At 46.3% G+C, this 246,481-nt stretch overlaps 3 protein-coding genes across 9 annotated transcripts; 2 read left to right on the forward strand and 1 right to left on the reverse strand.

Moving 5' to 3' along the window:
• Positions 1 to 45,083: 45,083 nt before the first annotated feature.
• On the reverse strand, positions 45,084 to 162,732 carry LOC107225992 (protein tiptop). 4 transcript variants are annotated; one of them, XM_046730397.1, is made up of 5 exons: positions 155,247 to 156,691; positions 154,649 to 155,137; positions 80,604 to 80,758; positions 53,127 to 53,385; positions 45,084 to 51,086 (listed from the first exon to the last, which is right to left on the reverse strand). In XM_046730397.1, exons 3-5 carry the CDS (start codon positions 80,671 to 80,673, stop codon positions 47,483 to 47,485), a joined length of 3,933 nt encoding a protein of 1,310 aa, XP_046586353.1. In that variant the 5' UTR covers positions 80,674 to 80,758; positions 154,649 to 155,137; positions 155,247 to 156,691; the 3' UTR covers positions 45,084 to 47,482. The 4 variants fall into 4 exon arrangements, with proteins under 4 accessions (XP_046586353.1, XP_046586354.1, XP_046586355.1 ...); XM_046730398.1 differs by lacking the exons at positions 154,649 to 155,137; positions 155,247 to 156,691 and adding an exon at positions 162,540 to 162,732; XM_046730399.1 differs by lacking the exons at positions 154,649 to 155,137; positions 155,247 to 156,691 and adding an exon at positions 103,644 to 103,662.
• LOC107225959 (zinc finger protein 91) lies at positions 157,512 to 206,170 on the forward strand. 2 transcript variants are annotated; one of them, XM_046730401.1, is made up of 9 exons: positions 157,512 to 157,831; positions 175,867 to 176,963; positions 177,036 to 177,335; positions 177,412 to 177,735; positions 178,211 to 178,785; positions 178,982 to 179,638; positions 190,640 to 190,837; positions 202,855 to 203,068; positions 205,828 to 206,170. In XM_046730401.1, the coding sequence occupies exons 2-9, from the start codon at positions 175,938 to 175,940 to the stop codon at positions 206,050 to 206,052; spliced, it is 3,519 nt and encodes a 1,172-aa protein (XP_046586357.1). In that variant the 5' UTR covers positions 157,512 to 157,831; positions 175,867 to 175,937; the 3' UTR covers positions 206,053 to 206,170. The 2 variants fall into 2 exon arrangements, with proteins under 2 accessions (XP_046586357.1, XP_046586358.1); XM_046730402.1 differs by having other exon boundaries at positions 177,039 to 177,335.
• A 26,647-nt stretch (positions 206,171 to 232,817) lies between these two features.
• On the forward strand, positions 232,818 to 243,931 carry LOC107219539 (armadillo segment polarity protein). Of its 3 annotated transcripts, none has more exons than XM_015657787.2 (10): positions 232,818 to 232,951; positions 233,825 to 233,888; positions 233,980 to 234,210; positions 234,416 to 235,210; positions 235,325 to 235,593; positions 235,679 to 236,020; positions 236,162 to 236,335; positions 236,467 to 236,769; positions 238,690 to 238,786; positions 241,008 to 243,931. In XM_015657787.2, the coding sequence occupies exons 2-10, from the start codon at positions 233,852 to 233,854 to the stop codon at positions 241,190 to 241,192; spliced, it is 2,433 nt and encodes an 810-aa protein (XP_015513273.1). In that variant the 5' UTR covers positions 232,818 to 232,951; positions 233,825 to 233,851; the 3' UTR covers positions 241,193 to 243,931. The 3 variants fall into 3 exon arrangements, with proteins under 3 accessions (XP_015513273.1, XP_015513274.1, XP_015513275.1); XM_015657788.2 differs by having other exon boundaries at positions 236,165 to 236,335; XM_015657789.2 differs by lacking the exon at positions 238,690 to 238,786 and having other exon boundaries at positions 241,008 to 241,151.
• The last annotated feature ends 2,550 nt before the right edge of the window (positions 243,932 to 246,481 follow it).

Here is a 246,481-nt window from a genome sequence, read left to right on the forward strand (position 1 = left end):
TCCAGAGGCTGGGGGCCCGGCGAACGGACGCACAAGGGCAGCAATTAATGGAGAGATTAAAAACCCGGAGAAAGAGCCGAGCGCAGCTCTACACATGTGACGACGACGAGAACGCGGTGCGCGGACCGTTCCTTCTTCACACACCATATCCTTGTAGATGTGCGCGAGTACGTACGAAGAGCTACGAAGAGCTGCGGCGAGGCGAGAGGCGGGGGTCGAAGCCGGAGGGAGGCAGGGTGGCGAGGCTCGGAAAGGAAGGGCGAAGAAAGATGCTGCGGTAATTAATGGGAGAGCGAGCTCGTCACAAATCACGCGCACCGTCCTATAACTCACTCGGTGGACATGTATTTAAATAGAGCCGATAGCGCGCTGGCCCGGGTCCCAGGGACGCAGGCGCTCCAAGAGCCCGCGGACTTTGGCCCGTCTTATCCCGGAGCCGACGTTACGAGGGAGCCTCGAGGAAGAGATCCGGTCTCCTAACGGAGATCCGAAGCGGACGATTTCCGCCGTCTAGGCCGTTCTCGGCTTCCGAGAAATTAAGCCGCAGCTTCTCGATCTCGATCCCAGGCTGCGTTCTTCCGTCGAATCCTGATCGATAAGGAGTTTTCCGAAAACGTTTGGGGAGACGGGGTGACGGTGACCGTGGTGAGCTGTTTCAACGGAAACATATCGCGAAACTGGCGGTGAGGGCTTAAACTGGAGCGGTGTAAAGCGCGTCGAATCGCGGCGGGGGTTGAAATCGATTTATCGACTCACGAATGTCACACAAAAGGAGAGAGGTGATTATACAAGCCGTTTATTTGATAAAGGTACCCCGAACCGCGATGCAGCCCGAGGGTGCCGCGCGGCCCGACGATCTATGGCCCTGTAATATTCTATGAGCAATATTTACGGGCGTTAAGATAAGTGTGAATGTTTGTGTTGGTGCAGCGCCGCGGGAGGGTCGCGTCCTGTGATACCAGTCTCTCTATCGCCCCCCCTCCCCCTCCCTCCCCCCCCCCTCTCTCTCTCTCGCTCCCCGTTGTCTGGCCGACCATCCATGCGGACAGCCATTTTCAAACCTTCTCGTTTTTGGTAGGTACAACTTCGATTCGACGTGACTTATTCGTATGTCTTCGTCGGACGTGACGCTCCCCAAATGTTGGCTGTATCAACTCCCAACGGCTCGGATCCTCTCCGAGAAATCGCTCTGGACCGAAGGAAAGAAAGTTTGAACGACTTCTTGAATCAGTACGGCAATAGTTTTGAGAAACTGAGAAAAAAAAAAAAAAAAGGAAAACAATACTTCCTCACCGATCCTTGCCGGTTGTAAAGTAGTAGTTCCCGAACTCGGCACGGTAACGAATCACTCACAGTCATCGAAACAGTCCCTCTTACCTCTTTCGAACGAATTTGTGAACATTACCGAACATCGTTGGAAGCCGTTTATGCTGAGCTCAAAAGCCACGTTTTATGCTGAGCAATGTTCAACGGTGACCAATCGGACGATTTTTTGTTCGCTTTTCACCTGGGTAGGATGGGGGAATGTTCGTGCCACTCATGGCTCTCGGGTTCGAATAAGCAACAGCAATTGCAGCTTGTATCTTCAGTATCGAGCCGTAGTGTCTCCGCCAGTTTATCCCAATCCATCTGACAAGTCGCGTGGGTGCGGAGCATATTTATTGACAATTTCTCGCTCGATTCAATCCGTATAATCTCGCCAGAGCACACTTTCACAAATCAATGTTATTCCCCGCCTCGATGTGTGCAGATACACACGGCATCTATCTCGCCGTATTTTATCATTTTCCGAAACATTGAGACAGTCGTTCGAGTTCTGCGCGAAGCGATCGCGAGTTACATCACCGAGCGGTTTGAATTGATCAATTCGATTTACCAGCCCCCCAGAAACTCCAGAGTAAATGACGTAGGGATAAGGATTTCGGATTTCGTGCAGCGCAGAAATTTCTTCAGACCTTTTTTTTCCCTCCACACTTGTAAAAATCACCGTCCAACTTCGCTCCTGTGATCCTTGGCACGCAAGGGACGGCGAATCCTTCGCTCGCCAGGACTTGACCGTGCCTCCGTATCCCGTGCTCTGGAGATATATTGAAAAGCCAGTATTTATAGCTCCATTAAAACTGCGGGTAAATCATCGTTGTAGCCACAACTCGGTTCTATTCGACTCTCACGCCGTTAATACAAGGTGCCTTTCCTTTTCCCCGTGACTTCCACATACTCGCGCCAGAAATTCGCAGGTTAATATTTCCTTTCTCGACAGTCGGTTTCCAATCTCCGCTGTCCACCGACCCAATGTTTCAACCTTAAAATTCGAGAAGCTGAACCCAGTGATTTGAGTGTTTCTGATATCGAGAAGCGATACCAAGGGTGACAGATTAAGGGACAGATAAGTAAAACGGTGGCTGTACTTCAATTACCCTCGACGTTTCCGCCGCACTTTGAATCGGTGCCGGATATTAATTATGCCTTGTCGGTTAGTTAATTAAATCCAACGATGATCGTCCCTTTTATCGTATCGTACAGTAAATGTGACCAAGAATCCTGAACTGCAGTCACCTTATGGTTTTATGTTTATCATGATCGTAAATTGATTACCGGTATTTTTACCGGATTGAATTTACCACCGGCATCAAAAATTAACTCGACAGTATACTCGGTGATGAATTCCGAGCAAAATGACGTAATTTCAGTTTCACCGTCATACCTGCAAATTCATCAGATCCAGCAATGTATCACGAGATGTGTATCCGGGAAATTTGAGCTGAGGAAAATTTGTTTTGTTACGGTACGAGTCATCGGTTGTAAAATGTGGGCTCCGTGTAACTGTTTCAAATTTTCACAGCATCGAAGAACCGTCATTCGCGTTTAATGGATTTCGATTAATTGCCGTCAGCCACATTTATATTGCATGATTGAAAAAGCTGGTTCTTAAATTTCTCGTTAAAGATTCCAACAAGAAAAACGCAATCGTAACCGATTCCCAACATTTCCCAAATCTCCAGACCTGCCCGATCACCCCGGTTCGTAGTACCCAAGAATTGATCCTCGAAAAATATACCCGTACAGGCACGACGTGTAAATTCTCGATTAATAAATCAGCGATCAGAACCCTGGAAAGGTGGAGTGGAATGAGTTCCGTCGACGAAGGTGAGTCGGCACTCCGTATGCAGGCGTCCTTATACACCCCATTATAGAAATAGCCGATGTGACGTGTGGCGGTGGCAGGATATCGCGGTCCATCGGATTGTTTAGTGTTGGCGACGGCGTCGCGCAGGGCGGCCGTGTCAACGGAATACATTACGACCCACATTCAGGGAACCGGGCCCCGCGGAGGACGAAGATCGGTGGGTGGCGTCGGTGAGGAGAACTTGTCGAAGCCGCAGGTATTGGTGCCCGGTCGACAGACGAATGGACCGAGGAATTCTCGGAGCGAACGAATTTACCCGCTTTATCCCGTCTCCGTGTAAAACGCGTGCATGCACTCGCACCGATCGCACTCGCACTCAGGAGTTCACCCTGGTCGAGGGGCCGAGTGGACGTCAGCATTCATTAGCCTCGGCCTTATCTCGTCCTATCCCGGAGAGAGGTAGAGAGCGAGCGAGAGAGAGAGAGATAGAGAGAGAGAGAAAGAGAGAGAGTCAGGGGCCCGAAGGGACCCTCCCGCGTGATTTATAATTGTGTTTTCGTATTCCCCATTGATTTCTAGTAAATGTAAATACCGACGAGTCGCCCCGATCGAACGGATCATTACCATTAGGTGCCACGGCTGTCCGGTGTCCACCCGTCTGCTCCGAACACGTACGATCGGCTTCAATCCACCAAGGTCCTAACGTAAAATGCTTATTTTATTTAAATGTCCTTAACCGGCCCCCCGACTCACCCGATCCTCCGGGTATTTATCACCGAGCATTCCTGTACCGCCATAAGTAGAGCCGCCAGTTCGACGAGAGCAAACCCGTGTATCGGGGCTCTCACTTTCCATCGAAACGTAGGTACTCGATCCTCCGCTCCTTAAACCGTCAGTCGGACCCACGTCGAAGCTAATAACGCGCATACCTTTAAACCGCGATTCTTAATCCTCCGTCGAGTCCGGCACGCTGAGCGTTTCGCTAAACTCGGTGCACCGGCTTCGGATTAGAGTCGGATGGCCGGTAAACGAAGATCGTCCGTCCGCAGATGTCAGATCAACTTCTGATCATTTATCCCGCACGATTATCGAAAGCTTGAACGTTGATCAATCGAACCTTTTTCGATAAAAAAAATTATTTGACGATTGTCAATTTCGAGAATTCGATTTAGGCTTCTGGTCGCTTCCACACTTTAAAAACCACCTTCAGACTGAGAAAAATGAGTGCAAATGCAGACTTCACAGGTATTGCTACGAAGAGCGAGGATTCGGAGTGCTCAAAGCAGCGTTCGCCTACGACAAGCGCTGCGGCGCAAATTGGTCGTCCCGTATCTCGTTCCGGCGCTAGTAGACGAAGGCGGCAAGTCGTTCCAGTATTTTTAAGTACCAGCGTCAAAGTGGACGGTCTTTTCCATTCTTTCTTTTATTTGTTTATTTTTTTTTTTCTTATCTTTTGTTGAAAATAAGGGTAACAGCAGGAGCGTCGAGATGCAGCGAAGATATAGAGTATAAATTGGTGCTACCGAGACAATTTATACAAATTAATTAAAAGGCAGTAAAATGGGACCGGAGTCTGTCTAATTACCACTCGACGTTACAGGCGCCCCCATCAGCGGCTGCAAAGGAACGAACGGGACTCGCTGGTGGGGATGAGTTTTTTACGGGGGGAGGAGGAGGAGGGCAGGGTCTCGAAGTGGTGTAAGAACGGACGAAGAGAAGGCTGCGGGAGAAACGGGTGAAACTATAACGCTGTACGTGGGAGAAGATATAGAGGGCACGGAACGGAACGGAACGAACGGAACGAGGAGCGGGACGGCGAGAGGAGAGATACAGCATCCGCAGAGGGTGGCGGGGGGAAGTAAAGGGGCGGGAGCCACACCGAGACAAGCGAGGCTAAACAGCCATCTAAATGCATCCGTGGTGGCGGTGCCTGCTATTACGGCTGATGGACGCTTATTGACGCGAGCCCTCCTCCCCGGGCGTCTTCCATCCCTTGAACTGCCGGGGTCGCACCCCTGGGTACCACCTTGGTCGTCACCGATGCTGACGCGAGCCCGCTAACGCGATACCTCCTCGGGAAAAGCCTCTACGTTTTTCAAACGAGCCGGGAGAGTCAGCCCCGCTCCCTTCCACCCCCCCTGTACCAACCTATAGGTCCGAGGGTGGGTGGAAGGGGCGAGTCTCGCGAAATGCGACGTAGTCGTCTCGGTATAAGCGGACCAGTTTCGTTCACTTATTCAGCCTCGCTTTCGGCCATCGTCAAACCTGACGCAGCAGCGTCGTAGGTGAGGGTGATCATCCATCGGACAAAATACAGGTGGAAACCTTCGATCGAATGGGTTCGATCGGACGACGTGCAATATTGTGAGAAGCAGGTAGGTATGTAAAAAAATAAAAAAACTTTGATATCGTTTATCTGCTGAGGAGGGGTTGAATTTTTGGGATTTTTTTGTTTTTGTTCTTCACATCTAGGGCGGCAGGGTTCAACTACAATATTCTACATTCTTTCCGACATGCGGAGCAAACTACGGAATACAAACTTTACTATCGAAACGTGTTCGCACTTTGAACCCCCCACGCGCGGCCAAAATAGTGGAAACGGCAACGCTTCGTGATACCGACCGTTCCGGAAACGAGACGGCTGCTAATAACGAGCCAGACGCCGAAGCTGCCAGGATATGGTCAGATTCGGTGTGTACAGCCAAATGGTCACACTTGTTTTATTTCTCTTCCGTATTACGCCTTGAAACCATTGTCACGATTTAAGATTGGAAATAATTATTTCCTTCGATCGTAATCACTGTAGCGATACATTCGGGATCCAAAGAAAAAGAAGAAGAAAGAAATATATTGGAACAGAAATTGTCTCAGGTACGACAATTATCATTCCAAGGATAAAAACGTCAACGATTTTAATTCCTCGTACTTCACTACTACGATAATTTTTGTCAATTTGTACTGAGTAAGAACAGAAGGGCGATCTCTGTTTTCGGTATAGTGGAAATGGGGTGGATTTTGAGATCCAAGCACCTATTACGGGGGTGTAAGTCGGTTGTATGGATTAAGGGGTAGATATCTATACTGGCAGGGTTTCGGGGAAGAGGATGTGGAGCCCGGGGCGGGGCAGGGGATAAGTTTTGGGGTAGGTAGGTGCGGGGGTTTCGACGCGGAAGCGAGTAGAACTCCGTATCCCTGCCTCCTCTTCCCACTGTCGCCCGGGTTGCGGGATTATCGCGTTATTTATGCCGCAATAATAACGAGTTAGTGTATGCGCGGGCTGTGCTTTATATCCGCGCGAGCCATTAGGGTTAATATAGTGGAGGGGCTCGCCCTGAGACAAAGTTGACGTTGCCAGTTAACTCTGACTGCGGCGTGAGCCCCCCGCCTCAACTAAACCACCTTCCGGGTTCCCAGAGCCCATGAAACTGTCGAAAAGCGAAAAGAGGAAAGGAGCTTTAAGGAGGGAATTGCCAGGGAACGAGGACACTCTCATTCTCTCTCATTCTCTTCACCGTGGTCGTACCTGCAGCCAACGGCGTCCTCAGTCACGACGGCACCCTGGGTGGATGAAAAAACGAGGGTTTCTTTGAACAAACCATGCACCACAGTGTTCGTTATAACCATCATCACTTGAAAGAAGCAGCATATTCCTTAGATCCTAAAAATTTCCGGGATACATCCAAGTCGGTTTCTATCCTTCCTTGTAAGTACACCTTCAATCTGCCCAAAAATGAACGGATTCAATAGTTGACCAGTACATGAAATCGAGTCGGTAGTGGGGTATATAAAATCTTCCAGATTTATCTGAAATAAAATTTCAATACCGAATCACTGTTCTGTGATCGATAACGAATATTTTATCTTCTCAGGCTGAATATTACTCTATGGAACATGTCAAGGTGTACAGAGAACTCTAGGTCACCAATGAAGCCAGTAGATATCTTTGATCCAGTTTGATCGTCGGTCGTTGTACAGTTATCTGGAATAAATTTGAACACGGTTACAGGTTGAGAAATATGATCCACTCGATCCAAAGTTAAGATCGTATAAGGACCAAGTCCAAGTGGAAGAGGTCCGAGTGGTGGTCTGGTACAGAAGACCGTTTCCTCGGTGAACAAGGCTCGAGGTTTTGAGTTCACCGAAGGATCCGTGAAGCTGGAGGTGAAATGGTGGTCAGGAACGGCCATCGACGAGTGCGGCGGCGGTTGATTGGCCGACATCGATCCGTGAACTCGGACGGCAATAGATCAGCGGAGACGGTGACGCCATGCTGGAAGCCGCGCTCCTACGGAGGCGGAGGACGACGAGCGTCGAGGTGAGCTGCCACGGAACGAAGAGAGCGTTTGGACCCTGCGAGGCGACGTGGCAGCGCCGGAGAGCGAAAGACAGACGGAAGAAGAACTAGACGGCGGCAGGGGAAGGATGGGGAAGAGGAGGAGGAGGAGGAGGAGGAGGAGGAGGAGGAGGAGGAAGAGGAGGAAGAGGAGGAGGAGGAGGTCGGGGGCGGAGGGGGGGGGTGGCGTCCTCGCGCAGCGCTGCCGCGGCCTCCGGCCTGTTGTTCGATTCGGCCCGACCGGCGGACGAGAATACGAACGGCCGAATTATGAAAATGACTCCGTGTGACGCGTGGAGGACGCAGAGGACGCGGCGACCCACCCTCGGCATCGCCCTCTCGCCAGAAGAGATAGCTCCCAGCAATAAACATACCCCCGCCCCCGCCCCCCGAATCCGACCCCAACCCCGCCGCCAGCTCGGCCTGGGGAAGTTCTGCAGCGTCGCGACGCTCCCTGCATCTCCGTCGCGCAATCTGTCAGCCCGTCCTTTGGCTCGCCGCGACGCCGCGTCGGCCTTCTTGTCCCCGCTATCCTTAAACGATGTTTTTATCGCGTGTGGTCAGGACGCACGAGACACGTTTCTTCTCTCTTTGATTCTTTTTTTTTTCCAGTCCTTTTTTCATCCGTGCCCCCGTCCGACAGAAATTGATTCATTTGTCTTCGGCTTAAAAAACGCTGAGAGATCGTTTTCCAGGAAACAAAAATAACTAGCACGAATTGGCGCGAAATGAGCTTGGAAGATTCTTGTTCATCGGTTATACAGATTCCTTCGTTAACGAGAGTCTTCTTTCGTCGCATAATTTCCTCGTTAAACTTCACCGATTATCAATTTTTCATCATTCTCCGCAACTTTCATAGAACGGTCTGCGACTCGCTTCGTGCAGATGACGTCACGTCGATCACGACGCCTATCGCGGAAAATCCCAGCAATTACTGTTCAACGTTACCGCTGTACTCGATTTTAGGTTTCTCAATTGAAATTCTCTCGCATTCCGCGTTTCGCGTAATATTTTGCCATTTTATGACGATTTCTCAAAATCGATTGAGGTCACTCTCACGCTTTCCGCCTGGTTTGACGTCACGACATTCGATGGTTCAGCGAGAGCGTAATTACAGTGCTATCCATTCTTCATAATTATCACGAAGAAGTCGTTACTCTGACATTGGGGAATGAAAATAAAAATCATTTTAAAAAAAACCACATTCTATCAAAATTGTCTAACTACCCCATTACACGAAGAGAGGCGGGACTGCAGCGTAAGTGTGAAAGTCGATATGATTTATGTCGGACATGAATATTCACGCACGAAGGAATCTACGATACGTTTCGAACCGTTCTCTCGAACAACTTCAAAACTGTTAATATATCAAACACACACCGCTGCCAGGTTATGAAAATGGAAGATAAAATCAGGCAGAAAAAATGTAATAAAATGTTTTTTAAATCGAAAATAAAAAAAAAAAAAATCAAAGATTCATCGCCTAAACCTCAAACGTGAACGATTACATTAGGCACCGAAAGACTTTCGGATCTTCATAAACCGGTAGCCGGCTCTCCGTAATTATACGTTTCGCCACGGAATTACACCAATCGACCGAAGAACGACAACGCACCGTGCGTTCGAAACACGCGATTGAACGGTATGTTTAATTCCACTCCACCTATAAATTCCTACGTTTAAATAATACCAGGATTTAGAATCGACCAGAAACCGCGTACCTACACCTATTATACGCGCGTCAAATAACTTCGTCCGTTTCGACACGGACGCGATGCGTAACGCTCGTCAAAAAATGCAAATTGTGTACTGTGAATACCCGCGCCCGCATACGGTGGAATTATTATTTTCAAAATAGCACGCATATCGGAACGAGATAAAACCACCTGTCTATTTCATTTCCGATTACAACGCTCCTGGTTTTACGGACGTCGCTATAGCCGTAACACAGACGCGACGCGAAACGGTCGAGAGCAATTCGTCACCGCTTCAGTTTACTCCATGAATATATAGCACGCTTTTCCGTCAATCATCCAGAGTTGTCCGTCACTCCGCGTTGTCCAACGCTGCTGGCTTCCGTTGCAGGAACTGCGTCGCTAGAAGCGTTCATAATGCGCCAAAAATTTCTATCACGTACCTATAATTCGCAATATTTCGTGAAAGATGAGAAAAATCTCCTCGCTAAGATCAATTGGATTTTTTGTCCCGGTTTTCTGAATTTTATCTCATAGAATTCGATGAAATTACCCATGAAAAAGAAAACAATTTCTCGTGACTGAAGGTAAACATCTAGATATCAATCTACCGTGACGAATGTGGATCCAAATTAAGACTAATTAAAAAAAAATTGAACTTCTCATCAGTTCGAACCAAAAACTCAAAGACCGAAGAGCGTCGACGTCCCCGTGACCGAAAAGTAACAGCCGAGAATTTGTTTTCGCGTTCAGGCTGACGCGGCTATACGTAAAATCGGAGTTTTGGCGAACAGAGTGGGTGAAGGATATCATAAGCTAATTGCTGATTTTTTTCAGGCGTGGGGTTCGACGAGGCCGGGTGGGCACCGGTTCAACAGGTGTCGCCGGGTCATGGCAAACTTTTATTTGCGCAAGAGAGAGCTCGGGGGTGGTTGGAGGGAGAAGGGAGAACGAGGGTAGAGGAGCGAGCCGCTAACACCGAGTCCACGAGGGTGTAGGTGGTACGCGGCACGCGGAGTCTATTAGTTGGCCCGGAAAAAAGCGGGCCCTCCGCCAGCGGCGGCACAACGCTGAACACGGTGTCAAACCACACCACGCTCCTGTACATACATACGTACGTACATACATACAGATTCGCGGGGCGGGCGAGTATCAGCGGTTTTTATCCGATCCGTCGTGATCCGGAAGCGCAATAACGGCTCGATTGCTGCACCTCCAACCCCAATGACCGCATGTTTCGTTCGCGGTTTCCGGTCCTTGGTTTGTTTTCCAGCTTCCACGAATTATTTGACCGGAGATTTTTTTTATCTCAGCTTTCCTCCGCCACGTGCGGGCCGCGTATTTGGGCCTGTGGGCCCGCTTTGTAGTCGGTGGTCCGGGCGCATCGAGGATCACCGATGCGTGATTCGAGGGAGCGGGGTGATAGGGGAGATCGGAGAATAAGCGGCGACATCAATAAGCTCCGTCTGCACGGGGATAGACCGAAACAGATGATCGTTGCAAGTCATCCCTAAGCGGTATAAATAAAATAATAAGATCCGTTCCGAGAGATACGGCCTCCGATCATCGACGGACGTCGAGACGCGATGTGCTCATTGACTGACGGTAATCAATATATTTCATTTCAAAGAACAATCAACGGGGCCACAAAGCCGCCGCTCGATCCAGCCGCGCCGAACGAGCAAAGCTCGGACCCACAGGGCTGCGCGTCCTCGGGCCCCGAAGGCCCGTTCTGCGCCGATCGCGCGGAAATCCAACTACCTCAGGATTTTGCGCACCGCGATCGTTGAACGCCGCGAAGCCATAATTCACTCTTGCGATACTCCGACGAGTTTACGAGGCGGCGCGCTAGCCGGTCCCCGGCCGTACGCCCCCTTTGGGCCTTACTGCCCGCGCAGGCGGCCCTGGATTCTGTCGCGGCGCGTGAGAGCTGCGACATTCGAAAGACAGTTGAGACAGAAGACGAACCACGACGAGTCACGCACGAGTGATCGAGAGAGGATATCGAGGGGGGAGCATCGGGTCCACGACCCCGTGACGAGCGTATTCCAATGTATTGTTGTTGCGGGGCCCGATAATATTTCGTACAATATCAAATAATGCCAGCTCGAGCCGCGGATCTCAGCGCAGGTACCGAGACGCCTGAACACTGGCGGAGATACTAGCAAAGAGATAAGAGTCTCGCGGCTCGTTACATTCATTACTTTCGGCGGGAAGACCGACCGACCGTCCAGCGTGCAATTAGACAACTGACAGCATCGCGCCAGGAACGAAACGGTCCCGTCTTGTTAACCAATGTCCTTATCAATCGCGGACGTCTCGCTCCTTCCGCGAGTGTAGGTATAAATACGGTCGTGATTTCGATTTTGCCAATTATTTCGCATATCTTGCGGAGACGCCGCTCTGTCGCTTTTTTTCCGTTGCTCTCTTTTCCTTCTTCGTAGTATTTTATCACCGGCCTGGGGCGAAACGTCGACGATCACGAATTCGTGAAATCGCTGGCGATATTGCGATTATGCGATTCACCGCGAATTAGAAGGCCGTGGCTAATTTTTCGGAAAAAAAAAAAAAATACCCTGCGATAAAGTCCAATTTTTTACACTGTCATTCGATGCCGTTTGCCGCGGGGGGTTCAAAGGTTGTAATGAGTTGCGTGTGCATTCATTAACTCGGCCCGGCACGCTTGGGAAAATAGGGGGCTGCTTTATCGGTCTGTTTCTGCAGGCTCTCACTCGCTCTCGAAAATGTTTTAAACACCGTGCGATAGAGAGAGAGATCGTTGGGGGGTAGGGGGCAGAAATACGGGGATTTGTTTATTGATCGATGAACTTTTAATTCGGCGAAAAATTCCACCGATTTACGAGGGGAGCCGAATACAAGTGTATACAGTCGACGCACGCGTCGGTTTACCATAAACGCAAAACTCGGTAGCCGTGCAACGTCATATCAATATTAGCCGTGCACAATCCACGTGCCACACATTTCGCGTTTCAATTATTTATTGCACGGAAATTCCGCTGATTAGTATCACAGAGGTACACATTTACCACCCTCCGCTCCCTTCGCGCCACGCTCTAATGAACATTTCGTTTTATTTATTCAAAACTTTCACGATCGCAGACAACTGCAGCAGTGTAGTATAACGATCCCCTGCACCATTTTAATTTACACGATATGTGCATGCCTGCGTAGCGTACCAATACTTTTGCATACTTCTCAAAACGTGTGGCGAAGCACAATAAATTTTTAACAGGAATCTACATAATAATATAACATCTATATACCTACTCGCGATTGCGTAAGAGCTCTTCGATCATCGTAGTATTTTTTCACCCGGAGGAAATCCAGACGCTCGGTTGTCTCCGCGTAACTCGTCGACGTGGTTTTCGGCCCCCCCCCCGGAAGACGGTGCAGGGGATCAACGTGTCCGGGTGCCCCGCAGGTTCCCGCAGGATGGAAATGGACAAAGTTTTCCTCGTCAAGCCTGTCCGCCTTGGAACCTGCTCGCATAAACTCGAACGATACATTCCCCGCCTGGGTTTCTCCCGTCCGACCCGCGGCTTCGGGCTGGATAAGGATAACGCCGTTGGACCAGGTCGCTCGTCCAGACTCTGGAACGGTAAAGTGCTCGTCCCGGTGTCGAGCTGCCGGGGATGCGCAGCCGAGCCGAGAGATTGGATTCCGGAAATGAGACAAACTGATGGAAGTTCGACTTGAGACCCGGATGAAGACCCGAACCGCGCTCCCGCCGATCCAGACCGTCTCTTTATATATACTCTGCACCAAACACGAGGAGAGCCCGACGATATGTGTCACCGTCCTTCGCGTACTCTGCAGAATACTCTGAAACTCGGCTGTTTCTTCATCACTTCTGACTCGAGGTGCGTCTGAGATGAAGAAACGGTGCGATGAGATTTTTATTATACGCCGATAAGGAAAGGATAGTGTGAATAGCTTGAATTAATAATCTTTGAAAGTTCTAGATCGTCAAACACGAGCAGGTAGATGATCTCACACCGTAATAATCAGTTTTTAGGGATGAAGGACGAGAAAAAAAAATGACATTCAATTGTTTTTACAAACCCTTTTACACTGTCGAAATTGAATATTACGAAAAAAAAAACAAAAAATTAATCCATTCGTCAGAACTTACATATCAGAGTAAAATTGTATCTGCAGAAAACTTGTCCAAGTTGGTAAAAGACATTTGATCAAAAGAGTACGAAACAGAGACGTGATTCAAGAACGGGGTTATAAAATCTCCTCAACCCCGAGGGACAGAGGTCCGTACGTACCTGAAGCGTCGTACGAGAAGCGAGAATAGTGGGAGAGAGTCTGGCGTTACATCGGGTGGTCGGGTCGTCGGAAGAAGAAAAAGAGGAAGAGAGACATGATGGATCCGAGCGCGTTGTCTTTCCGTCCCGTAGCGACCATCCGTCAGCCTTTTGAGTCCTGTCAAGGAATCCCGCGACGCCTCCCTCTCGGCGAGATCCGGTAGCCCGGGGGCCGGGCCCCCGTCGAGGCGCGTGCGGGTGTCAGAGTCGGCGGGTCATTGTGGGCGCCGCTTTATCCGAGGCGCGGCGCGTGACATCGACACAACGCGGCAGTCGACTGATAAATGGTGCGATCGGGCGCTGATGGATGCAGCCTGGCACCCGGCACCCGGCACCCGGCGCCGCACCATCCCATTGTTCTCCTCGACTTTATTTTTCAGGTGGCGGACGATCGCGCCCCACCTGGCGGACGAAGTTCCCCGGGGCAGAGGGTGTGGGGTGCGGGGGTGGGGGTGGGGGTGGGGGGGGGGGGGGGCGTCGGCGTCTCTCTATCTATCCGTCACGGAGCGGCCGGGGGCGAACCGCGCGCCCCTCCCGGGAGGGATAAATACTTATTTACCGCGCTTATGCATGCAGCCGCGGTAGCGATACGACCCGTAAATCTGTCCGTGGAAGCACAATGCTGCTAATTATATACATTCCCGTGACGCGCGGGCAAGCGGCGAACGGACGAGACGAGGCGAGGCGCCCCCCGCCCTGCCCCTCGCCGGAGGCGGCCGACGGGACCGGGAGGCTCGGAACCTCGGGACCCGGGAACCGGGACCCCCGCCCGACTCAAAAGACTCGCAGATTTATTGCCAAAGAGGACGGAAAATGTCGACCTAAGCTCATGTGTACGAGGCCGGCAGTTTGGTGCCCGCGCACTCTCCGTGCGTCGCCTCGTCGTCGTAGTCGACGTCGACGTCGGCGAGGTTTGCAGGAAGGGTGCTGGAACGGGGGTCGAGGAAGAGAGCGTGGCTATAAATTGCATCCCTCTTCGTCTCCGCGGCACGCTGTGCTATATCGCTGATTTATAAATATGACTGTAGCGAAGTATAATAATACGTACACCTACCTATCCCACCTACCTACCTACCTACCTTCGCCTCCTACCCGCGCCACCTTCGGATGTACGTACGTGCGCACGCAAACACATTCGCAGCAGCGGGCACGTCGTACACAACACTCACACACGCCTTCACCCACACGGCACGGAAACACACCAGCGAACGAGTCGAGCTGCTCCCCTCGGCCCCGCCGCGCCCTGACCCTTCTCCCCGCCCTCGCCCCAGCCCCGACGACCTACTACATACTAAAGCTGTAATTGAAAATTGATTTACGCCGTCCAGGCTGTCAGTCGGTCGGGTAAAGATGAGAGAAGCGCGCTCGAGAGCCGGTAGACCCCGGTCCTGGCGATGGTGGAGGAGGCGTAGTAACCGGCGGCGGGGGTGAGGGCAACAAAAACCAGACTTCAACCCGCCATCGCACCCCTACGGTATAACGTCACTTGCAGAGTATAATCAGGATTTGTAGCGCAGCGAGCGAGCGGGTGGAGTAGGAATTGGAGATGGGAGAATGGGGCGGGGGAGGTGGAAAGGAACAGCGGTGAGGGGGGGGGGGGGGGGTGGCAAGGGGGGAAGAGACCGCGAGCGTTATTAAGGCACGACAAGAACTTCGGCGTGATGAGCGGCCCGCCGCACCCGAAGATACTGCAGTGATTTATGCGATGCCAACCATCGCCAACACTCGCTTCTGCAGCCTCGGCACCAAAGCGTTTCGCGAATTTTACGCAAAAATATTCGATGATTTTCACGCGATCCCGACTTTGTTCCGTGAAAAGAAATCTCGCTTGATAGTTGCCTGATCAGCGGACTCCGATTCGTTAGTATACAATGATAACAAGAACCGAACGCACCAAAATACAAACTGCGATTATTGATCATTCAAAGCATTTCCCATAAGCTGAAACGATGCTCGGAAGAAAAGAAAAAATAGTAAAAAGATGGAGACGAAAATAATAAAAGTTCCAAGCTTTGATTAAAAATTATAGCCCCCATGACCGATTGAATTTTCTCCGGCACTTCTGACGCTTCAGAACGCTGTGACCATTTTATGGTAGTTTAATGAGGGCTTGGAAAAATGCGGCAATCGAATCGTCTTTTTTGGTTTCTCATTAGGGCGTTCTGCCTTTCTCGCGAGATGTTCCGTCGGGCCGATCTACAAGATTCTTTCACATTCAGGTAGACACGTCAGCTTCATAGTGAATCTTAAGAGTTTACACACACACGCGTTTACAACATTGCTCAAGGACAGTGCAATGCCGAACATCTGCTTTGTTAGTTGGTCCGATTTCAAGGAAATTACAAAAGAAGTCAACCGATCAAGGCGGCAAAAGTGACTCTGAACGTCCCGGCTCTTCGGGTTTCCAGGTTTTGCGAATCATTCGAAATCGACTCGAAGCCATCCGCACACGATGAAAATGTCCTAGAGGTCCTTGGCAGGACTCACTCACCGTCATGGTCCTGGTCTCGTCGCGTCGTGCCAATTAGGTTCGGACTGGGTGAAAGCTTTCCCACGATACCTCACTTATTTTAACATGTTCACCCGCAGATAGCGAGCCGGTGAGTTATTACTGCAGGTAGCCGCGCTGGGACGTCTATGCCGTACGAACCCATACTTCGAGCGATACCTCAGCTCACCTCGACCGACCGGGATCGGTTAGGCCACCGCGCATTATACTCGCCTAGCCGTCGTTACCGCTCTGTCTAGCTGGTTCATTAATTAACCGCGATCGTAATCGACCACCTTTTCAATCATTTCCGAAGCAGAGTAACTGCTCCACTTACCCGCAATTAGTTGATCCCAGAACGAAGGAAGGGATACCAACGAGTCTCGTCGGTCCGTTCGTTCATTCTGTTATGGAAAATTTTACCACTTTACGAACCGATTCATCCTATGTTATATTGCAGGAAGGTACTTAGGCCACTGTTTCGGAACTTTGGAACCGCTGGCACACCGTCATCAGTGTCACTCACCTGAGGCCGCTCGTTTGGATTTGAATTATTGGGTCTCATTGTCGGCCGATCGAACAATGAATCGTACAACCAGACAATGTCTCGAGTACCTGTAACCGTGCGAGAAAGTACCTCGGTTAGTGAACGCGATAAATATCACCTGTCGCAATTTCGATCCACGATCAACAACGATGAAAGAATTGATCCAAGATTAAAGCACGAACCGAAAAGTTGCGTACTATTGTTACACCACGGTTCTTTGTTGGGGGTAAGGAACGGTATCTTTCCGGAAAGAGACAAGTTCAATCGTTACTCACGCATAACTTGACCGACCAGCCCTTATCGTTCTCTGTGTACGAGCGAGTACGAGACGGACGATTACAAGGGTCAGATCGTTAGCTATTCGAGTTGATGCGCCGAACGATTCGTGGTTCGTTCCTTTTTTCATCCCCTTGGCGGTTGGTGCGCGGAGGGGCGAAGGGGTAGAACGAAGTGGAACGGGCATAGAAATGCGAACGGGAATGGGAATAGGAAAGGGAAGCTGTCGGTCCCCCGTCCATCCGTCCATTCGTCCGTCCGTCCGGCGGATATTTACGACTGACCGACTCATTGCCGCGCGGCAAGTGAACGAGCCGAGCGGTCGCCACAAATCACGCTTCCGAGAAAGCTGCCCTTTCTCCGGTCGGTGGGAAACGCCTGGCATTTTTCTCCGCCGGGGATAACTTTGACTTATTGGTGACAGCGGGAGAGAAGAGAAACTGGCGTGGTGGGGGTCGTCGAGGGGGGTTACGGGGGGCCGTCTGAATGTCAGCTGCTGCCAATAAATAACGTCATCCCGAGACGTATGGGTGTTACACACCGACGACGACTCGCTGCCACGACTGGTCGCTCGGCACGAGCAGAGATTATATTCAACACAGGTACAGGTAGATGTGACCTGCCGAGCTTTTTCCCCCCGTCGCCCTTATCTCGGCTTCCTTACCGGGGCGCCGACGAAGGTGCGAATTAGAGAGGCGCTAGGCGACATCTTCGACTCCGTAATCTCACGTCCGTATTCGTCACTTTCATCCGGAAGTTTATCTTTCGGGTATCGCATACGCGTGTGCGATCGGCGATGCGATCAGGATTCTCGATGATGATGGAGATCCGCCCACGAGGTTGATCGTAAAGTTGACAAAATATTATGATAGCTGTGTTTCGCCTGTCCCTGACCGGACGGCATCGTAAAACACGATATTTATAGTCGACGGCTTAATCGATTCGTTCGCAAGTCAATAACTATATTTCCTTTTCAAGTTATACGACGTGTGGAAGTTGTGCGGCAACATTTCCTCAACAAGTAGGTGTACCCGGTCGGTATAATAACGCCGCGTGGCTTCTTACGGTTAAATAATCAAGTTGATTTCTACCGAACAACTTCGTGAATACATGAATATTTCTATCATCTTTATAAAATCACGTCTGTCCTACAATTATGACTGATACACCGTACATACCGAGATCTAGACAAAATTTGATGCGAGTATTACAGAGTTTCCCGTTCGGTGTAAAAAATTCGTTAAACTTGCGCGACGTAAAAAAGAGACAGCCGACAACACGTGCGGCGAAACTTGCGAAAAATCTCGTTGCATCAAACCCCCCGGGGAACGAGTATCAAAATATTCACCACCCCCATGGGCAAAAGGACCAGGTTCACCTCCCCGCCGTTGATCGTGAAGAGTGGGAGGGCAGGCGAGCAGAGGGGGGGTTTCGGGGGATGGGGGGTGGGGATCCGGCGTGGACCTTCACGAGCACGAGCACCACACGCCAGCACGGCTCAACTCCACCCCTCCTTAAATCACTCATTCTTTAATAATAGACAGATCCCATTATAATACCCGAGATTTATATCCGTGGGCCTCTTTTCTTTTTCCCAATAAATTTTATTTTTTATGGATTAGCAGACTGCCGGGCTAACGGCTCCTATAATAATACCTATACGTCGAGAGCTGCGGAACTTCTCGACCCCGTCGACTTGCTCTTGCAGGCGGAACCGGCAGGGCTTTGATATTATACGTTCACACTTGACACGGTGCCGATTACCACGCCGCGGGATTTGTCAACCGAATTTTACACCGATTGATCCGGGACAATGAATCGCGAACCGTGCAGGGGAAACCCGTCGCGATGCTTGCGCCTGATCCATGGATCATCGGGTCCGTTTGTTCTCGGAAAATCGTGATCCAAGCTGCTCATCCTCTCTCAACTTTTTCTACGTTCAATTTTCAATGCGATCCGGTCAATAATATTGGATAATTTGTATGAAATTAAAAATATGCATAGTAATTCAGTTTCTGTTCATTGTACATCCGTGACCTTTGAAGCGGATTGACGAGAGCAAAAGCGGTGATCTATTCGGTTATGGATATGCACGTTGGGCTGACGCGGTTTTGTGTGAAATAAAAACGTTGAAAGACAGGAAGAAAAAGCCAAGTAACAACCAGGGGCCAACCGACCTACTACAACGAGTCCGGAATACAACCGGACCCATAAATATCGTTGAAGCACGTCAAATAAATCCGTGCGTTTCCCAGGTGTGTATATGTACGTGTGTGTACGCATGCGCGTGTGTATGCACGTACGTATATGACGTGACAAAAAGAAACCGTGAGTGATGGCCCGCTTGCGTCGGGTGCAAGGGCAGCCTCTATTTATTGCCGAATTAAACCGCGTCACCATTACCTTTGCATGTGTACACTTCTTCCTGTATGCAGCAATTGTCGTTGGCTTGAGCCTAATCGCAAAAATAAAAATACACAAGCGTGGACGTAGAAGCGTATATACGCGTGAAAAAGGAATTGATCGTTCTGGTCTCTCCGTTCTCAACGGTTTTGCCCGGCTGCTACCTCGGAGCAGGGGAAAAAAATAAATAAATCTTGTCTCTAATTTATACAAGCCATTCGCGAATGCTGGACAAGCATTTGTGAAACTGCAGTGGTTGGCGGGAATTTTGGGAAAAGAAGATAACGCGTTGATTCTTCTTGCTTGCGTATTCCCCGTTTCTCCGATCGAAACCAATGAGTGAATCTACTGCGAAATTGCCAGGCTTTCCGATTGCCTGCATACAGGCCAGTGCCTTGAACAAACACGACCTGGAAGAAATATTCTTCATCTCCATAAGAATTGAATCAATTTCCAAGATCACTGGCGAAATTCCCTTACATTTATATTATTTTCGACAATTCCGAGGCTAATTTTTACAATGAATTATCAACTCGACGTCTTCCGCCGATATTTACACGGTTTCAAGGTTTTCAATTTCGGTTCAAAAGACCGATGATTTCACCAGTATCTTCGGATCATACAGTTTTTAAGATTTCGATTTCAGTTTACTCCGGTTATTCCAGTTCATAAAATGATGTATTCGATTTCCTTCCACGGTGGGTAAGTTCGAAGGGATGAAGATTCCACGGACAAGAATCACACAAGAAGCGACGAGATTACCGAAGTATACGTACGTACATACAAGATACATCCACGATAGGTATGAGAGACTTTTGGGGCGTGAGAACGCAATTGCAAAAGGCAGAGATGAGGCATCGACGACGACTAATATCGGTACTAATAAATCATCCGACATGCGCCTTATCGCCGACGGTGTTGTTCCTCCAAATTCAGCGCTAGCACATCGAGCACGATCTACAGCGGACTGCGCCATAAATTAGCAATTATTTAATTTCGTAGGGCCCGGTCCTTAGACAGCTCTAAATCAGTCTCGAGCAAAAAGCATAGATAACTATGACGCATGGCTCTCCGGGAAGAGACAGGGGCGGCGCAATGGGTCGGTGGGGTGCCCTGGGTGCCGGTGGTGCCGGGGGTCGTCCGGGGGATGAGGGTCCGCGAGATAGGCCGCCGCCGCCACTCGCTGTCGTTGCTGCTGCTGTTGCTGGTGCCGTTGCTGTGTATGTATGTAAATGTGCGGGCCGAGGTACGGCTCGCGATGTCGAGAGAGAAAGAGAGAGAGTGAGAGAAAGAGCGTTTAACGGGGCGAAGGGGGGCCGGCAAGAAAGCGCGGAGAGCGACGGCGAGAGGGCAAAATAGAGAGAGAGGGAATGACAGAGAAGGAGAGGGGGGGGGGGAGAGAGAGAGTGCGCTGCCGGGCACAATGGCAACTAGTTTTAATTACAAAGTAAGGTGAAGCGATCAATCATAATGATGTACGTGAGGCAGCCGCGCGGCCTCTGGAGGGCCGCGACGGAGAGACCGGCTGAGCGCGATGAAGGGGGGCAGAGGGTTGTCGGGGGGCGGAAAAAGGGTGGTGGAATAAAAGGGGTGAAGGGGTGCCTCCGCGTACACTTTGCGTATAATTTACTGGCAGTGGATATACCTGAAGTTATATGTATGCCGGTGCGGTGCCTTTACTCGAGCTGCGATATAGCAGCGCCTGCAACACCGATTCGGGTCGAGAGGTTCCGACCGCTTCACTCAATGCCTCTGCCTTTCTGCCCGCTTGTGAGAGAGCTCGGACCAGCCCCCATAACTCTCGATGCATGTCGTCCGTCTCGACTGTACCTTCAAATATCCGATTCACCTCTTGAGATCAGACCTTCAGGCGGTTCCGATAAAACGCATAGAAGTTTTATCGTCGTCCCTTTTTTTGAAAATTGCACGTTTAGGGGAGGAAATGGATGGGGTTGTCACCACCGATAACACGTTCCGGATTTTGGATGAAAACTTTTTTTTCTAACATCAACAAGCAGGGACTCGACCATTTTTCGACCGGATGATCGTTGGTCTGCAGTCTTCAACGGTCACGGTCTCCAATTCCTCGTGGAAGATGAAAATAAAAGAAGTAAATTAAGTCGCTCGGGAAATAATTACACCGTAACCGACTGACGCGATCTGAATCTTCCGCGTCTATCAAAGTTCACTCATGTTGATTGACAGTGATGGACAACCTCTGGGTCGTTCATTATTACAACGGTGCACTTCACCGGTGAAATATCCCGATCCCTCGGATGTTCATCACTCTGTCAAGGCTCTGCGGAAGATGAAATAAAAAAACACGAGAGACAATTTTCTGTTCGTCGGTAAACTTCCATTAACAGCGGGGAACCAATATGACAGATCAAAAATAAAAGAACCGGCTGATCCGAATCACGGATACGCTCCGAAAGACCGTGGTCACAGGGTACAACAGTTTCTATTCGTCGTCTTCTTGGCTTATCCGTAATTGCGGTTGAATTACGTTGCAACAACGCAACGCCGACGCATCGAGGTAGTGTTTTGTGGAAGGAGGGAACGTGGCGATGTGTACGAGAAACTCACGCGGGTTACAGAGATCATCGGAATAATTTCTAGTGTGTGCGGTTGGGTACCTGGTGGAGCGCACTTCGGGTGAATGAGTCCGGAGTCGGCGTGACGGGCCTTGATGGAGTCTCTCTTCCTCTCCCCGGACCCCTCGGCAGCAAGAACTGGCGTTCCTTTTTCGCGACCTCTCTTCCTCTTCTGCCAGGCTCGCGAGTTCCTTCTGGAACCGTGCGACCGGTCGCGTGACGAGCGAGTGAGTGTCTATTAACTGCATGGCGCCGCGCCGCCAAAACAAAACGTAATTATTTTACATGATTAGCCGACCTTTCGCGGCGCATACTTATATGAGAATAAGAAGCTGATGACGAAGAAGAAAAAGATAAATAAAAAGAACAAGAAGCAGCTGAAGCTGAAGCTGCACGGAGTGCATCGTGTCTCTGCAACGTACTCATGATCATCATTTTCATACGCTGCTCGGCTTGGTGCGTTGATTAAAAATGAACAGGTTTCCTTCACCGAATGATCTACGGGCGGACGGTTGAGTCGGTGAATCAAATGATTTTCTCTGTTGAGTGAGCGATCATTTTCTGGATGCACCTTTTCCTCGATTGTGGCAGTTCAAGGGAGGAAAATACTGCAAAACATGGCAACTCCTAGTTCAGAAGAGTTATTGAACGTGAGCGAATCACGGTCTACGGAACATTAACCGATCGGGACTCGGAATCGTTAAACTGTAAGAAGAACTTCCTTACGCGTCTAACAGATTTTGCCGTGGAAGGGTTGATCGTTTCAACCGCGCGCACGTGACACGCGATGCTTCCAGTCACTGCAACACTACTGGCTGCTGTATCTTATTAATTTTCACATGTTTTACCGTTTAAGAGTCATCGACTAATCGAATACGTCGTACGACAAGGTGAGCATTAAGCGACAAGCCGGAGCGAAATTAACTATCCAACGGTAGCTGAGATGCGAGAAGACTCTCCGCGGCTTCAAACTTTTTCCCGATCCCTTCATCCGTGGTTCAAATGGGCTATGAAGTGCCGGTTCTTTTATTTCAATCTTTTTTCAGTCCTTTATTTCTGTACGCGTTTCTATTTGCTCTCGTCCTTGCCGATTTTTCATTCTTTATTTTACCTCCGACAAATATTCAAGAGCGCACCTTCGACAATCGTAAACTTGTTTCTTTACACGGACGGAATGCTGCTGCTCCTGCTGCTGCAGGAGCGTGGCAAAAAATTAGAGAAAAATTAACTCCTACCTACAGACTCTAATTACAATCCTCTTCGTTCGGATCTGCTGCAGGACGGACGTGGTCATTCGTAAGTGTGCGTGTATCTATATTTACGAATGTGAGTGAGAGAGTGAGCTGGCGTACGATTTCAATGGCGGACCTGCCGAGCGCGTTCGTCGAGATGAACGAACGTCCCCGTCGAGCGTTACAAACTTAGTCAGTCGAGCTTCAGCCTCAATTTTAATAGTGTGTTCACGATCACGATAAAATCCGAATGAATAATTTTGCGAATTAATTAAGCTCGTCGCAAACGAAAGCCATCGCACTTTGTGCTGCCTTATATATGTATACTTTCGAAGGGCGTGTAATATATAACAAGGAAGAAATAGGAAAAGGGTGAGGATATTAAAGGAAAGCAAAGAGAAGAACGGTGGAGGGAGAGGTGACGAAAGAAAAAGATAATTTTCGAATACAAATCTGAGCGAGTTATCGAACCACTCGAGGGAATGATTAATTGAACTCTGAGCTAATCAAATATGTCACTCAGGCCGTCCAACTTTTAATTAAACTTCGTATTTTATCTATTTGCTTAATCATCGGAGAGTTGACTAGCGAATGAATCAGAAGGAATGAAAGGGACGGGTTGAAACGAAGGATTACCAGAGCGAGAAGGAATGCGGCACCGTGGTCACAAGCGTAGCACAATCACCTGGAACCGAGGATCACGAGCCAGCAACTCCAGATTTTCACCATCATCGCCTCGTCACGGTCTTCCGTAAAAAGCGACAAAGTGTTCACTGTCGCATTAAAGTCGTCATATCGAAGTCAAGAATATAAAAAAAAAACAAAAAAACAAAAAGTAGGTAAACTCAGCAGGCAAAAGAAAAAAAAAGAAAAAGAAATGAGTTTTAATTCATTTCCGGTACTCACAATAAGCCAAAGATGCGATTTCATCCTATCGCAATGCACGCAGGCCCGCAACAGGCGACTGACAAGTGATAAGCGAAGGCGTGATCTTCGGGGCGCATAAAATATTATTTCCTCGATGCGGCAGGCCGAGTATGGAAGCTCGAAGGAAGCAGGATCAGGATGCCATTCCCTCGGGCGGGCACGTAGGTGTATTACATACGATGCGATGCGTCGCGGTGGATCTGGCCACCCGAGCGATCCCGCAGGACGATCCCGAGCGATTCCAGCCGCCCCTCGAGAAAGATCCACCTTCCTCCTTAGTGCCAATACTAATAATCCATACCTCTCCAACATTTTCACCCTCGTATATATTTTTCCCCAGATTTCGAGCGTGATGCGGTAACGGTCACGTATCACCATCACCTTATGGAACTCGTAAATTGGTCCCCAACCTCCCCGCCTCTCCACCGCCGTCCCGGTTTCTATACGAACCTGCGCTTTCCGCCGCGCCTTCTCGGGCGTTTCCGATACCTTATGACTTTCCAAATCTTTTGAAACAAATCTTGAAAGGTGGCTGCAAAAAGGAGGGAAAAAAAAAGAGAAGAGAACCTAAAGTAGTAAAGAGAAAAAATACACCGTTTCTACCCACCCATCCACTACTACCCCCTTTCCACTCTCTCTCTCTCTCTCTCTCTCATCTCATCTTTCTTTCGTTATGTCCTTCGTATTTCGATTACGTTTTTACGTTCGACAACTTACGTCTTCTTACCCCCTTCTAGTTCTGTTCCTCTTTCTCTTTTTACCACTGAATACAGCCCAAGTTTGAAGTTTGCAGCCAAATGTTGATAAAACTGCAATATTTTTTATGCATATTTTTTTCTCACCCGACCAAATACTCTAATATATTTGTATTTGTAATCTCAGAGATACATGGATTTAAAAAATTTCATGCAATGAAAAAATTCCAATCATTGATCGGTAAAAGTATCGAAAAATACCAATTTCGCGTTATTGAAGATCGATGCTATGCAAAGAGTAGGGACTGATTTTTTTAATATCAAACGTATAAAGTGCCACTAAATAAATCATTCAAATCACCCGAGCGTTACTTGCGACAAAACTGGTTTAGATCGTAATAAGAAATTGGGAGAATTTTCTCCTTTGGGAAAATCTAAATTGTCAGATTCCGGAGTGGGTGGAAAATGAGATGCAAACATGATATTGAATCATTGAGTTCCGGACATTCAGTAGATACGTTCCGGAAAGTTTTCCGGAGTTTCCGTGTCATTGGAATAGATTTTACGACTATGTTTGTTTCATTCCAGTCCATACATATCCGGAATATTCAAACTTTAGGTCGCCCACCATATTGAAGCCGAAAACTACTTCCACGCTACTTTACGCAATTTTTCCATTTCTCGTATAGGCGTGTTGAAGGGTTTATAACTATTGATTATTATTCGTTTTAAAGTTGATCTAACATCGTCGATAAAACAAACACTACACATATTCCTCACCTCCGATTTTCGATCCGATAATAAACTAAGCTTCGGAAATATCATCGACCCGTCGTAGTTCAAAGTATAATCTGTTCTTTCCGACTTATTTCAATTCGTCCAACGGAGCAGCTGAGGGAAAATTTCAGATTCTCTATGCAATGCAGGATACGGAACGAGCAGGACGAGGTATCAAAGAGGTTTGGAAAATACCGAAGCGTGCAACAAAGTCGCGAATTGAACTCTGGCAAAATTCTGCGCTACACACACGCACGCATACAACGGTTGTAAGGAATCTCCAATAGGTTCCGACTGCAGCGCGAGATTACGCTCCTCCGGACTTTTCATTTTTTGATTAGAGTTGTTTCAGTTGGTATAAGGCGGTTTACGTCTTATAAGTTTCCAACTACGTCGGCACCTCCTCTATTCCTCGCAATGATTCCGTCGCAATCACCCGTCCCCGTCGCCGCACTCCCGAAACCCCATCGCCGCCACCCTCGGCGGTAATATCGGAGAATGGCGCGACGGAACAGCTCCGACGGAGGCATTCGACCGACACTTTTGTCAATACAGAGCCGCTCAGCCGGCGGCGCGCTATAAAGACCACTCGTGTCATTTCGCAATGACGAAACTTTGCCCTGAATTTCCCCACCCCCATTCTTTCCCTGTTCCCTCTCTTTCCTTCCTCGAGATAGGAAGTTTGTCAGTTCCGCGGAGCAGCTTGGCGGCCACCCGCGGTCCTCGAGATTCTCGCCGATCCATACATTCAGCCCTCTCGAGATCAGCGCGGCTAGAGCCTCGCCTTCCCTCTTCCTTCCACAATAACAAACTGGCCGCTCCGCTCCGCTACCGAGGCAAAAGTATCGAGGCGAAAAAGATATACAATACGATATCGAAGGATCGAGCCGACTGAGCCGAATCCGCGACGATGGGGGCGATATTACGTCGTGTCCAACGCCCCTCGTCCCCGGTGTCCTGCACACCGCGATATCCGCGTCCTGGACGATACGGAGCTGCGGATGAGCACCGATTCGTCCTTTCAGCCGTTCCGCCAGCGACCCCGTTGCCGGTGATCCATAGGTCGAATGTCAAGCTGGAAGGGAACCACAGCGATGACGTCTGTCGAGAATGTGATAAGGCGAACGAAGCCCGTGCCCTGGACCTGAGGAAGTTCTCGAGGTTATTGGTAAACGGTATCCTTCCATCGTAATACACCTATCAACGTCAGACCTCGGCTTGCCGAAGGGTTCCGGCTGGTCGCTTCGTTCTATCGACCTTTCTCACCCCCGCGACCGATTCAGGTAACTCCGACCTCATTTGCCAGTTGTCTAACAGCGGCGTCAATCCTCTAGACGTTTTCTCCTCCTTCGCGCACCTGGGAGTCCGTCGGACGTCGAGGGCACGTGTCCCGTCCGTCGAGACTGTTGCTTGCAAGTTCCGAGGCCTGCATACTGATCCCTCGACGCGTGATGCGTCGCTGGTACGAACGCTTGTCAGCCCACCCAGCTGGGACCACCGTCATATCTGCGCTTTCTTTTACCTCGTACAAAGGCAGCCAAGGCGGTCGTGCGTACCCGCAGGTTGAACAACGTTGCGCGCTGACTGTCGGATTGATCGTCATGCAATTGTCGCAAGCCTCGTCCACGCCCAGAAGAGTGACACGCGGAATACCTGGAACTACAGACCCACAGCGTTGGGCAGGTAATCGCAGAACCTTAGTCGAACGAATGCACTCAGTAGCTGACTCGATTCTCCAAGCGGTCATCAGGAATTCAAATCACTCCACGTTGCCGGAGCAACAACGATGTCGAGCGGCTAATTCGGATCGCTTTAAAGATCTCCAGGGTCATAGGATGGGTACTCGAAGCCTGTGACCCAGGATACAGGATACGTTCTCCGACGATCTACGAGGCGAATACCATCAGCGTGGACCAAGAATAAGACGAGGAGACTGGGAGCAAGGGATGTGGTTTGCACCCGTCATCCTGTTGCATCCTGAAAACGCGCGCTACTGCCGGAGCATATGGTAGTGGATAGGTATACAGGTAGATGCAACGTCGGAGCGCGAAGGAGGGCCGCGCATTTGATATGGACCGTAGATAGCGAGTAACGTACGCGGAGCCAGCGCTGTCACGGAGGCAGGCAGGTACGTTCACGTGCCTCTGCCCCCGCCTTCCCCGAGTCCCGTGGCACACGCGCGCACGCGGCACGCATTCCGGGGCGTCTCGGCCGTGCGTGCATACCCGCAGAGGCGATCGTTGAAGGAGTGTGGGTGCCGTGCGAGCACCTTGTACCTACTACTCGCCGGTAACGCAATGGACGGCCGCACGGAGAGTCAGGCAAGGTAAAAGACTACGTGTACGTCTAAGGCGGACGGGACTCGGTTCCATCGCACACGTGTGCAGCCGGTGTCTAATCCCGCGGCATCCGAAGCGATATTATTTATATGGGTGGAGCGGTGGCTCGGTTCGGCCGGTTCGGCCACTCGGGTGCTGTACGCTCCCGGTCACGATCCGCGCAGCTCCCGTATTTGAATACAATGCATTATATTGTCCGCGTCATATCATATATCTCCCCGTTAAATAAACGTCGTCTCAATATTTAGACTTCGGACTTCTGGGGACCCCGGACTTCTCGGGCCCCGCCAGCATCGCTGAACGCTCGTTCTCCAGGGCGGGAACCGGCGATAAACCACGGGGGCCTTACAGTCCGGCACTCCTCCAGAAGGAGTTTCCCGATTCCTTCGCAGCGGCCGACCTCTCCCTACCGGCAACTACCGAGGACGCGATTTCTGCCCCCACCCTGCATCGCTAACCGCGAAATTCCACCGGACGATGGGCATGTGGTCGAACAAACAGTGGACGCGAAGTATCGGGTCCTTTGGCGAATAGTCGCTCGGTATTTCGCACTCCGATAAATTTCACATTCTGCTCGTTTCGCTTGGACGGAAGAAACCGTTTCGAAGTGCTGTTCATATGTGTAGAGTTCACGTCAAATCCTTCGACAATGGGCGTACTAAAAAGTAAATACCTTGTTGTATGCTACACCGATTTCCTTGTAATTGGGTATGAGTCCACACCAAAGTCATTTCGGAAATCTGGTAAATTTGTTTGTTATAAAAAAAAAATCTTTTCTCACAGACTCTGAAAGGTTTAACGAAACTTGGCAACGCGTCAGCTTGAAGAAGGATCATTGCGTTTCTATTCTCGACCCGTACCTATAACAACAGACCGTATCAAGTTCCGGAAATTATGGAGAATCTAGATCCTTATAGCTGTTGATGTAAGTTCTCCATTAAGGCGTTTTCCGCGTTAGGTACGTCTCGCCGGCTGGTACGTATCGGTTCGCGAAGCGTACATCTCGGTTATCGAATTCCCCCGAGGATCAGGGCGTTAACCAGATGTCTGATCGCTGGTTCGCGCTGCACGTCGCGGAGTAACCCGGATGAAGATGGGAGTGAGCAGGTGGTTTAACCCACGACTGGTGATCTTATCGTTGTAAGCGAGGCAGTGACGGGAGCGATGATCGGGACGACGATCGGGTGGACGACCCGAGGAGACCCGGGCGTCCCGAGCGTACGAGGGCGTCGCGACGACCCCGTCACCGGGTCCGAGACGTCGACTGCTTCTCGGAAATGCCTCGGTCCCTCATTTTCTACCACGTTGACCATAATTGGGCCAATCATCTCTCATTGAACGCTCCTCGAACATGGCGGAATAGTTGACCGCGAGAAACGCCGCACGCGTCCGTTACGATCGTAATTTCTTGTCCGTGCAGGTGCGGGAATAATCCAGGCCGAATGGCCGCTCCGGAATCTCCGGCTCTCGTTCACCGTCGCGACGTATCGTGCCGGGCTTATGATCTCATACGGCGATTGATTTATGTTCGCAATTATGGCCGGACTCCCGAGTGACGCACGACGCCGTGTCTCGAATGAGTTACGAGTGTTAATCTCGCGAAGACCGACCCCGTCCGAGTCCGTGTGTCCCTCCGGTGTCCATCGGCAGTCACCGCACGAGTCATTGCGTCGTCAATAACGCCCAGCATCTCCGGGTGCTCGGGCTTGAATTCCGCCAAAACGGATCATCGCGCTTCGCGAGCACGTCGCTCCTTCTGGAAAAATCGACGTAACACTGAGCTTGCGACGCCGGACGCGGGAAGACAATAAGCGGACGTAACTCACGCGTCCTGAAGCAACTGTCAACCGTAGATCATCCGCTCCTCAGCCAACCGTTGCAGGAACAAGGACTGCGCCGTGGTTAGCGGTATCTCGATTCAACCTTACCCTGATTAAACCGCACGAGTTGAGCTTTCAGCTTTAAAATGCATTTTTTACTTTTTAAATTGGGTAAGATGCGTTGATTCGATTTCTTATACCCTGACTGCTCCTATTTCTATTGGAGACTTCTAGTCGGAGGCTTGCATGCGTTGACGTTCGATGGGAGTGGAGGGTGTGTCGTTTGGCCAGAAGGGCTGTTTAGCATAATTGGTGGATGCTGCGCCGCGACGCGTCCCGTCACAACAAGCTTCCTTTACGCTTTGTGGACAACAGTTTTTCAAATCGTCATCGCACATGCCCGACCGTGTTACAAGTCGTTTGAAGATCGCCGCTATTGGTCACCACCGCGTCAACCCCGAATACGTTTTACCGCCGTTTTATCACCCGGATACTCCCAGGAGAACGTTTGATTTTTATAGAACCGAAATTGTTGCACGGTCATTCAATTTTGAAATCAATGTAAGACCCGCAACACGTTGTAACGATGCAGCCAATAAAATTACTTGTATTATTTTAGTCGGGAAAAAATAATCATTGTAGTTCAAATCTATGTAACGGAAAGTTTGGTACCTACCGCAATTCGAGAGGTCAGTTGTTATTGTTAAATCAGATCTACATACAGTGAAATCATTTTCTCCGATATTGGAATAAGATTTTTCATCGGTTGTAATTCAACAAGTACGTACTGATCCTGCTTTTCTCTTTTTATTCAAGTTAAGAATGTAGCGTACTTGATAAACCATTTTTAAGCATAATAAAAATTCCCAACGTTTTATGAATTTTCGAGCTTTTCAAACGATTTCGTACAGAATTCGAGGGTAACACTCAAGTATCCGGCTTGGCGGTAAACTTGACGTAGCAGAGGTAGGTAATCGTCGGGTGTTTGAAAAGCGCGTTTTGTCCCCCTGTTAAAGACCACGAGTTGGCCAGGCGTTGACAAGTAGAATCGCAAGGTGAGCGGGTACGCAACCGAGGTTGTCGTTGCTCGTTTAGCACTGTAAGTAGGTAGGTACCTGTATAAAGGCGTAGGTTATACGCGAGTTGGAAGCACGGCGCGTCGCTCGGCAACAAACTTTGAATTTATATCACTAAGACGATATAAACGTGATAAATCATTATTATAATAACGGACGTACACGGAGGTCGCGCGGGCCTGACTGCCTCTACCGTACCCACCCACCTTTACCTTTCCCCCATCGCTCGAAACCGGGGTAGCAAAGCGAGGAACGGAGGTAGAGGAGGAGAGAAGATAGAGAGCGAGAGAGAATGGGCGCGAGTCAAAACAGAAACGTTAAATCACGTAGCGCGTCGGTGGCAGCGTCGCTTGCCCGCTCACCCTGCCCCCGGTATTTACATTGCTAATGTATCGCCGGCCTAACTTCTAATTAAACAAATTCGCACAACTCAGCGCGCGGCGCGGTTACCGTAGGATTGCTCGCGAGAGTCCTGGCGCCTTGAGGAACGCGGGCGTCGCGAAGGAGAGGGAGGAGAGAGGGAGAGGGAGGGAGGAGGGACCCGCTCTTGGCTGAGGGGTCGCTCGTTAGCGCTCTTAACGCGACTTACCGCCCGAAGCACCCCCACGTACGGCCCTGCAGCCGTCGTTCGAAGTCGTTCGAAGCCGTGACTCACCGCCAGAGTAAGAAGAAGAAGAAGAAGAAGAAGAAGAAGAAGAAGAAGATGAAGAAGAGGAAGACTGGGGAGAAGGGCTGAATATTTATGAGAAAGTGTTAAATTCTATATTCACTCGGATTCTCTATAACTTATCCGTATGTACCGCGGTTGATCCTTGGATCGAAAATCGTGTTTCTCTGCGGTCACTGAGTTCGCCCCGACTTTCTTGCGGGATCATTGTCGCGAAGAGCGGCGGAAGCAGGAAGTGGATTTGAGTCACGTGCGAAGGGGGAGAGCGAATCAGGATTCAAGTTTAGAGACGGGCGATGCACGATTGACTTGCGAAAGTTGCGTGGTGCAGCGGCGTTGCGAAAATCCAAACTACGTATCGTCGGCTTTTCCACGAATCAAGGACGGACTTCGTGCCGTGGAAGAGGAGAAACGAGATGAGAAAGACGCCGAGGAGGTGGCGGAGGTCGAACGGGAAGGCAAGGGGGAAGAGCGAGGGAGCGAGCGCCTAAGCAGCGATTTGAATTTAGGGCCCGTTACTCCACAACGCGGGCGCCAACGCCGTCAGGAGAATGGTAATGTCCAATTATCGACCGATAGGTGCAGGCGCCAAGTATACGCATACCTGCGCACTCCGAGTGTGTGTGCGCGTCTATCGCAGGGCATATACACGACCGGCAAACGTACGCGAAAGCTGACAATGAACCTGGATTTGAAAAAAATTAATTAGAAATTGTTCTGCTCACCTGGCACCAAATTGGTAAATTTGTCCAGCCGAGAGTGACCTGAAAAGCGCGCATCTGCTCACTTGGATCATTTGTAAATTCAGTTTTCTAATTGCCAGGTTGAATCTGGACAGCAAAAAATTATTTTTACTTGATATTGATCAGTTGCAAATCCATTTTTGAATTTGTGAGTTATATTTTATTTTATGCGAGCATTCGTATCATAAATTCCATTCTATAAAACACATGTAAGTGGGGCGGGGTTGAAATTTCTAATTTTTGGGGGCGAAACTTAAAGTAAAGAAATCTAACTTTGACGAAATATTAAAATTTCGAATGGTCCGAAACCCGACGCTCAAAGTTCCGAAAGTGCAAAATTCCGAAAAGACGAAATGCCGAAATGGCATAACTCCGACAAGTCAGAGTTCCGAAAGTGCGAAAATGAGAGAATTTAAGAATCTGAAACATCGAAATTCTGAACAATTAAAGATTTTTTGTTTTGTGAATTTCTGATTTTTAGGTGAAATTTCAACACTTTGATCTTCCTTTGTTTTGGATTATTGATATTTTTACATTCGGGATCCTGGTCATTCTGATTTTCGGTTTTTCTGATCTTTTACACCCACTTGTTGAGTAAACTATGTTGTGTGGGTATATTTTAATATTTGTAATTTTACTCTATCGTAACTTGAATTTTCGGAACTTTGAGTCGTTCGTTAGGTTTCCGACCATTCGAAACTTTGGTGTTTCGTAAAAGTTTGATTTCTTTACTTCAAGTTTCACCGCCAAATACTTCAGAATTGAGCGCTTTCGGAACTTTTCAAATTCGGAACTTTAACCCCGTCCCATATAAGTGTGTATGAATTTGAAATCGGAAACTAAACTCTTGACACCCGGTAAGTCAATTCTCTACTTGTAAAAAAAGTCGCCCCCGCAAACTGAAATCACAGTAGATTTTTTTTTTCCCTTGCACATTCGTTAGTATATTTACGTCTGATGTAGAAATAAATGAAGATAGAACGAAAATTGCTAATTGCTGTTTTTACCTCTATCCGGAAAATTACCCTACAGCGTGTAAACAATACGCAATTTGAATGAAAAAAAACTGAACCTTCGCACTGGAAGATCGCTCAGGTTCTTCAATGTTTGTCTGACTAATGGATGCAAGTGATATACGAAGAGAGGCTTTGATTCGCGTTTCACCCTAAAGAAACTGGACCCCTGGGGCAGAGCAAAGCATACAAAGTATCCGCTTAGTCGTCGTAATCACCGCGATCTGAATTACACAAGTGATGGAATACTGCAGGTACAAGGTCTAGGTGTGTAATCGATACAGGAAACGTCGCAGACGATGCGTTGAGCAAAAAGTGAAACCGAAGAAGTTGTCTACTTTTAGTGATTCAAGTAGCCCGAAGCAAAGCGTGTAAAACGTCCAATCGTCACCTGTGTAGCGGATATTTTGCACAGCTGCATCGGCAGCCCCGAAGCGTATAATCTAAGAGCTCGAGTTTTGGGAGACGGTATTTGCTCGGCACTTCCGGTTCCGCTCACGCCGTCTAGATCCACATCCACCTGCGAATCATATTTGGAAGGTGAGAACACCGCGTCAACAACGGAGGGGGAAGATCGGACGCGGAATAAAGGCGGCCCTGTGCACCATGAGGGCCTGTTATCAGAATTAACTCGGGGCCTTACCTCGGGCCCCGTCAGGCCGCAGGTGCCACGACAGTATTTAGCGCAGCGCAATGCCGCAGAGAAGCCGGAAGTGGTCTTAGATAGCGCCGACAGGAAACGTTCGTCAGACCACACACGATGTCACATGCGCCAAAACAGATACAGGCACTCTCCTGTCACTGTGTATACGCTTCGCTCGCTCTCTCCCACTCCCTTCCGCCCCTTTTCTCGCTTTTTCTCTCTCCCACTCTCTCTCTCTCTCTTTCTCTCTCTTTCTCTCTCTTTCTCTTTCTCATTGTAACGTGTACCTACAAAACACGCTCTTCAGCCTGCTAACTTACGATATTTTTTTTTAACGATGTTACCTGATATACGTAATTCTTTTACGCCGCCCTTTCTTACGAAATCTAATTCCTCGATCATTGGAGGAGTTGAATCAAAAATATTGCTCAGTAGCCACTCTGGAATGATAAAGGTATGAAATTTTCTTCTGCGGTATCAGCAAGGTCTCTAATTTTCGAAAATGTTCTTGTGTACTAGTTTAAAATTTTTTTTACACTGATTCTCTTTTTACTTGATCCTTCCTTCAAATAACATAAGCTACTGTAAGAGGTACATGGAAATGAATCGTATTTAAAGAACGGATCGTAATCAATAAAATCAAAGAAAAGATAATTACCTTACATTTTTCTCGATTCAGTGCAAATTGTACGAAATTCCTACCGCAAAACGTGTTTCTCGATGGATCGAAAATAGAAGGGAAAAATAAGTAGGTAACAGGAGCGCTGACGTCCCTCTGTCGGTTAATAAAAATCCACTCCGATGTAGGCGGTTCATATCCATCTTTCCGTGTGGAAAGATTACTTATTGCCTAAATTTTCTCAGATGAGATTTACCCCAAAGTACACGTTACGTGCGTAAAACCTTACACAAGTAGGTACATTGAAGTGGAAACTACGAACAAAAATTTATTTTGCAACTTAGAAACCACCAAAATGACAACTTGCACAAATAAGTATCAGCAACAATCCCATTGCATGATTATTAGTGATTGATACATGAAAATACATCTCAAAACGCACGCTGTTCTGTGTTATACGCATTTTCTTACGTCAAACTGAAAATACTCGTCGGACAGTCAGACTTGTTGGTGAAATGAATTTTCGAAACTTACGGGATCGGCAAATTTTCTCTCACGTAAGATGAATCTGATAAATTTTTCACACGCACGTTCGATTATCACGCTTGTTCTAGCAATTAAGTTTTCATGACTTTGAAATTGCAGTCATTGTGACATGTATAAGAAAGCGAATTTACTCGTTACAAATTCTGCGTCGTAATGTTCATGTATTTTACAGTGTGAACGGTATTCAATGATTGCAGATCATCATTTCTTACATTCAGTGGCTCTAATGTAAGTTTCGTATGGGTTGACAAACTTTCTATGTTATTTTCATAGTTATACAAATTTCTTATACCATCGACCAATCTCTGATAACATTTCTATGTTACCTTTATGCTCATATAACTTTTAATAAAAAGTGGTCTGAAGACGACGTAGACGAAAATTCTTGAGAGAGCTGACGAGCTCAGAAATATAGTAAATTGTACATCTGAGCTCTCCGCTCACGGATTGCATAGCGATATAGTTTAAACGAAGGCTCTTCGAACCCACATTTTTAATTGAAATTTTCGAATTTCGCAGTTAATCGTGAAAGCGGAGAAACAATTAAGTGATAATATCGCCGTATAGGTCGTAGACCTCTCTTAGTAGCAAAGAGACTGTGTCGGCTCACGCGTAATTTCTTTTTCTCATGTTCTTGCAAGGGGACTCTGAGAAGTCTCTCGATGACGTACAAGAAAAAAAAAATATTCATCAATTCAGCAATAAAGCGTCAACGATTTGCGCTCATCTCTCTTTCTTTATTAGCAAAAGCGCAATAAAATTGGGTCGTTAATGTCTATATCGTGATTCTAATCATATAAAATATATGTATTAAATACATCCTACGTGAACTGGTAATCCGGGAGTATATATAGTAGATCTTAATACCGCGGTATGTAAATCAAACCGCTATTTGTCCAATATTCACCTGTTTATCTCCACGGATAAGATCTCGGGGAATTATAAACGAGCAACTCGAGGAGTCAAATTACATCCCAGTTTTATATTATAGGTGATAAAAAAAAGAAACCTCGGTAGCAGTTTCACGGCGCGGAGTGTAAATGGCATTGAATTGTCGGCCAGGCGTTAATGCGCCTGCAGACTACAAAGGTGCGTGCCGCAACGTGCCTACGTACATACATGTGTAACACACTCGGTGCATGCGTGCCTAACTTTGTGTGTTTGTTGTTTGCCCTCGACATACGCGAGGAGAGGCCTCGCATCTCTCGGATAATCAACGTATCGTCTAATAATAAACATCACGGTTTGCGGGGAAAAAACCAAGCGATTTAACTATCGGTATAACAATTTAAAATCAACATCCAGTTTACTCTCGCTATCGAATGACTATAAATTCGCAAAGACGTTGCAAGATCCTGCCGACGCGACGTCCGGTTTCTTACTCCTCGAGTTCCAGTCTCGTAGCATTTATTACCGTCTCCGGGCGTTTTAAAAACCGACGAGCATTGGAGCGGTATTTTTGCGCAGACGACTCGAAAAGGTACATGGAAAGAAAAATATTTAATATCTTACATCTCCTGGTTGTTAAGATATGGATACCACTTTTTTCGAGTTAAATCTACAGCAATACAATTCGGATAATAAGAGTGACAAAATCAACAATATGTTAAGAGTTACAATATGCTTGGGTAGATCTACAAGTAATATAGATTTGATTCCAATAAAGTGTTGTCCATATATTCATCACAATAAATGTAAAATCGAAATTACACTTTTTTTTTTTATATTCCTACAAGGCATGGATACAGATTGACTGACAATGGCAAAAATCTACGCAGCTGCTGCGGCAAAGTTGCCTGAGTGACGTCTCTAATTTGTGGCCCAGGTCCTGATTGTCCTTGTCATCTTGATAATTATCCCAGTGCGCAAGAGCATTGCGAGGTTTTTATTAACGCGGTTCGTTTGGGCGGTGTGGAGGGGCGAGAACGGGGCCCGTGACGTGTCTATAACCGAGTGAAGGGAACGGGGCCCAGGACAAGGAGAGGAGGGGGGGGAGGGGGGGCGCGGCGCGAAGAAGGCGCGCGGTACTTTGTGGTGTCGTAAAGTAACCGGCCGCCCTGTAAATCCCTGCAGGAGTGTGGCAGCCCTGACAGATCCTCGCCCCCCTTCCGCCCCCCTCGATACGACAGTCGAATCCCGCCACCTTCGCGTGAGAGAAAGAGAGAGAAGGAGAAAAACGGTGTAACGAGGCTGCCAGCTTGCATAGATCGCGAGGCGCGATCCGCGTAATTAAAAATCCTTTTAATACAGCTGTAATATTCTTCGGAAACAGGGGTGATCGGGTCGTAAAATGTCCCTGGATCCGGGGGGAGAAATTCTCTGTAACTTTGTTGGCACAAAGTCCCGCGCTTCGTGTTTATTACTGCCTAAACGAGAACAGCTATAGTCAAAAAGCGCTTCGGCGGGTTCGATTTGTAGGCAGGGCATGACGATTTCACGGATCCTTGTCGTGCATCGTGTCGAAGAAAATCCCTCGTAACGAATTATTCAAACGCGGCTTTTTAATCTCCTTGACAATATTCAATTCTCGAATCAATTTTAATAAACCTGAATCCCGTAGGTATATCGTGTACACGTGTACTCTCACGTAGAATCTGACGTAATTAGAGGATGTAACGAGATGAATTTTGAAATTTGTGATTACCTGAAAAAAAATAAAAACTTAACCGAATTAAAAATATTTGACCTAAATATAATTTGCTCCTGAGTTTTATATTGAAAATATTTTTGACCTCTGGTATACCGATTAAACTTTAAAAAGAAATCCGAATCTCCCAAGAATAAAATCTGAAATTGCGTCGTTAATGTATCCGTAACAGAACGATGCGCAAGACTTGACTTTGGACGTGCCTGAGTTGAATTTTTCTAACTTGTTAAACAATCGAAACAGCTGCTGTATAATTGACGCAAGTGTCAATGACGAGCGTGGATATAAAGAAGAGTCGTGTGAAGTTGAACCCATCGCGCATCGCGCGGAGACTGGTTCCTATCCTATTTCACGTCCGGGATAGTATTAGGCGCGCAAGGTGGTCCGCCGTATTCTACGGAGTAGAAAAGAGAGAAATTACGACGTGGCGGAGGATAAACCGGGTCGGTCGGCCCGCGTTTCCTACCGAGACGACTGCCCAAATAGAGAAGATGCCGGGGGATCGGAGCCCGACGGCCTCAGGTTTGTGTGCGCATGTCTCGTAACTCCGTCACGACGCGACGCTCGACGTCGAGAACCACCTCGTGTGTGCGTCGTCGTCCCCACGTCCGTGTGGCGGAAAGTTGTACCAAACGGATGTAGATCACGGGGTGAGTGAGCCGTCAGTGCAGCGCCGCGTGGCGCCGGAGCTATACGTCACGGTGAGATCCGAGAGAGTCTCTCCCGCGGCGATATATCAGGACTTCTTCGTCTGCCGGAAACGTTCTCAACATTTTTACTCCGTTCCTTAGTTTTTACATACCCAGGTACCCTCCGACTCGCCGGACAAAATAAAATTCACACAATTTTCACGCCGTTTTTACCTTTCCTTACCTCGTTTTCGTTCTGTACGGACTAGACTTAATCGAGGCGTCGTAATATTGAGCGTAAAACTGCGCTGCGAGATTTAAGAAATGAGAATTGGGCGGGAATGACGACTCGAAAGACAGAAAAGTCAAAATGTAACAGTTAAAATTTCATAATTTTTCTATAACTATACATTTATCTCGACGATTCTGTTTTCTGTCCCTTTTTTTCATTTCGACGTACTTCAGTTTCATTTTTCGTTTTATTCCTTTTCGAAACGGATAACCGATTTCTCGTAAATCGAGTATCGCAACTGAACTCGCCGCTGTCTTTTCCGTATGAAATAGTTTGCGGTAAAAACGGAAGGAATAGAATAATTCCGAGCTATACGACATAAATTGGGAACGAAATCAATGGCCGCCGGATCGTCGAGGTCTGGAAAAGAGATGATGTAGAAAAGCGCCGGTCACGTGGTTCGGGGGTTGAAAGCATGGCAGCGTTATGAGATATCGGAGCGCTTCTGCAGGCGGTGTTTTTTTCGTTCATCTTTATACACACAGATCCTTGAGAGATTTAGGCATATTTGTACAATAAATTAATGCGATAATGCCAAGGCAAATATTTAATAGGGAAATAATTAACGATGGTTGGCCGTTGCCGCGTTGGCGCAGGTATTTTTTCCCCTCATTTATTTACAAATCTTGGCCAGTTTCGATTGATACAGTAATAACGGCCGAGCGGGGAAGGCGCGGGGAAGGCGCGGGGCATTCGATCTACACGCGCATTGCTTATATCCGGCAACTTTACGATGTTATCCTAACCCGAATATCGGACGAGGAACGCTGCCGATAGAAAAAGTACTTTGTTAGTCACTCTCCACCCGGGCAAGACCCCCAACGTTTATCTACGTGCATGTACACCTACACCTCGTTTACCCAACATTCGTACGTCATATTTGTATCGTAACCCCTCGTGCCCCCGCATCCAGGACTCAGCGAGCATCAGTAGCGAATGACAGCTGCAGTGATCCGATTTTTTCAAACCGCAAGAAGAGCCGCGCAACTGTTTTCAAGTGAAATCACACATCAGACTTTCTGACATTTCGTTTAATTAAAGTTGAAATTAACCGCTAAACCGAACGTCGTTGCTGGAAAGAAACATCAATTGACCAAGTTTCTAACTTGTCACAATTTCTGGGGTAATCGTCTCGCAACGCGTCACGCGGTAGGTACTCAAAAGCGATACAAAAATCTACGGTAACGAATAACCTGATGTAAGAAATGAGTTCCCGGTGATCTGCAAGCCCAAAGGTTTCCCTTTGCCACGCTTCTCCGCACAATGCCTCGACGTATTTCCATCCTCCCAGGAGCCGCTTCCCGCAGAACATCCCACACTCGGGTCCAGTCAGAGCGGTGCTAGCATCTTGATTCGCGAATCTTACGTGTAGGTAAGCTGCAGGAAGCCTGACGGTGACGGCGGCGGTTGAACACGAAGGTGCAAACAGGGAACACCCACGAACATTTCGCGGCACACCGGGGCACCATCTGCCTCTCCCACGCATTCAGCAACGACGTCTTAATCATATAACCAACATCTGGTAGCCCCCGCACACTTGCTCCGTGGATACCGACCACCGTCCGATATCGGTTCGAAAATTCGGCAGGATCGAGTCGATCTTAAAGAGATCCCCCGTCTCATCGAGGGTAGAAATCCCTTCTCGCGTAAAATAGGCCAGGTTTCAGGTCCCGGTTTTCCAGGGGACTCGACAGTCGCGAAGAAGCGGAAGAAGCAGGAGAAGAAGAAGAAGAAGAAAGAGGAAGGTGACCTGGACGAGGACCACAAATCTCGGCTATCTCGAGATCTCCGCGGGTTTTTGGCCGCTCTAATGCCTCTGCAGCCGGGATCTGGACCGGGGCTCCCGGTGGTGGTGGTGGACGCTCGTCCCGGCAGCTCCTACGTACCGAAAACGAAGGGGTCCGAGGACGGCGAAGCGAGGGACGAGCTGCCGGTGCAGATAGTACCAGAGGAGACCCCATACCTCTTCCTGGGCACATAAAGAACAGGAACGCCCGGACGTGTCCGAGACGGACGGCGCTTACGGGGGTGAAGGGGGGACGGGGCGTGGGGCACAACTCGCAACTCGCGCGAGTCGAGCGACGCGTCCAGAGATTTGTGTTCCTCGAGTTCTCGTCCCGCGCCCGTATTGCCGGAGAATTTACAACGTTCTCCAAAGACTTTCACGTCCGCCAAACTCAGGCCCCGCCCCCTCACCTCGCCCTATTTTTCACCGCGTCCTTTTATTTTTACCCCCTACAACCCTCTCGACGACGCACCGACATCGCCCTGCGATTTTTAACTTTGGTCTCAAATCATGTAACTGACGCACGCGTGAAAAAATTTTATCTAACTATTCGGTATAATTTTGTAGTAAATGTGATCCGACCCACGATTTTATCGTGAGAATCTCTATGAATATTTCTTGTGGCTTCTTCTTCATTTGATTTTTGTAAATCCTGTTTTACACTTCGACTTCAAGATCTGACCATTAATCTCGGCGAGTATTTTTTCTTTGAATTGATTTTTGGAACACTTTTCTTTACCGAGACTTGATCGCGTTTTCTAAATTCTTATCCTCTCTCGGTAAGCTGATTGCAAGATAATCATCAATCGCAAACGAAACAATGCATCATGAATGTAAAAAATTTCAAAAGTGAAAGCATGCGGATAACATTTATAATCTAGTAAAACCGAACGAGCCCTAAAACTTCGACTCGGTTTCGAGTTTGATTCCAAGTTCGTTTAAGAAATTCATTAAAGTCAACCCTGCTGTGAAAAGTTGGGTATGAATATGCAGAGTAATAAAGCCAATCTATAGCTGTGATGGGAGCGGGAAACAACGTCAGTCGAACCGCGGAGGAAATGTTCGTTTCAATTTTAAATTTCTTCTTCTTTTTTTTATTACTCAAGCTAGAGTGTCACGCGCGTCAGTTTCGACTCTGAAACAGAAGGAAGCCGGCGGTAGTCCTTCTTTCGGTATTTTATTTTATCCCATCCGCCCCATAAGATCGCATTCCTTACGACCCATTAGACGAATTCATTACTCGCCTCGGTTGGAAGTTTCGGCTTCCCCCGGGCAGCCAGCGGCGCGTCGATGACCGTTTCTGTGATTATTCAAATAGTCAATTATACGTGTTCCTCCGAAATGTATCGTCGCCATTTACGAGGGTATTATACCGGCTAGTGAGCGTCAATTTAGATAAAATAGAAAAAGTTAACGGCACTGCTATACGCTTTGAAGAGCCGCGTTTATGCCAGACGCTTACTAGACGCGACGCCGGTCACGTGAATGTGCGCATGAACTCGGGAAAACCCGATTATAAATTAAGAGGATCATCGAAAAGGTTGTGTCGTTTTTGTTTCAAAATACGAATTCAAACGACAAAGAAAACACGATTTTTCTCCGTTTTTGTTCTTTAAATTTTCGGTTGCACCTACACCACATTTTTTAAGTCCCCTCTTCTAATATGCAACGACGTAAATACTACGTATGATGTAGCTGATTTATACACGGAGAAAAACTTCATTTATTCCAGTAACTTATTGTAAGCCGCTAGTTTAAATTTTGCCGGAATTATAAGAAAATGTGGTTTCAGTGACTATTTAGTGTGGTTACATTTGTTAGGGCTACATTTTATGCAAATACTACGACATTAAATATGATCGTTCAGTTAACTAAATTTTTCGTTTGTGTAAGGCCTTGAAAAAAATTTATTCCTGTATAAGACTAACGTCAAATTATCGTAGTACTTACAAGAAAATATAGTACGAGTAACCGTAAACAATAAGAATCGTATTTCGTGAAATCGTGAAAGAAAAAGGTCTCCTTCAGATTGAAAAATTCATATAAACGCTAATTAGCCACATTACAGAAAATCGGAGAATCATTGAAAGGATCGAACCTGCCTTTCAAACTGTTTTAATTTCTCGCTGGAAGATAACTCGCGTCTAGACAATTTGCACCAATACGAAACTGTTCGTATAGATTAACGATCTTCAGAAGGTGATAAATGAGACTTATCGAATAGAAATTGATTACCTTGAGGGCCATGGTGATCAGGATTTCCTATTTCCATCGTCGATCCTCCCAGAGACGGAGTTCAGAGTCACTAAAGCAAGCACTACGCAAGAACAACACATGATTTACACAAAAGAACTAACAGGCACGCTCAGCGTCACAAGAATACCATTAACTCGTCCGAGTGAACGACGCTTTGTTGCATACAGTGTGGTAAGCTTTTCGGAAAAAAATGATTATTCACATAATCACATCACCGCACTTTAAGGTTGCGTCTGGACGCATTAATCACTTCTCACAACATGTACGAGAATTTTGCGACGCCCGTTCATCACGCGATCAATTTCGATACTGAACTTCGAGCAACGAGGCGGAGCGTACACAAAAGTTGGATGTGGGTGGGTATGTTTGTGTACTTCGAGAATCGATTTACTGTTGTGAATTCACCAGCAGAGATGGATACGCCTGCTTGTTGACACGAATACTTAGGATTAGTGTACATGAGACGTTACTGCGTCTTTGAGAAATTGTTTGCGCGTTTGAAAAGAGTTTAGTGTTTCAACTTTCAACTTTCAACTTTCATTTCCATTCCGGTGTTTGACAAAATATTCGCCCAGTCATGGATGGACATGAAACGTGTCGATTTGAAAGAGATGTTTGATGTTGGAAAAGATTAATTGATAATTTGTGTTAATCGGAGACACGTGCTGATATTTCAAGTCAAGGACCTTAGTCCTTGCGTTCGAAAAATGTCCAACGCTATAACTGCCATCATTCTAAACTTTGATGAAGTCTTGTCGCGCATCATAGATCGTTATAGAACGTGTCTATTTTAAAAAGTCACCAAATATTCGAGAGTAACGAACTACTGATTTATGTAAATTGCAGACACGCGCGGGGATTTTAAATCATCAGGCTATTGAAAATTACAGTTGTTGCTCAAATTTCGCAAAAATTCTATTGGTTTTAATTGATTTGCATAGATTTTTATTGATAAGAATTAGAAATGTAGTCAAAGATGTCTATAATTATTATTCTATCAAAGTGAGTAACATTATATCTTTCCTAACGAAATTGAATAAAAACGATAAAATAAACTGTAAATCAACGCAGTTTAGCAATGATAGAAGTCCATTTAATCATATTGCTTTGTGCCTTTTTGAATATCGCTGTCCTCGAGTATATCGACATAATGGATACGCAGAGGTAGCTAGAAAAATCTAGGCCAATATCCATCGTGCGATACGTCCCAGCGCTCACCCTCGATCCTTGGCATTCGACTGTCGTTGAATTAATCAGGATAGTTTCGATAATGGTAAGAAACTTCTTGACCAAAGGACGCACCGTTCGCAGGACACAGAAATGCAATATCGGTCTAACTGGAAGCCGTGTATATGTGCAGATCTCGGGTCCAATTCATTAGCGCATTACGGATCCAGGAGCAAAGATGCCTGCGGCATGCGAGAAGTACTTTTTACTCGTTTCCTTTCTTCTCTTTGTCGATCAGAGGAGCGAAAAGATGGTGGACCGGTTTCCTCCACCGAAGGAAGTCGAGCCGTAGATCGTCCTTCACCGTGATTTGCTGGTACCGGTCGCCCGACGGCTTCGAGGGCAGAACCTTTTACCTTTGAACGTTGGTACCGGTCCTCTTCCTCGTTCCTCCTCTCCGCCGATCGATTTTCACGGTGAGCCGATAATTCTTTCGACTGAAGACTTAAACGTAAACGTCTACGCGATTAGATGCAGCGCCGTAAGGCGTCGGAGGAAGCAGCAGACGACCGACCATATTGCGTAAGGAGGTGCGGGATCCACGTACGGGATAGTGAAATAACTTCGAGGATCGTGTAGGCTGCGAAGCGTGTATGCGTATAATATGCAGGAATAACGTAAAAAGGCGAGACTTGCATCTGTGATACCTAATTTACTTTGCATATAAATAGTCGTCGTCGCGGGTTGAACTTTGGAATGTGATACGACTTTGCGCGAATAGCACTGCCTGATCCTCACCTATTCAATGCACGTGAATGTGTCGCGTCGTTGCCGCCGCATGAGACTCTCGCCGTCTATTTCTATTTATTTTTCTTACTTTCGAAACTCCATCAGTGCGGCATAAATATATGAAGCTAACCGCATCCTGTACACAGCGAATCGTAATTTACGGGATTTTGCGGCTGTTATGGAAATACTCGATCGAAAAGATATGAGGGAGCTGGAGACATCGGGAGTGTATGGGTCGATTGAAATTTCGCTACTTTTAGTTTATAACATATATATTTATTTGAGCTTTAATTGCATTTTAAAATACAACCGAAATAATTAAATAATGACAAATCTGGTAAAATGGTTTCAAGAGTCGCGTATACATGATGCATTATTTTACTTTTATTTTTATTCATTTTTTTCTTCATGTGTTTTGTCTGTTTGTTTGTTTGTTTGCTTCTTTTACTTTTTAATCATTAATCGTTTATTCTGTTCTTACATTGTTTTGCTTGGATAGTTCGTATTGTTTATTAATTTTCACATCGTGTGTTTCTTTCTCGTCTTAATTGTGTATACATGTGTGCGTGTGTATATGTGTGTTGATTCGTGTTCGCTCATCACACTCTTCAGCAGTCGTATATAATTACAATAATAATATTATTATTATGTTTGATAAATACTTTTTAAAGTCCGCGATGGAAGAATTAGAGTTTACAAGATATATACGTATACAAGTGTTTCTCGGGGTTAGCGCGTTACTCATTCTCACTCTCATTCTCTCCCACCATCCTTCTCTCTTGTCTTCTTCCCTTTCTCTCTCTCTCTCTCTCTCTCTCTCTCTCTCGCTCTTTCACCGGTTCACTCTTGGGGTGTGTTTCTCCCCTGCCACGTTGCTCTAGTAACTAGTTCATTCATTCCTTCGTTCATTCATCCATTCGCTTCGGCGTCCCGTTTTCGATATCACTGCATTATTATTATTATTATTATTTTCTTAATTTTTTTTCGTTTTCAATTTCAATTTTTTTCATATTATATAATAATTCATAATGTACACAATATTATATAATATAACTCGAATGATAATAATGACAATATTTTACATTTAATGACGCATGGCTTAAATTTTTTTTTTCGTCTTTCTCCTCACACCTTCCTTCTTTTTGCGCAATAAATATTTTAAACAAATAAAAATTTACAATGTTGTCTACAGAATTTTTTTCGTTTTTGTTTTTTTCTTCAATTTTTCTTCCTTTCCATCTCGCTTAATTATTTTAATACTATATTTATATATATATATATATATATTTGCATATATATATATAATAATTGCAATAATAAATTTCAATATTGCACTCTCGCGTGCATTCCCGTTTTATTATATCTTTTACTTTTACTCAATGTGTGCTGTAGTTTGTTTTGATTTTTCTTCAGTGGCTTTTTGTTCAAGTATCTTTCTCTCCCCTTTTCACTCTACCTCTCGTGCAGTTTCGTCGTAACCGATTTTTATCATAATATAGAACGCTTTACGTTATTACACAACATCTTAAACGCGTACGCGCAACGCGCAAGGTTACGTATGTATGCCTATTTGTGTCCAGTATGTGATGCACGTATATGTATATGTATGTATATTATATATGTATGTATACACAGTACACACGGGCGTCCTGCAGTAAATGGTTATTTACTCGATGATAGCGCTGTTATATTTTAGTATATTTAATATATATAAGTATCAACAAAGAGATTCCTTTACAAGAGACTCTACCCTAGCCTATCCTATAGAAACTACGCCTTAACTTGATAATCGTAATCTTATATCAATAATAATATTGGGCAAGGGGGGGGGGGGGGGGGGAAGGGGTATACATGCGACGACCGATCGCCGCCCGAGAGACCGACGATCGGCAAGCGACTACTTGTCGATTTATTCATTTCATTATTTATTCAATTAATTAATTACTTTATCATTAACCTTCTTAAGAATTATTATAAAATCACAAACTTGGCGTGCCGAGTCCCCGGACTCGGCAGTGCCGCGAGATATGGTGGCATCACAATAATTAATTAACCTTATCTTCCTTAACATCATCCGCAACTATTTGTCTCTCCTCTCGTACTCACTTCCAGCTATAACTGTTTCTCTCTTTCTCTCTTTCTCCATACATATTATATACGATATACGTATGCATATATCAAATACGTCGAGGTACCTATACTTACACTCTTTTTATATATATATACTAAAGTACGAGACTCGGATTCACGTGCGCGCGTTATAAATTTTTCGGCCCAAAACCGCGGCCGCAACTTTTTAACGGCCGCGGCGGTCTTTTAGGAATGACAGTATGAGGCGCCGCGATTTCCGCGCCGTCCTCCGTCTCTTTACACAAGACTTTAGTGACGATGGAAAAACGAAATAATTTGACGTATAAAAATGAAAATGGCAAGTTACAGTCTCTCGGCCGATCGGGAAAAAATTCGGGAAAGCTAGGAGCGAACACGGAGGAGGACGTGCGGAGCACACGAAGCACCGATGGTAAAATTATACAAATTTACAGTTTTGCACAGCGTTATACATATAAATATATATATATATATATGTATAGTGATTGGCGTGCCTGTGTGTGTGTGTGTGTGTGTTGTGTATGCAGCGTGTGTTTAATTGGCTGCATGGCTGTGCGATTGCCGACGAGAAAAAACGAAAATCGTAATCGTAATAATGACGGTATAGGTATAACGACATAAGGGTCTTGCGAGGCGTTGAAGAGGAAAAAAACTCTCACTTTCATCGCCTGTTCAGCATAGGCAGCAGCTTATTATAACACAATTACAGCACGGTACCAGAGTACCTGTCGCGTAGTGTATTAACCGTGAAATGAGGAAACAAAGAAGGAAAAAAAAACACAAATATCGGACGACGATTTACAATGATATCGCAATATCTATAATAACATATAAATACACTACTATGTACAGGGGAAATTGTTTCGTTCTGTTTTTTTTTCTTCTAGCCCTGATCTGAGGGAGGACGACCCGGACTATACATACTTGCTCGAAAGCTGCTTCGCGAGCTCCGTATACTTGAGGAACTTGGAGTGTGGGCTTTCCTCGAGGGGCGAGGGGGCCGGCTGCGAGGGGCTTCCGTTGGGCTGGGCGATCGGGGGCGACTTGTTCCTTTGCGAAGGCGGCGAGGGGGCGGAATGCCCCGGGCCCCCGGAGGAGGACTGGGCCTGAGACGGTGACCGGCCTACGGTCATAGGGTCGGGGATGACGCCGTCCTTGACGAAGTGCATCTTGGAAAGGTGATGCCTGTAGGCGCCCTTCGATATGAACGGCGTGTCGCAGAAGGCGCACTTCATTATCGAATCGGCGGTTACGACGGCGTCGTTGCAGGCCCAGCTGAAGGCGAGAATCGCGCCAGGCGTCGAGCCCGGCGCCTGTCCCAGGCCACTTCCACCCCCCGAATTACCGCCCCCTCCGCCCCCCGAACTTCCCCCGCCGCCGCCGCCGCCCCCGCCGCTTCCGGTCTGACCGTGACTCGACGAGGTACCGGCGCCGCTCCTCGAGCCCCCGGAACTCGCGCCGCGAGTCTCAGTCTTGTCGCAGAGTTTCTGGAGCGCTGCTAGCGGGTGACTGCTCGTCTTTCTACCCTGAGCGTCCGACCCCCCGCCACCAGGACCGCCGCCTCCGCCGCCGGAGAGGCTGTCGAACATCGACGAGAGCGCGCCAAGACTACTGGAGGTCTTGGTGTCCGGTGTTCCGCGCGGAGTGACGGAGCGATCGCTGCTGGTCGGACTGCTGGTGCTGTTTCTGCAGGGACTCCTGGCGACCTGTTCGACTCCGGAACTAGGTCTCGGGGTTGGCGGGTTCACCGGGGGTGACATGGCCGCGCGATCGTCCTCGGCGGAGGTTGCGGTCGTCGTCGCGTCGTGGTGGCTGCCCCGCTGCTGGTGGTTGTAGGCCGGTTGGTGATCCTCCTCCTCGCGATCCTCGAGAACCTCCTTCTTCACGACGACGTCGCGATCCCGACGCTGTTCGAGGTTCTCCTCGGGCGTCGCGTCGCCGTCTTCCTCCCGAGGCTCTTTCTTTATCACCGGTTGCTGCTCCTCGTCACCGGACTCTTCGGGGTGCGGAAGCCGCGCCGGAAGCGCCGGCTGCTTGTCCGGTGTTACTCGGTGGTGGTGCTGGGGGTGGGAGAGTCGCTCGTGGCCTCCGGAAAGATCCATCGATCTACGCTCCGGCGTCATCACGTCCGTTCGCCCGCTGCCCCGCTCCGATATCGAGCTCGATTCGCTTCCGCTTCGCTCTCGTCTCGCGGCGACCGCTGCGTTGTAGTGCTGCTGCTGGTAGGACCGCAACAGGTTCATGGACTGGGGGTCGACCAGGGGTTTCATGTAGTCGACGGACTCGTCGATGCCGAGGCGCTTCAGGATGCTCGATCCCATCGGGGCACCGGCCTGGGAATGGTGGAGACCGGAAGCGCCGTGCCGCGCCCGGGAGTCGAAACTCTTCTCGATCAGCTTCTCGATCGCGTTGAGAACGGAAGGTGAGGAGTTCGGGGTTTCCGTCGGTGTCGGGGTCGGGGTCTCCTTGCCGGGGGTAGTCGCGTCGCTCGCCGAAGACGGTGACCGGTGATGCCTCGAAGAGACGGAGGACGCGTCCTCGCTGGCGCTCTTCCTGCCGCTTTCGGGGGGCCCGCTGGGGGGCGGAGCGTGGTTCGACATCAGGGCGTTCTTCAGGAAGTTCCTCTGGCTCATGCCGACGACCCCGGCCCCGATACACTGGCGTATATGGTCAACGAATATCGTCGTCTCTATCTTGTCTCCGCACTTTTCGCACGTTATTCGCCCCGCGTGTTTTCCAAGCGTGTGACCGAGCCCCCCCGACGCGTCCCCGTTCTTGAATTCGTTCTGCGCCCGCTCGAGCTCAAGTAGCTTCCTGACCGGAAGTGACTTTTTTCGCTTCTCCCTCGTCTGCCGACGCCGGCCTCCGCTCTCCGTAATCGAGCGCATAATGTGCTCCTTGTAGTGGGAGTTCTTCACCATGTGATTGCTCAGCTCTTTCAGAGAACTGAACGCCTGATCGCAAACCTTGCAGGTAAGCACGGCGCTCACGTGGCTGCTCGTCGCCCCGGAACCCGGCCCCCCGCCGCCGGGGTGACCGCTGCTTCCGCCCGTCGGTGGGCCACCCCCGGCTCCACCCCCGCCTCCGCCACCGGTACCGCTACCCTTGTTCTCGTCCGATGATTTCCACGAGATTATCTGCTCCTGAGATATGATGTTGGTGTAGTGCTGGGTCTGCTGCATGTGCGAGGTCATTTCGGCAAGGGAACGGAAGCTCTGACCGCACCACATGCACTTCAATATCTGCCGCGTTTGCTCGGCTCCCTTCCCGAGCCACACGTCCTGGCCTCTGACCAGCTTCCTCGGCAACGGCATCGTCTCCTTTATCAAGAGGTTCAATTCCGAGGGGCTCTGTTTGCTGCTCGGCGTCCCGCCGCTGCTCGCGCTGGTCGATGTTTGAGGCTGGTGTTGGGGGGCCTGAATGCTCGGCATTTGGGGAGGCTGCTGCTGCTGGTGGAGAGCCGAGGGCGGCGGAGGTACCGGCATGTTGACGCCGCAGTGCTTGGCCTCCTTCATGTGCGTCGACATCGCCGCGAGGGTGGGAAAGCTCTGCTTGCACCAAACGCACTTGAGGACGTCCTTGGCCTGCTCGGCGCCCTTGTTCAGCCAGTGGGACTGCCACGCGCTGTGCCGGCTGCTTGAGCCGGTCACAGCGTTTCCGGACCCGGAATTCCCGCTTCCGGGCCGGTAGAGGTCGTCGCCGCCGATCTTGCTCAGCTCGCTCATTTTCTCGAGCGCTTTGGTCGCGTCGCTCGGTTGGTACGGCTTCTCGAGTGCCGCGGGCGGCTTCATCTTGCCGTTCCAGAGCTGGTGATCCACGCCCCCCGAGGCCTTCGGCGATAGCTGTTGCTGACTAGTTGCCGCTGCCACGGCGGCAGCAAAGTACGGAAAGTGGGACGCCACCACCGGCGACGTCCACGGAGAGACCACGGGGCGTCCGTACGACTCTTGGTGACTCGTCGTTGACGCCAACCTTGAGGACTTCCGCGGCGGTGGTGGCGGCGAGTCTTCCGGACCCGGTCGCTTCCGACTCGGAACCGAGAGATCCAGGGGTCCGTTATTCGTCTCCGAGGAGGAAGACGGGGTTGGCGGTTTGCTGAGGTTCAGGGCGGTGTCGTCCTCCTCTTCCTCCGTCGAGGACGCTTTTCTTGTGCTGAAATCCAGCACTGCTGGCAGCGTTGTCGCACCTGGAGACAAGTCGCCTCCGCTGTTCGGCGACACTAGGAGACCCGGGGTTGCCGCTGGTGGGGAACAGGACGACGAGACCAAAGGCGAGACTGAACCTCGGGACAGCGGCGAGTGTCCCAGGAGGAGCCGCTGATGGGTCTGCTGGATGTAGGCCGCCATCACCGCTGCCGAATGCGGAGGCAACAGGGGATGCGCGCCCAGTGGTAGCGGAACTATGCCGGTAGGACTGACCGGGCTTGCGCTGCTTCGCGGCGGGAGGGGAGGACTTCCGGCTGTTGGACCGGACGATTCCCGCGATTCTCTCGACGGGCAGCGGGGACTCATTGGATCCCTGAAACAGAAAATTGACTATATTGACGCGCGTTCGATCGAGTTCGCAAGTCTTTTCATTCCTCAAACTCAACGGGAACCAAGAGAAGTGTCCAAAATCGAGTTATCGTGATCTTTCACGAATTCAAGGATTCGGTGCTTCCTGATTCCAAGATTCGGTTTTTATAAATCACTTGTACTTGGAGAGAAAATTGAATGTAAGAAGAAGAATCGTGAAGATCAGTTGCCTAGTCCACTATGGACAGGTTGAGCGAGCAGGACTGCGATGACAAAACTATGCACAAGGTGTTCGATCCGATCGAGAAACACCCCAAATATTAAAGCTTTCGTTACTAAACGTAATTTGAAACGACGATTAATGTCCGATAAAAGTTAATACATCATCTGATATCGTATCGCGGAATACGAATGGCATAAGAGCCAGCGATGTGATTTCACGAGAGTAGAATTGCATTTCTGAGCTACCTAAAGCGGCGTAAATTTTTTCGCTTCAAATTGCGACTTGCTCTCTTCTGTAATTATTTTACAACGGAAATCATTTCCGAAATGTTTTCGAGTACATATCCTGGTACACCCTGTTGTAACCATCTAGTAAGGTAAACTTTTTTCAATTAATCAGTTGAATGGATGTCTAAAAAAGATTATTGTTGGCGAACTTTTCAACATTGAAGAAATTAAGGTTCGAGCTCCTACGAAATTTGTTCAAAGAACCGACAATCAGCGTATGCTGTACACGTATACATGCAAACGTGTACAATGTTACAATACAATTTTATTGAAAAGAAGAGCACGTGTCGGAGTGTCCGTATAGATACCTTGATACGCCTCAGCTACGCATAACAGACTCTGACCGGCTCTGATTGTGAGCGAGGAGAAAAATCTTCGTACGTTAGGATATAGTAGAAGTAGCACAGCCAATACGCACAAGGTGGTTGGTCGAAAGAGACGAGGGTCAAGGGCCAGGCCACGATACGTGAGCTGCAGGGCGTAGGATGGGCGACGACGCACGCCTGTCGACAGCCGAGTCGGAACTGCGTCCTGACTAAATTGCCGAATGCGTGCGGCCTGATGAAAGGGGCTCCCGGCGTACGCAAGCAGGGGAAGCTTTCGAGTGGGGAAGAGGCGAGGGCGAGAGCGAGAACGAGGGCGAGGGCGAGGGCGACGGGGACGGGGGTGGGGATGGTGAACTGCAACACGCGTCGGTATCTCTATTGAAGCACCGACGCCGTGCGCCGCGGTGGTACCGTCGCGACGCCACCGCCGAGCGCCGAGCGAGAAACGAGGAACGACGAACAACCGCAGCCCCCGGCCCGCCGGTCCCCCGCCCCCACCGCCCCACGCGCGCGTGACTTTGCGTCGTATCAACAACGCGGCGGCCACGCGGCGTCACTCTCTCTCTCTCTCTCTCTCTCTCTCTCTCAAGGCACCACCAACGTTAACGGACGGCGGTGTGTGCTCGCGTCTTAGGGCCTAATTTGTTGTCGGGAGTACAATAAAGTAACGCGACGCAAGCCGACCGACTTCAAAGACCCACCCGCGTCCTTTGATATCGCGGTCGTTATCGACCGACGAGAATTTGCTCCTCTGCGATTAACCGCGCCTAAATGCGCAAACTTCAATCTAGCTCCTTGTGTAAACCCCTGCAGTACAGGCTACTTTACAGCTGGGCAATTTTCGAGTCACTGAGATTAGGTATACAGGATTATAAGTTGCAGGAAAAATGAAGTTTTTTCCTCTCTTGCCCGATCAAATGTCATCCAGGATCGCTCATGGGATTCGACTGTGAACTAGCATCGATATGCAAGTTCGAATTTCAGATGCCGAGATTCAGACCCAGAAAGATCGAGAAAGATGGAGAAAACTATCCCCAACAATTATAGTCGTTGAAGATTCGCGGAGGAACTAGATTTTCGGAAACAGGAGCTATACTAGCAAGAGTTTTTTTCGTTCTTTAGGCACTCTTTTGGAGTTTGACCCCTACATCAACCTCCATTTAACAATACCAAATGAAATTTGAGTATAAGAATAACGGTTTGCTGACCTGTCGGGGGGTCCGGTGTCTCTCAGTCCTGCGGGATTAAGCCGCGTGGACGTTAAGGGGGACGCAGCTGGAGGTGGAGTGGAAGTCGGTGGTTCGTCTTCGTCGTCTTCCTCCGAAGGCGATCCTTCTTCGTCTTCTTTGTTGGCAGGAACACCGCAGCCCCGGTCGCTGGGACTCACGGGGCCGTCTTCATCGGCGCAGTCGCCCTCCTCGCCCTGGAGGTCCGTTCCTGGACCAGATCCCTCCACGCCGTCCTCCCCTGAAACAAGAGATACAGTTCCGGTGAAACACACGTCGTTTCACGAGCACTGTCGGCACTCATTGTCAGACTGACTGTCGAGGTCGAGGGTACGTCGAATCATCAACGCAGCACGACACCGACTCTGGCATTATTATACATTTATGCTGGATCATACCCTTCAATTGCGTTCAGCCATCCGTGCCGGCTGGCTGACTGGCTACAGACCTCGCGAAAGATTACAAGCAATCGGAACGGAGTCTGAAGTAGAACTCGGCGCAAGTTGTTATATTACAACGTTAGCACGCGTTTAATTATCCACCAACAAGATACGTAGGTGGTTACCGGTATACGAGCCGTGTCTAATTAGCTGTAACGATGTTAATTACACCAGCTCGAAATTCCGCGGTGAAATCGATCCAAAGCATGTTCTTCACATTGGTATGGGTATCACTACATTATATGTATACGTCAACGACGAATCAAACAGGTTGCGTAAGCGGACGTCAACGGTACCGGACGTAAATCAATCAAGATTTAATTCGGGAACTCTCATTCTTGTTAGCGACGGAGAGAGGGAAGTGTTTTCAAATTGCACACGATTTGTTGATTCGTAAAACTTTATCTAAGGTTATCTGATTTGTTGGCGCAATAAGACGCGGATTAAGATCTGCCACCGCAGCGTTGCCTTATCTGGTGAAAGGTTAACCGTGCAACAGCAGCAGCAGCTATGATATGGTTAATAAACCAACTACACCTAAAGACTAGATTGGCTGAAGATTAGTCAGACAAATAGTGCGGTGTAGACCAAAGCTTTCGGGGTTGGCAGGTCGGTGGAATGATGCAACAAACGCGGCGAAGACACAGATTATAGCACGTCACTCGTCGACCCTGCGGTTCTACGCGGTTCGGTACACGTCCTTGAGCTCGTAAGCGAAGGGTGGGAAAACTCTATCGCGGTTAAAGAGAGGGCGCAAGCTTCTTGCGGCCTGACAAGCCAGGTGACTGATGAGGAGATTGAATACCCGGCTGTCTCTTGGGCTTTCTTTGACGTGGCCTCGGCACTCGCCCCCGTTTGGCCCCGGCTCAGGAGGCTGCTTTCGGCACTATTAGCATAATTCGCAGTTTTAGATATTCAGGGCTTCGCTTCCAGCTAAAGGGCTGAAGAAGCGCAACGGTGGGTAGGTAATTAGAACCCTCCGGGTATCGCGCTAATTACTCGCGACAAGCGACGCTCGCAGAGACGACTTCCAAGGTGAGTCGACGCTGTTCAGGCTCGCTCACTACACATCAAGAAATAGGACTCTGCATCATGGTCTCATGGTGGGATGGGTTTATCAGCCAGCCGAGTCTGGGGTCTGGAGACTGGAGAGTGCGGATGGTTGGTGAAACGGCGGCTCCTTTCCACCGTCTACCTTCTTCTCGAACCAAGTAACAAGATGACGAGGCGTAGAACGACGCAAGTAGTATACAGCCGGGAAGGAATGAGAATGATATAAAGGTGCAGGTGGTACAATGTCTGCTATCGGTTCATTTATCAGCTTTCGCGGAGAGGCAGCGAACGACGTCTGGCTCCCCGCGACTGTCGACGCTCGACGTTGTAAAGTGGTGTGGCGGTCGGGGAGCAAGTTAGACCAAGGATTGAGCGTGGAGTCGAGGGGAAGGATCGAAGACAAAACCATTGTGGCCGCCAGGACTCTTCCGTCATCGACATTATGAATTTTAATCAAATCATTGCCGTTTCAGGCGGGATGTTATCGCTGTATAATTGAACATTCACATTCAATATTCTGTCTTTGCGAGTAACGCTATTATCTCTTTGTGGACTAAAGGTATACATGTAGACTTGGGATGCTTCTCAGGAGGATCCTGCAAAACTGACATTCCATGATGCATCTGACGGAGAAAGGTGCGAATCGTACTGCGTCAACAAACCCAGCACCGATAACCTTACTGTTTCGATTCCTCACTTCTGCTGTACGTATAGTGAAACTGTCCATATTGATACTGATCACGTTGCTGTGAAAAGAATTGGAGTGTTCGAAGATTATCCAGACGGAAAACTAGTACAATATCAGCCTAATCAAGTCATGAGTAGTTATTGACAACAAGATCATTGACTCTTATACACCCTTCGTGAAAATCTATCAAGTGCAGGTAAACATCATTATCGCTGCTTCTTTTCAGATTAGCATATTTTCACATGTGGGAGCTCGGCTAAGATCAGGATCAACGCGAATGGTGCGACTCAACCAGGTTATGGAATATGGAGATACGGTCTCCGAGCAAGAAAGAGACCAAGAAAGAAAGAGGTCGCAGACAGGTGCGGGATGTAAATAATCAGCGAATAGTACCGGCGACCTGCTCCCGGACACGGAGGACACAGCCATCGTTCGATCCGCCATCTTGGTCCAGCGATTCCCTCCGAGGACAGGGAGTGTCGTCTTCGGCATTGACCGAGCGAGTGGGGGCTGCACCGTCCTCTGGCCGACGATCCGACCAACCAAGAATCGTTTGTTCCCTGGTAAGATGAAGGGAGGGAGACTAGGAGATCGCACATTGATCCGTTCCAGCATCGGCAACTAATTACGCAGATTTATGTCCCCATTGTCCATTGTCTCCTACCGAGCATTCGCCCGGCTGGTCGGGGTGCGAGGGAACGATAGCAAGAAGTGCAAGCGATCCAGGGCGGACCACCGGGAGGCAGCCCCGCCCGCTGCCATCCTCAGGTTAGGTTGGCCAGTTGGCGCGTACGCGTAGGAACACGGCTGCGACGAACAGGAGAACCGGCCGTATCGACGTCCGCGGGTTTCATCGGAGGATGGTGACTGCAGGCCACGTACCTCTCGGTTCTCGGTAGTGCCTGGAAGCCAAGCTCCTGAAATTGACAAGAGATTCTCGGTTGAAGGGTGCGCTGGGCCAGCCAGCCAGTCAGCCGGCGACACTGGCCCCTCCGACAAATACACCGGAGTGCCAATTATTCATCGGGGGACGCTGATCATCCGGGTAATTGGAAAAGCTCTCCGTCAAGACATCCTGGTCCACCGTTCCGGGGTCAGTTTCCTGTTTAATTACGCCGAGGAGAAGCTTGCTCCGGACCGCGTCATCCTCTCGACCCTTTATCTCGCGGTTAAACCCACCTCCACCACCGGTGCAGATGCAAAAGCGGCTACTGCTCCTCTCCATCTCTACTTCTCTCTCTCTCTCTCACTCGCACACTTTGGCCGCGTACCACCGAAGACCTCTATTGGTGGCCACTAACAAGGCCCTTCTTCTTCTTCGAGGATATATTTAAGCAGGAATAAGATCCCGTGGTGTACCGGGGCGCACAAGGCGTCCTGACACTCCGGGAGATGCGCTACCGCGATACGCGTACCTTCTGTCCTCGGTCTCACTCGGCTTCTCTCTCACCGCTCTTCGTCTCTCTTCTTCTTCCTTTCCCTCTTCGCCAGTACATGGTATATTAGCACGGACCCCTCTCTACATGCGGGGTGTACACCCGTCTCGTACCAGCTTTGCTCGCACAACAATAATTAGTCTTATCGCTACCCTTTTCTGTCTTTCCAGTCTCTTCTACTGCGCCACACATGCACGATGTTTCTTTGTGCTGTGGGTACCTTGTAGTGACTAGCAGTCTGATTCTTTCCCTGTCAAGACGCTGCATGCACGAATGCTGTCCGATATCTCTAACTACGCCGCCTCCTCATCGCCTCCCTCGTGTCTCTCACAGTCCCAGTCACGCTTTGTGTCCCCATCGCCTCCCTGTGTTCCAGCCTCTGTCGACCATGCTAAAATCACGCGTCGCCTATCCGTTATCGTATATCCACCTGCCGCGTCTCCACAATGTGTAAATTTGTGCCAATACAGCATGGAGTTTCTTTTTTCCATTGGACCTGACGCTGATACGCTGGGCGATTTGTCGTCTGGTCCATCCACCAGCGGCCATAAGACGAGGAAAAAAAATACTGTATAATAACTGCGAGGGACGGATGGGTGGCGAGGAACAAAAGAGAGGCGTTGAGGGCGGCGGCGAGAGACGGAGAGTGATCGGTGAACAAGTGTGAGTGAGAGAGTGATAAAAGACGAGAGGGAAGGCGTGATGAATTTCTGATGGGAGATTGTTGGAAGGGAAGCGTGACAGGAGGCAGACGAAGAGACTGACGGTACCTAGCGGTAGACGGACGGATGGATGGATAGACGGATGGACGGACGGATGGACGGGCGGACGGAGGCGAAACGGGGGGAATAGGGATGGGGGCAGGAGAAGTCTGCATTGTGATTCTCTTGCGGTCTGCGAGTGAGTGACTGACGGCTGAATCCATTCTCCTTCGCTCATCTCTCAGGACGGCCAGTACCGCGGCCCTCGAACCCGCGAGCGGTTCAACGCATCACTGTAAGGTAATTGTAACTCCAACCATCCGGGCCGAAAGAGGTTGTCTCCTGACTCTTCGCCCTTGTCGCGATGACCCGATTTTTGTTCTGGCGTATCCAGGAACAGCCTGAAGATATACCTGATGATGTTGTCCCCGCAAAGTACCTAGACACTGCCGTTCGAGCTGAGCAAACACTGGCTAATGGAAACGAGCATCGGTAGAGGTTCCGAGACGTTGGCGCTCGAACGGCAAGACGGAAAAGTCACAGAGGACGAGTTTCTCGGAACGAATGCACATCTCTCGAGGGACGTGCGTCTAATGCAATCCGAGAATAAGGGAGACGGAGATGACGGTTCAAAACAAACCTACTCCCCGGTCTAGGTGCCGTTGACCTCTTTGCTAAGAGTAAAGAGTACAGGAGCGACGACGCCGCGGTCCATGAACACTCACCTTCTGGACAGATGGTGCTGCTCACCGCCGAAGAAGTGGCTGCTGATGGATCGAGCACCGGGTTCACGTCGTGGATTCAAGCAACAGGTAAAACGCGTGCGTGTGAAATTCGCCGCCGTAAAACTACGACGTTACCCTCTCGACGAACGTTCGTCGGGACAAAACGGGGACCTCGAATGGATTTGAGCCGAGTCGCGTCGCGTCGAACGCTGGACTTAAACTGCCGCCGCACGCACCCGCCTCCTTAAGTCTACCTGACCGATTGACTGATGAGGCAGCGGCTATCCTAAGTCAACACTCGCTCCATCAACTGCCTGCATACTCCCCCCTCCGTCCTCACCTTGACTTCCATTCCCTTGTCCTCTCTCTTCTCCTCTTATGCTCCACCTGGCTCCATCACCAATCTTCCGTTGTCCGACGCACAGATTTAAGTGTCCCTGTCCAGTCTTATCGACGTCAAGAACGAAAGGCCTCGTCTCTGGCGACGCTGCGCACTGGCCAGATTGACGAGAGAAATTTCAGGCACCGCGGTACCACTCTCTCACCGAGGGAGAGAGCTCCTGCGGATGGATCGAGCTTTCCGAGTTGAGGTAAATGGATAGATATACTCAATTAAACACGACGCCGCGTGCACGCTGCACCGGCCCCGGATGGTGGAGTGTTGGTACTTTCTACGAACGGATACAGGCCAGATAAGGTAATCCCTCTCGCCGCTATCTCTCTTCGCTCTCTTGCTGCGAGATTTGAAAACCGTGTGAGAGAGTCGCGGTTGGCGGGAAAAAAAAGACTCGGTGAATTGTAATTTGCTGGGGGCTTTTGAACCGCGGAAAAGTCACTCGCTCGATTCTCTTTGAATACTACTAACATGTACCCAACGCCCGTCCGTTTCAAAGCTACGACCTGATCGCAGACTTCCGAGTGAATATAGCGATTGCTTCTTCTTCGCGCCGCGGGCGCCTCGCACAAATTCCTCTCCACTCACCTGCTCGCAGGTTACACCAGCCAAGCAGATATGCCTCGAAAGCTCTTGATTCTCTGACAATCTTTGATATGTCTTTTTTATCCCGTGACGCGCATATCGAGGCGAAAATAAACTGGATGACGGGGATCGGATCGAATGCGAAAGCATAACTGCGCGTGAAAAAAACGAGCAACGGACAGAATGCGAGTCGAGTCACCTTCTCGAACTGCCCGCTAATCAGCCGATCGTGGACGCCTTTTTCTCAGCTCGCTACGGCAGCTCAGGTAGGCATATACTTGGACATGCACGGCTGACCGAGTCCTGGCGGGTATGGCGACTGCATGATGGATGAATGTCGGCTCCCGTCAGTCCATCTGTCGCGCAACAGGCGACGCTCGTGATCGATGCGCTCTGCTCGAGTATCTAAAAAGTCCGATAGCTCCGATCCCGTTCCTGTGCTTACCCATGCACCTCGAAACCTTTTGGGCACCGATCGCCGCGCCAGACTCACACACGGAACACAGTTCCAACGGAAAAACCACCCGAATTACACTCAATTAGGTAGGGTGGAGTTATCGTTTCCAGAAAAATGTATCAGGTACGAGAGATGAAATTCACAGCTCGAAGAGAATTATATAATTATAGATATGTAGAACAGATTGAGTACAGCTGAATTTCCGTCAACGATATAAGAGAAACCACCGAAAATACCGTGATGCATTCAGATCCCAGTCTCTGTTAACCATATCAGTTTGGTCAAGATAATCGCGGACTGATTTATTTTCGCATTAGCATTCAGTTGAGAACTTTCAGTCAGAACAATCCATCAATAACCTGATAAAACCAGATCAAGAATGATGAACGTGGCGAGATGACGACACGTTGTTCTTGATTAAATTAGGCGACGGTAATGAAGTCAATTGCTATTTAGACTCATAACGATCCATTCAGAAATTTCATTCGTTGCAAGCAGCACCTGTTTCAACAATTCTATACTCAATAACGCAGGCGGCCGACGCGTCTGATCAAATTCGAAGGTCTCGCTGAAGCAATTATTAATGTGTGTGTGTGTGTGTGTGTGTGTGTGTTTGTGTGTGTGTGTGTGTGTGTGTGTGTGTGTGTGTGTGTGTGTGTGTGTGTGTGTGTGTGTGTGTGTGTGTGCAGGTATAACGAGAGCTCACGGCTTGCTTCTTTATTTCATGGTGAGAGAGCGGCAAGGGGGGGGGGGGGGGAGGGGAGACGGTTAATTGGGAACTGTTTGAGAAACCGGAGAGGCAGAAGAGCGAAGATATCAATGGCCGTCTTGGCAGACGTGACAGCGGCGTCGGCAGAAGGTAGCCAAACACGATCGAAACACTTAGGGCACGAGGGCGTCGTGACGCGACGGGGTGATCACCGCGCGACGTCCGTCACTCGACGCCACGCCAGTCCTCCTTCTCTCGACTCTCTCTCTCTCTCTTTCCCTCTCTCACACACACGCTTTCCCATCAAGCAACTACCTATCTGTCGGCGTGTCAGTTCAGGCCGAATGTCAGCACCTCCGTGACAACAATAATTGTCAGCGAAGTAGCGACATGAGACACGGCCATATCCCTATTTATACTTTACCATAAATACAGATACACCGCGCTAAGGCTAGCCAAGTGTACCACCGGTTGTCATTACATCTCAAGTGCTCCCAGGTACTCTCTCTCTCTCTCTCTCTCTCTCTCTCTCTCTCTCTCTCTCTCTCTCTCTCTCTCTCTCTCTCTCTCTCTCTCTCTCTCTCTCTCTCTCTCTCTCTCTCTCTCTCTCTCTCTCTCTCTCTCTCTCTCTCTCTCTCTCTCTCTCTCTCTCTCTCTCTCTCTCTCTCTCTCTCTCTCTCTCTCTCTCTCTCTCTCTCTCTCTCTCTCTCTCTCTCGCAATTTACCTCTTCGTCGAGCTTTTCTTTATAAAATTAATTCCCCCTCCACTCCGTGCAAACTTCTTTTGTTTTTATGTATTATGTCTCTGCCGTTATTTGTTTTTCTGTCTGCACTATATTTAGTGTCCAATGCCGCAGGGGATCTTGACAGCGTTTATACAACGACGTGCTCAAGTACTTTGCGTGACTTTTTTCATCCAGAATTCTACAATTTTTTTTTACCAATTTTTTTTTTTTTCATCTCTATCGAACAAGCTGATTTCTAAAAATATCTGAAATATTAGCAGGCTGCTGAAATCTAGTAGAAATTGTTTTTCCCCCGTTTGTCTTTTACGCACATATAAATCGTAAATCGACAGCTGAACACTGGCTTTAGAATACGAGGATTCCCAGAAGTTGGTTTTATCAAACTGAAGAAGAACAAGGCAAACCACTGTTTATCAATTAATCGATTCGTTGACCGTGTAGGTCTCTTCAATGTTTTTGTGCGTGGCAAAACAAACGATAACTCTGTGACGAATGCGACTTGGATCATATTCGTGAAGCAAGGGGAGGCGATTTTTGATAGTGAAATTCGAGTGGGTATAATTACGAGTGGTTACAATTACGATTCGCGCTTGGTGAGATGTGAGGATAAAAAGGTGACAGCGTCATGTCCGGAATAAAATTTTCACCACTGGTTTGACTGGCTGTCTAGGAGCGCGCGATCTTGGGCAACAGCGCCAAGTAACATAACTGCCAAAGTTATAGGCATACCGTCTACGCAATATTCAGCTAAGCTGCTACTACTCGTAAATATTGATTCTCGATAACAAAACGGTGGAGTGGAATACACACTGCACAGGACGTGAAGTTACCTGTACATGTAAACGTACGTACGTACAGGGGCAGGTCTGCCTGCACGAACACGCGGATGAATTAGCCGAGCACACTCGTCACGCGGAGAACGTGACAGTTTAACGACTCGGTGTAAGTATGCTATAGCTGTGACGGTCTTTAAATTGTACGGTAACCAGTGAAGAAGAAGCCAAATGATTGAATTAACGAATGAATGAATGAATGACTGACTAAGTAGAAACCGGGAATAAAAATTGTCGTTTGACGGCGAACGGCTTTCCGACAAATGTCAATCAGCTCGTAGCTGAAATCTAATAATTAAAACGATTCAGAAATTCCGACATGGTCGATAAATCGTTCCTGTCGTTGGGTTTATTACCAAAAGTTTGGAAAGTGAGAAGCATCCGACCCCGAAACGGCTTCCCGGTGTCCGTGGATGGAGATGCGATTGCGGTGAACGAACGACGCTCGTCGTCGCGACGACGCGTGAGCCCGAAAATAGGCGCGGGCTTCTCGAGACGCTCGATCCGTTCTAATAAATATTCTGTGTCAACATAAATAAGTGTGATGCGTCGTGGCCCCGGCTAAAGCGACAGTCGAAGAGTCCGCCAGCTTTGTGACGGACTGGTGATGGACCGGAGGACAGGTGCGCCCCGACGGAGGAAGGGCGGGCGTCCCGACGTCCCCCGCAACCCCTGCGGCAGAAGCGGTCCCACAACGCGGAGAAAATCCGCCGTTAGCTTGCGGGCCAGGAATAGAATTACTAATATGTTACACGAATACGGTTTACGGTTTATGTCGTGCGGCTACTACATCCATCGATCACTGTTCAGCCGCTGGGTAAATTCCTGTCGAATCGCAAAGGCGACCTCCCTTTGCCATTAAACCCATCGTTTCTTTCTTATCCCGGACATAATATTCGCGCAAAGTTTTCATTCGTGTCCATTTTCGTCTGCATTGGCAAACAAGCCCGATCTTCGGGCGACTCTTGCGGAACGCCAACGGGATCAGAGGATGCAGAGAATGATTCCCGGAGATCGGACGAAGCGTCTTGAAACTCGACGGTCAACAAGCCGTAAATAACGGCGCTAAGGACCTATAAAATACGAGCGTATATGATACTAGCGAGATTCGAATATTACAAAAACAAGCAGCTATTCATAGCTGGGCGGCCGCGGATCCCCCACCACGTGTATAAATCCGATAGACTCGATTTATAATCCGAACTGAGATCTGGTAATTGGACGGAGCAGGAAGCCGTGTCATGAGCGGTCTAATCGGCCGAGCGAAAGAAGCAATCGAGGCAAAGAGAGGATGAGATATCAGCGACCGGGTCCATGATGTGGAGGCTGGGTGAGCCTAGACCGAACAGATTTATGCGACGCACATGCGGCAAGCCGTGTAACTCACTCGCGCTAACGTTCCGTCCTCTCTGCCTCTCTCGAGGCCAAATCTACCGCGGCGTTAGACCCGGACCGGGAGATGAGAGACTGTCTCCCCTCGTCATAGTCGAGGTAATGCGAAATCCGAAGCGCACTCGGTCCGAGGATTGTTAATCACCCGAGGCGAATGAACTCGGTCGGTCAATGGAACTTTCAATCCCATTCCGGCATGCGCAAAGCTGCGTTGAGTTAATCGACGTTCAACGGCTGCTTTTATATCTGTCGGAACTGTGTGCGACAGATTATCGAAACGATGAATATGTTCCGGAGTATTTTTATACACGGTTTTCTTCGGTTTCTACACATATCGTAACTTTCGTCTTGTTCGATCAAAAAGATAACGAGGCTTAACAACAACGCTGATTCACAGCAACCTCGTAGCTGTGCATTGACATGTTTGACACACGATTTTTAATACGCGTTGAAGAAAATTAGTCTTAAACCATAAGTCGAAGTTGATTGATGATGCGTGAACGAAATTTAAGAACGTGAAGATAACAGAGAGCAGCAATATCGAGCAACGGAGATTTTTCACTGAAAAACGACGAGCGCTTGATCGACAGTGAAAAAGAATTTAACGGTATACTTTTCTCACGTTCCTCAAACATCATAATTGTTCTTCTCGTTCCCTTCTTCGATGTGGATATGCGAGTTTTTGCACATCGGGTCAAGTCCGAAAGCAGTGAGAAAATGCACAATTCTTATATCCGGTCAACATATCACGTCCTCAAGTATCGATCCCCATTCATCTCCACTTCCCAAAGTTACATAACCATGTACGACACGAACGCTTGTAAATAACAGACACATTATGCTGTACGGTGAATTCCGTGGCGGACGTCCCAATTCCCAATTCCCAGTTCCCAGTTCCCAGTTCCCAGTTGGAGCGGTTTAAAGTTCCCGTTCCCAGGCTCGCGTTGACCGGCGTATATACACCGCACGCTCGTGGTTCTTATCGGTTCCATAAATCGGTCGATAAAACAAAGCCCCTTTGGTAATATCAACAAATTTCAGCTACAAAAAATGAAACGCCTAGCGTGTACCGTGTACATGAGAAACGTGCCACACGACTCCGAGAATCGCCCGTGCATAGGACCTGATTGGTGTCTGTGATGCACGTATGAAGTTCGCTGGCATACACGCACCCTTTCGCTATCTCCCACATTTTGTTGTATTCCAGGAATACCTGCATCCATATTTCATCTCCGGATACATTTGGAACACGAAAGCCAACGACGACACTCTGGTTTCGACTCTGATCTCATATGACTTACTTATTTACCGAACCATTAATTGATTCAGTTATACTACACGAATTCTGTTCTGGTGAACTCGGTTCAGAGTTTATAGATTCAACAATGTCTGCGGGTAAGATAGATCCGATGTTTCTTCGACCATCGAGAGTCCCCCTATCTGGACTTCGTTGATAGCTGCAAAATAACGTTGAATCTAAGCACGCACAACAGTGTAAAATCAACACCACAGAACCCAGGCAGCGCTTTCGAAAAACAGTCTCGCAGAAAAATTGACAATTTGGATTTACGAATAGTGCATAGAGTATGTGACGGGGCGATAATGATCCCTGGTTATCGATCGATCCGTTAAATTCGGGGCGGGGATGCATCCCTTTCCAAAGGTCATGTCGATTTAGGCGTAGGCCAGATTATAAACTGCAGAAAGACCGCGAGGTTGAATCGCCCCTAGCGTTCCGATCGAGGGAATAAGGCGTGTGCGTATACTGTGAGAAAGATATAAAAATCGAGAAGCGTGAGTATGAATGCGTCTAGTCTTTCTCTCTCTCTCTCTCTCTCTCTCTTTCTCTCTGTAAACGTACTTACCAACAGAGCAGACCACCTTTTGTTGCCCTCCCCCGTATTCCTCATCTCTCTCTCCTCTCCCTTTCCCCACCCGCTGCGGCAGCAATGGCGGTGGTAGTATTATATTGTGAGCACAGAAGTAATTTATAGTTGCAATAATTTATTGGCTACCATGGGGTTTATACTTGCCTGACGCGAGGCCATCCGTCACCGTCAGTGACGTCACCTCCTCCAACCCCCCCATGTAATGACTACCTACGTATCCCTCGATTCTCCCACTCTCTTTCTCTCTCGCTCTCTCCTCTCTATTCCCTTTCCTCCACCTCGTATTATACCCGACGTCCCCGCCGCCACCGCTGCCGCACCTCAACGTCGCGACGAGGACCCGCGGCTGGCGTCGCATCGTGTATAAATGTTGTGTATTATATTATTCATTTCGCGGGATTGGCCGCGACCGTTACAACCGAGTTATCAACCGTCATTGGACAAGCTGATATACGTTACATGTCAGACACGGGCTATAGTGTGCCTCGACAAGTTACAGTGCAGCACTCCGCGCGCGTTTAATGCGTATCGTACAGGTGTGTTGGATCTAGGCGGAGGCGGGGGGGGGGGGGGGGGGGGGGCGGAGGCGGGGGGGCGGTGACTCAGTTTTGACGGATTTTTAAAAGGAGGCGGGGGCGGAGGCGGAGGTATGCTGATCGAGCAGTGCTGACTAACGTACCGCGCGTGAAAACAAAACACAGTGGCAAACGGAAGTAATAAATCTCCCCCCCCCCCCCCCCCGGGTTTGTATAAAGTACGGATAACTGAGTAACGACGATGCTTGACTGGCCGATACTATACGCCGAGAGCTAATCGACGATGAGAAAACGCGAATGCCATTCTCGTTCCTTTCGCACGCGATATATGGAGGTGGAGACTCGCAGCCTGCTGCTTGCTTTGTATGTATGCATAATGTTGCGTTATGTTATACGCGAAACTAGCCGCGAAACGCGGAAAGCCGAGAAATGATAAACAACAACAAGGATACGATGACGGCGTGTAAACGTTGGGATTTGGAATTCGAGCCTTCCACCATTTTTTCAACTTTTTTAACACGTATGATACGGTCATCTGTACAATATTTTTTCCGACAATAGCACATGAAAATTTATATGAATTGTGAAAACTGCGGTAGAGAAATTAAAATATTCAGCTTTCAATTTTCACCTGATTTTGAAAAGACAAATTTTTGCACCACCGACTGCAAATCAGTTGCAGCAGAGATTTTCCGGCGTTTAAATTAGTGGAACGTTCGTCACCGCGTTAAGAGAGTAGACAGCATGTGAACAAGCGGATTTAACCGTAGAATAATGAAACGAAACGCGGGACGCATTGCAGGATTGCGCCTACGATTAGTGCGGATATTATAACGTCAGTACGCAAGTGTCTGTTTCAATTGTTATCGCCCATCCGGATCTCGGGTAGAGTTAAACCGCCTCTTCGTCGGTGGAACCGTTACGCATCTACACACGCGACAAAATAATTAATTAGAGGGACGGTGCTGCCCCTTTACGCGTAACCAGATCTCGCGCCAGATATGCAGGCTGCATTTATACGCGCACGTAGAGTATCTTCGAGTGGCGATAATTCACGCGAAAGAATCGCAAACGTCAACGTCGACGGTATTGAGAGGAGCAAAAAGTAGATGGCAAAGAGGAGAGGAGAGGAGAGGAGAGGAGGGGTGGCAGCGTCGGCCAAGCCGAGCAGTGACGAATGGCGGCTCGTGACGGACGCCGTTGACTAAGACGGGATGATACGACGCCGCGATACGTCACTCCGCTGCCTCCTGCACCATCAGCGACCGTACTGGCAGTCGCTTTTGACGGGAGACAGAGATGACGAGTCGGTCCAGGGCCTAGATATGTTCGTCACGTCTCCGTCGAGACGCGGCGCGGTGCCGACGGCCTCTGGGTACGGCACCGAGCTGACGTTGACGAGCGTTTGTCACTGTCCTCGGCAAATAATATCCTCCTCCACCTCCGCCTGACGTATATCCGACATCCTGGTGCATGCACACCTTCCGGACCGCCACTGACGTCCCGGAACGACGAACGGAACCAGCTACTGGAACCCGCTGCACGCCGCTTTGTATCGCACGTCCGGAAAACTATTACTTTTCCGCGAGGTGCGCGCTTCGTTGAGCGAAAATGAACATCACGAGGTTTGAAAAATGTTTCTAAAAATTGATTGGGAAAGAATAATATGTACGAGACAAATGAGACGAGAACGAAAAATGAAATAAAAAATGAAATTGGGAGACCAATACGGGGTCGTAAAAGCGGCTTCCTGACACACGCCGCTTGAAGAGTCTAGTTAGCATCGGTTCAACGAAACTGGCCGAAGGGTCGTAAAGCAAATTCCCATCCCGGTATTATCCCGCACACTCCATCTCTTTATTCTTCGTCTCTCTTTCGAAGCGAGGGATCGATTGATGGTAGATAAATTTTAGGTTCAACATCTGATCGCTACAACATGACTCTCGGTAAATGATTATTGGTGTTGTTTCCATCCAGTTTTCCAGTGTCTCGCATAATCTTTCATCCATCACGGATATCCCCAACAATGTAAAAACAATTATTAATCGTTAAAATTCTAAACTCGTTGCGTACCCGTGTCTTTAATTAACGCGATGCGATGTCGTTCGTCCCGTAGATTGGAAGCGATCGGCGTGAGCAGCAGGGGGAAAGAAATCAACGAGGGAGAAGGGGTCGCACAATAATAGCAACGATCAGGGCGTAGGTGTACAAGCGTATACATATATAAGACGACGCGACGCACCCTGACGGACAGCCCGCGACGGGCGACGAGCGACGAAGGAGCGAGGCTGACGGAGGTGGGGGCGACGACGACGGCGACGTCGGCGAGGGGCAGAGGGAGCGGGGCCGGGGGTGTTGCAGGCGAGGGGAGCGGACAGGAGGTCTGGGCGACAGCCGTCAATCGATTGTCAACCAGGTCAGCCATCCGACGACCGAACCGCCCCCACCACCGTAGCTAGTTCCGACCCCCGTCACCCCCCGGCTTCGCCGTCGCTCGCCCCTTTCTGCTTCTTCCCCTGAGCACCCAAGTCCTGTTCCGAAGTCGCTTATTCCGTATAATAGAATGTCTCGTCAACCGTCGATTACAGGGACACCCGTCAAGAAGGATGCGTGTGAGTGAGAAAGAGAGAGAGAGGGTAGAACTGCAGATTTAAAAGCTGAGACATCGATCCGAAGGATTCGAAAACCCTTTACGCCAGATCAGAGACCGCGAGGTCGTACTATATAATGCGAGAAGCCAATTAGGAACAATTTTTTCGACTCTTTTAAACCGTTCGAAAACGTTCATTTCACGCGATTCGTTCAAACGAGTAATTGGGGTTCCGGGTTTTTGCCTGCGCAAAGGGAAAATTTTCGTACGGCGAGGATGCAGACGATGGGGGAAACGGTCAACAGCATCTCGGCAATGGCGGGGGGGGGGGGGTAAGGCCGAGACTCGAGAGTAGGGGTAGTCGTTCGGGCGCCAAGGGGCAGATTGAAGGAAGGGGCTGCAGGGAGGGCGACGATAGCCGCACGAAGGGGTTCTCCGTCTGCCCAGACCCGGCGTGAACGCAGAGGGGGTGGTAGTCCGGGAGAACTGCTGCAAGACTTGTAATGAGTCGAGGAGGAGTCGCGCGGCGTGACGAGCCGTCTCCAGCCGGAGTGACGAGGCCGCTGGACCGGGCGCGCCGTGTTCTCCGCACGTCAGCGGCACCCACCCCCCACCCCCACCCCCCTTCACCGTCCCCCACCTCCGACTACCCCTTCCGTCGCGATATCAAGACTCCCGCGTCCGACAGATCAATGCCGTCAGGGGCGACGCCTGAGCGGCCGCCGACTTCCCCCGTAGGGGAAGGAATTGACGAGAATCGACAGCCTTCGCATCTGATCATATCCGTCAAGAAAATTTGTTCCTTAAACAACTACCCGTGAACATCGGTCTTTCGCTTTTGTAACGATGCGTAGCAGATAATTCCAAGCTATTATCGCTGCAGCAGTTTCCCAGGGTCGAATCGGTTTTTATATATTTTTGTTTTATTCTGGTACGCGGTGATTCGTTGCAGATATTTTTACCACTTTACAACCACTGTTTTTAATCAAGAATTGAAAAATTAATGAAAATTTGAATCGTCGGCTATCAAAACCAAAATTTAATTCATTTCATTTCGAAAAAAGTTTCTTTCGTTAACAGGGCATTAGAAAGAGGTTTGCGGATTCCTTGCGGATGGTGAAAAAGTCTGTCATATGCATACGACGTGATTTATCGTACTATGAAATTTACGAACGATAAGATATCGTATAAATTTTGGATGTCTGTAAGGGACAAAGCGGTACAGCGATAATTCCTTGAATGGAAATAAAGCGTTCTACCCTTCGTTGCGTGTGAAATGATTTCCACGTAGGAGTGCGTTGGAAGCAACCGGACGTAGTAGGTATAAAAGGATTGTGGGTGAACGGCGAAGAGACGGGGACGGAACAAATTAGATGAGACAAGCGGTGAGATTGACGCGTCGCAATATATGTTCCATTCAGGGAAGGGAGATGAAGTCGGGGTAACGCGAGCCGTTCCCGTTCCGTTCCGCGGACGACTCGCGGTTCTCAGTCGCTCGGACGCGCGTCGGTTCGGGTTCATTGAATATTCAGCGACCGGCGAGGAGAGGATTTCGTCTTAAACTCCTGCAGGGAGTTTCGTCCCGAGGGAAGCGAGAAGCGGCGAGCCACGAGCCGCGGGCCTTCCGCGCTTCCTCCTCATCCCGGCATCCAGCCAGCCAGCCAGCCACTCACTCCGAACCGGGTCCCGTGACTTCTGACTCCTGGATATCACCCGGAGGTTTATTGGTTTCCGGTTGCCCCACGACGCACGCAAATCCGACCCCCGCACGAGTCCACGTAGTACGTTTAGTTAGCGGAAAACCCCGGGAAGGGTGGGTGGGTGGGTGACGCCGAGTTATTCAAGCCGAGACGTCGCGCTGCTCCTGCTGGCTGACCCGACGGCCGAGACGCCTCTCCTAGGCATTCCTATCTCGTCGTCCTCGACTTTCTCCCGCCACCACTGACGTCCTCGACCGATCCTCTCGGCCTCTCGGACGGTAATATATGCTATCCCGAACGCGAGTTCGTCAACGAGAAGAGAGAAAAATGCGAAAGGTATATTTAAACACACAACGAACTGCGAAGAGCGAAAAAGCTCGCAGTTCGCAAGCTGGCTTCAAAGATTTTCCAGTTGCAGAAGGATGAAAAGTCCAAGGTGAGCTGCAGTGGTGGTCAGAGGCAATCCGGGTAAATGAGAAACGTCACTTTCAAATTCGGACGCGGAGCAAAGGAGTAACAATCGGTGAGCAACTTGAGGGGTGGTGGGGGCGGGTAGAAAAAGCTTGGATTTGAGCGGAGCCGAGAGAGCGGGATTGGTCGGTGGTCAGTCGAACGGAGTCGCGTCGGGAGTTTGACAGTACCCTCACGGCAGGGCGTTGGGTAGAAACGTCGTGTGCAGTTAAATGGCGAGAGTCCCTGCAGGAGGTGGAGAAACGTAGAGAGTTGAGTGTACCGAGCGGGTGGGACATGTACGTAGTAGGTGGAGGATCGGGGCGAGGGTTGAAGGGCAGCGCGACCCGCACTGACGACCGGAGATCGGGGGGGGGGGGGGGGGGGGTGCAAGGGAAGGCGCTGTTTCATCTGTCACCTGCAGACGCCGCCTTTCCTTTCCGTCAACGTCCTCCACCCCCGGCTTCCACCCCTTAATAATAACAACAATAGCGGTCGCCGGCGTCGCGACGATGCAGGGGTAGCGCCGGGGGTGGAAGGGGTGGCTCGCAAGACGGACGCGTCACGTTCTCCCCGTCTCCCACGTGTCAACGTTCACCCCTGTCCTCCTGTCCTCCTGTCCGCCTGTCCGTTGGCCGCTCGTTCGTTCTTCCGTCCAGCTACGTCCCTTATTACGCCGTCCTGGACGTCGGGTCAACTTCATCACGAGGTGACGTCGCACGCACCCAGCCAAGGAACCGAAGGAACAACCGACCAACCGTCGCGATGAGAAGCACCGCGGAATATGACGGCCCATGCTCCGCGGGGAGATGCGCTTGGGAATATTAATTCATCCGAAGGGTGTCGAGCCCTTTGCACCCGCTGCCGATAGGCCGGCATTTATACTGTCTGACGCAGTTTTTGTCGGGGTTATTCGTGGCTCGATTTAACGTACAGATGCTTTCTAGATTTTGACAAATTGACGGCAACCTTCGTCGGCTGCGCCAACCCGATGAACAATACTGTCTATACAAATTAACAGCCTTTCTACTCACTGCCTTCAATCTCCAAGCCAATACGGTAGTATCGAACCACTTACCTGAAACAAAAGAAATTTGCGTATTAAGTACAAGGATTCCGTGAACATGGTTCGTTTGTCTGAGTTTATCGTTAGAGTAGGTGAACCAGCTTTAAAATTTGTTGCACACAGTGCGAGTAGAGATTCGATGACCCCTGTCACTGGACTTCCTAATTAAAACTATCTGTCAAGATTTTTGTAAGGCAAGTAACGATAGTCCTGCGATTCGACGCTCTGACAAGTGATTGAACAGGGCATTGATAAATCCTTGAACACGTTTCGGCTCCCATAGATATTCGACGAGAATTGATATGGATAAGGGTCACAGGGACGTCGTTAGTAGGCAAAAGCGGTGAGACGGTGTAAGTGAAAGCTCGCAAGGTCGATTAGCAGTGTAACGTTCTTCGCGAGCGAGTGAGTGAGGAAGCGAGCAGACAGGAGGGGACGAGTGATAATTATTGGCATAGCTGTGTGGGCGGCCGAAACGCCACCGAGCGAATTCAAAATATCAAGCCATCATTTCCAGATCAAAAGCGCGATACAAAATTGAAATTATTCAATTACCACGTCGCTAATAATGTATGTAGTTGTGTTTTTCGTTGTTATTTTTTTATTTTTTTTTTACTCCTTTGTCATTATTTTCAAATTTTCAAATTTTTATTTCATTTTCCCTCTTCTTGTTTCAACGAAAATAATCCAATCACATTCAATGATTGTATTGTTAATTGAATGACGCGCGTCGCTGGACTTGCACTCGTAATTCCACGCCCAAGGTTCGCGCCGCGCGTTAACCCCGCGCCCTCCATGTCTTTGTCCCCCTCTTCGTCGAAACCACCGATGACATCAAACGTTGTCCTGAACCTAAAAAGGTGCCCCGTTCGTAAGCTAATCAGCACCTCTGCCTTTGTCCATTCTCATCACTTGTCACGCAGCTTCTCTACGACTTTTTCCGCCACTGTTTTTTTTTTTTTCTTCTCAGCGGGAAAAGCAACTCTTTAGAACTGTGTATAGGATGTGAAGAACAAAAACGGAAGTAATTTTGATGCATCAGTGTACGACATTCCTATTACCGATGACGATGAGAAAATGTTCATCGACTGTCTTTTAATCCACCTCGTCGAACGATTGTACATCAGCAGGTAGTATCGGAGGTCGAAGGGTCCTGCTCATCGACAGAGCCGATTGAAAAGACGACCTCATCGTAGCTTTCCGGAGCGGTCGATCATCGCGGAAGTCGACGAGAACGGTCGTCCGCAAGAATCGCTCGCGTCCGCATCCTTCTTACATACAGGTTCGTTGCCAGGCAATTAGTACCTCGGCGTTCCACCAGGTGAGCGATGATTGATACCGGGCGAGCCGAGTGCCGGCGGCCTCCTTCCTCCTCCCTGCCTCTTTTTCGCTCGGCACATCGCCAGCTCCCTCTCTTCGACCGGAGAAGCACGAGCAGGCGAGAATGAGCGGAAGAATCTCACCCATCTCGCGAAGGAGCCTTTGTCCGTGGCCTTGGTCGATCACCTTCGTATGAAATTTCATCGACGCTGACACCCAAAGTATCAAACCGTTCAACCGGGTGGTTCAACATCCGGCCTCGGCTCGGACGGTTCCAACGTCTGTGCCCGCGGGAGTTGGTACTCGACTACACGCGTATACACGTATGAGGGAGTGCGTCGTGAGAGCGTCTGCGGCACACGCGTCGTCGTCTGCACTCGCGGACTCGACGTCGTGTGGGTCGTCGGTGTGACGGTACCAACACAGGCTGCCAGTCGCGGATCTCGAGCGGAGACTACGACGTCCGGAATAACTCGAAAAGTGTCAGAGCGATAATCTGACGGCGGCAATGTGACGGACAGGACAGACAGACAGTCCACTTTCCTTCCCTTCTGGTCCTGCGCAGCTTCCCTCATCCTCCGACTCTCACCCTACGGCGAATTCACGTCGAGAGCGCTTCACTGTCCCGTTGCAATCAAGAACCGCGCGCGGACGGCAAGAGCTGTACTTACGGTGGGTGGGGGGGGCTGAGAGGACCGAGCATCGAGTGAGAGAAATCGTTGTTTTCATTTTTTCTTTTTTTTTTCTTTCTTTTCGACACTTTATTCGTTTTTCCCTCGGTTCACAGCCGCGACGAAGACTTGGTCCTTGATATTTCGCGGCTTGAAATTCTCCCTAACTTCGTTTCCCGAGGCCCGGAACGGTCCAGGCGAATTTTGGCGGCTGCCAATTGAAAAAAAAAAAAATAATAAAAATAAAGTAAAACGAAACACTCTCGTCGTCTCAGGGGGTGTGGACGATCTTAATAAAGGTTCATTTATTCGGCATAAAAACCTTTTAAAACGTCAATTGGTCGGGGATGCGGGCTCTCGCGCGCTTTCGCGGGGCGAGACAGGTTGAGTGAAGGAAACCGTCGCAAAGCTATTAATGCAACGCGTGGCGCGAGCGGCGACGTCCGTCTACCGGTTGCCGCTGCTCACCATCGAATTGCGAATCCATTAGCGAACGGTTCGATCAGCCTTCTAACGTGCTTAGCCGTTAGCTCTGTCGGGCTAATCAAATTCTCTCCCGAGCCCCGGTAGCTCCCTCTCTTCGCCTCCCGCAGCGCCCTGACAGCCCCGCGGATCTCCCTCGTAGGCGACAAATAACCCTCTCCGTTATTTATTCAAAATAAAACCCCGGGGCCGAGTATCTTCGGGGAAGAAAGGACGGGGGAAAGATAGGGGCGGCAGCGAACGGACGGGGTAAGTTCGGTACGTAAGGCGGACCGAGCCGATCTTATCTAATCGAATTAGTTGCTCCGACGGGAATTAAAAATGAGTATCCCGCCACACTGACCATCCACGAGGAGGACAAAAACGAGACGGATACCCCGCTGGGCTGCATTATATTCGGTGTGTCCTTATCACCCGGGCGGATATAAATCTTCCGCGACACGCAAACCGCCGTAGCCACGTGATCAAGCGGTCACTGTTCGACCTGCATCCCCCGCCCCTCAACCCTTCCCGGATCCTTTTGTACGTTGATATAAATACCCCGCAGGTGTATACCGCCTATACACACAACCGTCCGCTTAGACAAGAGGAATGACGGATACTTCTTTTGGCTCGTTACTCAAGAGGGTGTCTCCAAGAATGGGCCAGCATCACTCATCGGCCGGCAACGTCGCTCCCGTGAGAGAGCGAGAATACCGGTGGGAGAGGGGATGAAAAAATATAGGTGGAGGAGAGAGAAACGGACAATCTGCCGCTGCCTTCTATTCGACGGCGATCATCCCCGGAGTCGCGACTCTTGGAGCTTGACGGTGTAGCTGCCGTAGCGACTCCTCCGAATTAACTTCAACCCCTTGGTTACGATTTCACTTCTCTTTTTTTTTTTTCTTTTCTTTTTCGGCACTTCGAGTGATCTCGTTTCCGATACCGCTTCCCGACAATGCTACGAGGAAGGAAACGCGGGGGCTTCGCCGCGCAGTTTAAACTCTTTAACTTCCAGTCCCTCGCCGCTGGAGGCGTCGGTCAATCGGCGAGGACTGACAGCTCGGCCTCGCCTTGGGAGCCAACGGAATCCGCGCTGGCGGCCCGGACCCATACGTCTGGGTTAGCCTTACGGTGCGAGAGACTTAAAAGGTGGACAGGGAGACGGACGGACGAGAGAGGACCAGTCGTCCATCTGACAGGAGACACGTCGCAAAACGAGCTGTGCAGACAGCGCGCCAAGCGCCCGTCGCTAATTCCTACTCCGTATACATACAGGCGTACGTGCGTACATGCATACATACATACGTAAGTTTCTCCAGGTTGTTATTTCCTCTTCTTTTTCAGCGCGTATGAAATCAGCCCGTACCTACCTCGAGCTACAAGCGGCAGCTTGATTTTATTTCATCTCAAATTATACATGTAATGCGTATGATCGCAATGTCTTGGTGATTTTATTAATGCGTTACAAAATTAGTACTTTGTACGATAAGATAATTACCCACGTACGCATAGTTCGTATAATAACGTGCAATTTCAATGTGTAATGAATTTACTTCTCCGTTACTTAATGCACACCTTGTACGTGCTTCGTACGCGAGTTTTGATCCCTCCCTCTGAAACCAGCACGAAATTAGCTAGAAAACCGCTGCTCGTTCGTCAGGACATGACGTTCGTAATTAATTTGACCCAAGGCGATGTCATGCGATGCGATTCGATGCGGTCAAGCCGTTTAGAAATTGTCGCGTTAAGATAAGTGCAATCCGGAAATTCCACGACGAATTACCGAATCGGATGTTTTTATAGAAGCCTAGCGAAAACGTTATAAAAAGATATCGCTAACGTCGCGTTTCCCTCGGCGCGCCGCGAGCTGATGCGTTTCCGTCTTTTCACGCACGCGGGTAATTCGCGGTGTAGCGGAAATATCACGTGCACCCGAGAGCGAAACCGCGCTCACCACCGAGAGCAAAGTGTGCGCTGCTGATGCTCTTGCCCCGGGGCGGCGGCCTCTTCCGCCCCCAACCCCCGTTTCTATTCCGATTCACCCACCGCGGGGCGCTCGGCTCGAGCTCTCAACTCTTCGCAGCAGCATTTTAATCCACCCGACGACGTCACTTCGCCGCCACCGCCGCCCCGAATAATCAGCCCCCGAAATTTGTTGCGAGTCGAGGCTGCAAATTGCCGCGAAACACAACAAAAGAAGGAAATATTAGTTGGTCCAGGTCGGGACTCGGGACGCAGAGAGGATCAGGGGAGGGGAGGGTGACATCATCAACTCCGCTTCCGTCTTCCGCCTCCGCGACGCAGCAATTTCACCACGATATCCCAAACTTCCTCGATCCCGCAATGCGGGGTGATTACGCGTTGAAGGGTGCAAACATCTCCCGGTGTTTGCTGAAATTTTGACACGGAAACTTCGCAACTTCTTGTCTTCGTGTTATTAATACCGAAGTACGGTTTTTTATACTTCCAATTTAAGCTGTACGCGATTATTTACCTCGCTTTTTTACAGCTGGTAAAAAATAAAACCGCATATCACGATCAGTAAGAATTAATTATGAATTTGGACTTTGCAGCGTTAATGCGTAACGATGAATTTTTGTGAAACATTTTTTTGATATTCTGCAACTTTGAGTTTCTTAAATCCGGTAACAAGGATACTCGTGTTCTGTAAACCTGGTAATTTCAGTCACCCAATATTTGGAACCTAGCGATTTTCGCCCAATGTTTTGTTAAGTTAAAATTTGAGAATCACATAAGCGAATCAAATAGCTGACATGTTAGGAATTTTTTTGAAAAAGTTACCAGATTCTCCACTTATATGCCAGATTTCGATTCCCTTGAGGGATAGTTTCGTTAAAGTATAATTTCCGAGTCAAGTAAGCAATGCCGGCAGCACGACGCAGGAGCGGTCAGAGCGGGTCCTCGACCGGTGGTAAAATCATAATGGCAAATTTTATGACCTCTGTAAACTGCGAGGCATCGGCGTCGAATATCGTGAATAAGAGGCGCAGACCTGGAGAGAAGCCTTTTCGGAGGGGTCAAAGAGGATCAGATTTTGCATCGGGAATTGATCCGTAACGACGACGTTCCATGTGACGCGCTGGAGTTATCATCACGTTCGATCTTCGAATCGGGTTCTTTGTGTGTTTCGAACGGCTCGAAGAGAGCGGAGGAGAGGAAGAGAGCGTCGAGATGGACGAGGCTCGGCTGATTGTGCCTCGACGATACTCAGCGTCGATTAGACACTCATGAGCGTATAAGAAACAAGGAAAATATGTGACGAGGGAAGAAGCGAAGGGCGTGCATTGCCACTTTTCTAGAGTTCGAAGGTACCTGGTCGGAAAGAAAGAGCTGGAACCCCCAACTGGGGCTTAACGTCTTCAAGGAGTTCCTGCCCGTCAAACTCCTCGCGAAAGGGACTAAAGCAAAGAAGTTTGTCCTCGAGGATAGACGGATGACGGGGAGCGATAGGAGAGCGCCGGTAAGCCTGTGGGTCGGATCTTATGAACAACCCCGTGTCCGAGTCGCGACGCCACGCGTCGTCTTGCAGGGTCGGGGTCAACGAGAGGGGAATATCGGAGGGTTGATCTCTTTTTCCACGGACGAGAAAGCGCATAAAAACCGATGAAACCGGAAGCGTGCCGGCTTACGGTGAGCGTTAACCGGCCGTAAAGATCCCGGTTAGCATTCAAATATCATCCCACGGACGAAAACTAGACGATGAAATAAGGACGAAAAGGACGGCATGCAGGGAGCAGGAAGCAGACCACCACCGTGTTGGCTGCTCTCTGAAACGAAGTGGTTCTCTTTGATCGAGCAACGCGAGCCGGCCGGTCCAAGTCCGCGAGCAAGTCCATTATGGATGGTATCCATTACCATCCCGGCTGTAGCGGCGCTGCCTGCACTCGTGACCGTCGTTCAAGATTCTGCTTTATCTGAATTTCAATTTGCCACGTGGTAGGATCTGCGGTATCTCACCGGGTTCAAGTGCGTTTACTTGCTTCTTCGCTGCAGGGAGAGAGACTTGACGGGTGGCTGGACGCGACGAAGAGAGAAAATGGAAAAGTGAGAGAACAGGGTAGAAGAAAGGAGAAGGAGATATGAGGAGGGTGGAGTTCGACTGAAATATGTCGCCTCTTCGCCAAGTCTCGGGCACTCATTGTCCATCATTTGTCCGCCGAGTTTACCGAGCGGTTGTTTAATAACGAGACGAAACGGTTTTTGGCCAATTTTTGGTTGATTAACAGTGGGGCCAAAAATCCCTACAGCAAAAGTTATTTCGGTATAAAAAAATTGTTCGCCTACTGTCATTATGTAAATCATTTTTGGCAAGTAATTAAGCTGCGTGTGCAATGTGATACGGAAATTCCTGCGGGAAGAGATGCTTGAAAATTGATTAATTCTGGTCCGAATCACTCGCGATTGGGCGTAAAAACTTAGTAGATTACGTTAATAATCGAATTCTTACCACCAAGCAATTACGACCTAACGGTAATTGATATGACATAATAACAAGAGATAAGTAATCAACAAGCCGATATTCGATTGACCTTCAAAAGAAATGTGAGAAAATAGTGATCACAGATTGGCTGCAGCGAATTATTTTTCGACGTACAGAAAAATTGACGAAAGTTAAAAGCTGCAGTCGCAGATGAAGTTGCTTGAGGCGGGAGCGTCGGTATTAAAGCTCCTTACCATACTTCGTGATTCGCGTATTGACAGGCATTTAAATGAATTTACCTCGGTTGTAAGAGGGCTCCCTTTGAAGTAAAAGGTAAATGTACGTAAGGTATTGTGGCAAGGAGGGCATCGAGCGCTTTATCCGAGAATTAATGTGTTCCATGCTAAATCAGCGTTAGAAGTATGAATTGGAGGATTTCTATCTGATCTCATAACGAGCCAGGATACGGCAACGTCCGATCCAGCCGTTATTCGGGTTCATCGTCAAGGACTGTAACGTCCGGGTGAATTTCCATATTTTTTCAATCCAACGTTCGAATCGAACTGAATTAAAAATCAATAAAACTTCAACAGATCATGTTTATATTTTAGTACCAAGTATGTAGCAGCGTTTTTTCAAAAAGTTCAACACCAATATTTGGTGTTAATACGAGGACCGATAGATAAATTGTTCCTGATTAAGAGAATTCCGACGGTAATAAGAATCGACTGCAAGATCAAATGACTGATAAACCGTTAGAAATTTCACATCAAACCTGCTACTATATCGACCAGCGACCATTAGAAAACGCATAAAACCGCGAAGACCAGAAGCGGTCTACGACTGATAAAATCGACACTGTTCGCATTGGATTTCCGGTTATTTTTTTCTGTTTTTTTTTTTTGTTAGAACTCGTAAAAATTGCGACACGTGCAGAACCAGTATCTTATATGCTGGATCACGGACGCGGATATAGGTGTTCTACGCTAGATTCTAAGACGCAGAGACTCTTCATTGTAATCCTGTCACTCCTACGGGAATGAGCAGGTACCAGACAGCCGGGATGAAACTGCCTTTGTCCATCGCTCCGTCATCCGAACGAATCTCACACTGTACACTGACTCGCTTCACCGTATAAATGAAATGCATCAAAATTAAATCGCGCCACGTAGGATATTCAGCAACGATTCTCGTAAAATTCCCACGTTTAAAAGAATCCGTAAGCATGTAATGAGATATGGATAATTTAAGTTTATTCCAGGATGAGAAAAGAGTTAGGTGAACGATCGATAGTAAAATGTCGCACCTTCTGCATTGTCCCACTGAAATGTTTCTCTGTTGGAGGATATCAGCTAGCGTATAGTGCGTATAATGCGCCGATTAATCTTGTTATACAAGCCCTTGCACCAGTCCATTAACGGGAGTGGAAACTGAGCCGGAAAATCATTGTCTATTGGGCAAAAAAAAAAAAAGAAAAAGAAAAAGAAAGTTTCACGTGTGGATTACGACGATGCAAAGACTAAACCGACGTACATGGTATTCGAGCTCGCGGGATGTCAGCGTAGTGGGGATGAAAAGGACCGCGTGCGAATCTCGTTTCGCGGCGCGTTACGACGCTGGCTCTTTCTCTCACACCTGCAGCACCGTTCACCGTTGGAACGTACAACACGCAAGGGCAGGTAGACGTGCAGAGATGCAGGGCACTCGGTACTGATTAGGCGATTCTTGCGCCAGCTGGAACGGGGAGTGACGGTAAATCACTTTGAGGGAACGCGGCTCACAATCAGAGTGTAAAAGAGCCGGAGGCACGGGGGACGAGGATCGGCGACCGGAACGTCGCAAGCGCTGATTTGAAAGCTGTGACCGGCTCTCTCTCTCTCTCCATCTCTCTCTTTCTCTGTACGCTCGATAAATAACCGATTAGCTCGAGAGAAGGCATAGAGCGCGAGATGATAATTATCTTATACTTATGGAAGCTGGGGAGAATCGGCGAATTAGGGATAATCGCGAGGAGCCGCGATCCGCGCGCAACGATTTTTTAACGTGGCCTTACAACCACCGCAGGTTTTCTCATAAAAATTTTGTGTGCGGAGTCGTTCTCTGGGTTGGTGTGTCGGTGTTAGAGGTGAATGTTGTTTCTCTGTGTGTGTGTGTGTGTGTGAGTGTATTTACCGGTGAGGTTATCGCCACCGCGTTGCTGGGGCCACCGGAAGGAGGGCCTCGGCTGTTGTTTGCTTCGCATGTTTCCGGTCTGTAGGGCCCGGGGACTCGACGCCTCGAGGACTCGACACTTCGCTTTTCAAACGATCGGAGAGACCACTACTTACCTGCAACATATAGAAAAGAAAAACAACATTGTAGAAGTCATGTTAATTATTCAATCCCCTCCCCCCGAGAGTAAATCCCCTCAACCTCGCATCTCTTTCTATCAATACGCCTGCGACACCTTCCTGTAATACAGCAGGTATAATAACAACGGGCGACAACGTGTACATGAGATAAAAGTGCGCCAGGCTCAAGCAAAGGGTGAAAAACTGAGTGGAAGACAATCGGTAACTCCACGACTTCTCTCCTCTATCTCTTTCTATATATTTCACCGACGGGGGTGAAGCTCCGAGGGTGAAAAAATCCTGTCACGGTAGAAACCTGCAGTAACACGGTTAGGGTGAGTTGGGGGGGGGGAAGGAGAATTTACTGAATTTTTCGCGAAGGCGAAGCAGCGGTTCAAACCCTCGGTCTTCCCTCATCGGGTGAATTTCGCCTTCTCCTTCTCCCCCCTCCACCCCCGGCATTGCGTCGGTATATACAGAGAGGCAGTTGTAACAGTCGTATATCTCTCAAGCCGCGTACGCCCTCGAAAGCGGCTGCCTTTGTTTCAGATATTTATGAGCCGTTTTAATTCGCGTGGTGCGTCACCCGTTGCAGGGGTTCTGCCGAGGGAGGGGCGGCGGGGGAATAATGGGGATAAGGGTGCCCTGATAACCCCCGCCGTCCCCAGACGTGGGCCATAAGCGCAAACAAACTCGCGCTCGTATATCTCTTCTCAATGGTCGCGCGGCTCTACTATATAACGTCGTTCGCCGCCAGGGGTGTGCGACTCGCCGCTCTACCTGCCCCCACCACCCCCTTGCGGGATACGGTAAAACCCACCCCACCCCCGCAATGAGACGCGGACCTCTCGTTACCACCGTGTCCGTAATACGTGCACCCACACCACCCCCTCTCCTTTTGCTGAAAGTTACCACAGAGCATGCCTGCACCGCTCGTTCCTTGTCCAACTCAGGCGCGATAATCGGATGGAAAGAGGGACACACACGCCGCGGCTCCTGAGCGACGGGAACGGTAACAGTACGTCATCGGTCCGTCTCCCTCTAGCCGCCACGTACTCCCGTTCCCCGGTTCCGGCGAGGGCATTTCGCCCCTCGTCCACCCCCCCAAGCCCCGGCGTGCCTGGCTCGAGTCGGCTCTCCTTAACAGCCTTCAGTCGCCTTCGCTCTCTAAAAGCTCTGGGTGTGATCTATGGCGGGCCGTTGCGTCATTCGGGGAACAGATGCAAGGCTCGTATATTATCCAGGCATATCTACGGTGCACGTTACCACCCCCACCGCTTCCTCGCCGCCCCTCAACCCCCGTCTGATCCCACGTCCCTTCCATGCCGCCGTACGGCAGTGCTGCAGCCTACGATGATTCTCTCTCTCTCTCTCTCTCTCTTTCGCTCTTTCACTATGCGGGCTGCCGGGAGTCTCAGTCGCACGGTCAAAAGAATGACACACGTCACAAATCACCCAGAGAGGCGCTTAGCTCTTTCTCTCTCTCTCTCTCTCTCTCTCTCTGTCTGCTCCCGTCCCTTTGCCTCTTGATTTCTCTCCGAAGTGACGGGTGGTAGGTTACTTCCTTTATTTTCTGCGCTTTCTACTTTTTTTTCTCCTCCCCATGCTTCGTCGACAAGCTTGTAATACCCGTCAATCCGCACGCTTCCAGCAGGTACAACCCGTGACCCGACGAAACTTGTCCAACACGTTCGATTCGCACTTGACTCTGACCGTACCGCAATATTGCCGAGGGGGTTATTTCCAAAGTTGAACAATTCCTCCACGGAGCATAATGCGGGAAAAGGACGGTAAGCAAAAAACCCGCTCATTCTTCCGGGTTTTCCCGTATATCCTACAACACAACAGTCGACGAAGAGTCCGTCGTGACCATAAAATGCGGGGTGTGCGCGCGATGCGCTCTCGGAGTCGACGCGCAGCCAGCTGTCTGCCACTGCATGCGCTGCTACACCGGGAGCGACGATTCTGGAGTCCCATAAATCAGGTCAGGGTTGACGGTCGGCAGGGAGGGTCGGTGGCGGTGGGTAAAGGTCGGCGGGCGAAGAGCCGAACGTCCGACCCCAGACCCTCTGCACCACGAGAGCGTATTTTCGTGGCCTCAGCCGCTGAGCCTGCAACAACGCAGCACAGGGCGCAAGGAAATCTGGCTTTCCGGCGCGCCACGCGCTGCGCAAGCGCAGAGGATGCGACGGCGTCGAGAGAGAGAAAGAGAGAAAGAGAGAGACAGAGAGAGAGAGAGAGAGAGAGAGAGGAGAGCCTGTGTTTGGCGCCAACTAGTTTCGGCCAAGTTTGCCTCGCGGGATACCCAACGACCCGACCCCCGCAACCCCCTAACCTCTTCCTAGGGCGAAACTGAAACTCGCGGCTTTTCCGCGAGGCGTAAGCCGGGTGACGAGACGCGGGAGAACCCAGCGTATAATTAAAATTACAACCAACCTCCTGCAACCCCTGTTCGTGCCGTTTCTACACCGACGTTGTTATTTATTGGCGACAATTTATACTCTCTCTCATGCAGCGTTACAGACTGCGGCAGAAAATTTCTACACCGCGAGACTGACAATACGGATGACGATTTATATACGCCCCGAATTCTGCATTTGTCTGTCATCTGCGATTCACTGTACGAAACACACTCCGTGATGAGACAAGTCAGGAGACAATGTTCGATACCTGCATCCTGTTTGATCAGGAAATGGAGAGTTATTGTAGTCTCGAAATATAAATATGGCACAGTATGTTCGATTCATCGTTTCTGTAACAACGCAAGAATGTCAATGGAAACGAACTTCCAGCTTAAATAAAGAAAGTATTCCCCTCAAGGGATGATATAACGATAACTTTGCCATGTATGTAAATTCGAGGGTCACCATTCGGTCCAGATCATTTCGGTATATACGAGGAAAGTTAGAGAGAGAACCTGGTTATACTCGCTGATAAAACAATCAGTAGGGTAGGACCCGTGAGATGAGAGGCGTCTCGCCAGGCGATGGGAAGAGTGCGACGGGGGACGCAGATGGAATCAGTGCAGTTCGGAATATTGGAAAATGTCAGTGGCAGGGGTAGAGGCGAGTATTTATGAGTCGTACGTGAATCGGTGGGAGCAGAAGACGCCGAGATATCCAGGAACGCGAGGCGAGGCACACGTCTGTCACTCGGCATTTAGAGGCACCGCGGGGAAACTGAGAAGGCAGCGAAGACTTCGGTCTGTGAATTACGAGCACCAAGCCGTACGTTTCCTTCCCTCAGCAACGTCATTCGGAACCATTCGCATGTGGCGTATTAGCCGCGCTCCGAGTTCGGCGCTAAATTCGATCCTCCGTTTCGATTGGCTACCAAATCCACGACACACGTGCTGCGTTATACCAGGAACTGTTCTTCTTGACGATCGCTGACAATTTGGCAGTCATCCCTAAAGAAATTAGCCAACTGGTGACATCGCGGCGTTTTCGGTAACGCTCTATTTTTCAACGATATTAATAGCGCCTCGTGATCTTTAGACGTGAATGCCGGTCCGTCCGCAAAAGAGAGCGAAGAGAAAAAAGAAAAAAGGTGTAGAATTTTTGCCCACAACTATGTAGCTAAGAAACTGCTACTATAGTAAGTTTTTCAGAATACCGAATGCTTCAGAATCCGAAAAAAGAAATCTTCGCAATACTTTATACACTTTTACCCCCTCAACTTCGAATAATCTAAAGTTTGTAGATAGTGAAGAATATCGAAGGACTGACATGAGAATATGACCGGGGTCGAGTTCGTGGTGAAAAAATATCAAAACACTGCGGTATCACTGCATTCTACAGCCCTGAGAAACCGGCACTTAAAAATTATGAAGAAAGAGTTACGGTGCTCGATTTACAGAACTGCGGAGTTTGTCGTTACACCTTGTGAGCCCGCGGAGGACATCGCGAAAAAAGGGATAAGAAAAAAGTGAAATTGCAGAGTAAAAATGAAGAGCTGACGATGAGATAGAGAGAAAAAGGACACGGGGGAGCGGGGAAAAAAAAGGGTCGTTACAAGGTCTGAAAAGGTTGAGCGAAGGAGAGTCGAGCGTCGTAAAAGACAAAACCCGAGATCGTCGAAGAACAATGCCCGTGGAATTGAAACCCTCAGGTGAATCGTCGCTCACCCGACCGGAAACAACGCGGAAATGTAACCCAATTAAACATCGCAGAATTCGATCGCGTATCCTTAGACGAACGGGTGCGCCAATGGATGTCGCAAAACGCCGATACGCACGGCTACGACTCGGTCTTGTGAAAATTTATTTTCCACTCGCGTTGCCGTTCTTCCCCAGCTCCTCGAGCCGGCTGAAGAGCGTCGAAAAACCCGAGCGCGGATTAGGGAGGTCCAAATAGAGGATGAGGAAAGCGGGACCGAGAGGGAGAGAAAGAGGAGGAGGAGGAGGAAAAGGACAGACGGCCGGATGGCACGTGATTGATTCATAGGACGCGCGTGTCTCGCTTCAAATCACCAGAATAGATTCGGCGCCGAGGAATGCAGAGCCACCGGCTAATCCATCCTTCGTCTTTATTGCCCCGAGACATTTATAAAGGTGGTGTTTGTAGCGTGGCAGAGTTCAGCATCAGCAGCAGAACCAATGCGGCAGGGATCATCTACGCACCTATATGAATCCGCACCGATGTTGCGTGCCGCGTTTCATCCGCGGCATTATCATCCGCTGACAATGAGAAAATCGTACTCCGGTGCTAACGACGCCGGAATAGGCGAAACAAACGGACGAAGGGCGCGGTCGGAATATTTTGCCGCAGAGATTTCCACCCCTCCCCCCCCGCCCCGCGCTGCTGGAATTGAGCGGGGAAATAATTAAGATACAGTATACGTCTGCCGGGGGGTTGGTCGGGGGTGGGGATCCTCCACACGTGGTTTATGCGACTGCGGGGGAATCGCGCGCCCCTTAGGAGCGGCGGAGAAGCGCCAGATAGGCAGTGACTACGGCGGCGAAGGCGGAGGCGGAGATAAGACGGTCGTTGCGTTGAAGCGTCCCTCGACGATCGTCTCGGAGCGGAGCATCCAGTCTCCTCTTCCCTCCTCGCCGGTACCTTCGGCCTCGCCATGGCGTACTCAACCCTCTGAAACCTCCTTCAAACCGTTAGACCACCTCGCCCGGGTGCCCGGCTATAGTCAGGGTGCGAGTCGCGATACTCCGAACCTCGCATCCCAAGTAATTGGGAGGTAAAACTGCCTGTTCCCTGAGCACACTTACACACCGTCATTCTCCGCGTCCACGTACTTCTCATACCACTCGAGTTCGATAAAGCGGAGCGCGTGCGGAAGAGCCGAACGAACGAGTGAGGAAAAAATAGAGAAGAGAGAGATATCCTCACCGGATCTGAATCCGAGCGAGTTATTTTACTCCGTTCGTGGCTTGTCAGGATACCACTGGACAGAGTTTACTTCCAACGTCTGCTCGACGTAAATGCGATCAGAAAGATCAGGTCGAGATACCTGCGGAGAGATGGTCTGGAATATGTAGGTTCAGTTCGCGCGGTACTAGGAAAAATGTTTTTCCATTGTCTTCGATCGGATTATAAATACCCATCTTATAAACAATTTCAAGTACTTTCGCGGAACAGGTGTTGTACGAGGAATAACCGAATCATACTCAAGTTACCTAACCATTTCTTGAAAACTGAAGATGAGAAAGAAAGAACAGAAAAAAGATAAAACCACGAAGAGAATCCTAATCAAAATCACAACTTGCGGAAGAGGAAAAAAGTAGTTCCGTCTACATAATATACGATATGTATCGACAAATTTGTGAGGGGAGGGCCAAGCTTTGGTATTGGCAAAGATCCAAATCGAAATGACCCGCAAGGTAGGCAGGTTAGGTTTGAGGAAGAGGAAGAGGAAGAGGAAGAGGAAGAGGAACCGTCGTGACGGCGGCGTCGTTCTCCTATCCCTCCGCCGAACGAACGTCAAGCAGCGGGACGACACCCACGTCATCGGTTCACCTTTGTTTGGGTTTAGTATTAGAATCAGCGGACTGCACAAAGGACCATCGCCCGTCCCCTTCGTTCCCCGTCCGCTCCGGGCTCGTCGGTTTAACGTCGTTATTTGACCGGTCCGCTGATCACGAGACGGGAACCAATCAGAGAGGGAGGAAGAGGGGGGCGAAAGGGGGACGAGGTGAGTGAGCGAGTATAAAGGAGAACGGCTCGGTGCAAGTTCAATACGCGAGAGCTTACCCGCCCCGTCTCGCTTCCCCCGCGTCTCTGATCGTCGAGTATCCCTCTCTTCTTCCTGCACGCCCGCTTCTCTCCGCGCGCACACAGCTGTCACTGACATCGTCGCAATCCGAAACTGACCACGACAGCCGACCTCGACTAAACCACATCGGGGAAACTTATATCCTATCCTTGATCCACGGACTGATTGATCCGTCCGTTCGTCTGCAGTCGTCCCCGATCTCTTCGGCACGGCCCCGTCTCGACTTCTCGAGTATAATATGCACAAGTTCTAACAGTTTTCGGTCATCCGATACCGTCGCGAGACACGCATGCTGACCATTATCGACTTGGTCGAATCGTCCGAGTCCTAAAAATGCACGCCGACGGAGTGTTGACTCTGTCAACGAACGCAGGTGCGCGCCTTGGGTGTATGTGTTTAGGACATTCCGCGGCCCGTCTTAACCGGCGAGCGTTTTCCGGCTCTCGGGACACGCGACCGAGACTCGGTGCAGGTTCGGTGGTAGCGGAAACCGGCCCTTGGTATCGGCCAGTGACGGTGGTACAGAAGCGGGCGGCTGCTTCCCTTACACTTTCCGGCGCGGTTTCGTCCTTTTGTGAGAGAGGGCTAATAGAGCGGGTAGCCTTGGTCGGCGAAGAAAACTGGTACGGAGTGAAAGGGCCCGGAATGACTGCGAGTGAAATGCGCGACGTCATCGGGACCCGGGCGAGAGAGGTAACGCAGAAAAAGGCGGCCGCACTCCGAGCTACGAGTAGACGGTCATGGTTGGTGCCGTAGCCGAGGGCTGTTTCATCGTTCCCGGTGTGTACGCTGCAGGTAATAATAACCGAGCTGGATACAATAATGGTGATAATAACAACAACGACAAACGAATAATAAGGATGGTAACAATACGGAGGAGTCACGATGCGCGCCGAGCCGAGCTCACTCTCTCCCTCTCTCTCTGGTGGTGCAGAGTTCGTGTTCGGCGAGCACAGGTATGCTACCAATACTCGCTCATTTTGGAGAAGAGAGCGTACGCAGGTGATTGATGGACCGTCAGTCAAGCGGAGCTATCCATCTCCCGTCTCTCGTCTCTTCTCTCCACTCTACGGCGTCGCCGTTCCCCGTTCCTTTATTATTTATTATTCTTCCCGTGGATGTGTTATACGGGGCCCCGTTGTTGTGGGTACACCGGCAGTGACGCAGCAACACCCCAGGTAGGCGACTTGGATATTGGCCCCGCGTCCTGCGCCGCCTTGCTGCGTCATGAAACAAATGCACGCCGGCCAATCATCCTACCAATGATGATAATGATGATGATCGTGACGACGAACCGCCTGATGATCCTCACGATGACTATGAACGTCTGTCCGTCAATCCACCGGACGTGCCGCAGGACGCCTCGATCCTCGTCCTCCACGAACCACTCGTCCATGCTCGTCGAAGGCATTTCAGACAGCTTCGAATGTCGGTTTACACTTTTGTCGGACGGACAAAATTGCCCCTCGAACGAAACGAACTCTCCCTTAATACTCCAAGTGGTTTTCATCCCAAGAAAGTCGACCAATTGCAAAAGCTTGCACCATAGGAGACTCGGAATGATCGGTCAATTGCATTAATTGAAGATAACCATTCTTGGCCGAATGAATTCGTGAATCGAGCGTGGGGGATACACTCAATTAATCCAGCGTTCAACGGCATGATTTGATCCGTAAGAGTCTATATTAACAATCGATCGCTCGGCTCTACATGTGGTTGGGTTTGTGCGCGTCGAGGAGCACAATGCTGCAGGGTGGATGCCGTTCCTGGAACGAGAGTTTACGATAGGAATGACGATATAGGATTCGTGAGAGACGAAGAAGAAGAAGAAGGAGAAGAAAGGCGAGGGTTTTTAGTCATTAAAAGGATCACCCGCAGGTCAGCTTCAATTAACGAGAGGATAACCTCGTCAAGCTCTTGTCTTCGGGAGACAGGCAGGATTTCGAGGTGAGCAACCCGGAAGATAAGAATCTCCGAAAACAACGAAGACACTTTCGGTCCTCGTTTGGCGCGCACTCCATCTCGATGATCCCATTAGAAACCGATTGATTAACGACCCGAGACTTCGAAGCGCTCGACGCGCTGCCTCAGCATCATTGCGGCAACAAAGCCTACGCGACTTTTGCTCCTCTGCAAAAATTCTAATTTATACATACGTAACGTACCTACGGACAGCAGGATCGTTAATTAATGAGATTTAGACGGTGTAAGCAGCCGAGTTGGATTATTTTCGCTGTCCTACAGCATCTCCCGACAGCCCGAGACACACTCGACTAACTCAGCCTCCAGCCTGTGCCGTTCAATTTCATCTTCTCTACGTGCGTTTGCATCCTGGTCTCAAGAATTTCGAATTCCTGATCTTGGATGTTGACTTGATCGAGCTTTTAAGCTTTTAACCTCCGATAAGAGCTCCTTTTTCGTAACAACCATGCCTAGCGAAACAAATATCCGTTCCGTGTTCGTCAGACTTTCTCGTTGGGAAAGAATCGCTTCTTCCGCAAATTACGCTTCAATTCGCATAACAACTCCGACCACCAAGTATGAGAGAGTCCGACGAATGGCGAGACTGCATTGCAAGTCGTAGCAGCGCGGAGATGAAATTCATCCAGATACGATTTCGTCGATACGTCGTCGCCGGTCGTGGGCGACGCGTCCGAGTCGTCGGGATTCCTGGTCGTGACGCCGAACCGGATTTCATTTCGTGCCCAGCAGCAAGAGGAGCAGCAGAAGCGGCAGCACCGAGACGAACGCGGCCGACGAAGAGACAGGCAGGCCTGGACGGCGGCTTCGGGGGCGCGCGAATGACTCCGGTCATAAATCTGCTAGTAATTATATCTCCGAGCGGACACCCGGTGATTAGGCGAATACTCGCGGCTCGGTTGCTCGCAAATGAACCGGCCCTCGGAGACCAAGAACCTCTCTCTCTCTCTTTCTCTCTCTCTCTTGTCCCTGTCTCCCTTTCTTTCACGGAGCAAAACGAACCCTCGGCCTGCCGAGCCGACGACCGCGAGTATCTGTAGGCATATACCGTATCAATCACCTGTTATCGCTCAGCGATCCGTCGCGGAGGCATCGGCGTTCCGTTTCCCTTCGACGGTTCGCCTTACACTCCGCAGAGAAGCGGCAGCTTCTCCGTGCCTGGAGAAGACCGGCTAATCCCGAATCGGAGGAGCTGGCGAACGAGGGCCTAAAAACGTTGCGCTGCTGCGGCGCGATCGCACGCCGATTTTGCTACTCTCGATAATCGAAAAAACTTTGACGAATAAAAGAGGAAAAAATTGAAGCTCGATCGAACCTTTCTTCCAGCCTCGCCATTTTTTATTATTTCTCGCAACGCGCCGGACTTGGGGAACCGTGCGTGCACGGTGAAACGAAACGCAGCGCGCGGTGTAAAGAAAAGTCGAAAAATCACCGGCTTAAGCGGTTAATGTTTCTCGGGCATTCGAGAAGCGCATAGGCGTTTCACGCAGGACGAACTCGCTCCGGGCCCCCCGAAGATCAGACGGACCGGAGCAACTTGATCCTTGAGCCGGACGCGGATAGCCTCACCCGAGCCGCTTAGACATTTTTTGGAAAGCTGAACAGGTTCGAACCGGGTGGTTCGGTAAGCCGTAGCGCAAAAAGTTATCTAGGCGTGTAGGCTGCGTACGAGCAGTGCGGTATTCTTTGAAAAATTCAGCCCGATCGACCCAAGATCGAATCGGCAAGGACCTCGGTCCATCCTCTACTTTGCTTTGTACGACGAGGCAAAAAATCGTTGCAGATTCAATCCCCGATTTTCTCTACAGTCACGTATTGATAAATTTTGCAAAAAAAGTTGCTGTACAACACGTGAGGAGAATGTTTTTTTTTTCGTCAAATTATTAGAGCTCAGTCTTTGAAAAAGACTCGTCGGGCCATTACAGCCACGACGCATTTCTGGTTCGGTAACGGCAAGTCGTAAAAAGTCCCAAGATGAAAAAAGCTTCCGGGAAAAGAAACGAAATGGAAGAAAATAAAGTGAGAAAATGGGGCTTCGGTTATTTGGTGTGAACTCGAAAGAGCACCTGCACATCTTGCCGGCTGTGCAGAAGAGCGAGGTCGTTATAATTCAAGATTCTCTCGAGGCACGGGTTGGAGAGGAAGTGCCGGCGCGGTATACTAGGAGTGGGCTAGGATTCGAGTATTTGAGGTAGGTCGGGTTAGACGGCGGCGGCGAGCCCGCTGAGCCATTCACGTGAACCAGCAACACCGGCTTGCCTTTCTGGAGGCACGTACTCTACGGTAGTTCTATACGCGCCTAGACCTGCACCGTGTATTTTTCTCCACCATAAAACGCGGCACGCGTCGAAAATGCACGGGGACCACCGTTACACCATAAGAATCATCGCCGTGGCTTGAAGCGCAGGTGACGGATGCGGGAGAGAAGGACTGAGCGTTGTATTTTTTGCTGGATGAAATTGCGCACACATATACGCAATGCGTTGTACAAAACTCGAAATCATGTTAAAGAGGCTGCGGTCAAAGTGACAAATAACAACGCGGTTTGCGTCCTCAGAAAAATAGGTACACCGTACAAAAGTGCTTTTTGCGACGATAATGCGGTCTGTTTTAGTCCCTGCTGTTTCATTTGCACCTTAGCTGAGGTTTAAGCTCGCAGGTTTCAAGTTGATAATGCGAAACCTCTCGGATGCCTCGTAAACGAAGTTAACCTCGCGACTCCTTCCAATTATGGAACTTTTAACCAGCCGTTAACCACATTCTTTCACACCCTGATATACCCCAATCGATTATACGCTGCGATAATTGCGAGGAGAATGATCTTTTCACTCTGACTTTTCTTTTTCAATTTCCAATCCGCCGATACAATGTGAGAAATAATTATAACAGGGAAAATTCTAGCCACACAGATAACAATGTTTATTTACATTAGGCTGCGTCTAATTGCAGCGTTAGCTTACGTTAAAAAGTAGAGAGAATTCTGGATACGCCGTGTCAGCCGTTATAATCAGCTTTTACTAGTACTGCGAAAGCTCACAATATTCTGCTTCTTATACGTCTCATTCTACTTGTACCGTGTACAAATACGAGTATAAGCAGAATGTTACGAGTATACGTGTTCATCGTCGGTAAAAGGCAACGACTAATTGCTCAAGTTTACTTCGTCACACGTCGATGACGAATGTGCCAACGAGGCGAGCATCGCCGAGTGAATCTGACGCATCGTCGGTTTACCGTTATCGCGGATGATTCTGGTTTGCACAACGCAACGTGCAGCGCGTGCACCGCAAATACACGAGAGACGCGTTCTTAATGAATTTCCTAGAGCGTGAATGATTGCCTCGAATCAATCAGGATGAGATCAGCTCAAATTAGCGAGGCGAATTAAAGTAAGAAAACTAAATTACCGTAAAATACGAAATTCATACACCATTAATAACCATTAAAAACATCGTCGGAGACTATAATTTCAATTAAAAGCAGCCTCGTTATCAAAGACTCAAGACAATCTCACGTGAAGTAGTTATAATGGAACGGATTGTGGCATCGGTAGTCATTGTATTAAAATTTTCGCCAATTCTACATTCCTAGTATTTCTGTAAATACGATTGAATCATTTGTCGACCATCTGCGTTTATAACCATTCGATTGGTAAGCATTTGGATTCGGTATCCATCGTAATCAATGCCGACACCTGTCCCTCGGTATAAACTTGGAACGTGCGAGCGACGTCGATCTACAAACAACATCGACTGCCCAAACTTGGGAGTGAAAATACGAACCGTTAATTTTTCGTGCACCGATCGGAAGCCCTGCAGGATGCAGATATATCGGACCGTCTGGAATCAGGCTAGACAAAAACAGAGGAATTCCCGAAGATAATCTTCTTGCAAACGACTGTTGGAGGCGATACGTCCTCGTACTTTCTTGGTTCGAGAACTTTGACCGTGTAAAGTGTCGCTGATAGGTGCTTAACGCGATGCGACGCGTTGTCCGTACCTTATATCGACGCAGGCCAGACCGGTGAGTCATGAACAAGTGAGACAAAAACCAAAAAGAAAAAAAATGCGTTTCGCTACCTGCCCGACGTCGTCGGATACCGATACACCAGCAGATAGCAGCAGCAGCAGCAGCAGCACCAGCAGCGAGGTATCTCTTGTTGGCGCGCACTTCGTATACAGTGTGCAAAAATATTCACCTCCATGTATATATATAATATATAATATTACAAGGTGTGTGAGAAAAATAGAAAGGATTCCGAGGTGTTTTTGTACAGCTAACTTAGTACGTAAGTATGACTGGCGGTGAAACGATGCGGAGATTATAAATATGAAAAATAATCATAGAGAGATAGGAAATTGACCGGCGTCGACGTCGGACTACAGTGCATGCACGATATGTAACTCGAAACTGTGTCGCGGCACCTCCGGAGTCATCAATCGGTCGCTCATGCCGCCATCAATCAACGATGTCAGAAATAATCGATGGACGTGACAATTTCAGTTGAAGCGTTCGCGCTCGGATCCAGTGCAAACACTGAACCTACCAATCAATCAACTGGCCACTCGGTCACGTGTCTTCCGAGACACGTACCGTGTATGCCACACCGCCGGCTACACTGTATCCCGATAAAATGCTACGCGCGGTGCAGCCTTTCAATTCGTATGATTATTCACGCGGTTACCCAGCTTCCGCCGAATCGCGAACGGTACGCGGTGTGTAATTAAGAGGTTCGAATCGAGGAGCCGGTAAATTATTCAACATTCGGCAATCAGCGCGAAATTTACAGGCGTGGGCGTATTTTGACGTGGAAATTACTTTTCAATCCACGCGATGTGTCCGATGCTGCGTTCGATTATAAGAAGGATCGTTCAACGATCCCGATGCAATTCCGATAATTTCATCACTCTGCGAAGTTTGGCGGGAAAAGTGGGCACGGTGTGCATGCAGATGCGTCTTCGCCGACCTACGCACACCTACGCAACGGCGTGTATCATCCAGCTTGTAAGTTTGTCGAGAACGTGCCAATCCGGCGGTGACGTAACGAGTGTAATTATTATTAGTCGACCAACCTTATCGCGTTTAGCATGCGTGTACGTATCGCGCGAGCTTCGTTGCATGCAGCGAGCTTTCGCGTACCGTAACGGTGCGATCGGTTACGCGGATCATAGAGCCGAAAGAATTTTCAAAATTCATCGCGAATGCGAATGATTTCATCCTAAGACAACGGCCACGTCTCTCCAGGCTGAAACCGAAGTCGAATAAGAGGTACGAGGAGAAGATTTCGTCTCCGAAGTACCTCCGGGTTCGATATTTACGAGTTTCGGTATCGACGAAGCTGCCTTTGCCTGCCAGCACGGCGATTACCTTGGAGGTGATTTAATGCCCTGGCAAATACCTGTTTACAAAGTTTTACGTCACGATCGGACCCATCACGGTTTCGAAGAACCGGAATAATTCAAGCGACCGCGTATTTTCGGAAAACCAAGGATCGAATTGCCATTTTTGTGCGTCCAAAGGCGCGAATGTAATTCTTTTTCTTTCTTTTTTTTTTTGCACACTTTTGAATGCCGCGTAACAAGTGGGATACTTATCTCGGAGCAGATGTCTAGCGGTTCTCATTTAATTCTGTCATCGCGCAGACAATCATGCGTATACGTGCAAATACGAGCGCGAAGATCCAGTAAATTTAATATCGTCAACAAGAAGCGAGATCGACGAGTTTCGAAAGGTCATCGAGTGATTTAGATGCGGCCAATTATCCCAGTTTAATGGTATTGTCAGTTTGTCCCACGGTTCGGGCAGCCTGTAGACGACATAATAAACTCGTTGATATTTTGCTTTCTTTTTTCGAGATAAACGATCCGATGTACGGTTAAATATCGATTCATCGGCGGCACTGGCGGCTCAGACTTTTTTTTATCGAAGCCGTATTATACCGTTCAAATTTCGTCGGCGATCGATGAAATCGACTCGCACATCGCGAATCGCACGTTGAACGATCAAACGAAGTCGTAGATAAGTTGACATTTTGAAACGCGGACACGCTATACAAACTTGTGAATTTATAACCAGGTATGTATACATCAGCATGAATTATACATATCTTTCGTATATCGATTTATGGGAAATATTTTGCAATGATGTTATCCCAGCCGAGATTCGTTTAACAGCCCTTTAAAATAATTAATCGCTTTTAGAAACATCAGACGGTCACCGACAACGTGTAAAGTGTAAACCAGAGGCATAAATTAAACATTCGTCTCACTTGCTCGGCGCACGAGATGGATTCTTCCAAGGAGTCCGAAAAAACCATAAAATCAATTCTATAAAACCCAACTTCACAAATTACTGATCGGTACAACTTAATTACATAATAAATCGTCAAAAGAGTCGCAGAAACAAACGTGTCGAATCTGTAATATCAGTTAATGCGTACATTATTTTTTTTTTAGTTACTCACATTTTGTGTAATGTATAAAAAAAAACATTTTCAGTGTTATATTTATTCGGTGCGTGTAATACAATTTCTTTCAGTATAATTAATTCTTTATTTATAACAAAACGAAACACGCCGCACGGCAAGTGCAACGTATAATATCCAGCAGGTATATCGGCAAGTGAACGCGGAATGAGCTGTCAAACAAAAGCGTTGGTCGAGAAAAGGCAACTAACGTGAGTATGAAAAGTTGAGCTGCCGCGGCGAGTGTTTAACAGGTAGGTACGTATGGTATAGACACGTGTGCAGACGTGGAAGACGATATATAACAAGCAAAAGCAGTTGGATACGGATACCAATACAGCATAGATCGAGTGCTAACTCAAGCTCAATTAATTATCCAACTAATTAAAGTTAATTGATTGCCACAATTTATTCTGTTCAGTGAAGCCAGCTGTTCATTTCCCGTGTATAGATGAGCAACGCACGCGTTCACAGCACTGTGGAATACACGCAACGCATAATCGTTGTACAGATCTCGAGCTGCAGGGGTCATACAAGGTGCAACAGCGGCTCGTTTCAAACGACGTCCTTACTACACCCGTAAGGTGCGACCGAGTCGCGCGTAGCTAAGCGACATTCGTCAATTTCGCTAAATTTGTCAAAGTCCGATGCACGTTCTAATCCAGCGTCAGTTATTCCGCAACATGGCGGATAAACGCAGGCGTGTAGCTAATTGCAAACGCCCTGGGCTAACCATCGAGCTGGTGGTGGTGGTGGATAGCTCGCGGTCATTATAGCCAGTTTATTATTGCTCACCGGATATTAATTGATTTCGAAAATACAATTTTCTGTACCAGTGATCAAACCGCGCTCAACCCTCTGTGCGTCGTGCCGATGGCGGTTGTTGTCGTTTCTCGATCCCCCGCCGGTGGAAACCCGGCCGATGCACTTCCCCGCAGGATCGCGATTTCGCTCATCTCACATCGCTAGCTCCAATCCCGTGTCCGGTGCACCGAACAACCCAATCCGCCGACGCTATCCTCCGAAATCGCTCGCCCAGCCGTAATCACCCTGACGCAACGGGGTTGCCGCCTGCGTTACATGCGAATCCTACTAATTTCAATCTGGTGAATTACGATAGTGGTACGCGATATTGCTACGATTAATTTTCGACGATCATCTTCAAGTAATTGTGTAAGAGTGACGCTGAAGGGGTATTAGAAAAATATTTGAAAAAGGAGAGACACTGTTCAGACTTTTCGAAATCGAAGGCGAAAGCCTCGCGGGCATTTTTTATCATACGAAGCGGTTCGGGTTGGATGCGATCGGTGCCGCCCTGCTGCCAGTTAACGTTTTAACAAACCCCCTTGTCCACGGTGCGCGAGGTCGACTGTATTATAATCGCGTCTGTATTTTTGCGTGTGTGTGTGTGCGTACACCAGGCTTCGTGATACGCGTACTTCAAGTTTGATCACGTCACAAACCGCGGCGAGGTAATTCGCGTTTCACTTTTGTGTACGGCTGTCGGATCGGGTTATCATAATACGTCTACAGCTACGCGTCACGTGCATATTGTATGTATAACTGTTATATTATACACTTGTATCTTGTGTACAACTCGAAGGATCAAGTGCGACGTACCGATCGCTAAATTTAATTAGTCATGCAGAATGTCGAAAACAACTGGTCTAAAATTGTTTTCGAAGAAGAAATTCGTACGACAAAATCATGAGAAAATTAAAATGTTTTCAATAATAATAAAAAATGGAATAAGCAAACGATGAAACATACTTGCACAGAATTTTTCTCAATCACGGTAAGTAGGAACCGTGCAACGGTCCGCAATGGAATGCATCGCCAAAAATGGAAGACGTCAGAACCGGGGATTAAAACCGGAGCCCAGCTTTCGCACCTGTATGATCAATGACTTGTCGCACGTACAGCGACGAATAATAAAACAAAAACAAACAAGAAAAAAAAACGTACGGTGTAAAAAGCCGACAGTACGAGGCTGTAAACACGTGTAGACGGCTCCGCGGATATTAGCAGTGGGCTCTTTTACTTTTCGAGTGATTCCGGTTCGGGGAAGGTGGGCATGGGACCAGGCGGGGGTGGCGCTGGGGTTGGGGAATGCCCGGAGCTTATATTTGCGATAGGAAACGCGAGCGGACCCCGAGGCCCCAATATCGATCTCATACATAATTAAATACCAGCCGAGCGGAGCAAGGCATTACAAAGAGAGCTTACTTCTGCTTTGATCTGCTGACAGACGGGCTCCGTCATCAGAGACTTCAATAGCCTCCTGTACGTGTTGCACGCACACCACTTCTGCTCGAGATCACGGCGATGATGGGGGGGGGATGGAACGGGGTGGAACAGGGGATGCGCCTCGTCTCACCCCCTTTTCGCGAATCCTCTCCACACACCTGCGGCAGCAGCGAGAGCCGCATGAGCTTTTCTATTCCGCATTATCCGGCTGCCTAACGAACCCACTCGGCCAAAACCTCGCTCGTTTCACCGGAGGCGTTATCGTATTTTCCAAAGTCGAATACGCGACGCGACAATAAAGCTCCGTTTACGATCAGGCGTCGAGGATCACCTCTTCCCGGGTTTTCTAATCCAAACAAGTAGCCAACGTGTAACCTGCGATTATTTGGATCGTTGTTACTTTGCAGAAATAAATTTATTTTTACGTACAACGCGTTTATCTCCGCGATGATCAAATTCGACTTCCTCACTTGTCAGACACGAGTAACGATCTCGTACCGAATATAATATTTACGCCGAATAGCTTACAATCATTACCAATAAGTAGATGGAATTAGCACTGCAATCGCGGCATTATTTCGTTATTTATTATTCACTAACTATCGGCAAATGTCAGAGAAATGTGGGTAATTAGAGGCTGATTAATTGTATCTGTTAAATGTTATCACGACAACTGGTGTGAAGATGAACATTTAATTTCTATTCCCACGCTAATATCGATAATTTCGGTTTAGACGGAAAGAGCTTCGCTTCGGCTCTTGGAGCGAAATTTTGTACTACATTAATAACGATATTTATCGAGAGGTAACGTATTGGAAATATCTGTGTTCCAACATAGTCAAATATCTCGTGTGCACATACTCGCGGAAGAATAATTGTTTGTAATTTACCCCCTCATAATGATAATACAATTTTATTTGATAACGCGTAACGTCCTCGGAATTTGTGAGTGCATCTCGGTGAAAAGATTTCAAAAATCACGAGCAAAATTCACACATCAACAAGTGTTGCTTTGCCGTGAATAAAGAAACTTCGATTAGTCTACATTCGACGATAAAGAAGTCTCATTGTTCCCTTATTAATTAATAGCCGGACCAGAACTAGCGTATTATTCTCCGTGTCTTTACTGACGAGACAAATGCGCTTTGCAGCGAGGTTTAAGGGTTGTATATACAGTTAATTTGAGGAGCTAAACTGACGAATCAATCCGAGGTATCGGCGTACCCATGTCAATCTTTCTAATCTTTAGTTACAGAGAGGAGGAAGGCGAGGAAAAAAGTTTGTCAATCTTGTCGCTGTTTGAACGATGGGAGTAATTTTTCTTTCAGGTGTCACAACTGACAGAGTCGTGAATTTATTTCAGTTATCTCGTGGATTTCCAGAAATTTTCGGCAAATTGCGTACCGTTGCATTATAGCTGCAGAACGATGCAAAATTATACTACCGAACGTATACTCTAAATTATTTTTTGAATAAAACATCAATGAATTTGGTTTCCATCCAATGATACAAGGAAAAGAAAACTTTCACGTTACTGTTGTGAGACTTTACGAAGGAGTTTCTGAATCAAGTAAATATTTGGAAGCAAAATATTCCAGTGATCAATTAAAAGCTCTCCGTCCTTTCCAGATTCACACTGGCGCTAAACTGACGTGTATATGACGTTGGATTTTGGAAGCTATCGAATCCAACATTTTTTTTCAAATCCCTAATGCAAGCAGATGTAACTCTCACCAAATTATACAAACCGAGATACCCCTTCAACACTTTAGTTACCATGTCTAGAATCCTTCGAGGTCAGATTCTGTGAGTCATCATGATTAATCTTAAATCATTTCCTGATTATAAATTATGCGGTGAAAAATATATTTCATTAGAGAATTTTTTTTTAGTCGCCGTTGCTTCATATTTTTAACCACAAGTACGTATAAACACATGATTTGAAACTGTAATATTACTTACAGAACTTTTATACAGTCAAAAATTTTCGGCAGTTGCGATAGGTCAAAAAGCGAACAGAGCTAACTCACCGTACCGATAATTGATGAATCAAGGTTTTTTCCCGGTCCACGCGACAAGCGTGATGAAAACGAGAGCAGAAGGGGCGAGCTGATCGATTTCCAAAATTCGCACGTGGGATCATGACCCGAAAGACAGTGTGTTGTGTATAAGGGCGCGGCGTTGACGGACGGTCGGCAAGAGCAAGTATCGGGCACGTCAGTGGGCACAAGTAACGTGCTCCACTGGCCTGATTCTCCCTCCAGGAGAGGGAGATTCCAGCGAGAGGAGATCGTCATCGTCGCGAGGTGGTCCGAGCGTCTTGGTCTCGGATAGGAACACGGTCTCTCGATACAGATAGCGGGCTCTTGATTCAACCTTGACAGCCCCGTTCCAAATACACGACGACTGTCGCATTAATTTCGTACAATTAACACCGGCATAAATAGACCGACTGACTGGACTCTGCGACTCTGACCGAGGATTCATTGGCCTCGCTCCTCTCCTCTCTCCTCTCTCCGTCTCTCCGTCTCCCTCTGCGCGTTCACTCATCTCGCTGGATCCGGTCTCTCTCGCTCTCTCACCGATTCGTCTCACACGCTGGAGCGAGAAGGCCTGCGATATGGCCACGCTTCCACGCTCTGGCGATTCGCGTATCGTACACCGAGCTTGTAAGAAGCGTTGCGAGTACACCTACAACTTTGTCTTGAGGAATCTGTTCTTGTGTAGCATTTACTCAATTGCGATACCAGGACGACATGTGGATACTGTTGTGATTTCTAGCCTACGAGGAGAAAGTAAAGTGATCGGGGTGCGTGGCGATTAATCCTATTTATTGCCAAATTTCCATCCAAGCGTCGAGAACAACGTCTCTCAATCGAAAAGTCAGGAAAATCGTCGTTTCGATCTCACGACTGTGAAACGCGTTGAGGAATCCAATGGTTAGGTATATACCTTATTCGACATCGAGAACTGTCAGTCACTCTACCTCTCGGTATCGATACTATAAAATGATCGCCTACAACTTTGGTCCAGTTTGTCCGATCGACCAAGGAATGCTGCAGGTACTCGGTGCGCGGTTTAAAATTGGTTGCAATTCCGGTCACGGGAAAGAACTGTGAACAAGACGAATAACCGACAGCCGAGAGTATAACCGAGTGAGATAATATCGTTCCCGAGTTCTGTGAAACGATCAGGCGACGTGACTCGTTGGGTTCAATGATTCGCATTGTCGATACGACACCCAGGGACAGGGATCGATCGCCTTGATTGTTTCGCAGCAGGTTTTTGTCACCGTTTCAACGGTCCTGCCAGTGTGCGGTATACATGTAATACAGACTTTTCGCTTCTACCCTACTCTCTCTGATGTTTCGCGGTTGTTTCAACCCGCAGTGCCGAAATCGAGGTGTCCATTGAGGGTCTGACGACAGAGTCGCGTGGCGTGGCGTCGAGCGCGTGTTTTTGGAGTTCATTGACGCGGCGCGTTTAATTTGGCGAAGACATGGAACGGTGTTAAAAAATGCGGACAGTCTGACTCACCGCAGTAGTGGTTCCCGAGGGATAATCCTTCAGTGACACTTGAAACTGGAGTAATCACGTCCGGTAAGGATAACGGTGCATGGTTTAACACCGATCATTATCCCTGCAGCACAAACCGCTTCATCGTCAGCCTTTTTATTTGACGTCACGTATTTTTCGTCGAACCAGAGATCAAACCGAATTACAACAATCACCATTTTGTACTTCATTCGAATTGATGAATTTATTTTCTGCGTGTGTGCGTGTGTGTGTGTGTGTGTGTGTGTTTTTCTTTTCAAGCGGTGGACGTTCGTTCACTCAAGCCTCCGTCGTCACGCCTATCCCTCTTCAGCGTGTATCACCTGCGGCAACAGCCTGTTCAGAGCCACGCGATGGCTCTTAGTCATGATCCTCTTTCGCACTCCAAAATCCAGCAGTCAAACTACATTTATATTCTCGAATAGATCACCATCAATCCGTTGACATCGCGTCTAGTAGTAGTACCATGTGTAACCAAACACCTCAACTCTCTTCTGTACGTTCCTCTCACGTCATCGCGGAGTCCAGTAGTAAAAGCCTACAATCCTGCGTACAACGTTGAAGAAACACAGTGACTATAAAATTGAAGCGAACGCGAGCCGAGAGATTTGCAGCAACGATTCTACCTCGATCAATCGGTAATAATTTCGACACCGCGTTACAAGACCGCCGAGGATGCTGTGACAACAAAACAACTGCACCGCTATCTCACTAAACACACGATAAGGACACGCACCCTCCCGCGTCGACAGCACGTGGCGCACTGACGGCTCCTCCGCTGGCGTTCCCTCCCCTCACTGCGTCCCCCTCGTCCCTCCATCCCCACCCCCGGCCGACGTCGGCGTCGGCGTCGCGGCTAGGCGAGGGGTGGGGCGGGGAGGGGAGGGGAGGGGAGGAAAGGGAAGGAGAGGTTGAGGAGGAGGAGGAGGAGGAGGTGGGAGGGGAGGGAGGAGTGGATGGATGGACGTCGAGAAGGAAGAGTGGAAGAACGACCGGGGGCGGGGTGAGGGGTTAGGGGGGCTGGGGTCGCGTACCCCCCACCCCCGCGGCCGTTCCACCCACGCCCCCGTGCCACCGGCACCAACACCGCGAATCCGTCGCACGATAGTGTCGGTGTGTATCGCTCCGACGTTTCTCTCTCTCTCTTCACTCTGCCCTCTCGCTTCTTCTTTTATCTCGCTATCGCACACAGGTGCCCCCCCACCCCCCCCCCCCATATAACCAGGCACTGCTTTTTGCCTTCGCCTTCGCCTTCGTTGTGTGTTAGACATATCCACTCGGACGGCGGGCGGCTGTTCGCTACGCGCAGAGCGAGGAAAAGCGGTAAAACATTACGCGACGTATCCGAGGAAGAAGGATTCAACTTCTGGACAACTTTTTGGACCCCCCGATTCTAGTTCCGTATTTCCGTGCGTCCCTTCGCCGGAGGGTAAACTCTCTTCTCTCTCTCTCTCTCTCTCTCTTTCGCCGATTACGTTGCGGACGCTTATATCGATGATACGTGACGAGTGCAACAGTCAACGGTCTACCGGTCATGCCGAACCGTCCGGTACCATGGCCACTTTTTACGATTTACCGTATCAAAGGTCGCTTCCATGTGATCGGAATATATTAGGTGCCTAGTCTGATGAATGACCGTCCATAATTATGACCAAGACGATTTCGTTGACTAAACAATCGTTTGGACTCGTTTCTATCCCGTCGACCGTTAACATTTTGTCAAATCTTATATACGCTATTTTGTTATTCTCGTGATACTTGTTTCTCGGACAAATACCAACGTCGTTCGTAACGACAACTTTTGGACCTGTGAATATATATATGTATACTCAGATTCTTCCGAGGTCAGTTACCTGTGATGTATCACGGGATGTATAAAACTGTTTGCTTATAGAAGCAAATTTGACAAAGGATACTGTTCATTTTCTTTAACCAATTGGCGTTTACCTTTGAAAAATATAAATCACATTAGATTCAATGCCAAGTTTCTCGCCGCGTGTCTGCTTGTTTTTCAGTTTTTTTCCACTTTGTGAATCATGATTTGACGTACGCATGCCATTTCAACGAGGCTAAAGTGTCGATGACGGAAGTGAATTTTTCTCACTCCAACCGGTTTGAATTCCTTCGACACTCCGACTCCGCCACGTAGCGGAAAAAATTGCTCAGACCCGTCAACGGTTCATCAAGCACTGACAACGTGTTGGCAACAAATGATACTCCCCTTCAAACGTCGTGACTTCGTTACTCGAACGTGATTTTCCTCAACATTCCAACGTTAACAAAATTCGCAACTTCAAAGTTATTTTATACTCGATGTAATGATTACCCTACAGTTATACAAGGTGAAATAGCAACGTGAAAGTAACTCGTGATCGAAGGAAAAGGAATGTGTCGCTGGCTTCTCCCGACCTGAAATCTTCTGCCCCTGAACCACGTCCCTCACTCGGGTTCTTCGCTCTTGAAGCGTCACCATTCCATCCACTTTCCTCCTCCGGCAGCAGCATTAGGAGTTCGGTAATAAATCTCGTTGAAAAAACACACACTCGCACGGATGAGGGAAGAGGAAAGAAGGGAGGGGGCAAAGGAAGCAACTGCTGCGTTCTTCCATTTCGCTTCACCTCCGTATTTCGTCCTCTCCTCCTCCGCCACCTTCTCCTCCTCCGTATATAGGTTTGTGACTGAGAGCGCAAAGAAGCAAACCCCCGCTATTCCCTCCCCCCACCTCCCTCGATCCCGGCATGGCCTTAGATTGGCTAGGCCACTGCCTCCCTCTTCCCTCCTCGTTCCCCTCGGAGCAGTGGTAGGAGTCCTTCTGGCAGCCAGGGCTGGCAGTCCGGACGTCAGCATGATCTATGCACGCCATGCAGACCGAAGCGGGTGTCACGAAGTGCGTGATGCATTGGGACGAGAGAGGAAGGGGGAGGAGGGTCTCACCCTTGGTCGACTCGAATCGCGGTGAAAGCCTGCGAAGCGATTCGCCGTCTCCTTCTCACCATTTCGAATCCGCCGCTCTTCTTCGTTCTCTCCGTCTTCGCTCTTGTACGCCGTATTATACCAGGTATACTTCCCGGGTGTATCGAGGAACGAGACCGCAGGAGCAGCTCGCGGTCTACAAGAAAGTGTAACTAAGTCGACGACGCTGAACGAAACTGGACCGTCATCCGCGCGCGCTGAAATGATCCCTTCGTGCAACCGTCGTAATACGAGATCCGTAAGCGTACCTACACTCTGGTACGTATTGCCAGACGGAATGATTCCGGGCGGTTCGAGTCTTTGCTTTTCTCCTCTCCGTCCTCCAGATCCATTTCCCCCCATTGCCGTGCACACAAACACGAAAGCGCTCACTCACGTACACTTTTTGTTCGAGTAACGACGCTTGCCTAACTTTCGTTTGCCTGCTTTACCTGTCCAACGATAAGTTTCAACTGTCATCGATACACCCGGAGCCATAACTCATTCCCGCACGTACGTAGGTACGCGAGGCGTGTACACCGCACACACCTTTCAAGCCGAAATACAAACACACGGGAGGAGAGAGCGACACTGTCTGGTAATTGAACGAGAGAAGGAGACGGATTCTTGTCCGAAACGTTGAGCGCCCATAGCTGTCGACCAGCAATGGGTGAATTAAACCGTTTTTAGAATTACCCCGGCATGTGTTCGCACGCGTACGTATCCGTACCGCGCATTACCGAGTCTATCGGACGCAGGTGCCGTAGCCACCTGAGTCAACGAATTCCCTTAAGACTTGTGTACGACGTACGTGTGTTATGTGCAGAGGCATAATGGCGTTGCGCAAACCTCCGCCGCACCTCGACCAACGCTGCAACGCCCGCCTACCCGCGGCACGTCGTTCAGAGGCGGACAATTACGCGGCGACGTTGACAATTTCGGTGGAGAATGTAGAAAAGTGAGTCGGCAAGGTATTAATTGTCGTTAACGTTCGCGAGAAGGACGCGTTGCGTCACGACATTCCGACTCCATGGACCGGAGACACCGAGCTGTATCCGAAATCGCGAGTTGCGTCGTCAACTTGGACGCTGGTACTCTAATCAGGCAAAAGTACAATCGGAGAACTCGAATCAGCCGTTGCCTGAGTACGCTCGATTCGATGCGCCGTTTCAGTGTGACTAAGAGCGAGGGAGAGGAAGATACTGGGAGAGAGGACGCCGAGTGGCCAAGCTGACACAGTCGTATCAATTGGTATTCAACGAGCTGAACTATTGTTCAGAGAAACACTAATTTCGAATATACGATCACGACGCGAACGACCATCTAGTGCTGCCAACGTGCTGACCGTAAATTACCATTGTCTTCCCCGAACCGATAACGTATATAATAGAAAACGTGAACGTCGCGTCGTCGCTGAAAATATGCCTCCACGAGTTACGCCGGATAGACGGAGCTGGTTTTGTACGGTTTAATTTTCGTAAAGGGATAAGGCTTCGATGGTTATTTTTTCTGTCCGACGAACGACGGAGGCGAGGTTGACGGTGGACGCGGCGAGACGACAACGCGACGAGTCGGGGAACGAGTCGGTCGAAAAGGAATTCAGTTGGAGCAGCGAGGACGAAGGTTGAAGGTTGTCGGTTGAATTCTACGGATCGGAGACTCGATAGCGTGCCGAAGCCAAGGCAAATGGCAATAAATCCATTTTTCGTCGATGGAACGAGGAGCGGGCCGTGAGCCGGAGAGGCGGGAGATCGGGGGACGAGAGTCCGGGGTCTCTGATTAGCAGCCGGACTCCACCGAATGGGATGACAGCCAGTGAGTTATAATATGGCCCATCTATCTATTTGCCCGGCTCCTCTATCGGCCGCCTACTCTCCTCTCCTCTCCTCTCCTCTCCTCTCCTCTCTTCTCCTTTTCTCTTCTTCTGCCCCGAATATATCGGAAGCGCGCGCGGTGAGATATACCCAAAGATCCATCCTACCGGAGTCCCGGAGCCTCTTTTCGCGGCCCCGAACCGCCCATCCGCATCCCTGTATACGGAGGAGAGCTGAGCTAAGCTGAGGTGAGCTGAGGAGAGGAGAGAGAATAAATATAAATTAGGTTGTTCGGAGCGAGCCATCAATGGACAAACTGTGCTGTTTTTCGTGCGCCAACGGAATGGTACGGGATTGGCTATATACATTGGCCCAGGATTTATCGCCACGGACTTAAATGTCCCGAGGCTGCCAATTCGTTGTCTACGACACCGACCTCCTTCCACCTCCTTCCCCGCTCGGGGTCCTCATGCTGCATCACCGTCCGACCGCCATCAAAAATTACGTCACACTCACTTCTTTGTCCTTATTTTGACGAACGTGCGACTCTGGGCTAAGGTAGAAAAAATCAGATTGGTCTGCCATAGACAAAGCTACAGGGTTTAGATTTAGGTACGAGCAGTTTCGGTCTATTAATCCCGTTGCTGAATTATACGCGTTTAGTGTATAAACGTGTCATCGATTCGCTAATTTATTCTTACACACTAGTGACGAACGGCGTGATTTTTTCCCGGACGTTTCGGATTCTCGTTTCTGTTTTTAAACCGCATCACAAATCTGTCAACCCTTTTGCACGGAAACCCAGAAGCGAGAGTGAGAGAGATGGACAGAGAAGTGAGAAGAGAAAAGGGGGAAGAGAAATATGAAAAAGAAAATGGGAACAGCACGTCAGCCGAATCCATCTAAAAAGATCTGGCAAGATGAGAAATAGGAAAGACTCCGAGCGGAGGAGTGTCGGATTGGCGAGTGCTCAGTTTATATCGGTCCTCCATTCGGCAAAAAATGAAGCTCATTCAATATTACATTAAGGTGACCCCTCACAAATCTTTCCCTTGAAAGCAACCGGCGGGACACCTCTCTATACATTTGAACTGGAAAGATGCATCCGAAACTTTGGATGGAACCAGTTCATATATCTGAGGTATGGTCGCCATAAATAAGCGCGCTGTCCGCTCCGTCTGTTGGACGTCGCCAACCCCTTGCGCTCCTTCGATTCCGAATCGAACTTTTCCGCATCTTCCCGAAGACTGCCTCTCACCGAGAAGTCGACGCAGCTTATACACACCCTCTGCACCCTCGCCTCACCCGACCCCGACGCTCGACGATTTTCCAGAACGGTAACGGATAAGAGCGTTTTTCCTTCTTCGTAATTGGCTTTCAAGGTACCTTGTCGTCGGTTGATCAAATCATGATTTTCCCCCACCCACTTTGTAGCTTGAATTGCTGTCTGGCTAGAGTTCGCTGCTTCGCTGGACAATCTCACAAATATTTTCACATCTCATTACGAATGCCATCGGTATTTCTTCCCATTTCTCAGCCTACGATCCTTGGAATGTAACGGTACCAAAAACCGGCAGTATAATTAAATAATTCTACACTTCAAATTATCGTCACCGATTATTTTCTAAACGTGGTTATGTCACTCCTAGACCAAGCTGTGTGAGCAGATGCACGAGTGATTTTTTGTAACAGCCTGATCGCGAAGGTGGCGAGATATTACAACGAGTATGACATTATAAAAATTACAAAACATTTCACGTATTCCGATATCAGAAATCTGAACCTGATTGCATCTGAAATATCAATGTGGCCAATATCCAATCTTATTTACCCATCTAACGAAACATCGAGATACTTTTAAGAGTATTCATTGATACTCGTATCTAGATACACTTTCGGAGTAGCCGTTCTACACTCCGCATCTATGAATAAGTGACGCCGTGATTGTAGATTCGACGGGGCGATAGACACACGCACGTAGCGCGTAGGCTGGTAGGTAACGGTGTGTCAGGTTGCCAACGTTAGATGGTTAGACTGGTGCTACTAATTCTGCTATCTGATGGACGTCGCGAGGGGAAAAGGAATAGTTATAGGTAGGTGCCGGTAATAAGCTTACAAATCCCACGTCCCTGGAGCCGGGACACCCGCCTGGGCCCAAGGCTATAGGATCTAATCTGGACAAATCTGGTATATATCGACAGACGATATGTTATTACACGTATGCAAAGGAGCCCCAACAGACTCGGCCGGGGTTTAAGAAGCCGGTAGATAGTTCGACAACAGCGGTAGATTAAACGCCTTATCGGTTATCCAATTCCCCGAGGAGAAACTCCAGGAGATACTCCGCGGGCTTCCAGTCTTCAGCTTTGGCTGGTATTTTAACACCGAGTGGTGTTCTGCCTCGTTAACCCGGCATTGTTTTCGTCACGAGCTAAACCCGTTCGTGGAAAATGGTCGATCGGTATCTGAACCGCGACTTCAGGTTACACAAAGTTGATACAACCCAGGGAGTCTGATTCAACGTGTGGCCAGTCTTCACGCTGATCCAATCTGATTTTAGAGGAGTTCAATTTTCCGTAAGAATGCAGATGCAGCCAACTTTGAATCACGGGTCTGTAAGACAGTCGCTCCCGGCCGTTGGGGGACCTTCCGATGACTCGAGAGGGGTCGGACCGTGTCAGGCTGTCTCAAGATAGAATAAAGTCGGACGTACATCAAGTTGAAGAGATTCCCATAGAACCGAATGCGTGCACGTTCATCCAGGAGTCGATGGTTCCCGGTATTCCAAACTGCCGGGACACTCGAGCCGAGCTCGGATTGTCTAGTGTCTAGGCGAGGACGTGGCATCGCGCACAAAGGAATACTATCGGTTTCGATCCCCGTACAAGGAAAACGAAGAGCTCCAGGAGTCGTCCAGTTGGGCCCGGTGACGCTCTCGATGAATAAAGTCTACCAAAGATGTTGACGCGAGCCGCGTCACGCTGGTTCCGTGAACCATTAAACGGCTGCATTCAGCGCATCCACGATGCCGCTTGTACAAGAGCACCGTCATCCCGTCTTCTCTCCTCTCCGCATCACAGCCTTCATCACTCTCACTACACCAATTAACAATACGAATTTCGTACAGCCTGAAACACACTCCTCAAAGCTGCAACATCTCCAAGGAATGACACTCGGAATGATCGGACAGAGTTTGGAGCTGTCGAAGAACCAGTTGGTCCTGACAAACGACGACATCGTTCAGGACTGCATATCCTAGTTCCGTATGAAAGGACCGTGGGCATGCAACGTGACAATTTGTACAACGATTGGCACAGCGGAGTTGCGGAGCATGGGGAGTGCGCACGGTGCGCAGCGGGAGTATTTGTTATGCCTTGCAACTCTGTGCTCTGGAATCTAGAAAGCGCACACCGTATCTCAGTTTCCTTCTCTCTCTCTCTCTCTCTCTCTCTCTCGCGCTCTCTCTCTCTTTCTCTTTCTCTTTCGGTCCGCACGACCTCACCGCGGGTCGTTGGTGAGATGCTGTGTGCGAAAGGACTGTGACCAAGTGGCGGGAACATGACTGCACAATACTGGATCGGTTGGTTATTAGAAATAGGAAGTGTGTGCGCGGACGTCGTATACCTCGGTGACAAATGGGCAACCTGCATTGTTGCGTCCGGTGAGTAGACCCGCCGCCGAAGAGATCCCCGTCGTAAATCTAGGAAGGAGCGACCGGAGAGACGGAGGCCGGATGGCCGGAGGCGAGAGCCGAAAGCCAAGGTCTTAAATATGAGTGACCACGGTCCATCAGTCGGCGGGGACCTACCGGCTCCCAAGATGGCTGGCGATCAGGAACAAACGCGGTCTGGCAACGTCAGCAACTTCGCATAAATCACTCTCGCCGGTGCCCAGGGTCTACTTGCCGGCTGCAGCGGGCTCCTCTCGTATCCTTAGCGCCCGAATCCCGCATCCACGATCCTCGCTCTCGCTCACGTTCGGCTATTTCTCACCCAGATTTAAGCCTGCCTTGCAATCACGAGCGATTGTCAAGGACGGATAATTTCCCAGCTGCAACTGGATGAAATCCAGAAAAGAATGCCCCTCCTTCTGCGAATCGATCGGGCGGCGCTGATCAGGACATACGATGAGATTCGAAGGTAATCGTCAAGGCCTTCCAATTCTGCTGGCGTAGATTCTGCGAGGCAGCAGGCTTCTGGACAGGATTGCTCAGTGCGAGGAGGCGCAGCTAGTTCTTTCCCCCAAGTGTCAACCCCGATATTTATGACTGCAGCCTTAAAACCGAGGGGTTCGACGCGTCTCCTGGATGAGAAGAGGGCCACACGGCAGCCGCCTGTAACTCTGTCAGCGTCGTTCGAGCGGGCCAAGTTACGCGGATCTGGTGAATGGCGCTGCTGGGTGATCCCTGGAACCAAAAACTCTTCCAGCTAGTCCAGTCCGGTAGGGTTCTCGGTTAACGGAGTGCGTCCGCATCGCGAGACCTGCAGCGATGCGACCTACGACCAGCCGTCGGGATTATTGTCAGTTTGACTGGCGAGCCGACAACGAGGACGACGCCACGTGGCAGAAATTTACGAACCCTGCTGCCGTTTACGATCCGCGGACTCCCGCTTCGCGCTCCGAAGCTCATCCTCGGTCGGGGTCGCGAGCTCTTATGTCGCGTGTATTGGTGTTCCGGAAGCTGCGCCGAGTGAGAAAGATAACCGTTGAATAAGGTGGCGGTAAACTCTCAGAGACAGATATATACGCGCCGGAAATCAGTGACGAAGCGGGAGGAGAGGCCAAGGGGCAGAAATTATGGGGACTTTGAAGACTGTGCGGTGGATGATGGTGGTGGTGCTGCTGCTGGCGCGTCAACGGCGACGAATTCTAGACGACCGAGGCATTCGTCCGTTATCGGGCTTCTTCGGGGATCGCTGAACACCCACCCACGATGTTTGCCTCCTTTCGTACATACCTATTATAAGAGAAAAGCAATAAATCTTTGCCCCCCGGACCTCCTCGAAGTATCTCGAAACTGTCTCCAAGTGTCTGTTTCAACGACACGTGACCGAGCATCGCGTACCACGTCTTATAGACTTGAGCTCACTGACGAGGGGATCTCGGAAATTCTCGATAAGTGCCAGCTAGTTCGTTGCAACGTCGAAGATGAGGACGAAGAGGAAGAAGATTCGGAAAAACTGACAATTAGACGCTCCGTCGTCGCACGGTCCGGGTTCGCTGCACAATCCTCGATTTATATCTGCCCCGTATAGTTTATCTCGAGAGATTGCCGAGTCATTGTGATTCGACGTGGTCAGTTTTCTCAGTCGCAGCGGCGACTGAAACGTTTCAAATTATCCTGGATGTGGGGTAACCCACATTAGAGGGCCACACCGCGTCCCGCGACTTTGGGTTTACGCAATCGTGTGAATAGACGAAAAGTAATTCCACGGTGATTCCTGACATACGCAGCCCGAGACCGACTCCGAAGTTCACTGTATTCGGTGAGTAATTTTCACGTCGGTCACTATCTCGGCTCGTTTATTCCCCTTTCATACCCTACGAGCTAATCGACTTTTCGGAGAACGTTTTTCCAACTTTCGTAGCACAGCTGCTGTTACTCTCGAACGAGCATGATCGATGACGAACTAAAAGCGGCACTGGGACAGAGGTGCGGAACCATCCGTTGAACGACCGAATTTCATCGTACCGCACATCGTGTCCCCGGGACCATTTCCCGAAGTATCCACGCTGCAATCACCGCAGGCCGAACGAGGCGGATGACCATTTACGCGATCTGGACGCATCACCGTCGTTGAGGTCGCCCAGCGAACGGGTTCACTGCACCAGAGCACTAGGTACGCAGCCAGGTGTTCGTTGCGTTGGTGGTTCGCAGCTGTATAACCGGTAGTGGCGTGTCCGAGTCTCGTGTGGGCGTGCATCGGGTCCTGGGATTCAACACCTCGCGATCTCGTCCCTGGGACTTGCCGACCTCCCCTGCAGATCCGGAGTCAAACTTTGTCGCCCTGGTATGAACGAAACTTTCGCTAAATTTTCGTGCGTGGAAACAGCCGGAAAAAAAGTTTCCACCACTCGGAACTAACGCACGTTAAGATATCGTCGTTCGGCATCTCGTGCGGATGGGTTTGAAAAGAAAATGTTTATTGGAACCCGTGGGGCAAAATTAACATTTCGCTCGTATGTCACGTTTTTGGGTGAAACGTGAAGGAGTAACGTCACGTGGTCCGAAGGTTATCACACGCCCTCGCGTTAGTCTCGTAGGTACATGTATCGTCGAAGGGTTTTGAAGACGCACACAACCCGTAAGGCAAGGGTTCGAATTAGTTAAGGTTGATTAAGAGGGTGATTTCTATAGCCTTTCAGAGTAAGAGATAAAGGGCGCCATCTCATGTGCCAAGAAAAGCCCCGGCCAGAAACTGAAAACACACGTTCGACCCAACAGCTGTGTATCCATCGAGCACCGGTAATTACTCCCTTTACCAAACAGACCCCCAATTACCATCATATTACACGCAATTACGCATACAATACGCACGGGGCTGGAGTAAGGCGACGTCAAGAGATGAATGGAAATGGAACGAAGCGAGAAAAAACGAACGTTGGAAAGTTTCTTCGATTGAGCGGATCGAGGGCGATGATTAATTTTCCTAAAAAAAAAAAAAAAAACGCGCGGTTAGAGTAAACGATTAATTTCTGCAGCGACACTTTTGCGATCGAATGTACATTGCGATTGAAGAGAAGGACACGGAATTGGCCGTCTGGTAGACGCGTCGCTGGCTGGTGCAGCACCTTACACTTACACCTCGGTTAAATCGGACGCAGATAGCTTAGCTCTGGTTCGGCTGCGGTTATACGATATCGTAAAAGGAATCACAAGAGTGCGGACGTACGGGGAATGGACCGATCAGGTTTGGGCAGCTGTCTACCGGGGCGTCACTCAAACTCAAACTCAAACTCAAACTGAAACGCGAACTGAACCCTCGAGCTCACTTTCGTGTGTACGCGACCGGCATGAATGCGTTTCATTATGGACCAGCTTTTCTTATCTCGTTCGGGCATCTCAACCCTTTCTATTCGTCAGCGAGTTGCGCCTCCGTATACTTCAGGCACGAATCTTATCGTTTGGCAAAACGTAATCTTATTTATGCTCGCCTGCCTGCCTGCCTGCCTGCCTGACTGCCCGCCAGTCTGCCTACCTGCCTTACCTGCCTTGCCCTACCCTGCTTTACTCTGCCCTGCCTCGCCACGCACATAATTCCCCCTTGCACAAATCCTTCTCCGAACCAACCTGAATGATGAAAATAACAATGGGCAATGAATCGCGGATGTATACGATCTACTCCCTCGCCATACCGATGCCTCGCGATTTAATCATTCACGCAGGGATTTTGCAGGTACCCGAAAACCGACTAAGAGATAAACCAAGCCGTTTTACACGTTTCGCACAATTTCTGATTGTACGAAATGCTTGGTCAGAAATCCTCTAACCTATCGTAGATAACGTTGCACCGACGTTGAAAAATACTAGTACCGGAGAAAAGAATGCGAAGGGGAAAATAAACCGTAAGAAAAGTTCAAATCTTATAGAATACGCGAACAGCTAAAACAAGTAAACCATTCGCTGGCTATTTCACACTCCTAACGGATACGCCCATCCAATTTTTACCCCTTACGTAAAATCCTTGCAACAGAATACGGTACCTTCATCGTAATACTTGCAGCATTAACGCCAATGCAACAGACGTTAATTGTTCGCCTCCGAGTGTAATTTGGATTATAAATAAGAGCATTGAATGAATCAATACACTGGGGGTCAGGTTTTAGCTAAGTATAATCGAGCTTTGCATTAACAATGCCGATTATTACAGCACTTTCGTGAAAGTGGATAATTATTTTTGAAAATCGCGAGCAAACAACACGATTCGTGTAAAATCGGCATCATATAAGTAGATCACTCCTAATTCGCGTCCCGTTAAACTTGCCAAATTTTTCTCTCAGATTAGCCCAGTGATCCGTTTTCATCGCGGCTGCAGCGTAACTCGCCGATCGTCGAAGTACGGAGATCGATCATGAATCGAGGGATTTAACCGGATAGAATTTATTGGCGATGTGAAATTGATTGAAAACACCGAATGAATCCGCGATTTGATTAAACGTGCATACGCCTGTGGCAAAAACGTCGTGTCAACGTTACGCGGATGGCTTTGAAAGTGCAAAATTTTGCCGGGAATTTCACGGACCGATTAAAATACCCGCCGACTAAGAAGAGAGGAACAAAGTTTCGGTATACCGATACTCGATACACCTGCATCGATGGCCTGTCCCCCGTGCTGGACATTGCGACTAGCGGCAATCGGCTTTCAGTCTCCATTGTGCGTGTTTCGTCCTCTGTCCATCGAGTTCCTCCCGCCCCTCCACCTCCGCCTCCACCTCGGGTGGCTGGTTGTGTGTTGCCCGGCGTGATATCTCCGGCTGCTGCCGCTCATATTACATCCACGTTTCACCCGACGCAAAACCAATTGGTTTCGTTTCTCTGCTTCGGGTGTACGGCCGAGCTGTCACTCGACGCAATTGACTTTGATCTATTCATCACACGTAACAGTCAGCACAATTACTCTCAATTTAGTGCCTGCACACGTCCGTTCGAATTGAAATTGTAACGCGTCTATCGATTCCGACCGCGTAATATATAACCGAGCTCGCCAATCGAACCGATATGTTTGCGCCCTCGTCGCCTCTGCATCGCGGTTTACTGTCACCTTGTCAACTTACCGGGGAGGATCCTGGGTGTAATTGTCATCGGCGTACGGGGGGAGGCGAGCCGTGAGTTGGTAATAATTAACGATCCCAATTTCGCACAAAGTAACGCGTTTATGCCTGACGTTGTGTGTGCACTGCGCGAGTTTGCATTCAAACGTAAATACGGGACGGGGTGGAAATTCCGAATTTGAAAAGTTCCGAAAACGCGAAATTCCAAATTTTTCATGGCGAAACTTGAGGCAAAGAAATCAAACTTAGACTACGCACCAAAGTCTCGAATGGTCCAAAACCCGACGCACAAAGTTCCCCGTAATGCGAAAAGGAGAGTTTAAAAATCTGAAGCACCGAAACTCTGAATTATCGAAGATTTTCAATTCGGTGAATTTCCGACCTGGTGAAATTTCACCATCCTGGTCATTCAGATTTTTAGGTTTTCTGATTTTTCACACCCACTCATTGAATAAACTACGCTATATGAGTATATCTTAATTTTCAGAATTTTACTCTATCGAAACTTTATGTTTCCAAATTTTGCTGTTGCTTAGCATTACTTTTCGAAACTTTGTTGTTTCGTAAAAGTTTTATTTCTTTGCTGCAAGTTTCGCCACGAAATACTTCGGAATTAGGCGCTTTCGGTACTTTTCAAAATTTGAACTTCAATCCCGCTCCGCAAAAACGTTACTTCACTTTTTCACTACACGTCTATATTTTATACGCCCGCGGTATAACAACTCCAATCTGTTTCACAAGGTACCTATGTATGTACATATAACTAATAAGGTAGATAATAGCCGCACATTGAACATGCCCATCCACCCACACTCCTTGTATCATCAACGACAAAAGGTCTCGACATTGCACGATGCGCTGCACACTCGCAGTGTCCAACAGTACAGTTCTCTAATTTTACAAATGTTTAACGAACAAAGATGTTCAAGCGATACAATTCGACTCGCTTCAACCCGCCTCCGAAGAGGAATTGTTCGTGACTCTGACGTACGTTTCGTTGCTCTCCCAGACCTCTTCCATCCCCCCGTCAATACCATAATACGAGTATATATTATCGGTACCGTGAAAAACAAGTATATGGTAGCCGACGAGCAAACTTCACCCCTAGATTCACCCTCGGTAATCGATATCAACTCTGTTCTCACAGTAAGTGTAAATCATTATCCTCCGTATAATTCCGCGTATTCGACGTGTTTGTTCCTTGCCGCCTCTCTGCAACGATTCTCCATAAATTTCAAGTTCTCTGTACGAAAGTGTGTAAGCGAGAGTATAAGGAAATTCATCCTCCACCTCGTCTTACAATAATCGTTCAACCTAAAATAAAAGCTGTAGGCGTAATTCCACGTCGATAAAAATGTTCATGTTCCGCGTCCATCTGCAGCTTAGGCAGGACTCGATCCCAGAGGACATTTGGAGGTCATGATTCAGAGTAGCGACCCCGGACTCTTCACTCTTCGGTAACATTCCGGCTGTTTATTCTACCTCTGGGGTCGCGAACCGAGGGGGTGGAAACGGCCGGTCGTGCTGTAACCCAGACGAGTGTATTCCGCTGGGTACATGGACATGGCCAATGGTCGTGGACCCGGGTTTCACCTGGAACATCCAGCGGCAGTCATATGAAGATAAAAGAAAAAAAAAAAAGAAAAAAATAAAGGCAAAGACGAAAACGCCACGGAGGCAGCGGCGTCGAGGAGCCACGGTGTTCTCCGAGTTTCGTGTCCAGTCACCGTTAAGCGCTGCGAATTCAAGTGGACGTGACTGTTCGTATAATATTACATCCTATTAGGGATGGTATAACTGCCGGATAAAACGCGACAGCGAACGATAAACGGAAGGGGCAGTTCTTCAGGATGCGTGCCACCAAACCGTCACTCCGGCTCGACCCGATGGACGCCGCCCGCCGTCCTTCCGCCCCGACCTCCAGGGTGCAACTCCGCCCCCGCCCCCCTCGACGAACGTGCAAGGGGGATGTTCGGTTATACGAACCGCGAGAGCTGGATAACCGCGTTTCGTTCGAACAGCTTTGGTCCCTAATCCCGTTGAGTTTGGTGCGTAATTATCCTTGAGGTGCATAATACAATAATGCGAAAAAGTCGTCGCAGGGGGCGAAGCGCGAAGAGCGAAGAGCGAAGAAGAGGGGGGCGGGAGGAGGAAGATGGAAGCCGGAGAAACGGCCAGGGAGAGAAAGAAATCAGAAAAAAATTGCCTACAAATAGCAACGAGGTATATTCTGAACGAGGTACAGAGGGCGCATTGGATCTGAATTATGAATTTCATCAGCAGCAGTCTGCCGTTTCATTCCCCGTTTTAACCCCGTCCACCCGCCGTTTCTCCTTACTCCCTCTCTCTCTCTCTCTCTCTCTCTCTCTCTCTCTCGGTCTCGGTGCGGCGCTCACCCTGAACTCCACGACCGCCACCACCGCCAACACACCACCACCGTCGCCTTTGCCACCCCCGTTAGCGCGCGGAGATGAAAAGTTCTGGCGAAGACATAAAAATGCGGCGCTGCATTTCCCTTTTAAAATAAACGCCTTTTGCTCATATTTTTTTTTCTTCTTCATCTTTCTTCGTTCTTCTTCCACCCCCTTCGTCCTCGCTCACCTTCTCTTCTTTTTCAGTTTATTATTATATCAAGTTGTGCCGCAGCCAACACACACCTCTCTCTCTCTCTCTCTCTCTCTCTCTCGCACATCTTTGCAGCGGACGGTGAGGCTATTCGCGTAACTTGCGCTTACAAAGTTCGGGTTATGAGAATTAACGCGAGCTGCACACCGCGGGCCACCGACGACGCTTCGCACCCGTAACGTGAATCCTCGTTATTACACCACGTTATCAGCCACAGCCAGACGCCAATGGCCTCGCAGTCATCCGGATCCACGCGAACCGCGCGGTGACAGTCTCTCTGCATTGGTTTCAGAAATCCGTTAACCATTATCGCGGATAAAAGTGATCGCTGCGCCGCTGCATCGTTCACCGATAATTCCAATTATCATTGTATCGCCGGTGTTACATCGCCACGCGGCAGCCGCGAGACTTTCACCGTTCTACCGCTGCCACTCATTGTCAGTGATCGGTTCGCGGTCCCGCTTAGCGTGTATTGCGGTTTAAAAATTGGAACGCGATACGTTCGGACGACTGGGAGGAACGGTGACCATGTCGCCTTATGGGTCCTGCCGTGCACCACGCGTAACCATCGAGGCTCATCAAGCGTGATTTCCTTGGTAATTTTTGTACGCCTGGATGCACGCGCACCGGTATATCAATAAGGCATCCGAACGGCCGGCTGATTCGACTTTCCAATAAATAACGAGATAATCTCACATCGCCGAGGAATCAAACGAGTTATTCGATGCCGTAAAGCCTGCGCATTCCCACACCAAACTAGCGCTTCCCGTATCACCGATGTACGAACCTATGCATATAATATGCGGGAACAACGCGGAGCAATGATGTACAAGGATTACCTGCATCGTCCGACATTCCACCGACGTGTTGTAAGCACGCCTATCTGCATATGTACGACACACGAGCTACACGCTTGCGGGGAATCGTTGCTTAGTTAGACTGGATCGACGTATTCTTACGTGTAATATTGAGGAAAGAAAATATTAATCCACGGTCCGTTCTGACGAGAGTCAGGGAACCGGCCTCACGGATAGACCGCAACTCAACACCGTTTCCCGCACGTCACGATTCATCTCGCCCGATCGCCTCTGATCGACCTCTCTGCTCGTCAATCCCCGTCCGAGATCCTCCGGTCTAAGGTTACAAAAATAACATACAATACATGCGTCGTGTAGACCTTCTAGCTATAATCAGTTGTGAGAATTGTATCGAAATTAAACATTGGAACTACTAGGTTCAAGAATTTTTCGCGTCTTCTGTTTCTTCGATGACTTAAAAATAGTCCCCGTTGTCGGAGAAGCAAGGATTCAAAATCGAATAACTTATTTTGTCATTCAGGAATGACTCAATGATGTCAACTCCTCCAATTCGAAGCCGAAAGCATATCAAGCATAGATCCTCGAAAGAGTATTTTTTATACATACAGTCGACGGGAAAAAAAAAATCGGTCTGTGAGAAAAGCGTAGCGATAATGTGCAAATAAAAAATTTGAGATATCATACCGCAGAAGCGGTTCAAGTAAACGGTGTATGTATGTACAGCAGCCACGGTATTGCGAGGTTTAATTTTATGCGCCAGTCTTGGCAGACCGACCCGACCGGCCAGAATTCCGTTGACAACCTTTCTAGTAGATAATACTCGAAGCTTGTGTGCACATCAAACATTGTATTAAACAGGTATAATCCAGACGTCAGTGCCGAGTAGCTGTCGGTGGGGTGATTTCCTCCCTCCCTTCTTTTTCATCTTGTCGTTATTTTGTCTCTTGCCTTTTTTCGCAGTATAGAACAGGAGCTGGAACTGTATCGTATACAAACGATATAAAGATGAGAAGAAAATGAATGTATGAAAAATTCAATTTCAAAACTGTCATGTCTCCTTAACGTTCCGCTGAATTATACTCTCATCGATACGCGTTTGTATGTGTGTGTGTGTGCGCCCAGCGAATATACGCGTATGTATCGTACATATGCAGAGTACGCACGATTATAAAGCGCGGATGTATCCCCGGGTTTCTTTGTACGCAACAAACAACGCCATAAAGCGCGCTGAAAGTAACGTTCTCGACGAAGTCGCGTCCCGTCGTTTCGCTTTGATATGGGAAAATGCCGCGACGTTGACATGACGCGACCTTGCGCCAGTGGAGCGACGGCTGCAGCAGAAGCAGCATAAGCATCAGCATCAGCATCAGCATCGGCATCACCGGCATCAGAAGCAACGGCAGCAGCACCAGCAGCGCCAGAATGCTGTGGGCCGCCTATTTATAGGCACGTCAGTAAAAACATGAAATGACGTCGGGCGGGAATAAGTGGCCAGGCTAGCTGGAGCAAGACGTCGTTGTGAAGCCGGGGTCCCGGAGAAGCGAAGAGGGAGAGAGCGAGAGAGAGGGAGAGAGAGAGAGAGAGCGTCGGTTGGCGCGAGACAACGTCGAGGAGAGGGACGGAGATAACCCTGTCCGTCAAACGTCGCAGCCTCCGAGACGGCGTCTGTCTTAAACCGCGACGTCTCCATCAGCCATCAGATCAAGACTTACTACTTACTCACTCACTTACGACTCGCCCTTCGCTTACCGCGAGCTTCTTAATCCGCGCTGCAGCGCGGCGTCGCCTCTGAATTTCCACTCGGGAATTCTACCAGCTCTCTCGTCTCGTCTCGTCTCGTCTCCTCCTCCTCCTTCTCCTCGCCAAATTTTGATCGCCGCTTCAATCACTCGATCGTTCGGGATCGATCATCCGCGATCCGCGGCGAGTCTGCGTTCGGCTTGACGAAACTCGATACGTCGCTGCCGCCGGCTAGCTCCGTCAGGTGCAGCAGCTCAAAGCGGCCACGCTCTACCAATAATTGCTTATCCTCTTTAGACTGGTTCGTTCGTTGACCTTCGGGGCCAGATTCGAGGCGTCCAAATATATCGGAACTGTGCCTGAAACGCGTTGCACCGTTACCGTGTACCATTCCTCGTGTCCGGTTACCGAATCCTTCGGGTATCCTTGCTCCGAGCTTCTCCCCCCCCCCCCGCCCCTTCACCTCCCTTAAACAAAATCGCACCGACGACGCGTTACAAATTACGACAGGGTGCAGCTTATAATGCGGAGGGAAACAAACTTGTAGGTGTAGCTGCATACATTTCCATCCGTAACTTCCTTCCGTCCTTATATTACGCGGAGCTGGGCGAGTGATAAGAGTGACGCCAATTACAGGTGCCAGTTAACGTGCCGATGCAGGACTCTGGAGTCGGTCTGCATAAAGAGGGGGGAGGGGGGGGGGGGGGGGGGCAAGTCCGGCACACGATTGCGCCGTCCAATCCCGAGGGACGTCTGCAGCCCCCGTCGGTAGTCGCAGGAAGACAGAAAGGTTATTAACCGTTGTTTTATCTTCGGTGGCAATTAGCGAACGTTATTCCGTAATCCAATATGACACACCGCCCTCTCTTGTATTATGTGCCTGCAGAAATGCGCCCCTCCCGCATCATCGAAAAGAAATAAAAAAAAAAAAGAAAGAAAAACATAAACAAAAAACAAGCTATACCGTAATGTACGGGCGTATAATGTAGTGGCTCCTTTCGGTTTTATTGGCATTTTAATTGGTCATGCATTACACTGTCTGAACCCCGAATTTAACTCCGCTGACTCACCGTGACACTGTTTTCTAGAATAGGGTACAAATGCATGAGGTAGTATGTAATCTATAATGTTTACGGATGGGCGATTTTGAATTCGATAAAGAGCAACGTCAATTATATCGTTATAGGTACACTGATCTTGAAAAAGTTAGGAATGAAGATCGAATGTTAGCCAGCACGAGATAAGAATCGCTTGTTCCTCCCATAATTTCGTAAAATTCGACCCTAAAACGTGAGAATTCTGTCCCGAAATTAAAACAACTCGTTCCGGATCGCTGCTCGTGTTACATTGACGCAGGTCACGGCTAGTCGAGTAATATTCGTACACGTGGGCGTCGGTTGATATGAATTGAAAGAGTGAGCGCCTACGATCAGCCGCTGAATCTCGACCGAAGCGTAGAAAACTGCGCTATAAGCGAGTCTCCCGGTTGCTTCAACTGCAAAAGAGTCGTCGTCGCTAATTGGCGGTCGTGTCGCGCTTGCATGCATGCGACAGACGTCGAGTAGGAGAGGAGAGGAGAGGAGAGCGATCGTCGAGGGCCTCTGCGTCCCGCGTAATCCGCGATACCCGCGGCCTTTTGGCATTCGCGTGATATAAAAGGCAAGTGGCAGGCTTGACGCCGTTCGGAGGAAACGCGGACAGGCGTAGGTGAACCGCGTCCGGTCCGCGACGTCGAGGATCGGGAACTTCAAGTTGGGTGGTCCGAGTGCAGACTCGATCCTACGGGCACCGAGTTCTTCGCATCAAGCGCGAATCACGAGCCTGAAGTGCGCCGGTCCGATCGAGACTCGCTAGATTTGACATTTCGGGTCAGCGAATGCGTTGCGGATCTGGATTTCTACTTTATCGGTAGAAAATATTCCGACCAACGCTTGCAGCCTTATTTATTATCGTATTGGCATGCATCTCGCGAATTTAACGCCGGCCATCGAATATGCGTGGTATAAGCTCTGGACTCTGACGATGAGATGGTGGTGACCTGCAGCCAATGCTAATAGCTTCCGCGCTATTAATTCGAGTCGCGCGCCGGTCGCTTCGGTCATGGCGTAGGTATATGTATAAGGTGCTGGTATGGTATGGCATGTATCATATACATCTGCTACTTAGTCAGCCATGTGAAAAAAAACGTTCCACTTTCGCGGGTTACGCTTCGGATGTTCGATCGTGCCTTTTCTAATATTGTATAATATGTGCTGTTGTACGTGTAATACACATATGTCTCTTTTATATTTACTTAGTGATTCGAAGATACGTTTTGTGACTTGACATATTTCCGGGTGTGAATTTTCACTCCGCTGGAATTGTCCGGTGAAAATTAAACACAAGTAATCAAGGGCTTGAATATTTTTAGTGAGCAATTTTTGACGGTCATTTTTTATTTCAATGCTCGTTTTCTATGGTAATTTATGAAATTTCTGGAAAAGAAATACCGTTTTGATAAAGAAATTTCTACATTACGCAGTAAACGTGTAATTCGCGAAGTCTTGAATTGAAGCATGCAAGTTGATTAAATAAAAATATGGGTAAAAATTCGTACAGAGAATTATCGAGAAAGGTACAGTCGTTACATCTTAGCAAGATAATTTAACTGCAGCGGTAGCAGCAGCGGCATGAAGTAATGTATCCATATAGTATACCTGGTATATACAAGAAGTAATAAAAATTTTGTGAGCGTGGCTAACGCGTTTATTACACGAGTAAACAAGAAACGGAAGAAAGTAGAAAGAGTAGGGGAAAAAAACGGGGAAAAAACGCGATTTATTAAATTTCGTTTAGTAACGATTATTAAACCGTTTATTATTCAGTTTGAGGAACAGAGCGCGCGGCGAATATCTTTCTACACAAAAGGTGGGTACGATAAAAATTTGTGAAAACTAAATGATTTATAACGACAGTATCACGACCGGATTACGTGTAATTAACTACCATTTCGTAAAACGATCGCGTACGTGAAGTTATTTTTCAGATATTACACACGTGTGTGAACGTTCTTCTCCGATATTATACTATAAATCCGCTATTTTCATTACGATATTATACGAAATAAGACGAATACATTTCCCAATATACAAACTGTCTTAAGTAACCATATTTCTATATATTACCGATTACTCAACACACACACACACACACACACACACATATACATCCTATAGTTGTACACCTTGGGACATATTTACGCGGCTGTATACGTGACAAATTATTCATCACTTATAGATACATTCTATTTAATGTATGATATTAATAGTTTTTCCTCTCAGTGACATAATCATGTTGTATTTGAAAAATAATCATCTAACCACGGTATTAATCTACGTATACTTGAAGCAACAGTTTTTTTTTTTTTGTCAAAGATAAAAGAAACAGGATGTATCCTCGGCATCGTCCGATGTACCAGCTACTCGACCATCGCACGAATGTCCGATGAATTTCTAATACTGTAATAAAGCATAGCTATAAAATCACAAGCCGTTTCGCATCCGCCAGAACTTTTTAACGAACTCGGTATTCTTCCTGTAAAAAATTTCGTTAAAGCGATCCTGGATGGTCCTAGGAAACTTTACACGATGAGTACCGAACGCGAGCTTTTTAACAACCAGCGTCAAAGGTCAGCATGAAAAATCTACGTCGCGGTCGACGGTATGCGTGCAACACGTACGGACGAAGCCTCGACCTAGAAGCCCGGCTATATCTGCAGGAACGCTGACACCTGACGGATGAGGCAGCGCCGGTAACACGGGATATTAATTTGGTAATTTATGAGGACCGATTAGGCGCCGCGCTATCTGTCCAGCTAATGCGTGAACCGTTGGCAGGTCATCACCGCCTCGTTGTTCCCCACACCTCGGCCTCCTCCCGGTGCATCAGGGTGCGGGATCGCAAATTGATTCGTTTAAAATTGAAGGCTAAAGAAAAATTGATCAAACCTCTTTCCAAATAAGCGGCGAACAAGAACAAATCAATGAACAACGCTGATACCAGGCGTGAATCAGAGAATCGGGAGAGGCCCGAAATTCGGTAGCTGCGTGTCGATTGAGAGAGAAATCGAGGAGGAGCCCAGATCCCTCGGGATTGATCTCCGGGCCCTTCATAACCAGGCGTCTAACCTAGGCGTTACTTCTGACGTCTGATGGATAGACGCGCAATGGCTGAACACGTAAAGATTTAAGAGCTGAACACGTGAACACGCATACGAGTCACGGAGCCGAGGTCTTCGGGCTCGTCGAGGCATCGCCACCGCTGGCGCGTAGGTGGGTCCGAGGATGAATGACTCGCTCGTCAAACGGAAGGACCTCCCGCCGCGTCTCGCCGTATTATTCGTCTTCGTGGTCCCTTAGCTTATTGATGACCTGGCAGCTACTTACCTACAACACAACAAGGTACGTATCACGTTAGAGATATCGTGGATATCCGGATTGTACGATAGAGAACGTCTATGCGTACCTACTAGGGTCTTGAGGGAAAAAATAATTTCACATTTCCCACCATGACACCCCTTGAAAAGTTCGTTTTTCTTCGAGAGAGAGGTTTTGGTAACGGATGAGCGTTTTACGTTTCGTGGAAAAATTACGCTTGGATGATTTTTCACTTTTATACGTTATTTTGAAGTTGTGAAGAATTGTGAATACATTTTGATTTTTATTTTGCACACTTCAATCGTTACGTGATTTTACGTCACTAAGAATACCCAGACTCGTAATATCGAGTCTACGGTTGATGTTTGAGAAACGTATCTGACGATATTTTCATTATTAATTCAATCTCATAAAATGGTTGTTATTCAATATATACTTTTAATTTAGGAGAATAAAATTCCCGGACGATGTGTTTCTTCGCAAATTCAAAAAAAAACGTGGAAAAAAAAGTTAAAAGCCAAACGAGCGCGATCTTCCGCATAACGCAGAACGCTCATATTTTTCGCAAACTCTTTCTTTCGACATAAGCAAACTTTTTTGGGGATGCCGCGGTGGAAATTCGTAACTTATTTTTTTCTGCGACACCCTGATACATACATACACCTCTAATATGTAAATATATCAAAATCACAGATTTATTCTGGAACTATTTTTTATCTTCACCATTTCTATGATCGATGGATTATTTTCTGTAAGCGGCAAGGTGGTTCTAACATTATTTTACACATAACAACTATGCAGGTGCTGGTGCTAATTCGGTGATTGAAATGAGGATTTTTTATATAATGGGAAATAATGAAACATATCGTCATTCGTCATGATCGACACTTACTACAAAGTAGATCCAGACGATTTCATACCACTCCGATTACTTTTCGACTTGTAATGATTTCAAGTCTTTCCCAGTGACCCACAGTGAGTTGGAATTACTTCAAGTAACTTTGAATGGACACGTGTCAAGACATGTGTATATAGCACTCATTTTGGACACCATCATTATACATATAAGTACATAAGATCCGTGCAACAATTGCAGTTATGTTAACCCGTCAGACTACCGCTAACTATATTTTATCATTAGTTAATTCACGATATTCAGGGAGGAGCAATTGTTACGGTTGTGCGAATATAATTTCAAGAGATTCATCCCGACCGGTTTGCGTTACGTACAGATACGTGTAACAAACGCAAAATAATACAGCTACAAGTATTTCACAGGTATTGTACCCTTCTCAGCGAAATTTGGGGATTGACGTCAACCTTGTTGGCATAGCGATCGAACGGGGAGCAAGGTTTACGATAGCGACACTTGATGATGTTGATGCGAATAATACGTTGTATACCCGACAAATTCGCCGGAGCGGAGTAAGGTGAGGTAAAGGAACGTTTCGATGCAAGCAGAGAGTTACCTGAAATGGCACCATGGTCGGTGATACGCGTTCCGAATTTTCAAGTATACCGAACACGTGTTCAGATGAAGGATTCCGATACTCGTGCCACTGTCACATTTTCGCGGTGCGCAACTCTGTGTGTACACACTTGTTTATGTATACATGTAGGCCGAAGAGATAAGAGACCAGTGCTTACGCATGAGCCTTGCTCGTAATTCGCCCGGGAAGAAAAGCTGTACGGGTGATTTTAAACGATACACGTGACGAAGCAACGGCTATAAAGGCCCGTAAGCTTATCAATGGAAATCAAATTATATCGTTGGTTCCACGCGAAAATCCCTGAATGTCGTATTATACACATCACCGCGCAGTACGGGAGAAGGTGCTCGTGACGTCAACAAAATTGCTTGGCATCAATTCAAAAATGTGTATTAAACATGCGGTACTCTGATGGAAAAACGTTTTTGTCCAATTGATAAAATAATTATGGTTAAAAGCAACATTTGTTGCAAATAGCAAGATTTCCTTCTTCTTTTTTCCTCAACGCCACTACAATTTGTTTTTTTTTTTTTTTTTTCTGCCACGCTGTAATGTTCTGGGGTTGCATTTTCCAGGCGCAACCATAGCCGCATTGCTCCCTGGACAAGAGTTATTGTTAGACAAGGTTTTTTCGTATTTTGCATACGTACGTGTAACCACATGCGATCTACATAAAGTTTTACTTCGTATGAAATTTTGGGGTGAATGAAAAGGAACCCTATCACCGATCTCAAGAATCATAGCAAAAACGAAAATTCTTTTTATCACTTCCTACGGATTGTGTCTAAGGCACTTGGGGATTCAAAAATCTATCTACTTCTTGCGGATTCACATATTTCATTGTGAATTGAGTTTTATGCCACTGGTTTTACCGTGCACGACGCATCAGGTATGAAAAGTATCGATTGCGTATTTATGTATTACAACCAGTGCACAACCACAGCAAGGACTGTTAAGCCTTGTTCGACACACTTCCGTAGAAACACATACTTGACACACTGGGGTCGTACGTATCCCACCGACAAAAATCGTTGTAAAAAATAAACTATTAAATATTTTCGCTTCAAATTTTTTTTCAATGTACCTAAAAGGTTACTTTTTCAAACTGTACACGTTATATAAAAAACTATCGAAATGCCTGACCACAGACTGCCACAGTGCCGCAGATCCGATTCTTTCAGATCTAGGTACTTTAAATTAACGAAATAGAGGCGTGAGGTCGTTGTACCCCAGGGTGTCAAACGAAGGTTAATATCTAAGGATACGTGTAACGCGATGCAACTGCGCCTGTGATTTGCCGAAATATACTGTATCTACACATGTCACATATACGTGTTTCATATGCCTATACATGTGTATGAAACTGGGACAATAAATCACCGGAGAGAAGCTCGTATCTGGTAACAATAAACAGTAACACGTATAACCTAGGCATATTCGGACGGCTGCAGCAAGCCTGCAGAGGGCAAGGCGCCCCTCCTCACGCATGGCAGAAGCCTCGTCAAGAGTAAGTCGAGTAGGTATGGCAGCATCAGCGAGCATACGAATCGACTCAGCCGTCACCCGCGTTAGTGTTATTTTCTACTAGCCACCAGTCCGTTCGGAGATAGGTTCTTTCGTATGTTTTTATAACAAGACGGATTTATTTGCGTAATTAAGTACATAATCAGGCACAAATTTAGAAATTCTTGTATATGTTATGATATAAATCTCGCGAGGCGAGAGCTTTCGCTCTACGGCTTGGCATGGCGTCTAGGCGTGTAGATGTGTAGTCGCACGTCGCGTATGGGTTATTTTTAAAATCGTAATACAATTTGGCGTGAATGGCAGGATAAAAATTTATAACAATAAAATAAAACGCACACGCACGCGTGAAAAAAGGGACAGAAATTTACAACGAGAAAAAGAACAAGGAACGTAATAATGAGTACATGCGAACGGAGTTAGCGACTGGTCCTTGTTATACGATGAAATAAAAATGTTCTTCCTTCAACACCGGGGCGCGAGGAGCCTTACAACAGTAACACCCCGACAACACCAGAATGCTGGGGATTTATTTTTCACCCTTCCTGGAAGTCTGCCCAAATTCGAGACGCTTCGACGATTCTACCGCGTGCTTTAAGAATTCTTTGGCGAAGTAACTTTTTTTCCTGCCTATCTATCAATCTATCTACCTTGTCTCAGCTGTATTGTTTTTTCTCATACAGGGTGTCCGATTCGATAGCCTTAAACGTCGGTCAAATGTCTGCCAAATTATACCGACAGACGATGTACGGAACAAAGTAACGCAAGTGTCAACGTCCAATAAAGCGTGAGACGACGCGTGTCAATTAATAGAATGCGGTGTAATGGTACTCGGAAATCGTTGATTAGAATTTGCTTATCTTCGGTGGTTACAGAGTACATGAAAAGAAATTTAACCGTCGGTTTTATTTTTCCTGTAACTGATGCAACCGCCATAAAAATCCCGGTTCAACATGGAGTTTCGGGAACATTTGACCGTTCAATTCAAACTTGAACACCCTGTGTGCACGCACACCTATACGTCTCATCATCGTCTTCTTCCTCTCCTTCCTCTTCGTGTTTGTTTGTTTATTGCAGGCTCATATAAAAGCATCTCTACAGCAGGCACATCCCCGCGCGGTGCAAAGAACCGGGAGGTTAAAAGAGAAGAGCCGCAGATTCCCAGGGGCAGGAGGATCACGGAGGATAGACTGCGGCTCTGCCCAGCAGCTAGACAAACACCTGTAGATAGAGGAGGGACGGTTTGAGGCGCACAAAGATCGCGCTGCGAGGGGAACGGCCGTTAAAATCCGGGAGTGTTTGCGGTATCAGTGCAAGTGCAGACCCGGCCTGGAGGGTTTGTTTACGATGTTGGATGTGTTTATTGCGAAGTGGGTATCGAAGAGGAGTGATTGGGCCCCGTCGGCGCTGGGACCATCACCGGATAAACGGACATGGACGCGGGATGAGTGAAAACTGATAGTCCCGAATACCGCGAGCTGGCGAGGGGAAAGGAATCGTGGACTACGAGCTCCTCGCGAGCCGTAAGCTAGGTTAGCATTTGGACCTATATAACCACCGGCTAATTATAGCATCCTATTTATTTTATTTACGCGGTATAAGGCCGCAGCGGCTATAAATCAAAATTCCATTTCATCGTTCTAACGAAGGATCAAATAAAACACTTTAATTGACGTTTTTACGGCAGCCGGCAGCCCGAGCCGAACCAGGGAGCTCGACTGACCCTGTAGCTAGTATTCCTCCACCTCTTGGCTCTCGCTTCTTCGGCTCCTGCGGTCCCTTCTTCTTCTTACAGCCTGTGCCGCAGTACCTGCCGAACGAGCAACCGACTCACCACCGCTTACTTACACGCCTCGTCAACCAGCCACTTCTATAAACCTGCGAACCGTACGGCGAGAGGAGGAGTTGCTCACGGATCAGGAAATACCAGCCTAGGCTATAACTCAAAAATCACTATCCGTTAATTAGAACTCGCCTTGTACGTATACACGTATACCTAACTCGGAGAAATGTGGCTTTAACGGCGTTGTAGGTACGTGAAAAAGTTCGTCGACCGTTCACTTGGTGCCATGTGAATTCGTTCGGTCGTGAGAAAGATCAATCCAAGTCGAGCACTCGCGCTGCAACGCAAGTCTGGTGAATTCACCTCGAGTCATTCGCGATAGAGTAATCTTTCGTCTAAGGATCGACTTGTCGACGCCGTTGGGATGTGATTATGGCATCCAAAGATTTCGTAAGACGCATTCGAAACTCCGTAAGATCAAGTGCTGAAAAAATGCGACAAGATATCTGCATCTTCTATAAAGCACATTTCGTGCACTTATATCAGTCTTTTCTTGCAGGCAGCGATTTACGAAATCACTCCAATATGAGAAAGAGGACGATACTCGACAACCAATCGTAAACTTCTGCCCAGTACCTTCGATCCATCGTTCGATCTGGAATCTTTCAGTACCGAAGCCTGATTTATACTTCACGTTCATTTCAGACTAGTCGCCATTCGTTTGTTTCTATCCAAGGATGAAAGCTATACCCAGAAATCATCGAATCCTTTAGAGGGTCAAATTTGATCATCGAGCCAGAAATGCAGCGTGTATACCACAAGCGCCGGTATAAAAAGACCTCTTCGAAGCATGCGATCGTGAAAGAAAGGGCGGCGGGACCTTCTGGATCTCCTCGAAAAAGCCGAACGGTATCCGGTCGCCCCGCGATTATCGTAATTTTATGCTTTTTCGTCAAGAATCAGCGTAAATACAGAGTCAACGGCAGGGTTGATGGAGACGCGTTGGCCAATCAATAACAACAACAACAACAACGGAACATGCTGGGGTCTGGGTCTGGGGAACGGGGGTGTCGAATGGTACCAACGCGATGCTGCCACGGTATTATAGTAATTTCGTTTTTCCCCGCCGTTCGCCGGCCACCGCGACCGCGACGACGACCACGTCGAGGTCCTCGGACTCCGTGTGTGCGCGTTCACGTTCAGGCATCCCCGACGCACACGGAGGCGTGTAAAATCCACCGGCGTCGAGACGACCGACGAATTGTCGCTGGTTGATTGGTGTCCGAGTTTTACGATTGACGGCGCCAACCGGTCACGCTCGGCTATTATCGGGGATCAGAGGGACAGGCGAGCAGACGAGCGAGGGCTGGCCAGCCTTCGAAATAATGATACCTGAGCCCCCAGCCTCCACCCCCTTGGATATAAACACATACGACCTCTCTTTCTTTCCGCCCCGATCCCCCAACCAACCACGCGGCTTTCGTCTTCATTCAGGGTGCGGTTTGTATTTCGTTTTTGTACTCGCTTCCTTTTTTTTTTTTTTTCTTCTCTTCACTTTCGAGGGGGGTTTTTCGTAACCTTTTCTCCTTCGGTCTTCTTCTCGCTTCCCTCCCGCACTTCTCTGCTCATCTCCGCTTTCTTGATTCTCGTTGTTTTGCGGTTTACGACGGTTCGCGTTACAACTGATTATTATCCGCCACCATTATTATGTGTGTATATATATGTTGGTATATGGTTGTACGGGGAGAGGAGCCATATACGGCCATTATGCCAGAAACGATACAACACAATCCACCGTAATGCCGGTCATAAAATTAAATTAGGGTTATAACACGATTTTTCAGAGGTTCACAAAGGTACCGATCCGTAGGAGGCGACGCGATCCTACAAATTCTATGCCTCGCTGTATAAAACGGCGCTATAGACACACACGCGCACGCACACAGGGGTATAAATATATAATATCCTATCGAGTATCAAACAGGCGACAGCGTTCGAGTACTTTACCGATATACGATTTTCACTTCACTCCCCCGACACACTTTCCTCCGCAAATAGTATGTATAACAAGCAACAAACATTCACGTGCGAACGTTCACGATGCGTGACATTAATTGTAAGATCACGCGTTGTCAAATTCCGTTTGTTCCTCACAAGTTTCCTATTACGCAACCTTTGTTCCTCTGAATTGTTCCCTAGCACCCCAGCACACTCGATATTACCGACATGTGGGTATTTATTTTAATTTCGATCCCCCGTGGGCTATAATACGCTAAACCCAGGTCTGCAGGCATACCGAAAGCTACGGGGCAGACTGAATTTTTTGATAACAACCGACCGTGCCGGCGTGAGATAGTTTTTATCTTGAAAATACCGGAACGAAGTAAAGAAAACAAGAGTAGAGCGAAGGAGGAGGAAAAGAGAACGTAAGGAAAGAAAAAAAGGAAAAAAAAAAAAATTACCCTGTATCTATCCACTCGAGCCTTGAGCAGCAGCCCGAGACGCGGGTAATGATTATTCCCCTTGCGGGTCTAATCACCGGCGTTTAGCAGGACAAAAATGTCTAAAATTCATTGGAAATGATGGCCCCTCGATCTCAGAAGTTGGTCGACACGGTTTGGGGCCCTCGATCCATCGGTCTGGGAATATCCATGGCTGGCTCGCGAGCGCGGGAAGATCTAATAGTATTCATGAGAGAGGGAGGCCGAGAAGGTAGAGGCAGGCAGGCAGCCGCATATCGGGGGATTTGCAGGGGCGGACGTTGGCTGGAATTGAAGCAACGCTTTTACCAAGAGTCGAGTAGAGTCGAGTCGGTCACGGCGTGCGGGAACTGAGAGAGAATTCGAGAGGCCACAAATCACAGGGGCCAGCGATAACAGGGGCGGAGTAGGCGGGGGCGAGCGTGCTTTATGACGTCTGTTCATCACGTCTCCCCATCGTCATAAATTAGAAATCCTCTCCCCCCTCCACCACCCCTTTTCCTGATCCTTGCCCCCTTATCCCCCGACTCTCAGAAACGGCGTCACTGCGCCCGTCAACTCGCACGGAGCCTCGCGATAGCTCTTCCAGGGTATTCAGACGTCGTGTGGTTCGGAATGATACCGATCGCGTGGGCCTCGGATCAGCGAGTCTGATGCAGCCTCGCGACCTGCACTCCGGTTCTCCGGAACATCCGATACCCATCTGCTGCGGCTAGCATTATTTCATTTCCCCGCTTCCAGGGAGATTGTATGATAATGAAGTTCGGGGGAATACTTTCTTTTTTTTAATTACTTTTATACACACGTACAGGCAGTCCGATTGATCGTCGTTAAGAGGTTGCCTCGTACCTACCTGCAACGCTCACGAGCATCGGAAAAATTACACCAGCTCCTGATGCGTGAAACTCGTCAGGGGTGATTTGCTTTTTATATTAAAGAGGAATCTCTATTAGTTACAAGAAAGGACGAACGACGAAGAAATTGGAAGTAAGAACCGATTGACGGGTCGACGAAAAGAAAAAAAAAAAAAACACTTTCAACCACTAGGGTGACATGACGGAGACGTAAAAGTCACGCTGGTTGCGTAAGCCTTCACCTTTTCCGTCCTGAACTTGAAATGGAACATGGATTACGGCAGTCAATGCTAGGGTAGGTATGCATAGTCATCGCCATTGCACGGACATAAAAATGACAAATTTATCCGAATCAATGTATAACGTGAATCGAACATGGCCAATATGCTAGAACCATACGATTCGAAAATTCAACAATCATACAAAAATACAATATCATTTCAAGTTTCACAATTGCATACCAAGCGCCTTGATCACTAGGACTCGGACTAATATGTAAATACATATTTTTACTTATTAATAAATTATTTTCATTCCTTATTTGGTTTTTTAGATTTTTTTAGATTTCAGAATTTTATACAGAATTAAATACATACTTATCCAGGCCCTATTAATCACTGAATACTCCGTCCAATATTTACAACTCTACGATCCGATCACCCTGCAACTCGCGAAGATGTGACAAATCGTGTAGACCACGCAGCGTTTCCGTACGAAAGAAGTCAAGTGCACTCGTAAATGGAGTCGCACACGGTATAACAGTGTAAGTTATAGGAGGTGACCAGCGGAGCTACGACGCAGCGTCAAGAGACGGAGGATGCGGGAGCGGAACAGGGCGCGGAAAGATAACTGACGCGGTGTAATGAGCTGATTGATTGCGCGTACGGCGAGGAAAAACGTCCGTTCGTCAACAGATCCCGTCAGCTCGGCTGACGACGCTAGACCGCAACCGGACCTCGTAGGTATTAGGTAAACGTCAGTTTCTCTGCACCCCGAACCACCCAACCAGCCTGTCACTGTCAATCCGAAGGGCCCGGTATCCTCTCGCCTCTCCCGGCTTCCGGTTTCCGAACGCGGCGAGCGCGCGACGCCTGTCAGCGTGCCAAATACGCCACCAGCCCCCTTTCTCTCTCTCTCTGTCTCTCTCCCTCTATTTCGTTGATTCCCTCCTTGTCTCGTACTGTAGCGTCTTATTTTATCCGGGAGCCAAGTAGCAGTCAGTCAGTCAGTCAGTCAGTCATTCTGTATTATTGATTGAGTCCTCGTCAATGGGTCATTCCTAGTCGTTGCAGCAGCTGCTTCTCTGCCGCTGCACCGGCAACGCGTGCACATGTGGCCGAGCAGTGTATAAATTGTAATTGTAACGCGACGGAGCGACAACGATCGCGTCAATCGGTTCAATGATTGACGGTTCGATGTCGCCCGGAGAACGTTTATAATACACTTTGACGATGAACGTGTAACTGACAATTGGTATTTCGGAGCGACGCGCGACGCGATATACAACGCGTGATATAGTGCGCGCATTGTAATGCGTCACATACGTCGCGCATCGTGTGTTGTAACGAATAAATATGTGTTTCATCGCTGCGTGTTCCCCGGGCGAATGCAGCAGCTTGCAAGCATTGCAACCGCACGAAATGTCTCTTCGAAACTTTATATACTCGCAATAAATACGTGCGATTTTTACATCTATCTGGTGAATATATGAACGGCACTTTTTTCGAGTAATATCTGCATCAGTTTTGGTAGAACTAGCCGAGCATCCCGTAAGTCTTACTATTGGTTTCATAACCCTTGTTATCCGATTTGTAAATCTTGCCACAATTGCTGTAGATTTAATTCCAAAAAAGTGCTGTCCGTATATTCACCACTGAAGATGTAAAATCTACAATATTTTTCTTTCCGTGTACACCTGCCGTATGCCGACACACGGTACGTTGGTGTATAGATACACGAATAGCCGGTGAAATTATTGTTAACGAGGCGGTGAGCGAGAGAATAATTAGAACGATTAGTCACCGGTGAACACGAGCGCCTGCAGCGGCTACTCTGCAAGCTAGATGCCGAGATTTTTACCTAATTTTTCAACACCCCGCGTGTCCGTACAGCTGGACCGGGATGAATTCAACCAACCGAGTCCACCGACTCGTTTACCAAGATTCAAAGCGGTTTAATCGGAAGAGGATATTTCTGGACGAATAAACGGTAATACGGATCTATCGCACAAGAGGAATGAAATTCCATTTCTGAGAATTAATTTAGACACGATCGTCGGGGTTCGGATCATCAATAATTAGATTTCCGATTTCCCAATTCTTCTAGCTGCAGGATACATGCTAACCTAGAACTAAACATCGATTCATTCTTCACTGAATGCATCGCGAGTATTACAAATTGTATACAAGTTGTGAAACGTTGCATGTATACTTGGAAATTTCAATATGTATGTAGGCACAGACTTCAGTTTTCCAGTGGTGTTGAGATGTTTTTTTAACACATGTACTTACTAATTTGGAAAGAGGAACGTTTACCCAATTCACTGAAATGCTGAGATAATAAAAGTTTTTGCCAGAACTGCTCTACCGTGAAAAACTGTACATTAGTTAGTCAGCTAATTGTTTTCTGAAAAACAACTTTCAGAGAATAAAACTAAACAGAAAATAACAGTTGACCCAAATCACGCTTATTGTTAGTCGATTCAGTGGAAAAGTTGCTCTTCTTGAAAAGATTACTTACAGTCCTCATATACATATATAATATATATACATCTCTTCGACGCCATGTACATGTCTGCCTTATAAATTAATAATTTTGATAAATTAAAAATCAAAAACAATGTAAATATTCAGACTCACTGAAAAAGGTAGAATTAACCTTGTTCAAATTACCTTGAAAAATATTCAACAATCGTTGAAATTTCTGGGCATCTAGAATAGATGATACGAGTTAGAGGGTAAAAGTAAAATTGACGTGAGTAGAAACGAAGAGCCTTGAAGAAAGAATCGAATAAGAAGGGGTTGATTTTATCCTTCTGAAACGTGAAGAAAGAAGTTTAGTCCGGGAGGCCGATCGTCTGGGGACCTGCAGCGTTTTGAATATGGGTATAATAGTATGGTTGTAGTTCGGCGCCAGGATAAAGTTTATTATTGTTATCGGCTAACAGGCCTGCCGCCACCACCACCACCACCACCACCACCACCGTTTACATGCTCCGACGATGCGTTCGTGTATAAAAGGTGATTAACCTCGTTGAGTCGAGCAGACTGCACGAGACACGTCGTCGTTGATCGCTCAAGAATAAAGAACTACGACGTCCTGATCGACTGGCGTGTATCCGCGCGTCCGAATCCCCCTTTTCTACCCTCTCCTCGAGTTATAAGGCGTCGCGTGATGTCTCATTGTTCTGGTTCCAAGCCTACAGGTGAGCCTGCAACGCACCCTTAGGCGCACGTTGAGCTTGCAAAGGGCGCGCGTATCGAGTTTTGAACAAGTCAACTTGCGGGCATCAGCGAGAGAACGGTGCCATTAATGGTTGAGTGAAAGGGTGTGACAAATCTATTGGTAACGTCGTCGCTCTGCGATAATGAACGAGTTGTAAATGAATGTGCCGCAACGGTGCACCTTTGGATATTGGTATAACGGGTTTCCCCTTTCGATCTGCTGCAGCGACAATGAATGCTCAGCTGCCTAACATGCTTTTCAGAGTTCATCGTCGCCGAGACACCTTGTGGTTACAGGTACGCCTACAGCCGAGTATTGTACCGAATATCGTCATTTTTGACAATGGAAAGTGACGAAAGGAGAGATAATACGAACACGTTGCATCATCGAAGCTGCATCATCGAGCGGCGAGGCGCGGGCAGGTTACATTGAGTACCTTGCGCGTGTGCTTGTACTCACGAATTTGAACTCCGTGACTTAAGGGCGTTCGCCGATAGATCCGATCATCATTCTCATCCGTAAGTTTTCCGATTTGATAGGTAAAAATATTTTCCTGCGGGAAATACGTCTGCAAAAACTAGAGATTGAAAGAAAACGAGAGATAATTACAAAAGAACAGCTGTACAGGAACTCCGAACGTGGTTATATTGTTATCAATCAATTAAGCAATTAATTGAGAGGGGAATGACTACGTAACCGGATAAAACAATGTATTGATGATCATCATTGTTAAAGAAGCGCTGATAACCTTTCACGCACAGAAACACACCCACACACGTCGCGATACTCCGTAAAGGTTTCGGCTACCACGTCAAAATCCCACACCAATAAAACATCAGACTCGGCCGGTTCTGCCTCACGTGTACAAGCCCCCAACACACCCCCAAAGAACGCATACAAATACACATGCCGTTGGTACACACGAGAATCACCGTTCAAGGGGAAAGGAGATGGGGCTGGAGTGGGGGCGAGGGTGGAGGAGGGTAGGGGCGACGGAGCTGTCCATCTCGCAGCACGTCGCGGCAGAATGGAGTTGAGGTGGGTCCCCAGGCCGAGGGTCGGGGGCAGGGGGAGGGGGGGTGGTATATAAGGGGGTAGTAGGAGAGCTGTCGCTCGCCCGGGCAGCGGTAGCAGACGTCTTCTGACCCGGCCGGTGGCTCAACTCAACTCAACTCAACTCAACTAGACCATGCCGGTAACGGCAGGGGCGGGGGGGCGGGGGGGGGAGGGGGTGTCGGGTAGAGACGCAAAGCCGCGGGGGCGACGGACGGGAGCTGCTGGAATGGGGCAGCAATAGAGCGAGGGTTAGGGGGGGGGGGGGGGGCGCGAGGGAGGTTGTCGGTAGGTGCATTGCTTTTCGCGGAAGGACGAGGGGGTCTGAGGAGAGCGTAAGAGGAGGAGGGTGGCGGGCGTATCGATCCGGTCGCCGCTCGGCTGACGGCTGACGAGACCGTCACGCGAGACGAGTCAGGAGGAGACGGACGAACGGACGGACCGACGGAGAGGCGACCTGCTTACGCCTCACCCCCAACCCCCGTTCCGCCGCCCCCCGTTCTTCTTTCCACCCCTTCGCCCTCGCTTCCACCGTTCGACCGGCAAGCTCCGCGACGCTTGGCTCCGTCGAGACGGAGTACGCCGACGGGTGACGGATGCCCCACCCCCCTGCCCCTCCGCCCCTCCGCCGCCGACTTTACTCTCCCTAACCCTCCCCCCGCACCGCCGACTCACCCTTCCCGACCGAACTTTTTCCTTACCCCTGCATGCCTGACGGACGGAAGAATGCAGGTCCGTCTACCGTCAGATCGCATCGATACAAGCAGTATTTGCTAACGTACGACGATTGATCAGATTTATGGTTTAGCTCGTAATAAACGATTACATATACTGTGAAATTCAGGACAGGCGGAAGGGGAATGATCCGGGATACAGATTTTGTATAAGTAATAATGAATCGATTGCAGGTACGTTTGTGTTTATTATTACCCTGGAGGTGAACTTTTACACTTGTGAAGAGAGATATTTTTCGAGTCTTGAGAAAGAACGTTTCTAAATTTGTCTCGACCGGTCGTAGGTGTGACGTTGGTGAAAATTTGTTTTTATTTCGAGCTAAACTCATGCGACTGATATATTATATTCTTGTGTGTAGTACTAAAAATTCACGATGTCAAAAATTTTCAACGATATTGTACCTACACGATGCGGAATTGAAAAATGAAGAATCCGGGCGCTCTGTCGCGAGAAGTCCGAAAAATCGCCGGTCATGCGGCCTGTGTTCGAGATACCAACTCGTTCACATTATGCCGTCATCATCTCGGTGTCCGGGTACTAAAACCGAAAGTAAGATACACGCAGCGATCACAGCTAGCGAACGCGCTAAATTATAACGACAGGTTCGTGTCACTCGTAGAGCGAACGGTGGATTTGTGGCGGACACTAAAAGTCACTTAGAAATCGCGTCGCGTCGAGCACCGTGTTACTTCCAAACAAACGGCACGTTTTTAAAATAAACGACCCTCGCGCATTAACCAGCCACTTGAACCGGTCCGCGTGCAGTCCAACTCTCCAAGATCCGCGACCATAGTCAATCCCGCTTTTCCTGCACTTGTCCCAACGGTTTGCTGTCAAGTGGTAACACCGGGCAGGTGCGCGCGGCGATAAATCGGTGCCCGCGTAAATCGGTACCTACGTGTAATACAATTTTCGACGAGAAAAATGAAAAGCTGCCAAACCGTTGGCCAAGACGTCGCATCAGAATTCAGTCGGTTCTGAAAAGTCTTCAACCTGATCTCCAACCGGAGCCGCGGAGGTTAGACTAGCGACTAAATAATAAACGAACAAAATTGTAACGAGGTTGAAGTTGGAAATTTTATCGCAAGAAAATATTGGAGAGAGAATTCCTATTTTCTTAATTTTACAATGATTTTTAATGAACCAAGATTTCGGGATATGTGAAAGAGTGTGTTTTGTTTTATTACGGTTTCCAAAATCGCAAAATAACGCTTTCCCCTCGGCATGAATCGTTACGATAACGTTACTAACTTCAATATGATAAATTGTGACAAGCTTATGTCGAGTGAAATGCAAATTTTCGGGTTACTAAAACAAGGTTACAAGGATGTGCGAAACATCTTTCGAACTTAAAAAGCTTCGAACATACCTCGGATGATTTTTCAATTTACCTTAATCGCAAACGTGATTCTTAAACTTGCATACGGAGCTTGACGATAACTTTTTGCATAACCAGAACCAATCAACCGACATATCTGTCGGATTTCGACGACATCACATCCGCCAAAAAACATTCTTAAAGCTCGACTAAGGGTCGTCGCTTCGCTCCTCCTCGGTCACCTTTAAGTAGAGTATATAAACGGCTGGCGACTGCCTGGATTTATCTCTGACGATATCACAGTCTTACCGCTCCGCTGAGTCTTTATTGCTCACAAAACCATACATCGGGTCAATTTAAATGTTGGAAAAATTTTGAAAATCTGAATAATCGATTAAACACTCGTATATTTGCCAAAAGAAATTTTGAGTAAAAACTACAAGCATTTGCAACACTTTTGTCCGACAAGTACGATGCTGTACCACTGTTTCGTTTTTTCACTTATTGCAGATGAAGGTGACGAGAAACGGGATATAGACTCAACTCGCCACGATATGCAACTTTCGACCGTTTCGAAAACGATCGCTTGAATTGAAATATAAAAAAAAAAAAAAAAAGTGACAGATCGGCGAGTTCAAGGGTGAACAAAACTGCGTTAAACAACCGCATCGGCGATTTAACCGGTAAAACGGAAAAGTTGCGAAGCGCAACAAGCAAGCTCGTAGCTGCTTTGATGTGCCTCAGACTTTCAGACTAGAGAGAAGCGGACGAGCGAGAAGACAGGAATTAGCTGTATAGAAGCATCACGCATGTGTCAAGTGGTTATTTATGTTTTTATTATCTTATTCTATTTTTTGTCCCCGTCCTTCTCTACTCTTCATTCTCCTTCTCTCTCGTGTCGTTTTTGTTTTCTGTTGTGCCCGGCAGCTTTGGCAGATTTATTACACGGCTGCCCGATGGCGAAGATCAGAGCTAATGTAAGTGCGCAAGCAACACGGCGTCACCGTCCATCACGCCAAGAATTCTCTAATTTAATTCAAGATTTTATTACATCCTGAGAATTTGACTCGCTGCGTGTACATGGGCGATAGCACGCGTGTGCGTTACCTGTGTTACAGGCGTATTAAACACCTCGCCGCCTATTATATGCGCGTATTTATGGAAGCACAAGTGTGAGCAGCGGAAGCAACTGACCGATTTCTATTATACGTATGTTTTATAGCTTACCTTGGGTATACGTGTCTATACTCGGATTATTATCAATATACAATCGACGGAAATCTCTCTCACGATGAGAATCCGGAACCCATTCATTTGTCCGTGTATGAGAGTGCGTGCCTGTACGTGTGATTTTCGGCAAACGGTGCTGTAAATTCTCACGAATTTAGCCAAGTATGTAGGTTAAAAGTGTAATAATCAAATCTCGCTATAATCTGCCTCATGTTTCTCGATATTAAAATAACCACAGTTAAATTAATTATTCTCCCATCAATAACGATTATACGCCCGGTCAATTTTTTACAGCTTTAATGTAAATTCGTAACTCTCTATATATCATACCATAGTAATAATACAGGTCGTATACAAAAAAAAAAAAAAAAAACAGAGAGGTAAAAATATTTTATAATACTCATAAATACTCGTTAGTTTTTTCAATTTTACAATAAGTACAAAAAAAAAAATTTTTTTTTTTTAAACATGTACAATTCAAAGCTTAGTACAGCTAAACGGAAATGGAAATATGCAAATTTTGTTTTATTTTCGCTTATCGATTCGATTCTCTGCTGCGATTTCGATTTTTCTTGTTCTCATTTTAGATCTGATTTCGCGCGTCCGGAAAATCATTTGTTCTTGGATGAATAGGGCGAACACAGATGAATAAATCAATACAAATACATCGTTCAATGGCTGGAAAAATGTTTATTCCGACGCCTACCTGTAGCGCGCACCTTGTATAGGTATACATGTAACGTACACAAGTTTACAGAGGTGAGAGACTGGGTTTCAGCAGTGGGCTGCCATCTGACGATTCAGCGTTGAACCAGCACTCGTCACCCCTGTCAAATCAGGGCTGCGTGTTGGGGTTGCCGGGGTTTAAGGAAAAAATGAACCGAGTCGAGAAGCACGAGTGTATACGTGTAAAACATGACGAGTAGATATGCGGAATGAAAAAAGTTCAACGTTACATTACATACCAGAGGACGTGTCCGAAGTGGCTTATTCTCTCTCCTCTTTTGCATACCTAATGAATTGAAATAAGAGGTAGTATTTGAAAATACATTAAGCATTCCTATGCATATTCAGGGGTATAATCGTGTACAGTGGATAATTTATTGAATTTCTTTGTGTTGCACGGAGATTTGATGATCAAGATCGTTTGTTTCTCCCTTACAAATAATTGGACCCCGAAACTTTCGAGATTTAATTCCAATATCCGTAAGAACAAGTCTCGATCTATTTTCCGACACATAAAAAGCAAAAAAAAAAAAAAAAATAAACTCAGCAGCCTATTGCGTTAATTGAAATTAATTTAATACTGATCCAAAATATATATCCAGAACCTCGATTAAAAAAAATTAGGATTTTATAAGAGTGTACCTGTGCTTGAAATCGATAGCGAGAAATAATTTACGTGGCAAGATCTTGGAGACTTCTTATAGTCCGGTCAATGGGGGTTTTTGCCCTTCAAAACGTAGGGCAGAAATGATTTTGATATGTGTTACATAGTTCCGGACTATGATGAAAAATTAAAGATTTTGACCTTGGTAAGGGGGGGGGGGGGGATCAGCGCGGTCCGCCATCTTGGATTATGGGTACATAAAATTGTTTTTTTTTTTTTTTCAAAATAATTCCCGAACGGTTGATCCTACAACACAAATGTATGATATAAATTAAAAGAAAACTAAATTCCCTACATTTTTTGTCGGAATACTTTTTTTGTAAGTCTGATGAGTAAGCATCCAAGATGGTTATCTTGAAGAGTGAATTCCGATGAAGCTGAAGCTAGTAACGGAATAACGATTTTGACGAAAGGTGAATCATAGATTGGAATCATCGTAATAACGTTACTAACTTCAGTATAATGAATTTCGAGAAGAAATGTCGCAGTGTAAAAGACGAACACATTTAATTGTGTTCGACGAACCTGCATCTTTTTTTTTTTATCAAGAATCAAGGTTCCGTCATTAGTTAAGAATAATAGAAAGGCTAGTGCACGGAACGAATAGGGTTGCAGGGAAAATCGTTGAGATTGAAATTTTGAGTAGCGATAAATATTGCGTCCGCACAACAAAATCTAGATACGTGACACATGAATCTGTCTGTCCATATACAAGTACTATTTTTTTCGCGATTGTTTGTACGAAAAGGCATTTTACCACATGACTCCTAGATTTTCAAGATCTCTTTACACCGTAACGAGATTGAATAAAAGAATTTAAAAAAAAAAACAAAAAAACATTGTTCGACCATTATTCTTGTGCTAATTTTTTATCACAACAAATACAGAGTACCTCGTTATAAGGGAGTGTTAGGGCGGTTAGGGGGAATAAGATTACAAAAAATTTATCGCCGGAGCGTTCCCCCACTACTGCCTGGAGAGTTCGGGAATCGGACGTGCGTGAGTTTGTCGATGATCGTGACCACTCCTCTTTATAAGAGAATCACAGTTATGCGGAAGAATTCGGTGTCTAAATACGTTTGATTCGACGCAATCGCTCGTTGGCTGATACTGACGATGAGGAGTCAGCGCCAATGTGGAGTGAGATACCTGAGGTACACAGGATAGAGTGGGAGAAGCGGAACGGAGGGGGGGATACTCTTGTAACGAGTGCTCTCATAACGAGGTAGTCCTGTATCAAGTTCCTCTTCTCCCTGTAATTATATTACTATTATTATACGTGGTACGGGGGTCGCTTAATCAGCTTTACTGCCGCGTTCTATAACTTTTCAACAAGCAAGGTGGCCGCAAATTTTCGGCGAAAGGATTCCATGACGGTTCCAGGTTTTCAAGAGTCTAAAACCCGGTTTTCTCTGACATTTGCCCAGTCCTAGTAAGTTACCAAAACCTAAATCGTTCAGCTTGTTAATAATGTATGAGAGAAAAGTCAGTTTAAACGAATTTGTTTTCACGACGAAATAAATTAAACTTGTTGCCTGAAAAAATCATTTCATCAACTCCCGCGTCAGAAAACCGATATTTTCATTTTTTTCCGTGACCAAATGTAAAATCCTCCAACAATTCCAGGTTTTCCATGACAACTTTTAAATCCCCTGACATTTTCGGGTTTTCCACATTTTCGAGGTGTGTGGCCACCCTCGACAATGATCAAACAACGACGAAGAGTTATAAAATGGATTACGGAATGGAAAGAAATGGGCGGAAAATGGGTGAAAAAATTACGTCGAGCGCCGCCTTTGAACGTAGGCGACCCTTCATTGAACGGGTCGTTAAAAAAGTGACCCACGGCTCGACTGACTCGGAGGTTTGACACGTGTCGCGTGGATGCTTACCAGTGTGTTTGCACCTAGCAGGTACGGACCTCCGATATGCCCACACATGTGTGCGCAGCACTGTGTTGTAGCCGACACCGCGTTGCATGGCATCGCGTCGCTTTGCGTCGGTACCTCGAAGAGACCGCGGCTCGGCCGTAAATGGGTGCCGTTAACCTTTCACATCTGTTCAATTTAACTAGTCACAGGTGCGTATACTCCGGATGATGAGGTCTCACCGGCAAGGCAGGTTAAACACACGTAATAATGCCCGACCCCGTGTCAAGCTCGTCTTTTCTTCTTCTTCAATGTATGAGATGAGAGAGAGACCGGATACTTTCTGTCGGCGTTATTGTTGCGGATGAGTGAAAAATATCTTTTCAAACTATTTTGCCGCATTTACTTTTTTTCTTATACATGCACCGGTTGAAAAAAAATTACAATACGTGTTTAATTACTGCGATTTAATTATGCGTAGATAGAGAACATGTCGGAACGTAATGAGAAAATTTCGAAGATGGTTTCTAGAGCGATGGAGGAAAAAATGGGGGGAATTCGAGGGCGTTCAAATCTAGGAGACGATGGTTTATATTTATGGCCTGCGTACGCGCAGAAAATTTTTTTATCGTATTGACCGAAATTTGATTCTGGCGATAAAATTTCAAGGTCAACGTACATCCTACCGAACGTTATTTTCACGCAATAAAAAAGTTTCGTCGATTTTATAAGACGGAGAAAACAAAATTTTTTATATTAAAGTTTAAATTATACGATGTATAAATTTTGTAAGGATTGATCAATGAGTGTTTAATTGTTGTGACTGAAAAAATTATCGTTTGATCGTAATTTATGCTACATGAATTATGTGGGCCACGTCAAACAATGATAAAAATCTATACCATTGTGAATTGACAGGCTGATTCGATGTTATCAGACCACGAATGACTTAGTTTTGCTGATTATACTAGAAAGAGACCTGGAGTTCCTCCTAATAACTGCTCATCTCATTGTATTTTATCACTTCGACGAAATTTTTTTATACATTTACGATGTTACACATTATTTGATAGCGGTAATAAATTAGTAACCCTCATGATTTCGTAAATTTGACTAATCTTTATCCACCGAATAGATTTAGTAAACTGTATGAATCGAATTAGTTGAATCTACTAAGAGCGTATTCAATATTATATGAAGAAAAGTTCTGCCTTTCGATAGATTCGTGAAATTGAAAATTTTTCAAGATCAGATACCATACGCTATCAAGAAGAGAATAAGAGAGTAGATTTTACGTGAAGCTGGAGAAAAAGTGGGACACGTCAGGTTTTTTGATAAAATATAATTCGTAAAATGTCGAGTTTACTCTATAGAAACAGTGAAAACCACTGCGTGCAAAGTAAAACCTGCTACACTTGTAGTAAAAAATATCGTTGACATGGGTATTTTTTTATTTTTCTATTTTTTTGGTTTTTTTTCAACAAAAATCGTGACGTGTCCCACTTTTCCTGTAGTTTTGAGTTAAATCTGCTTTTTTTCTTCTCTCTGTCTAGCCTGCAAATTTTTAATGTAATTTTGAAAAATAGGCTCCCGAAGATATATGCATAAAATATTCGAAAAATTCGTCAGAAAAAGTCGTACCTGTATCATCTGTACGATTATGCGAGAAGAAGAAAAAAAGACTCTCAGACTTTCAACAGGTACGGCATTCATCAATATTTCATACGACGCGACTAAAGTATACATTTTTGCATATACATCGAATACGAACGCGGTAATCCAGACGTTTTGTAATTTACACACCCTTGATTCGTGTGAAGACTTGTGAGAGGAAAACAAAAAAACAAAAAAAAAAAAAAAACAAAAAAAAAAAAACAGCAAGATTTCAATCTGTTCGGAAATAAAAATCGAAAAATAAATAACAGGGAAGGTGAAACACATCATCGGCTCAAAAACGTCAAATAAATATGCGAAAATAATTCCGGTATATAAGCGTAATGGCGGGATCCGAGCCCATAAACAAGCCAGCCACGTTGCGTATACAGGCTATTGCTACATAAGCCGTCACGGCATCGCAGGTAATTCACGACTGACACGTTTTAACGACTAGAAAATAAAAAATAGATTCTTTGTCCGGATCCAGCAAGTAGCGAGTAGGTATTAAATATACCTATAATAATCATGCGCGTGTTCGCGGTTGGCAGCGGTGTCGACATTTTTTGTCCTCTGAATGCAGGCCTGTGCAAACATCTGCCTGCACCGAAACTGCAGCATGGCGAAATTTTTACTTGGTTTTATTTCCTTTTTCTTTCTTTTTTTTTTTTTTTTTTTCATTCTTTCTTCATTTTGCTTCAGCGAAAATTAGAGAAAAGCCGAAAAACAAAGGGTCGTGATGTAGGGCGGTAAATTTGCGACGAAACGATCCCCGGAATTTTTGGGCGAGCGGGACAAGTATTGCGCAAACTTTCTCTTCGGACAATGGGTTAGAAAAGTTTTTCTTTTCGAAGGCCGGAGGATCGCTGCGTGGCGATATTTGCGAGGTGAAAGATCTCCAGAGCGTGCGGTGTTACCTGGAGATCGACCCGTAAAATAATACGTACCTTACGTGCTAAAAAGGAAAGTGAAACGGTGAGAGTCCGAGTCGTAAATCTTTTTCTGAAATAACGGCGAGAGGAAAAATCTGAGTGACCTTGAATTTTGCGACCTCGTTCAACGCCGAGGTAAGTAAGAACGTCGCGAGCTGCTGCTTTATGCCACCTCGTCTTTTCTATTTTTGTACAAGTTGCAAAAATATTGGCCCGGTACGTTCGAGCTTCCCGCATCAGCACGATAATGTCCGCTGAGAGAAATTCAAACCTCCGGACTGACCCAAACTGACCCAACTCTTATACCTGTTTTTACACCGAAAATCTGTCCATTCTTTCACGGTTTCAGAAATTTAGGATACGTGCGGAATTGCGTGATTTTTGCAAATATAAACTCTCTCGACGTCAGATCTCGCATTTAAAATTACGATAATAAATTTGTAAGCATCCGATATTAAAAATTGGCATATAAAACGTAAGTACGTCGAAATTTCTCTAAAACAATAATCATCGCATATATGCAATTTGCGATGAAACTTATACGTCTGCGGTATTATAAACAATGGAAACTGCCTCAATGTAATTTAGTATAATAGACTATTGTTTTTCAATGGTTTTTCTTCCCTTGAGGTATTCCAATTTCAATAGGTATTATAATTTAAAAAAAATTCCGGCTATCGCCGTTTTATTCTAACACGTGTTAAAAAAATATTTGTTCATTATAAGATTCTTAGCATTGCAGATTTCGTTGAACAAAATTCAGACGATCGACTTCATTTGCAATAAACTACACATACTTATACACACCTTTTGCAGAACTGAATGCATAAAATATTTGCATAATGAAGAAAAATGAGTAAGTAAGAAACAAAAAAAGAAAAAGAAGAACGATTTGCCGACTGATTAATGTGTTATTTTTGATTCGCTTGTTTTAATTTATGATTGACACTGCGGTATATGAATCACCGTTCCGTTTATAAAATTATACTTGCAAGTCTGTAATATATAAGATAAAAAGAAATTCAATACGAGGCTGAAATTAGTAACGTCAACGTAACGATTACATCCGGAGAGAAAAATCATCACTGGCCAATTTTACAATGACTTTCAAGAAGTTGGCTTCTCAGAATCGGTGTGTAATTTGTTTACAACGGTTTACTAAATTTACGAAAGTCACAAGGATGCGGAACAGCGATTTTCCTAAGCATGCATCGTTAGAGTAGCGTTGCCGACGTAAAATAAATTTTACACCTAATATCATGCAAGCATTTGGTGTGATAAGATAAGTTTCAGTGCACGAAACAATATCACAGGCGTATCAATTAAGGTGCTGCACAAATTGTCAAAATTATAACGATGAGTGGGAATTATTACATGTATGCGGTGCGTAAGAGAATGATATTAATTATACGCGTACCTGGAACATACAGTCACAAACATACTTGGCTGTACCCACATGCTCACAACATATATACAGCTGGACGTATTGTAAAGGTATGCAGGTATAACAAGTATGCAGCGATACCGACTCGAAGAACGCGGGAGATAAATCTTGTTCCTTGCGCAAAGAGCTCATATTATATGTACAGTTGCTGCTGGACGACGACTGACGGCTGCGACGTTCGAATCGGGTATGTAACACTGTTATACGTGGGCGAGAAATTGGCCCGGTGAACACAATCTTCAAGACTCTAATACCCGATGAACGCGGTGGTCGTCTATCCTCGGTATTCCTCAGGAATCCTGTCCCGCATCCGTCGCATCCGCAGGTTATGTACACCGAGAAAAATTTCATTTGTCGTAGTAACTAGAAAAATATTGTTGGAATTACGAAAAACGAGGTACGCCTAACCATTTTGCGCTATCGTCGATCCTTTTTTGGTAATCGTAACGCAAAATCAGTTTCTGAGGTTTACTCTACTTTTTTAGTTAAACGAGGCTTTGACGTCAATTTATTGTTGCACGAGCGTTAAATTTTCGCAACAGTTGCAAGAAAATATGGCAACAGTGATCGTAATGAGAAAGGATAGTAACGGATACTGGACTCTCCGGTAACAGCTGGAAAACTAATTTTCATTTTGTACCTGGAACTGTATTTTTGGGTTGTGGTAAAAAATGAAAATAGTCAAGGACCGAACGTACTTTATACCTCTTCCAAGTGAACGTCACTGCATGTTATACGGTAAGATTCCAGTGCTCGGTGCAACGTCGATGTAACGGATTTCCGGTTAAATTAACGACCGCAATATTGTCGAGAATTAGTAAAAATGAATTGACTTTCAAAGATATTGGGAGACTGATAAATTGATGCTGCAGAATTTAGTTAACGTGCAGGAAATGTTTTTACGATAAATTTTGTAACACGATGTAACCTCACGAAATTAACCACGCACAATTGTTGTTCAGCATTATACTTCGAAACTTTGATGCAACGATGTATTTTTAGTAAAAATAGGAAACTGCGTTACTTCAGAATCGTTTTACTGTGTAAAAACTTGTAGAATGGTAATTTTTTTCAGTGTTCCATCACGGTGAGGTCGCTAATTAGAAACTTTAACTTCGTAAACTGTCGGAGAATTATTTCTCAAATTATTTAAACCGTGAGAACACTTCTTGAATGAAAGAATTCTATTACTTCAAGTCAAGAAATCTTGTTACGATTCATTTATCCTTGTAAATTGAAAGATTAAAATTTTCAAAACGGATCGCGCGAATATTCCGTTTTTGACGCATCGGCAGATTTGATCGATAGATCAAGCCGCAATAACTTCTGTTGCTGGATCTATTCGATGTCGGAGTGAAAATACCTGTAGTACAAAGAGAAAAAAAAAAGATTTAGAAAATCTCTATAAATAATCGGCGAGTGACTGAAGCGCATGCATATAAATACGATTAGGTACTAAAAAAAAAAAAAAAAAAACCGCCTCCGGCATATTACTCATTACACACAATGCAGGTAAAACTGCCGCAGGACACTTTATAACATATGTTGCGGCTGCGTGTAACTGGAATAACCGGAATTTGAAATATCTTGACAAATTTCACCGCAGCCGTCGACTCATCTCGCTGCTTTCATAAGTTTAATGCATACCTACGTATAATATAATCTAATTAAAGATGACATTGTTTCAAATATCATACGTATTTCATTTGTTCAAATTGAAATGAAAGATACACTGCTATCTACAATAATACTATAATAATATTCCGTGCAAACTTTCATCTACAGAAAGTTAATTTGTGTCCTTTAATATGTATAAGGAATCGTCCAATGTTCAACAAATTACCGGCCAGGAAAAATCCTGAAACTTAATACTTTGTTCAATTTCTTCCTATACTTCTTCAACTTAAGATCACCTGCTGCAGCACGCCATGCGTTTTACCGCATCACATGCATGTATACATATAAGGCATAGTCTCTGCACCGCGCGCGTCACTTCGACGCCACCATTTTGTATCCGGCACCAGAGCCGGCGTCAAGACGCCCCTGCAGGAGGATGCGGTTTCGAAATAGAGACGCAAAATCGTCGGTCCTATCGTTAAAAAGAGCGGTTCGAATACACAGCTTCACGTCCGTCATACCAAATGAATTACCTGTATATACTCAAATATCGCCAAGCCAAAGAGGTAATTTTATTGCCCGCAAGAGGCATAAGAGATTAAATAAAACGATTGTTAGTCCCTACGGTTTTTATGTTTTGATTTTGAATATAAGAAAGAATGTTCAATTGTACTTGGAGTATAATTGTAAAGGTATTCAGTAAATTTATTTAAATATTATTCGGTTATAATTTCTCATTAATACGATTACCGTATTAATTGTTTCGTAAAACTTGTGTTACAACGCTTGGGTAGTTCGAAATTTAAAATTCAGCAAAATAAATTATTTTTATTTACGTTATTCTATGAGACAGGTAATTATTATGAATTACCTATTCGAGTTGATTTACGCGTTACTGCGCCGTTATACCATCACATCGTCGAAGTTCTGTCGAATAATAACGAGACTTTCACGAAATATGAAGTTCTAATTCACACGGATTGGCTCGATCGCGATTGATGCCTATAGTTCCTCTGTCGGTGATAGAAAAAAACCAAAAAAAAAAAATAACAAAAACCGGCATCTTCGCTAAAATTTTCGATCAGTCAAGCACGATGCGATAGACGTACGTATCCATCAATTAATAAACGTGCGAGAAATGTTGACTTGCGTTCAGTTTCAACGTTGCAGGCTCTGCGTGTCTAACGGCAGCGAAGCGTTGTTATCGTAGGTTTAATATCTGGCAAACACGTCCTTATACAGAGGGAAGAATTCAGACATTCCATATACAGGAGAAAGAAAGAAACTTATTCAATACGCGAAGGTATAAATATATTGCAGTCAGAGTCGCACTTTCTTCGATTCGAAATCGTACGGTAATAAGCGCATTGCAATATACATTACACATTACACATTTTACATGCAAGTTTTATTGCTAGTGATAGCCGATGAATATAAAAATATTAGAGAAGAGAGCCGTTAAAGCGTTTATCGTGTTTATTCTACATCGTGCGTGCTGCGCAGATCAAGAATATTAGTGTAATTATAGTTATATTTTCCGTCCAGTGATTTGCGATTTTACTTCACGTTTTTATTTTTTTATATCTCATCTTAGTCTTATTTCATTACCGTTGCACCTTCTTTTTTCACGCCGTTCTTCTTTTCTTTCGATATCAGCTATTTTATATACGGTATAGAGAAATTGATTATAAAACGGCGACGGTATTCGCGTACGCGGCAATTAGCGACGGGTTATATTACAACGATTGAGAAACTGCTTCGCGACACGCAATATTATAATGCTACGTACCTACGGGCGAGGTTCGGTCTATAAGCTTTATACATACCGTCATATAATCATGCGGTGCAAAGAAATTAACGAGATATCGGACGCAAAGTGCCCGCGTTAGAATCGACGTCGTACATTCCCTGATAATTTCGATACAGTTGCGTTACAAACGGATATTAAAACACACATTGTCCGAACTACTCAACTTTCGACGAGCCGATCACCGCAAATTTTTCCCTTACCGTTTGCATTCAGAATTGAACATGAATAGCAAATTGTAAAATTATACGGCTTTCAGATTACTTCAATAACTCACCACGAATATGCCATTTATTTTTATCTCTCGCGATATATATAAAAACTTCCTAAACGAATAGATAAACGTCGTACAATCGTTATAGAATCATTTTCGTGTGATTGTTATCCAATAACAATGTTTCCCTCACATTTCCACTTGACGTTTTTCGCAAAATTTTTCCAAACAAAATTTCTCGGTCCAATCTTCAAAACGCAAAGTACCTCGAAATTTTCATCGCCGTGATTAGAAACTAAGGATATTAGGTACGGTATGTAATCTATAAAGGGTCGTAGATTTCACGCGTATATAATAAATAAGTGTACAATTATATCCGCGGGCGAAAAATTTATTCGTTATAGGTACCTACGCGAAGGTATAAAATTGTATTTTACGGTACCTTTCACCCAAGCTCGATAAATTACTGCCGTATGGAGGAGAAATTAGCTACCGAAACGGCAGTAGCCCCGACCGGTGGTGAATATCCCCGGATTTGTGCTCCTGGTATAGATACATCCTATCCTGAACAATTTACAACATTGTACACACGCAACATAGACACGGTCGACGAATAGTCACCGTGTATTACTTGTCCGCACTTCGGTTGACGAGTTTATTTCACCTGCAGACTAGTTCGAGTCATGAATTCGACTTCTTTGCGAGAAGAGATAAAACACACAATGAAAGGTAAATTGCAGAGTATTTTTATACCTCTTGTTAACGTCGTTAATAAAAAAAAAAGAGAGAAGAAAAAAGATATTTTCGACGGAGGTGTATGAATTGAAAACAAGATCTAAGCAGACGTATTATATAAATGATATTTTGTATATATGTATAACAGTAAACATCATTAACATTATTATTCGTAGCTATAGCTGCTTGAATCTTAACGTTCTTATTAAGTAAATTTGTTAAATTAGGCGAGTATCTCTTTCGGTAGACATGCATAATTTCGCCATGCAAGCGTATCGTTCGAGGCGAGTTATTAGTCACGTAATTAATTATACCTGAGAGAGCGATCACGTGTTAGGATCAACTTTGAAAATAAACCTCGACTCGTGCTGTCGATTTAAACTAGGGAACCTACAAAGTCTATCGTCTGGTTAATAAAATTCAACATTCCGAGAAATTAATTAATTTAAAACTCTTATTTTCTAAAAATCGTCCGCGGTTCGAAAGGAAGAAGGGGGAAAACTGTGAAGCTGGCTGGCCGCTGCCGAGGCCTGCGGAATGAAATTCTTACGAGCCAGCAGCCTGCGAGAAAAACAGTTTGGAATTTATAGACGCGCGATGTAAGCTGTCGCGGTGTTACAGTAAGACGACGACTGGGAGTTAGTGACACGAGGAGGACGTTGAGAACTCGTCACCACGCTGCAGATATAATATATAATACCATTACCACAAATCAACCTATACCCACATCCGATCCTCTCCCCGCAGCGTGCAGCTGGGACGCTGAATTATATTTCAGTCTTCGTTGCGGCATCAATTAAACCCCGATTTTATAAACCATACATCTCGGCCGCATACATATTAAATATATATACATGCGTTGACACGTATGCACACATACGAAAGTATAAAACTGTAAGAGCCCACGGCTGATGCAGCGTATGCAGAGATTTAGCGAGGCCACGGATCGTTTCAACTAAATTCATGCGTCAGCTGCCCGAGAATTATTTTCAAATCTGTTTTCTTTTCAGTTTCTTTTCTTTTTTTTCAACTAATCTTCATTCAGCTTAACTTCGCTCGTTTTAATTAAATCTTAATAAAGCCCATCGTCGTATGTCGCAAAAAAATAATGCGGCTATTATTTGTAGGTATGACAATTTTTCGTTTGATCGTGGGCTGCGTTGAGTTTTAGGTACAGACAGATTTTGATGAAATTTGACATTTCGGAAACGCGTTTCTAGAGCAACGATGATATGTACAGGGAAAGCATGTAAAAATGTATAAATGCACAACATTTTAGTTGATTGGTTATTGTTAATTGGTTTCATCATGGCCACGGTGGCAGTGTCATTTCCGTTTGTTTGTCTTTCGGTGGAAATGTAAATGTCGATATGTGAGAAAATATTATCAGGTAGCGAGAAACACGTAGACGGATAACTAATTAGTGATCCGGTGTCACGCAGCCGAGTTATTCAAACATTGTATGTTATTTTGTCGGCATAACATTTATTCTGCATAAACTGAAACGATCGCGATCGCTAATTGACACGTGCAGGCTGTACGACATTACAACGTATACGTGTACGCGTATACGTCGAGATATACAGAAACGGTGTGTTTTCAATCAATTCGCGCTTCATTACTTTATATTGAAATAAAATAATGATGGAAAAAACGCTCATTTGCGTCATTCAACAGGTTATATTATCGTACGATACCGAAAACTTATTTCTGTACAAGTGACGAAAAACTGAGTTGTAAATATATATAGTCAGTCTTCGTGGTTGCGGCGCTAGAATTATACAAGACTAAAGTTCATCCCAGCGAAATTTCTCTTCGAGAATTATTGTGAAAATAAAATAACCATTCGCGATTGCACTTTATTTCACTCAGGCATATACGGGCGAAAGAAATTCTTTTTACACACGGATCCGTGTGTGGATTTTTAATCCTGTACAAATGGCGGGAAAATTGAATAACTATACTGGTCAAAATGACGCGTGATATTACCCTGCAGTAGCAGCAACGTGACGAGAGCTTGCGGGACGTATTAAAAAAATTCTCGGCAAGGTATTCCTCCCGAATAATCGCACGATCCGTCGACGGCGAGAAATCGTCACGCGTTTGCGCTCGTGTAATAATATCGACTATGGCGAACTCGAGGCTGAGCCGGCCCTGCAGAATTCGTTTCCATTCCAGACGGCAAGAAGAAGTAAAGTGGGGAACAAGCTTCGAATATCTCTTCCCCATAACTCATTCCCGGCAACATCATCTCTTCTCGCAATATAAGCATAGCGGAACTGTAAACTCCATTACCTAGGTACCACACCGATTAAGATTTATAGTTTTACCTGCAACGCACACTTATCATTATTATATGTAGATATTATACACTGCATATACACAGTCGATCCAGGCGCATCATCGGCTCTCCAACTTCCACGGTCGTGATCCTCTCTCTTACGTTATCTCTTGGCATTAAAATGAATTGAAATAAATTGAAATAAATTTTCCCAATTTTCACCTATTGCACAAACAACAACAAACACAACAGAGGGAGCGTAGAGAAGCATCTTCAACCACGATATCCGTCACGTGGCGCATCGGAATATCGGGCTTTTTGCAACCTGCCGGATGAAATCGGACACTTTGCAGCGTACAATTTGGAGGATTCAAATACGAACATAATACAGGTATGTACCGCATATAGATCGTTAATTTTGCTCACATTTCATTCGCTGAGGAGCGTGCTGTTTTCTTCGGGTCATCTGCGTCCTGCGGTGGCCTTCGTTACTCCTGAAGGCCTCCAGTTCTTCGGTTGTTTTGTTTTATTTACTTATTTATTTTTTTCTGCTGCGTCTTGCGGTGTAAATTTTAATTTCTTATTTTCTTTTCTTTTTTAATAAAAAAATTACAATTACGCACGCGCGCAACGTGGAAACCGCGACGCACAAAGAAATACACCACTCCGTTTCACTGCAGTTTATATCACCGAACTTTCACAGCATGTATAAACAGTTTTTGGAATCTCAAGGATTAATATATTTCTCCTTGATATATATATAATTATTTATATTTATCGATATGCACGCACACTTGTCTTATCTCCTCTCCGCCGTTCGACTCTCATAATTGTTATTATTACAACTCGTCTGCATTTTCAGCCTCATTTTTACATTTTCTTCCTGATTCTTTTTCAACCTTTTCTTCATTTACTCTGTATGATATCCAGATTTAACTTCCTCCCTCTTTCGATGTATTTATGTTACTTTTTTTGTTTCTTTATTTCTTTTATTTTTTTTTTTTTTCTTATCTTTGTCACTGACTTTGTTGTAATATGTCGCGTAGATCTATAAATCACTTTATCCAACGAAACGGGGACGGAAGGAGAGAGAGAGAGAGAGAAAGAGAGAGAGAGAAAGAGAGAGAGAGAGAGAGAAAGAGAGAGAGAGAGAGAGAGAGAGAGAGAGGCGGATAGATACAGTGTAGTCGGAATCAGCTGCAGCAACGTAACAGGTTGGTGGTATATACGCGTTGTGCGTTATAGTGTCGATGTCAACGGTGTGATAGTTGCGTTTTATAAATTATCCGCGGTAAATTATTCATTCGTTTTATTCATCTCCCACTCTTTTGTAACATGCATATGACGCAAATTAATATGTAAACTGCATGATTTAAGTCAAGTTTATCATAGGTGTAATAATTTTCACAACGTAGTAGTGAGGAAAAAATTATTTATTATTACCCTATGAAATCGCACTTTGCAATCCTGACATCGATATAACGGCAATTATGATAAAAAGAAGGAAAAACAAAGAGAGAAAAATCAACCGGCGAGATGAAAATCTCGTAAATTATTAACATCCAACAATTGCTGCACAGGAATGTTTTTATCGATGGCTACACTGGCTATTATTTGAATATGTGTTATAACGGTTGAGGATTATAAATTTTTCATTTTCTATTCATACATTTGTACAATTATTATTAATGTATCGTAAAAGACACTTCACATGTAGGAACTGCACGCACCCACGTTTTGTATAGGCCAAAAATAAAAAAAAACACAGTCGAGAGAACATCAAACAATATAATAAAGAATTATAAATCTCAACGAAACACCAGCGTATAATTATCAAAGAACGAATCACGAGTTTGAAATTCTACCGTACTACCGCGATACTTTTGACGTAGAAAATCCACGTTCCTTTGTTACTTTTACACACCAACGCAAATAATTGTTTCGATCGTTCTCGCATTTACACCGTTATACCGATTTGACGGATCGGCTTTGTTTCCGAGTGACCAACCAGCCATCCAAGCCGACGAACCAGTCCTCGATGAAGGGCCGGCTTGCGAAATGCGACGGAAGGGTGGGAGAGGCAGGGGATGGGGGTCAAATTTTAGGGGGTGAGGGACGCGAAGAAGGAGGATCACAGACTCGCCTGCGGCAAAGTTCCGCACAACGTTAAGGGTGCGATGGCCGAAGGGGGGAGGACGGGGAGAATGGGGGGCGGGGGGAGGGGAGTAACGGGGGGTACGATCAAACGCGGAAACCGCAATGAAAATTGAACAGCGATCTCGACGAACTGCGTTTTATCGCGAGTTCGACGCGCGAGCGCGTTTCTTATGCGGCGTGGGGTGGCGGCGTGGGCCGAGCGGGGGGGTGGATTTTCAATGAAACGCGTGTACGAAATTGAGCGAGCGGCGGTCCAGCGCTGACTGAGTGGCGACTGGCGTCGCGGCGGCGTCCCCGCGGTGGGGGGGGAGGTCCTCGCGCGTCGCGTTCATACCAAAGCAGCAGCGCCGAGGAAAGGAGCGGAGAAGAGAGTAGCGGCGAGGAGAGGAGAGGAGAGGAGAGGAGAGGAGAGGAGAGAGCGGAGCCGAGGAGGAACTGCCGCGGTTCCCGGGAGGAGCGGCGGGCCGAGCTTGCCTGCTTCGTTGAGTGAGCAGATTGAGTACTGCTGCCGAACGTTGCCGCCGTCGCCGTCGACGTTGCCCGCTTTGCCCGCGTCTCGCGTCCGTCCGTCCGTTCGTTCGTTCGTTCGTCCGTCTCTCCGTTCCGTCCGTGTTTGGTGGGCGGGGGGGGGGGAGGAAGGCTTCCTCGTGTTCGTGAGTAGGAGGGCGACTTATCCAGGCGCGGGCGCAATCGCCAGCCACTCGCCGAACGTCGCCGTCAGCAGATGCCGGTGCGAAACGCGAACGTCGTCGGCCCCGCAAACTCGGCCGGATCGTCGCGCGAATCATAAAGCTAGCGATTACCTGTAATACTTGTAGGCGATGCGATCCGCTACGATGAAAAAGAAAATTAATACTCAGCCTGAATTCGCACGGAAAAGGACGCAATGCCGTAGGTTTCGACGAGCTTGCGCTGATTGCATAATGTTTACGTAGCTTCCCCCTCCCCCCCACCCCTAGGCCCCGTGATCCGTTTTTCATCCTTTTATATTCTCATCGCTCTCAATTACTCGCGAATTACTCTCTCGTGCGAGAGAAGGAGAGAGAAGCAGGGCCTGGAGGGGGAGGGGAGGGGGCGAATTGTAACGATATGAAAAATAATTGCAACGTTCGGTAATGCGGACTGGCGATGCGGCTGGTTGACGATTCAGAAGGAACTCCATGAAGGCGAAGCGTGTTTGGAAGGAGGCGGGGCGCGTTTCCCCCTCGCTCTCTGCCGCTGCGGAACGCGATGTGTGAGAGAGAGAGAGAAGAGAGAGAGAGAGAGAAGAGAGAGAGAGAGAGAGAGAGTGAGCGTCAAGAGGACGGAGAGGGAAGCTATAGCGACGCCTGCTCCGCCAGGGTGTCGGTGGCTGACGGAGGTACTAAACAGTGAAGTTGATTTTTGATACCAGTGAGTTTCTCAGTGGTTTTATCAAGATCGACTGTACAGGGGTAGTTTCAACAGCAAACGGTGAGTAGCCTTACTCTGTACAGACAGCGGGAGTTCCTCAAAAGTTCGCAAACGGTTCGGCGTTCGTCCGAGAGTCTAGAAATTACGTTTAAACCCGACATAACCTCAAAACAGTCGGGACTATCGCTCGGCGTTGGAGAAACGGCGCGAAAACTCGACTCTTAGAATTTGACTTCGCCGCGTGTCGGCTCGTCGGGCTTTCGCGAAACACCGCGTGACTCTCGTTTCACGCGCGGCGTCGCGTCTCTCGGATTTTCCCTTGGCGTGAGTGTTTGTTTGTTGTTATCCGTCGCGACTCGCCGCCCGGCCGCCTGGCGGCGCTACGAGGCGACTGGGCCGCCAGGCTCCGCCCCCCAAAGGGTTGGTAGGCGGCGTCTCTTTGATCTATAGCGTCATAGAGTACCCCCACTACCCGGCTACGGGGGACGAACGCGTCACGTGACCAAGGCCCCGCCCCCAATCGCCGAGCTGACGCGCGCAGAGTTCGACTCGCCGCACACACCGCGCTACTTGTTTATGTCCTGTCGCCGTGTCTCTATCTAGTCCACTCCACCTCACGCTGCACATACTCAGCACGCTCTCTCGACTCCGTCTCTCCGTCATCCCCGCGTCTCCGGTTATTCTCGACATACACATAATATGTATATGTATATATATACATATATGAATATGTATACACACACACACGCGCGCTTATGCGCGTGATTAATACCCGCATTGTGACTCGAAGATCGGCGTTCTGACGTTTTTTTCCTCGTTTTTGGTGACGCGAACAACAGACTCCAACCCCTGTACTCCCGGTGTTCGAATCACGCCCGAGCTCTTCGTTCTCGTTGCGCGACCGCGGGTTCGGCATTTTTTAAAGCCAAGTTACTTGTTCACGCCGATTTTTCGAAATTCGCGATCGGACTGCGGTGCACGGATGGTGATTTTTTTCGATTTGAGAATTGTAACGAGGGGACGAAATGCAGGCGCGTTTCAACTGTGACACTCGCAGGATTTTCTAATTTATAATAACGTGCACGTCGGACGATATTGAGATGGATACAGAACCGGCAAATTTTCGTAAAAAGTTGCAGTATTGCTACTCGCAAGAAGAAAATATCCGTAAATCATTGACGTTTTAAAATTTCTTTACAATTTGTAAACGAAAGTCAACTCGGTTTAGAAAGATCATGAGTGGATAATTTGAAGCCGAATTTTTATTTTAGCGGAAAGTGATTATATTCAATCTTTTACTGCTATAGTCCGCGATTTATGCAGTGAACATACAAACGGTAAAATTGACCAGAAGAAAATAAGCGTTTTTTTCTCTATGACGCCAGACCATATTTGAAATAGATTTTAATTTTTTGCAACAGTTTAAACTATTGGTATAGTCCATAGCAGCTCCAGTAATAGCATTTTTTTTTAAATATATTGATCATGCAATCAACTCTTATATACGCTATATGAGTAATTGGACAAAAAATTTTATTCCGTAATAAGCGCGCTCGAAGTTGCATCGGTGCGCTATTTGTGACGCAGGTATAATTTGATTCTTTTTATGACGCATGAATATTATATCTATCTGCCTTCTACAGTTTTTCACAAACCCGTTTCTGTATAAATCTAGTCTATTCTACACAAATTGAAAAAATAAAATAGCGCATCATCCAATCTGGTAGATCGTAGGCTGATAGGAGTACAAAAATTTCTTGATTCATATATTTAATTGCTTGATGCAGATTTGGTCAACATTTCAATACACATGTATCATCCGTCGACCGAATTTTATATCGTCCCAGCAGCGGCTAGCGGCTAGATCGACTAGAAAAATCTAGTCTTGTGATGTAACCGCCGGGAGATCACTTATAGTTTTACGATTACATGCACCAAAAAATTAATGACATATGATCAATGTCGAACATGAAATTTACGCTCGTATGATACAAGTAAAAAAATAGATACAACCATTACTTACCGCGATTTTACTGCCGGTATGTCTGCATGCCCGATTTTACACCCGTATCATCCTTGAAGTGTACGAAGACTACTTTACAGGGACAAACGTCGATTTATTTATTTATACATAATATACGGATATTGTACGTCAAATGTGCGCCAACACCAATATCTCTGCACATTACAGATATGATAATGAATAATTAATTTGGACGCGCGTATAACAGCAGCAAACGATCCGCGGCAACTAAGCTTACAACTTGTAGGGTATATTATACAGTATCGGCGTGTCTAGATCGACTATAAAAGTTGATATGTTATTGCGTTAATTGGCCTCGGGGGTATTACACGTATATTTATGATATACGCACACGTATGCAGGCTTGGTTAACCTGTCAATCGAAATGCCATGCTAATTTACCGTCTTGTTTTGACCGCGAGCGCAAATTATTTCTGTCGTCACGATGCTGATACGTACGAGCACTTTTAACCTGCCATTGCAGCAGTTATCCTGCGACTTACGTTTCTCACCGTAGTATATGCCGGAACATAGACGCGCTAGATTATATTTTTAACCTGCGCAGGTACGCCGCACGTAACATGCACATGCTTTTTCTACATTTGTCAATACTTGATACATACCTAACCTGCCATAAATGCTTGTTGCATAAAATTTCTCTCGTCTATACAGAATTATTATTTGCTTAGACGTTATTTTTCGATATTTATTTTTTTGATAATTAATTAACAGGTACATGCGTGCAATCGTAATTACACTTGTACACATCCTATTAATGTAATACATCGGGATAACGGTCGTTTAGGTATATCATAAAGCAGTGTACCGGTAATAAAATAGAAAAAGTTTATGCGATCCGTGTTTATAGTACCAGTTGAGTTATAGACAGATAAATTGATCGAATTACTACTACTGTGCGCTGCAGTATTAACCTCCTAACTATCGGTGACACACATATGATGGGTCATTTGGAAAAAAAAAAACATTCTTTTACTGCATCGATTTGACTGTAATTTGGTAAATTGTCGTTTTTGAGTTCGCTGAATTACAGTACGAATCTGTGAAATTATTTTTCCACTACGAAAGCGACACAAAAATTTCACTGCAGCCTGACTGCAAAGGGATTCACCGTTGAGTCTCAAGTTTGCGCAAATCATCGACGCGATCCGAGCTCTGCAGCCGCGAATCTCGCCAGTAAGATTTCTACTCTAAACCTTATATTATACCTCTCCCGGTGTACGAAAAGGAATGAAAAGTCCCGCATTGATCGTCCGTCCCCCTGAATTCTGACGCATAAGAATACTCTCCGCATACGTGTATAGGTATCACCTTATCCCACACACGCGCTTATAGCTCAGACACCGGCTCTGCTGTATCCTCAGCCAAAAATCGTATACCTTATACATTATAACCCAGCTTCGTGCTCTTTAACATCACGATGCAAAGTTCAAGTCCAACGCGATGTTCATATATGATTTCCACTCGTTCTTACGGGTGGTTTAATTTAGGCCAGTGCTGTATCATCTGGTCCACGTATGTGTGCGAGTGTAGAATTTGGCTGGAAAAACTTTGGGCTGATAAAGAAAAAAAAGAAAATATTACACTAGAATTGATTTTCCTATCTTGAGTGTCTTTGCAATATTGAAATAAGCAGGTAATTCACTTTTGAATTTTTTCTCGATACATATTCCCACAATATATTTAAACTTTCTCATCGACGTGACTTTGGACGGTTCTCAAACTTGGAATAACTGCTTTGTAAACTTGAAAAGTTTCAGAATTTTAGCCAATCATACGAACCTTACTGTGAAAAAATAGTTTGAATCCCGATTAGATCAAAGAACTGAAGGAGATCCGTTTTAATTCTTACTGTTTTTTTTTTTTTTTTTTTAATATCTTTCGAGTGCTAAAAAATTTAACCGAATATACGGTAAGTACACATTGACGGTGCGAAATTCTGCTTTTTCCGATATTCTGCAAGTGACTCATGACCAGCCGAATGGTGGCTGTATTACGTACGAATAAAGACAATATTTCGAAGAGAGCTGTGCAGTAGCTTCGTGTGGGCCGCTTGAACTTGATGCAATATCTCGTAACTCGCTTTTACACCCACGAAAACAAGCTTACAGGCATACCGATACCGTACCTGGGAGCATGAAGATTACGAAGATGGTTCCAGCTACCCTTGACACGAACCGAGGACGATTTCTACCCACTAACCACAGTAATCTTTGCACGAATATGAATTTAAAAAGTGAATACATTTTTTTAAATTTCATCACTACACGTCGATTGGCGAATCCTTGCACAAACGCATAAAAGCACTGCGATAAACGTCGAGATATGTACGTGGCGTATGACCATGTGAATTTGAGGTATAATTTTTCAGCATCCAAAATACAACCGAAGGTCTCCAGAAGCCGCGAGTAAATGAGGAATTTTCCTCGCCGTTCGAAGTTGTCTGTTCAACAACCTACATAGCGAGAAAACAGAGCCACTGTGCCCAAGATGCGCAGCAACTCAACGTGCCGCAGGTACGAAGTTCGGGGCAGTAAAACGATTCGACGGTCATTTCAAAATCTGCAAGGCTCCGAGATTTTGCGAATGTCCCGAAAGCGTCCCCGTTGCGCAACAATTGAATTTACAATGCGGGTCAGAGCGCAGAAGAAGACCCTCGGCTGTGACGGTGCAGCACGTGGTAACGGAACTAACCTGCTCTTGGGTAGATATATTATGGTTAGGTACCGGTCATGCGGCCGATCCTTATTGCAGCTAGCGAGTCCGAGCGTCCACCTCACACGTCCGTGTCTCCGGGTGAAATGTAAGTTGAGGTCATAAAATGAAATATGACGTGGATACTTTCGTCCGTTATCAAAGAGGGACGAGTTCTCTCCGCAGACTGCACCGACACCGCTTTACCGATCACTCATGCGACTAGAAAATCACACTGACGACAGTGTCGCGGTATTTCTGCTCGGTATGATCGACCGTTACACCCATACTGCCTCGGCTAATCGTAATAGCTGTAAGATAGCTTCGTGCATTCGATCTGTATCCGTGTATTTCGCGAACAGCTTCTTCTACGAAGTCTGAGCTCAGGTGAGGAAAAAAGTTGCCAGTGGCAGAACCGGTAACCTTGCGCGTTAATGAAGATATTTAAACTTGAATGTCGTATAAATTATTTCAGTTAGGCGATAATTCCCATTCCAAGGTACAGTTGTCGTAACTATTTTTTTCAATAATAGGTAAACGACGCGAAGTGCGAACGCCAGCGATGCCTGTGCCATTACTATTTTACACGCCAACTTCAACATCGGAAGGCTATATTGAGATCCAATTTTCAAAATTCGCAGACAAATTCTAATATTCGTGAAACGTGTTTCACACGATATACAATTAGTCGAAATTGCGCAGCTTCCTATTCCTTATACGTGTGTCAGATTTTTGATTTGTAACCTTCGGGCTGACGTCAGAGGGCAAAACAGAAAAATGATAGGCTGACTCGCGCCGCCGATGTAACTATAACTCCACACGTCCGCAGAGGAATATTTCGAGTCAGAAGAACGATTTGATGTACGAGCCGAGCCCGGCAGAGGCACATCCACGGTCGGATCCACGTTGTACCGATCATTGCGGTTGTAAATCGTAGTGACATCACTGCCACAGGCGACAATGACGCGATGTTGTCAAACGGCGATTAAATTAATTTCATAGTTTTTCGTTCGGCGAGAGTGACGTATCGCAGTTAGACACCTACTTACGCTATACGGGGACTCGAACGAGCGGCTTCGTCGTATCGACGACTACGACGAAGTGTAATAATCGCCGGTACCGAAACCCGTTTTGAGCAATTTCGCGTCTTGTTTACTCGTTGGCTAATTGAAATTAGTCGAGATCGTGATTAACCGCGGCTTAGGCAGGCACCCACCCACGCCATACGTGTATGTTTGACTCAACGATGGTTAGCCCTGGTACGCCTTAGGTATAATACACGCGTGGGTAGGCACGCTTGAGATATAAGGTGCTTTCCAACACCGTCGCAGCCTTACCTAATTGTTTAGAAAGCCGGGTAATTATACGCGCGTAAATGCTTTTCTACACGCCATTCGGCAGTACTTTAAACGCGTAATAAACATTACCTTATACGTGTTTAACGTTATATACGGACATTGAAATTTTATTGCCGGGTTTCGGTGTAGCAACGACAAAATTTCCTTAATGTAAGACGTAGCCACTCTACGGGGGTAGTTGTAACGTGTAGAATGGTGTTTGCTCCGTCCGCGGGGACGCGGGGAGTGAAATTCGAACGTGCCTTCGTTGGAAACCGAGAAAGCAGTGACACGACTCTGTGATAGCTGGATCTGTTTTTTGAAACGATGACGAGCGGTCGGAAATGAGACACGCTTAACGCGAGTGGGAACGATTTATGGTAATTCTTGTGTCCAAAGTGTGCAGTTTCGTTTCGCACAACGAAAGGTATTCCGCGAAAAGATTCTGCAGTGAGAGTTCTTTCGGGATTGCTTCGTCTGAGAAACTTGAACCGGTATTATAAACAGCGACGTTTTTTACTTCCTAAATGATGTACGCCTTGGAATAAGTCAAGGCTGACGAGGAGCGTGATGAATAAATTATAAATCGACAAAATGATGAGGTTACGCCGTAAGGCCGTATTTCGTGTATTTAACGATTAAGGCTGCGTAATAAACTCGAACGGGAACGAAAAAATTTCAATAAATTACAGAATTTTGGTTATTTGTGGAATACGGTTTCGTATAACGAATCACTAATTAAGGTCAGGTGTACCATAATCCGACCCCAACTTAAATTCATTTCCCTTGAAATATCTTCGGAAAACTGTCTAGCTTATAGAAAAAATCATATCAAAATCACGTACCTTCTTAAATGTGGCGTTGAGGAAACAAATGCTAATCGCCGAATGGATTTTTTGTAAGCTCAACAAAAATTGCCGCAACAGAATACGGGGTCCGTAACGATTCCCCGATGAACCCAATCTTGACAGTGTTCGGGTGAAGACTTTTGCTTCCGAACGATTCAGAGGTCGATATCTGTTACAAGCAATTCGGAATTATCGAAGCCTCGTCACGGACCGTTATAGGCATAACTATATTTATGGAAGGAGAAAAGTGGGTGGAAAGGGGATCGTCGGCTGCGACGATAATTAGCGTAATAGACGGCGATCGAAAAAGTCCCATGGATCCCTGTAGTACGGGATATAACATCCGAAGGGGAGGGTTTATCGCGCAACGAAATTGGTTTAAGACGTTTTAAAGTCGCGTTAAGCCGCCGAAGGGAGGATCGGCAGATGTCGATCTTCCATTTTCGTCGATTCCTGCCATTCCCAGCTACACCCATACTCGGACAAACCGCCACCGCTGCACTGCCATGCCAGACGAAAACGACGGGGGCCTGTCGAGTCTTCCTCACGGTGTGTGCAGCCATCGCAGAACCCTCCCCGCATTATAGTACACTACCCAACGCCAGAAGTCCCTTTCTCTCTTTCTCTCTTTCTCTCTTTCTCTCTTTCTCTCTTCGTCTCGCCCCCTCTCGTGAAAGGGAAAGATGGCGGAGTCAGATGGAAGCAGAGTTCGACTCCGTCAGCCCTGCAGCGCCCCGCGTCCGTCCGGTGTCCCTAAAAAATTCACCATGGCCGCAAGTTCGAGGGCCCGTCGCGCGGCTCCTTACCTCATAATTATTTAATTCGACGAGCAGCATCTTACGTGCGCGCTACCGCAACTCGCGGTCATAATTCCGAAAATAGTTCGCCGCGGCTGTGGATGGAAGATTACCGGTGTGCTCCTCGGGCATTGAGTGTCGGTCAACGATCAGAGCGTTATATATAATTCTTCATGCCCCGAGAGTTGTTTGGAAGCGGTGGCGCCATGCTATCCTGACGTCGAAGAGAGGCAGACGGACCCCCGCAGACCTTGACGTCCCGGCTTCGGGGATATATATTACACTTATATAGTATATTTTCATAATTAATATTATTATATATACACGTCGGGTCCGTTGAAATATTCCCCGGCCTATCGAGTCGGGATGGGTTTACGCGGCGTGCGTGGATATCCGACAGAATCTTCGACGCGGGCCGAAAGAGCCGATCCGTCCCAACGTATTCGAGCATATTCCGCGATTCGTGTAATAACCTATTCCGGAAACGCGAAAAGAGATCGTCGCTTAGCCAGGTCGTAAGTATCGCCGAACCGGCCCGTAACTCGATCCGGCAGTCGTATGTAATCTCGCGCTCGCCTTTTCAAACCCACGTTTCGGGCCGCCCGAGCTTTTTCACCAACGAATTCACCGACGTCGGGTATATCGGCTCGATGCCGATGTACGTAGGTACCTACCGTGGTATCCTATCTCATACGGAATATCCCGCCGAGATGCTCGATGCCTTCGGTTATTCGCCGCTTTTTCACCCGTCTCGGTGAATTATAAACAAAGCTCTCTTACCTCCGCTCGCCCGAACTTATTTCACAAGTCGACCGTAAGTTTCCGCTTTCATTGCCCGCTTCTCGTGTTATATGTATAACCCGTGCGTGCGATAACGAACGGATAAGGAAAGGATGCACTGTAGAGAAATCACGATGATCGCTTTTGTCACAATTGCTAGTAAGACGTCGGTTCGAGGTAAATTATTTATACGGTTTTTTTTTTCGCCTGAAAATACGGCCTGTACTCGTATAATTACGGTTTCGTTTTTATTCGCAAAAACTTGGACTCGCCATTCTTAGGCGGACAATTTATGGATTCATTAATTACAATACCTAATCGAAGGGTAGAATTTAAATCCGACGTATAAACTTCGATCTGCGATTGTCCGATGCGTACGTGCATTTGAAGTTCGCAACCGCGTGACAGAAATCGATTTTTTCTGGTTATTAACGCAAAGGAGTGAGAATTTTGTATCGGAATTGGAATGATAATGCGAACCGAGTGATTTATCGGTAAGATATGCGCGGGCATCCGGCTTAATTGGTCAAAAGTCGAGTCACGGTTTAACCCGTCACAAACATGCGCGCATCTCTCTTTTTCTGTCCTGTCTCAGTCCGAGTCGTATCCACAAAACGGCGGTATCATAAAAATTTTATACGTACACGCACGGACCGACCACGTGTGCTCTGCGAGTCTTTCTCAGAGGCGAAGACCAAAGTTACCGGCTTTCTACGACCGGCTAATTTATTGCCCAAATATAAGTACGTTAACCTTCGAATTCTGAATAATTTGATATGGATATCCACGTGGGAGTTCCAATTAGCACTGCCGGTGGACTCGCGGTGGTAATGCCCGTGTTGTGTGAGGGATTATCGGTAATCAGGGTTTTTTTCCTCTTCGACAGTCGACGGGTTCCTCCCCCTTTTCCCCCCTTCTCTACCCCGTCCCGCGGACCCTTTCAGCTCGAGATCAGCGTACCTTGCAGTGTCCTCACGGTTCTGTCCCTCGATCCACTCCGAGAAACGAGGATCGTTCGACTCTCGTGTAATTCACCTGCGATGCGTGCAATTTACAACCATGCCCTCGTCCGATCTCCTCTAATATCCCTCGAACCTTGGATCCTGAGAAGCTGTTTCAGTTTCACTAACCTGGATGAATTCGACTCGCTTATATCTTACTCGAGTCCAACCATTGTTCCGCACTTTCCAATTTCCCGAAACGAAAGTCTTGCAAAGGACGCGATGCGACGAGGTCAACTAATACCGTATACGAAAGGTTCCCAAAGATCCTCACATAATCGACGACTTGAGAAACTTTTCAGGGACTGTTATCGTCGTATCTACACCAGTCGGAGATATTCGCGTGCGGGAATTAGCGGATGAACGATGCTTGACGGTCGAGTTTCTCCGGTAATACCGAGTTTATACGCTAGCTTCGTTACACTGGAAAGTTCACACTGTTATAGGAAGTTACAAGGCGGCCTATAACCACGCCAACTCATCATCCGTTCGCAAAGTGAAGTAGGTATACATATATATGTACACCCCGAGTGTTGCACACCTACGTTGTTATACGGGTAGAAACGTTGTACATTATATATAGGTGTGTAAGTTCATTGTGCTTTAATTGGGTGATTATTTAACCCCGGCTTACGGGATATATACCTACGTATACCACACGCGTCGAGATGTGTATACATATATATATATATAATTGCACAAGCGTGCAGGTGACGGCTCTTATTTTTTCTTTCCCTGCACTGCAGTTATACATGAACGGGACCCACGCAGTCTAAGTACTAAATTACGCCAGGTCTCTATGAGCACCTCACCCGGATATTATACGTCTAGCCCTGAAGGATCGCAGACGCGCCGACTCTGCACACCAAAAATCGAATACCCACGTCGACCGTGTAATGTTTGTTTTACCAGGAGCGGAAAAATTTATATATCGGATACAGAAGTCTTTTTTCGTTTCCGTTTTTTTTTTCATTTTTTTTTTTTTTTTTATTTCAACTTCTCCGACGTTCCACCGAAAAGAGTTCAGGGTATAAAAAGAACCGGCGAAACTTCGACTAAACAGATAACATTCTAAATCTTGGGGTAAATGAGCCTCGAGCGATGAAACGTATTAATTATGGCCCGACTCGCTACATCCTCGCACACATCTGCAGAGATCAGTTCACCCAGTACGGGTATCGGTGAATTAAAAATATTCCTACGATTGTACAAGAGTTCATTAAACGTTCCGTTTATTCATTTATTTAAAGACCGGAAGATACACACATTTACATTTTATATTTATGAATATATTTCTAAAAAATCGACTCATCAGTCTCGACTTACGATTGTATTGACAGACATATGCGTACGTTTTTCTCACGGAAAATGCTTGAAGAAAATCGTTCGGTTAAATCTTTTATCTTGAAGAGTTTCCGTGGTTTTCGCAGATTGACTCGAAACACTCGGGTTTGAAAAAAGACTCGACCGCTTGATCCAGCCGTTCGTATGACAGGAACAAAAAAGGTGCACGGATATCGCATTGTTTCCACTTTCTTGGCACGTAGGACCTTTTCACGCCTCGTAGTCCCGAGTTCGTTTTACCAAAGTCCCTCGGCGCGATATCGCCGCACTTCTGCTACACCGGTAGTCCGATGGTCATAATCTCTGCACAGACTGCCAGTCCTTAATGGTTTATGGACGGTATAAACCTGGAAAGAAACGGTTTCATTGACGCCCTTAATGTACGGTATAATATTACGGATTCCCTCCGATAGAAAACAATAGAGAAAATAATAAATTTATGAGGTGAATAAAATCAGAATTTCCGTCTGAATACTAAATTCGCAACACTTGTCCGGTGAACAGAAATTCGTTAAATATTACCAACTCAAGTAAAAAATAAACTCCACGTAGAAGTAGTTGAAAAATATTAAAAGCTTTGAAAGTCTCTGACGAATTTGAACGGAAACTGACTTTGCGCTTAGTCTATGCAACAATTAAAGTGAAGATTATGAATATCAACCAAAACAAAGTCCCACTAAAACCTTTCCAAACATCTGTCATTTTAATTTTTCAATAACGTTGCCCTCGTGCTTACAGTTCCAGGAGCTCAGGTCCTTCGATCTCGTTTTTGAAGTGTATATTTCAGGGCTTGACACCGAATGACCGCGGAAGCCGCGTTAAGATTTCAGGAGATTTTTGCTTGTTTGCCTTGCCGCACGATGCTCAAAGCCGCGTTTCGCAGTTCCGGCACTGTTCGCCAGGCGGCGTTTCTGACCGCGCGAATAAGGGTATATGTGGAACTTGTTCGCGGCGGGAAGGAGGGAAAAATTCCTGAATACCCACGGCGCTAAGTCTCTGCTGCAAAGTACGCGCCGAAGTGCCGCACGGATCCGGTAAACATAATCTCGCACACTCCGTGCTCTTTTTCTTGCGCATCGTTACAGCCACCACATTGTGCACGAAATTTAGATTTGGAAAATGAAATTTGGATTCTGCCACGCGACTAATAGATGAAACAATAGTTTTATTAGATAAAGTTTGTTTTTGTAGATACCAGAACGATTAATCGGATTTTAAGAAAAATTACCTATATCCTCAAACATTTACTGCAAATGACAAATAATAAAACTTCAGGTTTGCATTTAAATCACTTTTGTTCGAAAATAATAATTAATAATACACTGCAAATGTAAAAAAAATTGATAAACAATGTCTAAAAATTGACATTTCTCGTACTTCTTCTGTTTTCGTATTGACTTGCTCGTATCAAGCCCCAAACGTAATCTCCCATCATGCTCTCATTATGCCGCCTCTTGTAACGTTAATAACAATAAGGCCCGTTACATCTTGGCGAAACGTTTTCCTCATTTTTTCCGAATAGGCGTCCACGTTAGCTATCAACAAAAAACTTCAAGACTTATTTATCAACGTAAGAAATATAAAAAGAAACTTTACAAGTAGTAAATAAAGGTTTTAGCTATTATCCGATGTATGGAATCGAAATTTATTTATCGCAATAGAAAATCAAGAAAGAAAATTTTTTTTCGTTGACCTGTGTTATTTCAGTACGCAAAGAATGATTATTGCGATTTATTGCGAACCGGCCAGTGCAAAATATATGTGAAAAACGCTATCGATCCCTGCAGGAGCCTTTCATTGTAATCATTGTCCGATTTTGCAGCAACCGCTGAATGGTTTATAACCTGATCTACGCTCCACCTGACCTCGAATTGTATTGATGACGATTAGAGCAAGGCGATTCCGAGTCGGAGAAATCGAGCGTCGTCACGCGATTCCGTCAAGCACAAGTTACTATACGCAGTGCTAAACCTCGGAGCTTTTTCTACCCACCTCCAGTTCTCGCGGGATCTGACATACATGTATACCTATATATTCCGAACTCTTCCCCGCCTTGCGAAACACGGTAAAGAGCACTCCGAATTAGTATCGTGAAGAAGAAAAAAAAGAAGGAGAACCAGCATCGTGAACATCAGTAATAGATGAGAAGATCAAAGCTTTACCCCCTGGGTTCGTGAATCCTGACGAATTTCGGGATGTGCAGAAATAGCAGAAAGAAAAACCGTAACGGCATACCTCTTTCAAACATTCCTTCAATCATTCGCCTTTCTCTATTGATTTCCTTTTCCTCTGGAAGCTCAATTTTCAAACTTTCGGCACATGTCCTAGCTTTTTTTTTATTTTCAAATAAAGGTTAGGAATTAATCCGCCTATGCCATCGGCAATATCGCGTATTGGATCGGGTATTTCTAATTTCTAAAATTGAACAATGAATGTCAAGTCCGAAATGTCGATCCTAACGAACCGCGACATTCAAGTGCCGAGAAAATCACGTCCAAGAGACGGGGTTGCTTTTGAAAGGAAAAAAGGACGAACGGCACCCTGCAGACGAAGACATCGGGACGTGTGCGACAGAGCCGTCCGGAGTTGAGCGGTGTAAGTGAGCGGCTAGACGACGACGACGACGACGAGTAGCTGGCATCTCGGGGATCGTCGAAGTTGTTCGGTTGTGTATCGCTAGGGGATGACGAGGCTGGGGGTGTTGGTGCGGAGTGCACAGCGTCGGTGAGAGAGCCTTTGGTCGGTAGTCCTGCACGGTATCGATCCCGCGTCTGCGGCAGATTGACACGTGTCATGGCCGCCCGCTCAGAGGGAGTCGGTCGGGAGGACATTAAGGTGCGTAATAGCCGGCAGGCCCAGCGCGCACAGCCGAGCGCGGCATCGATTAGACAGAAGCTCACCCACCCCCTCTTCTACCCTCTCATCGCCCCTCACACCGCCGGATGCAACTCCGGCCGAGAGAGCGAAGGGGTGCGGGGTGAGAATACGTGCGCCACCTACACCCTCACCCTTGCCCCGATAAGGGTGGAGGTGTACATTGGTCAGGGGGGAAATGAGAAGTGCCTGCATGTCCTCCTCGACCTGGCACACGCCGCCGGTCTAACGTCGTTAGAAACATTAACCGGAGCGGCTCGATATTCCGAGGATCTTACTTCGACTTCTTCCTCTTTCCGTTCCGCCGCCTGCCGAGCTGCACCTCGCGTTTATCGCATGTGACAATTCACGCAAGCGTCATTGCGCCAAGGAGAGTAAATTGTAAAAGGCTACTCGTGTTGATGTATATCCATTGGGTATCGTTCCTGATTAAAGGTATATCTTTATATCTTTGTCTCGGTATTCGATGAAACTCCCGCATACCATGTATGATGTCACCGTTCTTCGCCTCGCAAGTCGATCTTTATCATCGAACACTCGCGACGTGATAACGACCGCGGGTTAATTGAACGCTGCCGTTGAGCTATATTTTTGCAATTTGTAGCCTGAGGTCAAGGATCTCTGGTGTTACTCTGGTTCCTCGAAGTGGTGCCGGTCCCCGGTGGAAGTAGTTGGGCACTTGTCTCGTGTGCTTCGATTAATTCGTGGCATTCTTTGCCTACATGTGTACTATAATAGGCTGCGAACGAATGAAACTGAATATTTTTATAAAACTTGTGATTCCGGTTATTCAGACGACTACGGAAATTTTTTATTTCACCGGAGTTAGTTGAATCGATTCCCCTTCAAATTGCACGAAGCGATCGTACACGTAGAAAAAGAACTCCAGATGTCAGGTTGTCCCATTTGAAATGAAGAACCAATACGAAGGTATTTTTACAGAACGTTCATGATGCGGTTTCAAAGTTGAATTAGTGTCAGAACTGAGAAATTGGTTAAAAACGAGGTTTCTTTCTTCGATATCTATTCGTAGGGATGGATTTCTAGGCTCACTACTCTCGGTTAGAAAATAAAAGAAGAAGTTGTGTCTACTCTTTCTCTTGAACTGTGTGTTAGACCGGGAACTTTGAACACTGATATAATCGAGAGCTGGAGACAGGGTGTAAGGGGTGAAAGGTTGCTGACTGCCGGAGGCTCCTTCGTAGCGTCAGGCGTTTGGTAAAAATTCGAGAGAGAAAGATGGAAGGTGAACAAGAGAGAGAGAGAGAGACTTAAGAGGGTGAATTTATTTCCAGTTTTTCTCCGCTATCACGAAACTCCCGGCCAGTGTGCTCGTTCCTCTTGAAAGGATGTAAGTAGCGCTAGTCTGACGCATGTTTGCAGATTCGATCTACATCGCACTCCGGAGACGTTGTGCTTATGCGATTGTGAGCTTTTTATTTAGCGTATTTCGTGAGTCGAGCCGCATGCTTGCACAAAACAAATTCTTGTGCAACTTCAATGTGCATAGAATCGCTGAGGCTGACAGACAAGGAAAATGTCGTGTTATTGTTTCTGGTTCGATCATTTGTCCCTTAACCAGTTAAAGATCGGATTCTTCGATCCGCTATTTTCTTATCAACGCGGTATATCCTTCTTTCGAATTGACAGCGTGACGGAGACATTCAAAGACGGCTGGGTGGGGCTTAAGAATGATAGATACCGAGCAATCCACGGATTACCTACCAAGCAACGCTACTACGTTGCTGCAGCTGCAGACGTAAATTGAATAGCAAAAAAAGGGAGCGACGGTTGAAATACCAATGCGTGGCATACGGACGGAGCTATAAGGCGGATGGTTTATTAATCGGTTAATCGAGTCGCGAGGCTCGAGATAGAGGCGCTATAATTCAAAGAAATAACGAAAATACATAATTCAAGGCGTCAAATTACAGGCGTAATGTGCAGGGAGACGGACCGGCGCTGCAGCGATACGATGATGAAACACGTTTGAGGAAAAACAGTTACGCCGATAATTCATCCAGATTTATACATCTATCACGATGCGGGTTACGAAACGGACGGTCTGCCGCACGCCGCTCCGCAGACGTTCGAAAGTGGCTTCTGGCGTTCGGTGCATCGCAGGCTCGAGAAGTGCCGACGTCGATCCCCCGAGGCGTTGGTAACCGCGGAAGAACCCCCGGCGTCGGATTAACGGTGACGGTAATTATTATTAAAGAGGGACGCTCCTCGATCATTCGATTTGTCCTGGGAGACGAAATGCCCGCCGGCCTGCAGCCGCCGCCTGTATAATCTGCCGACGTTCGCTCCTCGCGCAAGACGGCCTGGATTCAAGAACTCGTCCTCAAGAACTTGGACGGAAATAGTAATTAGTTTGCCGGGAGGTTTGACAGAGCCAAAGTGATGGATACCTCGATTCTCCTCCTGGGGGAGCTCGCCTGGTCAGCAACGTTCCCGGATTCTCCGTCTCGGTCTGTCTCCTTCTCTCTCTCTCTCTTTCTCTTGCTCTCACTCCTTCATTCTCTCCGTAGAACGGACAGCATCGTACAGGGCTGAGTTTTTACGAGCCGGCCAATAACGAAGGATTAGTCGCCGCTCGTCATCGCTCAAACGGACGAAAGTCCTTTATGTTTTCTACGCCTTTTCTGCACCGGCTTCCTCGTTCTCCTCGGCTCACTGAGCGCTGATACCGTGTCACATACGGTAAATCGGCATCGCGCGTTCCTCCATCGACGCGTCCGTTCCGTTCCAACGGGGCAACCGCCCTTCCCGCGAACCAGCCAATTAACAGGGTTATTTATTTTTTCGTTAACCACCCGTAAATCGTCGACCAGCCGCCGGCTCTGTCGGTGTCACAATTCCCGAACGGGCGTTCGTCCAGCCACCCCTGACGAAGTTCCGGTTAGATTGTTCGATCATCGTGCGAGGAACAGAGCGGAATAGGAAGATCGGACGAACGGTGGAAGCTCTTGAATCCCGCTCGCGTGCCAAGAATCCTGTTAAACCAGCTCGGGGGAGGAAATTGAGTCATTTTTGGTCTCGCGGCTACGTCGCCTTAGACTTCGCGGGGTGTTCGCGTCTGGAAGCCGAAGTGGAAGGCAAACGAGCAGAGACGCACGGACGTGCCGCAGACGGACACCCCGGCCGAGTGTCGTTGTCCGAATAACGGCCACGGCATCGACCGTTCTTCCTGCCCTCGGTCTGCGCCCTCTACCCATTTTCCTCCTGATCTCCTCGCGCTCTTCGCCCCTTTGCCGAGCAGTCGAGCATCAAGTTGCCTCGCTTCGATCCCGCGACCAGAAATTGGCAGGAGCAAAACATTCGTTTTTTCCGGTTCACCTGACGATCACAACTCGCGACCAATGAAACTCCGCCACTGTCTATGTACTCTATATAATTTACGAAAAATTGTCAGAGAGGGGGATCGGTGCCTGCTGCAAGTATAAATTTGGTAATCTGTTGGCAAAAAGCTTCAGCGGGAAGATTAAACTCCGGTATGACGGCGAATGCATCATGGAATTATTTAACACCGGGATGAATATATGTATAAACAAAGCACGGGTAAATTCATCGAGTTATTTGCGCATCGACGAAACTAGCTGTGCTGCAGCGGGAGAGCGGAATTGGCCCGGACCCAAGCGACTAGCTTTTGCGTGTTGAGAGTCCTATCGTTTCATTCTCATAATTAAATGCTGCCCGGGTTTCTCCCCCCGCGGAATCAACAAAGTGGATTATATTTCTGGGATCCAGCCCGCGACCCTGTCCTTCTCGGTCGTATCTAGACCGACCGTCATTTCTCAGTGGATGTAACACGAGTGCGATTTTATTGCTCGCCCACGTGTCCGCGGACTGCAGGTAGATGTCCCATTGCCGCTATTAAGCCGACCTGCGATCTTGACGCGTTCGCTGAATCACCGCGTGCTCATAAACGTTCCGGGAGTTAGTTAGAACTGCATTTCGGGAGCCGCATATTTTCCCGATACGGTCTTCGAGTGTGCGTGGATACCCTGAGAGCACGTAACACCGAGGATCTTCCTGCCCCCGACGACGACGGCCGGGATTCCGCCGAAAGTTCTTATCGCGGTTAATATCGGCGAGTATATGGGGACCCACTTTATTTTTACGCCGATGTAAACGTCTCAAAGGAACCGAGCTATCGTATCGAAAACCTCGTAAAGAGTTTCTTCGTAATTAGCAAACGTCTGTCCGCTTTCATAACGCGGTGTATCGTAAGCGCGTCGTTAAAAAAATTTTCGTACCGCACAGTCCGACACTCCAAAACTCTCTTATACCGTTACTTTCGTTATAATTGTGTGCGACGCTTGTTTGCTTCGATCCTCAGTGTAATTTCAACCGTCAAATTTTTGCCCCGTCTCCAGATCGGCCGTGAGTTACGCTACCACTTTGGATCTTGAACGTAGCTCAACCAAAAGAAATCTGACACGGAATCATGGAGAACTACGAGGACGAGGATGACGTGCACTTTTGCATCAAGTGTCACGCGACTATCAACGGACTGGAGAACTACGTTCAGCACCGTCGAGCCGGGTGCTGTCGCCTTCCGGTGAAACAAGGTGGCGTCCAAGGGACGACGAGTACTTCGAAGACCGTTTCATACCCGGAGATCCCAAATGCCGACGCGTTTTTCAATTCGCTTGAGCTCCGGAGCAGCGCGAAGAAGCCCCAAAGACGTATTTCTAGGACGAGGCTTAACGCTGGCAAGAAGAACGAAGGCCACGCTGAGGCGAGGATAAAGAGACCTCGTAGGTCTCAGACGGAGTCCGAAGAAGTGAATTCGAAAGCTCTCGTCCCCGGAAAGCTGAACATCCTCCCCGTCGACGCAGAGCTCGACAACCCCACCGACCATCTGAGCATTCCCTCGCTAGTCGGCTTCCCCGACATCGTGACGTCGTCTACAGGAAAATCCGTTGCGACAACCTCGTCGAGCAAGAACTGCACGACAGCAGGATCGATGATGAAGATCACGGTTCTTAATTACGGCGACAAGCAGGAGATTCCGCAAGAAACTTCGTTCGAAACCTTCATGGCTGACGACTCCGTCGCTAAGTCCGGTACATCTAAGCAGCGCGAAGTTTGGCTCGGAGACACTGTCCTCGTCGATATGGGAACTGGTGCTGAAACCAAGGACACAGCGCACTCTTCTCTCTCTCAGTACGAGGTGTACGACTACGTAGACGAGGTTGATTCCGAAGACGAGTGCTCCCCGGACGAAGACGTGGTCGAGGAGGAATCGTGCTCCGAAACCGACGACGCTGACGACCCGGAGTATCCACCGCAAGGCCACACTGGAGGGAAGTGGCGACCCGGACTTCCGGCCGTTGCTCAGATGGAAACCGAGCTCGCGGAGGAAGAAGTCGAACTTGATCCGGAAGACGACAATCCGGAACAACCGCCGCCATCTTACACTGGTGGAAAATGGGAGCCAACAAGCCAGCAGGAAATTGCTCATGGACAGGTATAACGCGGAATGCGACGAAGCTGTAGTGTTGGAAGGAATGAGAAGTAGTCTGTATTTTGTCCGTTGCAGAAGGCGGGCGATGACGGGAGCAAGGATGAGAAGGAGCCTGGAAACCAACCCCCGCCAGACCATACCAGAGGAAAATGGGTTCCTGGTGCTCGGAGTGACCGGAACAGCGGCTTCTATTGCAGTCCCTGTGCTCGAACCCTCGCCTCCAAAGTAGTCTACGAACGGCACCTGCTCTCTGAGCTTCATGCGAAACGCAGTATCACTGAACTCGATGGGGAACTTCGTCTTCCCGCGGGAGGCGAATCCGCTCCTGTGAAGGGGACTCGTTCAATGCGGGGAAGGCGGGTGGTAGCCAGCTGGGTAAGTCGCGTTAGAAAAAAATCATTTAATTTTGTTTCCAGCTCTGAAGGGTATTCTTCTCTTGAATCTACTGCAGAAGGTGCAGGATAACGAGGAGAATAGCGCATCGGATATCCAGAAACAGTCGAGGAACAGAAAACGAGAGGTCATATGGTGCGAAATGTGCAAAACTTGGGTTCAGCGGCCTCAGATGGGAAAGCATCTTCTCTCTCATTACCACTGCCGTATCTCCGGAGTTGTTCCTCGCAGTCCCAGAGCGCGCACCTTTCTTCTAGACAACATGGCCAATATTGTACGTCAGTCCCCGTTCCAGTGTGCCGGATGCCGCTTCTATTGCAACACCGAAGAAACTTTCCTACGTCACTGGCGCTCTAAATATCACACTGATGCACATCGAGAGGTGAGATTTCCAGGTTTTATTGTCATGCATTGGCATGATGTTAGGCTAGCTATAACGTGAACCTTTTTAAACAAATACATTCATCGAAATCTGCTTCAGTCTTTTGACAACGGTTGGCTTCTTGTACATGCCCAGCATTCTTTGAAAGGATGCGTTTTTCAACTCCTTCGAATATCAAACCAGATTCAATTTTATCGCTTGTACGTTAAAAATTTAAACATCTTCACAGGTTATTTTCTTTCATTCTTTTAATATATAATCAGTGATTACACTTGTATATGTACATGTGATGTCAGCTCACGCGATTGGGGTACCATATCAATTGGCAAAGAATTCAGGAAACTTATAGGTGCAGGCAAATCCAATAATTCACCTGGCCTGTTACGTTATTCCAATGAATCTTAGTCGCTACGTTATAGCCAACGAAAACGACATAGAAGTACTTTTAGCTGTTTCTCTCTTTTCCACCTCGAAGATATCGAGTAGCTTCAGGTGCACAGCGTGCGATGTTTGGTGTGAAGATAACGATGAGATGGAGGTGCACGTGATGAGTTTGAGTCACCGACAAGTCGTTTCAATGATGGACGGTTCAGTGCCAGTAGTGATAACGCGACAGCGTCGTTTGCCGTGTGACACATGTGGCCAGCACTTTAGATACAACCTACAGCTAAAGCAGCATGTAGCGGAGACGGGGCACGCGGCGGAAACCGCATCGGATGAATACCAAACGCGACTTCGATGTCAGCAGTGCAACCAGATCTTCCGTTCGCAAATAGCTCTGCAGCGACACCAACTGTCCAATCATGTGTTTAAATCCTCGGTCAAAATCGAACCGTACTTCTGCTCGTTGTGCGCCTTGACGTTCTCATCCACCGATGAAGCCATTCGACACCGCAAATCTTCCCGCCACAAAGACCGCGTCGAGGCTAAGAAGTACGCACAGACGGGTGTTCAGCGAAAAAAGAACTGTCTGCACTGCGACGCCTCTCTACCCAGCATCGCCAAACTCAAAGAACACCTTCTATCCACACACATCGAGCTGTGTCCAAGGTGAGTGGGCCTTCGAATTTGAACAATTGGTCAACAGTCCAAGAGCTCAAAGAAACGGGATGGATACTGAATTCAGGATCAGCATATTTTTTGATACTTACGGATTCTTTTAGCTCAGTGGGCTGATGACAAGAAGGGTGTAAGGAAATTTTCATCGAATAAAACACTTTGCTAATATTTCTGCATGGTCTTTCAGGTGTCCCAGGTGTGGAATGTCCTTCCCAACGCCCCAAGGTCTTGCGCTGCACTCTCGTCAGCGAAAGTGTAAGTTCGGGTCGGCCCAAGCGTCGGGAAATGACAAGAGAGAGAGGAGCAGTTCCAGGAGTGCAGGGAATGACGAGAAAGTGGTCGAAAACGCTGGTAGTGCCGAGGACTGTCAGGGTGCCAACACAGCCGGGAATGTTGAAAAGGTGGTTACAGAAGCTGCCGGTACCGAGTACTCCCAGAATGCCAAGGAAACTAAGGTGCTTGAAGAAGCTACCAATGCCAAAGACTGGCGGTGCGGCAAGTGCGGCTACACGACAAAATCTGCGGCTGAGTACATTTACCACGAATCTCTGCACGTCGAGAAAAAAACCGGTCTCGAGACCGCTGATATGGTCCAGGAGACGCATCAATGCACCATCTGCCCGAAGTCCTTCAAGAAGAAAAACAACCTCATCGCACACCTTCGTTGCCATACCGGTGAGAAACGTTTCTTGTGCCCTAGCTGCAACCAGCCCTTCGTGACTCGCGCCAAACTCAACCAACATCGTGCCGCCAACTGTTCACCCTGCTCCGAGTCTCAGATAGACGATGGCGGCCGACAGAGGAACTACGTTTGCACCGTATGCCAGAGCGCCTTCCATACTCGGTAAGTGCCACTCGTTAAAGTTCGATTTGCTCGATGACGATAACAGGTCATGGAGTCTTGCGATGAGAATCGACTGTTTTCTGGTCAGTTTGGTACCGTTATTATTAGGCGGGTTTTGCAGTTTGGCAGTGGACATAAAGCGGAGAGTTATTGCCAACCGTCCGTTCGTAAAACAAGGCGAAGTAGCAAGCCGCGTGCAGCGTGGTAGGTACGTAAAATTTAACCGCAACGGCCCGGCCTGGCCGGTAGCAATGTTCGTCCTCTAGCTTATAAATAAGCGAACGAGTATTTAGGAAAAAATACAGGACAATAAACGCGGGTGCAAAACTGTCCCGGCGAAGCGAACGTATAGCAGTAAAAGTGTCCTCGCTGCATAACTATAAAATAAAGGACCGTGTCCGCCCGCCCGCGGACACCCCCGACGCTGCCACGCGCCCGACCATATTAACATCTCGGGCGACGCCGGCGTCGGCGTTGGTCCGCTCTAAGCCCACCGGTCATTCTAGTATTTAACGAGGCTGTATTACCGCGGTGGAAAGTACCAACACTCCTGATCGTCGCGTCCCTCCTCCCAAAATAATCCCTCCCCGCAGCCCCGCGCCCTCTCGCTCCTCTCGGTTCCTCTTCACCACCACCACCCACACCTCGTAACACAATACGAGTGTAACGTAGTCAGCTGAGCCACCGGAAGGCCCGGCAGGCAGTGCGCTAAGTGTCGAGGCGTGGGCGAACCGAGCTCTATAAAGCAACTCTGTTAACACCTTGGTAAGGCCGCGTGCGAGGCCAACCTTTCCGCCGTGCAGCCACCGTTCCAACCAACGAGACGAAGACGTTTTGTACCTTTCACCTATTCCTTCGCTTCGTACGAAAGAGGGGGTGGGCTGAGAAAGCGATTAGGATGCTTGTTCGAAACACCTGTCCCAGCCCTTGTACACGCGACAATCAAACGCGGGTCAAACTATTTTTACCAACCACCCACCGTAACAGCTACTATCAAGGTACCTTGAACTCCTCCTTGCATCAATCGCTAACCGAGAGTTCCCGACGATTTTTACAATTGTTACGACTATCCACGGTGTTGGAAGGTTTGCGAACAATACCGTTTTCGAAACGGCAAATAACTGTTTGCTGAAAGACGATTTTTATAGTAATGATTTCTCATGGCTTTACGTGAGGCATTCTTCTGTCTGCAAGGCGAAATATTTTTTGCGATAGTGCGATTGTCTCGAGAACAGGTGTGATGCTATCTTCATTATTCAATTTCATTGTCAGATGCAGGTCGTTAGTACTCTCTAATACCGTTGAATTGAAAGTCGACACAAAGACACATCGGCGCACAAGTTCTCGTGTATCATCGGTACAGATAGTATCGAGCATTTTTGTTCCTCCTTGGATTTGCACCCGGAACATAATATATAGTCCAGAATTTATATCACCGCTGGATTTCTCTAGCATTGCAGGTCTTTCTCCTTCCCGCGAACATCTTGAACGATTAGCCATGCAATGCTTCTCTTTCGTGCACCATCTAGGTACTGCGGGCTCTCAGGCAGCGACTATACATTCCCATTATCAGTACCTGAAGCGAGGGTCCGAGCCCGCTAGGCATTGCGCTGATCTTCGGACTAGATACTCTCTGTAATTAGTTTCCTAGAAAACCCTCCAACCAATTGACGAATAAGGATCTCTCCAGCATCTGGGCTGCTGTTCTGCACGCGGCAATCCAGTTCATCTCAACCAGATTTTATTCGTGGATATTCTCTTATCCCATTGTTTGCTTGAAATAACAAACTTTTTATCCAAGTATCCGAACGAAATGAAGAGATAAATTTTTATGAATTTTAGTTATAAATAAACTGGTGAGAAACTAAAAATATCGAAACGGAGTCTGGTAATTTCAGTCGGTTTTACATATGCGGTTAAAATTAATGTCAATCAAATTTTTAGAAGACTCCGACAATGAGAAATCACGAATTTTGAATTCTCACTGGATATATTCCGATCGTCGCTTCCGAGGCTAAGAATTTTCAAAAAAATCGGACAAGCAATTATTTCTCATTAGTAGAAACAAAATCGCATATTCGTTACATCCTCTTCTGCACGAAGTGTAAAAAACGCGCGTGACCACAATGCGATAAAAATACCGCGAAATTGTACGATACCAATCGTCGTGGGACCTGCTGAATTGAAAGATATTCGTCCGAAGTATCTTTCAACGGTAGAGGAAGGTGTGCGTCAGGCGAGGTGGCGCGCAAATGTCTCGTCACGGGCCCAGGCAGGGAGCTGAAAGGACGTTGCGCGAGGCGTCCGGGGTCCGCGGAGGAGGCCATTCGTTACCCGGACCCGTAGTCGCAGGAGCGAAGCCGAGGGGCCTTATGCCGCTCGGCGGCGTGTTCGCATCGCGTCGCATCGCATCGCATCGCGCAGCGCAGCGCAACGCGCTCGCGATCCTGTAGCGGAAAGAACGAAGGTAATTACGGGACAGGCAGAAGGCAGCTCCCGATCCTGATCCCATTTCCAAGAATACGCTCGCAGGCACGATGTATGCGCATATTCAAGATGGTATGTTACATACGCGCGCCGTTGACCGTACGTTTCGCAAGTGCCTACGCGCGTTCTCGGCCGCCTATATTTACATATATGGTCCTCACCGGGCGCGCGCGTATCTTTTATCTCGGGCTGCGGTAATGGCGTCCGCCCCCCTCGCCGCCCCCCTCGCCCGCCCCCGCATCCGTCCGTGCGCCCTTAAATACCTCGGGCCCAGGTGTGTGCGTGCGTGCGCCCGCGATCTGCATGGGTTCGAGACAATGCAAACCCCCTCTTTCCCCACCGCTGCGCTTTCCCATCTCCTCCGCATCGCGCGCCCTTCGCCCTGGGCCCGCCGGTCCTCCTCCGTTGTCCTCCGTCGAGTCCGCGGGGGTGCGGGTGACGGGATGGATGTCCTCTCCCCCCGTCCTCTCCCTCCGGCGGGTCCTGCCTGCCTGCCTGCCTGCAGGACCGCGAAGGCACGCGGATAGACGGTGTGCAGCGCGTCCTTCTCCCGCGATGCGACGCGTTGCGCGCCTGCGATGCATATGCACACAACGGGAAAACCCGTCTTCGTGTATGCGCGTTATACCGCATGCGGGTATAAACGCGGCAGACAGTTTAGTGGTGACCGCCCCGCTCGCGAAGTCCAGTTGTCCGGTGAAATATTGCGATTCATAAAATAAAACAGGCTTGCGGTCGAGGCCGCGGAGACAGAGTCAGAGCCACGGAGTTGGCGGCGGTCGCCGACCATTCTGAACGTCCTGCAGGCCCCCGGTCACCTCCCCCCCCCCCCCCCCCCCCTCTTCCTTCCCGGTTTCTGCCCCCCGCTGAAGCGCCGCCAAACCGCAGCCATCGCGACGCGTCGCTGCCGCTTCTGCTTCTGCTCTTGCTTCTGTCGCTGCATCTCTCTCTCTCTCTCTCTCTCTCCCTGTATACATACTTTCGCCCTTATAGTTTTATAGGGGTCACTCGTACACTCTGACCCCTTCTCCAACGCCCTCATGCTTTTCTATGAGTATAATAAACACTTATCGCGTGAAGCGTCGATGTTACGCCTGCTGAGGGTGGAAGCGAGAGTCGAGATATGACAACGGTGTATTCTCTGATTCAGAAATTGATTTCGTGCACCTTTTGGCGGATATGGATGCTGATGCAAGCCGTGTCACGTAAATAATTTCACTATTTTTTTTTCAATTTTAGGTGCCGTATTATCTAACAATTAGATGATGTCGACAAGTAGGGTAATGATTGTAATGAATATTACATTAGTAAAGTCTTTAAGAACGGAACAAAAAAAAACATAAACCACTGAACCCCCAATTCTATTATCCTTTTATTTCATTTCAAGATTCATAGCGGGATTTTCCTTCTTTTAGGATTCAGAAAGTGCAACTTTGAAATCTAAAGAAAGCTGTTTGAAAAAGATCAGTTCAATTTTTTTAAATCGCATCGTAACACAGCACAGCTATCGTACATAAAAAGATTCGTGAATTGACTCGCTCTACAATAATTGAGGTTCGCAATTCCCGTACTCATTCTCTATTAAAAACAATTGCATTAGTCAAGATTTCCATCAGTTGATACGAAAAGATTTCGCATTTACTTGAGTAACCTACGTCGACAACGGAATTTCAAGAGTTGAAAACATGAATAGTCCAAAAAAACAAAAAAAAAAAAAAAACTACCTGTTCGACCCTGACGAATAATAAACAAACGTGACGCAATTCTCCCCTCGCCTTATGCGCTCCATAGCACATGTAACATATAAAATCAGGGTCAAAACACGCTCAGCGTTGTAAAGGAAACAAAGGAATGCGAAGTGCAAAAACCGCGCTATCCTTATTTCACACCTACCCTAAAAAAGCACCGCGAAGGGAATCCCTGCAGGACGGATGTTCCCACAAACCTTAGCGCGCGCGGTTTGTCCCGGTTAAAGGGGGAGGGGGGTTGATGGGACGGGGGTGCGGACCGAGTCGTTATGAGCGGCAGGAAGGCGAGATCTTTTCCCTTCCTCGTTGAAATTAGCTCGCGACATGTTTATTGTAAATGAATCCCCACTTCGGGGCCTCGGAAGAGGCGCGAAACCAGCGAGAAGCGGCGGTGGTGGGGGGGCAAAGGGGGGTTAGTTTCGCGTTTGCGAGGGTCCCGATTTATGCGACCGTTACCGAGCCCTCCAGCGCAATTAAGCTTGCGTTATAATATTGTTGTTTATTCGACACCCGCCCCCGCGCTCCAACCACCCCGTCGACGTACCCCTAATCTTCCTGACGCTGTCGCCCCCTCCTTTCATCTTGCGCAAACCAGAAAGGGGGATGCTTGCACTCGAGTATCCTCCCTCCCTTCTCTTACCGCGGGTAAAATCGTGCACCTAGGCCAGACCGAAGGTAGGTATTTGTCCGGGCAAATACGCGACGGGACGAGGGGGTAAGGGGGGCGAGTTTGATTGGCTCGATTAATTCGGACGCGCACACGCGTGCGCCTCGTGTGTGTGTGTGTGTGGGGGGGGGTGTACACGCATTCTCGCCTAGTCACGTATCTCGGTTAATGAAACTGCCTTACGCTGAGTCTGCAACGTGCCGAAGCAGCTGTATTCCCCCCATCCGCAGGCAAACAGAACTCGGAATTTTCCCCGAGATCCTTCTTTTTGAAAACGGACCGGCGGGCCGATACGAGACTCTGTGTCGCAGGGGGAGAAGTCGGGGTCCATCTCGCGTTACGGGCCTACGTATATGTGCACACGTCTCGCGTGACACGAAAACGTGTTTGTAAGGACGTTACGTCGCTGCGTGGGTGGATTATACCCTACGCGTATACGTATCTACGCTGTCCGTAGGCGCCGGGCAAACGGGTAATACGCATCCGCGACACGCCACGCCGCGCCACGCTTACCGGCCCCCTAGGGGAAGATGTAATCTACGCCCCCTAACCTAATCGTTGTCAGCCCGTGTGTATACCGCGGCTCCGACTGCCGCCCGGCCAATTAGGCACTCCTGCGATTTCGTACTTGCAAACCCGTGCACACTCATGCGTGCGATACAAATCTATATGTGTACCCGGATCCGGAAAACTCCTCGGCTCGAGGCGCTGGGACGTGATGGTATAACCTCGCGCTTTTCACTCGCGGTTAAAAATACCTACCTGTCCTCTTGTCCGGGTGATATACCTCGATCTCACGGGATGAATTCTTATGTGCAGGAATTCCAAAGCCTTTACGTTTTTCTTCTTCTTTTTTTTCATCTACCGTGGTCGGCCTTTTTATCCATCCTCGGGCGGTTCATCTATGGCTTATAGATTTAAATCTGTATTCGAATTGCCGGGAATTTCGAATCTTCGATTTCTCCACTATCACGATCGGTCGATACAACGCGACAACACCTGAAAACTAATTTCTTCAACGTATTTGAGGTTAATTAATGTAGAAGTGAGAATTCCTCGACGTTACTACGAGTGTAAGGTCTACTGCGTGAAATTTTGATAGTTTTAGTTGACGTTCCATTGAGCTCTCAGGTTGACGAAAAAAGGACTTTCTTTATGAACTCAATCTATCTTTCAGTGCCCAGTTATACTAAATCACGAATGACAAAAAAGCATACGAGTATAAAAAATTCAAGAATTCATTACTTTTAATATCTTAGAACAATCTGTTTCCATGGGAGTCTTCTTGTCGAGTCCTCTCACACATGGTGCCCGACCAAAGTTGAGTATCGCTGATAGCGCAAGTACGAACTCTGTACGTATAATAAAGGTGCATCCACGTCCGTGACACGCAGACCATGAAACAAACGCGTTTTTATTCGAGCCGCGAAACGAGCGTCCATGTCGACGTCCACGTCCGCCATGGTTAACGACACTTGGAATAACTCGTTTAATTATTTATCAGACCACGTGCTCACAGCGTAAAAAGTATCGCGAGTCCGAGGTTGTAAAAGATTTCCTCAACTTTCACACCGCGAGCTGTTCCGTTTTACCGCAACGCTTCGACGCCGCCTCCTGCTGCACAAACGTTGCAACGTAAGATTCACTGTAAATTATATTGCAATAGATGTGCCTGTAAGAAACATTGGTTATTGTATCTCCGGTAATCCGGCGTCAAACCGTTTAGCTGAGTTACCGGCCATACTTCATTTCGTGAATTCCGTTTTGCCAATCGAGAAATAATTTCGTGCTAGAAAATTTTCCCGTGTAGGACGAATGAAATCCAGGGAGATTTCAGAACTCTGAGGTTCCACTGAAGTTCTCCTGTCTGTGTTTTCTGTTTCTACGATGTAAATGATCAACAGAAACTTAACAATTTACAATTACGTTTGAAAATTTGGTAACGTATACGTTAGAGTGGTCCACTAAAGAGAAAATTTTTTTTTCAGTGATGTTTGTGATGAAAAAGAGAATCTTTTGCAAATTTAAGCTCGATCGGATAAGATTTGGAGGTCCCGCTTTCGAATTTTCGTTTTTACATTGAAATAACGCGTAAAAAATGCATACCTTCACTCACTGTCGATTTCGCGTGAACATACAGACGAAAATGATGAATATCAAGAGACATTTTTTGTAGGAAACATTATCTTATAAAAAAAAAAAACAGTTAGTTTCCCTGAATTTAATATAATTATTTTAGATTTTTCAGTTTTTTCAATTTTAAGTCACAATGATTCTCAAAATATGCAAAATGGAATAAAATATCCGGAGACCTATTTTGTAACAAACATTGATGCCTATAAAAAAGATCTCTCTTGATATCATTTATCATCGTGAGTTAGAGGTACAACAGTCTTATGAAAAATTCGCGTTGAATGAAAAAAAAACTTTTTTGTGAACTACTCTAATACAATTGTCAATTCGGTGCAGAATGCAGGTAGAACAAACGCCGCATCGCATCAGTGAGACCAATTCGCTTTGGGACTATACCTAGCGCACACTTCACGGAATGCAATATACATATCCAGGTTGATTCGGGTAGAATTTGATAGGGCTATTACTGGCGCAGGGATATAAAGGCGTGTAGGGATACCTCGTAGAGATGCAGGTGCAGAGTGAGACGAACGGACGAAGGAACGAGCGGACGGAGGTGGGATTGAGTTATGACAGCGGTTGCTCCGGGGGGCCGGCGAGGCGGTTCTGTGTTCGTCTTCTTCTTCTTCTTCTTCTTCTTGGTCACCTCCTTCCATGGCCCAACTACAACCGACCGTCCGATATTCTTCATTCCCTCTCGGCTCCACGCGGTCCCTCGATATCCCTGGACTCGGCGCGTCTTCGACGCTGAAGGAGTCCAGGAGGAGGCCATGCATCATTCCGGCTCGGCCAGCCCCCGAATCCGGCCCATCCAGACCGACTCACCGTCGCTCATAGCCGCCGCAGCCGCCGCCACTCCTCGAGATATTCCTCGCCACCCACTCGCCCGTATAAATCCGATTACATCCTCACGACCTAGGCCTTGCCTAGCCTCGCCTAGCCCGACCTAGCCCAAACCCATCCGAGTTGGCGGCGAGTATTCTCTAGGTATGCGCGTAACGAAACCGGATCCGCGTTTCGTGCGTCGTTTGGTATCCTGCGTCCAAGGCTTGCGTCGCTTCTTCGGATTCTGTAACGGGAATGACGAAGGTGGATGGAAATTCCGCGGATGTCGGTGCACCCGGTACATCCCGCTGATATAATAATCGGCTAAAATAAACACGGCGCAAGGGCGAGACGCTGCGGCTCGAGGGCGTGGATCCCGCGTTTACGACTTGGCGCCGAGGGCCGAGGGTCGTAAACGAAGCCTGCGAAAAGTTTCGCGTCATCTGGATGCCGAGCGAGGTCAGCCGCGCTGCGGTTTCCGTATTTAACGCGGCAATCAGCTCGGCCCGAAATCCTCTCGAAGAAAGGCGACCGCCGCCGCCGCTACAGGAAACGGAAATCCTCTTATTTGCTTATTGTTGCTTTTAATTAGGCACCTAAGCGGTGATTTGGGAATTCACGTCCTAAAGTCATCTCATTTAATTCGCAAGAAAAAAGAACACTGCTTTCTTGCATCGAATCAGGAAACGTGAACGGAAAATGACACATCGGTTGTTGTTTTTCTTTTTTATTTCAACACCGACACACTTCAGCCAGGACCGGCGATGATCGTGGGTGGCTGAATTTGTTTTCCCCTGAAATCGATCTGTAATGACCGTACAAAAGATCGGCCATTTGAAAAACAGCCTCGATCCCGATTCCGTTCTCTTTACCTGATCTCTGACCCCGGCCCATGGTCGAGGAGGCTGATCGGTCAGTCCCGCTTTCCGCCGGCGTCCATCGCCGTTGGTTTTGAGCCAGCGGTGAAGACTCTCAGAGAGGTTCGTCCGAGGCTTTTCTGATTAATGCGATCATTCCGCCGACCCGGAATCGACGCAATACCGATCGGATGCAGCGCAGGAAGGATAGGAGCTCAGTTTTTCAAGTCGCAGCGTGCGAAGTGAGCCGGAGGTGAAGCCGGGTATGAAGAACCGTCCTGCGAGCGACCGGTCATAAATACCTCAGCTCGCTCAACCAATTAAAACAAATCATTTTAATGCTCAACCTTTTTAATTAATGCCCAACGCTCCCCCCAGCCAACCAACAACGGTGCCGCCCGGGCTTCGACGCTCTGACATTCCCATCGACCGGATCTCGCCCCTCGGGTACGAATGAGTCCCTTTCTTTGGTACCGATCCGCTGAGCGACGCTGCCGTTGGTACGAATATTTTTCCCCATTGCAAACGGCCGATTTACGGATGAGAGCGATAAGAAAGACCAATTTTCCGGCGTACGATGACCTGGCGACGTTTGACGAAACGCGATTCATTTCTTTCTTTCTTTCTCTTTTTATATGTGGACAAGTTTGCCAATCGAGGACATACGGCGCAGGTTACTTTTGAATTATTATAGGAGGCCGACCTACGCCGTGATTAAATCATGGCTCTAGCCCGCGTTGGCTCAACTTTTATATTACGAACTATCGTGATAAATTGATTTGCCGAGCGTGGCGGGTTGTAATTTATTAACCCGGCTTTTGAATAACCTGCCAGATCGCAACTGTAAACTATAATTGTGTATGTGTTTATCTCTTATTTCGAGTCGATAGAATTCACTGTGTTATAATCGATTCGACGTACTTTCTATCGCGTTTTCCGTTAGACTGAGTCGTTCAAAAATCAAATCTCGACGTCGTCGACTTTCTCCAATTTTTCCCATCCATCGACATTTGTCACCGATATCTTGATTCTTGAATTCGTATCTAAAAAATAAATCATTCCATCCGAATCAGCTTCACGATAACATCGCACGTCTGTTTAGAAAGTTATTCTCTATTACTCAAGTAGGTAAATAAACTGTTGCAAAAGTAGAAAATTGCCGACAAGTTTGTTCACGTGTGTAACCCATTTAACGCTGACAGTGTAAATAATATTATCCCAAGTTTTACGAGAAGTGCATTGCAGCGTGCCAGACATAAAACTCTTGTATTAATATTGGTTCGATAAACCGTACGGCAATAAGAAAATCCGCTTCAACGTATAAGAATTTCTAGGATCGAAAGCCGTGAGTATGCCCACTTCAATTACCATTCCGCATCACGCGTCTACGCCAGCATTTCAGATTCGTTTAAAACTTTTCAAGATTAATTAATGACACTTACGTAAAAATATTGGCACTCGAATGCCAGGCGCCCTCTCTAATCAGGCGACTTAAAATCAGGCAAGAGGAGGAAGAAAGGAACAAGTTTCTACAAATGTCAAGACACGATGATGGCCACTCGTTCGGTGTAGAGCATAAGCATCGGCAGCAACATCAGCAAACCGCGGTCACCGGTGTTATTGACGAACATACAATAATTAACGACTGGATTATACGTTTGAATATTACGTACGGCGTGCATATTTTATGTGTTGACAGTTCAAAGGTAAATTATTGAGAGTGGGCACATCCGGTTGCCCAACATGCCCGGTGACTTAACGGCGTCTTGTCACGCCTGCGACATTCCGGTATAACCGAAGAACCGCCGCCGACGACGTACGTCCATCCTCGATACCTGCCTGCCACGGACATGTGTATACGTATATACCCATATATACACACACATATATATATATATATGCATGTGTATATCTATATATACATATACATATATTGCTTAGAATAGAGGTATAATTTCACCCGAACGCGTTTTGTCATAAAATAAATATTAACGCTGACGCTTCGCCGTCCGTTTTTGGCCTTTTCACTCCGCCCGTCGCGTCCGTAATACCTCAACCCCCTTTCCCCTTCACTCTTTCCCGTAATTACCCATACTTACCGACGACCGACTCGATCTCGGTACCTTTCCACTCGGCGTTGGCACCTGCGCTCACTTTTTACTATCAAAAGATCAAAGGCTCTGCACGATCATGTACCTGTCTCGTACCTCGTTCCGATCCTCATACGGCTAGTCCGAAGCTATATCGCTTGTTGAACAACGATTTCGCCACTTCCGTTTTTCAGACACGTACTGCAGCGGCACATGCTTCGTCATACCGGCAAGAAGATTCTCTGCGGGCTTCCCGGGTGTCCCACCGCCCTCAGGACCCCGAGGGAGCTGAAGATTCATCGCGAACGCATTCACGACATCTTGGAGCTGGATGGTCCGTATCAGTGCCCCGAGTGCTCGTTCAGAACTATATCGCCGACGCGGCTACGCAGGTGAGATTAAATCATATCGTTTCTTTTCTATAACCAAATGTTACTCCGCGCATTTCGATGCTCACAAGTGCGATAATCGTCTTCGCCCGAGACTCCTTCTGCCGCGCCGGAGGCTTTGGAGACTTTAAAGACTGTTCGTAAACTTCACCGCGTCCGTTATTTACGTGTGTCATTTCCTCGTATAAACTCGCCATTAGCCGCGCACTGGCCGTTAAGTGATTGATCGCTTCACGGAAGTACGGAATTAATTAATCCGGCGTATTTGTAGGTCGGTTTATCCCCGTATTCATCCTTCCACCTTTCGTTCTCCTCCGTCTAAATACCCCTTCACCGTGACTCGATCGCGCTTGTCACGCATCCATGCACGTGATTTATTATTCAACACGCCTCCGGAGTCACCTTTTGACAAGTCCAACCCTCACCTCGTGCCTCCGTTGGCCCATTTTTTGTTTACCAAGGATCGACGGAAACGTGAAACACGATGCGATGACGATAATCGCCATTCTTCGACTAGCTGAAGGCTGAAACTCGTCGGAAAAACCAAAGAAATGAGGAAAAAAGTGGATGAGGATGAGATCGATTGGATCCAATGGGGTTTCCGTTAGCTCGTTGCTCACTTCCGGCGCTGTTCCGAAACTGGATTAAACGTTCGAGTCGGCAGATTCGGATTTTAGCCGCATGTATACACACGTCGAGGCAACCGAGGCAATTAGTTTTAGGCTGAGGTCCACCTCGCGCACCTGGTCCTCACCAATTAGTTCACCCTTAGTCCAATTGGCGATTTCAAGCTCGATCGGAAATTTCCGAGTGCCTTGTACCCACCGCCGCTGAAAATCGTAATTGAAAGATGTGGGAAAAAATCATTATACGCGCCGAACTGTTCGAATATATCGTCAAGTGTTCCCTCCGCTTTTTTCTCGTTCAAGGAGACTCTAATTAACGAGGTTTGCTGAGATCCGAGGAATCTTCAGCGAGTGGAGCGAATCGCGTCCTGCGGCGGTGGTCCTGCAGGAGTATAAGTGTCACCCCGGTAGCCCGCGCGATAATTCATCGTGAATTGAGCACTTGGTACGTGAGCCGGACACCGCTGAACAGAGTCGCGCTGTGTGGCAGAGTAAATCACGGACCATTTTAATTAAACGTGTCACGCATTTCGAACCTGATATACACCTCCTATATTCGTACAGGCGTGCGATGCGTGCCGAGTTGGTTGGTATCTAAAACAGCGCATGATGAATAGATACAGGTGAGAGATAAAGAAAATGCTTCAAGCAGGAATTATAGAAAGATCAAATAGTCAATACTGCAATCCATTGCGAATAGTACAAAAGAGGGAGAATGGAGTGAGGTTATGTTTAGATGCCAGATATATAAATGACATAATTGAGTCTGATAACGAATGTCCACCACCAATAAATGAATTATTAAGAAAATATCATGGTGTAAAATACATGACATCTACTGATCTAACACATGGATATTGGCAAATCCCGCTAGAGAGAAATTCACGTCAATATACAGCTTTTTTACACGGTGGCACTTTATACCACTTTTGCAGAATTCCATTTGGTCTCAAGACGGCAGGAAGTGGATTCATACGTGCCCTAAATATGGCATTAGGTAATGAATTTACCTCCTTTCTGACTTGTTATATAGATGATCTTTTAATAACCTCAACTGATTTTGATTCTCATATGAAACACCTAAGCCTAATATTTGATCGTTTAATGAAACACAATTTTACACTTCGTCTAAATAAGTCACTTTTTTGTAAGAAGTCAATCGCATTTCTCGGATACGTTATAACACCTGAGGGAGTTAGTCCCAACCCAGACAAAATCAAGGTGATTAGAGAATTTCCAGTACCAACAAGTAAATTGATTTTACAACGATTTTTAGGAGCGTGTAACTTTTACCGGCAGTTTAGCATAAAATATTCGAACTATGTCACGCCCTTGAGAGATTTATTAACAGACAATACACCGTTTAGATGGACAGAGAAACATACGAAAGCATTTAAAGAGATAAAGGAAAGTTTTATAAACTGTGTAACCCTTAATCACTATTTACCTGGCGTCATATGTAGAGTACAAACAGACGCAAGCGATCTTGGAATAAGTGCGATTTTGTACCAAATTGATGAGGAAGATAACCATAAAATTATTTCACTTATAAGTAAATGTTTGTCGAAAGCAGAATTAAATTACACAACTACGGAAAAGGAATTACTGGCAATAATGTATGCATTAGATAAATTTAGAATTTGGTTAATTGGAAGTCCATTTGAAATAATAACAGATCATAAAGCATTAACTTTTATAAATACAGCACCGTTTTTAAGTCCACGATTATCACGATGGGTTGTAATCTTACAACAGTACACATTCACAGTCAAGCATTGCAAAGGAAAAGATAATGTGGTGGCAGATTTTTTCAGCCGAAATATCAACGGGAAACAAAGTACAAACGAACGTAACAAGTTACTAATAGCAAAAATAAACCAACTGCTAGTAGATAATGTAGAACTCGAACTAAACAAAATCGCATCTCAAACTATTAAAATGAATCCAACGTTGATAAGAAACCTGAAAAATTTAAAACAATTGCAAATAAAAGATGAGGAATTGAAAAATATCATAAATAAATGCAATACAGATTCATCTGATGGTTGTTACAAAGTACATGAAGACTTGTTGTTTTATAAAAGTAAATTCGATCAAAATTGGCGAGTAGTAATCCCACAAAGTATAGTAGATTTACTCGTAATTTCTGTACATGAAAAAATAGGTCATATGGGTGTATATAAAACATACCAATATATTAACAGATATTATTACTGGCGAAAAATGAGAGAAGGTATCAAAAAACGTATTCAAGCATGTGACACATGTCAAAGAACAAAGGCATTATCCTACAGCATGCAAGGAAAGTACAAGCAGGTAACAGCTGATCACCCGAACGAATTGACTACAATTGACTTCTATGGCCCTCTGCCGAGATCTATTGGGGGAGTCCAATATTTGTTAGTTGCAATAGATGCATTTTCAAAACTAGTTACGTTATACCCCATAAAACGAGCTACTACAACAATAGCATTAAATAAAATAATCAACGAGTACTTTAAAAACGTAGGAAAACCAAAAAGATTGCTATCCGACAATGGAACTCAATTCACAGCTGCTAGATGGAAAGTCGAATTAGAAAAACAAGGAGTAGAAGTTTGCTATTCATCAATTAGACACCCACAATCCAATCCTACTGAACGAGTGATGAGAGAACTGGGGAGATTTTTCCGTACCTTCTGCAATGATAAGCATACTAGATGGGCAAAATATGTCAAAGAAATCGAAAAATTATTAAATTTAACAACACACCATAGCACCGGTTTTATTCCATACGAACTTCATTTTAATAAAACAGCGCATGATGAATTAACAAAAATTGTAAAATTTCCAGACAGAATTGAAAATAGTCACGATATTAAAATATTGTTAGCCAAAGAAAACTTGAAGAAAAATTTTGAATATAGAAGCCGGAATCAAAAATCAATTTCAACTGTAATTTTAAATGAAGGAGATCTAGTTTTACTACGTGTACCATATCCATCCTCCGCTATCGATAAATTAACACACAAATTCTTCCATTTGTTTAAAGGTCCGTACAAAATAAACAAAAAAGTTAATGAAAATGCATATAATTTAATAGATACAAAAAATAAAAACAAAAACTTGGGAACTTTCAATCGTGTGAGTTTACGCAAATATTATCAGCCCACAAATCCAAGTGCTAAATAACAGATAATTTTTTGTAATGAAAATTCACGAAAAACTCGTCATGAATCCTTCAAATGTTCTAATAAGTCCAACATGCATAGATTATAGAATTTTTTAGATGTAAGTCCAGTTAAACAAAATGTTTGCTAAAAGAAAATGTGATTAGATTTTAAAATGATAATTTTAATGATGAATGATGAAGGATGAATGGATTGAATGATTGATAAGTAAGAAGTAATTTAAAGAGAGGTTTTTAGATTTTACTGCAAATATAGGATAACGAGTAATTTTCGATATTTTCGTTCTCACAACAATCTCGAAAATGGGGGGGGTGATGTAACGATATTACATGCGAGTCACATAGAATATAAAGTAATTCGTATGTACGCGCCTTAAGCACATACAACGTTTCAAAATAAAGGGCAAACGCTTAACTCTAGGTGTCACGTCGGTCAAGATCACCTATCCGGTGAAATAAGTGTAACTCTCTCTCTCTGCGAGCCGGGGTCGAAGCGAACGGTCGATATAAAGTCTAGTCCTGTCATATTCACATTCTTATAATTTCGTTAACATTTGGGAAAACAAAACAAGTAAAAAAAAAAAAAAAAAAAAAAAAAAAAATTGAGACGACGATTCATACAAGAAGTGTAACCCAACGCAATCCCAATCTTTCGGAGCCTGTGAGCCTAAAGAACAAATCCAAATATCTGATCGACGAACGACCACGCAGTATAATCGGTGAAGACCGATTCTATAAAAGGAATATCAAAGAACTTCAACATCCATGATCATCTACGGAGCCGTTAGGCCACCTCTCTTCATCAGAGATATTCCGAGCTAAGTCATCTTTTCATTACTGATTTGTAGGTGGATTGTGCCACAAATCTGTAATAGCCTTCTTAAGTCAGTATTTTATATCTTCGTCTGTTAACTTTATTGTAATCTCACCATAATTTAGAGTCCTTTGTCAGTAGATTCATTCTTTCACTAGAATCATTTTTAAATTTGAAGCATAAAGGAAAAGAGAGCCAGTCTTTCGTTAATATGGTACAAAAATTTTACCAGAATAATTATATACAAAACGTCGGTAATCGCGTTGAGTAATTTTAACGTGTGAATGAAAGAGTGAATGAGATTTTCTATGATTGCCTGTTCTTTTAAAAGGTTATACCAAAACTCAATAAATCTGTGTTCTACATTGTTTCCTCCTGATTTAATGTATTTTGTTTATTGAATATATCTAGATTTCTAATATAACATAAAATCAAAACGTATCGGTTGAACCTCAAAAAAAAAAAAAAAAAAAAAAAACCGTTACAAAATGGCGCCCGAACAGGGACTAGATAAATGCTATGGTGTGTTGTTAAATTTAATAATTTTTCGATTTCTTTGACATATTTTGCCCATCTAGTATGCTTATCATTGCAGAAGGTACGGAAAAATCTCCCCAGTTCTCTCATCACTCGTTCAGTAGGATTGGATTGTGGGTGTCTAATTGATGAATAGCAAACTTCTACTCCTTGTTTTTCTAATTCGACTTTCCATCTAGCAGCTGTGAATTGAGTTCCATTGTCGGATAGCAATCTTTTTGGTTTTCCTACGTTTTTAAAGTACTCGTTGATTATTTTATTTAATGCTATTGTTGTAGTAGCTCGTTTTATGGGGTATAACGTAACTAGTTTTGAAAATGCATCTATTGCAACTAACAAATATTGGACTCCCCCAATAGATCTCGGCAGAGGGCCATAGAAGTCAATTGTAGTCAATTCGTTCGGGTGATCAGCTGTTACCTGCTTGTACTTTCCTTGCATGCTGTAGGATAATGCCTTTGTTCTTTGACATGTGTCACATGCTTGAATACGTTTTTTGATACCTTCTCTCATTTTTCGCCAGTAATAATATCTGTTAATATATTGGTATGTTTTATATACACCCATATGACCTATTTTTTCATGTACAGAAATTACGAGTAAATCTACTATACTTTGTGGGATTACTACTCGCCAATTTTGATCGAATTTACTTTTATAAAACAACAAGTCTTCATGTACTTTGTAACAACCATCAGATGAATCTGTATTGCATTTATTTATGATATTTTTCAATTCCTCATCTTTTATTTGCAATTGTTTTAAATTTTTCAGGTTTCTTATCAACGTTGGATTCATTTTAATAGTTTGAGATGCGATTTTGTTTAGTTCGAGTTCTACATTATCTACTAGCAGTTGGTTTATTTTTGCTATTAGTAACTTGTTACGTTCGTTTGTACTTTGTTTCCCGTTGATATTTCGGCTGAAAAAATCTGCCACCACATTATCTTTTCCTTTGCAATGCTTGACTGTGAATGTGTACTGTTGTAAGATTACAACCCATCGTGATAATCGTGGACTTAAAAACGGTGCTGTATTTATAAAAGTTAATGCTTTATGATCTGTTATTATTTCAAATGGACTTCCAATTAACCAAATTCTAAATTTATCTAATGCATACATTATTGCCAGTAATTCCTTTTCCGTAGTTGTGTAATTTAATTCTGCTTTCGACAAACATTTACTTATAAGTGAAATAATTTTATGGTTATCTTCCTCATCAATTTGGTACAAAATCGCACTTATTCCAAGATCGCTTGCGTCTGTTTGTACTCTACATATGACGCCAGGTAAATAGTGATTAAGGGTTACACAGTTTATAAAACTTTCCTTTATCTCTTTAAATGCTTTCGTATGTTTCTCTGTCCATCTAAACGGTGTATTGTCTGTTAATAAATCTCTCAAGGGCGTGACATAGTTCGAATATTTTATGCTAAACTGCCGGTAAAAGTTACACGCTCCTAAAAATCGTTGTAAAATCAATTTACTTGTTGGTACTGGAAATTCTCTAATCACCTTGATTTTGTCTGGGTTGGGACTAACTCCCTCAGGTGTTATAACGTATCCGAGAAATGCGATTGACTTCTTACAAAAAAGTGACTTATTTAGACGAAGTGTAAAATTGTGTTTCATTAAACGATCAAATATTAGGCTTAGGTGTTTCATATGAGAATCAAAATCAGTTGAGGTTATTAAAAGATCATCTATATAACAAGTCAGAAAGGAGGTAAATTCATTACCTAATGCCATATTTAGGGCACGTATGAATCCACTTCCTGCCGTCTTGAGACCAAATGGAATTCTGCAAAAGTGGTATAAAGTGCCACCGTGTAAAAAAGCTGTATATTGACGTGAATTTCTCTCTAGCGGGATTTGCCAATATCCATGTGTTAGATCAGTAGATGTCATGTATTTTACACCATGATATTTTCTTAATAATTCATTTATTGGTGGTGGACATTCGTTATCAGACTCAATTATGTCATTTATATATCTGGCATCTAAACATAACCTCACTCCATTCTCCCTCTTTTGTACTATTCGCAATGGATTGCAGTATTGACTATTTGATCTTTCTATAATTCCTGCTTGAAGCATTTTCTTTATCTCTGCATCTACTGCTTCTCTAAGTTTAAATGGTACCGGGTATGATTTTTTAACGATTGGCTTGTCTTTTAGTAATTTGATAGAGTGTTCATAAATGTTTGTACATCCGGCTTTCTCTGAAAATAGTTTTTCATATTTAATTAGCAATTTTTCCAGCTCAACTTTTTGCTCTTCACTTGTACCCATAAGATTATTCGCGATCGACCGGACAGATTCGAAAAAGTTTTGATCATTTGTTTGAGATCTTGTTACTTGAATTTGTTCTATTAAAATTGATTCGATATTTTCATCCAATTTATCTTTAAAAAAATTGTGATCTTCCGATTCTACTGTTTTCTGGCAAACTAAATTCTTTTTGTAAAAATTATGGTCTTGTGATTCTATTGTTTCTGCGTTATTTTGTTCATGTTCGTTTACATTTTGAAATACAGATTCATTACATTTTATATTATTTTTTACACACATCAAATTTAGATTTTCTAATTCATTATTTCTCGGATTATCTCTTTGATCTACCGATGCAATTTTATCAAATTCACTTATTGCTACACATATATTTTCCTTATCTACTAAAATATTTTTATCAATTTCATCATTTTCTACAAAGATATATTTTAAATTTATTTCTGTTTCTTCATCAATTTTATTCTCTTCTACACAATCAGATTCATTGTCAATTTGCATCACATTTTCATGTGTTTCTGACATTTTATCATCATTATCACATTCAGGATCTTTAGTTGTGATATTTTCAAAAACTGTTTTTATATCTTCATCATCATTTTTATTTTCTTCATTATTATTCTCTTTCTTTGAATTCTTTTTAAATATTTCTTTACCTATTTTTTCATGTTCTTTTTCTGAATCTTCAGTTCTTAAAATTTTGATATATATTTTCGCGTTTTGTGCAAATGAGCTCAACCTTTCCGCAGGTTCCCGGTCGTATGAGAAAAGTGGTGGAGCTATTACTTTACCTTTAATACTAATTGTTTTCTGACCGTAATCTAAAACTACTTTATTAATATCAAGCCAATCGTTACCAAAAATCACACTACTAGACAGATGCGGTATAATTAAAAAAGCTGTTGTGATTTTCTGCGATCCCATATGAACATCAACCAAAATTTGTCGCTTAACCGCTGTGGGCTTTTTCCCAATTGCTGGTAAAACTACTACATTTGTAACTGGTAGTTCATTTAAACTATGATTACCTTTGAGAGATTTATATACTTTTTCAGACATACATGTTACTTGGCTTCCTGAATCAAATAAAGCTACCATTCGATAATTTAACACATTTATTACTACATTTGGACCCTTCGATAAGTTTTGTTTTACTCTTTCAATTTTTTCTTCAGCATTACCAATTTCGTGCATTAAGTCCTCAACTAAATTTGCATAATCCCAACTCGATGTCGGACTTATACACATCGAGCTGTTTATTAGTTTAAATTTCTATTTGGACTGGTTTGTAAATTATTGGTGTTAGTTTGCATTTGAGTTTGTAATGACTGTATCTGATTATTGGTTCCTGAGAAATAAGGTGGTGGATAATTGACGTTTGGTAAATTCATTTGGTTGCTTGTTGATGCTTGAACTTGCGGTTGATATTGCCATGGTGATAAGTTTGTACCAAATTGAGGATTTTGATAAAAGTTGTTTGCAGCATTTGGATAATTTTGTTGCCTACTTGTATTATTTATCTGTTGCTGTTGTTTATGTTGAATTTGCATGTTGTTTACATTATTCACTTGATTGTTGTTACTTTGATTTTGATATTTGTGTTTATTATTGTTTCTTTCTTCATAATTTACATCTAATTGCGATAAAGCTTGTTCTATTATTTTTGTATCCGCCATATTCACAGTTGCTAGAGTATCACGAATTTTATATGGTAATTGTTGGATAATGGTATAGTTTATTTCGAACTGGTCTAGTTTCGGTAATAGGTATTTTGCTTCCTTAAGCTGTTTAAAAAAATATGTTTGAAGTGAACCATCCTGTTGATTATACCTTCTTGAACTCCACTTTGTTTTGACTTTAACTTGGATTGGAATGGAATAAAATTTATTTTTAAAGGCTTCTTTAAAATCATTATACGTGTTGATAGTTTCTTTACTCGCTTCCCACCATATTTTTGCTCTACCTGATAATTTACTTTCGACTATCGACAATTTACACTCTTCCTTCACACATTTTAACCTGAAATAATTTTCCAAATTTTCCAAATATTCAATAGGATTTATAACTTCTTCATCTGTAAACTCGGGAGCTTTGGCATCAATGTGACTTCGTTGCAAACTTACTATTAACTCACTCACCGATATTTGATCGTTATTGGTAACTGGTTGTTGAACTGGATTCTGTATCTGTTGAAGAGCCTGTCTTTGTTGTTCGTTCTGGAGCTTCAACAATGCGACTTCGTTTGCCAGCTGTGCGTTAGTTGCTTGTTGTGCCTGTAGCTGTTCAATCGCATTTCGTAAACCCGCGAAACTCGCCATTTCCTCCTTCAAACGCTCCAGTTCTCCCTCCATCTCGCTTGTATTATTTCGTATTTGACTATTGCCTGCTTTTGATATGTCAGGTTCTGACCTCCTTGGTTTATTTGTGATCCTTGACCTAGTTTTAACAGGTGTTCTTTTAATCGTTGGTGCCATGTACTTTTGAAATTCTTATATTTCTATTTATCGCGTAATATATGTTTCTTACAATTACTACCTAAGGTCAATCATACAAACATTCAATGACGAAGTTTCAAATTTAATCCTATGTTTACTTTCTTTATGTCTAAACTTTATGTTCGGGCGCCATTTTGTAACGGTTTTTTTTTTTTTTTTTTTTTTTTGAGGTTCAACCGATACGTTTTGATTTTATGTTATATTAGAAATCTAGATATATTCAATAAACAAAATACATTAAATCAGGAGGAAACAATGTAGAACACAGATTTATTGAGTTTTGGTATAACCTTTTAAAAGAACAGGCAATCATAGAAAATCTCATTCACTCTTTCATTCACACGTTAAAATTACTCAACGCGATTACCGACGTTTTGTATATAATTATTCTGGTAAAATTTTTGTACCATATTAACGAAAGACTGGCTCTCTTTTCCTTTATGCTTCAAATTTAAAAATGATTCTAGTGAAAGAATGAATCTACTGACAAAGGACTCTAAATTATGGTGAGATTACAATAAAGTTAACAGACGAAGATATAAAATACTGACTTAAGAAGGCTATTACAGATTTGTGGCACAATCCACCTACAAATCAGTAATGAAAAGATGACTTAGCTCGGAATATCTCTGATGAAGAGAGGTGGCCTAACGGCTCCGTAGATGATCATGGATGTTGAAGTTCTTTGATATTCCTTTTATAGAATCGGTCTTCACCGATTATACTGCGTGGTCGTTCGTCGATCAGATATTTGGATTTGTTCTTTAGGCTCACAGGCTCCGAAAGATTGGGATTGCGTTGGGTTACACTTCTTGTATATATCGTCGTCTCAATTTTTTTTTTTTTTTTTTTTTTTTTTTTTTTTTTTTTTACTTGTTTTGTTTTCCCAAATGTTAACGAAATTATAAGAATGTGAATATGACAGGACTAGACTTTATATCGACCGTTCGCTTCGACCCCGGCTCGCAGAGAGAGAGAGTTACACTTATTTCACCGGATAGGTGATCTTGACCGACGTGACACCTAGAGTTAAGCGTTTGCCCTTTATTTTGAAACGTTGTATGTGCTTAAGGCGCGTACATACGAATTACTTTATATTCTATGTGACTCGCATGTAATATCGTTACATATCCAAGCGCGTTGCGTTCCCATATGTATATGTATATATATATATACCTGGACGCGGGCACGATGATGTACGTTTCATAGGCGCATGTCCTTTCCGCTATCATAATAGTCCGCCTGTGATACGTCAAGCAGACGCGTTGCGTTGTTCATCCCCAGCACTTTTTAATCCTCCGACTACACATGTTGGTACGTAACCGGTGAAGATATCTTCGATAATTTGCTCGATCAGACGCGTCGCGGGTCGTTAATAACCGTATATTATGATCACTCGTCTCTCCGGTTCGTACTACGTGTATGGATTGTTGTATATACAATAACAAATTGTATCCGGGTGAATACGATATGGTAACGATCAGAAATTATCAAATTAAATTGCTCTATCGATTAACATAAACTCTTCAGACATATTGCGAATTGTCGACCGGTTTAACCAGCTGTCATAAATTGCACGGATCATGACTCTCGAGATATTATTATGCTGGAAAGGTTTAAAAAAAAAAATGAAGAAATACAACCTTTGTGCGTTGCTTAAAATTTACTCAATTACTGTCATCTGAGGTTAACTGTTACCATCGCAAATCAAGAAGTGACACGATCTGTGTGGCTGACATGACTGAATACTCGTCGTACTTGTGCAGAATGCGACGTAGGTACTTCTCGATCAATTTCTTTTTCTGTTTGTCATATCGATTTCTTGCCTAAGAATTTGAATAAAAAATCAACGATTCCTTCAAAGGTTAATTAATTCCTACGCCAATCTAATATTCATTTAATCCAACCGACAATCCATTTTCGTTAACTCAAACATCAACGACCCATATTTTTATCTAATATGAAAGATAGTAATAGAAAAACATCGTCAAGATATTGTCACATTAACGTGACAGCAAATTATCCACGCCTGCCATCCTACGTAATATCGCTTCTGTACCAATCTACCTAAATTCAAGGACGTGTTTCAGACACCAAAACTATCACGAACGTCGAAGACCCATCGAAGACGAGCAGGACGGCGCTGCTGGGAGAAAAGTTTTGGATAAAAATTTTTACCACTGTGCTTATACCGGCTGCGAATTCAAGACCAAATTAAAATCCCACCTGCATCGACATCTCCGACTTCACACCGGCTCCAAGCCGTACAGATGCGCCCATTGCCCCTACGCCAGCAACAACTTCGTAAGCATGTTGTTTTTCTATAATTTATACTCGTACTCCAGGTTTTCAGCATCCTGCGAATTCGGCACAATCGTGATGTGGTGACGGAAGGACCAAAATTGAATCGTAGTAGCTAGTATATCCAGAAATCCAGAAATTCAAATAGCTCCAAAGTTCGTTGACTTGAAAAGTGAAAAGTCATTGAGTTTCAACATTACAGATTTACTGTAAGTAATCAGTAAATCATACGTTGCATAGAAAGGCAAAGAATCATTGCCACCCTTTCGTCTCCACCTTTTCGCTCTCATTGTCTGCGAATTGTTTCAAAAACTTGACGTTAGGAGAATGAGACGAGTCTTGGTAACATCGATATTCAAGATTTGACTAACGAAAAGTTACGACAAGGGGTTGAAACGAGTCGCGAGGGTAGATTGACGAGGAACGAACGGTGGTAAAACTTTGAGTCAACTTTGGATCGCGAACGAAAAAGGAAATAGTAAGGTAGGTATTTTATGGGTTTGACGTCCTTGGCGACTTCGGGGACGGGCGTAAATTAGATGCCGTGAGTCTTAACCACCTTAATGTTTGGTCCGCAGTGCCGCAAGAGATAAGATAACGAGTTAATTGTGCTCCGTGGCGAATGTGCCCACACACGTACGGACGAATGAACGGATGAACGAGTGAACGAGGGAACGAACGGCAATCATACCGCGCACGTCCAGTATGCTAATGCTCTTTGAGGGTTTCGTTGCGATGCGCGCTGCACCGCGGCGACCATGTCTTTTTGATAGCGACATAAACTCGATCCGGTGGCTCCCCCTACCCCCGCTCTTCCCGCCTCCCCCTGACCCTTGATCGCCGCTCTCCTCTTACGTACGAGCCAGCGATCAGGAATACGTACTGTACCAATGGGATCGGCGTACTTTGCTTACAATCCGGCTGCCGGAGGAAATTGAAGTGCGGGTGACTCCGCAGTCATGTCTCCATTTTGAAATCACGACGTGTAAGAACAAACATTTTCTACGAGTTTGTCTAGCCTTTTGACTTCTGTTACTCCTTTGCACTGCGGTACGGAAATTAATGTATACGGGTTTTTGAGTCATCACCGAATACCTCGTAAAGTATCGGCTTTCGGCGATTAAAATGTTACCGAATTCGATAATTCCTGAAACGATACGCGAAGATTATTCAAACCACTGCTCATCGATCACACGGATAAAACTCGTCGCAAACAGGCTCCAATGTTGAAACTGGACATCCTTCACTGTCTCAAATGTGACATTATTTGATATGGCGGTAATCCGCGTGAATTTTGTCGGCGTAAAAATCGTCGATGCCACGTTTTATCGTTGGCGTAGTAAACATGCGCCGTCTACTCGAGGATGATTTAATCTCGAGGAAAAACTCTTCCGTACAAGGATCCCGTTGAGTCTGCGGAGTCTGACGCGTTTTGCGATGAACGAGACCGGGGTGCAAGGGACAGGGCGGACATAAATTTCGAAGACACGCGATCGTCGCCTGATCGCCCGAGGTGTAAGAGTTCGATAAATTCCACCGACGAAGTTTCATCGCGGCCTGAGCCAGGTGTTGTAACGAACACCAAGCTCGCACTCTCAGCGGATGTTTGCTCAGTATTTTAATAAGGAACGGGGCACGAGCCGTTTAACGGTCCCAAGGTACGCTGCGTCGACGAGATTACGGAAAAGCCACTTTTCCCTCGCCCTCTTCATCCTCCTTCTCATCCTTTTCCTGATTCACTCCGAATCCCGCCGAGACAAACTTCCACGAGTTTATACGATACCGCGAAAAACGGTGGCAGCGGTGGGATGTCTGGTTTGTTTTCTTCCACTTTCGCGAGCTTCCATGGACTCGTGCCTTGGAATCCGATCATAGAGGCCTGTCCAAGACCAAAAAACAATCTTCACGACCCGGTGGATTAAACCTGGGTACGAAGGCACTTAGTCAACGGTCTCTTCAAGACTTGCACCGCAATTCTTATCCGGCCTCGAAGAACGAAGGGTAGTTAGCAACGGTGCGAGGCGGCGACTCGGGCGGTGCAGAAGTAACACATTCGTTATCTGCTAAATTGGAATATTTACCGCGTTAATTACAGTTTATACTCAGCACGACTGCAACGATCCAACCTGGAGATTTTGGTTGTAAGAGTTATCGTATTAATTATTGCGTGCGCCGAGGTCTTCGCTTATATTTTATTTTTTTCTATCTCCTTTTTCACGTCATTTCCTTTTCCAAAATTCCAAACGAAAATGTAAAAGTGTCGAAATCGTTAGAGAGAAATATGTAGAAAACGGGTGAATTCTCTCGTTTCCTCTGCTCTCAGAAAAGTATCCATATTTCAGTCTGCGCACAGATACTAGAGTGGGAAGATTTGCCTAATCAATTCAATCACCGGTAAGATAGAGTCTCGTTTTCGAGAATATCATTGACCCCTGCGGACTTTCTGCGGGAGTACAGAACGCTTCGGGGACACCCGATAAGACTGCTTTGAATATCGCGTACGTGCTCGTGTGCCTCAACCCACACACGGGTCGTGACCATACACAGGGTGGATTTGAAAACGGGCAAAGATACGTAGAAACTCTGCTGAAGCGGCAGAAAGGGGGGCGGAGAAGGCAATCGAGCGCTGGGATAAAGTATAACGAGACCGTCTCATTCCGTGCCTTCTAGATGCGTTGTTTTTTGCTCCCCTCGTTTTCTCCCATTTTTCTTATTCATGTTCTATTCTCGTTCTGTCGGGATCTCGGGATGCCGATGCTCAGGAGAACCTCAGGAAGCACGTGCTCTCGACGAGGATTCACCCCGGGAAGTCGATATACGAATGCACGCACTGCGACACCTTCAGGACGAACTTTTCGAGGGAACTGCGAGCCCATCTTCTTCAAAAACACAACGACAATTTCCCGACCCCGGAACTCGCTGCTAGCCACGTCGCCTCGATGTACAATCCTGAATCGGGTTCTCCCGAAATCCAACCTCAGGAGTAAAATAGTGCCTGAGAATCGAGGGTGGCAGAAAGTGAGGCTAAGTAAGAAGAGAGCCAAGAGAGATAAATTTTTTTACATTTAACAGAGTTACCGATTTCAATAAAAAGTGTACCGACTGCATCGTGTGTTTGACATTGTATGGAAAGAGGTCAAAAATCAGGCTCCCGTGGTTTCCTTCATCCTTCACTGCGGCTCGGCGCTTTTTCAATACAGCAGCGACGTGTATTTTAAGAAATGATTCAAAGTCCACGCGGCGGAGTGAAGAATTCCAACAACAAGACACAAGCCGTAAGTATGTAGAAAAAGTAGATCCAGCCGTCTGTTGGGACGAATAATTTATCGGCTAATTAACGAGGATGTCCTTCATTACGAGCGGCTGCAGCCCGAGGTGGAGGTCGGTGGGGCAGTTCGCGCGGTCCCCGGCATTATTTGGCGACCGAATATTTACGACTCCGTCCTACGGATCGCTTGGTAGGCCCCTCGATGCCGCTCCAAACTGTTGCAAGGCCCTGTAATGATGTGTCCGCTGTCGACCGGTCGCGGTGTTATACTGATTCAGGTCTCCAAGCCGGAATTTCTCCCCGCGAACCTTCCTCGCTTATACGTTCTGCTCTCCTGTAACTCTCAAGCAACAGCAACAGCAGCAGCAGCAGGCAGCGAGAGATGCAACCAGCCAGTGTAACCGACGAAGGTGAATCGCAGATCGGTAAAGTCCCATCGCCTCTACAACTCCCTCTCATCCAGCGTGGGAAACAGCTAAGACAAAGGTATCGGCGCTTCGATGTCGCGGTAAGCCTTCTCCTCCAATTACCCACTGCCGTGCGGTGGAAAATTTATATATTACCTCAGCATTTTTCTTCTCTCTTACGGTGTTCATCCGACGCGAGATCATTCGACATTTCGATCTCGAGGTGATGACGCCTTCGGTTGCTTCTCGCGCAGTTCAATTTCGATAAATTATACCTTTGTCATGGAAGATGGACCCGTTGCGGGTGTCCACCGGATGAATTCGAGTGACTTAAAATACCTACTCGGAATTGATGGGGATGCAGCAGCGTGTAACGATCCGGGAGTGATCATTGGTACCAGGTATCCGCAGTGCGACTTCGGTGTGACGACCTTTGCTGCTAGCGGAGCAGCGACTCTGTTAATTGCTTTTCTTTGTCTGGAATGTTTGGAAGTGAAATTAGTGGGAAAGATTGTAGGTCGGTTTTATGGCCTTGGTGTTATTTTTATTTATTTTTTCGTTGTTTCTTTCTTTTCTACGCTTTTTATTACAGCAACTTTCGTAGAAATAAATGCAATATTGCCCGAGACAGCAGGCAACGAGTTCTTTCCAGATTTGACGAATATCATGGAATAGCGTGAGCTGGCGGCTGGCTTATGGATCCGTGGGCAAAAGTAGGCGTCGAACGAATACAGCTGGTAGGTAATATCGTGGTGTACGGTTTTACGAGCGCATGAGTCAAAAAATTTAATTTCTTGGAGAATATGTTTTTTTTAAACCAATGAAAACACCGTCCCACCATTACCTGACGGCATATGCCATCTTTGCCGGTGATTTATTGGCGGTTCCACAAGACGTTTCCTACACGCCGCGGGCGAAGATACATGCTGCTGCGGGACATGTTCGGACGTTGGGAAAAACGTTGGTTCGTTCCTGAATACAAGTATCGAAATTATGCGTCGGCCCGTCAGGCGTTGACCCCGAGTTTTTTGGGGTCCGGTGACGAGCAGCCGTGTCCGAACGTTCACCGTAACTAGTTTCCCGATATTTATAACGCCGTTGAAAAATTAAGGAACAAGATCTCCGCCGGCTCTATGGTCTACTAGCACTACGGACAGCTGTAAGGCGCGACGTGATGCAGCGTTAAAAATCCGAGTGGAACGCCGCGGCGCGTTCCTTAATGAAGATATAAAGACGTTTGCCCTCTCGGAGCCGCGTCGGTGTCACCCTGGAGGAACGAGCCTCCCTTACGACACCCGACTCGTGATCCTTAGTCTGTAAGATCCGCGCAGCGACGAAATTCTGCGAATTTCATTACCCCAATTACACCTGGTGGTAATTTCACGGTTCGCAACCTGCTGACGCTAAACGCGGTTCTCCGTTTATACAGGGATCACTGTTGGATTTGACTCGAACGTCAGTTTTTTTTACTTTCCAGCAGAGATATTATGCTGCGAAAAACCGAATCAATAGACTCGGGCGGCGATGAATATTTAGGAACGTCAGAGAATGGAAGAGACGTTACGATGTCGAGTTTTCAAAGAGGCCAAAATTTAGTTAATAGAATTTTAAAGTGTAAGAAGTCGAAATATGGAATCTTATATGAATGAATAACAATACCGAAAGCTACAGCATAGAATCGTCGGTATTTTTACAATTGCCTAGATCTTAAAAGTCAATATTTCAGGCGACAGAGTTTGGCATTCTAAAAATTCCACACTCTTACCCTTCTATAATTTTTGAATCTCTCTACATTTTTATCCACACTCTTGGATAAAAATAGATAGAAATGGACAGAGGAAGGCTTGTAAAAAATCTAGTGCTTGTTTGCATAACTTCAGAAAATTTATTCAAAGAAACTATGTAAGTATGTAATGTAGATTTTTTCGGTTTTTAAAAAATTCAATCTCCATCGTTCGGGAAATTGTTTGTAAATAAAAAATTAAAAGAAGTCACATATTTAAAGTTACTCACACGATTAGTGAATTCCGTCTAAATATCTGAACCAGACCAATTTAGATACCGAATTAGGGAAAAATTTTGGATAAATTTCTCATCTCGAAAACGTGAATAATTCAAGGAATTAAATTTCAAGTAGCTGCGGTCGTCCCTTGATCCTGACCAGTGCGGAAAGCTCGCAAGCTGCACTTCGCAGTCGCAGTCCTTGTAACAGGGAGAGGAAACGTATCCTTAACAAACACACGCGAAGCACTCTAATCTTCGCTCCGATCACGGACCGCCGGCGAGATGCGCAGCGTCGACCGTCCGTCGTAAAATTAATAAGCGGTCGTCTCACGGGGAGTATAAAGACGTCGTGATCTCGGGGGGGCGCGAAAAAGGGCCTGAAGGAGGCCTTTCGAAGCGTAAGTATTAGCGGGCCCGCAATGCATGCAACTGGGAGTCGAGAAGTCAGTTGAGGACTCGCGAGGAGAGATCGACGCGTCGCGGCGTCGCGACGAGCCGAGGACGAAAAGGACGACTCCTTCCTCCGGCTCTTTGATATATGCGGTGCCTCGTTCGGTAATTAAGATGGCCGTTGCGGTGAGAAAACTCGCGAGGGTGTAGCACGTACCCCGCTGCTATCGCTGCGTGACATCCCTCCCTGCATCTTGTACCGCGGGACTAGATTTAGATGAAGTTGTTCTAGCCCAGGTTACACCGGCATAACTTCACCTTTAATCGTTCCTCGATTGTTTCTACCTGCAGGAATCGGCGTCGTTGGTTTTGGATCACGATTACTGCACGGTGAGTTCATCATTGCTTGTAGGATAATCTCAGAGGTAAGTTGACAATTTTAGTTTCTATTTTTTTTTTTTGAAATTCGAACGATTCGCTGAGTTTTTGTGAATTCAATTCATTTTTCCCCAGTAACGACTGCCCGGCGAGCTTCGCCTCGCATCGATCGTTACTAAAAAACCGTCTCTCCCTGCATTGAAGGCACCAATAATTCTCGCGCTGTTTGAGAACGTGAAACTGACGTCCAGACGATCTTTCTCTTATTATACGCGTAATTATAAATTTAAATGAATTACGCGACTCGCTGATGGTAGCTGGTGGATACGTACAAAGGTAGGTATTAATGCGACTTCGAGATTACATCCGATTTACATATTTACGCCACTTGTATTTGTATAGGTGGTTTCTACATCCATACGACAGAACGCATACTCAATCAGCGATAACTATCGTAAACCGATCGTCATGTGCCGTTGGCAGGAAATAACAAATTTCAACGAACACTGTACCACGCCAGATCGACTCGTGTGAATGAAATTTCTTCTCGTATATACAGGCGAGTGGTACCTCCGTTACACGTTCGTGTTGGTACCCTTATAGCGGACGTGACAAATTCAATTACCAAACTTACATGTACACGCTTTCAACTTCTCTTAATTCATGCGCAGCTGACGTGAAGACGTACAATCATTGTGCAGTCTGCCTTTCCAGGATACCAACACATCGCGCTGTTTATTCATGAGATTTCGTTTAGACGCCGAAGGAAGAACCGAGTGATTTTGTCTCGGCGATTATCACGTATTAAATTATAAATTCGTTGGGATCGGCGATTCCGCCACAAGACGTGGATTCCAAAGGATTCGATAAAGCGGTCATTGCTTGTTCCGAGCCGATCGCGGACATCCGAGAGGAAGATCCTCGGGGCGAAGTCTTAACCGATGAAAAAGGGAGGAACTGCACTCGAAGTCACAGCGAGGTGGAAGGCGACAGAACGGAGAGAAGAGCTCGGCGGGCAGGTGTAACTGCGAGGGCGGTGCGTGCGCGAAGAATTGGCGTGCAGGAGCAGCCGAGGATCGGCAGGAGGGTGAAGGGAACAGGGAAGAGGGAGCAGGGCCGAGAGGATTGATGGGCATCGCCGTTAATGCCGTTTGTGTGTAGCGGCAGCGTAAGCGTCTCTCGCCTTACAGTAATTAGCTCGACAAACGCAGGACGCCGGACCATCAATTCCTGCGGGAGACCGCGGTCTCCCGTATCTCGAATTAAAGATTCGATGCCTCCAGCTGTCCTGTCCGCGTGCACTTCACCCTTACCCGGAATGCAAATATATATTCCGGCGTCTTCGGTACACGGTGCTCTTATCGAAATACCACCGCACATACACACGTCCCGTTTCCCAGGGCCCGACGACGACGCTCCTGGAACCGCCTCACGCGTGCCCCGCCCGCGGGGAAAATAAGCACACCAAAAAGAAACCCGCCGCCCGCGCTATCGACGCGAATATCCCGGGTAAAACGGGGGCCGCGTTGAACCCCGACGGTGACGTCGTGAACCCCGTGCTCGTGGTCAACCGGTTTAATTAGACCGATGTAACTGAGAAATTCTGGATGCAAGCGCGGCTCGAAACCGCCCCAAGACGATCCGGAATGGTCTGCGTTTAGAAACCGCCGCACGATTAGTTGAATAAATAAGGCTAGCTTTCCTCTTTTCCTTCTCAGTGCGGGATTTTTCCCACACTTGGAATATCGGCTCGTTCGAGAATATTTCATGCGTGATGCGGCTTTTTTGCCAGACGGCAACGCTGCTAATTAGTACCTAACCGGAGGAGTATAATATTCAGATAATTAATTGCTCCGAACAGTCTTGAACTGGTTAATGCCGCCCCGTCGATATTAATCGTGCTTCGTTATTATCCCCTTTATATACCACGGAATATGTAAATACCAACTACGTTTTTATATAGGTATACATACCCTTGCGAGTTTCAGGAAATTTTTCACCGCGACGATACGCGATTACAACTGCAGCCGTTATCGCTACTGAAAATCTCGCCAAATTGGCACGCGAGATTCAGTGCTCTCTTTTCAACTCGTACGATATTTTGCAATCATTCAGTAAATTACCGATCACTTCGGAAATCATCGCAGAATATGCAGAATACGTTCTGCACGTGTCCATATTTTCTCAAATTATCATTTCTTTCGCTGCTATGCATATAGCTATAAACTCATTCGTGCAGATGCCGAGCAACTCGCAACACGCGGTAGGAATAATTCACCGAGTGGTCATCGTAAAGCAGATCGGAACTGTGTAGAGAGAGAGAGAGAGAGAGAGAGAGAGAGAGAGAGAGAGAGAGCTAGCTCTTGGGTAAAGGGGGTATAGGTTTATATACGCAATCTACTTGATCTACACGATTTATGGATCAAAGAGAGTGCAGGAGGCCTTGGCGCGGAGTTCACCTTGAACCTGAAGTAAGCTGAACGAGGGAAAATCTCTGTGTCACGACTGGAACCACAGTTCCTGCACGGCTAAGTCGCCGAAGCCGTGCAGCAGCTCGTAATTATCGATGCCTACGGATTGACCAGAATTAGTCTGCGAGTCGGAGAGATTTACAGGCCGCGATGTTAGATCCGAGATACACGCAAGGTGGGGGCCACTTCGCCGAAGGAGGAGTCGCGGTACTGCAAATCCTACACAAGACTATTATTCCCCTCGGCTGAAAGCGTATCTTTCCTTCTCTCCTCTTCTCCTCCTCCTCCTCCTCCTCCTCCTCCTCCTCCTCCTCCCCCACATGCATGTGGGTACCTTATACCTTATACCTCGTCGAGATTTCTATCTACTTCGTTTTTTCTTTCGCTTCTGCGGCTCTACCTCCACTCATTAAAACCTCGCTATTATCGCTCTTTCCGCGCTGACTTTGGTCCCGAAGACGCTGGTGTCTTGCACCTGCACCCTGACGCGAAAAGGGGGAAAAGCTGAACGAGGCGAAATTCATTTCGGCATTCTCTAGCGGTTTCCGCATATCCTCTTCCCACTGCTAATAATTTCCGGGCATCTCCGATTCAAAGACCCCTCCGTAATTTCGTTCGCCGATATCGAGCATCCCGTTTTACACGCCTTTAGCGTGCCGCTAAGATCAGCTACAGCTGCAGGGTGCGTGCCGACGCGCCTGCATTCGGATCTCTGGTATTTTCACCCTCCAGCCTGGGTTTGGTCAAGGGCTGATGCGGTCGCCTCGGTCCGCCGCCATATTACGAGAGTGGATATTTATGATTGAAACAAATCAAACGTTATCAAGCATACCGGGACGGTGATAAAGAACACAGAGGGACGCCGAGGCATCCGACCTTCCTCCTTCTTCTACTCTCATCGGCTTGTGGCAACGGACCCTTATCGCTCCTGCCTCTTGACTCGGAGCAGAGGATAGCAAGAGAGGCATGTATTCAACGTAGAAGCTCGAACTCGGAGTCTGGAATCGTTTTGTAAAACCGAAGCAGAATTCTTTACGTAATATTCATGAAGTATAATATTTATTCACGCTGCTAAGAAGTTTTGACGGGAAATGTTTTTCAAAAAATTTCACTCCGACAAAACTGAGTCGAGCAAATTTTTGATTCGACGGTTTCCCAGTTCATTTAAATTCACACCCGGTTTAATATTTAAAATTAAGTTTTTACCTTATTTTCGATCATTTTTCATCTTATTGACTACACTGACCTCACAGTAGGATACAAAATCACAGAATACTTGCTTCTACTGACTTAATAATTCTGGTGGACAAAAACATGCGGAAAAATGTATCCAAATCGCCTGAGGCACCAGTTTCGCAAGACCTTAATCTCGCCGGGTGATTTCGGTATTCAGTTTTTTGCGTCGATTCGCAGAGCAGAGGGGGAAACGACAAATCACGATCTGAAAGGCCATTGGAAGTGTCGCTCTGACATTTCGGAGTTGGCTTCCCAGGACCAAGAAGAGATCGCAAAGATCTGAACCCCTCGCTTCCTCCGCCGTGCAGGAACACAAATACCCGGCACTGTTACGCGGTTACAGGAACATCTGCAGGCACCTCGCCCGAGTCTAAAAACGTGAAGAATTCCGAAAACGCGGCGGATTTTTCACCGGCACATCCGAACTTACCCACACCAGGAGACCTCGCGAGCAGTGATGTAGAGCCATCGTTGCTCGCATCACGTCGATCCGTTCTGGGCCCTCGGGCCCGGACCAGCTCTCCGGCCGCTCCTCCCGAAGGTCCCCAAATTCGACGAGGCGTACACCTCGGGACGTACGGCCCCGATATTCGGCGGTGAAGCGCATGAGCAGATCTGTGAAACACTGCGGCTGCGATCGGCGGAGCCGGTTGATTTGTAGTCCGGGGATTCGCGGCTCTTCGATGCTTTATGAACCGATCAGTTTCGGCTTCGCGGGACCATAAACGTCAGCGGTCCCAAGGCTCGGGCATGAGGCGATTCGCTCGAAACCCGCGGCCCACGTCGAGGCGCGAATCACCCTGAGGCGAGCGGCCGCGTGTGTGTCTGTCCGTCTGTCTGTATGCGCTGGATCTGAACGAAATGCCTCGAAGATCTCGACGGTCCCAGGAAAGTAACGAATGGCCCGTCGAAGACGATGCGCCGTGCGATACCGGGAGCCTTCTGCGTCCGCAGCTTTCGTTACTTCGCTTCGCCTTGCCTCGGTTAGGCTCACTTAGCCGCGGACTGCCGCGACTCTTCTACGCTGACTCCCTGCCCAGACGATTCCGATACCATCTAAGGCCCAACTACGTCGCCGCTTCTCCCCGTCCCGAAGACCTTGACGATCTTACCGATTCGGCTACCGCGGGATTAATTCGGGACCGTATCTCAAATTGTACAGAAATTATGTGGCTTGGTTTGGGTCAGGTACCAAGGAGGGCGATCAGGGGTCCTAAAACAAATACCGATTCTGACATCGATCATCGCTTGATCAGGTCACTTGGGCATTGAGACGCCAGAACTTCCGCACAGCCAGTCACTCTTATTCGTGTTCTGGTACAATCGTGCAATTTTTGTAATTCAGATAGGGTGATAGAACGGTCTCGGCAGACGCCGAATACTTTCTCGAAGAGAAGAGAACGACGTCGAGGGTGACTATAAGGAGCCCGAAGAGGAAGACGAAGAGGGAGGGAACACGAGCAGAGGAAGCAGAAGCTTCATCGTCCAGGATAAAAATCAGACTAACGATAAAACGAGGAAATTCTCGCAGTAGGCCTGCAGACTGGGACAAGCGTCAACGGCCATTACCCAGGTCGTAACTAGCGCTGGGGGTCGGCGTTAATGGGGCGATGAATTTTTGCCCTGCCATCTCAGCCGAGGATTCGCGGTTCCGGATGCGTCGAGCCACGTGTAAATCCTCCGGGTACACCACGTGTAGCGGGCCTTATAAGGCCCAGTCGTCCCCGGGCAGCTACACCCAGATAGGATAATGGGACGGCGGAACTTGCGAAACTTGCGGAACAACGATCCGCAGACACGGGCGGTGGCCGTCGCGTCCGGCGCCGCTTAAAGAAGTCCCTTGACCGCCGTGTTACGCCGCGACGCGCATCACTGCTAATAGCGGTTCATTGCAGTCAGGGTTCACGGGGTCCCCGATTACAAGGTTGCCTGGCTACTGGCCGGGGAAACTTTCGCGCCAATTCACGCACTTTGGACCCTTAACAAGCCTGGATACCGTGCAGTGATTAACAAACTGCTTAACGCAGCTGACCGACGACTCAAAACCCAAAAGCACTCCCGTGAAAACGGCTTAGTTGTACAACCAGTTAGCGGGGAATGGACGTTAGCTCTTGTTAGTTTGAGAAGAGTGGTGAATCGTTGCAAGTGAAATTGGAAACTGTTTCTGAAATTTATCGTATTGCTTCGCTAAAAAACGGCTCATCATCGTTCCAACTTTCATAGTGTACCAACTGGACTGTAGTAACTGGTAGTGGGCCCACCTTTCCATTTCGTCAAAACGTTGATAACGGTGTCCAGTGCCGAAACGACATTACGCCATAGTTGTACTAGAATCGTGAGGTGAAGAATAGGAATATTTCCATGAATCCATCATGAGGAAAAGATTGTCGCTTGTATGTACAACGTACGTTTGCCCTGAGAAAACGGGGCGATATCCGTCGTCTGAAAGTATCATTTGGTCGAATCGAGGGACTGTTTCCCATAGCGTGGTGTCGGTACCTGCTCCTGGTTAACACGGAGCACGAAACCCGGGCGTCGAGCTAATCTTTGCCAAGGGCACCCGGAGTCCCCCCCGCCATCCCGAAAGACGAAAAAGTGTCCACTCGGTTCCCCTGGACGGCCATTTCTTAGCCGTCTATCGGCTATTTATTACATACGGAGCTGAGAAGACCTGCAGCACGTCGAATCATATCTCATACGTGTGTATACGTATATAGTTATGTACCTGTGTGTATACCTGCACATGTCTAACACACAGACGCGAATACAGGCCGAGGAACGATCACGCTGTACGTGATGCTGGGCGATCGGGGGCCGATACGAATGACGTATTTATGGGCTTTCGCGTCATTAACATTACCTTATGCTAATCGGATGCGTGTATCGGACGATATGCTCTGACATCGAACCGGATAGCGTACGCCGACCGGCAACCGGACTAAAGTCTCGAACCCCGAGACCGAAACTCAGCCATTTTGCCAGGACGACCAGATCTCGCGGGTCGCGCGGAGGATCGTCCGTCGTCCAGGGTGGCGACGATCACCGGTCGCACCGGCAGCTATTATATGCAGAACGCTGCCGTCACCTGCCCCGTCCTCGGGGGCGTTCGCTCCATAGTGTCCCGGGGTGTATGCCGGGGGACAGAAGAGGGGCCCGAAGCTCCGGACGCTCTGGGCCCCCGGTTCTCCAGGATTTATGTCCACACGGACAAAGATTTCCTGCAGCACGGTATTATAACCAGTTGATTCCCACACCGTTAAAAGGGTCTCCCCTGACTTGTATGCAAAGCGACCGGCGTCCCGCTCTCTCTCTCTCTCTCTCTCTCTCTCTCTCTTTCTCTCCCTCTCTATCTCGAAGAAAAACAAACTCCACTAGCTGAACCAAAACGCTCTATATTTCGGTCCGCCCGCATCGAACCCTTATAGACGCGGCGTTTCCTCCGCACGCTCCAGGTTCAACGCCTCTCCGTTCCCGGTCGGAAGAGGACGAGTGCTTCACGCACTCCGTTGCGTCATCCTGGCTCTTCGGCGAAAGCTCCTCTCCAGGTAACGTGCCGTGCGTCGTCCGGGGGCCGTGGGGTGGGACCGACGACTCGGAGGAGCGGCGAGCCGCGGTCGTCCGGATTTATTCCCCCGGTGACAAAGCACCTGCTGTCTCACCGAGGCACCCCGGTACCGCGGGGGCCGGTTGTCTCCTCCATTGTTTGCTCCGCGTCGCCTCCGTCGTGTGCGTCCCCCCTTGCCGCCCCCCGTCCACCCCCGGCCGTCGCAACGGCAGCCTCCTCAACGCGACCGTGAGTTACCCTTTTACGTTTCCAGTTCCTCCGCTCCTCCGAGAGCCGCTCGGCTACCGATTCCCCGATACTTATTCCTACTCCGACACCTTCTTTGCGCCTATATCCTACACCGGCTACGCCACTCTTTCACCGACGCAGACTTAAACCTTGCGCGTCGGACAAGCGGTCTTTCCGACTATAGATGCAGGGCTTATACTACTCTCGATTGTTCCCCTTCAAGGAATCGAATCCTGATCCTATACGGCCAATATGTTGATCCTGTCTTCAGATAACGATTTCAACGCACGGCTCTTCGAGTGTCGCTACAGCGGAACGTTTTCTGCATGTTTCACCTTCGGTCTTGGTCAAGATTTACCTAAGGTAAAAATCTACCAGTTATTGACACGTTTCGACCCAATTATTGAAATATTTATTTTACAGAATTACACTGACAAAAATTTCATTTGTTACAGTAACTAGAAAAATTCAGTAAAACAGGTATCGTTAAAAAAACCGTTTAAATATTGTTGGGATTACGAAAAACGAGGTACGCGTAACCATTTTGCGCTATCGTCCATCATTTTTGGTAATTGCAACGCAAAATCAGTTTTCTCGGTTTGCTGTACTTTTTTAGTCGAATAAGGCTTTAACGTCAATATATTGTTGCACAAGCATTAAATTTTCGCAACAGTTGCAAGACAATATAGTGACAGTGATCGTAATGAGAAAGAATAGTAACGGATACTGGACTTTCCGGTAACAGCTACAAAACTAATTTTCATTTCGTACCTAGAACTATATTTTTCGGTTGTGGTAAAAAATGAAAATAGTTAAGGACTGAGCGGTAACCCGAACTAAAAATTCCTCTTAGTATATAAATTGCTGGCACAAATTGTGAATTTCTGTGGTTAGACGCTACAAATTTAGTTTTTGGTAATTTCAGAACTAAAGATCTAACGGGATACCATGAAAAAAAGTCAACAATTCGGACACTCAACTTTTACCAGAGTTCCGTTTAGGAGACTCTTATACTATTTTGATCAATCGACTTAATTAAAAATGTGCTTAATTATAATCTCAGCGCTTCATACACCGTAAACGAGTCCGTGACGTGTTATACTTGAAGAACTGGGATGTTCGTCTAATTATAATGCCATTTTTTGACAAACTTTCACTCAAATCCAAGACCGCGATTCGAACTAGAATCGAAATTTATACGAGTAGGTACATCGCTCCTGACGATTGAACATCGGCAAAGCAATCTCGAGTTTTGTACATTAATCCGACCAAGCGCTGATTAAATCTTGGATGTTTAGCGTGCATAAAGTAAATGAGATGATTTTTGATGTATCCACTTTCAGCGGAAAGAGGTTGAAGTACAAGCAATTAAAATTTACGAGTCTGAAAGTTTGGTACAGCGAAAAAAAATTGTGAATTACCAGAGAATTGTGAGAGTTTGAGGAAGTTATGATCCAAGCAATTAAGGTTTGATGAGATTCCTCACGAAAATTGATTTTACCTTGATCGCGTCTATAAATTCCGTACGTCCATGCGCGCGTGTGTGTATTTTTTTGTACTTTGTTCACAAACCACTTCTATTGGGGTTATAATTTTCTTAAAGCTCGGACCGCCGTCCTCGGTACGAAGACGACCATGATTTGATCGGTTGAGTTGATTGCCCCAGAGTGGGATAATTAAAATTTTGAGTTTCCCTCTAAAAAGATGTTTAATCGAAGCATCGGTGTCCCTGAACAATTTCTCGACGCTCTCACAGTGCTCCGAGAGCTATCGTGTTAAGTTTGATTTCAGTGTCGAGATACGCCCCGCTGAGTTAAATACCGTTTGCCTACTACGTATCGTTAAATTATTCTATACCGCGGGGTAACTCACTTATATACTAATATTCACCGCCGGCTCGGCGTCAAGACCCAGCAGGGCATCTTTCAGTATTTTTTATATACACGTATACCTCTAACCATACATTCCTATGCTTCTTTTTTTCCTTCTCTCTTCTCTCTACTATCCGAAATATTGACCAAGATAAGTTTGTCATCTCTGCACACCCTCGCGCCTCCTTCGTATACCTTACTTTCCTTCCTCACCAAACGCATCCTCGCACTTACACGTAAGACGATATTTATACACTTTTATAAACAGAGTTTATCGCGCATATTCGGTTATTTATGCCGCCGATCAAGCCTTCGGCTCCGAAGCTCTCTCCGCCTCCCTCGTTCGGTCGCATGCCCCTAATTTCCGACTCTCGATTATTGTAACTCACCTGCAAGCAGTTAACACTAATTCGGGTGCGTGGGCGCCCGCGGAAGCCTCCGTAATTTTATCCGGAAACTCTGGACTCCTACCACAGTCGCCATCTCTTAACTGTTCTCCGAAACGCGGATCCGCTTCTGGGAGGACCGGATGCGACCCGGAGCCGCGAAACCGATGGTAAGTTTATCCGCTCCCGCGGGCAGGATATCGATCCCATCGTACGTCTCGACTTTTGTATTCATTTTTACCTACATGCAATACGAAAGAAGTCAGACTTCTTGTTTGTATATAAAATATTATATTTACTATAAATCATTTTACAGTTGACTATAAACAAGGGATTGACCTGATGGATTGTAAACGTAATGTATTGTCTTGGGGGGATAATTGCGGAGGAATTGTTGCGAATACGTCACTACGGTAACGGTCTACTATAAAATTTCGTCACACTTTTTAGAAAGCGTACGGAATTACATATACGTATAATATATCTGCAATAAAAATATACTTCATCATAATTTGCAGCGATCATTGAATTCGATAGCAAATTTCTTAACTGTCGAAATCTCACCTGATTTTATGATTCTCTCTCCAAGTATTTTATCGCTGATCTTTTTACAAGTTTTATTACACAATATTATCAATGAAACGTATCAAGAGATGGAGTGTCGGAAGACCTGGATCGCATTTACAAATCTTATAAGATTTGGGTAAGAATTTATTTTTAATTAGGGGATAATCGACCTGACGCAGTGATGTAAGGATCGTAAATTCTGAATACTTTACTCGACTTGTGTAACACAAACTCATTTCGTAATTCTTTCGAAATCGCTGTACCTTCATACTTAGTTTCTGATATGTAACAGAAAAAATCTGCGCGCAGATTCGTGCGGTATACATTTCGATTTATTGCAAAGTTCGTTTCACGAAAGATAGACAAAAGAAAATTACACAAGAAATGAATCCATCTAATAGATGTGATTTCGTAATTTCTTTTCGATTTTTCTAGCATCCTGACTTTGCAGTATCACAAATATGAATAGTACATTTGACAAATGTACAACAAACACTTGCGCGAAGCATTCGAAACGGGAGTAAAAATGTTCAACCTGACAGATAATAAATGTTTTGTACAATAGTATAATAAAGACAATTTCGTATCTGAGGATCTGTAATGATTGCAAAACGCACGTAATTCGATTCGAACTAAAAGCGAGATGATTTTTATTTAAGACTTGATCCTCTTCCCGCCATCTTTGACGTTCCATCGCTAAAGCAACACGCGGCTGGTCCAACAATAAGATAAATTCGAGCGAGTCTGAACGATCGCCTCCCCCAAGCGGGAGAATCGGACGGACAGTCGGGCGCGGCGTTGGTCGATGATCGAGAATCGAGGATCGAGGATCGAGGATCGTGGATCGGGGATCGAGGATGTGTGGGACCGCGGTGCGCTATCCACACCGAAATTCGAGTGAGTATAAGGGCGGAGGCAAGGGAACGGCTGGGTGTAGGTGAAAACGCAGACGTCGTCCATGCGGCCCAAGATCGAGCCTTCGGCGGGGTCTCACAAGATCTCACGCGGTGCTCCAGCGGTGCCGAGCTGATGCCGAACCTGCAGGTCTGACGCAGCCTGATGAAGATAACGCCAGGGTGGTTTGAATTACGGTCCGGTCCAAGCAATAATAAATTCCACCAAACATTCGTTTTCGTACACGCAACTTTATGTCCTCCTTAGCCAGACTAAGCGCCCTCGACCAGCGTCATTTAGTATCCTTCTGATGCGCCTAATAACCTGATCCTTGCATCCTGTACTTTTATGCCTCGTTAAATGTCTGCTGGATTTGTCATCTCGTCGTCGACTATGCGACTGCGATCTCTTTTCAGGTGATAAATCGATAAATCCGCTAATTGCATTGTACCGTAGGTGTCCTCGAACCAATTTTCAAGGTGGACGCTCAAGGTCAGGCTTTTCTCGATACGAGATCTCCCGATTCTTACACGCATCGTAATCCGAAGCCCCGCGATTCGTCATTCAACGGCATCATCGAGCACCTCGCAAGTTCAATATTTGCAAATCATCCCGGCGCTTCTACCGCGCGCGTGAGTTACTCTGCGAAATATGATTCATAGATAAGACCGTAACGCACGCGGCTGTCTTGATTTAATTGGGCCCCCGAGAATTAAACGGAGAACCCCCGCGGCTGAGGCCAATCAGTTCCTTCGAAGGCTCTGGCACGGACGAACAGAAATATGGCCGGTTGGCACGAGAATTGTGCGCGAAGATCACGCCGTTCGTCCGGGGATGACGAATCCTTGAAGAGACTTACCTCTCATCTGCGGCTACAGGATCGAGCGTTTCACCTGCTCGTTTGATGGTAAAAATTCAGGAGCCCCGAGACGTGGTGTGACACCATAGTCAAGAACCGGCAGGCACGAAGAGGAGGAATCTGAGCTTGCAACTCCAAACTGTGCTTCGGGGATGAGTGGCAGAGAAGCGTGGCGCGGGACGTTAAATCGATCGGAACGAAAAGGGAGCGACAGAAGTCTCGTTACGACGATGCTACAAAGGTACGGGAATAAAGAAGCTCCGCAGTTCTGATTGCGAGCCCTCGAAAAAAGCCGGCGACCGTTGTTCGTTGTAACGTGTGCGTAGTGGAGGTTTGTAAAAGCTTTCCACCACTCCACGATCCTCGATCTCAAGTGTACACGTTACTTTGTACCGTTGCAGCGAAATTGCGCGCTTTCGAATCCGACAAAACCGCACGAGGATGAAGATCCTGCTTTTCTCTCATCATTTCACTTTGAGGGAGAGTGATGTTCGGAGCTTTCTCTAGCATCCTTATCCTTGGGTTGTAAAATTGATAAAACACCATTCGGCAGCAACTAATCGCTTGTTTGGTTATAGATTCCATCCGAAGGAACAGTCGCCGTATAACGATTCCTGTGCTTTACATCAACAATAGCACGAATGGTTCGAGATTAATTTCGTAAACGTACAATCATATCCGTGCCTAATTTCAGGCAATAAACATGTCCGTCTTTCGACCGTAACGCGGATGCTCGAGCTTGCGCAACAACTTTCATGAGGGGAAAAACTCTCTCTTCGAATCTCCCCACGGCTCGCCTTCCGACCGGGGATTGTCAATCGATATCCGTTCGCGTGAATCACCGCGTTTCATATTTTTCGACGTTGAATCGTGTGCAAGTTTACCGCTTAAATCTGTGCCTACGTTCAGGTGAAGGTACGTACATCGGTATAACGGAACTTTCGCTGTTACACAGGTACCCACATGTAGGTAATACAAGTTTCACAAAGCGAGAACCGCGCGATCACCGGAATGCATCGATCAGCGGAGAAATCGTTTGACGTTCCCGCGCGTGCAAGATACCCGATCGATAATTATGACTTGTTGAAGATCGCACGGTATCCGTACAACAGGCGTTACTTTCCCGATTTCAGAGTGTTAGTATACGTGTACAAAGGCCACAAGCAACGCTGTATCCAACATTTTTAATCCAGATGATCCAAAGAATCCGCGTGGCTCGAAAACTTGATTTTTTTTTTTCCGCAGATCATTTTCACGCGATCAATCATCGACAGTTCTCGAGCCTCGGTAAACCGGACACGATTTCACAAAATTTTTTACCAACGATAACGTTTCAGCTAGTCATCTCACAGACAAATATGACAATATTAATACGGAGACTGACATATGCTGGCTGCAAGAACGATGTGACGAGGTGAACCGATAATTCCCAGAGGAAGAAGAATGACGGCTTTCCATTCGTTCAAGTTTCCGTTCTTTCATCCGAATATGCTCTTCCATTCCGGGATTATTTGACGAGGGCGGAGTTGTATATTTCACCGATTGCCACAAGATCCGCGATAGAAACGTCCGGTGAACGAAATCTCTCGGGTTCGTAAGCGGACGTGAGAATCGAGTAAGTTGCCAGGTGAGTCCGAGCGAGTAAGAGTCGGAGGATGATCGTGCGAAGGGTGAGCGAGGAGAGGCGGCGGAAGGATCATATCGTATCATATACTAACCGCTCCTCCTTCGAGGAGCTCATATAATTGCTGGCATCCATAACGCTGATGTATTTACGACATTAACTCGCCCTCCCCCGCCCCCCCCCCCCCGCCGTTTCCCCCTGTTCTCTCTCTTCCGTTCCTCCCTGTCCTGTCCTCCTCGACCGCCCCGTCATGCAGCCGCAGCCACAAGTAGAAATAATTGGTTGAAAACAGCGCGCTCTCGACCGGCAATATATCCAGCTTACACCCCGCTGTCGCATCGCTTAGATCACTTCCCCACCGCCGAAACTTATAGCATGCCTCTGCCTACCTGCCCGGCTCTATCTGTATACCGGGAGGCGGGGGCCCCGTATTTTTATCCTCCTTTCTTTCCTTCTTTATTTCGTTCCGTTCCTCCGTTCCTTCGGTCTCACTCCTCCGCTCCTACTCGTCTCTTTCTCTCTCTCTCTCTCTCTCTCTCTCTCTCTCTCTCTCTCTCTCTCTCTCTCTCTCTCTCTCTCTCTCTCTCTCTCTCTCTCTCTCTCTCTCTCTCTCTCTCTCTCTCTCTCTCTCTCTCTCTCTCTCTCTCTCTCTCTATCCGTCTCTGCCTTCCTCGCTCATTTGAATAGCCCTTATTTATGAAAATTGAATCGAATATACGCCTCGCTTATGAAGGGAATCGGTAGCTGTCGGTTCGGCCCCGTTGGGGTCGCGGCTTTTAATTACGGATAAAGCGAGTGATAATGGAAACGCTGATGCCAGCAGCGTCGGTTCCATCATTTTGTTTCGTTCCTTGCAGCCGTTTCTACCGTGCAGAGGCACATTTACATCCGCACAGCTTTATACATGTCGGTTATAGGCATGTATCGTATACACGGTTATATACACACGCGAAAGCTCAGGGTTATCGGGGAGGAGTCGACAAACCCCCTCCCCTCCTCCTCCTCCTCCTCCTCCTCCCCCTCCCCCGTGCCGCTCGCCACGTTCGCCCCACTTTGCCGATAATCTCGAAATTGATTAGTCCTCGACAGCGTTCCTCTCGTCGTCTATTAACTGATAACGCGTCATCGGGTTCATTTGCTAATTGGATCTGTCGCGTAGGTGTATTATTATACCTGTAACCCAGATAGTATAGGTATACTTGTACCGTACGATGCTCGAGGAAAAAATTATAACGACAGAAATATACCTACCTGTTAACCGTTCCGATATTATTTTACTTTCAACTTCTTCTGGGCGAAAAGATTCTCCGCGACTTTCGCAAGAATTTTATACAGCCGTTGAAACCAGCGCGTCTCAATCGACTCGTCGTTACGTCGCATTTCGTTTTCCTTCTTTCTTGTTGTTTTCTTCTTCTCGCACAAGAATAACTCGCTGATGAAAAGAATCGTCGGTGTATAAATATATATATATATATATATATTTGAAGGAATTTGTATCGTCAAACGTCAACGATTCCTTCACTGTTATACATACTCATTTATTTATTCAAATGAGCTTAAAAATTTTATTCACAAACTTATTTTAAATTGAAAATAGATTTTACAGATCAACGCCACTACCTATATCAAATTCGTGAATAATTTTTTTTCTTCTCCTCAAAATAAGGTACGTATTCCCATTGAGTAAATTGTCTTTCACGATTTTGAAACTTACGTAATTATTGAAAGGAAAAAAAAAAAAACCAGGACAATAAACTCCAGCAACAAAAGTGTATGTCGCAAAGACGCGACCTAAAGTTGCAACAGCGCTTGTGAGACACGACAAATTTCGCGTGCGATAAACCGGAGAAAAAGTGTAATCTCGATCAAGATCGACGAACCTTTAACAGGACGGGATGAGGGGCAGTTCGGGTAGGGGGAGGGAGGGAGAGAGTTTGAATAACTCGGGACGAGAGCCGGAGAGCTAGGTCCCGGGTAAAAATAATTAAGGAGGGAATTACTCTTCCGATAAAGCGGCGGAGGTGTCGTAAATTCTTCCGTGTGACGGCAGCTTAATACCCCGCCGAAACGACCCGCGGGCAGATAACTCGAGCCTGTGTTTCAGCGACGCGTTACTGCCGCGGTAGGATGACAGACCAGAATTGCAACGCGTCGCGGCCATCTCTCCGGAGATATGCAAACGTCTTCCCGGTCGACGGCCGGGCATAACTCTCGCCACATCCACGGGACACAGACGCGAAACGAAGACACTATAAACCTCGATACCGGGCAAATAAAATCCCGGATTTACAGCCCTGATATCCCCGCGTACGTCGACGCGCAGGGTTCACGTCGAGCTGACGGTGTGGGTTGCCTCATCAGCCAGGATGGAACGCGCGCCGGTTGTCGGGCCCACCGGCTGGCTATCTTATTGCTCGGACAACCTGCGGCGCAGGAAAAAACCTCCGCGATTCCGCCGGAGCCCGTCTTTTTTCACCCTTATCGTCACCCGCTCCATTCCTGGTTCCGTCCACCATTTGAGGACCACCAATAAGCTATGCGACCCGTTCCGATACCGTTCGACACTCCGTCCACCGCCCACGCTCTAATTCCTTCGATCCCTGGCTGGTATAATAACGATCTGAGCTTTTCACCTTCGTGCGGGAATCGATGCACGGTCCAGGAATTCTGACGAATTTAAAGGATTGCTTTGGTAAATTACAAGTGCCTGCAAGAAGTTCGCTCGCAGTGTTGTAATGAGCTAAAAAAGCTCAATAACATAGATTCAAGCTGTTTTAACATATTACTCGTTGCGTGTCGTTTGAGGTCCTTGCCAGAAATGGTTGTGCAGAATCGTGGTTTGATCCACGAATACAATAAACGTCAAGCGATAAAGTTTTTTGTACCAGGTATAAAAAATTTCTCGACGAAACTCGCTTAAAGTCGGATCTTAGTCACGAAACGATTAACGAAAGATATCTACAGTCAAGTCAATTTGCGCAGAATTTTATGTTAGTGGCCGACAAATGGTGCCACGCATACACCTTATACGTGAAATTCCGTACTACTTTTCCGATAAAATAATTCTTGTTAATTTGAAACACTTTTATTGCAGATCAGAGCACACAGTGCATCCCTTTGTCCTTCAGGCTGCTAATACGAGTGTTTTTAGCTGGGGTGGACGAAGGTTGGAAGAGTCGATCAACGCTTCGGTAGCCGTTGGACGATGGAGGCAAGACGGACGAGGCGGCATTTAAATCGATCCTGGATGCGTAAAAGCACTTTTCCGCCCCTTTCCGTATATCCCCCCATGGTTTTCCGAGGGTTGTGGCACGTTACTTTCGTCCATCACTCGTGCAGCCATTGATTTGTCCTCGTCTAGGGAGTACCGAGGTATCCGTTAGATAGAATGATGAATGCAGACTCGTCTATTCCCGGCGACCATGTCAGGGATTCTTGACTCCCGGGCAGCCCGCGGTGGTCCTTCCATCCCGGTAAAGGACACCCTCCTAATTCTTCACGTCGTCCCCGCGAATCTCCCGCTCGTATTCCCGACTTCGAAGGACTTCGACGGGAGTCGTAACGAGACGGGGGACCGGAAGTGACCGCGCTTCCTGGATGGGTTCCTTGGGCAACATAGCGATAAGTACGGCCATCGTAAGGAGGACTCGAACACGCGCCAGGAGGCTCACCTGCTGGGTGTGAGGAACTCGCGTGTGCGAGGCGCATGTGGGAGAGGAATTCCGTGCGCGGGAGATCTCGTGCAATCTCGATCAACTATCGAGCGATTACTCCGGCGAATAATGAAGATATCCCCGATACCTAGCAAGACCCGGGATGAATACGTGTACGTAGCTATTCATTTACGTGGTCAGTCGAGCGCGACGACGAGAATTGAGCCCCACGCCTCGTGCCTGCGTGATAAATCTGCAACGAAGCAAATGGGCACCTTGTACGTACCTTGGAGGATCCATCCCGTTAATTAATCATCACTGGACTTTGCTCGGAAGGATAGCCGATGCTTGCACTCTTTACAACAGAAGTTTGACAGGTATTTCTCTGGTGTAAGAACGAGGCGAAAAATTCATCGATAAAAAGAATTTATGTTCCAAATGCGCAACCCTTTTACAGCCGAAAGGAAGGACTCGATCCGAGGATGTACGAAGAACGCATCTTTATATGAGTTACGCGGCTTGGCGAGAGATCCGCGGATTCTGAGAACGCGTATAATTAAACATGGCGTCGTTTCTGCAACCGAGCCGTTCCGTGTATAAGCGTGTGCATCTTTTCAATCCTGAGCTTCGTCTCTCTGTTCCCGCTTCGATCTTCCTTTAATACCGGCGAATCCCCCTCGGTGTGATCTATGTATCAAGAAGTTGTGAGGGCCGCAGCCGATCCTCCGCAGTGCAGGCAAACCGAACGGAACGGAACGGAACGGTAACGGACGGAACGAACCGTCGTGTCTGTCCCCCCGCATGCTTACTTTATTATCGAGGTTCAAATGAGAATTTATGTAGACATAAACGCTCGTGTCAGCGCTCGGCGTGGGTGTGGGGCGAATGGGGGCGGGGGCGGCGGAGGGGGAGGGGGGCAGCATCCCTGTCCCCGCATCTATCACTGCAGCACCGTGGCTATAAGCCCCGCGTTATACCCTCGGCACGCAGCTAGTCCCGTCTGAAAACGTTCGGCTTTGATCACCCCAGGCTTGTCTTTTATTTATTCCTGGAACATTAAACGCGTCCTGCAGCTACTCCTCGACCCCGGTTCCCTTCGATGTGTGCACCTTCGACTCCCGTATAGTCACCGATGCAACGTGTACCTAATGTAGCTACATATCGTGCACGCTGCTGCATGCGCGCAAATCGCGCTTCCAGGTACATACGTCGGGATATCTGCTCCCAGGACTGCGGGCAGAGGCTCAGCCTATCGACGATGACAGGATCATGCTCCGGGGGCCGAACAACATGTTCCGCGGAAAAGAACACCGGATACCTGCCACTGCGGAACCTCGATGCCGTTGCCTCTGCGACGTTATACTTACGTTGCGTAACGATACCAACGATCGTGTACGTCATTGACACCGCTATTTATCGTCCGGTATGCTGATTGCCTTGATGCTGCTCTCTCATGCCGAGTTGAGACGCGCGCAGCGTGATCAAAACGCTCGGTCAATGCTGGGCTAATTAATAGTTACTACTGAATGAAAAACCTTCTTGAGTAAAAATTCTCAGCAGGCTCGGACGAAGCCGTGATCAGAATTGACTTACCGCTTCATCAGGTACGCGTAAGGCTACCTGATCAGGACCTGACCAGAAGTGTAACGTGCCGTTTTAGAATGTCCTGATTAGGCGATGATTCGAAGTATCGGAACTGGATCGGGGCCTCATCAGGCGTTTATCGAGGCAGGTTGAGGCATTACCTGATCAGACTCGGGCTATGATTGTTCGGGTTTATTGATTTTTGACATAACGTATGAAATTATAATTATTATTATATAGATACAAAGTGAAGGCTTCTGAAAATGAGCTGCTGATATCTATAGACAGATGTCTACAAAAATAATAAACTGGCTAAACTGCGAAATGATATTTTGTACAATTTTGCAGGTGGATGGCGACATTTTATTACAAGTCATTTGGTACTTTTATCACGAGAACGTCAACGACTTCCGTGACGTTTGGTGGCTGCTCACGACAATTGCAACGTGTCAGGTTTAGTCAGGGTTAGATCACGTGCACCGGAGTAGAGTTTGCCTGATCAGAGCCTGCTGGGAGGTCAACCTGGTCTGGTTGAAATTCTACTCGGGGTACACGCTGCACGCAGTGTTGTATAATCCTGGATGATGAAGATCATTCCGGAAATTTCATACAAGACACATACAGATTCGGGACGAATTATGGCCCACCCTAACGCTCATAGTGACGCTCATCAACAACTGGCCATGCGTGATCGAGGCATTTTCCCCATAATAGAGGTTCGAGCTTCCCCGAGGAACTGCACTACCCAATCAAAGTCTGCTTCCTGAAAACGCTGCCGTTTTTCTCCTGGATACAGAAATATAACACGTGATCCGAAGCATTCGTCATATTCTTCTCTGCTACTTCCGAAAATCGTCTTTATTGTCGACGAGTAAAACTATTCAGTTATAGTTCGATTGTTGAACAGTTATTGGTAATGTGGGTTTTGTCGTCAATTTTCTTTGACATATGTGGTATATATCCTTAAAATTTACAGCCAGATCTGACTTTAACTGAAATTCGTGAGTCTGTGGAGATAAAACTTGAAGAAATATTTGGCCGCGGAACAAATCACACGGTCGACGTTCAAAATCACTGTACGATAAACACTGAGATTTATTGTTTTGCAAGAAAGTCTATGTATATAGGTATAGCGTGCATGAAGGTGGTTTGCTGTACTAGAGGTGAATGCCCGTAATAAATACGGGCAACGATCATATCGTACACGCGCATATAATATGAGAAGGCAGAGATTTGTTGGCAACTCGTCACGCGGGGATTCGTTGACCTTTACTTAATTATGAGATTATCGCGTTTTTCAAACGGTTTATACGAACAGGTATGAGCGCGGTATTGCTTATTACGAAAGTTTATAGGTACGTGTAAGTACGCTTTAAAATGCCTGTGAACTTTTGAGCTCTTTACAGATCTCTGGAAGCTCGACGTATCCGCGAGACTGTAATAATATTGACCCATAACGGTGTAACTTGTTCGACAGTAATTATTCTCGTCATCGTTTAACCACGACGTGTCACGAATCCCATGGACGGTTAAATACATATTGCAATATATTATAATTGCGCTGTAACGTCACCCCATTGCACAGCGGGCTGCAGGGTAAACGTGCGTCGTTAAATTAAGAGATAAATATAATGCAGAGCGGGGGAGCGCTGTAAGACGCTTAATGTCGGGCCACTGCGCGTTTCTAAATTTCCTCGCTTTGCTCGACTCGACGATCGACTCGTGCGCGGAGGCCTTTAGCTAGATTAACGCGGAAGTCGCCGTCACCACAAATCATTATTAGCATATTATCAGAGACACTTATCAGAGAACGCTGCGAGCCGACCCCACCCCCACCCCTCAAATAAGAGTCAATATAAATCACTGATTGTCTCCTCCTGGAGCAATAACTCATTCGTTAACAGGCATATAATTACGCCGGGTGGGCCGAGGTTACTCGAACGACGGGCGATGATATAGAACACTCGATCAAATCTTGAGCAACGTTAAATCCGGAGCATATTAATGCGCACGCATATTATACCCACGTTGGGGTCTCTTCGTGGCTTTCAGCCTGCGGAGAAACAAACGGCCCGAATAAAAAGGGAGAAACGAAAACCTGAATTACGCGTGTACAAATCATGCGCGCGGATCGCGTACATGGCGAATTAATGTCTCCTATTTCCTGTTTACCGTCAAATATTTGAATCTATCGCTGCCCACCGGCGGGATGACGTTAAAAGCGGCGCGAATTCGAGCATTAACCGGGTGACGACGTATCGAGGGGAAATCTCTCTCAATCACGCTCGTGAAAATTAATCGGTATGGGCGCAGCTGATAAGAATTGATAGCGCTCTTCTGCCGAACTGCCAATACATTTTACTTTGCACTATAACAGTCGATGTCTGTTATTTCGAACGCAATCTGTAGCCGGCCATGCATAGCTGGACTCGAGGCACCCGCTCGTAAACTTGACCGTTGATACACGCGCGTACCCGGGCATGAAGCCTGAGTGGCTTGACTAAATGGGCCTAACACCTTGAAAAATTGAAGTGCTGAAAAGCGGACTGTCCGTTTTGCTCCGATTTACGTCTCGCTTAACTCACGACTTCGTTTTGTCGCGATCGTGCGGTAATAACACAAATTTCGTTTCGAAACGCTCCCCTAACGAGCGACACACGCTACACGCCAAGCGCGCGTGCTATATCGGTTGCATTCGTGTAGGCGCTTGTGGCACCTCCGATCGAGAATAACATGCGCCGATTTTAGAATCTTCGCAGCGTTTCGATAGTTACTTTCAAGAGCAAATAGAATCGCTGTAATTGAGAACGAAGAGATAATCTATCAGAATTGCTAAAATGGTATAATTACGAGCGATAAACGTAGCTGAAATTTCTGGAGTTACTATACTACGGTCATGTTACGCAGCTATAATACAACTATAATAAATCAACTTAGTTTCAAGCTAGACATTAGTCTGGCGTGTAAAACCGCGGCATAGCTACTTAAATAATGGTAATTGCAGGAACGCGAGAGTATAAATTCCACGGTTGATTCTTCGGTCAACTTGCTCAGGCTTATCTCGTTTCCACGTGGAGATTAAAAAGGAACAACTCCTTGTACAAAGTTAGCTAGATTTCAAACTGCGCAGTTCAAGCAATTCTCTGTGCTGTCGCGTTTCGTTCAGGTAAAATAGCGGTTCCCTATTATCCCTGCAAGGGTCGATTCTGACCATAAAAAGCTGGGAGCGGTTCGAGCGGCCTTCGTTTAGAAGCAAAATAGAAAAATCATACAATTTCATCTGAACGAGACTAGTTGGAGAAAAAAGTTATTCGCAGAATTTTAAATATCTCATCCATCGATAATAAACGAACAATCATTTATCTGAAATATATCTACAAACGCTGGCTTTTTGTTGCCATAATCATGTATGTTTGCTTAAGCTCGAACCCTATGGAGCACGCCACGTGATTATAGAAGATGTAGGCATCAGGGCGACTGTTTGTTGAAAGATGAAATATTTACGATTATTATATGTAAATGGAGAGATAAATCCAGTAGAATTTAACACAGAATAACTTTATTAACCAGTTAGGTATAACTGTTACTATACCTATACATTATGTAGATTCATACATGTTAAATCCTTATAAAAGTATGATTTACGCCTGTGGACGATGCACGAGGGAAGTTTCCCGGTCAATTATCATCTGCGAATTTCGTCACAAACTAAGAACATAAGCTAACATGAAATAAAGGAATAGTTCTGACGCGTATACCGCGCTTTTCTAATTCTCCGAATACCGTAGACTAGAGTCTGTAGTACGTATAGGAGTCACGCAATGCCGCCGATTAGTGTTCGGCTTAGTCAGCTGGGAATTCTCCGATTTCCAAACGATGTCCTCAGACCCGAATGATGAAAAAATCCGACAAAGAGTGAATGATGAAAAAGGCGTATGCAGAGAGCGTCGAGAGGCTCGTACGGCATCGAATTTATTGCCTATTTCGAGCACATGGAACAATTAGTCAAGTGGCAACACTCGGCACTTGATCGCTCGGTCCACTATCGGCGTAGTAACACAAAAAGGTTTCCTCCTAACCCAAAGATTCTACGGATCGTGACAGTTTGTTTTATTTTTTTCAATTCGAATTCTACCCAATCGTCCCATGATCCGAATCAGCGCCGTTGACCGGTTCCCCGAAGCTTCTGCGGGAGGCTGAAACTTCACGCATGCTTTGTACCGCCGACACGGCACAGTATATCGACTCGAGTCATATTATAGTGTGTCATACTCTAATCACCGCGTCTAAACATCGGGACTACTTTCTGCGCGGCGCAGGTCCTCGTCTCGTCGTAAAGGGCGCGCTGCGGCCGCTGGATCCGCCATGTTTAGTTGGCGGAGCGAGGAGGCAGTGCTTGGAAGGGGGAACTGGAAGCTGGCTGGTGTAAAGTGAGTCACTCGCGTAGTTTGACGGACGATATTCGCACGAATAACAATAATTATCGACCCTCTGGTAAACGGTAAGTGAAACAATGTTATCCTGCGTTATTCGCGCCCCCGGTCTCGCCCTCTGAGGCCTGATTATCCCCGATTTTCGTGTTTACGCCTGGGTGTGTCAAAAGTGCTTCCATTGCCCCCTTCCGATTGTCAGAAAATGGTGATGCATTGCATTCTTGAGCCCTTTGTTGTGCCGCAACACCCACGCGTACCCACGCTTCGGTTTCTTGGCCCACTCCGGGTATCACACTCGTTTAATACGCTTTATCGGTCCTTTTTCACCCTCTAAAGCAGTTCGTATGATCCCCGGCGTTTCGTCGATAAATTAAGTATGGAAAATAAAAAAAAAGAGAAATAGAAGGGAGAGTAAAAAAAAAAAAAACTACCTACCTATCGCTTTACTCGAACGGATATGTGCACCTGCGTGCATCTTGTACTATTCGCTTTGCTATTAGCGTGAATAGGTTTTTTGAGGATTGTGGTAGACATGTATTTTATTTTATTTATTATTTTTTTTTTATCATACATTTGTACATTTTTCTGCTTCGATCAGATATATGTTTTATATCTGTATGATTAAATACACTGGTGTTAATCTAAATATTACAAGTGCGTATTACGAGATACTTGTTATCTCACAATCGTTAGCTAGCTGGTAATATGAATCATAGGAGCGATGAGTCTGTTGTCAAATTTGCATAAGAATGAAAGTTACATAGCAGCTAGACATATGTACGTATATCTATATGCAGTTTGGTGTCTCTGAACAAAAAAAAGACGTGCTTTCATTAGTTGTAATTTGTGACATTTTAGACTGTTGCGTAATACACATTCAATACTAAACTTACTCCGATCGATCTGATACAAAATTACATAATAATCCCCATTTTATGCAGGTGTGGAGTGTTTCGCCCGTTGGAGCCATGAGTTATCAAATGACGTCGAATCAATCTAGACCCAGTAAGTACCATCTGATTTGAATTACAGGTCTGACCTTAGGGCCTTTCGATTTGAAGTTGAATCAATTTTCTGTTATATTCGTAACTTCCAGTGTCGCACGGCAGCTATCAAGGCCCGGCAGACCTACCGATGGGCTCTGCCAAAGAGCAGACTCTCATGTGGCAACAAAACTCCTACATGGGCGACTCGGGAATCCACTCAGGGGCTGCGACTCAGGCGCAGTCTCTGTCAGGAAAGGAAGATGACGATATAGAGGGAGACCAACTCATGTTCGACTTGGATCAGGGCTTCGCTCAAGGATTCACACAGGACCAAGTCGACGGTGAGGAAAATATTATTGAAATATTTATTACATATGGAAGAAAAAAACCCAAAATATTACGGAGTATTATTTCCTGCTTGAAATTACTACAAACTTCAGCCTCAGTTTAAAATAATTCTGTCAAGTTGTAAACAGCGAGGAGTACGTGTTAACGAATCTTGTAAAATTCAATTAAAATATTCAACAATCATTTTTATTTCAACAGAAATGAATCAACAACTGAGCCACACGAGATCACAGCGTGTACGCGCAGCAATGTTCCCTGAAACATTAGAGGAGGGTATTGAGATACCATCTACACAGTATGATCCAGCGCAACCAACCGCAGTTCAAAGACTGGCAGAGCCAAGCCAAATGTTGAAGCACGCAGTGGTCAACTTGATCAACTATCAGGATGATGCAGATCTGGCAACTCGTGCGATTCCAGAGTTGATCAAGCTCCTCAACGACGAGGATCAGGTTATAGTTTCGCAAGCTGCTATGATGGTGCATCAGTTGTCTAAAAAGGAAGCCTCACGACACGCTATTATGAACAGTCCCCAAATGGTGGCTGCTCTTGTACGAGCAATCTCAAACAGCAATGATCTTGAATCAACGAAAGCTGCGGTCGGAACTCTGCACAATTTGTCTCACCACAGACAAGGGCTTCTGGCTATTTTCAAAAGTGGCGGTATCCCTGCTCTTGTTAAGCTGTTGAGTTCACCAGTAGAGTCTGTATTATTCTACGCCATAACCACGCTTCACAATCTGCTGCTTCACCAAGACGGTTCTAAAATGGCCGTACGTCTTGCCGGTGGACTGCAGAAGATGGTTGCTCTTCTTCAGCGTAACAACGTGAAATTTTTGGCTATTGTAACTGACTGTCTCCAAATTCTCGCTTACGGCAATCAAGAAAGCAAGCTGATCATCCTCGCTTCTCAGGGACCAATCGAACTTGTACGAATTATGCGCTCTTATGAGTATGAGAAGCTCTTGTGGACAACCTCCAGAGTCTTGAAGGGTAAAATACAATCTAACAATATCTAGGGACTTATAGACAATATTCACTGAAATTATCCCTGCCACCTCTTACGCAACAATCATATTTCAATATGTATTCTCTTCTCTTCCTCAGTGCTGTCGGTGTGCTCCAGCAACAAACCAGCAATTGTCGAAGCTGGCGGTATGCAAGCCTTGGCAATGCATCTTGGAAACTCGAGTCCAAGACTGGTTCAGAATTGCTTGTGGACACTGCGAAATCTCTCTGACGCAGGAACAAAAGTTGACGGATTGGAGGGTCTGCTGCAAGGATTAGTGCAGGTGCTGACTTCAAGCGACGTAAACGTTGTCACATGTGCAGCCGGTATTTTGTCAAATTTGACATGCAACAATCAACGCAACAAGGTGCGTCAAATTTCTTACAGAGTAAGGAAATAAATGAGGTGAAGAAGCAAAATATTCACAAAAGTATCTTAAAAACTTATTTCAGGTCACAGTGTGTCAAGTTGGGGGAGTCGACGCACTTGTGCGCACTATTGTCAGCGCTGGTGATCGCGAGGAGATAACAGAGCCAGCAGTCTGTGCTCTCCGTCATCTAACTTCGCGTCACGTCGACGCCGAAATGGCCCAAAATTCGGTCCGCTTGAACTACGGCATTCAGGTCATAGTCAAGCTTCTGCATCCGCCTTCGCGCTGGCCGTTGGTCAAGGCTGTTATTGGCCTTATTCGTAATCTGGCTCTGTGCCCAGCGAATCATGCTCCGTTACGCGAACATGGCGCTATTCATCATCTGGTTAGGCTCCTCATGCGCGCTTTCCAGGATACTCAGCGAGTATGTTCCTTTATAATTATGTCTCGATTGTTCAATCTAACGTATTAGACACAGAAATAAAAGAACGCTTAATACAGTGTCACGTCACATGCCGAATGTTGATCTTGACTTATCGAGCTTATTATCACCGTTATCTTGCAGCAGAGATCCTCAGTGGCTAGTACAGGAAGCCAACAGGCAGCTGGAGCATACGCAGATGGGGTGCGCATGGAAGAAATTGTGGAAGGCACAGTTGGAGCTTTGCACATTCTAGCCAGAGAATCGCATAACAGAGCGATCATTCGAACTCAAACTGTTATACCGATATTCGTCCAGGTCCGTACTCTAATGATCAACTTATAATCTGCAGATTACTTTGTAGTGATGTATATCACAACCCTGCTTTATCACAGATTAGTATTAGTCTTTTGTTTATCCGATGTCCTTTTACCTTTATGGAACATTAGTTGCTGTTCAACGAGATTGAGAATATTCAACGCGTCGCGGCAGGAGTACTTTGCGAATTGGCGACGGATAAGGAAGGGGCTGAAATGATTGAGCAAGAAGGAGCTACCGCTCCGCTAACTGAGTTACTTCACTCGCGGAACGAAGGCGTTGCAACTTACGCAGCTGCCGTGCTTTTCCGAATGAGTGACGACAAGCCGCAGGACTACAAGAAACGGTTATCTATGGAGCTGACTAACTCGCTATTCCGCGAAGACACCAGCCTCTGGAACAACGCTGATCTCGGAATGGGTCCAGACTTACAGGTAAAATCAGCACATTTTCTTATCCGAGACACTCGCACTGTGGCTTCTATTAGTTTTCACATCAAACCGCCTTGAAATAATTCTAGGTTTTTTCGTGAATATCACCGGATCGACAGAACATTCCTTCTTTTCTTTCGTTTTTCCACTCTTCTAATAACTTGGGTGGGTATGTACGTGTTATTCCCTTTTGTTGCGAGGGCCGCTGTTTCATTCGTATTGTGCAAAGCGTAATGCGTGATCAAAGGAAAAGTATTGTACAGAGTAGCATGTTTCAAACGAGACAGAAAAAGATGAAGACAAAGCGAAAGAGAGAGAGAGAGAAAGACACGGGCGGAAACGAGAGACAGTTTTCCAATATCAACCATTGAATGGTGTGTAAATGAAGCCACAGTTAAAGTGACAGAGCTGCAGAATATTCCACACCTGTGAATCTCCTGTCAGCACTGAGTGCTCGCTTAATTCGCTACATAAAACGTATTAGGTATTTGACACATGAAAATTTTCGTGCAGTAGCAGCTGGTAGATAATAGCGTAGTAGACTGTTGCATTATTGTTTTGTCCATTATTCCAATACGCATAACACACGAATTGGCCTATTATGTACATAAAAACTATTTTTCATAATCGATTGAAATATGTTCAATTGCGCAAAGCTTAATCTAACATAACATTAAACGCGTTCTTACGTGTAATCACATTCATATCCATATGTGCTTTTTTTTACCAATTTTAAGCTTGCTCTTTGTATAATTTTTAGCCTGCAACAATTGGTATTATACCTTCTTGGAATAGATCGAATAGTAGACAGTTGTTATCACTCCGCTCACTATAATTTCGACTCACAGAGCACAACAAACCCGCGGTATGTTAGGAGAAGATTTGATTTATTACAGCTATTACCTACTCGTCCAAAATTAGCATCAAAGTCTAGGGTATGTAACCTGGTTTATTTTGAAACAGTCACAAAGTGATCCTCGATTTTAACAGGGCAGGGGAAGGTAAGGGGACCCTTTGTTTTGTATGCACCATTTCCTGATGGAAGACATTCGCTTTTGAATATCCTATACAACCGAAATAAGAATTCAAAGAAAACATCACGCAAATCAATTTCTCTTCTTATTCTGATTGTCAATTTACGAGGTCAATATTGACGATTTTGTTTTAAAAATAGAATAGCGTTGTGCCTAATGGAAGCATGGGAAGTAGTGTACATGCAAAATAGAAAAATACAAGCATAAAATTAGAATGTGTTGAGCGTATAGTATAGTCAGAAAAGGTACTGAATAAAAAAAAAAAAAAAAATACAGACAGAGAAGTGAATCCAATTGAATTTTAATATTCCTGAATATGAAAAATTGGGACAATTGTGGAACCTTTCTTTGTTTTCGTAATATACCTTCAATGAAATTGAACTTGAATCACTTCAATTGCACCTTGTAAACTGTTGTACGATTTTTTTTTTTTGTTCCAAAATTTTTATGACTCGAACACGTGCCCGACACATCCTTAGAAACAAAAATCGCACAGTTGAATTTAAAATCACAGATATATATACACCATATAAACCCTGCATGGGAATGTATTTTGCTATTCTATGTCGCACGAGACACAAGGTATTCTAATCTAAAATTCCTTTATAATGTAAAGTATAAAGTACGCACATACATAAAAGAAGAGGAGCCGTATTCCCTGCAGTTTGATGTATCGGTTTTTCCGTCCCCTTTTTTTACTCGACGTGTAAAATTGTGTTAACCCTTTATTTCTTGCGGTTTTTTGATTAAATTTTTTTTTTTTTTATTATCACTTATTTTTCTTTACTTTGAGTAAAATCGGATCTCAACCGTAGAACGCAGAGGGCGTAACAATTTTAATCTATTAGACATTAAGTTTTGTGTTTACCTGTGCCTACCTACTCTCCAGGACATGCTTGGTCCAGATCAAGGCTATGATGGTATGTATGGACAAGGACCCCCTAGTGTGCACAGCAGTCACGGAGGTCGGGGATACCAGCCGCAAGGTAAGTCACACATTTCGTCCATCCTTGCTCTCCCTTTTGCATTACGTTTAATTATACTTGTTATTCACTGCTGCTGGCATCACAAAAAATGGTAAAATAATAAACGTTGAACGATTTAATTATAGAAACAAACTGTACACCATGTTGTGCTAAATTTGTTTGAAGAATCACTTCGAAAGGGAGTTTTCAATTCCATGAAAAGAACCAATTAATAGAATTTTGTTAAATAAGTGGTTGGTCGGGAAAAGTAAGTAATTACTTTTGTCCATGAGATAGAATGACGGAATTTTTTTTTTTTTTTTGCGTCACACGCATTGTAAAATTTAAAGAAAAAGATCGTCCAAGTGTTGTTTCTTTTTTTTTTTTTTCCTGTGGTAGTGTCCTTTTCCATCTCCCCTCTCCTCCTTTCTTCAACAAAACTAAACCGAGTAAACCTTATCTTATTAAAATTCACAATCTTTGGGTATCGTTTAAGCACTTAACACTTCTAGCTAATTAGAGTCATTATATTTAATGTAATGTTATTCCAACAGCAGCTTAACCAACGGACTTACATTTAAGTAAAAGGCTATCAACAATATCTCGTGGTAACACATAGGTGAACCTCAATTCTTACTTACTCTAATCTGCTTGCTAATATTAACATTGTGAACTGTATCCACTATTTCGTGTTAATTATACACTACGTATTTGCTATTTGCTAGTGTATATTTCTTACTGTTTGCAGTACACGGAATTGCTCTTAAGTTCGTTGAACATTCCGCTGGTTTTGTACAAACACATTCAGCAATGCTTGTTACGCAAACTTTAGAGAGTACTTTTAATCCATCTTTTCATTCGTTGAATTATACTACGTTCAAACTCAACGCCAATCGTAAACATGTCTACTTGTGTAGAGCAAATGAAAATACGGAAACTTATTCAAGTTAATGCTTGAAAACATGTCACTAAATATTCCGCTTGCGCATGTGTGTGTGTCTGAATCTACTGCACGTCTATGATATAGCATTGTTGTTGTGCAGTTGAAATTAAAAAATAGTTTGGTAGAATGTATCGTTTTTTAACACTTATCATGAAAAATAACGCTCTGCTTCTTACTTTGAATAACAATCAATATTAACCATGTGTATTTGTTGCCAACAGATATTTAAACACCTTTGTTAATTAAATCTTACGTTTCAATTATAATTTCGAAAATATCTTTTGCGCAAAATGAAGTTTTATCTTGTTTTACTTTATTTTTTTTTAAATTTGAATGCGAGTAAAGAGAGATGGTAATAGGTTTGATTTTGTATTTTCGTTCACAACAATATAAATTCACAGTGAAGATTTTTTTTAAACAAAAATAGAGGAAGCCGACAAAGGTGATCAGTCAACTGTGTATCTAAAGGCATGCAATCAGGCAACTCCTACGCTGACTTGTAATCTCTCCTACCTTTCATCTTACCCTCTCTGTTTATTGAAGCTGGGAAATCAATAACTTTGACCTCTGGAGTGCTTGTTTCTATGCAGTTTCCACCTTAGTTAAGGGTCCATACGTGTGTTTTTGTTGGATTAAATATACTAAGTCTATTTTTTCCTTTTCACTCGCGTTTCTTCTATCGAAAATCGCAAAACTGATTTGAGAAAATAACAAAACGCATGATTGAATCCAGTTCCGTATGACTGAAACAGCTTTTAACTTCCAATTCATATAATGATGAAACTGATTTTTTCTTGCAATTGATGATTATCCTTTAATGAAAATAAGTTCTCAGTTGTGTAGATTTTGAATAAAGTTTGCGAATTCGTTGAACAGTAAGTAAATTTACGATTAGTTGGATTAGTTCAAGATTTTTGAAAAGTTTGAAGAAACAAGCTAAAACACCGTTTATTATCCCTGTTATATCATTACTTAAAGCTTCTTAACTGTCCTGTGTTACTCAGTAATTACGATCTACTCCATCGCGTATAGATTAACGGCAAATCGACGATTTAAAGTAAAATGACGAGTAATCTTTCTACTTCTGCTTGACAATACCTAAACATGCCAGGAATATATCTACCTATATGTAAATCAGAAAGTTGAGCTATATTTTATTAAAAAAATACCTTTCTTTGACCTAGAATTGCAGTGATAATTTCTATTAAATTTTTTTATTTTTTATTTTGGACAGTTACCGTTAGTTTCTTTCCAGGCAGGAAATTGATTACATGCTGAAAACGTTGATTTTTTTGCCAGGTTATGACCAGATACCAATAGATTCAATGCAAGGACTTGAGATAGGCGGAGGATCGACGTACGGCGCAATGGACACCATGGACGTTGCTCAAGATGGTGATCTGAGCTTTGATCACCTCGAAGAACTTCCCGCACCTCCACAAGACAACAATCAGGTTGCTGCATGGTACGACACTGATCTCTAGACCGTGTCGCAGTCATCATCGACCGACCTCCGTAATACGAAATTCAAATTGTGAGGTTTTGTTTTCTTTCTTAATTTTTGAATCAAGGAAATTCACATCAATTGAATTAATAAATCGATGCTTTTACTTGCATTTCAATTATATATAAATATTTTTGATCAACGTTAACGGAGATATTTCGCAGTGGTGAACTGATAACGCGTCGTCAGGCGTTCCAAACAATTTTTAGAAGCTCAGAAAATCTGCATGTGAAAATATGACTTTATTAGTAATTATTTACTAGATATGTATCTATAGATAAAAAAAAAAATCGTGTAATGAGGCTGTCTGCGTTACGGAATCTTTAAGAGGTACCGTCGTGTCGTATTATTGGCATTTTTTGTTGCACTAAATTTTCTATTATTATCGTGGAATGTGTTTTTTAGTGAATTTTTTTTTATCATTGCCCCCCCCCCCCCTCCCTCCCTCCCTCCCTCCCTCCCTCCCGCCCCTCTTATAATTGTCCGGTGTTCAACGTAACATTTTCAAAATTTTTATGTTACGTACAAAAGTGTAGCGATAAACTTGACTACATCATTCATTTTTTCATCGTTAAAAATCGCCATAGGTCAGATTATTATTATTATTATTATTATTATTATTATTATTATTATTATTATACACTATAATTTTATATAAATGTCTATTACGTAATAAAAATTGAAACAAAAGGTAATATAGCAATTGATTTTATCACTTTCTTCTTGCATTCTTTGCAATATTTCTTTAATTTTCAAATTTCAAACGACTAAATTCATGAAAAATAAATCACTCCTTGTGTTCGGATATAAATTACGAAGGAACTTTACTTTACTTTTACGGAATTGTTGAACAGCTGTCACTGTCATTGAAAGAGGGAACACTTTTTTTATTTTTATTTTTCACGACGCTTTCAAATATGAGTTTGCAAGTTAAAATGACAAAAGGTTGAAATAAAAGCATCGATTTAGCATCAAGTTTATTACACTGTGTTAGCATTACATATATGTATGCAGTAATTATGTTAGATCGTGGCATGATAGTAGTAAAGTAACCTTTTATTCTATTAGTTTGACCACTCGTTTTTGTTATTGCATTTGATTTTCATTCCCTTCCTTGGGTATTATCTAGTTTTAAAACAAATTTCGAATGCGATTGATAAGTATAATTATTCGCATTGCACGGTATTCTCTGTATTTGAATGAAAAAGAAAAAAAAAACAAATACGTGAGTCCTTCTGTACATTAAAGTGATGATATCGATGCGAACGCGACACGCATTCAAAATTGTCAAATTAAAATATGTAAACGGCAGCTATTTGCCAATGAGCATACATGGATGCAAAGAAGTAGGACGTCGGAATGTTGACTTAAATAACAAAAAGGTTTTGCCTGCCTTTCATGTGCAATCTGTAAAACGTCTTGGCGTATCGGTCTCGACCAATCTCGTAAGATTGAAAAATTAAAAATGAACGAAATTATTAGGTACGTACCTTGGATTATTTAATGGAATTCCAGCGCTTACGATGAACTTTTTATCGTAATCATATCCTGGGGGTCGCAGACACGTCTTGAGTATACACGTATAATAGGATTATAAAATACATACGAGTAACGGATTAGACCGGGGAAACTGACGATTCAGAAACGGAAATCGACTGTTCATCGACACCGACTGTGCCGCAGTGTTACGTAACGTCAACGCATACCCCTAAGTTGTGACATCGATATCCATTCGATCCTGAATGCTTGCATTCACCATTCGCGAAAATATAATTTGCAAATCGTTCGTGTTCATCGCATACGTGATTTGAGAATCAAAACGGCAGCAAGCAATTCAGCTTTGAATGAAAATCGGGTTGAGTGAATGTGTCGGCATTTAAGATAACACCCGCGTTGACTAATGGAGAGAAAGATGCGAATGCATAAGATATTCTTGGCGCGTGCTGATTATTGCTTCAATTATCCTCAATATTAAAATTCAATTAAAACGCCGCATAGTAATGCCAGAAATCGGTGATTCTGGAATTTTTTTGAGGACAGTTTCTCGGTCTCGGTCGAATTTCCTCGGTCTGTTCTATAGCTACTATATAGTTTTTTTTGCAATTTTGATATGTAATAAAATCTATTCGTATAATGGTATATTTATGCGAGGCGGCTAAGTGTTCGTGAATGAATTTTGATGCACTATATTGAATTACCATATTATTAAATTTACACGGCTAAGAAACGGAAAGATGTTGGTGTTGTTTATTTAGAATAGATTTAGATATATATATACACACATGTGCACATTCGTGTATATACATATATATATATCCGAAGAAAATTGAAGAAAAACGAGGAAAAAAAGGATTGAAAATTTAAAATATTTAATAACACACTCGGATACAGGGGAGGGTAAACGAAAATAAATTAAAATATATTATAATTAACATATTATATAAATAATATACTAATTACAATAAACTAGCGTAAGTAAATTTTTTGCATTATGCTGCATTTCACAGGGTAGTAAATCCTAATTTTTATCTTAGTTTTTAATTTATTTAAGGACAATTGCAGTAATAACTGCCTATCGGATTGATTATTTACTCCATTCAGTATTAAGGAATATAGATTCTAAAACGTATTAATACCTAATTCGTATACGTATATGTAATGTATCGTTTAATGTCGGTATATAAATAAAGCGGACACGCAAATTATATCGAATTTAAAACACTTGTCGGCCGATATTATTAGCCATCGCTTCACCCGCATGCACAATCGGTACTCGGCCTACAATGTTCACATTCAAAGTGAGAATAATTTAAATTCGCGTAACTTTCGCGACGAGTGAACCGATTCAATTAAATTCCAATGCAGCGGTCACTGCAAACATTTCGTTATAAAATTTGCTAAAAAAGCCTTATGTGTGGCAAACAGTACTTGTGCTCCACTGATCTTTTCATGCATGAAACATACAACGTTTTATAACGTTCATGGAGCAATCAAACTTCGTGAAAACTGTTCGAAACGACAAAACAAAGCAAGAACATTGGAAACTATATTTCCTCAACATTAGTTTCATAAATCATTACTATAACATGATATTTAGATTATTGTCAAGCTTTGTTACTTAGAAATTCACTGTTTTAATTGCACTACCCAATTGTTATTTAGTAAAGCGTTTCTAGACGATGTATAAAAATCGGTGTAAATGTCTGGAAATGCCAACGACACACGCGTCGTGAAAGTTTTCTCGAAACATATTACATCAAGCGTTTTGTCCCCGTACGCAACGGTAAATTCTTTAAATGTCATTTGAAACTGGTGAACGCTTGACGGACCTAATTATCGTTACTGCGGTCCACGTTTCGTCCGAAACCGTTATAACGCAGCTTTCTCACACTTTGAAAGACGAATTAACGCAGTTATTGTACTTAGCGATAGCCACTGCACTTAGTCACTGACCTACCCAATGGAAGACGAAACTATTTTCAATAACAAAAGAAGGAGGTCATCGTACTCCGCGACGATGGGGCCCCACTTTTTGGGCCTCAGACTTTCTGCCGAGTGCACGTATACCAGGAAGCGGGACCGTACGTACTGAGAACGGAGAGTTTCTTACCGATTTTCGGTCCACGTTATTTTCCCACCGAGATAATTCGCTTCACAAAACGTTTCGTGCTCGAATCGACACGCTTTTAGCAGTATAAACTGCACAGTTGAGCGACAATAAAGCCCCGGAAATTATGCTCCTGTTTTACCAGTGGCACCTATGCTCCGGTCATGTCAAACCGGTATATTTCTCCTGCTGAGATTCGAGCGACTATAGAACCTAGACTAGATCACGAGACCTTCACCTTTGCATGTCGCCCTGCAAACTTTCTGAGCATTATGTTATAACTTATAGACTTTATACGTATACGGCGACGACTGCTAAGGTCACTCGTTAAATTTACGCCATTTAATTCGCCGACGGGCATTTCTGACCGTTGTACAGAAGCCGTTGTGCACACTCAATGAATGCTAACGGAGTGCTGTATTGTTATTCTCTTCAATTACGAAGATGTGATAGAGACCTTCCGCTCAAATCGCTAAAAGTCGTTTGTCTCACGTTACTTTTACGAAAGTGAAAAATATTGCAGGACAAGTCGAGTAAGCTTTCAAATTTGGAATGAATAAATCCAGCTACTGTAAATTAAAATTGCTTTTCTATTTGAGTCACTTTAAAGGTCACTCGATCAGTTCTCTGAAATTGATATGACGTAAAAGGCCTACCTACAGCGTTAGAAATAGTGTCCACGTTATAATGTAACAATTCCGGAAAAATTGTGAATAACCGGATGGATCGGAAAAAACTATCGCAAGCATAAATATTATGATATAACATAATTTTCGTGATTAAATCAGTTTTATATTATTATATCGGTGATTTATAGTAATAAGTTGACGTACAACGTAATATCTCTTATTTGTTAGTCACTTTGTTCCAGCTGTGTATAAGTTCGTCGTTGATTATTCCTGTACACGAAGGTTCGGCCGTACTCGATGTAGTGATTGCAGGGTATCTTTGATTGCCTGTATATTCATCTTTACTTTCATTTCAAGAGAGTCCATTGTGTAGAAGCCGGTTAATTGGATACTGTAAAAATTGATCCCGCAGTGCGGAGGGAAAGTGACTTGCAGTGAATGATTATATACCTATGTTCCGACTCATCGATCGGTACCATGCTAAAGCAGATTGTTTTTTAAATAGACTCCGATTGTAGACGTCGGCTCCGGATTCGTATCGAAATTCTTTAATAATTTTTTTTTATTATTTTTAATATTAAACTACGTGATATCGTTCAGCGGACATCTGTTAATACCGCAAAATTTTGCTTCTTCCTGGAGATATTCGTAATAGGTATTGCAATCTTGACGAACGGATGAAGGCACGACATGGAATTTATATCGCCCCAGAAATTTTATTTTCAATGCCGGGCTACACGGAGATAAAAATGTAACGTCATTCGGGTGCTGCGAAGAGAAACGGCAGAACAAAATTTGTAATACACATGTTTTTTTTTGCCACATACCGGCAGTGAGTCAAAGAATTAATTGAGAAAATTACTCTTGTTTCTTAAAATCGTTATTTCTTCCGAATTAGATATGACCGTGGATTGATTGGAAAGTATAGCGTTTTAAAATACTGAAGTATTTACTCTAGAACTCGCTTTGTTCGATTCGATCCCTTCTTTGCAATTTGCAACCAGATATTCGGTATTACAAACTCTTTAGTTCT

Source organism: Neodiprion lecontei, chromosome 2, assembly GCF_021901455.1.
Source record: "Neodiprion lecontei isolate iyNeoLeco1 chromosome 2, iyNeoLeco1.1, whole genome shotgun sequence".
NCBI lineage: Eukaryota > Metazoa > Arthropoda > Insecta > Hymenoptera > Diprionidae > Neodiprion > Neodiprion lecontei.

What these genes read in the sequence shown, in the direction of transcription:
- LOC107225959 (XM_046730401.1), top strand. Translation starts at nt 175,938, where the DNA reads ATGGAGAACTACGAGGACGAGGATGACGTGCACTTTTGCATCAAGTGT. An exon ending in GGCGGGTGGTAGCCAGCTGG is followed by an intron (nt 177,336 to 177,411) that starts GTAAGTCGCGTT and finishes AATCTACTGCAG; the next exon opens with AAGGTGCAGGATAACGAGGA. An exon ending in TCGCCGACGCGGCTACGCAG is followed by an intron (nt 190,838 to 202,854) that starts GTGAGATTAAAT and finishes GACGTGTTTCAG; the next exon opens with ACACCAAAACTATCACGAAC.
- LOC107225992 (XM_046730398.1), bottom strand. Translation starts at nt 80,673, where the DNA reads ATGCGAAGCAAACAACAGCCGAGGCCCTCCTTCCGGTGGCCCCAGCAA. An exon ending in CGGTGGCGATAACCTCACCG is followed by an intron (nt 53,386 to 80,603) that starts GTAAATACACTC and finishes CTCTTGTTTCAG; the next exon opens with GGGAGGACGGCGTGGAGGGA. An exon ending in GACACCGGACCCCCCGACAG is followed by an intron (nt 51,087 to 53,126) that starts GTCAGCAAACCG and finishes TTTCTGTTTCAG; the next exon opens with GGATCCAATGAGTCCCCGCT.
- LOC107219539 (XM_015657787.2), top strand. Translation starts at nt 233,852, where the DNA reads ATGAGTTATCAAATGACGTCGAATCAATCTAGACCCA. An exon ending in CTTTCCAGGATACTCAGCGA is followed by an intron (nt 236,021 to 236,161) that starts GTATGTTCCTTT and finishes GTTATCTTGCAG; the next exon opens with CAGAGATCCTCAGTGGCTAG. An exon ending in GAATGGGTCCAGACTTACAG is followed by an intron (nt 236,770 to 238,689) that starts GTAAAATCAGCA and finishes CCTACTCTCCAG; the next exon opens with GACATGCTTGGTCCAGATCA.